The following is a 288,358-nucleotide window of genomic DNA, read 5'->3' as shown; positions in this document are numbered from 1 at the left end:
TCTGTGTGGGTCTGTCTGTCTGTGTGGGTCTGTCTGTCTGTGTGGGTATGTCTGCCTGTGTGTGTGGGTCTGTCTGTGTGTGTGGGTCTGACTGTGTGTGTGTGTGGGTCTGTCTGCCTGTGTGTGTAGGTCTGTCTGCCTGTGTGTGTGTGGATCTGTCTGCCTGTGTGTGGGGGGGTGTCTGCCTGTGTGAGGGGATCTGTCTGTCTGCCTGTGGGTGTAGGTCTGTCTGCCTGTGTGTGTGGGTCTGTCTGCCTGTGTGAGGGGATCTGTCTGTCTGCCTGTGTGTGTGGGTCTGTCTGCCTGTGTGTGTGGGTCTGTCTGCCTGTGTGTGTGGGTCTGTCTGCCTGTGTGACTGGGTCTGTCTGCCTGTGTGTGTGGGTCTGTCTGCCTATGTGTGTGTATTTGTCTGCCTGTGTGACTGGGTCTGTCTGCCTGTGTGTGTGGGTCTGTTTGCCTGTGTGTGTGGGTCTGTCTGCCTGTGTGTGTGGGTCTGTCTGCCTGTGTGTGTGGGTATGTCTGCTTCTGTGTGTTGGTCTGTCTGCCTGTCTGTGTGGGTCTGTCTGCCTGTGTGTGTGGGTCTGTCTGCCTGTGTGTGTGGGTCTGTCTGCCTGTGTGTGTGGGTCTGTCTGTGTGTGTGTGTGTGTGGGTCAGTCTGTCTGTGTGGGTCTGTCTGTCTGTGTGGGTATGTCTGCCTGTGTGTGTGGGTCTGTCTGTGTGTGTGGGTCTGACTGTGTGTGTGTGTGTGTGTGTGTGGATCTGTTTGCCTGTGTGTGTGTGGGGGGGGTGTCTGCCTGTTTGAGTGGATCTGTTTGCCTGTGTGACTGGGTCTGTCTGCCTGTGTGTGTGGGTCTGTCTGCCTATGTGTGTGGATTTGTCTGCCTGTGTGACTGGGTCTGTCTGCCTGTGTGTGTGGGTCTGTCTGCCTGTGTGTGCGGGTCTGTCTGCCTGTGTGAGTAGGTCTGTCTGCCTGTGTGAGTAGGTCTGCTTGTGTGTGTTGGTCTGTCTGCCTGTGTGGGTCTGTCTGCTTGTGTGTGTTGGTCTGTCTGCCTGTCTGTTTGGGTCTGTCTGTCTGTGTGTTTGGGTCTGTCTGCCTGTGTGTGTGGGTCTTTCAGTCCGTGTGTGTGGGTCTGTCTGTGTGTGTGTGGGGGTCAGTCTGTCTGTGTGGGTATGTCTGCCTGTGTGTGTGGGTCTGACTGTGTGTGTGTGGGTCTGTCTGCCTGTGTGTGTGGGTCTGTCTGCCTGTGTGTGTGGGTCTGTCTGCCTGTGTGTGTGGGTCTGTCTGCCTGTGTGTGTGGGTCTGTCTGCCTGTGTGTGTAGGTCTGTCTGCCTGTGTGTGTGTGTGGATCTGTCTGCCTGTGTGTGGTGGGGTATCTGCCTGTGTGAGTGGATCTGTCTGTCTGCCTGTGTGTGTGGGTCTGTCTGCCTCTGTGTGTAGGTCTGTCTGCCTGTGTGTGTGTGGATCTGTCTGCCTGTGTGTGTGGGGGGTTGTCTGCCTGTGTGACTGGGTCTGTCTGCCTGTGTGAATGGGTCTGTCTGCCTGTGTGTGTGGGTCTGTCTGCCTGTGTGACTGGGTCTGTCTGCCTGTGTGTGTGGGTCTGTCTGCCTATGTGTGCAGGTCTGTCTGCCTGTGTGAGTGGATCTGTCTGCCTGTGTGAGTGGATCTGTCTGCCTGTGTGTGCGGGTCTGTCTGCCTGTGTGTGCGGGTCTGTCTGCCTGTGTGTGTGGGTCTGTCTGCCTGTGTGTGTGGGTCTGTCTGCCTGTGTGTTTGGGTCTGTCTGCCTGTGTGTTTGGGTCTGTCTGCCTGTGTGTGTGGGTCTGTCAGTCTGTGTGTGTGGGTCTGTCTGTCTGTGTGGGTCGGTCTGTCTGTGTGGGTCTGTCTGTCTGTGTGGGTCTGTCTGCCTGTGTGTGTGGGTCTGTCTGTGTGTGTGTGTGGGTCTGACTGTGTGTGTGTGTGGGTCTGCCTGCCTGTGTGTGTAGGTCTGTCTGCCTGTGTGTGTGTGGATCTGTCTGCCTGTGTGTGGGGGGGTGTCTGCCTGTGTGAGGGGATCTGTCTGCCTGCCTGTGGGTGTAGGTCTGTCTGCCTGTGTGTGTGTGGGGGGTGTCTGCCTGTGTGAGTGGATCTGTCTGTCTGCCTGTGTGTGTCGGTCTGTCTGCCTGTGTGTGTGGGTCTGTCTGTGTGTGTGAGTCTGACTGTGTGTGTGTGGGTCTGTCTGCCTGTGTGTGTGGGTCTGTCTGCCTGTGTGTGTGGGTCTGACTGTGTGTGTGTGGGTCAGTCTGTCTGTGTGGGTATGTCTGCCTGTGTGTGTGGTTCTGTCTGTGTGTGTGGGTCTGACTGTGTGTGTGTGGGTCTGTCTGCCTGTGTGTGTGGGTCTGTCTGCCTGTGTGTGTGGGTCTGTCTGCCTGTGTGTGTAGGTCTGTCTGCCTGTGTGTGTGTGTGTGGATCTGTCTGCCTGTGTGTGGTGGGGTATCTGCCTGTGTGAGTGGATCTGTCTGTCTGCCTGTGTGTGTGGGTCTGTCTGCCTCTGTGTGTAGGTCTGTCTGCCTGTGTGTGTGTGGATCTGTCTGCCTGTGTGTGTGTGGGGTTGTCTGCCTGTGTGACTGGGTCTGTCTGCCTGTGTGAATGGGTCTGTCTGCCTGTGTGTGTGGGTCTGTCTGCCTGTGTGACTGGGTCTGTCTGCCTGTGTGTGTGGGTCTGTCTACCTATGTGTGTGGATTTGTCTGCCTGTGTGTGTGTGGATCTGTCTGCCTGTGTGTGTGTGGGGTTGTCTGCCTGTGTGTGTGTGGGGGGTGTCTGCCTGTGTGAGTGGATCTGTCTGTCTGCCTGTGTGTGTCGGTCTGTCTGCCTGTGTGTGTGGGTCTGTCTGTGTGTGTGAGTCTGACTGTGTGTGTGTGGGTCTGTCTGCCTGTGTGTGTGGGTCTGTCTGCCTGTGTGTGTGGGTCTGACTGTGTGTGTGTGGGTCAGTCTGTCTGTGTGGGTATGTCTGCCTGTGTGTGTGGTTCTGTCTGTGTGTGTGGGTCTGACTGTGTGTGTGTGGGTCTGTCTGCCTGTGTGTGTGGGTCTGTCTGCCTGTGTGTGTGGGTCTGTCTGCCTGTGTGTGTAGGTCTGTCTGCCTGTGTGTGTGTGTGTGGATCTGTCTGCCTGTGTGTGGTGGGGTATCTGCCTGTGTGAGTGGATCTGTCTGTCTGCCTGTGTGTGTGGGTCTGTCTGCCTCTGTGTGTAGGTCTGTCTGCCTGTGTGTGTGTGGATCTGTCTGCCTGTGTGTGTGTGGGGTTGTCTGCCTGTGTGACTGGGTCTGTCTGCCTGTGTGAATGGGTCTGTCTGCCTGTGTGTGTGGGTCTGTCTGCCTGTGTGACTGGGTCTGTCTGCCTGTGTGTGTGGGTCTGTCTACCTATGTGTGTGGATTTGTCTGCCTGTGTGTGTGTGGATCTGTCTGCCTGTGTGTGTGTGGGGTTGTCTGCCTGTGTGACTGGGACTGTCTGCCTGTGTGAATGGGTCTGTCTGCCTGTGTGTTTGGGTCTGTCTGCCTGTGTGACTGGGTCTGTCTGCCTGTGTGTGTGGGTCTGTCAGCCTATGTGTGTGGATTTGTCTGCCTGTGTGACTGGGTCTGTCTGCCTGTGTGTGTGGGTCTGTCTGCCTGTGTGTGCGGGTCTGTCTGCCTGTGTGTGCGGGTCTGTCTGCCTGTGTGAGTGGATCTGTCTGCCTGTGTGAGTGGATCTGTCTGCCTGTGTGGGTATGTCTGCCTGTGTGTGTTGGTCTGTCTGCCTGTGTGTGTGGGTCTGTCTGCCTGTGTGTGTGGGTCTGTCTGCCTGTGTGTTTGGGTCTGTCTGCCTGTGTGTTTGGGTCTGTCTGCCTGTGTGTGTGGGTCTGTCAGTCTGTGTGTGTGGGTCTGTCTGTCTGTGTGGGTCGGTCTGTCTGTGTGGGTCTGTCTGTCTGTGTGGGTCTGTCTGCCTGTGTGTGTGGGTCTGTCTGTGTGTGTGGGTCTGACTGTGTGTGTGGGTCTGTCTGCCTGTGTGTGTAGGTCTGTCTGCCTGTGTGTGTGTGGATCTGTCTGCCTGTGTGTGGGGTGGTGTCTGCCTGTGTGAGGGGATCTGTCTGTCTGCCTGTGGGTGTAGGTCTGTCTGCCTGTGTGTGTGTGGGGGGTGTCTGCCTGTGTGAGTGGATCTGTCTGTCTGCCTGTGTGTGTGGGTCTGTCTGCCTGTGTGTGTGTGGGGGTCTGTCTGCCTGTGTGACTGGGTCTGTCAGCCTGTGTGTGTGGGTCTGTCTGCCTATGTGTGTGTATTTGTCTGCCTGTGTGACTGGGTCTGTCTGCCTGTGTGTGTGGGTCTGTTTGCCTGTGTGTGTGGGTCTGTCTGCCTGTGTGTGTGGGTCTGTCTTCCTGTGTGTGTGGGTCTGTCTGCTTCTGTGTGTTGGTCTGTCTGCCTGTCTGTGTGGGTCTGTCTGCCTGTGTGTGTGGGTCTGTCTGCCTGCCTGTGTGTGTGGGTCTGTCTGTGTGTGGGTCTGTCTGTGTGTGTGTGTGGGTCAGTCTGTCTGTGTGGGTCTGTCTGTCTGTGTGGGTATGTCTGCCTGTGTGTGTGGGTCTGTCTGTGTGTGTGTGTGTGGGTCTGTCTGCCTGTGTGTGTGTGTGTGTGTGTGTGTATGGATCTGTTTGCCTGTGTGTGTGTGTGGGGGGGGGGGTCTGCCTGTTTGAGTGGATCTGTTTGCCTGTGTGACTGGGTCTGTCTGCCTGTGTGTGTGGGTCTGTCTGCCTGTGTGTGTGGGTCTGTCTGCCTGTGTGTGTAGGTCTGTCTGCCTGTGTGTGTGTGGATCTGTCTGCCTGTGTGTGGTGGGGTATCTGCCTGTGTGAGTGGATCTGTCTGTCTGCCTGTGTGTGTGGGTCTGTCTGCCTGTGTGTGTAGGTCTGTCTGCCTGTGTGTGTGTGGATCTGTCTGCCTGTGTGTGTGTGGGGTTGTCTGCCTGTGTGACTGGGTCTGTCTGCCTGTGTGACTGGGTCTGTCTGCCTGTGTGTGTGGGTCTGTCTGCCTGTGTGTGTGGGTCTGTCTGCCTGTGTGTGTGGGTCTGTCTGCCTGTGTGACTGGGTCTGTCTGCCTGTGTGTGTGGGTCTGTCTGCCTATGTGTGTGGATTTGTCTGCCTGTGTGACTGGGTCTGTCTGCCTGTGTGTGCGGGTCTGTCTGCCTGTGTGTGCGGGTCTGTCTGCCTGTGTGAGTGGATCTGTCTGCCTGTGTGGGTATGTCTGCCTGTGTGTGTTGGTCTGTCTGCCTGTGTGTGTGGGTCTGTCTGCCTGTGTGTGTGGGTCTGTCTGCCTGTGTGTTTCTGTCTGTCTGTGTGTTTGGGTCTGTCTGCCGGTGTGTGTGGGTCTGTCAGTCTGTGTGTGTGGGTCTGTCTGTCTGTGTGGGTCGGTCTGTCTGTGTGGGTCTGTCTGTCTGTGTGGGTATTATCTGCCTGTGTGTGTGGGTCTGTCTGTGTGTGTGTGGGGGTCTGACTGTGTGTGTGTGTGGGTCTGTCTGCCTGTGTGTGTAGGTCTGTCTGCCTGTGTGTGTGTGGGTCTGTCTGCCTGTGTGTGTGGGTCTGTCTGCCTGTGTGTGTGGGTCTGTCTGTGTGTGTGTGTGTGTGGGTCAGTCTGTCTGTGTGGGTCTGTCTGTCTGTGTGGGTATGTCTGCCTGTGTGTGTGGGTCTGTCTGTGTGTGTGGGTCTGACTGTGTGTGTGTGGGGGGGGTGTCTGCCTGTTTGAGTGGATCTGTTTGCCTGTGTGACTGGGTCTGTCTGCCTGTGTGTGTGGGTCTGTCTGCCTATATGTGTGGATTTGTCTGCCTGTGTGACTGGGTCTGTCTGCCTGTGTGTGTGGGTCTGTCTGCCTGTGTGTGCGGGTCTGTCTGCCTGTGTGAGTAGGTCTGTCTGCCTGTGTGAGTAGGTCTGCTTGTGTGTGTTGGTCTGTCTGCCTGTGTGGGTCTGTCTGCTTGTGTGTGTTGGTCTGTCTGCCTGTCTGTTTGGGTCTGTCTGTGTGTTTGGGTCTGTCTGCCTGTGTGTGTGGGTCTTTCAGTCCGTGTGTGTGGGTCTGTCTGTGTGTGTGGGGGGGTCAGTCTGTCTGTGTGGGTATGTCTGCCTGTGTGTGTGGGTCTGTCTGTGTGTGTGGGTCTGACTGTGTGTGTGGGTCTGTCTGCCTGTGTGTGTGGGTCTGTCTGCCTGTGTGTGTGGGTCTGTCTGCCTGTGTGTGTGGGTCTGTCTGCCTGTGTGTGTAGGTCTGTCTGTCTGCCTGTGTGTGTGTGTGGATCTGTCTGCCTGAGTGTGGTGGGGTATCTGCCTGTGTGAGTGGATCTGTCTGTCTGCCTGTGTGTGTGGGTCTGTCTGCCTCTGTGTGTAGGTCTGTCTGCCTGTGTGTGTGTGGATCTGTCTGCCTGTGTGTGTGGGGGGTTGTCTGCCTGTGTGACTGGGTCTGTCTGCCTGTGTGAATGGGTCTGTCTGCCTGTGTGTGGGTCTGTCTGCCTGTGTGTGTGGGTCTGTCTGCCTATGTGTGCAGGTCTGTCTGCCTGTGTGAGTGGATCTGTCTGCCTGTGTGAGTGGATCTGTCTGCCTGTGTGTGCGGGTCTGTCTGCCTGTGTGTGCGGGTCTGTCTGCCTGTGTGTGTGGGTCTGTCTGCCTGTGTGTGTGGGTCTGTCTGCCTGTGTGTTTGGGTCTGTCTGCCTGTGTGTTTGGGTCTGTCTGCCTGTGTGTGTGGGTCTGTCAGTCTGTGTGTGTGGGTCTGTCAGTCTGTGTGGGTCGGTCTGTCTGTGTGGGTCTGTCTGTCTGTGTGGGTCTGTCTGCCTGTGTGTGTGGGTCTGTCTGTGTGTGTGGGTCTGACTGTGTGTGTGTGTGGGTCAGTCTGTCTGTGTGGGTCTGTCTGTCTGTGTGGGTATGTCTGCCTGTGTGTGTGGGTCTGTCTGTGTGTGTGGGTCTGACTGTGTGTGTGTGTGGGTCTATCTGCCTGTGTGTGTGTGTGTGTGTGTATGGATCTGTTTGCCTGTGTGTGTGTGGGGAGGGGGGGGGGGTGGGGGGGTCTGCCTTTTTGAGTGGATCTGTTTGCCTGTGTGACTGGGTCTGTCTGCCTGTGTGTGTGGGTCTGTCTGCCTATGTGTGTGGATTTGTCTGCCTGTGTGACTGGGTCTGTCTGCCTGTGTGTGTGGGTCTGTCTGCCTGTGTGTGTGGGTCTGTCTGCCTGTGTGAGTAGGTCTGTCTGCCTGTGTGAGTAGGTCTGCTTGTGTGTGTTGGTCTGTCTGCCTGTGTGGGTCTGTCTGCTTGTGTGTGTTGGTCTGTCTGCCTGTCTGTTTGGGTCTGTCTGTGTGTTTGGGTCTGTCTGCCTGTGTGTGTGGGTCTGTCAGTCTGTGTGTGGGTCTGTCTGTGTGTGTGTGTGGGGGGGGTCAGTCTGTCTGTGTGGGTCTGTCTATGTGGGTATGTCTGCCTGTGTGTGTGGGTCTGTCTGTGTGTGTGGGTCTGACTGTTTGTGTGTGTGGGTCTGTCTGCCTGTGTGTGTGGGTCTGTCTGCCTGTGTGTGTGTGGGTCTGTCTGCCTGTGTGTGTGGGTCTGTCTGCCTGGGTGTGTAGGTCTGTCTGCCTGTGTGTGTGTGTGTGGGTCTGTCTGCCTGTGTGTGTGGGTCTGTCTGCCTGTGTGTGTGTGGATCTGTCTGCCTGTGTGTGGGGGGGTATCTGCCTGTGTGAGTGGATCTGTCTGTCTGCCTATGTGGGTCTGTCTGCCTGTGTGTGTAGGTCTGTCTGCCTGTGTGTGTGTGGATCTGTCTGCCTGTGTGTGTGTGGGGTTGTCTGCCTGTGTGACTGAGTCTGTCTGCCTGTGGTGTGGGTTTGTCTGCCTGTGTGACTGGGTCTGTCTGCCTGTGTGTGTGGGTCTGTCTGCCTATGTGTGTGGATTTGTCTGCCTGTGTGACTGGGTCTGTCTGCCTGTCTGTGTGGGTCTGTCTGCCTGTGTGTGCGGGTCTGTCTGCCTGTGTGTGCAGGTCTGTCTGCCTGTGTGTGCGGGTCTGTCTGCCTGTGTGAGTGTATCTGTCTGCCTGTGTGGGTATGTCTGCCTGTGTGTGTGTGGGTCTGTCTGCCTGTGTGTGTGTGGGTCTGTCTGCCTGTGTGTTTGTGTGTGTGTGTCTGCCTCTGTGTGTGTGTGTGTGTGGGTGGGTCTGTCTGCCTGTGTGTGTGTGTGGGTCTGTCTGCCTGTGTGTGTGTGTGTGTGTCTGCCTCTGTGTGTGTGTGTGTGTGTGTGTGTGTGTGTGTGTGGGTCTGTCTGTCTGTGTGTGTGGGTCTGTCTGCCTGTGTGTGTGGGTCTGTCTGCCTGTGTGACTGGGTATGTCTGCCTGTGTGTTTGGGTCTGTCTGCCTGTGTGTGTGGGTCTGTCTGGGGTCTGTCTGCCTGTGTGTGGGTCTGTCTGCCTGTGTGTGTGTGGTCTGTCTGTGTGTGTGTGTGGGTCTGTCTGCCTCTGTGTGTGGGGTTCTGTCTGCCTCTGTGTGTAGGTCTGTCTGCCTGTGTGACTGGGTCTGTCTGCCTGTGTGACTGGGTTTGTCTGCCTGTGTGACTGGGTCTGTCTGTCTGTGTGTATGGGTCTGTTTGCCTGTGTGTGGGTCTGCCTGTGTGTGTGGGTCTGTCTGCCTGTGTGTGTGGGTCTGTCTGCCTGTGTGTATGGGTCTGTCTGCCTGTGTGTGTGGGTCTGTCTGCCTGTGTGAGTGGATCTGTCTGCCTGTGTGTGTGGGTCTGTCTGCCTGTGTGTGTGGGGATGTCTGCCTGTGTGTGTATGTCTGCCTGTGTGTGTGGGTCTGTCTACCTGTGTGACTGGGTCTGTCTGCCTGTGTGACTGGGTCTGTCTGCCTGTGTGTGTGGGTCTGTCTGCCTGTGTGTGTGGGTCTGTCTGTGTGTGGGTCTGTCTGTGTGTGTGTGTGTGGGTCAGTCTGTCTGTGTGGGTCTGTCTGTCTGTGTGGGTATGTCTGCCTGTGTGTGTGGGTCTGACTGTGTGTGTGTGTGGGTCTGTCTGCCTGTGTGTGTGTGTGTATGGATCTGTTTGCCTGTGTGTGTGTGGGGGGGGTCTGCCTGTTTGAGTGGATCTGTTTGCCTGTGTGACTGGGTCTGTCTGCCTGTGTGTGTGGGTCTGTCTGCCTATGTGTGTGGATTTGTCTGCCTGTGTGACTGGGTCTGTCTGCCTGTGTGTGCGGGTCTGTCTGCCTGTGTGTGTGGGTCTGTCAGTCTGTGTGTGTGGGTCTGTCTGTCTGTGTGGGTCGGTCTGTCTTTGTGGGTCTGTCTTTCTGTGTGGGTATCATCTGCCTGTGTGTGTGGGTCTGTCTGTGTGTGTGGGTCTGACTGTGTGTGTGTGTGGGTCAGTCTGTCTGTGTGGGTCTGTCTGTCTGTGTGGGTATGTCTGCCTGTGTGTGTGGGTCTGTCTGTGTGTGTGGGTCTGACTGTGTGTGTGTGTGGGTCTATCTGCCTGTGTGTGTGTATGGATCTGTTTGCCTGTGTGTGTGTGTGTGTGTGTGGGGGGGGGGGGGGGGGTCTGCCTTTTTGAGTGGATCTGTTTGCCTGTGTGACTGGGTCTGTCTGCCTGTGTGTGTGGGTCTGTCTGCCTATGTGTGTGGATTTGTCTGCCTGTGTGACTGGGTCTGTCTGCCTGTGTGTGTGGGTCTGTCTGCCTGTGTGTGTGGGTCTGTCTGCCTGTGTGAGTAGGTCTGTCTGCCTGTGTGAGTAGGTCTGCTTGTGTGTGTTGGTCTGTCTGCCTGTGTGGGTCTGTCTGCTTGTGTGTGTTGGTCTGTCTGCCTGTCTGTTTGGGTCTGTCTGTGTGTTTGGGTCTGTCTGCCTGTGTGTGTGGGTCTGTCAGTCTGTGTGTGTGGGTCTGTCTGTGTGTGTGTGTGGGGGGGGTCAGTCTGTCTGTGTGGGTCTGTCTATGTGGGTATGTCTGCCTGTGTGTGTGGGTCTGTCTGTGTGTGTGGGTCTGACTGTTTGTGTGTGTGGGTCTGTCTGCCTGTGTGTGTGGGTCTGTCTGCCTGTGTGTGTGTGGGTCTGTCTGCCTGTGTGTGTGGGTCTGTCTGCCTGTGTGTGTAGGTCTGTCTGCCTGTGTGTGTGTGTGGGTCTGTCTGCCTGTGTGTGTGGGTCTGTCTGCCTGTGTGTGTGTGGATCTGTCTGCCTGTGTGTGTGGGGGTATCTGCCTGTGTGAGTGGATCTGTCTGTCTGCCTATGTGGGTCTGTCTGCCTGTGTGTGTAGGTCTGTCTGCCTGTGTGTGTGTGGATCTGTCTGCCTGTGTGTGTGTGGGGTTGTCTGCCTGTGTGACTGAGTCTGTCTGCCTGTGGTGTGGGTTTGTCTGCCTGTGTGACTGGGTCTGTCTGCCTGTGTGTGTGGGTCTGTCTGCCTATGTGTGTGGATTTGTCTGCCTGTGTGACTGGGTCTGTCTGCCTGTGTGTGTGGGTCTGTCTGCCTGTGTGTGCGGGTCTGTCTGCCTGTGTGTGCGGGTCTGTCTGCCTGTGTGTGCGGGTCTGTCTGCCTGTGTGAGTGTATCTGTCTGCCTGTGTGGGTATGTCTGCCTGTGTGTGTGTGGGTCTGTCTGCCTGTGTGTGTGTGGGTCTGTCTGCCTGTGTGTTTGTGTGTGTGTGTCTGCCTCTGTGTGTGTGTGTGTGTGGGTGGGTCTGTCTGCCTGTGTGTGTGTGTGGGTCTGTCTGCCTGTGTGTGTGTGTGTGTGTCTGCCTCTGTGTGTGTGTGTGTGTGGGTCTGTCTGTCTGTGTGTGTGGGTCTGTCTGCCTGTGTGTGTGGGTCTGTCTGCCTGTGTGACTGGGTATGTCTGCCTGTGTGTTTGGGTCTGTCTGCCTGTGTGTGTGGGTCTGTCTGGGGTCTGTCTGCCTGTGTGTGGGTCTGTCTGCCTGTGTGTGTGTGGTCTGTCTGTGTGTGTGGGTCTGTCTGCCTCTGTGTGTGGGGTTCTGTCTGCCTCTGTGTGTAGGTCTGTCTGCCTGTGTGACTGGGTCTGTCTGCCTGTGTGACTGGGTTTGTCTGCCTGTGTGACTGGGTCTGTCTGTCTGTGTGTATGGGTCTGTTTGCCTGTGTGTGGGTCTGCCTGTGTGTGTGGGTCTGTCTGCCTGTGTGTGTGGGTCTGTCTGCCTGTGTGTATGGGTCTGTCTGCCTGTGTGTGTGGGTCTGTCTGCCTGTGTGAGTGGATCTGTCTGCCTGTGTGTGTGGGTCTGTCTGCCTGTGTGTGTGGGGATGTCTGCCTGTGTGTGTATGTCTGCCTGTGTGTGTGGGTCTGTCTACCTGTGTGACTGGGTCTGTCTGCCTGTGTGACTGGGTCTGTCTGCCTGTGTGTGTGGGTCTGTCTGCCTGTGTGTGTGGGTCTGTCTGTGTGTGGGTCTGTCTGTGTGTGTGTGTGTGTGGGTCAGTCTGTCTGTGTGGGTCTGTCTGTCTGTGTGGGTATGTCTGCCTGTGTGTGTGGGTCTGACTGTGTGTGTGTGTGGGTCTGTCTGCCTGTGTGTGTGTGTGTATGGATCTGTTTGCCTGTGTGTGTGTGGGGGGGGTCTGCCTGTTTGAGTGGATCTGTTTGCCTGTGTGACTGGGTCTGTCTGTCTGTGTGTGTGGGTCTGTCTGCCTATGTGTGTGGATTTGTCTGCCTGTGTGACTGGGTCTGTCTGCCTGTGTGTGCGGGTCTGTCTGCCTGTGTGTGCGGGTCTGTCTGCCTGTGTGAGTGTATCTGTCTGCCTGTGTGGGTATGTCTGCCTGTGTGTGTGTGGGTCTGTCTGCCTGTGTGTGTGTGGGTCTGTCTGCCTCTGTGTGTGTGTGTGTGTGTGTGTGGGTGGGTCTGTCTGCCTGTGTGTGTGTGTGGGTCTGTCTGCCTGTGTGTGTGTGTGTGTGTGTGTCTGCCTCTGTGTGTGTGTGTGTGTGTGTGTGGGTCTGTCTGTCTGTGTGTGTGGGTCTGTCTGCCTGTGTGTGTGGGTCTGTCTGCCTGTGTGACTGGGTATGTCTGCCTGTGTGTTTGGGTCTGTCTGCCTGTGTGTGTGGGTCTGTCTGGGGTCTGTCTGCCTGTGTGTGGGTCTGTCTGCCTGTGTGTGTGTGGTCTGTCTGTGTGTGTGGGTCTGTCTGCCTCTGTGTGTGGGGTTCTGTCTGCCTCTGTGTGTAGGTCTGTCTGCCTGTGTGACTGGGTCTGTCTGCCTGTGTGACTGGGTTTGTCTGCCTGTGTGACTGGGTCTGTCTGTCTGTGTGTATGGGTCTGTTTGCCTGTGTGTGGGTCTGCCTGTGTGTGTGGGTCTGTCTGCCTGTGTGTGTGGGTCTGTCTGCCTGTGTGTATGGGTCTGTCTGCCTGTGTGTGTGGGTCTGTCTGCCTGTGTGAGTGGATCTGTCTGCCTGTGTGTGTGGGTCTGTCTGCCTGTGTGTGTGGGGATGTCTGCCTGTGTGTGTATGTCTGCCTGTGTGTGTGGGTCTGTCTACCTGTGTGACTGGGTCTGTCTGCCTGTGTGACTGGGTCTGTCTGCCTGTGTGTGTGGGTCTGTCTGCCTGTGTGTGTGGGTCTGTCTGTGTGTGGGTCTGTCTGTGTGTGTGTGTGTGGGTCAGTCTGTCTGTGTGGGTCTGTCTGTCTGTGTGGGTATGTCTGCCTGTGTGTGTGGGTCTGACTGTGTGTGTGTGTGGGTCTGTCTGCCTGTGTGTGTGTGTGTATGGATCTGTTTGCCTGTGTGTGTGTGGGGGGGGTCTGCCTGTTTGAGTGGATCTGTTTGCCTGTGTGACTGGGTCTGTCTGCCTGTGTGTGTGGGTCTGTCTGCCTATGTGTGTGGATTTGTCTGCCTGTGTGACTGGGTCTGTCTGCCTGTGTGTGCGGGTCTGTCTGCCTGTGTGTGTGGGTCTGTCTGCCTGTGCGAGTAGGTCTGCTTGTGTGTGTTGGTCTGTCTGCCTGTGTGGGTCTGTCTGCTTGTGTGTGTTGGTCTGTCTGTTTGGGTCTGTCTGCCTGTGTGTGTGGGTCTTTCAGTCTGTGTGTGTGGGTCTGTCTGTGTGTGTGTGTGTGGGTCTGTCTGTGTGTGTGTGTGGGGGTCACTCTGTCTGTGTGGGTCTGTCTGTGTGGGTATGTCTGCCTGTGTGTGTGGGTCTGTCTGTGTGTGTGTGGGTCTGTCTGCCTGTGTGTGTGGGTCTGTCTGCCTGTGTGTGTGGGTCTGTCTGCCTGTGTGTGTAGGTCTGTCTGCCTGTGTGTGTGTGGATCTGTCTGCCTGTGTGTGTAGGTATGTCTGCCTGTGTGTGTGTGTGTGTGGATCTGTCTGCCTGTGTGTGTGTAGGTCTGTCTGCCTGTGTGTGTGGATCTGTCTGCCTGTGTGTGTGTAGGTCTGTCTGCCTGTGTGTGTGTGGATCTGTCTGCCTGTGTGACTGGGTCTGTCTGCCTGTGTGACTGGGTCTGTCTGCCTGTGTGTGTAGGTCTGTCTGCCTGTGTGTGTGTGGGGTTGTCTGCCTGTGTGACTGGGTCTGTCTGCCTGTGTGACTGGGTCTGTCTGCCTGTGTGTGTGGGTCTGTCTGCCTGTGTGACTGGGTCTGTCTGCCTGTGTGTGTGGGTCTGTCTGCCTATGTGTGTGGATTTGTCTGCCTCTGTGACTGGGTCTGTCTGCCTGTGTGTGTGTGGGTCTGTCTGCCTGTGTGTGCGGATGTGTCTGCCTGTGTGTGCGGGTCTGTCTGCCTGTGTGAGTGGATCTGTCTGCCTGTGTGGGTATGTCTGCCTGTGTGTGTGGGGGTCTGTCTGCCTGTGTGTGTGTGGGTCTGTCTGCCTGTGTGTGTGTGAGTCTGTCTGCCTGTGTGTGTGTGTGTGTGTGTGTGTGTCTGCCTCTGTGTGTGTGTGTGGGTGGGTCTGTCTGCCTGTGTGTGTGTGTGTGTGTGTGTGTCTGCCTCTCTGTGTGTGTGTGTGTGTGTGTGTGTGGGTCTGTCTGTGTGTGTGGGTCTGTCTGCCTGTGTGTGTGGGTCTGTCTGCCTGTGTGACTGGGTATGTCTGCCTGTGTGTGTGGGTCTGTCTGCCTGTTTGTGTTGGTCTGTCTGGGGTCTGTCTGCCTGTGTGTGGGTCTGTCTGCCTGTGTGTGTGGGTCTGTCTGCCTGTGTGTGTGTGGTCTGTCTGTGTGTGTGGGTCTGTCTGCCTCTGTGTGTGGGGTTCTGTCTGCCTCTGTGTGTGGGTCTGTCTGCCTGTGTGACTGGGTTTGTCTGCCTGTGTGACTGGGTCTGTCTGTCTGTGTGACTGGGTTTGTCTGCCTGTGTGACTGGTTCTATCTGCCTGTGTGTATGGGTCTGTTTGCCTGTGTGTGGGTCTGTCTGTGTGCGTGGGTCTGTCTGCCTGAGTGTGTGGGTCTTTATGCCTGTGTGACTGGGTCTGTTTGCCTGTGTGTGTGGGTTTGTCTGCCTGTGTGTGTGGGTCTGTCTGCCTGTGGGAGTGGGTCTGTCTGCCTGTGTGTGGGGGTCTGTCTGCCTGTGTGTGTGGGTCTGTCTGCCTGTGTGTGTGGGTCTGTCTGCCTGTGTGAGTGGATCTGTCTGCCTATGTGTGTGGGTCTGTCTGCCTGTGTGTGTGGGGATGTCTGCCTGTGTGTGTATGTCTGCCTGTGTGTGTGGGTCTGTCTACCTGTGTGACTGGGTCTGTCTGCCTGTGTGACTGGGTCTGTCTGCCTGTGTTACTGGGTCTGTCTGCCTGTGTGACTGGGTCTGTCTGCCTGTGTGTGTGGGTCTGTCTGCCTGTGTGACTGCGTTTGTCTGCCTGTGTGACTGGTTCTATCTGCCTGTGTGTATGGGTCTGTCTGCCTGTGTGTGTGGGTCTTTCTGCCTGTGTGTGTGTGGTCTGTCTGTGTGTGTGGGTCTGTCTTCCTCTGTGTGTGGGGGTCTGTCTGCCTCTGTGTGTGGGTCTGTCTGCCTGTGTGACTGGGTCTGTCTGCCTGTGTGACTGGGTATCTCTGCCTGTGTGACTGGGTCTGTCTGCCTGTGTGACTGGGTTTGTCTGCCTGTGTGACTGGTTCTATCTGCCTGTGTGTATGGGTCTGTTTGCCTGTGTATGGGTCTGTCTGTGTGTGTGGGTCTGTCTACCTGAGTGTGTGGGTCTTTATGCCTGTGTGACTGGGTCTGTCTGCCTGTGTGTGTGGGTTTGTCTGCCTGTGTGTGTGGGTCTGTCTGTCTGTGTGAGTGGGTCTGTCTGCCTGTGTGTGGGGGTCTGTCTGCCTGTGTGTGGGGGTCTGTCTGCCTGTGTGTGGGGGTCTGTCTGCCTGTGTGTGTGGGTCTGTCTGCCTGTGTTAGTGGATTTGTCTGCCTGTGTGAGTGGATCTGTCTGCCTATGTGTGTGGGTCTGTCTACCTGTGTGACTGGGTCTGTCTGCCTGTGTGACTGGGTCTGTCTGCCTGTGTGACTGCGTTTGTCTGCCTGTGTGACTGGTTCTATCTGCCTGTGTGTATGGGTCTGTTTGCCTGTGTGTGGGTGGGTCTGTCTGTGTGTGTGTGTGGGTCTGTCTATCTGTGTGTGTGGGTCTGTCTGCCTCTGTGTGTGTGGTTTGTCTGCCTCTGTGTGTGGGTCTGTCTGCCTTTGTGTGTGGGTCTGTCTGCCTTTGTGTGTGGTTCTGTCTGCCTTTGTGTGTGGTTCTGTCTGCCTGTGTGACTGTCTGTGTGGGTCTGTCTGTGTGTTTGTGTGTCTGTCTGTGTGTGTGGGTCTGTCTGCCTGAGTGTGTGGGTCTTTATGCCTGTGTGACTGGGTCTGTCTGCCTGTGTGTGTGGGTCTGTCTGCCTGTATGAGTGGGTCTGTCTGCCTGTGTGTGGGGGTCTGTCTGCCTGTGTGTGTGGATTTGTCTGCCTGTGTGTGTGGGTCTGTCTGCCTTTGTGTGTGGGTCTGTCTGCCTGTGTGAGTGGATCTGTCTGCCTATGTGTGTGGGTCTGTCTGCCTGTGTGTGTGTGGGGGGGGGGGGATGTCTTCCTGTGTGTGTATGTCTGCCTTTGTGTGTGTGAGTCTGTCTGCCTGTTTGTGTGGGTCTGTCTGCCTGTGTGTGTGGCAGAGTCGGCTCTAAGGGGGGGCATTGGGGGGCAATGCCCCCTCAAATGGAATGCTGTGCCTCCCAGGGCAAAAGAAGTGATTTAAAATTTTTTAATTTTTTTTACATTTTAAAAGTGATGGAAAGTCCAGGGTCCCAAATGTCGCATCAACCATTTGCAGCCACTGGACCCTGGAGATCCGCCACTGGAGGGCCCAGCTAATCTCTTTACTCTCCTCTATTTACAACCAGATAACAAATAAAGTTGCATTTCCCTGCTGGCGCTCTCACAGTTAACCTAGGGCTTGCAATGCCCCTCCTCCTGCTAGCCCACTTACTACTGAGCTGCAGTGAGATGATGACATCATCAGACCTCTGCAGGAAGTGCTGGGAGAATCTAACAGTCAGTGAGAGGGAAGGCAGAAGTAATTTTGTAAAAACACAGCCGTATAACCAATGTGTGTGTGAGAGTAGTATCCCTTCCCTATTGTGTTTTATATCCTGGCAGCCACAGATAAAGAAGCAAATTGGTAATTCCTTGGTTTCCCCACTGCAGGTCACAGTGTGTGTGTGTATATATATATATATATATATATATGTGTGTGTGTGTATATGTGTATATATATATATATATATATATATATATATATATAATTTGTGTGTATATACATACCGTATATACTGTGTGTGTGCTATTAAATATCATTAATAATATCTGTACAAGTAATGTACTGCTTGGCACTCAAACTTATTGTCACGTAAAAGCTTATTTGATCATTAGTAGGGTCATTGGTAGAGCTACACATGCAAACAGTGTCCACTGACTGTGTCATATGTGGGAGACATTCCTGAGATATGACAAATGTAACCCCTGCACTGCCATAAATCTGGTAAATGTAACTGCTGCGGCATTGCCAGACATCTTATAAATGTAACCCCTATACTCCTTGAGATATGACACATGTAACCGCTGCACTTCCAGAAATATAAACAAATCTAACTCCTGCACAGCCAGAGATCTGATAAATGTAACCCCTGGACTGCCACAGTAGGTCTGCTCTTATTTTGACTCTCATACATGCTTTTTAAATGCGTGCCCCCTCGTGAAAAGAAAACATAATTTATGTAAGAACTTACCTGATAAATTCATTTCTTTCATATTAGCAAGAGTCCATGAGCTAGTGACGTATGGGATATACATTCCTACCAGGAGGGGCAAAGTTTCCCAAACCTCAAAATGCCTATAAATACACCCCTCACCACACCCACAAATCAGTTTAACGAATAGCCAAGAAGTGGGGTGATAAGAAAAAAGTGCGAAAGCATATAAAATAAGGAATTGGAATAATTGTGCTTTATACAAAAAAATCATAACCACCACAAAAAGGGTGGGCCTCATGGACTCTTGCTAATATGAAAGAAATGAATTTATCAGGTAAGTTCTTACATAAATTATGTTTTCTTTCATGTAATTAGCAAGAGTCCATGAGCTAGTGACGTATGGGATAATGACTACCCAAGATGTGGATCTTTCCACGCAAGAGTCACTAGAGAGGGAGGGATAAAATAAAGACAGCCAATTCCTGCTGAAAATAATCCACACCCAAAATAAAGTTTAATGAAAACATAAGCAGAAGATTCAAACTGAAACCGCTGCCTGAAGTACTTTTCTACCAAAAACTGCTTAGAAGAAGAAAACACATCAAAATGGTAGAATTTAGTAAAAGTATGCAAAGAGGACCAAGTTGCTGCTTTGCAAATCTGATCAACCGAAGCTTCATTCCTAAACGCCCAGGAAGTAGAAACTGACCTAGTAGAATGAGCTGTAATCCTTTGAGGCGGAGTTTTACCCGACTCGACATAGGCATGATGAATTAAAGATTTCAACCAAGATGCCAAAGAAATGGCAGAAGCTTTCTGGCCTTTTCTAGAACCGGAAAAGATAATAAATAGACTAGAAGTCTTTCGGAAAGACTTAGTAGCTTCAACATAATATTTCAAAGCTCTAACAACATCCAAAGAATGCAACGATTTCTCCTTAGAATTCTTAGGATTAGGACATAATGAAGGAACCACAATTTCTCTACTAATGTTGTTGGAATTCACAACCTTAGGTAAAAATTGAAAAGAAGTTTGCAACACCGCCTTATCCTGATGAAAAATCAGAAAAGGAGACTCACAAGAAAGAGCAGATAATTCAGACACTCTTCTGGCAGAAGAGATCGCCAAAAGGAACAAAACTTTCCAAGAAAGTAATTTAATGTCCAATGAATGCATGGGTTCAAAAGGAGGAGCTTGAAGAGCCCCCAGAACCAAATTCAAACTCCAAGGAGGAGAAATTGACTTAATGACAGGTTTTATACGAACCAAAGCTTGTACAAAACAATGAATATCAGGAAGATTAGCAATCTTTCTGTGAAAAAGAACAGAAAGAGCAGAGATTTGTCCTTTCAAGGAACTTGCGGACAAACCTTTATCTAAACCATCCTGAAGAAACTGTAAAATTCTCGGTATTCTAAAAGAATGCCAAGAAAAATGATGAGAAAGACACCAAGAAATATAAGTCTTCCAGACTCTATAATATATCTCTCTAGATACAGATTTACGAGCCTGTAACATAGTATTAATCACAGAGTCAGAGAAACCTCTTTGACCAAGAATCAAGCGTTCAATCTCCATACCTTTAAATTTAAGGATTTGAGATCCTGATGGAAAAAAGGACCTTGCGACAGAAGGTCTGGTCTTAACGGAAGAGTCCACGGTTGGCAAGAGGCCATCCGGACAAGATCCGCATACCAAAACCTGTGAGGCCATGCCGGAGCTCCCAGCAGAACAAACGAGCATTCCTTCAGAATCTTGGAGATTACTCTTGGAAGAAGAACTAGAGGCAGAAAGATATAGGCAGGATGATACTTCCAAGGAAGTGATAATGCATCCACTGCCTCCGCCTGAGGATCCCGGGATCTGGACAGATACCTGGGAAGTTTCTTGTTTAGATGAGACGCCATCAGATCTATTTCTGGAAGTTCCCACATTTGAACAATCTGAAGAAATACCTCTGGGTGAAGAGACCATTCGCCCGGATGCAACATTTGGCGACTGAGATAATCCGCTTCCCAATTGTCTATACCTGGGATATGAACCGCAGAGATTAGACAGGAGCTGGATTCCGCCCAAACCAGAATTCGAGATACTTCTTTCATAGCAAGAGGACTGTGAGTCCCTCCTTGATGATTGATGTATGCCACAGTTGTGACATTGTCTGTCTGAAAACAAATGAACGATTCTCTCTTCAGAAGAGGCCAAGACTGAAGAGCTCTGAAAATTGCACGGAGTTCCAAAATATTGATCGGTAATCTCACCTCCTGAGATTCCCAAACTCCTTGTGCCGTCAGAGATCCCCACACAGCTCCCCAACCTGTAAGACTTGCATCTGTTGAAATTACAGTCCAGGTCGGAAGAACAAAAGAAGCCCCCTGAATTAAACGATGGTGATCTGACCACCACGTCAGAGAGTGTCGTACAATCGGTTTTAAAGATATTAATTGAGATATCTTTGTGTAATCCCTGCACCATTGATTCAGCATACAGAGCTGAAGAGGTCGCATGTGAAAACGAGCAAAGGGTATCGCGTCCGATGCAGCAGTCATAAGACCTAGAATTTCCATGCATAAGGCTACCGAAGGGAATGATTGTGACTGAAGGTTTCGACAAGCTGAAATCAATTTTAGATGTCTCTTGTCTGTCAAAGACAGAGTCATGGACACTGAATCTATCTGGAAACCCAGAAAGGTTACCCTTGTCTGAGGAATCAATGAACTTTTTAGTGGATTGATCCTCCAACCATGATCTTGAAGAAACAACACAAGTCGATTCGTATGAGATTCTGCTAAATGTAAAGACTGAGCAAGTACCAAGATATCGTCCAAATAAGGAAATACCACAATACCCTGTTCTCTGATTACAGACAGAAGGGCACCGAGAACCTTTGTAAAAATTCTTGGAGCTGTAGCTAGGCCAAACGGCAGAGCCACAAACTGGTAATGCTTGTCCAGGAAAGAGAATCTCAGGAACTGATAGTGATCTGGATGAATCGGAATATGCAGATATGCATCCTGTAAATCTATTGTGGACATATAATGCCCTTGCTGAACCAAAGGCAAGATAGTCCTTACAGTTACCATTTTAAATGTTGGTATCCTTACATAACGATTCAATATTTTTAGATCCAGAACTGGTCTGAAGGAATTCTCCTTCTTTGGTACAATGAAGAGATTCGAATAAAACTCCAGCCCCTGTTCCAGAACTGGAACTGGCATAATTACTCCAGCCAACTCTAGATCTGAAACACATTTCAGAAATGCTTGAGCTTTCACTGGATTTACTGGGACACGGGAAAGAAAAAATCTCTTTGCAGGAGGTCTTATCTTGAAACCAATTCTGTACCCTTCTGAAACAATGTTCTGAAACCAAAGATTGTGAACAGAATTGATCCAAATTTCTTTGAAAAAACGTAACCTGCCCCCTACCAGCTGAGCTGGAATGAGGGTCGCACCTTCATGTGGACTTAGAAGCTGGCTTTGCTTTTCTAGAAGGCTTGGATTTATTCCAGACTGGAGATGGTTTCCAAACTGAAACTGCTCCTGAGGATGAAGGATCAGGCTTTTGTTCTTTGTTGAAATGAAAGGAACGAAAACGATTATTAGCCCTGTTTTTACCCTTAGATTTTTTATCCTGTGGTAAAAAAGTTCCTTTCCCACCAGTAACAGTTGAGATAATAGAATCCAACTGAGAACCAAATAATTTGTTACCCTGGAAAGAAAGGGAAAGTAGAGTTGATTTAGAAGACATATCAGCACTCCAAGTTTTAAGCCATAAAGCTCTTCTAGCTAAAATAGCTAGAGACATAAACCTGACATCAACTCTGATAATATCAAAAATGGCATCACAGATAAAATTATTAGCATGTTGAAGAAGAATAATAATATTATGAGAATCATGATCTGTTACTTGTTGCGCTAAAGTTTCCAACCAAAAAGTTGAAGCTGCAGCAACATCAGCCAATGATATAGCAGGTCTAAGAAGATTACCTGAACACAGATAAGCTTTTCTTAGAAAGGAATCAATTTTCCTATCTAAAGGATCCTTAAACGAAGTACCATCTGCCGTAGGAATAGTAGTACGTTTAGCAAGGGTAGAAATAGCCCCATCAACTTTAGGGATTTTGTCCCAAAATTCTAATCTGTCAGACGGCACAGGATATAATTGCTTAAAACGTTTAGAAGGAGTAAATGAATTACCCAAATTATTCCACTCTCTGGAAATTACTTCAGAAATAGCACCAGGAACAGGAAAAACTTCTGGAATAACCACAGGAGATTTAAAGACCTTATCTAAACGTTTAGATTTAGTATCAAGAGGACCAGAATCCTCAATTTCTAAAGCAATTAGTACTTCTTTAAGTAAAGAACGAATAAATTCCATTTATCAGCATCAACCTCTGAGACAGAATCCTCTGAACCAGAAGAGTCATTAGAATCAGAATGATGATGTTCATTTAAAAATTCATCTGTATAAAGAGAAGTTTTAAAAGATTTTTTATGTTTACTAGAAGGAGGAATAACAGACATAGCCTTCTTGATGGATTCAGAAATAAAATCTCTTATGTTATCAGGAACACTCTGAACATTAGATGTTGATGGAACTGCAACAGGTAATGGTACTTTACTAAAGGAAATATTATCTGCATTAACAAGTTTGTCATGACAATTAATACAAACAACAGCTGGAGGAACAGCTACCAAAAGTTTACAGCAGATACACTTAGCTTTGGTAGTTCCAGCACCAGACAGCGATTTTCCTGAAGTATCTTCTGACTCAGATGCAACGTGAGACATCTTGCAATATGTAAGAGAAAAAAACAACATATAAAGCAAAATTGATCAAATTCCTTAAATGACAGTTTCAGGAATGGGAAAAATGCCAAGGAACAAGCTTCTAGCAACCAGAAGCAATGAAAAATGAGACTTAAATAATGTGGAGACAAAAGCGACGCCCATATTTTTTTAGCGCCAAATAAGACGCCCACATTATTTGGCGCCTAAATGCTTTTGGCGCCAAAAATGACGCCACATCCGGAACGCCGACATTTTTGGCGCAAAAGAACGTCAAAAAATGACGCAACTTCCGGCGACACATATGACGCCGGAAACAGAAAAGATTTTTTGCGCCAAAAAAGTCCGCGCCAAGAATGACGCAATAAAATGAAGCATTTTCAGCCCCCGCGAGCCTAACAGCCCACAGGGAAAAAAGTCAAAAATTTTTAAGGTAAGAAAAATGATTGATTCAAATGCATTATCCCAAATATGAAACTGACTGTCTGAAAATAAGGAATGTTGAACATCCTGAGTCAAGGCAAATAAATGTTTGAATACATATATTTAGAACTTTATTAAAAAAGTGCCCAACCATAGCTTAGAGTGTCACAGAAAATAAGACTTACTTACCCCAGGACACTCATCTACATGTTTGTAGAAAGCCAAACCAGTACTGAAACGAAAATCAGCAGAGGTAATGGTATATATATAAGAGTATATCGTCGATCTGAAAAGGGAGGTAAGAGATGAATCTCTACGACCGATAACAGAGAACCTATGAAATAGACCCCGTAGAAGGAGATCATTGAATTCAAACAGGCAATACTCTCCTCACATCCCTCTGACATTCACTGCACGCTGAGAGGAAAACCGGGCTCCAACCTGCTGCGGAGCGCATATCAACGTAGAATCTAGCACAAACTTACTTCACCACCTCCATAGGAGGCAAAGTTTGTAAAACTGATTTGTGGGTGTGGTGAGGGGTGTATTTATAGGCATTTTGAGGTTTGGGAAACTTTGCCCCTCCTGGTAGGAATGTATATCCCATACGTCACTAGCTCATGGACTCTTGCTAATTACATGAAAGAAAATGCCCCCCCATTTCATTTGTTCTGGAGCCGACCCTGGTGTGTGGGTCTGTCTGCCTGTGTGTGTGGGTCTGTCTGCCTGTGGGACTGGGTCTGTCTGCCTGTGGGACTGGGTCTGTCTGCCTGTGGGACTGGGTCTGTCTGCCTGTGGGACTGGGTCTGTTGGTCTGTGTGTGTGGGTCTGTCTGCCTGTGTGACTGGGTATGTATGTCTGTCTGTCTGTCCAGTGCTTGTGTTATGTGCTAGAGGTTGACATAACTAACTCTTTTCAGGTGCTAAATACATGTTAGTGAAAGTATTCTAGTACTATGTATGTAATATGTATGTATGTACTGTGTGTGTGTATATATATATATATATATATATATATATATATATATATATATATATATATATACACAAAAAGATCAGCACTCACCAACAGACCCATGCAATCATTTTGTTGATCAGGACCCAGTGTGAATCTCATACGAACACCAAGAACAAGCAGGCACCAAGAGAAATATCAACCACCTTTATTGTGTCATATTAAAACACGTAACGTTTTGCCCCCAACAAGAAAAAAAATGGCACCTTGTGTTTTTTTTAATGACATGTTATATATAAGTATGTGCAAAGATACATGTACAAATTCTAGCATAATAATCATTTATAAAAATTAAAAAAACATGAGATAAAAGCATATCATGACTTCTAGAAATACAAATACACATTAATTTATGTGAAAGTATTATATAACAAATAAATATAAAAATAACTTTCTATGAGATATTGTTTGTTGAGGTATTAATCTAGCTATTTCTTGGATATTAACAGATAAAAAAATAAAAGATTAGCTTTAGAGAAATGTGCTTGTTCATGGACAGTAATGAAATGGTATAAATAAAGTTGAGAAAAAACAGAATAACTGCGACATTGATGACTGTTAGTTAACAACAGTCCAATGCTCATTGCGCCGTACTTGACGTGCGTGTTTTTGATGGTTTTTTTTTATAAATAAGGGCATCATATGTGGATCCGTGGCAGCAATGTCTGGCGAGTGTATTGACGCCGGCGAATGCACCGAGATTGAAGCTTTGATGGTGTTTGCTCATTCCTTTATAGGACAATGCTCTTCCCAGGTATGCAGGGGGTTTCTTTATTTAAGTCTTAGAGATGTATATACTTTATCTATGTAGGTTTGTCCTCCTATTGTCTTGTGCAGTTTCTGTAAATAACCGTTGGACATAGTAAAGTTTGAGAATAGAAAAGAAAAAAAAAATGTTTAAAGTCCTTTTTTATTTTTTTCTTCTTGAGGGTGAAACTTAGGTGAGGCTATGTCACTCATTTGTCTCCAGATACTCTCCCTCCCGTCCCCTTTGCTCTGCTCATGACCTCCTACTCTCCTCCTCTCTTGTTATCTACTTACACTCCCGCTTACAGGACTTCTCCAGACAGGCTACCATCTTGTGGAACTCTCTTCCTCGCTCCACAAGACGTTCCCCTAGTTTTGAAAACTTCAAGTGCTCCCTAAAGACTCTACTGTTCAGGGATGCATACAACCTACACTAACCTTTCTTTATACCGTTTCCTCTCCTCCATTGCTATCCCCTTGAACCCCCTTAGCATGTAAGCCTAAGAGCCATGCTGTTTGTAGATCACCTTCTTTAGAGCCGACTACAACAGTGTGACTCTTGGCAGGGCCCTCTACCCGTCTAATCCCTATAAATGTTTCCTTGTATTCCGCCTATGTTTATAGCGCTGCGGGAATCTGTTGGCGCTCTACAAATAACAGATAATAATAATAATACATTAATTTGATTGATATTATTATGAGAAATGTCTGATTTAATTTAACATATTTATGTGTCTACAAAGTATCTGACAGTGCAGTTTCCACACGGAGGACTGCCTACTCTTTCCTGTCTGGCTTGTAGCCAGTTTTGTTCCGGCCTACTCCTCTGAAACTCACTATGTACAAGTTTATATTTAAGGTTCGGGGCCCTCCTTGCTGTTAGTAATGGGTACTCCGAAACAATTCCCTGTATTGACTTATCATTCAAGAGGATATGACAGTTATTTTGTAAGATGGCTTTGATTTTTCCCCAATGACTGTTATATTTAGTTATTAGCCTGGTTTCACTAGGGCCTGAATCCTTTTTCTTTCCATAAAGGAGTTCCTGTCTAGGGGTTTTTCTAGCTCTTACCTAGGCTTTTTTGATCTGCCTATTAGAGTAGCCTCTGTCCCTAAATCGTTGGAACATCTCTTCAGCTTGTCGTTCAAACGCAGCTTCTGTGAAGCAGTTCCTCTTCAATCGAAGGAACTGTCCCACAGGAATGCCATCGCAAAGAGCTTTTGGATGGTGACTATCGGCATGTAGCAAGCTATTTGTTGCTGTACTTTTCTGATACACCTCTGTTAGCAGAATACCATTATGCTTTTTAATCTTAAGGTCTAAGAAGGATGTCTCTATATTGTTAACTCATATGTTAAAAATATATTATAATCATTGTTATTCAAAATAGATACAAACTCCTTTACCTCATCCTCTGTGCCATCCCACAGGATTAGTACATCGTCCACAAATCTAATCCAGAGTAGCACATGTGTCTCCACCCATTTATCCAGCAGGCCAAACACCTCTGTCTGCTCCCAAAAGCCTAGGTGTAGGCAAGTATAGGTGGGTCACATGTGGCACCCATTGCAGTGCCTCTCTTTTGCCTGTAAAATTTGCCATCAAACACGAAAATGTTGTGTGATGAAACAAATTCAAGCAATTTCAAAACAAAGTTAGTATGTTTAGAAAAAATTCATGCCTCTTGTCTCTAAAAAGTATACATATTTAAACATGTGTATGTATGTATCTCAATGGTCAAGCCTTTTACCTGCTTTTTTTGTGAGACTTTTGTGAACCAGAGCTCTGAGGACACTCTATCCTAACACGGGTTCACTTCAGTTGCGCTTAAGCAATCTAGTTTACTTTCAACTTGTAATACATCTGACATACAAAAACAGCCGCAATAAATCTGATATCACTTGCTCATAACTGTTAGCGATCCCCTCATAATCTGGCCCTAAATAAGGAGGTTTCAAGGATTGTGCACTCCACATGATAGTGCCAAAAGCAAAGCCAGTAACATAATTTTACATCTTCCATGACCACTATGTATTTTGATATTTTGGTGTTTTTTAGGATCTTTCGTAAAACACTTTGATAAGAACTCATGGTTGTGGGACATTTTGTGATTTTTTTTTTTCTAAGAAATTAATTTATGAATTTATTTATATAAAAAAAGTGCTTCATTCCCTTTCTTTGTATGGGGCAAAAATGATATATTTTGTCACTAGTCTTGCTTCGTTATTTTTTGGGAATAATTAAATGACTGATTATAAGCCAGTTGGTCTGGAGGTCTGTCAATATATTTCTGGCCCTGAAGTAAATAAATTATGACTCTCCTAATACAAATCTTGATGCAAAAGTTTTAAATTTACATATAAGATAAGGTTGAAAAAAGACAGAAGTCAGAGTCCAACCTATACAAATCTTAATATACTTACAATAAAAGCTCCAGTTGAGCTTAAATAAATCCCATTAGAAAAGGTGATCCATTTAAAGTGAGAGTCAATTTTCATCAATGAGTGCCCGGTTTTTAAAAATATTTTTAAAAACCGGGCACTTTCATTGATGAAAATTTACATTGCACTGGATTTGAAGAAATATTTACCTTTTACTTCTGCATAACCGGATCGCCGATCTCAGCCTCAGTTCCTCTGTACTGACGTCAGAAATGACAAAACCGGCTTCCTCCAATCATGGCTTGCACCCCAGAGCGTCCAGCTCGTGATGCCCAGCTGTGATTGGAGGAAGCCAGTTTCGTCATTGCTGTGGTCTACAGCAGGAAGAAGAAGGAGGGGGATCGTCGATCCGGCTTTGCAGGAGTAAAAGGTAAGTATTTCTTCAAATCCAGTGCAATGTTAATTTTCATCATTGAAAGTGCCCCTGTTTTTAAAAGTATTTTTAAAAACCGGGCACTCATTGATGAAAATTGACCTTCACTTTAAAATAAGAACATTATTTCTGAGTGATTAGCTACCAGAGGACCTAGAATAGCTCTTGGCAAACCTTTTCTTCTTCAGCAAACCTTCCCTACAAGAAACTATATCAGGAGGCTTTGTAAAAGTATTCCAATATTTCTCCTTATAACCATACTTACCAAACATCATCAGCTGTGGACCTGCACTTAACCCCTTTAACTTCCTAAACAATATGTCTGTGATTATTTAATTCATCCCAGTAAATAAATGGTTAATTTCTGATTGGCTATTCACATATAAGTGAAACTCCATACATCCAAGCTTCAACAAAATCACAGGATTAAATGAGTTGGTAACAGCCTTTTTTTTTAGTTTGTTTGTTGCAGCCTTTTCACTAGGGCTGGCAAAAATATGGCTACAGTGCCACATCTGGCTTTTTCAAAGGTATTTGTGTGGCGCTCTGCACCACTAAGCAGAAAACAGACATCCGTAATTTGCAGTATATATAATTAAACGTATCAATATTAAGTATTTTCCATACGTAAGTGAATGAGGCTCCCTGGCCAATACCACCATAGACTGCCGCCCCCCCCCCCCCCCATACAAAACAAAAATAGATACCCCTGTTTGCACTCTTTATGGAACATCCATGAGAAATAAAAAATGCACTCAAGCAATATTTTACTGTCTAAGTAGGTGTTGATAGTATATAATTAATAATTGTTTTTATTAAACATAAATCTGATGATCTTATGGCATCTGTATGTCATCTATACAGGGAGTGCAGAATTATTAGGCAAGTTGTATTTTTGAGGATTAATTTTATTATTGAACAACAACCATGTTCTCAATGAACCCAAAAAACTCATTAATATCAAAGCTGAATATTTTTGGAAGTAGTTTTTAGTTTGTTTTTAGTTTTAGCTATTTTAGGGGGATATCTGTGTGTGCAGGTGACTATTACTGTGCATAATTATTAGGCAACTTAACAAAAAACAAATATATACCCATTTCAATTATTTATTTTTACCAGTGAAACCAATATAACATCTCAACATTCACAAATATACATTTCTGACATTCAAAAACAAAACAAAAACAAATCAGTGACCAATATAGCCACCTTTCTTTGCAAGGACACTCAAAAGCCTGCCATCCATGGATTCTGTCAGTGTTTTGATCTGTTCACCATCAACATTGCGTGCAGCAGCAACCACAGCCTCCCAGACACTGTTCAGAGAGGTGTACTGTTTTCCCTCCTTGTAAATCTCACATTTGATGATGGACCACAGGTTCTCAATGGGGTTCAGATCAGGTGAACAAGGAGGCCATGTCATTAGATTTTCTTCTTTTATACCCTTTCTTATCAGCCACGCTGCGGAGTACTTGGACGCGTGTGATGGAGCATTGTCCTGCATGAAAATCATGTTTTTCTTGAAGGATGCAGACTTCTTCCTGTACCACTGCTTGAAGAAGGTGTCTTCCAGAAACTGGCAGTAGGACTGGGAGTTGAGCTTGACTCCATCCTCAACTCGAAAAGGCCCCACAAGCTCATCTTTGATGATACCAGCCCAAACCAGTACTCCACCTCCACCTTGCTGGCGTCTGAGTCAGACTGGAGCTCTCTGCCCTTTACCAATCCAGCCACGGGCCCATCCATCTGGCCCATCAAGACTCACTCTCATTTCATCAGTCCATAAAACCTTAGAAAAATCAGTCTTGAGATATTTCTTGGCCCAGTCTTGACGTTTCAACTTGTGTGTCTTGTTCAGTGGTGGTCGTCTTTCAGCCTTTCTTACCTTGGCCATGTCTCTGAGTATTGCACACCTTGTGCTTTTGGGCACTCCAGTGATGTTGCAGCTCTGAAATATGGCCAAACTGGTGGCAAGTGGCATCTTGGCAGCTGCACGCTTGACTTTTCTCAGTTCATGGGCAGTTATTTTGCCCCTTGGTTTTTCCACACGCTTCTTGCGACCCTGTTGACTATTTTGAATGAAACGCTTGATTGTTCGATGATCACGCTTCAGAAGCTTTGCAATTTTAAGAGTGCTGCATCCCTCTGCAAGATATCTCACTATTTTTTACTTTTCTGAGCCTGTCAAGTCCTTCTTTTGACCCATTTTGCCAAAGGAAAGGAAGTTGCCTAATAATTATGCACACCTGATATAGGGTGTTGATGTCATTAGACCACACCCCTTCTCATTACAGAGATGCACATCACCTAATATGCTTAATTGGTAGTAGGCTTTCGAGCTTATACAGCTTGGAGTAAGACAACATGCATAAAGAGGATGATGTGGTCAAAATACTCATTTGCCTAATAATTCTGCACTCCCTGTATATCCAAGTGTATTACAAAATGCTATATGCCTGGATACATTAGGGGCCTTAATCATCTACATCTCTCTTCCCCACAGGAGCCTTACAGTGGTGCAGAAACCCTGTTCAGCATCAACAATACAATATCAAAATGGATACCTAAAGTGGCACTTCATATGACAAATTGTAATGACATTTGAAAATAGAAACAGATAACTCTATAGCAATCGTTAAATCTGATCAAAAGAAATATCAGACATTATGTGTAACGTGATGTCTTTTTTTTTTTTATCTTATATAGTTTTTAAATATCCTCCTTTCATGTCATACTATAAAAATGTCAGTTTTAACACCTCGGCAGCTAATAAGTTACAAATAAAATGCTAATTTAGGATAACATAGTTTTCCCATCTGCTTTGAAAACATCAGTTGTTTTTTAAAAGAGGAGCAAATACAGGGCTCATAAATGACAAAGAAGCAGATGGTTGCATTTTTTTATAAACAGTGTGCTACTTTCCTTGGGGTAGAAATTCTGCTGTGCTTAGTGATTTCTGATGGTTTCCTAGGCAATGGCTGTACCTTACAGTTAGTTACAAAACTAAACAGCTGGAATGGCATTAAAAAGCTGTCGGTTTTCTGCTCAGCAGCACAGAGTATTTCTGCAGACAGATGCTTTCCAAGCAGAGCAAAAGTTGCAGATGATAAATGTTTACAGATGACATTTAATAGACATTCTGATTTTTTCACTTGTCAGACACAAGGGAATGGATGTTCTAAAACAGTCTGTAAAATTACTAAAAAAGTTCTTGCATTCTATATAATATTGAGAGGCTGATGTATGACTGTCAGGTTGGTTTGTTTGTATTCTCTTCTTAAGCAGCCACTTCCAGGTGACATTGTTACACTGTGTATATATATTTATAAAATATATCTTATATATACCTTTTGATAAAGATCTGTGCTTTCTTGCTGTTAAACCCCCTCTAACTTTATTTTATACATTTTCAGTGAAGTAGTAACTCATCATAAACTCGGCAGTTATACATGGAAGCAGCAGTCAAGTAAACAAATGAGTTGTACTGCAAACGAGAATCAATCAGTTATGTATACAGATGTCAGTATTTTGCAAAGCAAAGAGGTGTTTGAAAGATGCTAAAATCTTAGAGGACGGCAGACGTTACTAGAGCAGAATCTCTTTAAAGCTGGTTTACTGTGCATTGATAGAGCTGTGAAGTCACAGTATGAGACAGTGCAACACCAGTCACAGAAATATAAACCAATATACCCAAGCAGTGAAGTCCACGAGAGCCCCGGGTAACAGGTAGTGGACAATAGAGGTAAGGTAGGTATGTTACTTATCTAACACAGTGGCCAGTACATGCCTGCCAAAAGCAGCCTCTAAAGAAGCATACATGTAAAAATATTAGAATTTAGTGAAAGTAGGCAAAGAAGACCAAGTGGCTACCTTCCATATCTGGTCAATAAAGGCCCCAAGAAGTGTCAACTGCTGGAGTGGAATGGACAGTAATGGGTCCAGGGGGAGTCTGCCCCGCAACCAAATATGCCTTACAAAGTAACGCCTTAAACAAAAAGGCTAAAGTAAGTACAACAGTTTTGGGACACTTGCAAGGTCTAGAGAAAAGGACAAAAATGAAAAAGAAAGTCTGAAAGATTTTGTCGCTTCCCCATAGAACTTACAAGCTATAACCAGGTTGTAAAGCAGTCAATTCATATAATTCTTTGGAGCTAGGCGCAATTTCCTGATTAATTGTATCTGCAGATATTATAGTTGAAAGAAAGGAATAACTTTTTCCTGGGACAACCTTATCATAATAATAAATCAATAAAGGGGGCTTGCATGACAGAGCAGAAAGTTCAGAGACCCTTCTAGCCGGAGAAATAGCAAAAAGGAAAATACCTTTCCAGGACAAGAGTTGAAGGTTCAACCCATGCCTATGTAACACACACTAACTTAAAGTTAGAAATTTAGAAAAACATGTTCCAAAAGTAAATATAGCAGACCATAAAAAGTTAAGGTAGTGTCTCACGTAGATTAAAGTGAAATATATATCTGTATATACACACATATAATCTGAGTGAGTGGTGTTTAATATAAGAGCTTTAACTGTTGTGGAAATTATATGTGAGTTTGATTGTTGTCTCACTGAAGCAGTTATTAACATGAAACAGTGAAAGGTCTTCTAGGTTTAAGGACTGCACAATAGTAAAAAATTAGAAAAAATAAGTTTGGTAAAAAAATGAAAAGGAAGCAGCTTATAGCAAAAAAGTAAGAAAAATATATGTTTGGTAAAAATTGAAAAGGAAGCAGCTTAAAATATATATATATGTTAGAGGAATTAATGTCCAGGAAAGACTCACCTCCGGAGGGAATATTTATATAAATCAGTGGTGGTTCAGAGTTTGTTTTTAGATGGCTTGACAGCAGAGTTAGAGGGGAGAGCTGCTCTCAGAGCTGCAGCGTTGCTCCGTGCAAACCGGAAGTGCGGGTGGTCCGTGGAACCGGAAGTGCTGTGATGACACGCACGCAGCGTGTGAAGTTAGGAGCAGCCGAGTAGGCAGGCTGGGAAGATCCTCAATGCGAGTGGCTAAGGAAGGAAGCATGAAATTTCAATACCAAGCAAGGTACTGAATGTTACATGCTCCTTTATAGCCAGAAGTCAGAGGTAGTGCAACGCCTCATTAAAGAGACAGGCTTTTAATGTGACAGAATACCCCCTCTAAGGAACCACTCCGTGGTTCAAGGTCGAGGTCTGGTGGGATGTCGACGGTGGAACAGAGACACCAGCCTCGGGGCTGAGAGATTAACCGAAGGCTCCCAGGAATCCTCCTCACTGGGGTAGCCCTTCCAGTGAATCAAATACTGAAGTCTACCAGACACTTTTCGAGAGTCCAGGATGCTTTCAACCTCATACTCTATTTCAGGCGCTAGAGGGGGGTCATCCACAGAAGAAGGCTGATGATTCCTAAGTGCCTGATAGGGTTTGAGAAGGGAGACGTGAAAGGTTGGGTGGATTCGGTAATGTGAGGGTAAAATAAGGGTAACCGCGTTTTCATTGATGACCTTAGATACAGGAAAAGGTCCAATAAACAATTTGTTAAACTTACGACTCGGTACCGTAAGACGTAGATTTCTTATGGATAGCCATACTAAGTCTCCAGGATTGTAAGTAGGGGATGCTCTATGGCGGAGGTCATAGTAATGTTTATGACGTGATTGGGCCTTCTTGATGTTTTCTGAGAGCAATGTGAAGGACTCCGAGATGGAGTTAGTAAAATCATTAATTATAGGACAATCACTTTCCCTGTCAAGGGGTAAGCGAAATGACGGGTGAAATCCGTAATTGGCATGGAAAGGTGTATCTTTGATTGAAGTGTGGTATGTGTTATTATGTGCAAATTCTGCAATAGGGAGCAATTCATTCGAGTTATCCTGTTGTTGTGTAGAGAAACAACGGATGTACTCCTCCAACCACTGGTTGGTACGTTCCGTTTGCCCGTTGGTCTGGGGGTGGAAAGCAGATGACAACCGCTGGTCAATCTCAAGGGTTTTACATAGTTGTTTCCAGAGGCGAGAGGTAAATTGTGTCCCTCTGTCAGTTGTGATAGAAGAGGGTACACCATGTAACTTGATTACATTCTCAAGCAACAATGTCACTGTTTCCATGCTGGTAGGAAGCTTATGGAAAGGGACGAAATGTGACATCTTCGTTAACAGATCAACTACAACCATGATTGTATTGTTCCCACCGGATTTGGGTAGTTCAACAATAAAATCTATGGCAATCTCACTCCAGGGTCTTTTGGGTATTGGAAGAGAAAGAAGATAACCTGGAGGGTGTCTTCTATCTTTTTTACATGTGGTACATATCTTACAAGTTAGAATGTGTTTTTGTACATCATAAATCATTTTGGGCCACCAGTATAATCGCTTAAGCAATCTATGAGTCTTGTTGACTCCTGGGTGTCCAGAGAATTTGGAATCATGTACCTGTTCGAGTATGTGTAGTCTCAAATTTGGGGGAACATATGCCCTGCCTTGGTAACAAAGTAATCCATCATTTTGAGGAGTTAGATTATAGATATCCTTTGATGTGTCAATTACTTGTTCCCTCTTTAGTGTTTTAGTGAAATCTACGATACCACCTATTATGCAGTCTGGGGAGACAAGGGTACCTGTGTGAGGCAACTGAGGGGGTTTTGGAGGTAGCCTAGATAGAATGTCTGCCTTAGTGTTTAGGGAGGCTGACCTATAGGTAATGATGTAGTTAAACCTTGAAAAGAACAGACTCCATCTGACCTGTCTAGATGTGAGTGTACGGTTTGTTTTAAGATACTGTAAGTTTCTATGATCAGTATATATAATAATAGGTTCAGCGGTTCCCTCTAATAAGTGTCTCCAGTTAACCAGGGCACTCTTCATGGCGAGCAATTCTTTTTCCCCTACGTGGTAGTTTAGTTCAGAAGGCGTGAGAACACGGGAATAGAATGCTATTAGATGTAGTTTATTGGTGGTTTTGGATCTTTGAGAGAGTACAGCCCCTAGTGCATACTCAGATGCATCTACCTCAAGGGTGTACTGGAGGTGTGGGTCAGGATAAGCAAGAATAGGAGCTGTAATAAATGCATTTTTTTAAATAATTAAAGGCATCATTGGCTGAGGGGGTCCACACAAAGGGTATGTTATCTTTGGTGAGGTTAGTTAAGGGTTTGGCAATATGGGAAAACCCTTTAATAAACTTTCGATAGAAATTCGAAAACCCTAGGAACTTCTGTACATTCCTTTTATTATGTGGTATGGGCCAATCAACTATTGCCTTGACCTTTGAATTCTCCATCTGAATCCCCTTTGATGAAATATGGTACCCCAGAAATGTGATGTCTGTACTATGAAAAGTACACTTTTCAGCCTTAACGTAGAGTTTATGTTCCTGTAGGTGTGCTAAGACTGTTCTCACATGTTTTATATGTTCTGTCAATGTATTAGAGAAAATTAAAATATCTTCAAGATATATTACTAGGAAGGTCTCCAATAGATCTCTAAAGATATCATTGATATAACGTTGAAACGTTGCAGGGGCATTACATAGCCCGAATGGCATTACCGTGTACTCAAAAAGTCCGTACCTAGTACGGAACGCCGTCAGCCACTCATCCCCTGAACGCATACGGATAAGGTTGTAGGCACCTCTGAGGTCTAGTTTGGTAAAAATAGAAGACCCATTCAATCTTTCTATAAGTTCAGGAATGAGCGGCAAAGGATAACGATCTTTCACAGTGCGCTTGTTGAGCTCATGGTAATCCACGATAGGCCTGATGGTTTTGTCTTTGTTGGTAACAAAGAATATGCCTGCACCTGCAGGAGAAGTGGAAGGTGTTATGAACCCTTTTCTAAGGTTTTCATTTATGTATTCCTTTAACTTCACTAATTCAGTTTGAGACAGAGGGAAAATATGCCTATATGGAATGTCTGACCCTGGTATAAGCTTTATAGGACAGTCATACTCTCTATGGGGGGGTAGAGACTCTGCCTCTATTTTATCAAAAACTAATGAAAAATCATGATACTGGTGGGGGATTAACCCTTTATCTTGGTTAATGTGAAGTAAGGAATGGGACAGTATACAAGTTGAATGTTATTTTGTTTCCAATGTATCATAGGCTGGTGTTGTCTTAACCAGTGTAGGCCAAGTATGACTGGGAACATTGGAGAAGTGATTATATCGAAGGAGATATACTCTTGGTGCTTATTGTGAATATTAATAAGTATGGGGATTGTTTGGTGTGTGATGGGACCTGTAGATAAACTGTTGCCATCAATCAAACGTACAGAAACTGGATTCTTTTTCACAACAAGCGGTATATTTTTATTTTTTGCTATAGAGATATCTATATAATTGGCATAAGCGCCAGAGTCCACAACGGCTTCAAGGTTTAGTCGCTGTTTTTCCCACTGTAACGAGATGGGAACTAGTAAGTATGTGGGTTTATGGGTAGACAATGTAAAGTTGTGTAAAGAACAAATTGACTCACCAGACTTCTGTTTTTTCAGAGATGGACAGTCCGTGACAGAGTGGTCCTTGGAGGCACAATACATGCAGAGCGCATGTTCCTTGCGATAAGATTTTTCTTCCGGTGTTAACGGTCCTTTAATAAACCCAATATCCATGGCCTCTGCATTACCCTTTGGGCTATATGTCACGGAACGAGATGGATATCTGGCTACTGTGTCATGTGTTTGTTTCTCTAACCTTCTCTCTCTGAATCTCCTATCAATTTTAATAGTAAGGGCCATTAGTGCCTCTAGGGAGTCTGGGAGATCAATTCTGACTAACTCGTCTTTTATAGGGTCTGATAGACCTAATCTGAATTGGTTTATTAATGAAATCTGGTTCCACTGAGTGTCTCTTTGCCAGATTTTAAATTCAGATATGTAGTCTTCTACATGTCTTTTGTTCTGCTTGAGGCTACGTAAGGTGTTTTCTGCAGTTAGTTGCTTATGAGGATCCTCATACAGATCGGACATTGCTTTAAAGAATTCATCAACTGATTCAAGTATAGGGTCATTAGACTCATATAAGGAGTCCGCCCAAGCACGGGGTTCTCCTCTTAAATAGGATATAATTGTTAGAATTTTAACTCTTTCAGTAGGAAATGTTTTAGGTTTTAGAGTAATGAACATTCTACATGCATTGTAGAACTGTCTAAAAGTCTTTCTGTCACCAGAGAAATGTTCAGGGGGACTGATAGGTGGTTCAGGAGGAAGTGAAGGAGAGCTAAATCCTTCTTTTATAATACTTTTTAGGGTTAAATTCTCTGAATGAAGTTCTCTGAGACCCTGTGTCAACTGATCTACTTTATGGGAGAGTTCCATGACATGAGCCTGTAGGTCAGCAGGGTTCAGCATTCTGACTTTTTAAAGGCTTGGTATTCTGTAACACACACTAACTTAAAGTTAGATATTTAGAAAAACATGTTCCAAAAGTAAATATAGCAGACCATAAAAAGTTAAGGTTGTGTCTCACGTAGATTATAGTGAAATATATATCTGTATATACACACATATAATCTGAGTGAGTGGTGTTTAATATAAGAGCTTTAACTGTTGTGGAAATTATATGTGAGTTTGATTGTGGTCTCACTGAAGCAGTTATTAACATGAAACAGTGAAAGGTCTTCTAGGTTTAAGGACTGCACAATAGTAAAAAATTAGAAAAAATAAGTTTGGTAAAAAAATGAAAAGGAAGCAGCTTATAGCAAAAAAGTAAGAAAAATATATGTTTGGTAAAAATTGAAAAGGAAGCAGCTTAAAATATATATATATGTTAGAGGAATTAATGTCCAGGAAAGACTCACCTCCGGAGGGAATATTTATATAAATCAGTGGTGGTTCAGAGTTTGTTTTTAAATGGCTTGACAGCAGAGTTAGAGGGGAGAGCTGCTCACAGAGCTGCAGCATTGATCCGTGCAAACCGGAAGTGCGGCTGGTCCGTGGAACCGGAAGTCCTGTGATGTCACGCACGCAGCGTGTGAAGTTAGGAGCAGCCGAGTAGGCAGACAGGGAAGATCCTCAATGCGAGTGGCTAAGGAAGGAAGCATGAAACTTCAATACCAAGCAAGGTACTGAATGTTACATGCTCCTTTATAGCCAGAAGTCAGAGGTAGTGCAACGCCTCATTAAAGAGACAGGCTTTTAATGTGACAGCCTAGGTCTAAATGGAGAGGATTGGTGAACTCTCAAAACCAGATTAAGGGGTACATTCATGAAGCAGTGGATGCTGCTTATTCAGTGCGCTGAAAACAGGATTTAAGAAGCAGCGGTCTTAAGACCACCGCTCCTTAACTCGTCCACCACCTCTGAGGTGGCAGACTGCAATCATCCGATCAGATACGATCGGGATGATTGACACCCCCCTGCTAGCGGGTGATTGGCCGCAAATGTGCAGGGGGTAGCATTGCCCAGGCATTTCACCAGGAATGCTTGTGCAATGTTAAATGCCAACAGCGTATGCTGTCTGAAGTTAGCGATGCAGGGCGGACATGACTCGCAATAGTGAATCATGTCTGCCCGGGGTATGATAAATCTTCCCCAAAGGAAGAGTAAGTGGTCAATTATCCAACTTCATTCTAATTAAGTCTCACTGCTCAGTGGTGTGCTCCAGACTAGTCCATTGATGAATCATATGGGGAAGAAATTTGATTACAAGGGACACACACACTAAAAAAAAAAACTCACAAAAATGACACACTGAAAAAACAGATACAAACAAACAGACACAAAGAAACAGAGTAATAAGAAAAAGAATAAATAGCTATACTTTTTATAAATGCCCAATAACTTGCACTTACTGGATTTATAGCAAAACAATTAAATACAATTTTGTTTTGTTTATTTATTTATTTTAAAGTCCATGAAGTGCCTATAAGGCATCTATACTATGCTTTATAGTTCATCTAAATTGCTCTTTTGGTCTGTTAGGAGTACTGTGCTGGATCCATTTGGAATATTTTATCACGTACATAAACTGTTGCTAAGCATCTTTAAAACATATTTTTACTATTAAGCAACACTGCAGCAATATTTCTCAGCGCCCTTAGGCAACACACTCCTCCTTATGGTTTACAACACACAGAGGCATAAGGATTCAGGGAAGAAGAAAAATCTGGCTATTTTTTTTTATTTATTTTTAAACTTCAGTGGAAAGTCTGATTCTGGCTAAGGAATTTGATGTTTCATTATAAGCGATTTGGGGCTCCATAACCAATGCAAACCAATTGAGCATCTTTACATGGTACTTGCCAAAAAAAAACTACACTTTTCACAGACAATTTGTCACGGTCAGGCTGCTTCTTGCCTTTTTCAAAGTGCACCCAGAGTTGATCCTGGAACCTCAGGTCTCTGGACATTTATCAAACCTGAATCCTACTGTTTGCTCTGGCTAGCTCTCAAGTTCCACCTGCCTACCAGCTGCAGGCAGTAACCTAATTAGGAGCCTTTGTAAGCACCTTCCTTCTTCCAGTCTTTGCCCATGTATTGGATTTTTCCTGGGACTGATTACTTCTACTGAGAATTCCTTCTTGCCTGGACTCCAACTACTCTTCTGGATTACGATTTGGACTGCTGTTTTGATTCCTTGACCCTTGGCTCTTATCCGAGTACTCTGTCTCGCAATTTTGACTGATTTTCGTCTGTCTGTTTTTTTTATCCTTCTGACTCAACTGATCTTCTGGACTGTAAATTGGTGTTTTTTCTGCAAGCTTGTTGCGGACTCTGCCTGAACGACTTCACTGGGCCTGTTTACACTGGTCACATGCTGGGTTAAAGACTTTGTGCTTGGACGCTGTGTTCTCATATGCACTTCCTAACTACAGGGTCTCTTCCTGAACAGACATTATCTCTCTAGGCCGTGATAGTAAACATGGGCCAGAAACAATGGACCCAGAAGAAAGTCTTGAAAAGTTTGATAAAATAACAGAGATGCTCAGAACTTTCTGTCAAGCTCCACAATTCTCCCAAATACAGGCATCCCCTACTTCACCTATTCAACCTTTACCAGTTTCTAAATTACAGCTGCCAGAACAATTTGATGGCTCTCCTGATGAATGTGGAGGATTCTTAAACCAATGCCACCTCTATTTTAAGAATGATCCTGCTACTTTCCATTTAATCTCTTCTCAGATAACCTTAATCATCTGACTCCTTAAAAGCAAAGCACCTCTATCTCCCCTGGAAGAAAAGCTGCCGCTGAAACAATGTTACTTGAATTACAGCAAGGCTCCCTGTCTGTGGTTCAATATGCTTTTAATTTCTGCCCTCTAGCTGCTGAGACCAAATAGAATCAGGACGTCTTGAAAGCTACCATTCATAGGGGTTTATGTGATCATATTAAGGACAAACTAGTCCTATAGGAACTCGCTGAAGGAATTTATTGCCTTATGTATGAAGCTGGATACCGGACATCTAGGGCGCGATCCGATAAACGGCGTAGTTTGCGGCGCAAGCGAGGGAACCCGCGTCGCCCGCAGTTTCAGCTCGCAACTCGAGTTATCCAATATGCGGCGCCGTCAGTTGCTAAAGTGGCGTAAGTCTGACAAAGTAGCGATGTCCAGAAATCTGCGTAAGTACAGATTTTTGGAATCGCCAGTGACTTGCGCCACGTTAGAAACTGCCGGCGCCTACAAAACCTGACTAAAGTATGAAATCACCCACACTGTCTAACACGCCTCCTAAACATAGCCCGACACGTCTAACCCTCTATCCGCTAACCCCCCTCACTAGCCTAACAATAAAAAAGTTATTAACCCCTAAACCGCCGCTCCCGTACCCCGCCGCAACCTAATAAAGTTATTAATCCTTAAACCGCCGCTCCCGTACCCCGCCGCCAGCTATATTAAATCTATAACCCCCTAAAGTGAGCCCCTAACACCGCCGCCATCTACCTTACCTACCCCCTAAAGTGAGCCCCTACCCCACCGCCATCTATTTTAAAATTATTAACCCCTAATTTAATCCCCCTACCCCGCCGCCATCTATATTAAATTATTTAACCCCTAAAATACTAAACTATCCCTACCACTAAACCGAAGTCTAACCCTACAAATAGCCCTTAAAAGGGCTTTTTGCGGGGCATACCCCAAAGTAAACAGCTCTTTTGCCAGCCCTTAAAAGGGCTTTTGGCGGGGCTTTGTCACAAAGTAAACAGTTCTTTTGCATCTAATCTAAACCCCCCTACACCACTGCCAGCTATAATAAATGTATTAACCCCTAATCTAATCCCCCTACATCGCCGCCAGCTATATTAAACACATTAACCCCTAATCTAATCCCCTACACCGCCGCCAGCTATATTAACTATATTAACCCTAATTATATTAGGGTTAATATAGTTAATATAATTATTATATTATATATATTAACTATATTAACCCTAATTATATTAGGGTTAATATCGTTATTATATTATATATATATTAAGTATAATAACCCTATCTAACTCTAACATCCCTAACTAAACTCTTATTAAAATAAATCTAATATTAATATTATTAATTAAAATATTCCTATTTAAATCTAAATACTTACCTATAAAATAAACGCTAAGATATCTACAATATAATTAATAATTACATTGTAGCTATGTTAGGGTTTATATTTATTTTACAGGTAAATTGTTAATTATTTTAACTAGGTATAATAGCTATTAAATATTTATTAACTATTTAATAGCTACCTAGTTAAAATAATTACCCAATTACCTGTAAAATAAATCCTAACCTAAGTTACAAATACACCTACACTATCAATAAATTAAATAAACTACAAATATCTATCTAAAAATACAATTAAAACTAAACTAAATTACAAAAAAAAACAAACACTAAATTACAAAAAATAAAAAAAGATTACAAGATCTTTAAGCTAATTACACCTATTCTAAGCCCCCTAATAAAATAATAAACCCCCAAAATAAAAAAATGCCCTACCCTATTCTAAATTAAACAAGTTCAAAGCTCTTTTACCTTATCAGCCCTTAAAAGGGCCCTTTGCGGGGCATGCCCCAAAGAAAACTGCTCTTTTGCCTGAAAAAAAACACAACCCCCCCCAACATTACTACCCACCACCCACATACCCCTAATCTAAACCCACCCAAACCCCCCTTAAATAAACCTAACACTACACCCCTGAAGATCTCCCTACCTTGTCTTCACCCCGCCGGGCCGAACTCCTCATCCGATCCGGGCGATGTCTATCCAAGCGGCAAAGAAGAATTCTTCATCCCGGCGATGTCTTTCTCCAAGCGGCAAAGAAGAATTCTTCATCCCGGCGATGTCTTTCTCCAAGCGGCAGCAACGTCTTCTTCCATCCGGCAGCATCTTCCATCAAGCGGCATCTTCAATCTTCTTTCTTCGCTCCGCCGACGCGGAGCATCCATCCCGGCCGACGACTGAACGACGAATGATGGTTCCTTTAAATGACGTCATCCAAGATGGCGTCCACCGAATTCCGATTGGCTGATAGGATTCTATCAGCCAATCGGAATTAAGGTAGAAAAATCTGATTGGCTGATTGAATCAGCCAATCAGATTCAAGTTCAATCCGATTGGCTTATTGGTTCAGCCAATCGGATTGAACTTGAATCTGATTGGCTGATTCAATCAGCCAATCAGATTGAAGATGCCGCTTGATGGAAGATGCTGCCGGATGGAAGAAGACGTTGCTGCCGCTTGGAGAAAGACATCGCCGGGATGAAGAATTCTTCTTTGCCGCTTGGAGAAAGACATCGCCGGGATGAAGAATTCTTCTTTGCCGCTTGGATAGACATCGCCCGGATCGGATGAGGAGTTCGGCCCGGTTGGGTGAAGACAAGGTAGGGAGATCTTCAGGGGGGTAGTGTTAGGTTTTTTTAAGGGGGGTTTGGTGGGGGGAGAATAGGGGTATGTGGGTGGTGGGTTGTAATGTTGGGGGGGGTATTGTATGTTTATTTAAATGCAAAAGAGCTGAATTCTTTGGGGCATGCCCCGCAAAAGGCCCTTTTAAGGGCTGGTAAGGTAAAGAGCTTTGAACTTTTTTTAATTTAGAATAGGGCAGGGATTTTTTTTTATTTTGGGGGGCTTTATTATTTTATTAGGGGGCTTAGAATAGGTGTAATTAGCTTAAAATTGCTGTAATCTTTTTTATTTTTTGTAATTTAGTGTTTGTTTGTTTTTGTAATTTAGTTTAGTTTATTTAATTGTATTTTTAGATAGATATTTGTAGTTTATTTAATTTATTGATAGTGTAGGTGTATTTGTAACTTAGGTTAGGATTTATTTTACAGGTAATTGGGTAATTATTTTAACTAGGTAGATATTAAATAGTTAATAACTATTTAATAGCTATTATACCTAGTTAAAATAATTAACAATTTACCTGTAAAATAAATATAAACCCTAACATAGCTACAATGTAATTATTAATTATATTGTAGCTATCTTAGGGTTTATTTTATAGGTAAGTATTTAGATTTAAATAGGAATATTTTAGTTTATAATATGAATTAGATTAATTTAATAAGAATTTAGTTAGGGGTGTTAGGGTTAGATAGAGTTAATATAGTTAATATAAATACTATAGTAACTATATTAACTATATTAACCCTAATATAATTAGGGTTAATATAGTTAATATATATAATGTAATAACTATATTAACTATAATATACTTAGGGTTAATATAGATAATATAGCTGGCGGCGGGGGTAGGTAGATTAAATTAGGGGTTAATAATTTTAATAGAGATGGCGGCGGTGCAAAGGGGCTTACATTAGGGGTTAATACTATTAATATAGGTGGCGGCGGTGTAGGGAGGGCAGGTTATAGGGCAAAAGCCCCGCAAAAGGCCCTTTTAAGGGCTGGTAATAGAGTTTATTACTTTAGGGGGATTAGATTAGGGGTTAATAATATTAATATAGCTGGCGGCGGTATAGGGAGATTAGATTAGGGGTTAATAATTTTTAGGTGGTGGCGGTGTAAGGGGTCAGATTAGGGGATAGATAAGGTAGATGGCAGTGGTGTAAGGGGTTCACATTAGGGGATAGATCAGTTAGATGGTGGCGGTTTTAGGAGCTCACAGTAGGGGGTTAGTTTATGTAGATGGCGGCGGGGTACGGGAGCGGCGGTTTAGAGGTTAATAACTTTATTAGGGATTGCGGCGGGGGATCGCGGTTGACAGGTAGATGGACATTGCGCATGCGTTAGGTGTTAGGTTTTATTTAGCAGATTGCGGGTGACAGCTAGATAGACATTGCGCATGCGTTAGGTGTTTATTTTCTAGCTAGTTTAGGGAGTTACGGGGCTCCAATAGTCAGCGTAAGGCTTCTTACGGCTGCTTTTTGTGGCGAGGTGAAAATGGAGTAAGATTTCTCCATTTTCGCCACGTAAGTCCTTACGCTGTATATTGGATACCAAACTGCGCTGGTTTGGTATACCTGCCTATGGCCCAAAAAACTACGGGCGACGGCAGAAATATACGCGCGTAACTTCTAAGTTACGCCGTATATAGGATACCAAACCAGCGCACATATTGGCGTCGCCGGCTTTTGCGGGCGACGATTTTTATCGGATCGACCCCCCAGAGCGGCTACAAGAAAAGGACTGTGCACAAAAACATCAACAACCCCAAATTAGATTAGCTGCCAGGTCTACTTACCCCACTGCTACTACTCTGACACCTCCTACAGAAGACGTATAGAAGTAACATAGTAGATGAGGATGAAAAATAGACAGAAGGCCATCAAAGTTCAACCTATACAAATCTTAATATACTTACAATAAAAGCTCCAGTTGAACTTAAATTAATCCCATTAAAAAAGGTGACCCATTTAACACAAGCAATTATATCCAGGAATTCTGGCCATAAATTTATCTAAACCATTTTTACTTACTTACGGCTAGATTTAGAGTTTTGCGTTAGAAGGGGTGCGTTAGCTACGCGTGCTATTTTTTCCCTGCACCTTTTAAATACCGCTGGTATTTAGAGTTCACAGAATGGCTGCGTTAGGCTCCAAAAAGGGAGCGTAGAGGCATATTTACCGCCACTGCAACTCTCAATACCAGCGGTGCTTACAGACGCGGCCAGCTTAAAAAACGTGCTCGTGCACGGGTTCCCCCATTGGAAACAATGGGGCAGTTTGAGCTGAAAAAAAACCTAACACCTGCAAAAAAGCAGAGTTCAGCTCCTAACGCAGCCCCATTGTTTCCTATGGGGAAACACTTTCTAAGTCTGCACCTAACACCCTAACATGTACCCCGAGTCTAAACACCCCTAACCTTACACTTATTAACCCCTAAGTTGCCGCCCTCGCTATCGCTGACCCCTGCATATTATTTTTAACTCCTAATCTGCCGCTCCGTACACCACCGCAACCTACGTTATCCCTATGTACCCCTAATCTGCTGCCCCTAACATCGGCGACCCCTATATTATATTTATTAACCCCTAATCTGCCGCCCCCAACGCCGCCGCTACCTACCTACAATTATTAACCCCTTATCTGCCGACCGGACCTCACCGCTACTATAATAAAGTTATTAACCCCTAATCCGCCTCACTCCCGCCTCAAAAACCCTATAATAAATAGTATTAACCCCTAATCTGCCCTCCCTAACATCGCCGACACCTAACTTCAATTATTAACCCCTAATCTGCCGACCGGACCTCGCCGCTACTCTAATAAATGGATTAACCCCTAAAGCTAAGTCTAACCCTAACACTAACACCCCCTAAGTTAAATATAATTTTTATCTAACGCAATAAATTAACCTATTAAATACATTATTCCTATTTAAAACTAAATACTTACCTGTAAAATAAACCCCAATATAGCTACAATATAACGAATAATTATATTGTAGCTATTTTAGGATTTATATTTATTTTACAGGCAACTTTGTATTTATTTTAACTAGGTACAATAGCTATTAAATAGTTAATAACTATTTAATAGCTACCTAGTTAAAATAATTACAAAATTACCTGTAAAATAAATCCTAACCTAAGTTACAATTAAACCTAACACTACACTATCAATAAATTAATTAAATACAATACCTACAAATAAATACAAATAAATAAACTAACTAAAGTACAAAAAATAAAAAAGAACTAAGTTACAAAAAATAAAAAAATATTTACAAACATTAGAAAAATATTACAACAATTTTAAACTAATTACATCTACTCTAAGCCCCCTAATAAAATAACAAAGCCCCCCAAAATAAAAAAATGCCCTACCCTATTCTAAAATTAAAATAGAAAAGCTCTTTTACCTTACCAGCCCTTAAAAGTGCCTTTTGCGGGGCATGCCCCAAAGAATTCAGCTCTTTTGCCTGTAAAAAAAAAACATACAATACCCCCCCCAACATTACAACCCACCACCCACATACCCCTAATCTAACCCAAACCCCCCTTAAATAAACCTAACACTAAGCCCCTGAAGATCTCCCTACCTTGTCTTCACCATGCTGGGTATCACCGATCCGTCCAGAAGATGGTCCGAAGTCTTCATCCAAGCCCAAGCGGGGGCTGAAGATATCCATCATCGTGCTGAAGAGGTCCATCATCCGGCTGAAGTCTTCATCCAAGCCCAAGCGGGGGCTGAAGATATCCATCATCAGACTGAAGAGGTCCATCATCCGGCTGAAGTCTTGATCCAAGCGGGGGCTGAAGATATCCATCATTCCGCTGAAGTCTTCTATCAAGCGGCATCTTCAATCTTCTTTCTTCCGGATCCATCTTCATCCCGCCGACGCGGAACATCCATCCTGGCCGACGACTTCCCGACGAATGATGGTTCCTTTAAGGGACGTCATCCAAGAAGGCGTCCCTCGAATTCCGATTGGCTGATAGGATTCTATCAGCCAATCGGAATTAAGGTAGGAAAATTCTGATTGGCTGATTGAATCAGCCAATCAGATTCAAGTTCAATCCCATTGGCTGATCCAATCAGCCAATCAGATTGAGCTTGCATTCTATTGGCTGATCGGAACAGGTCCGGTCGGCAGATTAGGGGTTAATAATTGAAGTTAGGTGTTGGCAATGTTAGGGAGGGCAGATTAGGGGTTAATACTATTTATTATAGGGTTTTTGAGGCGGGAGTGAGGCAGATTAGGGGTTAATAACTTTATTATAGTAGCGGTGAGGTCCGGTCGGCAGATTAGGGGTTAAAAAGTGTAGGTAGGTAGGGGCGACATTGGGGGGGGCAGATTAGGGGTTAATAAATATTATGTAGGTGTCGGCGGTGTTAGGGGCAGCAGATTAGGAGTACATAGGGATAACGTAGGTTGCGGCGGTGTGCGGTCGGCAGATTAGGAGTTAAAAAAAATGATTAGAGTGGCGGAGATGTGGGGGGACCTCGGTTTAGGGGTACATAGGTAGTTTATGGGTGTTAGTGTACTTTAGAGCACAGTAGTTAAGAGCTTTATGAACCGGCGTTAGCCCAAAACGCTCTTAACTCCTGGCTTTTCTCTGCGGCCGGAGTTTTGTCGTAAGATTTCTAACGCTCACTTCAGCCAAGACTCTAAATACCGGCGTTAGAAAGATCCCATTGAAAAGATAGGATACGCAAATGGCGTAGGGGGATCTGCAGTATTGAAAAGTCGCGGATGGAAAGTGAGCGTTAGACCCTTACCTACACGACTCTAAATACCAGTGGTAGCCCAAAACCAGCGTTAGGAGCCCCTAACGCTGGTTTTGACGGCTAACGCAAAACTCTAAATCTAGGCGTTATGTAATAAGTTCCACAATTTGATTGCTCTTACAGTGAAAAAAACTTTAACATAGCTGGAGATTAAATCTTCTTTCCTCCAGCCTTAAATTGTGGCCTCTTGTCACAAACAATTTCCTTGGAATAAATAGAGCTTCTGCAATTTCTGTATATGGGCATTGACTATATTTATATATCGTAATCATGTCACCTTTCAAGGGCCTTTTTCTAGAGAAAACAGACGCAGTTTGGCTAACCTTTCCTCATAGCTTAAAGTCTCAATTCCCCTTATTAGTTTTGTGGCCGTTCTTTGAACTTTTCTAAGCCTGCAATGCCTTTTTTTGAGATTGGTCCCCAGAACTGCACTCCATACTCAAGGTGAGGTTTTACCATAGATTTATATAGTGATAGAATTATGCTTTCTTCCCTTGCATCAGTGTCTCTTTTGATACATGCTAGTATCTTATTAGCCGTAGAAGCTGCTACCCTGCATTATGCACCCATTTTTAGCTTGTTATCTATAAGTATTCCCAAATCCCTATCCTCCTCTGTTTTGCTAAGTATAGTCCCATTTATTTTTACTTCCAAAATGCAGAACCTTGCCTTTTCCAGTATTAAATCTCATTTTCCATTTACCTGCCCATTCTTCTAGTTTTTGTAGATCCCCATGTCAAGCTATTTCATCCTGCACTGACCAAATGACTTTACACAATTTTATATCATCTCCAAAAATAGAGATAATGCTACTTAATCCTTGCTCTAAGTCATTAATACAAATATTAAGTAAGAGTAAAGGTCTTGCTATAAGAGTGCTAAATTCCCATTAAACCTTTGGGTGTATTCCATCTGGGCCTGGGGTTTTATTTACCTTAATGTTGTCCAGCTTTTTTTTCTGATATCCTCTAGAGATAACCCAGTTAATGATATGGGCTTTTATTTACCTTAATGTTGTCCAGCTTTTTTTTCTGATATCCTCTAGAGATAACCCAGTTAATGATATGGGCTTGTATGTTCTAGTTTGTTTCAAAGTATCTCCCATTGGTTCCTCTATTGTGTATACTGAAGAAATTAACTGGTTTAGTACCTCAGCTTTTTCTTGTCACTGTTAATAATGCTTCCCTTCTTAGATGTTTTGCCATTTATGTACTTAAAAAAAACATTTATGGTTTGACGTAGAATCCTTTGCAATTAATCTTTCATTTTCAATTTTGGCTATGTTAATTGTGCTTTTTTTGCATACTTTGTTACATTCCTTATATATTTGGAATGTTGAGTCTATACTATTTAAAGTAGGTGCCATATGCCTATCTGAGGCAGTAAAGTTAATGAGGTGCACACTAGGCCTGTGTCGCTATTGTGGAGTAAAGGGTCACCTCCTCAGAGACTGTCCTAGCAGGCTGTGAAAAGCAGGGCATAATTCTGTTAGGAGGGGCAAAGGCTGATTGCTCAATACCACTTTTCCCAGGCCCACCTATACCAAAAGGAAAGACCTTTCCCATTTCTCAAGCAGAGCAGACGGCTCTGGAATAATACATCAGAAAACTTGTAAAGCTGATTCATCTGCCAGATTCTTCTTTGTGGAGAAGAAAGATGGGGTGCTCCAACCCTGTATTGACTACCAGGAACTAATCCACATTACAGTCAAGGACTCTTATCTTTTACCCTTAATTCTTGAACTCTTAGACTATCTTCATGGAGCATCAATATCAACAAAGCTTGATTTAGAGGGGCTTATAATCTCATCAGGATAAGAGAAGATGAGGAGTGGAAAACAGCATTCAATACCAGGTTTGACCAGTTTAAAAATGTGGTTATGCCCTTTGGAATATGTAACGCCCCAGCAATTTTCCAAAAATTTGGTAATAACATTTTCAAGATCTTAACAAGTTTGTTATAATTTATTTTGACGACATCCTGATTTACTCAAATGTTGTCTCAAAACATATTAAACATGTCAAGGCTGTGCTCCAGAGACTCCGTCAGCATAAATTATATGCCAAAGTAGAGCAGTGTTTGTTTAATCAACAGTCAACCACAGGCAAAGGGATCCAAATGTTTTTAGGGTTTGCCAATTAATACAGACAATTCATATGTAGTTTTGCTTCTATTTCTGCTCCTTTAGTAACTTCCAACCATAAATCTTACAAAGTCTGCCAGGCAGAAGGACTTTTAGCCTTCCAACGTCTTAAAGGGCTCTTTACAACAGCACCAATTCTTCAACATCCTGACTCCACCCGTCAATTCCTCCTGGAAGTCGACGCTTCAGATGTTGCTGCAGGTGCTCTGTTATCTCAATGCAATCCAGACACAAGTAATATTTATCCAGAAACATATTTTTCAAAGAAGTTCTCCAAGCCTGAATTAAATTATGATGTTGCCAATAAGAACCTTTTGGCCATAAAGATGGCCTTGACAGAATGGAGACATTTACTGGAAGGGACTACAATTCTATTCCTAATCCTTACGGATCATAAAAATTTCCTCTACATACAATCTGCTTGACGATTAAAATCTAGACAATCAGCATGCTGGTCCCTTTTCTTTTCTAGATTCCACTGTACATTCCTGGTTCTAAGAACCGTAAGGCTGATGATCTTGACAATTCACCTCTATAGTGTCTAATGAAAAGACTATCATCATATAATACCATCACACAAGATCTTATTCTCCATCTCTACTAAGTTTCTTCAACAACTTGAGTTTACCCCTCCTCCTCTTTGTTCCTACTCACTTAAGAATTACTATCTTGGGCTCATAAAAACAACCAATTGTCTGGACATCCTGGAGTGGAATAAACTCTTAAACCACTACAAGATAATGTCTGGTAGCCAATTCTCTCTCTTGACACTCAACCCTATGTAAAAGCATGTCAGCTCTGTGCTGTTAATAAAGCTTTTCATATGGGCTTCCTCAAGCATTGCCAGTTCCCAATCAACCTTGGACACACTTAAGTATCGACTACAGATAACAGATCTTCCTAACTCTAAGGGCAACACTTCTATTTGGGTCACATATGTCAGAATCTCAAAGTTGCTATAGCTCTATCCACAGCCTTCCACCCTCAGACCAATGGTCAAACAGAATGGGTTAATCAAGACCTGGAAGCATACCTTCGTAACTATGTATCCTCTACACAAGAGAGCTGGTCAAATATTTTACCATTGGCGGAAATTGCATCAACGGTCTCCTTTTTACGCAGCCCTCGGTTATCAACCCAGAATCTTCCCTCTAAAGAATTTGAGTTCCAATGTACCTGCAGCAAACAAGAAAACCACATTCATACATAATCACTGGAAATAGATCAGGCAATTACTTCTTCGAACTTCAGAATGATATCAAATACAAGCCAACCGAAGATGTAGAATAGCTCCTTCTCTCCACCCAGGAGATCAAGTCTGGCATTCTACTAACCATCTCTGTCTTCAACAACTTTCAGCCATATTGAGCCTCCGGGAAAATATACTACTGCTCATTTCAAATTCAAAGTAAATTCCATTACATTGTATTATATTGTGTATTTATTAACTATTCAATTCTACTGTATTTAGTGGTCCTTTAAAAGAGGACTCTCCACTGGGTATCTATGTTTATGTAGAAATTGACAGTGAGGAGTAATTTCTAAGAGGCTAAACTGTCACATTCCAGATTTATCTCAAGGGGTTATTCTAAAATATGTTTGAAGGCGGATTATAAAAAAAACTACACATAAGGATATATATGAATTGCTTTAAAAGATTAGAGTAGAGATATAGGTACATTTGATTATTAAATTTTTTTTTTTTAAAAAGAAGAGATTTAAAAAACGTTGGCCTTTACTTCAAAATATTCCTGAATCGAGAGATGTAATCTGTAAGAAACAGCTCTTAAGTAATAGGAGATCAAAAATCTAAAATATATATTTATTCAAAGTAATAAGACCAATTAAATGAAGTTGGTTAACAAGGGCAGTAGGTTTCTACAAATGTGGAATCATGTTTGAACATGATGTTCTTAAAGGAATTTAAACATCCTGAGACTGGTAAGATATTTAGAATAAATCAATTTTTGAATTGTACATCTATATATGTGATGTATATAGCCATTTACGAAATCACGATGATCAATGTTGGAAAAAACACTTGTAAATTGAGGGTCCATGACCTTGAACAAAATGGAAACACCTTGTGCCAGTTGCAAAACTTATATATTCAATACATCCAGAGGATAAATATAATCTCAAGTTATTTGTAATTAACAAAATTGATGGTACAAAGAGGTGATTATAATTAGTTATAATTATTAGCTATTACAGAGAGAGACCAAGCAACAGACTAAACAGTGTACATTCATATTGCTTAAATCCTTTGTTTTCTTTGAATCAATCATCTTTTTAACTGCACCAAATTTAAGTATATCATCTCTAATATAAGGTCATAAATAATATAAGAATGTACCTTTGAATATCTTAGTTATGTTATAGTATTCTGCACTAAAATCAACACTTGTCTGCACCCTGAAGTGTTCGCTGTACATCATGCACTCAACTACAACCGTGGCACAACAAACAGACCCAATATCTTCAGCGATGTTCACTGACTGCGGAACAACAGTGGAGGAAATCACACACCTGTGCTGATTTCCTGTATTTTAAATTCATCCTTAAGTCATACAACTCTGCACCCAGTCTGGCCCAAAAAAAAATTCTATTTCCCCTCCCTTGTGTTAAATCCTGCATCCAACCTCAACCTTTAACTCCCTTCTATGTTCACCTGCACCACCCTCACTACCAAACTCACTGCTCGGATTATTGCTGATCACTTAAAAAACTAAAATCAACAAAATTAGAACTTATCTTTTTAACCAGTTCACCGCTGGCACATTTCCTGATACATTAAAAAATGCGTCAATCATACCAATCCTAAAAAAGCCCTAGCTTGACCTCTCCACCCCTTCTAACTATCTGGCCGTAGGTAGCAATAAAATATGCGCTTTACTTAAAAGGGACAGTCAAGTCCAAAATAAACTTTCATGATTTAAATAGGGCATGTAATTTTAAACAAATTTCAAATTTACTTTTATCACCAATTTTGCTTTGTTCTCTTGATATTCTTAGTTAAACCTAGGAGGTTCATTTCCTAATTTTTTAGACCTTGAAGGCCACCTCTAATCTGAAAGCATTTTGACAGTTTTTCAGCACTAGAGGACGTTCGTTCATGTATAGATAACATTAAGCTCACGCAAGTGAAGTTACCTAGGAGTGAGCACTGATTGGCTAAAATGCAAGTCTGTCAAAATAACAAATAAGGGGCAGTTTGCAGAAGCTTAGTTACAAGGTAATCACAGAGGTAAAACATATTATTATAACCGTGTTGGTTATGCAAAACTAGGGAATGGGTAATAAAGGGATTATCTATCTTTTTAAACAACAACAATTCTGATGTTGACTGGCCCTTTAACAGAATGTAGAAAACAAGAAGTGAGAGGAGCAATTTCCAAAATAAAACTTGACTTTTATTGCATCACGTTAAAAGCAAATATAGAAAAAAACAGCATCCAGCAATAGCCCAAACTTGACAGGAAACAGCTTACGCGTTTTGGCTACATGCGGTAGTCATAGCTGACATAGTGCTCATTAGAAAACACATGCTATTTAAAAGACTTAACATATGATTGGTCCATACACAAATTGCATCACAAATGGGCTTGCACATTCAATTTGCATTAAAGCTACATGTCATTACTAATACACCTCTGTATCTATACAAACTATTAGGTGTTTTGTTTGTATCAATGCTGAGTTAAATAGATAATCTTTTTACTTTACATTGCATAATATGGACAATTATGATGAAATATAGAGAAATGGTAACATAACATGATAATTTGGGAAAACAATTGAATACAAATCCCTACATCAAATAGGTATTTATTTAGTTAATTTCTGTGTGAGATAATCTCACATATTCCAATCTATTGCATATGTACAACAATATAGACTTATTTCATCCATTAATAAATAAATGTCACTTCCTTAATACATTACTTGAAACAAGGTGGATGAATATTCACACCTGCATGCATACATTCTCATTCTCTCTCATTCTTTCTCATTCTCTCTATCTCTCTCTATATATATATATATCAGTAGATCCCACTAAGGGAAAAAATATGCTTCACTCTCCGGTCTTCAAAATAGGCTCAAGGTTTTAATATTTCTTCACATCGATTATCAACAAAGGAAGGTCATCCCAAACGTTTCAATTGGTAGAAACAAATCCTGTGTCCCAATAGCCTCTATTGAACCCACACACTCACTCATCTATTTAAATCCCCCGGTGCAAACGAGACTTCCGGTGCTCGCGAGGTGCAGCCCACAACACGAGTCATTGTTTTTTCTTCAGAATACAGAAAGCATGGCTAATTAACATAGCCTCGCCTACCTGTGACGAGAGTGTCTGTACGTCACATTCACAACACAGCGATCATGTTTGGCTCCACCTTGGCAGCACCAAGAAGTCCCCTTTAACTACTTACATTTAAAACATAATATAAAAGATCAGTATGTTTGGATTATAAGTACAATCCAATATACTGCACAATTTTATTATTAAAAGTGTTAGACAACACAAGAGTACCTCTAATACGATATTAGCATTATATGTGGCCGGTCTAAAAATGAAATATTCCACCTCATTCTAAGGACAATATTGTTTTAAATAGCAATACCTCTATCCATGTAACAGAATAAAGATTTTTTTAGGAAAAGGTAGTTAGCGTGCTTCAGAGCAAACTGGAATATGGTAGAAATTTTTAGTGCAGGCAACAACACACTCACTACTTGGTTATTCTCCGATTTAAAGGGATATTAGTCCCTGTACTGTCAATGTCACTTAAACTTAGATCTAGCTTGTTTCCAAATACCAAAAGCTACCTAGATCTACCAATCATAGCAGCCTTGTTACAGGAATACATTGTAGTTCAATTGTACATTCAACCCTTTTGGGGTCACGGTGTCAAGTTGGTAGATCCAGGATGCTTCCACTTGAAGGAGTTTCTTGTTCCTGTCTCCCCCTCTCCTCAGGGGAGGCACATGATCTATTAGCATAGTCCTCATGCTGGCTGCCATATGTCCAGCTTGAGAGAAGTGCCTGGCAACTGGTTGTTCTGATGTCTTCTTGTCAATCGCTGCTCTTATGGCGTGACAATGGTTCGCCATTCTCTCTCGAAAGGTGGTAGAGGTCTTACCCACATAGACAAAAGAGCACGGACACATCAGTATATAAATAACATAAGTGCTGGTACAGGATAGGCTGTGTAGAATTTTGTATTTCCTCCCTGTACGAGGATGGTGAAAATGGGCCCCAGTGAGCATGCTATTGCATGTCGTACAGTCTCCACATTTATAGCACCCTAACTTCTTCTTAGCGTCCATCCATGTGCCCTTCTCGTAGAACACCACAGGATCATTATGGACCAAAATATCTTTTAAAGGGACACTGAACCCAATTTTTTTCTTTCGTGATTCAGATAAAGCATGCAATTTTAAGCAACTTTCTAATTTACTCCTATTATCAATTTTTCTTCATTCTCTTGCTATCTTTATTTGAAGGAGGCATCTAGGCTTTTTTATTGGTGGATGAATTTATCCACCAATCAGCAAGGACAACCCAGGTTGTTCACCAAAAATGGTCCGGCATCTAAACTTAAATTCTTGCATTTCAAATAAAGGTACCAAGAAAATGAAGAAAATTCGATAATAGGAGTAAATTAGAAAGTTGCTTAAAATGCCATGCTCTATCTGAATCACAAAAGAAAAAAATTGGGTTCACTGTCCCTTTAAGTTGGATGCTTTCTTGTAGCCCATACGAGGGGCTGCAGTTTGTATGAATGGGAGTGATTTGTCTGTTTTCACAATATCCCAATTTAGCTTCACTGATTCCTCCAATGTTTTAGACAGGGGAGTAAACGACAAAGTTAATGTCACTATCTGTACTGTCCATGCTTTTCAGTTTATTTCATGGCTGTAACAGTGTCATTTGATCATAGTGTGACAATTTGACATAAGTTTTTTCAATGTCCTTAGCTTTATAACCTCTTTGTTTCAGTTTAACTTTCATCTCTTCTTCTTGGGTATTCCTGGTGTTAGCAAGTGTATTGTTGCGTGTGACTCGCATAAGCTGAGAGGAAATAACCCCCTTCTTCTGATGTGCAGGATGATAGCTAGTGGATAGTAATAGTGAATTCCTGTCTGTAGGTTTGGAATAAAGAGATGTAGTGAATTTACCCCGGCGGATGTGGCTTAAGTAACAGTGAGTGCACCGAACCTGGATGTTTTAATTTTATATATATGTGTGTGTGTATGTATGCAGGTGTGATTATTTATCCACCTTGTTTCAAGTAATGTATTAAGGAAGTTACATTTATTTATTAAGGGATTAAATAAGTCTATATTGTTGTACATATGAAATAAAATGGAATATGTGAGATTATTACACACAGAAATTATTAACTAAATAAATATCTATTTGATGTAGGGATTTGTATTCAATTGTTTTCCCAAATTATCATCATTATGTTACCATTTCTCTATATTTCATAAGAAGTGTCCATATTAAGCAATGTAAAGTAAAAAGATTATTTATTTAACTCAGCATTGATACAAACGAAACACCTAATAGTTTGTATAGATACAGAGGTGTATTAGTAATGACATGTAGCTTTAATATAAATTGAATGTGCAAGCCCATTCGTGATGCAATTTGTGTATGAAATCAGTTGTTTAAGTCTTTTAAATAGCATGTGTTTTCTAATGAGCACTATATCAGCTATGAGTACAGCATGTAGCTGAAACGCCTAAGATGTTTCCTGTTAAGTTTGGGCTATTGCTGGATGCTGTTTTATGGATATTTGCTTTTAAACGTGATGCAATAAAAGTCAAGTTTTATTTTGGAAATTGCTCCTCTCGCTTCTTGTTTTCTAGAAGCCATTTGGGAGTTGAGCAATTGGTCAAGTGATACCTGAAGTGATCCCAGATGTTCCAGTAAATTATTACATCAAGCTTTGTTTACCAGCACTATGTCATTATCTGCTTGCTACTCGATGGAGACGGCCATTGTGGATGACATCATCCGGAGCAGGGATGTGCCAGACCCGACTGAAGCACACGGAAGGAGAGGTTTGTCGAGTAGGAGCAGCTCCAAGCCCACACCAGCCAAGAGAGAGTCTCAGAATTGGATACACCGTAGTTGTGTCGAATCTGGGGATCATCAAAAATGGGAATCGGCAATTCCCGGAACCCCGCCCACACATCTCTAGTAAGCTAATACACACTATCCTAACGTACGCCCAGGCTACCTCCCACTTCTACTAAACTCCGCCCAGGAACCTCCCCAGTCCCCACTCCTCCAATGCCAGCTACGTTGGGACAGATGAGCCGTTACATTTACTATGTTGACAACATAGTATTTGTGACAGCTTGTCACGTACGAGGCAGGGTATTTCGTATTACTATGGGCTCGATTTATCAAACTTTGTTCAAGATCGCCGTTCCGTTCTCCGTCAAGTACTCTGCATATCGCCATCCGATAGGCGCACATGTGCGCCATTATTTATCATAAAAGGGGTCGTATTTCTACGTTACTTTCCAAAGGCGAGATGTGGCGTGATATTGATAAATCTCGCCGTTATTCATATATTTGCGCCATATTTATTATTAAAAATGTCTTAAATTAAAGCGCATATGAGAAATAAATGTGAATTCTCATTGATTACTTTTTAATTTGTATTGTTCAGTTATCAATGTTACAAATTCGATGTGTGCTTTTCAATAAACACAAAATTTATTTATATTTACGATAATCGCTAACAATGTTTTAAAAATTTGAATATAATAATTGTGATCATATTATCACATTCTCTCACATATAAATCTTAAGTTAAATGGTAAGATTAAAATTTAATGTTGAAATAACACAATTTTTTTATATCTACTTTATTATTTGTTGTATCAATGTTTATATTATTTAAGAAAGCACATCAAGATCTCATTCAAAATTGTATTACAAATTATATCTTTGTATTAACTTTTGAACTACTTATCTAAACATGAGTTTATGTATTTCAAAGATATAACCCAACCCTTTGATCTAACCCAACTCTTATATTTATATCCACCTCCCCCCTCAGCATTAATATAGGTTTTTTTAGATTAAATAAACACACACACACCTTTAAATTGAAAAATATATGTATTTATTGTAAACCAAAATAAAAGTTATTTTCATATCATAATATTTTTTTTTATTTAAAACTGAAAAGAAATAATTTTTTTCTTTATTGTTCCTAATTAAAAGGATTGATATTTTTCTCTTAAGTTTTGCACTTTTATGTATGTCCTCATCAAATTATTTTCAACTTCCAGCAGGGTATCCAAAATTTCTTTTTTGTTTATAGTTATTTCTTGATCTTCAGGCACTATACCAATGAGAAATAGAAAAATAGTTATGTCATGACTTGAATACATTTCAGTAAAGTATTACAAGATCAATAGTGTTTTAACTAATGCTAACAAGAAACACAGACAAAAGACTAATCTCTTGTTAGAAGGTTTTATCTACACCTCTGTTGTTATTTAAAAGCATGTCATCTTGATAATACTGTGTACACGCACATGCATCTTTTGTTCCACACAATAGTGAAAGCTAAAGATTGTTATGATACAAAAGAACTCACTCCAATCATAAAATTCCGTTACATTGGATGAATTAGATTGCATTTCTTCTTCATGTTCAAGGTTCTGTCCTTCATCTTGAATAGCTGAAAGACATACATAATTATAACAGGAATACTTATGTAATAGAACAATGCTGATTGAAATCCATATCTCTTTTCAATAATTATTCACTAAAACAAAAGTTCTATTTTAGTACAAATAATGACATATAAGGAGTGACTGAATAGACATATGAACCTACATATATTAGTGTCTTGTTGTTGCTCGCTATTTGGTGAATCTTGATTCATATTATTATTTTCCTCTTCAACAATTATATCTTCAATGGCATTTTGGTCTGTATCTTCTTCAATCATGTCTATAATTAATATGATTATAGTCATTAAATAGAATAATTTTATTTATTTGTAAGATATATGTTAAGGAAATCTACCTTCATTGTCAGATTCATCATCAATGATGGGCATTGGCCTTCTGCGACGTTGTCGCCTTTTTTTCTTTTTCCCTTTTTGTAAAAATTTTGAACATATAAATGTTAATATCAATGATGAGTTATCTTAATATTAAACATTTTAGTAACTATATTCATACCTGTTGTCATTATAGCCTCAGACTCCAGAAAAACAGTCGGTAGTGGATCACAATCAGCTTCTGGACTGGATGGATTCCATTTTATTGGGCGCAGATAACGGGGCCTTTTTCTATTTTTGACTGTTAAAAATTGAAATACAATTGTATTTATATTGTTAATCGATTGTACAGTACAACATCAGACTGAAACAATTACATTGTTAATACTGTTTCACAAACCGCAATAAATCTAAAATGGATACAAAATTTGCAATTATATTTCTGCACAAAGTTCAAGATAAACAAAGTAACAACTAATGACAGATTACAATAGAGTTAAAAAATTGATACACAACTATTACATAAATACTTACATTTCATAACATAGCTTCTTATTAGGGTCCTTAATTTAGATTGTCTCCGGATTAGATCATTATAACGCTTCAGGCACTGTTTTCTAGTCCTATTATGGCCAGACAGACGTCTGACCCGTCGCACCATCTCTGATAAAATTGGATTTCTTCTATCCTGTTCCAATGTGAATATCCCCTTCTTTTTTTTCGGAAAATACTTTTCCATTGTATAGGTGATAATCAGTAATTCACCAATGGAAAACTTCTTGGAACGATTCATCTTCAAATGTATGTATGTATCTCTCTAACCATAAAACTCCACCCAATAACGGAACTAATTGTTATTGTTAGTGCGCATTAAAATATACCCATTTTAAAAATGATTTATTTTTAAAAGAAATAAGTAATCGAGTCGAAACTTCATTATTTATCAATATTAAAGAAAAAATATTAAACAAGTTACATCTTTTTGTATCAATATAGATTACATGTAAGTTGTTACAAGTGCGCAATAACGTGCACTATATTTCTACAGTCGATAGAAGATAACTGGCAATTGTTACAATGCGCAATAACTGTGACGATATTTCTACAGTCGATACATTTGTTTTCCTAGTTTAAATTTATTTTTAGGGCTATGTTCGTTGTTACCCCAATTGATACATACAAATAGTTTCGAATTTTAAAAAAGAATGTATATAATAATAAAAACACATCAATTTGAAAAAAATACACATTTGACCAATAGGAATAAAGTAAATTCTAATTGTGCAATCAAATTACAGTTACTAATTTTATTTAAATTATTCAGTAATCTATTCATATAACGCCCCATTTCTGTAACGTTCTGGAACAAAAGTTGTTAGTGATAATTGTTCATTACTTTATTCTGACTTCTAACGAAGACACTATTTTTATTAGCGCCATTTTTTGATCTAAATTTGCGATGGCTACTGGACTAGCTGGAAAAACGAAAAGTGGCCGAAGTGTGATGTTTAGTCATCGACAGAACTGTATTCTAGTTGAAGTGGTCATCGAACATTACGATATTATTATCGGATATCAAGCAAAATCTGTCAACCCTCAAAGAAAAAAGGCTATTTGGGAACAAATTAGTCGTGCTGTGTCAGCAGAGGGTAGTTTTCCGAAAGACGTCAGGGCCTGTCGGAAGCGGGTGAATGATATTCGTAAGAATATTAAAAGAAAAGTATGCAAGGAAAAGCAGTTATCAAAAGGAACTGGTGGAGGCCCCGCATATAGGGCTGAACTGCTTGACTACGAACAGATGCTGTATGCCAGGATGGGGGATGCTGTCGTGGTGGGACTTGATGTACCATCAGATACCATGGATTTTCGAGGTAAATATCTAATTGATTGCTATTAAACGAATAGTATAATATATTCTTAACTTATATTTCAAGATTCAGACAGAGCATACCCTGTTAATAATTTTTTTATATGAATATTTTTTATTTTTTTTATTTTAATATGTATTGAACAAAGTATGCTTGTAAGCTTGGAAGCAGGACCATTTTTGGATGAGGACCTGGATACCGCTTGTTAATTGGCTGGCTACATTTAAAAAGAAACCAATCAGCAAGCGCTAAACAGGTGTCACACCCAAAAATGGCCACGCTTCTAAACTTAGATTTTTTGTTTGGGAAATGAGAGATAATCCAAAAAGAAGAAAATATAAAAATTTTAATAGTATTGAATTATAAACATTTTTTGAAATTCAATGCTCTATCAGAATAATGAAATAATAATTTACACTACACTATTTCTTTAACATGTATTTTGTATATTCAGTTTCTCAATATTTAATTTTAATTACATTTTAATTTGTTTATATCTACTATAGAAGAACATGAACAGGCATTAGAAAATGAATTAGAAAATGCCCAGGTGGACCTACCATCCGAGTCTGAGTTGACTAGTGAACAACCCACAACATCTTCATGTGGTATACCATGCAGGGAAGAAACTACCAGTAAGTACAAGTATATTACAAAAATGATAATATCATTTGTATTAATGAAAAGAATGGACAATGAATATGTATTACTACGTTTCTTACTTTTCGCCATGAAAATTCTGTTTATGTAAAGATATTTAATTTAAAAACATATATATGAATATCAATGTATTTTTGTTACAGGTGTCATGGGATTACTACAAACTATGCAAGATTCGTCAATTACATTATTTGATGGTAATTATTGACCTTTTTTTTTTTTTTTTTAATTAATTTTATTAATTTTTTAAAATAATTATTTTTTACATTCATAGATGAAATAGAAATCACATTACAACCACTTGTGACTGACACAGTTTGTCAGGAGGATGATGATGATGAGACACAAATAGAGGGACAAACATCAACACAAGTTGAAACACCACATGTAGAGGAATCAGAATGTGAGGAAGAGATTGAGGATGCAGAACAATGCCCGATAGATGAACCGGAGAGACCAAATGAGGTTGAAAGATTAACAGATATGGCATTGTCTTTCAGAAACGAACAAAATGAATTTTTTAAACAAATGATAGAATTGGAAAAACAAAGAAATAATATACTTCAAGAACAATTAACAGTGCAAAAGGAGTATTATCAGAAAAAGTTAGAGTTCTTGAATAGACGACATCCTGATTTCTAATTCTATTCTCCATATATACCTTCAAGTTACGGGTTCTAAAATATTTAACGCACTTATAGCCTTGGTTAATGTTTATTAGAGTTCACTGTTTTGATGTTAATTTTTGTTGTTTAATAAAGTTTTTTATATTAATAAATATTAATAAATAAAAAAAATTTATTCAAAGTAAATAACGAACCATTTTTTTGTTTCAAAATATTCATTTTTTATTCAAAAAGAGAAAAAGATATGTATAAATAACACAACACAACTTTGGTTATAAACTATATAAATTCTATTTTTAATTTAAAAAAAATGTATTTCTATATATATATATATATATATATATATATGTATGTATATATATATATATATATATATATATATATATATATATATATATATATATATATATATATATAGAGAGAGAGAGAGAGAGAGAGAGAGAGAGAGAGAGAGAGAGAGATAGATATATAAATAACACAACACAACTTTGGTATCAAACTATGTAATTTCTCTTATATAAAAATAAAATTATATATATATATATATATATATATATATGTATATATATATATATATATATACACAATTCTATCAATTTTAATTATTAAATTAAACCAAGGTATTTGAATCCAATCATAAAATTTCCTGAAAAAAAGAAAAAAGATGTAATTAATTATATAGAACAAACAATATTAACATGTTAATACAATTTTATTAAGTAGACTTACATCTAAAAAATCGTTCAATAATTTCAAGACGATTTTCCACTCCAGCTCTTGTGGTATGTCTTGTGACAATTTCATGAGGAACATAAACATCTTCTGGAACATCCTCCAGACACACCTCATCTATATTTAGTTGGGAAATAGCAATATTGTGCATTATGCATGACACCAGAATTATGTCATTACATTTCTCTGGGGAATATTGTAGATCACCACCAGAACGGTCCAACACCCGAAATCTCATTTTCAGTACCCCGAATGTACGCTCAATAGCACTCCTTGTCGACCTGTGAGATTCGTTGAACTTGATTTCTGATCGTGTATGAGGTATTGGTACAGGTGTCAAGAGCCAAGGCCTACAGGGGTACCCGCTGTCACCTTCAAAAATATAAGACAATTACAAATTAGCGACATGTAACAACAGGTTTATGAGGTTAAAATATGACATTTTATAAATAAATATAAAAATTTTAATATTCACCTAATAGCCAACCGTGTGGCATCTCTCCACGTTCAAATGCTGCAAATAAAGCAGACTGCTTTAATATGTGATAATCGTGGCATGACCCTGGAAAACCTGATCTTACTGCCCAAAACCGAAGGTTAGAGTCACATACTGCTTGAACATTGAGAGAGTGGAAGTGTTTCCGATTTCGATATTGCTCCTCCCTTAAAGCTGGTGGTCTAATTGCAATATGTGTGCAATCAATTGCACCTAGGACATTTGGAATGCCGGCAACTTGATAAAAACCAGATTTTACTTGGTGCCATTCATGTACATTCCTTGGCACATATATAAATTTATTTAGATGCTTCAAAATCGCTTTTAACACAGTCCTCAAATGTCTACAAAAAGAAGGCTGACTCATGCCAACCACTGCACTGGACACAGCCTGAAAAGAGCCCGTGGCTAGGAAATGCAAAACTGCCAATAACTTGAGCATTCCAGGTATTGCCCTTGTTCTTCTAGTCTGTGGCTCTAGATCATTCTGTATTAGAACATATAGATTTTGTATGCTCTCCCTGTTTAGGCGAAATCTTTTTTTTATCTGATAATCAGATAATGCCTGTAGTCCACAACGAGGTAGAAAAACTCGTGGAACTCTTTGCCGTCTACGTATTGGCAAAATCTGTTCATTTCTTCGATTTTCATGGCCCCTTGCTAAAGAAATTGCAGACAAAATAAGGAAATAATCCATCTTCTTGCGCTGAAAATATGGAGTAAATTAGATGTTCTCCTATCTCTTCATGGAGAACATTAGTAGTCGTATTAGGAGGAGAACTTTAGGCTCTCCAATGGCGCAAAATAATGATAAATATCTATTTTGGAGAGAAATAGGTCGTATTCTTGAATATACACCCTGAAAAGGGCGTTTTAAAGCTTTAATTTGCGCAAATGTGCGCCTAGGCGAGGGACATTGAAGGGCGAGAATTTTGCAGTCGTATTTGCACATTTTTAGGAGTATTTCTTAATGATAAATAGGAGATATATTACGACGGCGTGAATTAAGGCGCAAATTAAGGAGAATATGTTTGATAAATCGAGCCCAATATAAAGTGGAAGAGGCAGGGTATTTCGTATTACTATATAAAGTGGAATATGGCAGCGTTTATGGGTCATTATTTAAAGAGAATATTTAAATATATCACCATACTTATTGTGTTTATATACACAGTGTGTTTCTTAGTATATTCCACTTTATATAGTAATACTAAATACCCTGCCTCTTCCACTGGGGAGGTTCCTGGGCGGAGTTTAGTAGAAGTGGGAGGTAGCCTGGGCGGACGGTAGGATAGTGTGTATTAGCTTACTAGAGATGTGTGGGCAGGTTAGAGATGTGTGGGCGGGGTTCTGGGAATTGCCGATTCACATTTTTGATGATCCCAAGATTTGACACAACACGGGTGAGTCCGGATTCCCATTGACAAGCACCGGAAATTGCAACTAATGGTTTGCTGCTATTGGGGGTAAGCACATATGGCTATACTTTATTCTAACTGATCACGGCTGATATTGATAATCTGCATTGGGCTAAATATCATTTGTATATATACTTGTCTTGGGTGTAGGTGCACACAGGGTCTCCCCAAGGGGAACGTTTCTTATTACTTAAGAGAATGTCTTGCATTAAGGAGTCACAGCTTTGCACACAGTGAAAGATTAGGGGGGTGAGGTTAAAATCCCTGAGAGCAAGTCATCAATTAATGCTCTGCAGCACTGCTCTGTATTTGGCTGTGCTCTTTAAACAGTGCTTCATTCTGGCTGCAGTGTTAAGGAAAAGGTACACAGTGCAGCAGTGTTTGAACAGAGCAGCGCTACAAAGTACAGCCTACAAAGTACTGTAAACTACACATACAGACAAACACAAACCCTGAGGCGCGCACATACACTGCCACCAACAGTCTCATAAACAGTCTCTTAAAGTACACAAACCCTGAGGTGCACACATACACTGCCACCAATAGTCTGTTTTTCATCCTTAAAATAATTATTGAACTGCCATGACTGCAACTACCGCCGCTCACCTTATGTCTCTGCACACTCAACATGTAGTTCTCTGGAATAGGGCCCTCTTACTCTTTTACTAGATTTTATTAGACTCTTATGTTTATGTATTTTATCACAAAACTTGTCATTGTATTCCCCTATCTCTGTACCCAGCGCTACAGACTTTTGGAGCGCTATACAAATAAATGAAAATAATAATGGTAAAATTATTTTACAATAAAATAGTTAATGATATGGATGGATATTTCATTTTAATAACTATGGACTGAGTAGTCTATAGTTTAAATTGATGGTTAATCCTAGCGTTTGTTAAAAGCTAGGATTTAACAGCGGAACAAATAAAGGGGACTCTCAGTCATGAAGTATAAAATATTTTATGCTAAAAGTTCCTTTATTTGTCTGAAGCGTTCGCCGCGCTGAGATCCTCAGGCAGCTCAAGGCAGAACACTATTTTGCTGCGAGATGATGTTTCCACCTCTTTGCCAATAGCCGTGCAGGCCAGCTGGTGCCATGCCAGATAGCTAGCAAGCTATTGGCTAGGATTACCTTACAGCAAAATAGCAATCTGCCATGGGCTGCCTGAGGCACTCAGTGCGGCAAACGCTTCAGACAAATAAAGGAACTTTCAGCATGAAATATTTTTTATTCACTGAAAGTCCCCTTTATTTGTTCCGCTGGTAAATCCTTGCGTTTCACAAACGCTAGAATTTACCATCACTTTAAATCATACTCAACACCTTTTCTGCATCAGTTATTAATCTAGCTTAATACTAGAAGTAACTGGATACATGTATCATAGCGAGCAACAATTTAAATGAATACAATGTATAAAAATCAGTAGTAACGGATGATACATACTGTTGTAAATAACATTGGTAAATAAAGCTAGTTTGTTGGTTGATAATGGTATTTAATGCCAACTCTGTAGCAGATCCGGTAGCACTCTGATGAAGTGGTATCTATAATCACTAAACATGTGAGGGACTATATCCAGATCTGGTATTTTAAGGCCTCGTGTGTCGGGTATGGCCTCTGTTTTGAGAACTGTTTATGCTGGATGTTGATATTGCATGGTTACAAGTCAACTCAGATGTATTCCAGCCTTTTCTCATTATTTGAAGTGTCCTCTTTTCACCTGGTAAAAAGAGTTAAAGCTCCCATTGCTTGCATTACTATATTAGTTCTCTAGGTATACACAATAAATGTCTCGCAGTTTTCATTTTATTTTGTATTGAATGACCCCTATTGCATGTAAATTGTTTGTTTCTGAGACATTGTGTTTATGTATTTCACTTGTACAATAAATTACTGCACTAAGCCTAATGTGCTTCTCTTTGTTTTATAGATTATTTTATCTGATGACTTTGGCGAGATATAGCCGCACTCTCTGAATAGTTCATCTTCACTAACATTTCTCTCATTGTAACTGTGGCAGTGATTCCTGACTTCTTGTAGACACTATTTAAAAGGGACAGGAAACCCCCAACATTTAATTCATGATTTGGATCGAACATACAATTTTAAACAACTTTCAAATTTACTTTTATTATCAAATATGCTTCATTCTCTTGTTATCCTTTTGCTGAAAGAACATCATTGCCTACTGGCAGCTAGCTGAACACATCAAATTAGCCAATCACAAGAGACAAGTGAACAAAGCAAATATGTAAACAGAAGCGATTTTAAAAAAGTGTCTTAAAATGGAATGGAAAGTTTAATTTTTGACTTTCCTATCCCTTTAAATATTTTTAAAACCACAAAAGGACTTTTATATGGTAAATGTGTTTTTGTTTTGTTTTCTGTGGACAGATTCTATCATTTACCTTCTTTATAGGTTATTGTAATCTATTATAAACTATAAATGGCCAAATCTCTCCTGAACCTCACTATATTATATGTAGCCTTTTTATTCTCAGACACCAGGCAGGTAACTCATTTAGAATTTACATTAAGATATTTATTTGCAAAAAAACTTGAGGCTAAATGTGTTTAAAAAAAAGAAGGTCTATCACAGTTTGTATATATTTATTTATTTCAAAGCTAATAACACATTTATAGAAAATTCTTTTAAAAACTGTAAAATTCCAAGTTAAAAAAAAAAAAAAAAATCAAAATTAAAATCAATATGAATATGATTTATACAATAGCAAAACAAGGCAAAAATCCAGAAAAGTCCATATAAAAAGGTGATAATATATAATAAAGGTGACAATATATAATATTCTTCACTCTGCATAATCATATCATAAAACTCTATAGAATACACACAAACTTTATATATCCAGGCATTTTATCTGATTGAAAGAATAAAATCACAAGTTTAAGGCTTCAGTTTGTATTTTGTAAGGATAATGAAAGAAAAACAAAAGAATGGTGCGTAGTAAATATGACATTGTAGTTGCTCCCAGCAGCGACCCTTTAATATAAAAAAAAAGTTGTGTACATCAATAAGGAACAGCTTAAATAAAGGTATAATTACACTAATAGATAGACCATATTTAAGATAACTTTTTCCAAGCTGATAAACAGGAACATTTAAATATCTACTTACAAGGTCTTAAAAGGACAACCTTATCTCTCCTATCACATGTTCCAGGCAGTCAGCCAGAACTTTTATACCTGACGGTACAAATGTAGATGGCAATTTATTAAATATTTTTGTAGAATATTAAAATAAGGAATCTTACTTTATGAGCTATATGCTGAAGTAATACTACAAAATGATTACTGCCAGCTTCATACATAAAAACAAATGTGGGATGAGACCCCTGGGCCATGCAACCCCTCTTTCAGGCCGATTATCCATATCAAAAGACCCAGGGATTTACTCAAAGTGAGAATAAAAAACATAATTTAGGCTTACCTGAAAAATGTATTTCTTTCATAGTGGTGAGAATCCACGATCCATTACTCCAGAGAATAATTCTTCTCTACCACTAGGAGGCAAAGATTCCCAAACCTCAAGAACTCTATACAACTTCTCCCACCTCACCAGTACCTCAGTCTAATGTATAGCCGAGCAAAAAGAGGAAGGAAAAGTAATAAGAACAAACAAAATAGGAGCACGGAAAAAAAAAACCCCAAAAAACGTGCAAAACAAAAACAAAACAACCCGGAATAATACAGTGGACTCTCACCATCATGAAAGATATAGATTTATCAGGTAAGCATAAATTATGTTTTCTTTCATACAGGTGGTGAGAGTACACAATCCAGTACTCCTGGGAACTAATAGGCAAGCTGTGGAGTCCACAGGTAATAACAGAAAAGCGTGGTATCTAAAAATACATTTTTCCACTGAGAAACCAAATTCACAACCCCAATAGAGGAATGAAGGGGAAAAAACAGAGACTGAAGGTTCTAAGAGGCAAACCCTAGCTTCAACAGTCTTGCTGAATCTATTTGAACCCTCATAAAAGCAACCATTATCTGAGGCACCAGTAAATGAAAGGAAAAATAACTTTTCAGCCAGGTTGTTGAAGAAACAGCAGCAGTCTGCAGGAGAGAAATACTGTTAAATGTAAAGATGGAGCTTAAACCAAGATATCATCCAGGTCAGGAATTACTACAATACCCTGAGATTTGATTACAGAAAAGAGGATATCCAAGACCACAGAAACCAATGATGTTCCTTAAAAATCTATTGTGGACATAAACTGACTATGCAGAATAATCCCACTAGTTTCAATTAAAGTAGGAATTTGAAAGACGTGTTCAAGGTTTCTAGATCACAAGTGATATGATAGTTTTCTCCTACTTGTGAACTCCTACCTAAACATTGTTCCTAACAACCTGAGTCTTTACAGGGAACCTAGAAATGTAGAACAGAAAAATGACTTCCCATGGGAGGCCTTGATCTGAAACCTATTCATTATCCTTGAGACAAGGGACTAGAACAGACTAAAACCAAGCTTCCTGAAAAAGGAACAACATACCCCCTACCAGAGCCTCTAGATCGAGAACTGTATCTACATGCAGACTAGGATGGGGGAGAGGATATTTAAACTGCTGGAACTGTTCCAGTTAACCTAATGGAAACTGACCCTGTCCACATTATGCAGAGCATATAAATAGGCCTGGTAAACACAGCCTTGCAAGCAGAGGGTGATGTTCAAATTCAGTTCTAGGCGATAAAGCATTTAAAAATACTATTCCACTTGCAGACGGAAACCTTCCAATATCACTTCCAATACTCCATTTACATCCCTCTGACAAACACTACTCTGAGGGGAAATGGGCCTAAACTCAATCTGAGAACCCCTCTCTCTGTAGAATCAGATGCAAATCTTCATTCTTCGACCACCTCCAGGAGAGGCAAAGATAAGACTGAGGTACTTGAGAGGTGGGAGGGATTTTATAGAGTTCTTGGGGTTTGGGAATCTTTGTGGTTGGGAAGAATAATTCCCAGGAGTAATGAATCATGGACTCTCACCACTTGTATGAAAGATCCTCTCCAAGTGCCACACATGGCATTATTAGTGCCATAGGTTTTCAGCCTCTGAAATATCTAAATGAAAAATCTTTTTCTGGAAGTAGTAAACATTACAATAAGCCTAGAGATGTGCACACATGTATGTGGGGAATGGGTTATCCCCAATACCTTGACCGCCCTATTTAAAACCCTAGTAAACAAGGAAAAAACAAAAGAAAAACCTCATGAAATACTGTCACACAATATTCTAACGCTACCGTTAAAGGGATAGTCAAGTCAAAATTTAACTTTCATGATTCAGAAAGCGCATGCACTTTTAAGCAATTTTCTAATTTACTCATATAATTTTTCTTCGTTCTATTGGTATCTTTATTTGAAAAAGCAAGAATGTAAGCTTAGGAGCCAGCCCATATTTGGTTCAGCACCTGGGTAGCACTTGCTGATTGGTGGCTAAATGTAGCCACCAATAAGCAAGCGCTATCCATGTGCTGAACCAAAAATGGGCCGGCTCCTAAGCTTACATTCTTGCTTTTTCAAATAAAGAGAACAAAGAAAAATTAATAGGAGTAAATTAGAAAGTTGCTTAAAATTGTCTGCTCTTTCTGAATCATGAAAATGTAACAAACACTGTAAGGGACTTCAAGAATGCCTACGGTAAGCAAAAGGCGATCCTCCAAACTAGATAAGTTCATACTGTTAAAAAATGTTGGGCAGACTATAAAATATATTGTCAACAAGGCAACAGTCTTTACAAAATATATTCAAACAAATGCACACTTTAAAAAATATATACAAAAAACAGAATTTATGTTTACCTGATAAATTACTTTCTCCAACGGTGTGTCCGGTCCACGGCGTCATCCTTACTTGTGGGATATTCTCTTCCCCAACAGGAAATGGCAAAGAGCCCAGCAAAGCTGGTCACATGATCCCTCCTAGGCTCCGCCTACCCCAGTCATTCGACCGACGTTAAGGAGGAATATTTGCATAGGAGAAACCATATGGTACCGTGGTGACTGTAGTTAAAGAAAATAAATTATCAGACCTGACTAAAAAAACCAGGGCGGGCCGTGGACCGGACACACCGTTGGAGAAAGTAATTTATCAGGTAAACATAAATTCTGTTTTCTCCAACATAGGTGTGTCCGGTCCACGGCGTCATCCTTACTTGTGGGAACCAATACCAAAGCTTTAGGACACGGATGAAGGGAGGGAGCAAATCAGGTCACCTAAATGGAAGGCACCACGGCTTGCAAAACCTTTCTCCCAAAAATAGCCTCAGAAGAAGCAAAAGTATCAAACTTGTAAAATTTGGTAAAAGTGTGCAGTGAAGACCAAGTCGCTGCCCTACATATCTGATCAACAGAAGCCTCGTTCTTGAAGGCCCATGTGGAAGCCACAGCCCTAGTGGAATGAGCTGTGATTCTTTCGGGAGGCTGCCATCCGGCAGTCTCGTAAGCCAATCTGATGATGCTTTTAATCCAAAAAGAGAGAGAGGTAGAAGTTGCTTTTTGACCTCTCCTTTTACCGGAATAAACAACAAACAAGGAAGATGTTTGTCTAAAATCCTTTGTAGCATCTAAATAGAATTTTAGAGCGCGAACAACATCCAAATTGTGCAACAAACGTTCCTTCTTTGAAACTGGTTTCGGACACAGAGAAGGTACGATAATCTCCTGGTTAATGTTTTTGTTAGAAACAACTTTTGGAAGAAAACCAGGTTTAGTACGTAAAACCACCTTATCTGCATGGAACACCAGATAAGGAGGAGAACACTGCAGAGCAGATAATTCTGAAACTCTTCTAGCAGAAGAAATTGCAACTAAAAACAAAACTTTCCAAGATAATAACTTAATATCAACGGAATGCAAGGGTTCAAACGGAACCCCCTGAAGAACTGAAAGAACTAAATTGAGACTCCAAGGAGGAGTCAAAGGTTTGTAAACAGGCTTAATTCTAACCAGAGCCTGAACAAAGGCTTGAACATCTGGCACAGCGGCCAGCTTTTTGTGAAGTAACACAGACAAGGCAGAAATCTGTCCCTTCAGGGAACTTGCAGATAATCCTTTTTCCAATCCTTCTTGAAGGAAGGATAGAATCCTAGGAATCTTAACCTTGTCCCAAGGGAATCCTTTAGATTCACACCAACAGATATATTTTTTCCAAATTTTGTGGTAAATCTTTCTAGTTACAGGCTTTCTGGCCTGAACAAGAGTATCGATAACAGAATCTGAGAATCCTCGCTTCGATAAGATCAAGCGTTCAATCTCCAAGCAGTCAGCTGGAGTGAAACCAGATTCGGATGTTCGAACGGACCCTGAACAAGAAGGTCTCGTCTCAAAGGTAGCTTCCAAGGAGGAGCCGATGACATATTCACCAGATCTGCGTACCAAGTCCTGCGTGGCCACGCAGGAGCTATCAAGATCACCGACGCCCTCTCCTGATTGATCCTGGCTACCAGCCTGGGGATGAGAGGAAACGGCGGGAACACATAAGCTAGTTTGAAGGTCCAAGGTGCTACTAGTGCATCCACTAGAGCCGCCTTGGGATCCCTGGATCTGGACCCGTAGCAAGGAACTTTGAAGTTCTGACGAGAGGCCATCAGATCCATGTCTGGAATGCCCCACAGCTGAGTGACTTGGGCAAAGATTTCCGGATGGAGTTCCCACTCCCCCGGATGCAATGTCTGACGACTCAGAAAATCCGCTTCCCAATTTTCCACTCCTGGGATGTGGATAGCAGACAGGTGGCAGGAGTGAGACTCCGCCCATAGAATGATTTTGGTCACTTCTTCCATCGCCAGGGAACTCCTTGTTCCCCCCTGATGGTTGATGTACGCAACAGTTGTCATGTTGTCTGATTGAAACCGTATGAACTTGGCCCTCGCTAGCTGAGGCCAAGCCTTGAGAGCATTGAATATCGCTCTCAGTTCCAGAATATTTATCGGTAGAAGAGATTCTTCCCGAGACCAAAGACCCTGAGCTTTCAGGGATCCCCAGACCGCGCCCCAGCCCATCAGACTGGCGTCGGTCGTGACAATGACCCACTCTGGTCTGCGGAATGTCATCCCTCGTGACAGGTTGTCCAGGGACAGCCACCAACGGAGTGAGTCTCTGGTCCTCTGATTTACTTGTATCTTCGGAGACAAGTCTGTATAGTCCCCATTCCACTGACTGAGCATGCACAGTTGTAATGGTCTTAGATGAATGCGTGCAAAAGGAACTATGTCCATTGCCGCTACCATCAACCCGATCACTTCCATGCACTGAGCTATGGAAGGAAGAGGAACGGAATGAAGTATCCGACAAGAGTCTAGAAGTTTTGTTTTTCTGGCCTCTGTCAGAAAAATCCTCATTTCTAAGGAGTCTATTATTGTTCCCAAGAAGGGAACCCTTGTTGACGGAGATAGAGAACTCTTTTCCACGTTCACTTTCCATCCGTGAGATCTGAGAAAGGCCAGGACAATGTCCGTGTGAGCCTTTGCTTGAGGAAGGGACGACGCTTGAATCAGAATGTCGTCCAAGTAAGGTACTACAGCAATGCCCCTTGGTCTTAGCACAGCTAGAAGGGACCCTAGTACCTTTGTGAAAATCCTTGGAGCAGTGGCTAATCCGAAAGGAAGCGCCACGAACTGGTAATGTTTGTCCAGGAATGCGAACCTCAGGAACCGATGATGTTCCTTGTGGATAGGAATATGTAGATACGCATCCTTTAAATCCACCGTGGTCATGAATTGACCTTCCTGGATGGAAGGAAGAATAGTTCGAATGGTTTCCATCTTGAACGATGGAACCTTGAGAAACTTGTTTAAGATCTTGAGATCTAAGATTGGTCTGAACGTTCCCTCTTTTTTGGGAACTATAAACAGATTGGAGTAGAACCCCATCCCTTGTTCTCTTAATGGAACGGGATGAATCACTCCCATTTTTAACAGGTCTTCTACACAATGTAAGAATGCCTGTCTTTTTATGTGGTCTGAAGACAACTGAGACCTGTGGAACCTCCCCCTTGGGGGAAGTCCCTTGAATTCCAGAAGATAACCTTGGGAGACTATTTCTAGCGCCCAAGGATCCAGAACATCTCTTGCCCAAGCCTGAGCGAAGAGAGAGAGTCTGCCCCCCACCAGATCCGGTCCCGGATCGGGGGCCAACATTTCATGCTGTCTTGGTAGCAGTGGCAGGTTTCTTGGCCTGCTTTCCCTTGTTCCAGCCTTGCATTGGTCTCCAAGCTGGCTTGGCTTGAGAAGTATTACCCTCTTGCTTAGAGGACGTAGCACTTTGGGCTGGTCCGTTTCTACGAAAGGGACGAAAATTAGGTTTATTTTTTGCCTTGAAAGGCCGATCCTGAGGAAGGGCGTGGCCCTTACCCCCAGTGATATCCGAGATAATCTCTTTCAAGTCAGGGCCAAACAGCGTTTTCCCCTTGAAAGGAATGTTGAGTAACTTGTTCTTGGAAGACGCATCAGCCGACCAAGATTTCAACCAAAGCGCTCTGCGCGCCACAATAGCAAACCCAGAATTCTTAGCCGCTAACCTAGCCAATTGCAAAGTGGCGTCTAGGGTGAAAGAATTAGCCAATTTGAGAGCATTGATTCTGTCCATAATCTCCTCATAAGGAGGAGAATCACTGTCGACCGCCTTTATCAGCTCATCGAACCAGAAACATGCGGCTGTAGCGACAGGGACAATGCATGAAATTGGTTGTAGAAGGTAACCCTGCTGAACAAACATCTTTTTAAGCAAACCTTCTAATTTTTTATCCATAGGATCTTTGAAAGCACAACTATCCTCTATGGGTATAGTGGTGCGTTTGTTTAAAGTGGAAACCGCTCCCTCGACCTTGGGGACTGTCTGCCATAAGTCCTTTCTGGGGTCGACCATAGGAAACAATTTTTTAAATATGGGGGGAGGGACGAAAGGAATACCGGGCCTTTCCCATTCTTTATTAACAATGTCCGCCACCCGCTTGGGTATAGGAAAAGCTTCTGGGAGCCCCGGCACCTCTAGGAACTTGTCCATTTTACATAGTTTCTCTGGGATGACCAACTTGTCACAATCATCCAGAGTGGATAATACCTCCTTAAGCAGAATGCGGAGATGTTCCAACTTAAATTTAAATGCAATCACATCAGGTTCAGCTTGTTGAGAAATGTTCCCTGAATCAGTAATTTCTCCCTCAGACAAAACCTCCCTGGCCCCATCAGACTGAGTTAGGGGCCCTTCAGAAATATTAATATCAGCGTCGTCATGCTCTTCAGTATCTAAAACAGAGCAGTCGCGCTTACGCTGATAAGTGTTCATTTTGGCTAAAATGTTTTTGACAGAATTATCCATTACAGCCGTTAATTGTTGCATAGTAAGGAGTATTGGCGCGCTAGATGTACTAGGGGCCTCCTGAGTGGGCAAGACTCGTGTAGACGAAGGAGGGAATGATGCAGTACCATGCTTACTCCCCTCACTTGAGGAATCATCTTGGGCATCATTGTCATTGTCACATAAATCACATTTATTTAAATGAATAGGAATTCTGGCTTCCCCACATTCAGAACACAGTCTATCTGGTAGTTCAGACATGTTAAACAGGCATAAACTTGATAACAAGTACAAAAAACGTTTTAAAATAAAACCGTTACTGTCACTTTAAATTTTAAACTGAACACACTTTATTACTGCAAATGCGAAAAAACATGAAGGAATTGTTCAAAATTCACCAAATTTTCACCACAGTGTCTTAAAGCCTTAAAAGTATTGCACACCAAATTTGGAAGCTTTAACCCTTAAAATAACGGAACCGGAGCCGTTTTGAACTTTAACCCCTTACAGTCCCTGGTATCTGCTTTGCTGAGACCCAACCAAGCCCCAAGGGGAATACGATACCAAATGACGCCTTCAGAAAGTCTTTTCTAAGTATCAGAGCTCCTCTCACATGCGACTGCATGCCATGCCTCTCAAAAACAAGTGCGCAACACCGGCGCGAAAATGAGGCTCTGCCTATGCTTTGGGAAAGCCCCTAAAGAATAAGGTGTCTAAAACAGTGCCTGCCGATATTATTATATCAAAATACCCAGATAAAATGATTCCTCAAGGCTAAATATGTGTTAATAATCAATCGATTTAGCCCAAAAAAAGTCTACAGTCTTAATAAGCCCTTTTTGAAGCCCTTATTTACAATCGTAATAAACATGGCTTACCGGATCCCAGAGGGAAAATGACAGCTTCCAGCATTACATCGTCTTGTTAGAATGTGTCATACCTCAAGCAGCAAGAGACTGCTCACTGTTCCCCCAACTGAAGTTAATTGCTCTCAACAGTCCTGTGTGGAACAGCCATGGATTTTAGTGACGGTTGCTAAAATCATTTTCCTCATACAAACAGAAATCTTCATCTCTTTTCTGTTTCTGAGTAAATAGTACATACCAGCACTATTTCAAAATAACAAACTCTTGATTGAATAATAAAAACTACAGTTAAACACTAAAAAACTCTAAGCCATCTCCGTGGAGATGTTGCCTGTACAACGGCAAAGAGAATGACTGGGGTAGGCGGAGCCTAGGAGGGATCATGTGACCAGCTTTGCTGGGCTCTTTGCCATTTCCTGTTGGGGAAGAGAATATCCCACAAGTAAGGATGACGCCGTGGACCGGACACACCTATGTTGGAGAAAAAGACTACTGTTATGTCCTATGCCCAAGGCACTGAAGAATGACCCATATCTATCTATTCAGGAAAATGAGTTTAATTTTATTGATGCCTTAACCCTTAAAGAATTTCAGAGAAAATCTTGTCTAAAAGACCAGAGAATTTTTAGCATTTTTGGTTTCACTCCATTTAAACAGAGAGCCTTTTTTATTTTTATTTACCTATCAAAAAACGATATATTTGTTTTTAGACAACCCAAGTTATTGATCTAGGCCCATTTTGGTATATTTCATGCCACCAATTTGCAGCTCACTAAGATCATATAAAATAATCCCCTTTGTTCAGAAACAGCAGACATGCATGGCTTTGCCATTGCTTTTGGCAGTTAGAAGGTTGCTAATTGCAGCTGAGCACCACACTTCTGAAATTCCCGGCAATGAAGGGGTTAATTGGGTAGCTTTTAAGGTTAATTTTAGCTGTAGTGTAGCGATTATCCTCCCACCTGACACCTACCACCCCCTGAACCCTACTTGATCCCTCCCAAACAGTTCTCTCACCCCCTACTGGTCATCACCATCTTAGGTACTGGCAAGACCATCTGCATGTATGCAGTTTAGGGATTTTTTTTTTTTACTGTCTGTAGTGTAGTGTGAACCATCCCCCCCCCAGGGCAACTCCCACTCCCTCCCCCTTCACCGCTGGGCTGTCCACCCGCCCTCCCTCCCACACGTACCACTGGCACCAACGGAGATCATTAAAGACAGTGACACAGACCCTGTCACTGCCAGTAACAATCTAACAATCTACCTACATATGGTAACAGGAGCACAATCAGCGTTCCCTTACCATATGAAGGTAGATGCCTACTGCCTCTGAGTGCATTCTAAGCCATCAGAGCCGACAGCCGGGATCGGAGCATGGGGAAGAAGTTAGGACGTAGCTACCTTCTGAAGTAGTAGCCACGTCCTAGGGGAAAGGGGTTAAAGCGCCCATGTACTGTAAAATTTTCTCCCCTTCAGTATGTTCCGAATGATCCTTTTTACCAGCTGGAGTGTAGTAAATACTTTACAAATATCTCCCACACCATTATTTTGTCATTTAAAATAGCTGCTTTTACATGCTGAAACCACCATCTATACCAACAAGAGCCAGCAGAAAAAAAAAAATTTTAGTACCTAAGGGCCCGGTTATCTTGAGCTAAAATTAATCTCTCTCATCAGTGCAGTGAGCTGTATCTCACTATGTAGGGTTCTTGATGTGAGGGAAAGACTGCAACATTCCAATATAAAATCCCAAAGATTTAGCATGAATCTCCTTGCCGGCGAGTTTTTGAACATCGGGCCTCAGTATTTGGGCTATGTCACACAGACAGAGATAAGGAAGCCTATGTATTAGGAGAGATGTGTAATTTTGCTTACTGTGAAAGCCTTTAATATTTACATAGGAAATCCAACTTTTTATTGTGCATTTAAAAGAAAACGTTCTCTATCTTTTTTTTTTTTTAATAATAAATGAAAAGTTGAGTCACTTTTACTTTACTTTTTGTTCTTACCAGAGTTACTTATTTATTTGTGTAAACAGAAGAGGTTGACCATTTCTTTCTATGTAGAAGGCAGCAAGTCCTATAGTACAAAACATGTTCAAGCTGCAGCATCAAATTTTAAATTCCTTAATTTTCACTTAAAGGGACATAATACTCATATGCTAAATCACTTGAAACTGATGCAGTATAACTGTAAAAAACTGACAGGAAAATATCACCTGAGCATCTCTATATAAAAAAGGAAGATATTTTACCTCACAATTTCCTCAGCTCAGCAGAGTTAGTTCTGTGTAAAAAGTTATACTCAGCTGCTCCCAGCTGCAGGTAAAAATAAAATAAAAAATGAAGAACAGCAGCCAATCAGCATCAGCAGTGCTGAGGTCATGAACTCTTACTGTGATCTCATGAGATTTGACTTAACTCTCATGAGATTTCATAGTAAGCTTCCTTTACCTGATTGGTGAAATAATATGAGAGTTCACGATGCTCATTCCCTAAGATGTCCCGGGACAGACACACTAATATGCTGCTTAGAAATCCTTTACAATGGGAGGTGGCTACTGAGGATTTTTTGTGGTAAAATATCTTTCTTTTTTACATAGAGATGTTCAGGAGATATTTTCTAGTCAGCTTTTTACAGCTATGCTGCATCACTTTCAAGTGTTTAAACATTTGGGTATGATGGCCCTTTAAGAAAAAACATTTTGTAATATTTTATATACACATTTAAAATGTGTGACATAACGTGAAATTAAATAGCTTTTATGAGCCAAAGAAATTTGTATAGGCAAACTTTCTCCAACATAGGTGTGTCCGGTCCACGGCGTCATCCTTACTTGTGGGATATTCTCTTCCCCAACAGGAAATGGCAAAGAGCCCAGCAAAGCTGGTCACATGATCCCTCCTAGGCTCCGCCTTCCCCAGTCATTCTCTTTGCCGTTGTACAGGCAACATCTCCACGGAGATGGCTTAGAGTTTTTTGGTGTTTAAATGTAGTTTTTATTCTTCAATCAAGAGTTTGTTATTTTAAAATAGTGCTGGTATGTACTATTTACTCTGAAACAGGAAAGAGATGAAGATTTCTGTTTGTAAGAGGAAAATGATTTTAGCAACCGTTACTAAAATCGATGGCTGTTTCCACACAGGACTGTTGAGAGGAATTAACTTCAGTTGGGGGAAACAGTGAGCAGACTTTTGCTGCTTGAGGTATGACACATTTCTAACAAGACTCGGTAATGCTGGAAGCTGTCATTTTCCCTATGGGAACCGGTAAGCCATTTTCTTAGTTTAAGTAAAAGAATAAAGGGCTTCATTAGGGCTTAAAAAACTGGTAGACATTTTTCTGGGCTAAAACGATTACTTTACTAAGTATATTTGGCAGATTATTACTTTTAATAGTTGTTAAATCTTGGGGATTGTTTTAATAAAAACGGCAGGCACTGTATTGGACACCTTTTTCACTGGGGGCCTTTTCTAGTCATAGACAGAGCCTCATTTTCGCGCCTCTAATGCGCAGTTGTTTTTGGAAAGCATGGCATGCAGATGCATGTGTGAGGAGCTAAGAACCACTGAAAAAGCTTATAGAAGGCATCATTTGGTATCGTATTCCCCTCTGGGCTTGGTTGGGTCTCAGCAAAGCAGATACCAGGGACTGTATAGGGGTTAAATGTAAAAACGGCTCCGGTTCCGTTATTTTAAGGGTTAAAGCTTTCAAATTTGGTGTGCAATACTTTTAAGGCTTTAAGTTACTGTGGTGAAATTTTGGTGAAATTTGAACAATTCCTTCATACTTTTTCACATATTCAGTAATAAAGTGTGTTCAGTTTGAAATTTAAAGGGACAGTAACGGTTTTATTGTAAAACGTTTTTTGTGCTTTGTTGACAAGTTTAAGCCTGTTTAACATGTCTGAACCATCAGATAACGATGTTCTATATGTATGAAAGCCAATGTGTCTCCCCATTTAAATATATGTGATATATTTGTGTCATAATGTCCAAACAAAGTAGGGATAATAATGCCATAGATATGATATTGCCCAAGATGATTCCTCTAATGAGGGGAGTAAGCATGGTACTGCATCATCCCCTTCTGTGTCTACACCAGTTTTGCCCACACAAGAGGCCCCTAGTACATCTAGTGTGCCAATACTTATTACCATACAACAATTAATGGCTGTAATGGATAATTCTATTGCATGCATTTTTTCCAAAATGCCTACTTATCAGAGAAAGCGTGATTGCTCTGTTTTAAACACTGAAGAGCAAGAGGACGCTGATGATATCTGTTCTGACATACCCTCACACCTATCTGAAGGGGCCTGGAGGGAGGTTTTGTCTGAGGGAAAAATTTCAGATTTAGGGAAAATTTCTCAACAAGCAGAACCTGATATTGTAACTGTTAAATTTAAATTTCATATTATCTACTCTGGATGATTGTGACAATTTGGTCATTCCAGAGAAATTAGGTAAGATGGACAAGTTCCTAGAGGTTCCGGTGCCCCCCGATGTTTTTCCTATACCCAAGCGGGTGGCGGACATAGTAAATAAGGAGTGGGAAAGGCCCGGCATACCTTTTGTCCTCCCCCTATATTTAAGAAATTAGTTCCTATAGTCGACCCCAGAAAGGACTTATAGCATACAGTCCCCAAGGTCGAGGGGGCGGTTTCTACTCTAAACAAACGCACTTCTATTCCTATAGAAGATAGTTGTGCTTTCAAGATCCTATGGATTAAAGGTTAGAGGGTTTGCTTAAAAAGATGTTTGTTCAGCAAGGTTACCTTCTACAACCAATTTCATGCATTGTTCCTGTCACTACAGCTGCGTGTTTCTGGTTCGAAGAACTAGAAAAGTCGCTCATTAAAGAATCTTCGTACGAGGAGGTTTTGGACAGAGTTCAAGCTCTTAAATTGGCTAACTCTTTTTTATTTTTTTAGATGCCGCTTTGCAATTAGCTAGATTAGCGGCGAATAATTCAGGGTTTGCTATCGTGGCGCGCAGAGCGCTTTTGCTTAACATCCCTTTCAAGGGTAAAACACTGTTTGGCCCTGACTTGAAAGAGATTATTTCAGACATCACTGGGGGAAAGGGCCACGCCCTTCCTCTGGATAGGTCTTTAAGGCTAAAAAGAAGCCAAATTTTCGTCCCTTTCGCAGAAACGGACCAGCCTCAAATTCTACACCCTCTAAGCAAGAGGGTAATACTTCTCAAACCAAGCCAGCCTGGAGGCCGATGCAAGGCTGGAACAAGGGTAAGCAGGCAAAGTCACCTGCCACTGCTACCAAAACAGCATGAAGTGTTGGCCCCCGATCTGGGAAGGATCTGGTGGGGGGCAGACTTTCTCTCTTTGCTCAGGCTGGGGCAAGAGATGTTCAGGATCCTTGGGCGCTAGAAATAGTTTCTCAAGGTTATCTCCTGGAATTCAGGGAACTACCCCCAAGGGGAAGGTTCCACGGGTCTCAATTATCTTCGAACAGGCATTCTTACACTGTGTAGAAGACCTGTTAAGCATGGGAGTGATTCATCCTGTTCCATTAGGAGAACAAGGGATGGGTTTTTACTCCAACCTGTTCATAATTCCCAAAAAAGAGGGAACATTCAGACCTATTTTAGATGTCAAGATTCTAAACAAGTTTCTAAGGGTTTCATCATTCGAAATGGAAACCATTCGAACGATCCTTCCTACCATCCAGGAAGGTCAATTCATGACCACGGTGGACTTAAAGGATGCGTACCTACGTATTCCTATCCACAAGGAACATTTTCGGTTCCTAAGGTTCGCCTTTCTGGACAAGCATTACCTGTGGCACTTCCATTCGGATTAGCCACTGCTCCAAGGATTTTCACAAGGGTACTAGGGTCCCTTCTAGCGGTGCTAAGACCAAGGGGCATTGCAGTAGTACCTTACTTGGACGACATCCTGATTCAAGTGTCGTCTCTGTCAAAAGCAAGGGCTCATACGGACATTGTCCTAGCCTTTCTCAGATCTCACAGGTGGAAAGTGAACATAGAAAAAAGTTCTCTGTCCCCGTCAACAAGAGTTTCCTTCTTGGGAACAATAATAGTTTCCTTAGAAATGAAGGTTTTTCTGACAGAGGCCAGAAAATCAAAACTTCTAAGCTCTTGTCAGGTACTTCATTCTGTTCTTCTTCCTTCCATAGCGCAGTCCATGGAAGTAATAGGTTTGATGGTTGCGGCAATGGACATAGTTCCTTTTGCACGAATTCACCTAAGACCATTGCACCTGTGCATGCTCAGACAGTGGAATGGGGATTATACAGACTTGTCTCCGACGATACAAGTAGATCAAATAACCAGAGATTCACTCCGTTGGTGGCTGACCCTGGACAACCTGTCACAGGGAATGAGCTTCCGCAGACCAGAGTAGGTCATTGTCACGACCGACGCCAGTCTGGTGGGCTGGGGCGCGGTCTGGGAACCCCTGAAAACTCAGGGTCTATGGTTTCGGGAAGACTCTCTTCTCCCGATAAACATAATGGAACTGAGAGCGATATTCAATGCTCTCAAGGCTTGGCCTCGACTAGCAAAGGCCAAATTCATAAGGTTTCAATCAGACATCATGACGACTGTTACATATATCAACCATCAGGGGGTAACAAGGAGTTCCCTGGCGATGGAGGAGCATCCGGGGGAGTGGGAACTCCATCTGGAAATCTTTGCCCAAATAACTCAATTATGGGGCATTCCAGACATGGTTCTGATGGCCTCTCGTCAGAACTTCATGGTCCCTTGTTACGGGTCCAAATCCAGGGATCCCAAGGCGACTCTATTGGATACAATAGTAGCACCTTGGACCTTCAACCTAGCTTATGTATTCCCACCGTTTCCTCTCATTCCCAGGCTGGTAGCCAGGATCAATCTGGAGAGGGCTTCGGTGACCTTGATAGTTCCTGTGTGGCCACGCAGGACTTGGTATGCAGACCTGGTGAATGTGTCATCGGCTCCACCATGGAAGCTACCTTTGAGACAGGACCTTCTTATTCAGGGTCCATTCGAACATCCGAATCTGGTTTTCCTCCAACTGACTGCTTGGAGTTTGAACGCTTGATTTTATCAAAGCGTGGGTTTTCAGATTCTGTAATAGATACTCTTATTCAGGCTAGAAAGCCTGTAACTAGAAAAATTTACCATAATATATGGAAAAAATATATCTGTTGGTGTGAATCTAAAGGATTCCCATGGAACAAGATAAAAATTCCTAAGATTCTTTCCTTTCTACAAGAAGGTTTGGAGAAAGGATTTTCTGTGAGTTCTCTGAAGGGACAGATCTCTGCTTTATCTGTTTTACTTCACAAAAGGCTGGCAGCTGTGCCAGACGTTTAAGCGTTTGTTAAGGCTCTGGTTAGAAGCAAGCCTGTTTACAGACCTTTGACTCTTCCCTGGAGTCTTAATCTAGTTCTTTCAGTTCTTCAAGGGGTTCCGTTTGAACCCTTACATTCCGTAGATATTAAGTTATTATCTTGGAAAGTTTTGTTTTAGGTTGCAATTTCTTCCGCTAGAAGAGTTTCTGAGTTATCTGCTCTGCAGTGTTCTCCGCCCTATCTGGTCCATGCAGATAAGGTGGTTTTACGTACTGAGCCTGGTTTTCTTCCGAAGGTTGTTTCCAACAAAAATATTAACCAGGAGATAGTTGTACCTTCTTTGTGTCCGAATCCAGTTTCATAGAAGGAACGTTTGTTACACAATTTGGACGTTGTCCGTGCTCTAAAATTCTATTTAGATGCTACAAAGGATTTCAGACAAACATCTTCCTTGTTTGTTGTTTATTCTGGTAAAAGGAGAGGTCAAAAAGCAACTTCTACCTCTCTATCTTTTTGGCTTAAAAGCATCATCAGATTGGCTTATGAGACTGCCGGACGGCAGCCTCCTGAAAGAATCACAGCTCATTCCACTAGGGCCGTGGCTTCCACATGGGCCTTTAAGAACGAGGCTTCTGTTGATCAGATATGTAAGGCAGCGACTTGGTCTTCACTGCACACTTTTACCAACTTTTACAAATTTGATACTTTTGCTTCTTCTGAGGCTATTTTTGGGAGAAAGGTTTTGCAAACCGTGGTGCCTTCCATCTAGGTGACCTGATTTGCTCCCTCCCATCATCCGTGTCCTAAAGCTTTGGTATTGGTTCCCACAAGTAAGGATGACGCCGTGGACCGGACACACCAATGTTGGAGAAAACAGAATTTATGTTTACCTGATAAATTACTTTCTCCAACGGTGTGTCCGGTCCACGGCCCGCCCTGGTTTTTTAATCAGGTCTGATGATTTATTTTCTTTAACTACAGTCACCACGGTATCATATGATTTCTCCTATGCAAATATTCCTCCTTTACGTCGGTCGAATGACTGGGGAAGGCGGAGCCTAGGAGGGATCATGTGACCAGCTTTGCTGGGCTCTTTGCCATTTCCTGTTGGGGAAGAGAATATCCCACAAGTAAGGATGACGCCGTGGACCGGACACACCGTTGGAGAAAGTAATTTATCAGGTAAACATAAATTCTGTTTTTTCCCTATATTAAAGGGATATGAAACACCATTTTTTCTTTCTTTCATGATTCCGATAGAGCGTGCAATTTTAAGCAACTTTTTAATTTACTCCTATTATTTTTTCTTTGTTCTCTTGCTATCTTTTTTTTTTTTTTTTTTAACAGGAATGTAAGCTTAGGAGCCAGCCCATTTTTTTTGTTCAGCCCCTGGGTAGCGCTTGCCAATTGGTGGCAAAATTTAGCAACCAATCAGCAAGAGCTACCCAGCTACTGAACAAAAAAAATGGGCAAGCTTACATTCCTGCCTTTTCAAATAAAGATACCAAAAGAACAAATAAAATTTGATAATAGAGTAAATTCGAACATTGCTTAAAATTGCATGCTCTATCTAAATCAAGAAAGACAAAAATTGGGTTTCATTTTCCTTCAACAAAAGTTTTAGGAAAACAGTAAAAATTAAGTTTTCATGGTTTTGACAGAGCCTGCAATTTAAAAATCCAGCTTTTAAATCCAGCTTTCTGCAATTATCAAAATTTGCTTTGTGAACCTTCATATGTTCATAGCTCAGGAGTGTGCACAAATCTTAAGAACTCTATGGCAGCAGTGTCTGTACAATGTTTGTAAAGATGTTATACATTGTTGAAACCACTGCTGACAATGAATGCTAAAAACTCATGCACAATCCTGAGCGCCTATGAAACATAAGTACTTTTACTCTTAAACAATGGATAACAGAAGAAAAGGGTTTTTTGTAATTAAATTTCATGTTCCAACGAAACCAATGAAAGTTCCCTTCTGACTTTACTATTGAAAAGGCACCTACGGTTTGACAGCAAGACAGACTTTTTATGAATCACAGAAATCATTTCCAGTATTATTAAGAATATGTTGTTTTTTAATCCGATCAGATGACAAGTTCATGTTTCAAACACTCACAATGTTGTGTAGTTTACTGCACAAGTTAACTCAGAATTGTACGGTTTTTCTGCACGCCATTAATTCAGGCACAGCCTAAATGTATCATGAGAGCTGTTACACCTCTTCACTGTCAGTAAATTTGTGATTTAGATAGCATTCTATTTTGTTTTTGTAAAATCTTCAAAGATGGCTAATTTTCAAAACAGGGCAATTACTCCAACCTGCGATGACAGCCATAGGATACAAACAGTTTAGTGTAGTAAAAGGCCAGGATGTGTAGTGTTAATCCCCATACTGTATCTCAGCTTGCAACTCCTTAGTCACATAATTTATGAGCGCTGCTGCCACCTGCTGCTGTAAACTGGTATTTCCCATCACCAACATGATGAGCTGAGTTGCATCTATCCAGTCCAAACTTCTGATAATGTTGTACACATCGTCACAGAGCTTCATCTGTTCTACAGGGGGTAATTCCAATAAAATCTGAGGGATCGGTTTGAATTGTCCACTAGCCATCCAAGCACCTAGTAATCCTCCCAGGGCTCCTCCTAGAATAGAATAACATTGGTAATTTAATTGAGTTTCATACTGAAGAAGAAAATGTCATGAAGCAAATTAAAGGGGTGTTTGAATAGTATATAACCATAAAGTAAGCACTGCTATTTAGTAAAACAATGTATTGCTTTATCCTATCAGAGCCTTTTAGATATGTTTACCTTGTGTCCCATGTTGAAGCAAATGATGAAAAGATATCAATTAACTGATGCAGTGTCACATTGTAGTGTGAAGCTGGGTTCCTAGCCTCTTTTAGGGGAGAATTGTAATAGTATTTTTTATTTTTGCAAATAGGTTAGTCTACTTGAAAATGTTTGTTTAAAAAGATAGATAGTCCCTTTATTACCCACTCCCCAGTTTTGTAAAACCAACACTGTTATATTAATATGCTTTTTACCTCTGTGATTACCTTGTATCTAAGCCACTGTAGACTGCCCCCTTATCTTAGTTATTTTTACAGACTTGCATTTTAGTCAATCAGTGCCAACTACACGGGAGTGAGCACAATGTTATCTATAAGGCACACGTGAACTAGTGCTGTCTAGCTGTGAAAAACTGACAAGATGCACTGAGATATACTGATGCACTGAGAAATAGCAAAGCACATCTATGTGCAGCCACCAATTAGTAGCTACTGAGCCTATTTAGATATGCTTTTCAACAAATTATATCAAGATAATTAAGCAAATTAAATAATATAGGTAAATTGTTAAGTTGTTTAAAATTGCATGCCCTTTCCAAATCACGAGAAAAAAAGTGGGTTTTTTATGTCCCTTTAACTTCTCACCATTTCTTCTTTACTCACAGCCCTGCTTAACCTTTTAGCTCACAGTCCATTACATGCCAGCCCTTGCTCACCCTCAGTCCCCCTCTTCAATATAACACCCTGCCTACTTCCTGCAATGTGTAACTGAACAACAGATACTGAAGAATGTGGGATGGGCCAAAGGCTCACCAACTCTCCTAGACGAAAAGAATCTTGTAACAACCAAACTGAGTCAGAAACTGCAGAACCAATTAATGGAATGGATCGAAAGGAAGACACTATAAAGCCCCAAGAACCGGAGCCACCAGAGATAGGTGTGAGGACAGGTCTGACAAAATCCATGGAGGAGAGATAGGTGTGAGGACAGGTCTGACAAAATCCATGGAGGAGAGATAGGTGTGAGGACAGGTCTGACAAAATCCATGGAGGAGAGATAGGTGTGAGGACAGGTCTGACAAAATTCATGGAGGAGAGATAGGTGTGAGAACAGGTCTGATACAAATCAGAGAATGAATGGAGATCTGGATAAGAGGAAAATGAGAAAACTATCAGCATAACTACACAGAAAGTGCTGAGCAATGCCCTTAAGAAAAAGTCTGACCAAAAAACCCAACCAAGGTTTTTCATGCAAATCTCCAGTAAAAATGTTGACATGCTAAACCACAACACCCCGAGGAAAAACCTAATGTTCATCCCAAAGAGGACGCACCAGAATTGCCAACCACCTCGTGCGGCCAAGCAGAAGCTAGAGGAAGAGCAAAGATTCGTACTTACTGGAACAAACAATTACCTTCCACAAACTGGAGAAAACAGAATTTATGCTTACCTGATAAATTACTTTCTCTTACAGGTGTATTCAGTCCACGGATTCATACTTACTTGTGGGATATTCTCAATCCCTACAAGAAGTGGCAAAGAGAGCACACAGCAAAGCTGTCCATATAGCTCCCCTCAGGCTCCGCCCCCCCAGTCATTCGACCGACGGTTAGGAGAAAAAACATAATTTATGTAAGAACTTACCTGATAAATTCATTTCTTTCATATTAACAAGAGTCCATGAGCTAGTGACGTATGGGATATACATTCCTACCAGGAGGGGCAAAGTTTCCCAAACCTTAAAATGCCTATAAATACACCCCTCACCACACCCACAAATCAGTTTAACGAATAGCCAAGAAGTGGGGTGATAAGAAAAAAAGTGCTTAGCATATAAAATAAGGAATTGGAATAATTGTGCTTTATACAAAAAAATCATAACCACCACAAATAAGGGTGGGCCTCATGGACTCTTGTTAATATGAAAGAAATGAATTTATCAGGTAAGTTCTTACATAAATTATGTTTTCTTTCATGTAATTAACAAGAGTCCATGAGCTAGTGACGTATGGGATAATGAATACCCAAGATGTGGATCTTTCCACACAAGAGTCACTAGAGAGGGAGGGATAAAATAAAGACAGCCAATTCCTGCTGAAAATAATACACACCCAAAAACAGAATTTATGTTTACCTGATAAATTACTTTCTCCAACGGTGTGTCCGGTCCACGGCGTCATCCTTACTTGTGGGATATTCTCTTCCCCAACAGGAAATGGCAAAGAGCCCAGCAAAGCTGGTCACATGATCCATCCTAGGCTCCGCCTACCCCAGTCATTCGACCGACGTTAAGGAGGAATATTTGCATAGGAGAAACCATATGATACCGTGGTGACTGTAGTTAAAGAAAATAAATTATCAGACCTGATTAAAAAACCAGGGCGGGCCGTGGACCGGACACACCGTTGGAGAAAGTAATTTATCAGGTAAACATAAATTCTGTTTTCTCCAACATAGGTGTGTCCGGTCCACGGCGTCATCCTTACTTGTGGGAACCAATACCAAAGCTTTAGGACACGGATGATGGGAGGGAGCAAATCAGGTCACCTAGATGGAAGGCACCACGGCTTGCAAAACCTTTCTCCCAAAAATAGCCTCAGAAGAAGCAAAAGTATCAAACTTGTAAAATTTGGTAAAAGTGTGCAGTGAAGACCAAGTCGCTGCCCTACATATCTGATCAACAGAAGCCTCGTTCTTGAAGGCCCATGTGGAAGCCACAGCCCTAGTGGAATGAGCTGTGATTCTTTCGGGAGGCTGCCGTCCGGCAGTCTCGTAAGCCAATCTGATGATGCTTTTAATCCAAAAAGAGAGAGAGGTAGAAGTTGCTTTTTGACCTCTCCTTTTACCGGAATAAACAACAAACAAGGAAGATGTTTGTCTAAAATCCTTTGTAGCGTCTAAATAGAATTTTAGAGTGCGAACAACATCCAAATTGTGCAACAAACGTTCCTTCTTTGAAACTGGTTTCGGACACAGAGAAGGTACGATAATCTCCTGGTTAATGTTTTTGTTAGAAACAACTTTTGGAAGAAAACCAGGTTTAGTACGTAAAACCACCTTATCTGCATGGAACACCAGATAAGGAGGAGAACACTGCAGAGCAGATAATTCTGAAACTCTTCTAGCAGAAGAAATTGCAACCAAAAACAAAACTTTCCAAGATAATAACTTAATATCAACGGAATGTAAGGGTTCAAACGGAACCCCCTGAAGAACTGAAAGAACTAAGTTGAGACTCCAAGGAGGAGTCAAAGGTTTGTAAACAGGCTTGATTCTAACCAGAGCCTGAACAAAGGCTTGAACATCTGGCACAGCTGCCAGCTTTTTGTGAAGTAACACAGACAAGGCAGAAATCTGTCCCTTCAGGGAACTTGCAGATAATCCTTTTTCCAATCCTTCTTGAAGGAAGGATAGAATCTTAGGAATCTTAACCTTGTCCCAAGGGAATCCTTTAGATTCACACCAACAGATATATTTTTTCCAAATTTTGTGGTAAATCTTTCTAGTTACAGGCTTTCTGGCCTGAACAAGAGTATCGATAACAGAATCTGAGAACCCTCGCTTCGATAAGATCAAGCGTTCAATCTCCAAGCAGTCAGCTGGAGTGAGACCAGATTCGGATGTTCGAACGGACCTTGAACAAGAAGGTCCCGTCTCAAAGGTAGCTTCCATGGTGGAGCCGATGACATATTCACCAGATCTGCATACCAAGTCCTGCGTGGCCACGCAGGAGCTATCAAGATCACCGACGCCCTCTCCTGATTGATCCTGGCTACCAGCCTGGGGATGAGAGGAAACGGCGGGAATACATAAGCTAGTTTGAAGGTCCAAGGTGCTACTAGTGCATCCACTAGAGCCGCCTTGGGATCCCTGGATCTGGACCCGTAGCAAGGAACTTTGAAGTTCTGACGAGAGGCCATCAGATCCATGTCTGGAATGCCCCACAGTTGAGTGATTTGGGCAAAGATTTCCGGATGGAGTTCCCACTCCCCCGGATGTAATGTCTGACTCCGCTTCCCAATTTTCCACTCCTGGGATGTGGATTGCAGACAGGTGGCAGGAGTGAGACTCCGCCCATTGAATGATTTTGGTCACTTCTTCCATCGCCAGGGAACTCCTTGTTCCCCCCTGATGGTTGATGTACGCAACAGTTGTCATGTTGTCTGATTGAAACCGTATGAACTTGGCCCTTGCTAGCTGAGGCCAAGCCTTGAGAGCATTGAATATCGCTCTCAGTTCCAGAATATTTATCGGTAGAAGAGATTCTTCCCGAGACCAAAGACCCTGAGCTTTCAGGGATCCCCAGACCGCGCCCCAGCCCATCAGACTGGCGTCGGTCGTGACAATGACCCACTCTGGTCTGCGGAAGGTCATCCCTTGAGACAGGTTGTCCAGGGACAGCCACCAACGGAGTGAGTCTCTGGTCCTCTGATTTACTTGTATCCTCGGAGACAAGTCTGTATAGTCCCCATTCCACTGACTGAGCATGCACAGTTGTAATGGTCTTAGATGAATGCGCGCAAAAGGAACTATGTCCATTGCCGCTACCATCAAACCTATCACTTCCATGCACTGCGCTATGGAAGGAAGAGGAACGGAATGAAGTATCCGACAAGAGTCTAGAAGTTTTGTTTTTCTGGCCTCTGTCAGAAAAATCCTCATTTCTAAGGAGTCTATTATTGTTCCCAAGAAGGGAACCCTTGTTGACGGAGATAGAGAACTCTTTTCCACGTTCACTTTCCATCCGTGAGATCTGAGAAAGGCCAGGACGATGTCCGTGTGAGCCTTTGCTTGAGGAAGGGACGACGCTTGAATCAGAATGTCGTCCAAGTAAGGTACTACAGCAATGCCCCTTGGTCTTAGCACAGCTAGAAGGGACCCTAGTACCTTTGTGAAAATCCTTGGAGCAGTGGCTAATCCGAAAGGAAGCGCCACGAACTGGTAATGCTTGTCCAGGAATGCGAACCTTAGGAACCGATGATGTTCCTTGTGGATAGGAATATGTAGATACGCATCCTTTAAATCCACCGTGGTCATGAATTGACCTTCCTGGATGGAAGGAAGAATTGTTCGAATGGTTTCCATTTTGAACGATGGAACCTTGAGAAACTTGTTTAAGATCTTGAGATCTAAGATTGGTCTGAACGTTCCCTCTTTTTTGGGAACTATGAACAGATTGGAGTAGAACCCCATCCCTTGTTCTCCTAATGGAACAGGATGAATCACTCCCATTTTTAACAGGTCTTCTACACAATGTAAGAATGCCTGTCTTTTTATGTGGTCTGAAGACAACTGAGACCTGTGGAACCTCCCCCTTGGGGGAAGCCCCTTGAATTCAAGAAGATAACCTTGGGAGACTATTTCTAGCGCCCAAGGATCCAGAACATCTCTTGCCCAAGCCTGAGCGAAGAGAGAGAGTCTGCCCCCCACCAGATCCGGTCCCGGATCGGGGGCCAACATTTCATGCTGTCTTGGTAGCAGTGGCAGGTTTCTTGGCCTGCTTTCCCTTGTTCCAGCCTTGCATTGGTCTCCAAGCTTGCTTGGCTTGAGAAGTATTACCCTCTTGCTTAGAGGACGTAGCACTTTGGGCTGGTCCGTTTCTACGAAAGGGACGAAAATTAGGTTTATTTTTGGCCTTGAAAGGCCGATCCTGAGGAAGGGCGTGGCCCTTACCCCCAGTGATATCAGAGATAATCTCTTTCAAGTCAGGGCCAAACAGCGTTTTCCCCTTGAAAGGAATGTTAAGTAGCTTGTTCTTGGAAGACGCATCAGCTGACCAAGATTTCAACCAAAGCGCTCTGCGCGCCACAATAGCAAACCCAGAATTCTTAGCCGCTAACCTAGCCAATTGCAAAGTGGCGTCTAGGGTGAAAGAATTAGCCAATTTGAGAGCATTGATTCTGTCCATAATCTCCTCATAAGGAGGAGAATCACTATCGACCGCCTTTACCAGCTCATCGAACCAGAAACATGCGGCTGTAGCGACAGGGACAATGCATGAAATTGGTTGTAGAAGGTAACCCTGCTGAACAAACATCTTTTTAAGTAAACCTTCTAATTTTTTATCCATAGGATCTTTGAAAGCACAACTATCTTCTATGGGTATAGTGGTGCGTTTGTTTAAAGTGGAAACCGCTCCCTCGACCTTGGGGACTGTCTGCCATAAGTCCTTTCTGGGGTCGACCATAGGAAACAATTTTTTAAATATGGGGGGAGGGACGAAAGGAATACCGGGCCTTTCCCATTCTTTATTTACAATGTCCGCCACCCGCTTGGGTATAGGAAAAGCTTCTGGGAGCCCCGGGACCTCTAGGAACTTGTCCATTTTACATAGCTTCTCTGGGATGACCAAATTGTCACAATCATCCAGAGTGGATAATACCTCCTTAAGCAGAGCGCGGAGATGTTCCAACTTAAATTTAAACGTAATCACATCAGGTTCAGCTTGTTGAGAAATGTTCCCTGAATCTGTAATTTCTCCCTCAGACAAAACCTCCCTGGCCCCATCAGACTGGTTTAGGGGCCCTTCAGAAACATTATTATCAGCGTCGTCATGCTCTTCAGTATCTAAAACAGAGCAGTCGCGCTTACGCTGATAAGTGTGCATTTTGGCTAAAATGTTTTTGACAGAATTATCCATTACAGCCGTTAATTGTTGCATAGTAAGGAGTATTGGCACGCTAGATGTACTAGGGGCCTCCTGAGTGGGCAAGACTCGTGTAGACGAAGGAGGGAATGATGCAGCACCATGCTTACTCCCCTCACTTGAGGAATCATCTTGGGCATCATTGTCATTGTCACATAAATCACATTTATTTAAATGAGAAGGAACTCTGGCTTCCCCACATTCAGAACACAGTCTATCTGGTAGTTCAGACATGTTAAACAGGCATAAACTTGATAACAAAGTACAAAAAACGTTTTAAAATAAAACCGTTACTGTCACTTTAAATTTTAAACTGAACACACTTTATTACTGCAATTGCGAAAAAATATGAAGGAATTGTTCAAAATTCACCAAAATTTCACCACAGTGTCATAAAGCCTTAAAAGTATTGCACACCAAATTTGGAAGTTTTAACCCTTAAAATAACGGAACCGGAGCCGTTTTTAACTTTAACCCCTTTACAGTCCCTGGTATCTGCTTTGCTGAGACCCAACCAAGCCCAAAGGGGAATACGATACCAAATGACGCCTTCAGAAAGTCTTTTCTATGTATCAGAGCTCCTCACACATGCGACTGCATGTCATGCCTCTCAAAAACAAGTGCGCAACACCGGCGCGAAAATGAGGCTCTGCCTATGATTTGGGAAAGCCCCTAAAGAATAAGGTGTCTAAAACAATGCCTGCCGATATAATCTTATCAAAATACCCAGATTAAATTATTCCTCAAGGCTAAATGTGTGTTAATAATGAATCGATTTAGCCCAGAAAAAGTCTACAGTCTTAATAAGCCCTTGTGAAGCCCTTATTTACTATCTTAATAAACATGGCTTACCGGATCCCATAGGGAAAATGACAGCTTCCAGCATTACATCGTCTTGTTAGAATGTGTCATACCTCAAGCAGCAAGAGACTGCTCACTGTTCCCCCAACTGAAGTTAATTCCTCTCAACAGTCCTGTGTGGAACAGCCATGGATTTTAGTAACGGTTGCTAAAATCATTTTCCTCATACAAACAGAAATCTTCATCTCTTTTCTGTTTCTGAGTAAATAGTACATACCAGCACTATTTTAAAATAACAAACTCTTGATTGAATAATAAAAACTACAGTTAAACACTAAAAAACTCTAAGCCATCTCCGTGGAGATGTTGCCTGTACAACGGCAAAGAGAATGACTGGGGTAGGCGGAGCCTAGGAGGGATCATGTGACCAGCTTTGCTGGGCTCTTTGCCATTTCCTGTTGGGGAAGAGAATATCCCACAAGTAAGGATGACGCCGTGGACCGGACACACCTATGTTGGAGAAATAAAGTTTAATGAAAAACATAAGCAGAAGATTCAAACCGAAACCACTGCCTGAAGTACCTTTCTACCAAAAACTGCTTCAGAAGAAGAGAATACATCAAAATGGTAGAATTTAGTAAAAGTATGCAAAGAGGACCAAGTCGCTGCTTTGCAAATCTGATCAACTGAAGCTTCATTCCTAAACGCCCAGGAAGTAGAAACTGACCTAGTAGAATGAGCTGTAATCCTCTGAGGCGGAGTCTTACCTGATTTAACATAGGCAAGATGAATTAAAGATTTCAACCAGGATGCCAAAGAAATGGCAGAAGCTTTCTGGCCTTTTCTAGAACCAGAAAAGATGACAAATAGACTAGAAGTCTTTCGGAAAGATTTAGTAGCTTCAACATAATATTTCAAAGCTCTAACAACATCCAAAGAATGTAACGATTTTTCCTTAGAATTCTTAGGATTAGGACATAATGAAGGAACCACGATTTCTCTACTAATGTTGTTGGAATTCACAACCTTAGGTAAAAATTCAAAAGAAGTTCGCAACACCGCCTTATCCTGATGAAAAATCAGAAAAGGAGACTCACAAGAAAGAGCAGATAATTCAGAAACTCTTCTGGCAGAAGAGATGGCCAAAAGGAACAAAACTTTCCAAGAAAGCAATTTAATGTCCAATGAATGCATAGGTTCAAACGGAGGAGCTTGAAGAGCTCCCAGAACCAAATTCAAACTCCATGGAGGAGAAATTGACTTAATGACAGGTTTTATACGAACCAAAGCTTGTACAAAACAATGAATATCAGGAAGAATAGCAATCTTTCTGTGAAAAAGAACAGAAAGAGCAGAGATTTGTCCTTTCAAGGAACTTGCGGACAAACCCTTATCTAAACCATCCTGAAGAAATTGTAATATTCTCGGAATTCTAAAAGAATACCAAGAAAAATGATGAGTAAGACACCAAGAAATATAAGTCTTCCAGACTCTATAATATATCTCTCTAGATACAGATTTACGAGCCTGTAACATAGTATCAATCACAGAGTCAGAGAAACCTCTTTGACTAAGAATCAAGCGTTCAATCTCCATACCTTTAAATTTAAGGATTTCAGATCCGGATGGAAAAAAGGACCTTGCGACAGAAGGTCTGGTCTTAACGGAAGAGTCCATGGTTGGCAAGATGCCATCCGGACAAGATCCGCATACCAAAACCTGTGAGGCCATGCCGGAGCTATTAGCAGAACAAACGAGCATTCCCTCAGAATCTTGGAGATTACTCTTGGAAGAAGAACTAGAGGCGGAAAGATATAGGCAGGATGATACTTCCAAGGAAGTGATAATGCATCCACTGCCTCCGCCTGAGGATCCTGGGATCTGGACAGATACCTGGGAAGTTTCTTGTTTAGATGAGAGGCCATCAGATCTATCTCTGGAAGCCCCCACATTTGAACAATCTGAAGAAATACCTCTGGGTGAAGAGACCATTCGCCCGGATGCAACGTTTGGCGACTGAGATAATCCGCTTCCCAATTGTCTACACCTGGGATATGAACCGCAGAGATTAGACAGGAGCTGGATTCCGCCCAAACCAAAATTCGAGATACTTCTTTCATAGCCAGAGGACTGTGAGTCCCTCCTTGATGATTGATGTACGCCACAGTTGTGACATTGTCTGTCTGAAAACAAATTAACGATTCTCTCTTCAGAAGAGGCCAAAACTGAAGAGCTCTGAAAATTGCACGGAGTTCCAAAATATTGATCGGTAATCTCACCTCCTGAGATTCCCAAACTCCCTGTGCCGTCAGAGATCCCCACACAGCTCCCCAACCTGTGAGACTTGCAACGTTGGTATCCTTACATAACGATTCAATAATTTTAGATCCAGAACTGGTCTGAAGGAATTCTCCTTCTTTGGTACAATGAAGAGATTTGAATAAAACCCCATCCCCTGTTCCGGAACTGGAACTGGCATAATTACTCCAGCCAACTCTAGATCTGAAACACAATTCAGAAATGCTTGAGCTTTCACTGGATTTACTGGGACACGGGAAAGAAAAAATCTCTTTGCAGGAGGTCTCATCTTGAAACCAATTCTGTACCCTTCTGAAACAATGTTCTGAATCCAAAGATTGTGAACAGAATTGATCCAAATTTCTTTGAAAAAACGTAACCTGCCCCCTACCAGCTGAACTGGAATGAGGGCCGTACCTTCATGTGAACTTAGAAGCAGGCTTTGCCTTTCTAGCAGGCTTGGATTTATTCCAGACTGGAGATGGTTTCCAAACTGAAACTGCTCCTGAGGACGAAGGATCAGGCTTTTGTTCTTTGTTGAAACGAAAGGAACGAAAACGATTGTTAGCCCTGTTTTTACCTTTAGATTTTTTATCCTGTGGTAAAAAAGTTCCTTTCCCACCAGTAACAGTTGAAATAATAGAATCCAACTGAGAACCAAATAATTTGTTTCCCTGGAAAGAAATGGAAAGTAGAGTTGATTTAGAAGCCATATCAGCATTCCAAGTCTTAAGCCATAAAGCTCTTCTGGCTAAGATAGCCAGAGACATAAACCTAACATCAACTCTAATAATATCAAAAATGGCATCACAGATAAAATTATTAGCATGCTGGAGAAGAATAATAATATCATGAGAATCACGATTTGCTACTTGTTGCGCTAGGGTTTCCAACCAAAAAGTTGAAGCTGCAGCAACATCAGCCAATGATATAGCAGGTCTAAGAAGATTACCTGAACACAGATAAGCTTTTCTTAGAAAAGATTCAATTTTTCTATCTAAAGGATCCTTAAACGAGGTACCATCTGACGTAGGAATGGTAGTACGTTTAGCAAGGGTAGAAATAGCCCCATCAACTTTAGGGATTTTGTCCCAAAATTCTAACCTGTCAGGCGGAACAGGATATAATTGCTTAAAACGTTTAGAAGGAGTAAATGAATTACCCAATTTATCCCATTCTTTGGAAATCACTGCAGAAATAGCATTAGGAACAGGAAAAACTTCTGGAATAACCGCAGGAGCTTTAAAAACCTTATCCAAACGTATAGAATTAGTATCAAGAGGACTAGAATCCTCTATTTCTAAAGCAATTAGTACTTCTTTAAGTAAAGAGCGAATAAATTCCATCTTAAATAAATATGAAGATTTATCAGCATCAATCTCTGAGATAGAATCCTCTGAACCAGAAGAGTCCAAAGAATCAGAATGATGGTGTTCATTTAAAAATTCATCTGTAGAGAGAGAAGATTTAAAAGACTTTTTACGTTTACTAGAAGGAGAAATAACAGACAAAGCCTTCTTTATGGATTCAGAAACAAAATCTCTTATGTTATCAGGAACATTCTGCACCTTAGATGTTGAGGGAACTGCAACAGGCAATGGTACATTACAAAAGGAAATATTATCTGCTTTAACAAGTTTGTCATGACAATTATTACAAACAACAGCTGGAGGAATAGCTACCAAAAATTTACAGCAGATACACTTAGCTTTGGTAGATCCAGCAGGCAGTGATTTTCCTGTAGTATCTTCTGGCTCAGATGCAACGTGAGACATCTTGCAATATGTAAGAGAAAAAACAACATATAAAGCAAAATAGATCAAATTCCTTATAAGACAGTTTCAGGAATGGGAAAGAATGCCAAATATCAAGCTTCTAGCAACCAGAAGCAAATGAAAAATGAGACTGAAATAATGTGGAGACAAAAGCGACGCCCATATTTTTTATCGCCAAATAAGACGCCCACATTATTTGGCGCCTAAATGCTTTTGGCGCCAAAAATGACGCCACATCCGGAACGCCGACATTTTTGGCGCAAAATAACGTCAAAAAATGACGTAACTTCCGGCGACACGTATGACGCCGGAAACGGAAAAGAATTTTTGCGCCAAAAAAGTCCGCGCCAAGAATGACGCAATAAAATGAAGCATTTTCAGCCCCCGCGAGCCTAACAGTCCACAGGGAAAAAAGTCAAATTTTTGAGGTAAGAAAAATATGATAAATCAATGCATAATCCCAAATATGAAACTGACTGTCTGAAAATAAGGAAAGTTGAACATTCTGAGTCAAGGCAAATAAATGTTTGAATACATATATTTAGAACTTTATAAATAAAGTGCCCAACCATAGCTTAGAGTGTCACAGAAAATAAGACTTACTTACCCCAGGACACTCATCTACATGTTTGTAGAAAGCCAAACCAGTACTGAAACGAGAATCAGTAGAGGAAATGGTAAATATAAGAGTATATCGTCGATCTGAAAAGGGAGGTAAGAGATGAATCTCTACGACCGATAACAGAGAACCTTATGAAATAGACCCCGTAGAAGGAGATCACTGCATTCAATAGGCAATACTCTCTTCACATCCCTCTGACATTCACTGCACGCTGAGAGGAAAACCGGGCTCCAACTTGCTGCGGAGCGCATATCAACGTAGAATCTAGCACAAACTTACTTCACCACCTCCCTTGGAGGCAAAGTTTGTAAAACTGATTTGTGGGTGTGGTGAGGGGTGTATTTATAGGCATTTTAAGGTTTGGGAAACTTTGCCCCTCCTGGTAGGAATGTATATCCCATACGTCACTAGCTCATGGACTCTTGTTAATTACATGAAAGAAAAGAGAACCATAGGGTGCAGTGGTGACTGTAGTTATTGTAAATTAAATTTGAACCTGACTTAAATATCAGGGCGGGCCGTGGACTGAATACACCTGTAAGAGAAAGTAATTTATCAGGTAAGCATAAATTCTGTTTTCTCTTACTTGGTGTATTCAGTCCACAGATTCATCCTTACATGTGGGATACCAATACCAAAGCAATAGGACACGGATGAAGGGAGGGAACAAGTCAGGTAACCTAAACGGAAGGCACCACTGCTTGCAAAACCTTTCTCCCAAAAATAGCCTCCGCAGAAGCAAAAGTATCAAATTTATAAAATTTGGCGAATGTATGCAGTGAAGACCAAGTCGCTGCCTTACAAATCTGTTCAACAGAAGCCTCATTCTTGAAAGCCCATGTGGAAGCCACAGCTCTGGTGGAATGAGCTGTAATTCGTTCAGGAGGCTGCTTACCAGCAGTCTCATGAGGCAATCGGATGATGCTTTTCAGCCAGAATGACAGAGAGGTAGCAGTCGCTTTCTGACCTCTCCTCTTACCAGAATACACGACAAACAAGGATGATGTTTGTCTGAAATCTTTGGTTGCTTTTAGACAGAACTTTAAAGCACAAACCACATCAAGATTGTGCAACAGTCGTTCCGTCTTAGAAACTGGATTAGGGCACAGAGAAGGAACAATGATTTCCTGGTTAATATTCCTATCAGAAACCACCTTTGGAAGGAAACCAGGTTTAGTACGTAAAACAACCTTATCTGCATGGAACACCAGATAGGGTGAATCACACTGCAAAGCAGACAATTCTGAAACTCTTCGAGCAGAAGAAATAGCTACTAAAAACAAAACTTTCCAAGATAATAACTTGATATCTATGGAATGCAAAGGTTCAAACGGAACCCCTTGAAGAACTGAAAGAACTAAATTTAGACTCCATGGAGGAGCCACAGGTCTGTAGACAGGCTTGATTCTAACTAGGGCCTGTGCAAATGCCTAAATGTCTGGTACAGCTGCCAGACACTTGTGTAACAGAATAGACAGAGCAGATATCTGTCCTTTTAAGGAACTAGCTGACAGACCTTTCTCCAAACCTTCCTGGAGAAAAGACAATATCCTTGGAATCCTAACCTTACTCCACGAGTAACCCTTGGATTCACACCAACAAAGATATTTCCGCCATATCTTATGGTAAATTTTCCTGGTGACAGGCTTTCTGGCCTGTATCAGAGTATCTATAACTGAATCAGAGAAACCCCGCTTAGCTAGGATTAAGCGTTCAATCTCCAAGCAGTCAGTTTGCAGAGAAACTAGATTTGGATGCTTGAAAGGACCTTGGATTATAAGATCCTGCCTCGATGGCATTTTCCATGGTGGGACTGATGACATGTCCACTAGGTCTGCATACCAAGTCCTGCGTGGCTACGCAGGCGCTATAAGAATTACCGAAGCCTTCTCCTGTTTGATTCTGGCTACTAGCCGAGGGAGAAGAGGAAACGGTGGAAAGACATAAGCTAGACTGAATGACCAAGGCGCTATTAATGCATCTATCAATGCCGCCTTGGGATCCCTGGATCTGGATCCATAAAGGCGAAGTTTGGTGTTCTGACGGGACGCCATCAGATCCAACTCTGGAACGCCCCAAAGCTGGGTCAGCTGAGCAAAAACCTCCGGGTGGAGTTCCCACTCCCCCGGATGGAAAGTCTGACGACTTAGAAAATCCACCTCCCAGTTGTCTACCCCTAGGATGTGAATTGCAGATAGATGGCAGGAGTGATCCTCCGCCCATTTGATGATCTTGGTTACTTCCTTCATTGCTAGGGAACTCTTTGTTCCTCCCTGATGATTGATGTACGCCACAGTCGTGATGTTGTCCGACTGAAACCTGATGAATTTGGCCTCTGCTAGTAGAGGCCACGCCTGGAGCGTATTGAATATCGCTCTCAGCTCCAAAATGTTTATCGGGAGAAGAGATTCTTCCCGAGACCATAGTCCCTGAGCCTTCAGGGAGTTCCAGACCGAACCCCAGCCTACCAGACTGGCATCGGTCGTGACAACGATCCACTCCGGTCTGCGGAAACTCATTCCCTGAGACAGGTGATCTTGAGACAACCACCAGAGAAGAGAGTCTCTGGTTTTCTGATCCATTTGAATTTGAGGAGACAAATCTGCGTAATCTCCATTCCACTGTTTGAGCATGCACAGCTGCAGTGGTCTGAGATGGATTCGGGCAAAAGGGACTACGTCCATTGCCGCAACCATTAAACCAATTACTTCCATGCACTGAGCCACGGAAGGCCGAGGAATGGAATGAAGAACTCGGCAAGTATTCAGCAGTTTTGACTTCCTGACCTCTGTCAGAAAGATTTTCATTTCTACCAAGTCTATTAGTGTTCCCAGAAAGGGAACCCTTGTGAGCGGGGACAGAGAACTCTTTTCTACGTTCACCTTCCACCTGTGAGACCTTAGAAAGGCCAGAACGATGTCCGTATGAGCCTTGGCTCTGAGAAAGGACGACGCCTGTGTTAATATGTCGTCTAGGTAAGGTGCTACTGCAATGCCCCGCGGTCTTAGAACCGCTAGAAGGGACCCTAGCACCTTTGTGAAAATTCTGGGAGCGGTGGCCAACCCGAAAGGAAGGGCCACGAACTGGTAATGTTTGTCCAGAAAGGCGAACCTTAGGAACTGATGGTGATCTTTGTGGATAGGAATATGTAGATACGCATCCTTTAGATCCACGGTAGTCATATATTGACCTTCCTGGATCATCGGCAAGATTGTCCGAATGGTTTCCATCTTGAAAGACGGAACTCTGAGGAATTTGTTTAGAATTTTTAGATCCAGGATTGGCCTGAAAGTTCCTTCCTTTTTGGGAACTACAAACAGGTTTGAGTAAAAGCCCAGTAATTGTTCTGCAATCGGAACTGGGTGTATCACTCCCATTTTTAGTAGATCTTCTACACAGCGTAAGAATGCCTGTTTCTTTGTTTGGTCTGAAGACAAACGAGAAATGTGGAACCTTCCCCTTGGGGGAGAATCGTTGAATTCTAGAAGGTACCCCTGAGCAACTATTTCTAATGCCCAGGGATCCGGAACGTCTTGTGCCCAAGCCTGAGCAAAGAGAGAAAGTCTGCCCCCTACCAGATCCGATCCCGGATCGGGGGCTACCCCTTCATGCTGTCTTGGTAGCAGGAGCAGGCTTCTTGGCCTGTTAACCCTTATTCCAGCCCTGCAAGGGTTTCCAGGTTGCTTTGGGCTGGGAAGCGTTATCTTGCTTTGCGGCAGCAGAGGTTGCAGCAGGTCCGCTCCTGAAGTTGCGAAAGGAGCGAAAATTAGCCTTATTTTTGGCCTTAAACGGCCTATCTTGTGGAAGGGCATGGCCCTTGCCCCCAGTGATACCTGAAATAATTTCTTTCAGCTCTGGGCCGAATAGGGTTTTCCCCTTGAAGGGAATATTTAACAGTTTTGTTTTGGACGACACATCCGCCGACCACGATTTGAGCCAAAGCGCTCTTCGCGCCATGATGGCAAAACCTGAGTTTTTCGCCGCTAGTTTAGCTAATTGGAGAGCGGCATCAGTGATAAAAGAATTAGCCAGCTTCAAAGCGTGAATTCTATCCATGACCTCATCGTATGAAGTCTCCCTCTGGAGCGACTCCTCCAGGGCCTCGAACCAAAAAGCCGCTGCAGTAGTTACTGGAATAATGCAGGCAATTGGTTGAAGCAGAAAACCTTGCTGAACAAATATTTTCTTCAGCAATCCTTCCAATTTTTTATCCATAGGATCTTTGAAAGCACAACTGTCCTCTATTGGTATAGTTGTACGCTTAGCCAGTGTTGAAACAGCCCCCTCTACCTTAGGGACCATCTGCCACGCGTCCCGCCTAGGGTCGTTTATGGGGAACATTTTCTTAAAGATAGGTGGGAGAACAAAGGGTACACCTGGTCTCTCCCACTCCTTAGTCACAATATCCGCCACCCTCTTTGGGATCGGAAATGCCTCAGTGTATACAGGGACCTCTAAAAATCTGTCCATTTTACACGATTTTTCAGGGACCACCATGGGGTCACAATCATCCAGCGTAGCTAAAACCTCCTTAAGCAGGACCCGGAGGTGTTCCAGCTTAAATTTAAACGCTAAGGAATCTGACTCTGCCTGCTGAGAAACTTTTCCTGTGTCAGAAATTTCTCCCTCAGACAGCCCTTCCCTCACTGCTACCTCTGAGTTTTGTGAGGGTACTACAGATAAATTATCCAAAGCTTCAGATTGCTCATCCTCTGTATTTAAAACTGAGCTATCGCGCTTTCTTGGAAAAACTGGCAGTTTGGATAAAAATGCTGCAAGAGAATTATCCATTACTGCTGCTAATTGTTGTAAAGTAATAGGGGCCAATGCGCTAGAGGTACTAGGCATCGCTTGCGCGGGCGTAACTGGTGTAGACACGTGGGGGGAGGAAGAAGGACTATCCTCATTACCCTCCGTTAAGGAATCATCTTGGGCAGCATTTTTAATTGTCACTGGATGATCTTTAAAATGCTTAGATGTTTTCGAAAAATTTAAACATAAATGCAATGGGGGTACTGCCATGGCTTTTGAACATAAAGAGCAAGGTCTATCTGAAGGCTCAGACATGTTTGACAGACTCAGACAACACTAAAATATTGAAAAAAAATACTTTTTGAAAAAACGTTACTGTCTCTTTAAATAATAAAAGGCACACACTTTTTTACCAAATCATCAAAAAACATCCGATCTTAATGAAATTTTCACCACATGATCCTAATGCCTTGAAATGATTGCACACACATTTTCAAATCATTTAACCCCTTAATGCCCAAACCGGAGCAAAATGAAGTAAACACCCGGTTTAACCCACTACAGTACGATGCCACAGTCTTTGCTGTGGCTTTACCTTCCTTTAGGGTTAATTGCAGGTTTAAATTAAGCCTCCCTGAAGTCCTCCTGTACTCTAAAGGTTCTGCACATGAAGCTGCATGGAGCTGTGTTGCAAATCAACTGCGCAATTGAGGCGCGAAAATGAGGCCCCCTCCTTCATTACTCCAGAGTTATGGGGCCTTTCTGAGTCAGATTAGCTGTCTTACAAAATGCCAGGTGTAAAAAAGTCCCCAAAAAGTGTTTACAACGTCTAAAACGCTTAATAAATATAAGATTACCCTAATAAAGTAATCGATTTAGCCCATCACAGTGTCTGTCAGTATTAAAGCCCTTAACTGAAGCCATCCTTCTATACTGTGTCTCAGAAAATGGCTTACCTTCCCTCATGGGATTTCTGTCAGTCTTCTAGCACTACCAGGTCTTGTTAGAAAAAATGACTGAACATACCTTAAGCAGTATAAGCCTGCAAACTGTTCCCCCCAACTGAAGTACTCCTGTACTCAACAGTCCTGTGTGGGAACAGCAATGGATTTTAGTTACAACATGCTAAAATCTTTATCCTCTCAGCAGAAATCTTCATCACTTTCTGCCTCAGAGTAAATAGTACAAACCGGCACTATTTTAAAATAAACTCTTGATTGAAGAAATAAAACTACAAATCGAACACCACATACTCTTTACCCTCCCGTGGAGATGCTACTTGTAAGAGCGGCAAAGAGAATGACTGGGGGGCGGAGCCTGAGGGGAGCTATATGGACAGCTTTGCTGTGTGCTCTCTTTGCCACTTCCTGTAGGGATTGAGAATATCCCACAAGTAAGGATGAATCCGTGGACTGAATACACCAAGTAAGAGAAAAGAACACCAAAACAAAATTGTCCATTAGCCAGGAAGAGACCGAGTGCTCCTAAAATTGGCTTCCCAGATAAGCCTGTGAATGAGAACTGCTGAGAAGGAACACCGAAGCATCTCTGCCCAACTAAGAATACAAGAAAACGGTGGGGACGAAAGGGATGAACAAAACAAAAAAAGATCCATAGAAAAGGAAATTTATGCTTACCTGATGAATTTGTTTATTTTACGATATGACGAGTCCACGGATTTCATCCTTACTTATGGGATTACGCCTCCTGGTCAGCAGGAGGAGGCAAAGAGCACCAAAGCAGAGCTGTATATATAGCCCCTTCCTTCCCTCCCTCTACAGTCATTCGACCGAAGTTAGGAAGAGAAAGGAAAAGCCAAAGGTGCAGAGGTGACTGAAGTTTAACAAAAAATAAATACCTGTCTTAGAAATGACAGGGTGGGCCGTGGACTCGTCATATCGTAAAATAAACAAATTTATCAGGTAAGCATACATTTCCTTTTCTTTTACAAGATATGAGGAGTCCACAGATTTCATCCTTACTTATGGGATACAATACCAAAGCTATAGGACACGGATGAAAGGGAGGGACAAGACAGGAACCTAAACGGAAGGCACCACTGCTTGAAGACAAAGGTTAGAAAAAAGATATAAGTGCGCAAAAAAAATAATGCTAAAGTAAACAGTTAAAAGGTGGGATTTATATATAAAACTATTAGAAAATCTCAGATTCCTGAACGTGTAATTATGTGCAAAAAAAATTTTTACTGCAAAGAATATTTCTGTCCTCACACTTAAGGGTTAAAAATTTGATTTATTTATAGTCAAAAGTTTTAAAAATCAAAAATTTTATTAAAAGTTTAAATTGATGGTGAGTAAAGACATGAAATAAAACACATATGGGAAATTTTTTTTATATTTTATAATTCCCAAATAATAACCAAATCTTAAAAACACATTGAATAAACAAATTAAAAATACTCTTTCTAACATATGGCTATGATAATAAATCTAATATTATTTAATAACACGTTTAATAGTGACCGGCCCTAACTGATAAACAAAGTACAAATTTAGTAACAAATAAAGTAACAAAGTAAATGAAAAAAGAATAATAAAAAGCTCTTAGATTCAAATGGAAACTTTTAAAAGGCTCCCAAGGTAAGTCCCAATCGAATGTCCTTCACAGGCTTTCCGCAAAAGCAAAGTATACGATAATGGACGATAGTGGTCTTCTGATTCCTCCCAGCTTGTTCTGAATAGCGTCTAAGTGGAAGACAGAAGCGTCCGCTTAAAATTGGTGTGTAAAATTTAACCAACAAACAAATATCGGTACTTACACATTGGTACCGAAAGATCAGCGCCCGACTCTCCTCAACACAGGGGTCCCGTTGTGTGTTGGATCTAGCACAGACTCCTCTCACAGCCTCAACAGCAGCTAACTACAAGGAACGGCCCAGGGAGACGTTTGAAAAAAGGCGCCAAAGAACACACCTGTAATAGGTGAACAAATATCTGCAAGAAAGCTTTTTAAGTTTTTTAAGTCACAATTTCAAATTCAAATAGTGACCAATGCACAATAAATAGTATAGTTCAACTGAGCAACGCGTTTCAATTTCTTTTTCAAGCTCATTTTTACTTTTATAAATATGAAAGGTGAATATGATCATGAAATAAAAAGTTTTTAAATGAGATATTTTAAATGTGATATTTTAAATATTTTTTAGGAATATTTGCATGAATTAATTAGTTTAGATATTGTTTATTTTTAGCATTTATATGATATAAAGATGTTTTGTATATTGAATTTTTCAAATTTAAATAGGGTTTCTTGTAATGTGCTCCTTTTTGTAAATTTACACTTAGGGGATTTTAGATGTGAATATAAACTGACATATAAGTATAGAGAGTTATTAAGGAATACCGCATATGCAGGAATAAGAAATTGTGCACTTTAAAGACGGAACAGTAAATGGAACGGCTATCCCTTTAAGAACTTGAGAACTGCCTGAGGGTATAAAAAGCCGGCATCTGGGACTCACAAACTGAGCTTGAAAAAGAAATTAAAAAAAAAAAAAAAAAAGAGCTTGAAAAAGAAATTGAAACGCGTTGCTCAGTTGAACTATACTATTTATTGTACATTGATCACTATTTGAATTTGAAATTGTGACTTAAAAAACTTAAAAAGCTTTCTTGCAGATATTTGTTCACCTATTACAGGTGTGTTCTTTGGCGCCTTTTTTCAAACATCTCCCTGGGCCGTTCCTTGTAGTTAGCTGCTGTTGAGGCTGTGAGAGGAGTCTGTGCTAGATCCAACACACAACGGGACCCCTGTGTTGAGGAGAGTCGGGCTTTTTATTATTCTTTTTTCTTTTTTCATTTACTTTGTTACTTTATTTGTTACTAAATTTGTACTTTGTTTATCAGTTAGGGCCGGTCACTATTAAATGTGTTATTAAATAATATTAGATTTATTATCATAGCCATATGATAGAAAGAGTATTTTTAATTTGTTTATTCAATGTGTTTTTAAGATTTGGTTCTCTTATTTGGGAATTATAAAATATAAAAAAAAATTCCCATATGTGTTTTATTTCATGTCTTTACTCACCATCAATTTAAACTTTTAATTAAATTTTTGATTTTTAAAACTTTTGACTATAAATAAATCAAATTTTTAACCCTTAAGTGTGAGGACAGAAATATTCTTTGCAGTAAAAACATTTTTTGCACATAATTACACGTTCAGGAATCTGAGATTTTCTAATAGTTTTATATATAAATCCCACCTTTTAACTGTTTACTTTAGCATTCATTTTTTTGCGCACATATCTTTTTTCTAACCTTTGTCTTTGTTTATTTGGAAGCTATATTGGGAATCTTCCTTATATATAAGTGCTTGTATTCAGGTCACTTTTGCGCTGGTCTCTAATTCTTTCTCTCTACCACTGCTTGAAGAACCTTTCTCCCAAAAACAGCCTCGGACGAGGCAAAAGTATCAAATTTGTAAAATTTAGAAAAAGTGTGAAGAGACGACCAAGTTGCAGCTTTACAAATCTGTTCAACAGAAGCATCATTTTTAAATGCCCATGAGGAAGCCACAGCCCTAGTAGAATGAGCCGTAATTCTTTCAGGAGGCTGCTGTCCAGCAGTCTCATATGCAAAACGGATGATACTCTTCAGCCAAAAAGAAAGAGGTAGCTGTAGCTTTCTGGCCCCTACGTTTTCCAGAAAAAACAACAAATAATTAAGATGATTGACGAAATTCTTTAGTCGCCTGCAAGTAAAACTTCAGGGCACGGACCACGTCCAAGTTATGTAACAGACGCTCCTTCTTAGAAGGATTAGGACACGAGGAAGGAACAACAATTTCCTGATTAATATTCTTATTAGAAACAACCTTAGGAAGGAAACCAGGTTTGGTACGTAACACCACCTTATCAGAATGGAAAATAAGATAAGGAGAATCACATTGTAAAGCTGAAAGCTCAGAAACTCTGCGAGCAGAAGAAATGGCAACCAAAAATAAAACTTTCCAACATAACAACTTAATGTCTATGGAATGCATGGGTTCAAACAGAACCCCTTGAAGAACATTAAGAACTAAATTCAAACTCCAAGGTGGAGCAATTGGTCTAAACACAGGCTTGATTCTAGTCAGAGCCTGACAAAAAGATTGAACGTCTGGAACATCTGCCAGACGCTTGTGTAGCAAAATAGACAAAGCAGAAATCTGTCCCTTTAAGGAACTTGCGGACAACCCTTTCTCCAATCCTTCTTGGAGAAAAGATAAAATCCTGGGAATCCTAACCCTACTCCATTAGTAGCCCTTGGATTCGCACCAATAAAGATATTTACGCCATATCTTATGGTAAATCTTTCTGGTAACAGGCTTACGTGCCTGAATCAAGGTATCAATAACCGAATCAGAGAACCCTCGCTTAGATAAAATCAAGCGTTCAATCTCCAAGCAGTCAACTGCAGAGAAACTAGATTCGGATGATGGAAGGGTCCCTGAATGAGAAGGTCCTGCCTCAATGGAAGCTTCCACGGTGGAGGACATGTCCACCAGATCGGCATACCAAGTCCTGCGAGGCCTCTCCTGTTTGATCCGAGCAATCACCCGGGGAAGGAGAGCAAACTGTGGAAACACATAAGCTAGGTTGAACGACCAAGGCACTGCCAAGGGATCTATCAGTTCGGCCTGAGGATCCCTGGACCTGGATCCGTATCTCGGGAGCTTGGCATTCTGACGAGATGCCATAAGATCCAGCTTCGGTCTGCCCCATCTGAGAATCAGAGTGGCAAAGACCTCCAGATGGAGTTCCCATTCCCCCGGATGAAATGTCTGTCTGCTCAAAAAATCAGCTTCCCAGTTGTCCACTCCTGGGATGTAGATTGCCGACATATAACAAGAGTGAGCCTCCACCACAGAATTATCTTGGATACTTCTGTCATCGCTAAGGAACTCCTTGTTCCTCCCTGATGATTGATGTAAGCCACAGTCGTGATGTTGTCCAACTGAAAACGGATGAATTTGGCCGAAGCCAACTGAGGCCAAGCCTGAAGCGCATTGAATATTGCTCTCAATTCCAGAATGTTGATTGGAAGTAGAGACTCCGACCGAGTCCACACAACCTGAGCCTTCAGGGAATTCCAGACTGTACCCCAACCTAGTAGACTGGCGTCCGTTGTCACTATCACCCATGAGGGTCTGCGGAAGCACGTCCTTTGGGACAGATGATCCGGCGACAACCACCAAAGAAGAGAGAGAGTCTCTTGTCTCCTGATCCAGATCTGAGGAGACAAATTTGCATAATCTCCATTCCACTGCCTGAGCATGCTCAGTTGTAGCGGTCTGAGATGAAATTGAGCAAACGGAATGATGTCCATTGCCGCCACCATCAATCCAATTACCTCCATGCACTGAGCCACTGATGGCCGATGATTGGACTGAAGGGCTCGGCATGTATTCAGAATCTTTAACTTTCTGACTTCCGTCAAGAAACTTTTCATGGATATAGAATCTATTAGAGTTCCAAGGAAAGGAACCCTTGTCTGTGGAATTAGTGAACTCTTTTCTAGATTCACCTTCCACCCGTGAGTCCTTAGAAAGGACAGAACCATGTCTGTATGAGATTTTGTCAGTTGATAAGACGACGCCTGGATCAGAATATTGTCCAGATAAGGCGCCACTGCAATGCCCCGCGGTCTGAGAACCGCCAGTAGAAACCCTAGAACCTTTGTGAAGATCCTGGGTGCTGTGGCCAGCCCGAAAGGAAGAACCACAAACTGAAAATGTTTGTCCAGGAAGGCAAACCTTTGAAACTGGTGATGATCTTTGTGGATAGGAATATGAAGATATGCATCCATTAAGTCCACGGTAGTCATATATTGACCCTGCTGGATCAATGGAAGAATTGTCCGAATAGTCTCCATCTTGAAGGATGGAACTCTGAGAAACTTGTTTAGACTCTTGAGATCTAAAATGGGTTGGAACGTTCCCTCTTTTTTGGGAACCACGAAAAGATTTGAGTAAAACCCCTGCCCCTGTTCCTGTATTGGAACGGGATGAATTACTCCCATAGTGAAGAGGTCTTTTACACAACGTAAGAACGCTTCTCTTTTTATCTGGTCTACAGACAATCGTGAAAGAAGAAACCTCCCCTTGGGAGGGAATTTCTGAACTCCAGTTGATACCCTTGGGACACGATTTCCAGTGTCCAGGGATCCTGAAAGTCTCTTATCCAAGCCTGGACAAAGAGAGAAAGTCTGCCCCCTACTAGATCTGGTCCCGGATCGGGGGCCGCCCCTTCATGCTGTTTTGGGAGCAGCAGCAGGCTTCTTGGGTTGTTTACCCTTGTTCCAAGCCTGGTTGGATCTCCAGATGGACTTGGCTTCTGCAAAAATTCCCTTCCTGTTTAGCAGAAGAAGAGGGGACTCCCTTGAAATTTCGAAAGGAACGAAAATGACTCTGTTTACCCCTTTGTTTAGATGTTTTATCCTGAGGTTGGAGGTGACCCTTCCTCCTGTAATGTCAGAAATGATTTCTTTCAAGTCAGGTCCGAACAGGGTCTTTACTTTGAAAGGAATAGCCAAAAGCTTGGATTTATAGGACACATCCGCTGACCAAGATTTTAACCATAAGGCTCTGCGCGCTAAAATGGCAAATCCTGCATTCTTAGTCGCCAAATTCGCAATCTGAAAGGCGGCATCTGTAACAAAAGAATTAGCCAGCTTAAGGGCCTTAATTCAATCCAATATTTCCTCTAAAGAAGTCTCAGTCTTAAGAGACTCTTCTAAGGCGTCAAACCAAAAGGCAGCCGCAGTTGTGACTGGTACAATATAGGCCGTCGGTTGTAATAGAAAACCTTGATGAAAAAACAGCTTTTTTAGAAGACCCTCCAACTTCTTATCCATAGGGTCTTTGAAAGCACAACTGTCCTCAATAGGGATAGTCGTACACTTAGTCAGGGTAGAGATAGCACCCTCCACCTTAGGGATCGCTTGCCAAGAATCCCGAACAGAGTCAGCTATAGGGTACATTTTCTTAAAATTAGGAGAAGGTGAGAACGGGATACCCGGTTTATCCCATTCCCGCGTAATAATTTCCGAAATTATCTTAGGAACCGGAAAAATATCAGAATAAGATGGAACCTCTAAGTACTTGTCCATCTTACAAAATTTCTCTGGTGGTACCACAATAGAGTCACAGTCATCCAGAGTCGCTAAAACCTCCCGAAGTAACAGACGGAGGTGTCCAAGCTAAAATTTGAAGGACATGACGTCCGAGTCTGTCTGAGGTAACACACTCCCTGAGTCAGAAAGTTCCCCCTCAGACAGAAGCTCCCTACCCCCCAAATCAGAACCCTGGGAGGGCACATCGGAGCTAGTCATCAAAGCATCAGAAGTCGCAGGAACCAAAGGGATTTCTGTCCTGCCGCGTTTGCCTTGTAACACTAGCAACTTGGATAAAACTTCTGTAAGAGTGGATGACATAACTGCAGCCATATCCTGCAGAGTAAATGAAGTGGACGCAGTTGAAGAACATGGCGTTGCTTGAGTGGGCGTTAAGGGCAGTGACGCTTGGGGAGAAAGAGTTGGCATACCCTGAGTCTCATCAGTCTAAGAAACATCCTGAGCTATATCTTTATTAAAGAAAATCTGCTCTCTACATTGTAATGCCCTATCAGTGCATGATGGGCAAAAAGTAAGCGAAGGTTCCACATTGGCATTTAAACACATGGAACAAGTACTGGCATTAAGATCATCCATTGTGAAAGCAAAAAGTTATTTAATTATATAATACACTTTTTATATAGAAAACCGTTGTAAAATAAAAACACTGTGCCTTTAAGAAAAAAATAAAAATGTTTTGTCTAGGACACTGTGCTATAAGATTTTAATATTTGCGGCTTTGGAGACAAAAAAACAAAGTTTTATAACGTATCCAGAAGCAGTCAACTAATTTGGGGCAGTAATTTACACTTTTAAAAATAATAGCACCTCGCCACAGCTCTGCTGCGGCGCCTACCTGCTCCCTATGACCCGACAAACGAGCCCCCTAACAGCAGAGTGTCTACACCGCCTGTTCTACCCACGCGGTCCAGACAGACACTGGAGTCAATTACTCCTCCGACTCCCAGAAAAGCACTGCACGGCTTCTCTCAGCGTGCAAACTAGTGCCCCGCCCATCGTGGGCGTAACCAACGAAACTCCCGGGCGGCTCTGTATAATATTGTAAAAAAAAAAAAAATGGAGTCGCCGGGACAAATGTGATCCACAACACATATCTAAAAGGAGCCAGTCCCCCAATAACTCCTGGTCTGATAAACGACTTTGGAGCCTGGAGTAAACCGGAAAACACTAGTAAAAATACCCAGCGTCAGCCCAATCCTGAAGGGGTTAACTTGTTAAAAAACACCCCAATGTACCTCATGCAGCCCCATAAACAGGCCCAATAATTAAGGCAGCCCTCTAGAACCGTGTAGTAAAGCACACAGACATAGGTGAAGATATTCAGTTTACAGAGGAAAATGACAGTCTTTTCTGAGGTACTAGGTGTCACAGAAAGTAATAGACTGCACATACCTCCATGCTGAGTAACAGCATGACTTGTCCCACACTGCTAGAGGTCCTTCTCCTCCAGGAATCTGTGGGAACAAAACTGGGTCTTAGATAAAATTTGCTAAGACCATATTCAGCAGGGCAGCACACAGTCTGGGAGTCACAGAAACAAGCATATTTGAATATGTACAGCTCCCCTTGCTTTACCCTTGAGTAAGATAGTACACACCGGTACCATTTAAAAATAATAACACCTCACTTTACCTCTACCTATCACTAACACAGGCAAAGAGAATGATTGGAGTGGGAGGGAGGAGCTATATATACAGCTCTGCTGTGGTGTTCTTTGCCTCCTCCTGCTGACCAGGAGGCCTAATCCCATAAGTAAGGATGAAATCCGTGGACTCGTCATATCTTGTAAAAGAAATGACATCTGACTGAAAGAGTAAAATAAGAAAGAAAACAAAAATGCATGCTTACCTGATAAATTTCTTTCTTTACGGATATGGCGAGTCCACGGAATCATCAATTACTGTTGGGTATATTAGTCCTGGCCAGCAGGAGGAGGCAATCCTCCTGCTGGCCAGGAGTGATATTCCCCAACAGTAATTGATGATTTTGTGGACTCACCATATCTTAGGAAAGAAATAAGTATTTTTAGTTTTTTTGTATGGTTTTCCCCCCTTCTAAAATTTCAATAAACTTACTCTGCAAAATGGAGCACTAATACTGTACATTATATAATATATAAAGATATGTAGGAGTATTATATACAATACAGCCGCCATTTCAATCAAAAACAGAATTTATGCTTACCTGATAAATTTCTTTCTCTTGTGGTGTATCCAGTCCACGGGTTCATCCTTTACTTGTGGGATATTCTCCTTCCCTACAGGAAGTGGCAAAGAGAGCACACAGCAGAGCTGTCCATATAGCTCCCCCTCTAGCTCCACCCCCCAGTCATTCGACCGATGGTTAGGAAGAAAAAGGAGAAACCATAGGGTGCAGTGGTGACTGTAGTTTAAACAAAAAAATCTACCTGACTTAATAGCCAGGGCGGGCCGTGGACTGGATACATCACAAGAGAAAGAAATTTATCAGGTAAGCATAAATTCTGTTTTCTCTTGTAAGGTGTATCCATTCCACGGGTTCATCCTTTACTTGTGGGATACCAATACCAAAGCTATAGGACACGGATGAAGGGAGGGAACAAGACAGGTACCTTAAACAGAAGGCACCACTGCTTGTAAAACCTTTCTCCCAAAAATAGCCTCCGAAGAAGAAAAAGTATCGAATTTGTAAAATTTGGAAAAAGTATGCAGCGAAGACCAAGTCGCTGCCTTACAAATCTGTTCAACAGAAGCCTCATTTTTAAAAGCCCATGTGGAAGTGTTTGTCTGAAATCCTTAGTTGCTTGTAAATAGAACTTTAAAGCACGAACCACATCAAGATTGTGTAACAGACGTTCCTTCTTCGACAAAGGATTAGGACACAGAGAAGGAACAACAATTTCCTGGTTAATATTCTTATTAGACACAACCTTAGGAAGAAAACCGGGTTTGGTACGTAAAACTTCCTTATCCGCATGGAACACCAGGTAAGGTGAATCACACTGTAAAGCAGATAACTCTGAAACTCTTCGAGCAGAAGAGATAGCTACAAAAAACAAAACTTTCCAAGATAAAAGCTTAATATCTATGGAATGTAAAGGTTCATACGGAACCCCTTGCAGAACTGAAAGAACTAAATTCAGACTCCATGGCAGAGCCACAGGTCTATAAGCAGGCTTGATTCTGACTAAAGCCTGACTAAACGTGGTACCTCTGCCAGACGTTTGTGAAAAAGAATAGACAAAGCAGATATCTGTCCCTTTAAGGAACTAGCTGATAATCCTTTCTCCAATCCATCTTGGAGAAAGGACAAAATCCTGGGAATCCTAACCTTACTCCATGAGTAACCCTTGGATTCGCACCAAAAAAGATATTTTTGCTAAATCTTATGGTAGATTTTCCTGGTGACAGGCTTTCTAGCCTGAATCAGGGTATCGATAACCGACTCAGAGAACCCACGCTTTGATAGAATTAGGCGTTCAATCTCCAAGTAGTCAGACGCAGAGAAATTAGATTTGGATGTTTGAAAGGACCTTGTATTAGAAGGTCCTGCCTCATTGGTAGTGTCCATGGTGGCACAGATGACATGTCCACTGGGTCTGCATACCAGGTCCTGCGTGGCCATGCAGGCGCTATTAGAATCACTGAAGCCCTCTCCTGCTTGATTCTAGCAACCAGGCGCGGGAGGAGAAGAAACGGTGGAAAAACATAGGCCAGATTGAAGGACCAAGGCGCTGCTAGAGCATCTATCAACACTGCCTGGGGATCCTGGGACCTGGACCCATAAAGAGGAAGTTTGGTGTTCTGACGGGACGCCATCAGATCCAATTCTGGAGTGCCCCATAGCTGAGTCAGCTGGGCAAATACCTCCGGGTGGAGCTCCCACTCCCCCGGGTGAAAAGTCTGATGACTTAGAAAATCCGCCTCCCAGTTGTCTACTCCTGGGATGTGAATTGCTGAGAGATGGCAAGAGTGATCCTCCGACCACCTGATTATTTTGGTTACTTCCGTCATTTCTAGGGAACTCCTTCTTCCCCCTTGATGATTGACGTAAGCTACAGTTGTGATGCTGTCCGACTGAAATCTGATGAATTTGGCCGCAGCTAGCTGAGGCCATGCCTGAAGCGGGTTGAATATCGCCCTCAGTTCCAGAATGTTTATCGGGAGAAGAGCTTCTTCCCGAGACCATAAGCCCTGAGCTTTCAGGGAGTCCCAGACTGCACCCCAGCCCAACAGACTGGCGTCGGTCGTTACGATGATCCACTCTGGTCTGCGGAAACACATTCCCTGAGACAACCACCAGAGAAGAGAATCTCTGGTCCCCTGGTCCAACTATATTTGAGGAGACAAATCTGCATAATCCCCATTCCACTGTTTGAGCATGCACAGTTGCAGTGGTCTGAGGTGTATCCGTGCAAAAGGGACTATGTCCATTGACGCTACTATTAGTCCGATTGTCTCCATAAACTGAGCTACAGATGGCCGAGGAATGGAATGAAGAGCTCGGCAAGTAGTTAAGAGTTTTACCTTTCTGACCTCCGTCAGAAATATTTTCATTTCTACCGAGTCTATTAGGGTTCCTAGGAAGGGAACTCTTGTGAGGGGGGAGAGAGAACTCTTTTTGATGTTCACCTTCCACCCGTGAGACCTTAGAAAGGCCACTACAATTTCTGTGTGAGACTTGGCTCTTTGGAAAGTCGACGCCTGAATTAAGATGTCGTCTAGATAAGGCGCCACTGCTATGCCCCGCGGTCTTAGCACCGCCAGGAGGGACCCTAGCACCTTTGTGAAAATTCTGGGAGCAGTGGCCAACCCGAAAGGAAGAGCCACAAACTGATAATGCTTGTCCAGAAAGGCGAACCTGAGAAACTGGTGATGATCTTTGTGGATAGGAATGTGTAGGTACGCATCCTTTAGATCCACGGTAGTCTTATATTGACCCTCCTGGATCATAGGTAATATTGTCCGAATGGTCTCCATCTTGAATGATGGGACTCTGAGGAACTTGTTTAGAATTTTGAGATCCAGGATTGGTCTGAAAGTTCCTTCTTTTTTGGGAACCACAAACAGGTTTGAGAAAAACCCCAGCCCTTGTTCCGCAATTGGAACTGGGTGGATCACTCCCATTGTATGTAGGTCTTCTACACAGCGTAAGAACGCCTCTTTCTTTGTCGTGTCTGAAGACAGACGAGAAATATGGAACCTTCCCCCAAGGGGAGTCCTTGAATTCTAGAAGATATCCCTGGGATACAATCTCTAAGGCCCAGGGATGGTGTACGTCTCTTGCCCAGGCCTGAGCGAAGAGAGAGAGTCTGCCCCCTACTAGATCCGGTCCCGGATCTGGGGCTACCCCATCATGCTGTCTTGGAGGCAGCTGCAGGCTTCTTGGCCTGTTTACCCTTGTTCCAGCCCTGGTAAAGTTTCCAGGCTGCCCTGGGTTGTGAAGTGTTACCCTCTTGCTTTGCAGCAGGGGAGGATGAAGCGAGACCGCTCCTGAAATTCCGAAAGGAACGAAAATTATTTTGTTTGTTCTTCGTCTTGAAGGACTTGTCCTGGGGGAGAGCATGGCCGATTTCTGAAATAATCTCTTTCAATTCAGGCCCGAAGAGGGCCTTTCCTTTGAAAGGGATGTTCAATAGTTTGGATTTTGACGACACATCGGCCGACCAGGACTTTAGCCATAACGCCCTGCACGCTAAAATGGCGAAACCTGAATTTTTTGCCGCTAACTTAGCTAGTTGTAAAGCTGCATCTATGATAAAATAATTAGCCAGCTTAAGAGCCTTAATTCTGTCCATAATGTCCTCATATGAGGTCTCCGTCTGGAGCGCATCTTCCAGCGCCTCAAACCAGAAAGCGGCTGCAGTGGTTACAGGAACAATGCACGCAATAGGTTGGAGAAGAAAACCTTGTTGAACAAACATTTTCTTAAGTAAACCCTCTAATTTTTTATCCATAGGGTCTTTAAAAGCACAACTGTCTTCGATTGGTAAAGTTGTGCGTTTAGCAAGTGAAGAAACAGCCCCCTCCACCTTAGGGACCGTCTGCCACGAGTCCCGCATGGGGTTAGATATGGGGAACATTTTCTTAAAAACAGGAGGAACGAAGGGAATACCTGGTTTATCCCACTATTTTTCAATAAAAACCGTTTGCCATTAAGTAGTGTCAACCAGCATAAATTAGCCCCGTTATGTAAGCTAGCAATTCCATACTTAGTCTCTGAATACAGCTTACCCTTCCCTCATGGGGATCTTATCAGTCTTTTCTAGCATTATCACAGTCTTGTCTAGAAATAAATGACTGAACATACCTTATTGCAGCCTAACCTGCAAACCGTTCCCCCCAACTGAAGTTTTCTTGTACTCCTCAGTCCTTTGTGGGAACAGCAGTGGATTTTAGTTACAACAACATGCTAAAATCATCTTCCTGCCTGCAGAAATCTTCATCTCTTTTCTGCTAGAGAGTAAATAGTACACATCGGTACCATTTAAAATAACAAACTTTTGCTTTTAGAGAATAAAAACTACATTTCTAACACCACATTTACTTTACCCTTCCGATTGCTTAGAGCCGGCCAAGAGAATGACTGGGGGGTGGAGCTAGAGGGGGAGCTATATGGACAGCTCTGCTGTGTGCTCTCTTTGCCACTTCCTGTAGGGAAGGAGAATATCCCACAAGTAAAGGATGAACCCGTGGACTGGATACACCTTACAAAAGAAATACAGACTCAAGATGCGTCACTATCTTTCAATAACTTAGACAGGAACAACAATAAATTGAAATAATCACTTATAACTATGTGTAAATACTAGTGAATAAAAACATAAATTATGCTTACCAGATAATTTCCTTTCCTTCTGTATGGGAAGAGTCCATAGCTGCATTCCTTACTTGTGGGAAATACTGAACATGGCCACCAGGAGGAGGCAAAGACACCCCAGTCAAAGACTTAAATACCTCCCCTACTTCCTCCTAACCCCAGTCATTCTGCCAAGGGAACAAGGAACAGTAGGAGAAATATCAGGCTGAAAAAGTTGCCAGAAGAATACATTTAAATTTAGGGCCGCCCATCGGAGAACACAGGTGGGAGCTAAGGACTCTTCCCATACAGAAGGAAAGTAAATTATATGGTAAGCATAATTTATTTTATCCTTCTTAGTATGGGAAGAGTACACAGCTGCATTCCTTACTTGTGGGAAACATATACCCAAGCTCTAGAGGACACTGAATGCTAACGGAAGGGAAAAAGATAGGCGGCCCTTAATCTGAGAGCACCACAGCCTGCAAAACCCTTCTCCCGAAGGCTGCTTCAGCAGAAGCAAAAACATCAAACTTGTAAAATTTGGGAAAAAGTATGTGAGGACCAGGTAGCCGCCTTACAAATCTGATCCATAGAGGCCTCATTTTTGAAGGCTTAAGAGGAAACCACTGCTCTAATAGAATGGGCCGCAATCCTCAGAGGAGGCTTATGTCCCGCTGACTCTATGCTAAACGGATGACACTCCTTAGCCAAAAAGATAAAAAAGTCAAAGAGGCCCTCTGACCCCTACGCTTTCCGGAATAGAGAACAAACAGAGAAAGAAGTTTGTCTAAATTCTTTCGTGGCCTGAAGATGGAACTTCAAGGCACAAACTACATCCAGATTACGTAGTAAACATTCCTTCAATGAAGGAGGATTAGGACATAAGGAACCACAATCTCTTGATTGATGTTGCGATTTGACACAACCTCAAGGAGAAAGCCTACCTTGGTTCGTAGAACAGCCTTATCAGCATGGAACGCCAGATAAGGTGGGACTCATTGCCAGTCAGCAATCTCAGATACTCTGCGCGCAAAAGTCAGCAGAAGAGGAACCTTCCAAGACAGCAAATTAATGTCTATATCATGCATAGGCTCCAATGGAGCCTGTTGCAAACCTTTAAGAACATAATTTAAACTCCAAGGAGGAGCATTAGATCGAAACACAGGTCTGATCCTAGCAAAGCCTTAAAGGGCCACTGTAAGTAAATATTTTCTATGCCTGTTACTTACTAACTACCCCAAATACGATTTTTATCAATAGCATTTCATTAACATATCTCTACCGTATATCAGAAATCTTGTCTGCAAATTTAATTGTTTTCCAAACCCACTCCGTGGGTATCCTTTGCTCTGTACCAATCAGTTTACAATACCTAGGTTTCAAAATGGCGCTTTAAACACAAAGTTATTGGTTTAAGTATTTTGAACATGCAGTGCTGAAAATAGTGGGCAGGATAACGTGACATCATCGGCGAATAAAAGATATAACTTTTAGAACGTTATGAAACTTCGTTTGAGAAAATATAGGTCAGTAGGTTTTAATTAATGTTTATTAACTTTAATATGTTAGTTGTTTAGCTTAAAAATTATAACAGAAAGTAATCCTTTAACAAATGACTGCACATCTGGAATCTCAGCCAACCTCTTGTGCAGTAAAACAGACAGGGACGAAATCTGACCCTTCAGGGGACTTGCAGAAAAGCCCTTCTCCAGTTTATCCTGGAGAACAAAATAAGTAGGTCCTCCACACCTTATGATACATGTGACGAGCAACCGGCTTACGAGCTTGAATAAGAGCATAAATAACTCTCTCAGAAAACCCTCTCTTGGCTAGGACTAAGCGTTCCATCTCCACGCAGTCAGCCTCAGAGAATCTAGACATTGAAGAACAAAAAAAGTAAATTTATGCTTACCCGATAAATTAATTTCTTCTATGGTACGACGAGTCCACGGATTCATCCTTTACTTGTGGGATATTATCCTCCTGCTAACAGGAAGTGGCAAAGAGCACCACAGCAGAGCTGTCTATATAGCTCCTCCCTTAGCTCCACCCCCCAGTCATTCGACCGAAGGTACAGGAAGAAAAAACATAATTTATGCTTACCTGATAAATTTATTTCTCTTGTGGTGTATCCAGTCCACGGATCATCCATTACTTGTGGGATATTCTCCTTCCCAACAGGAAGTTGCAAGAGGATCACCCACAGCAGAGCTGCTATATAGCTCCTCCCCTAACTGCCATATCCACTCATTCGACCGAAGACAAGCAGAGAAAGGAGAAACCATAGGGTGCAGTGGTGACTGAAGTTTAAAATTAAAAAATACCTGCGTTAAAATTACAGGGCGGGCCGTGGATTGGATATACCACTAGAGAAATAAATTTATCAGGTAAGCATAAATTATGTTTTCTCTTGTAAGGTGTATCCAGTCCAAGGATCATCCATTACTTGTGGGATACCAATACCAAAGCTAAAGTACACGGATGAAGGGAGGGACAAGGCAGGTACTTAAACAGAAGGTACCACTGCCTGTAAAACCTTTCTCCCAAAAATAGCCTCCGAAGAAGCAAAAGTATCAAATTTATAGAATTTTGAAAAGGTATGAAGCGAAGACCAAGTCGCCGCCTTGCAAATCTGTTCAACAGAAGCCTCTTTTTAAAGGCCCAAGTGGAAGCCACAGCTCTAATAGAATGAGCTGTAATCCTTTCAGGAGGCTGCTGGCCAGCAGTCTCATAAGCTAAGCGAATTATGCTTCTTAGCCAAAATGAAAGAGAGGTTGCCGAAGCCTTTTGACCTCTCCTCTGTCCAGAGTAGACAACAAACAAAGCAGATGTTTGACGAAAATCTTTAGTAGCTTGTAAATAATACTTTAAAGCACGAACCACGTCAAGATTGTGTAATAGACGTTCCTTCTTTGAAGAAGGATTAAAACACAATGATGGAACAACAATCTCCTGATTGATATTCTTATTAGATACCACCTTAGGTAAAAACCCAGGTTTGGTACGCAGAACTAACTTATCTGCATGGAAGATCAGATAAGGAGAATCACATTGTAAGGCAGATAGCTTGGAAACTCGGCGAGCCGAGGAAATAGCTACCAAAAAAAGATATCTATGGAATGAAGAGGTTCAAACGGAACCCCTTGAAGAACTTTAAGAACCAAATTTAAGCTCCAAGGCGGAGCAACAGATTTAAACACAGGCTTGATTCGAACTAAAGCCTGACAAAATGCCTGAATGTCTGGCACATCCGCCAGACGCTTGTGCAAAAGAATAGACAGAGCAGAAATCTGTCCCTTTAAGGAACTAGCGGACAATCCTTTTTCCAATCCTTCTTGGAGAAAAGATAATATCCTGGGAATCCTGACCTTTCTCCATGAGTAGCCCTTGGATTCACACCAATAAAGATATTTACACCATATCTTATGATAGATTTTCCTGGTGACAGGCTTTCGTGCCTGAATTAAGGTATCAATGACTGACTCGGAGAAGCCACGCTTTGATAAAATCAAGCGTTCAATCTCCAGGCAGTCAGTTTCAGAGAAATTAGATTTGGATGGTTGAAAGGACCTTGAAGTAGAAGGTCCTGTCTCAGCGGCAGAGTCCATGGTGGAAAGGATGACATGTCCACCATATCGGCATACCAAGTCCAGCGTGGCCACGCAGGCGCTATCAAGATCACCGATGCTCTCTCCTGCTTGATCTTGGCAATCAGACGAGGGAGCAGAGGAAACGGTGGAAACACATAAGCCAGGTTGAAGGACCAAGGCGCTGCTAGAGCATCTATCAGCGTCGTCTTGGGGTCCCTGGACCTTGATCCATAACAAGGAAGTTTAGCGTTCTGGCGAGACGCCATGAGATCCAGTTCTGGTTGGCCCCAACGATGAATCAATTGTGCAAACACCTCCGGATGGAGTTCCCACTCCCCCGGATGAAAAGTCTGTCGACTTAGAAAATCCGCCTCCCAGTTCTCTACACCTGGGATATGGATAGCTGATAGGTGGCAAGAGTGAATCTCTGCCCAGCGAATTATCTTTGAGACTTCTAACATCGCTAGGGAACTCCTTGTTCCCCCTTGATGGTTGATGTAAGCCACAGTCGTGATGTTGTCCGACTGAAATCTGATGAACCTCATTGTCGCTAGCTGAGGCCAAGCCTGAAGAGCATTGAATATCGCTCTTAGTTCCAGAATGTTTATTGGAAGGAGTGTCTCCTCCTGAGTCCACGATCCCTGAGCCTTCAGGGAGTTCCAGACTGCCCCCCAGCCTAGAAGGCTGGCATCTGTTGTTACAATTGTCCAATCTGGCCTGCGAAAGGTCATTCCCTTGGACAGATGGACCCGAAATAGCCACCAGAGAAGAGAATCCCTGGTCTCTTGATCCAGATTTAGTAGAGGGGACAAATCTGTGTAATCCCCATTCCACTGACTGAGCATGCATAGCTGCAGCGGTCTGAGATGTAGGCGTGCAAACGGCACTATGTCCATTGCCGCTACCATTAAGCCGATTACTTCCATACACTGAGCCACGAAGGGCGAGAAGTGGATTAAAGAACACGGCAGGAATTTAGAAGTTTTGATAACCTGGTCTCTGTCAGGTAAATCCTCATTTCTACAGAATCTATTACAGTTCCCAGAAAGGAGACTCTTGTGAGAGGGGATAGAGAACTCTTCTTCGTTCATTTTCCACCCATGCAACCTCAGAAATGCCAGAACTATGTCCGTATGAGACTTGGCAATTTGGAAATTTGACGCCTGTGTCAGAATGTCGTCTAAATAAGGGGCCACTGATATGCCCCGCGGTCTTAGAACCGCCAGAAGTGACCCCAGAACCTTCGTAAAGATTCTTGGGGCTGTAGCTAACCCAAAGGGAAGAGCTACAAACTGGTAATGCCTGTTCAGGAAGGCAAACCTGAGAAACCAATGATGATCTTTGTGCATCGGAATGTGAAGATAAGCATCCTTTAGATCCACTGTAGTCATGTATTGACCCTCCTGGATCATAGGTAGGATGGTACGAATAGTCTCCATCTTGAATGATGGAACTCTGAGGAATTTGTTTAAGATCTTGAGATCTAAAATTGGTCTGAAGGTTCCCTCTTTTTTGGGAACCACAAACAGATTTGAGTAAAATCCCTGTCCTTGTTCCTCCTTTGGAACTGGATGGATCACTCCCATAAATAGGAGGTCTTGAACACAGTGTAAGAATGCCTCTCTCTTTATCTGGTTTGCAGATAATTGTGAAAGGTGAAATCTCCCTTTTGGGGGGAAAGCTCTAAGGTCCAGAAGATATCCCTGGGATACAATTTCCAACGCCCAGGGATCCTGGACATCTCTTGCCCAAGCCTGGGCGAAGAGTGAAAGTCTGCCCCCTACTAGATCTGTTACCGGATAGGGGGCTGATACTTCATGCTGTCTTAGGGGCAGCAGCAGGTTTTTTGGCCTGCTTACCTTTGTTCCAGGTCTGGTTAGGTCTCCAGACCGACTTGGACTGGGCAAAAGTTCCCTCTTGTTTTGCATTAGAGGAAGTTGATGCCGCACTCGCCTTGAAGTTTCGAAAGGTACGAAAATTAGTCTGTTTGGCCCTTTTGGACCTATCCTGAGGAAGGGCATGACCTTTTCCTCCAGTGATATCAGAAATGATCTCCTTCAAACCAGGCCCGAATAGGGTTTGCCCCTTGAAGGGAATGTTAAGCAGCTTAGACTTTGAAGTAACGTCAACTGACCATGATTTAAGCCATAGCGCCCTGCGCGCTTGAATAGCAAAACCAGAATTTTTAGCCGTTAGTTTAGTCAAATGAACAATGGCATCAGAAACAAAAGAATTGGCTAGCTTAAGTGCTCTAAGCTTGTCAAGTATGTCATCCAATGGGGTCTCTACCTGTAAAGCCTCTTCCAGAGACTCAAACCAGAAAGCCGCAGCAGCAGTGACTGGGGCAATGCATGCAAGGGGCTGTAGAATAAAACCTTGTTGAATAAACATTTTCTTAAGGTAACCCTCTAACTTTTTATCCACTGGATCTGAGAAAGCACAACTGTCCTCGACAGGGATAGTAGTATGCTTAGCTAGGGTAGAAACTGCTCCCTCCACCTTAGGAACTATCTGCCATAAGTCCCGTGTTGTGGTATCTATTGGGAACATTTTCTTAAAAATAGGAGGGGGAGAGAACGGCACACCTGGTCTATCCCATTCCTTAGTAATAATTTCTGTAAACCTTTTAGGTATTGGAAAAACATCAGTGCACACCGGCACTGCATAGTATTTGTCCAATCTACACAGTTTTTCTGGCACTGCAATTGTATCACAGTCATTCAGAGCAGCTAAAACCTCCCTGAGCAACACGCGGAGGTGTTCAAGCTTAAATTTAAATGTAGACATATCAGAATCAGGTTGAATCTTTTTCCCTCAGACAGAACCATCACCCACAGAAAGAAGCTCTCCTTCCTCAGCTTCTGTATATTGTGAGGGAGTATCAGACATAACTCTTAAAGCGTCAGTATGCTCTGTATTTCTTCTAACTCCAGAGCTGTCTCGCTTTCCTCTAAACACAGGTAGTCTGGATAATACCGCTGACAGGGTATTATCCATGACCGCCGCCATGTCTTGTAAAGTAAACGCTATGGGCGCACTAGATGTACTTGGCGCCATTAGAGCGTGAGTCCCTCGTGCGGGAGTCAAAGGGTCTGACACGTGGGGCGAGTTAGTCGGCATAACTTCCCCCTCGCCAGATTCCTCTGGTGATAAATTTTTTAAAGACAGAATATGATCTTTATTACTTAAAGTGAAATCAGTACATTTGGTACACATTCTAAGAGGGGGTTCCACAATGGCTTCTAAACATAATGAACAAGGAGTTTCCTCTATGTCAGACATGTTTAAACAGACTAGCAATGAGACCAGCAAGCTTGGAAAACACTTTAAATCAAGTTAACAAGCAAAAAATAAAAACGGTACTGTGCCTTTAAGAGAAACAAACTTTGTCAGAATTTGAAAAACAGTGAAAAAAAGCAGTAAATCAAACGAAATTTTTACAGTGTGTATAATAAGCTAACAGAGCATTGCACCCACTTGCAAATGGATGATTAACCCCTTAGTTCAAAAACGGATAAAAAAAAAAAGATAGACTTTTTTAACAGTCACAACAAATTCCCACAGCCCTGCTGTGGGCCTACCTTCCCAAACAAACGACTTTGGAAAGCCTAAGAGCCCTTTAGAGATGTCCTATAGCATTCAGGGGACTCCTGGAGGAAGCTGGATGTCTCAGTCTGTAAAAGTTACTGCGCAATAAAGCGCTAAATTAGGCCCCTCCAACTCATAGTAACACAGTGGAAAGCCTCAGGAAACTGTTTCTAGGCAAATTTAAGACAGCCATGTGGAAAAAAACTAGGCCCCAATAAAGTTTTATCACCAAAGTATATATAAAAACGTTTAAACATGCCAGCAAACGTTTTATATTTTAAATCTATAAGAGTATTACCTCAGAAAGTAAGCATGATACCAGTCGCTATTAAATCACGGTATTCAGGCTTACCTTACATAAATCTGGTATCAGCAGCATTTTCTAGCATTTACATCTTCTAGAAAAAATTGTAACTGCACATACCTCATAGCAGGATAACCTGCACGCCATTCCCCAGCTGAAGTTACCTCTCTCTTCAGTTATGTGTGAGAACAGCAATGGATCTTAGTTACAACCTGCTAAGATCATAGAAATCACAGGCAGATTCTTCTTCTATTTTCTGGCTGGGACAAAATAGTACAACTCCGGTACCATTTAAAAATAACAAACTTTTGATTGAAGAAAAAAAACAGCTACGTTTCACCACTTCTCTCTTACTACCTCCATGCTTGTCGAGAGTTGCAAGAGAATGACTGGATATGGCAGTTAGGGGAGGAGCTATATAGCAGCTCTGCTGTGGGTGATCCTCTTGCAACTTCCTGTTGGGAAGGAGAATATCCCACAAGTAATGGATGATCCGTGGACTGGATACACCTTACAAGAGAAAGGAGAAACTAAAAGGTGCAGAGGTGACTGAAGTTTAAAATCAAAATCTGTTTTAAAATGACAGGGCGGGCCGTGGACTCGTCGTACCATAGAAGAAATTAATTTATCAGGTAAGCATAAATTTATGCAAAACAGAATTTATGTTTACCTGATAAATTACTTTCTCCAACGGTGTGTCCGGTCCACGGCGTCATCCTTACTTGTGGGATATTCTCTTCCCCAACAGGAAATGGCAAAGAGCCCAGCAAAGCTGGTCACATGATCCCTCCTAGGCTCCGCCTACCCCAGTCATTCGACCGACGTTAAGGAGGAATATTTGCATAGGAGAAACCATATGATACCGTGGTGACTGTAGTTAAAGAAAATAAATTATCAGACCTGATTAAAAAACCAGGGCGGGCCGTGGACCGGACACACCGTTGGAGAAAGTAATTTATCAGGTAAACATAAATTCTGTTTTCTCCAACATAGGTGTGTCCGGTCCACGGCGTCATCCTTACTTGTGGGAACCAATACCAAAGCTTTAGGACACGGATGAAGGGAGGGAGCAAATCAGGTCACCTAAATGGAAGGCACCACGGCTTGCAAAACCTTTCTCCCAAAAATAGCCTCAGAAGAAGCAAAAGTATCAAACTTGTAAAATTTGGTAAAAGTGTGTAGTGAAGACCAAGTCGCTGCCCTACATATCTGATCAACAGAAGCCTCGTTCTTGAAGGCCCATGTGGAAGCCACAGCCCTAGTGGAATGAGCTGTGATTCTTTCAGGAGGCTGCCGTCCGGCAGTCTCGTAAGCCAATCTGATGATGCTTTTAATCCAAAAAGAGAGAGAGGTAGAAGTTGCTTTTTGACCTCTCCTTTTACCAGAATAAACAACAAACAAGGAAGATGTTTGTCTAAAATCCTTTGTAGCATCTAAATAGAATTTTAGAGCGCGAACAACATCCAAATTGTGCAACAAATGTTCCTTCTTCGAAACTGGTTTCGGACACAAAGAAGGCACGACTATCTCCTGGTTAATGTTTTTGTTAGAAACAACTTTTGGAAGAAAACCAGGTTTAGTACGTAAAACCACCTTATCTGCATGGAACACCAGATAAGGAGGAGAACACTGCAGAGCAGATAATTCTGAAACTCTTCTAGCAGAAGAAATTGCAACCAAAAACAAAACTTTCCAAGATAATAACTTAATATCAACGGAATGTAAGGGTTCAAACGGAACCCCCTGAAGAACTGAAAGAACTAAGTTGAGACTCCAAGGAGGAGTCAAAGGTTTGTAAACAGGCTTGATTCTAACCAGAGCCTGAACAAAGGCTTGAACATCTGGCACAGCTGCCAGTTTTTTGTGAAGTAACACAGACAAGGCAGAAATCTGTCCCTTCAAGGAACTTGCAGATAATCCTCTCTCCAATCCTTCTTGAAGAAAGGATAGAATCTTAGGAATCTTTACCTTGTCCCAAGGGAATCCTTTAGATTCACACCAACAGATATATTTTTTCCATATTTTGTGGTAAATTTTTCTAGTTACAGGCTTTCTGGCCTGAACAAGAGTATCAATAACAGAATCTGAGAACCCTCGTTTTGATAAGATCAAGCGTTCAATCTCCAAGCAGTCAGCTGGAGTGAGACCAGATTCGGATGTTCGAACGGACCTTGAACAAGAAGGTCTCGTCTCAAAGGTAGCTTCCATGGTGGAGCCGATGACATATTCACCAGATCTGCATACCAAGTCCTGCGTGGCCACGCAGGAGCTATCAAGATCACCGACGCCCTCTCCTGATTGATCCTGGCTATCAGCCTGGGGATGAGAGGAAACGGCGGGAATACATAAGCTAGTTTGAAGGTCCAAGGTGCTACTAGTGCATCTACTAGAGTCGCCTTGGGATCCCTGGATCTGGACCCGTAGCAAGGAACCTTGAAGTTCTGCCGAGAGGCCATCAGATCCATGTCTGGAATGCCCCACAGTTGAGTAATTTGGGCAAAGATTTCCGGATGGAGTTCCCACTCCCCCGGATGTAATGTCTGACGACTCAGAAAATCCGCTTCCCAATTTTCCACTCCTGGGATGTGGATTGCAGACAGGTGGCAGGAGTGAGTCTCCGCCCATTGAATGATTTTGGTCACTTCTTCCATCGCCAGGGAACTCCTTGTTCCCCCCTGATGGTTGATGTACGCAACAGTCGTCATGTTGTCTGATTGAAACCGTATGAACTTGGCCTTTGCTAGCTGAGGCCAAGCCTTGAGAGCATTGAATATCGCTCTCAGTTCCAGAATATTTATCGGTAGAAGAGATTCTTCCCGAGACCAAAGACCCTGAGCTTTCAGGGATCCCCAGACCGCGCCCCAGCCCATCAGACTGGCGTCGGTCGTGACAATGACCCACTCTGGTCTGCGGAAGGTCATCCCTTGTGACAGGTTGTCCAGGGACAGCCACCAACGGAGTGAGTCTCTGGTCCTCTGATTTACTTGTATCTTCGGAGACAAGTCTGTATAGTCCCCATTCCACTGACTGAGCATGCACAGTTGTAATGGTCTTAGATGAATGCGCGCAAAAGGAACTATGTCCATTGCCGCTACCATCAAACCTATTACTTCCATGCACTGCGCTATGGAAGGAAGAGGAACGGAATGAAGTGTTTGACAAGAGTTTAGAAGTTTTGTTTTTCTGGCCTCTGTCAGAAAAATCCTCATTTCTAAGGAGTCTATTATTGTTCCCAAGAAGGGAACCCTTGTCGACGGAGATAGAGAACTCTTTTCCACGTTCACTTTCCATCCGTGAGATCTGAGAAAGGCCAGGACTATGTCCGTGTGAGCCTTTGCTTGAGGAAGGGACGACGCTTGAATCAGAATGTCGTCCAAGTAAGGTACTACTGCAATGCCCCTTGGTCTTAGCACCGCTAGAAGGGACCCTAGTACCTTTGTGAAAATCCTTGGAGCAGTGGCTAATCCGAAAGGAAGCGCCACGAACTGGTAATGCTTGTCCAGGAATGCGAACCTTAGGAACCGATGATGTTCCTTGTGGATAGGAATATGTAGATACGCATCCTTTAAATCCACCGTGGTCATGAATTGACCTTCCTGGATGGAAGGAAGAATTGTTCGAATGGTTTCCATTTTGAACGATGGAACCTTGAGAAAAGATCTTGAGATCTAAGATTGGTCTGAACGTTCCCTCTTTTTTGGGAACTATGAACAGATTGGAGTAGAACCCCATCCCTTGTTCTCCTAATGGAACAGGATGAATCACTCCCATTTTTAACAGGTCTTCTACACAATGTAAGAATGCCTGTCTCTTTATGTGGTCTGAAGACAATTGAGACCTGTGGAACCTCCCCCTTGGGGGAAGCCCCTTGAATTCCAGAAGATAACCTTGGGAGACTATTTCTAGTGCCCAAGGATCCAGAACATCTCTTGCCCAAGCCTGAGCGAAGAGAGAGAGTCTGCCCCCCACCAGATCCGGACCCGGATCGGGGGCCAACATTTCATGCTGTCTTGGTAGCAGTGGCAGGTTTCTTGGCCTGCTTTCCCTTGTTCCAGCCTTGCATTGGTCTCCAGGCTGGCTTGGCTTGAGAAGTATTACCCTCTTGCTTAGAGGACGTAGCACTTGGGGCTGGTCCGTTTCTACGAAAGGGACGAAAATTAGGTTTATTTTTGGCCTTGAAAGACCTATCCTGAGGAAGGGCGTGGCCCTTACCCCCAGTGATATCAGAGATAATCTCTTTCAAGTCAGGGCCAAACAGCGTTTTCCCCTTGAAAGGAATGTTAAGGAGTTTGTTCTTGGAAGACGCATCCGCTGACCAAGATTTCAACCAAAGCGCTCTACGCGCCACAATAGCAAACCCAGAATTCTTCGCCGCTAACCTAGCCAATTGCAAAGTGGCGTCTAGGGTGAAAGAATTAGCCAATTTGAGAGCACGGATTCTGTCCATAATCTCCTCATAAGGAGGAGAATCACTATCGATCGCCTTTACTAGCTCATCGAACCAGAAACACGCGGCTGTAGTGACAGGGACAATGCATGAAATTGGTTGTAGAAGGTAACCTTGCTGAACAAACATCTTTTTAAGCAAACCTTCTAATTTTTTATCCATAGGATCTTTGAAAGCACAACTATCTTCTATGGGTATAGTGGTGCGTTTGTTTAAAGTAGAAACCGCTCCCTCGACCTTGGGGACAGTCTGCCATAAGTCCTTTCTAGGGTCGACCATAGGAAACAATTTTTTAAATATGGGGGGAGGGACGAAAGGTATACCGGGCCTTTCCCATTCTTTATTTACAATGTCCGCCACCCGCTTGGGTATAGGAAAAGCTTCTGGGAGCCCCGGGACCTCTAGGAACTTGTCCATTTTACATAGTTTCTCTGGGATGATCAAATTCTCACAATCATCCAGAGTGGATAATACCTCCTTAAGCAGAGCGCGGAGATGTTCCAACTTAAATTTAAATGTAATCACATCGGGTTCAGCTTGTTGAGAAATTTTCCCTGAATCTGAAATTTCTCCCTCAGACAAAACCTCCCTGGCCCCCTCAGACTGGTGTAGGGGCATTTCAGAACCATTATCATCAGCGTCCTCATGCTCTTCAGTATCTAAAACAGAGCAGTCGCGCTTACGCTGATAAGTGGGCATTTTGGCTAAAATGTTTTTGATAGAATTATCCATTACAGCCGTTAATTGTTGCATAGTAAGGAGTATTGGCGCGCTAGATGTACTAGGGGCCTCCTGAGTGGGCAAGACTCGTGTAGACGAAGGAGGGAATGATGCAGTACCATGCTTACTCCCCTCACTTGAGGAATCATCTTGGGCATCATTTTCAGTGTCACATAAATCACATTTATTTAAATGAGAAGGAACCTTGGCTTCCCCACATTCAGAACACAGTCTATCTGGTAGTTCAGACATGTTAAACAGGCATAAACTTGATAACAAAGTACAAAAAACGTTTTAAAATAAAACCGTTACTGTCACTTTAAATTTTAAACTGAACACACTTTATTACTGCAATTGCGAAAAAGTATGAAGGAATTGTTCAAAATTCACCAAAATTTCACCACAGTGTCTTAAAGCCTTAAAAGTATTGCACACCAAATTTGGAAGCTTTAACCCTTAAAATAACGGAACCGGAGCCGTTTTTAACTTTAACCCCTTTACAGTCCCTGGTATCTGCTTTGCTGAGACCCAACCAAGCCCAAAGGGGAATACGATACCAAATGACGCCTTCAGAAAGTCTTTTCTATGTATCAGAGCTCCTCACACATGCGACTGCATGTCATGCTGCTCAAAAACAAGTGCGCAATACCGGCGCGAAAATGAGGCTCTGCCTATGATTAGGGAAAGCCCCTAGAGAATAAGGTGTCTAAAACAGTGCCTGCCGATATTATTTAACAAAAATACCCAGATTAAATGATTCCTCAAGGTTAAATATGTGTAATATATGAATCGATTTAGCCCAGAAAATGTCTACAGTCTTAATAAGCCCTTGTGAAGCCCTTATTTACTGTCTGAATAAAAATGGCTTACCGGATCCCATAGGGAAAATGACAGCTTCCAGCATTACATCGTCTTGTTAGAATGTGTCATACCTCAAGCAGCAAAAGACTGCTCACTGTTCCCCCAACTGAAGTTAATTCCTCTCAACAGTCCTGTGTGGAACAGCCATGGATTTTAGTAACGGTTGCTAAAATCATTTTCCTCATACAAACAGAAATCTTCATCTCTTTTCTGTTTCAGAGTAAATAGTACATACCAGCACTATTTTAAAATAACAAACTCTTGATTGAATAATAAAAACTACAGTTAAACACTAAAAAAACTCTAAGCCATCTCCGTGGAGATGTTGCCTGTACAACGGCAAAGAGAATGACTGGGGTAGGCGGAGCCTAGGAGGGATCATGTGACCAGCTTTGCTGGGCTCTTTGCCATTTCCTGTTGGGGAAGAGAATATCCCACAAGTAAGGATGACGCCGTGGACCGGACACACCTATGTTGGAGAAAGTTTGTTTTTCTCCTATCCGCATGTATTACAGGTATACCACTATTCAAATCCCACACTTCACAGTTCAGTATAAAGCTGAAAATTAGGTTGATGTGCACATTTAGCAAACTCTATATTCGACAGCTCAGTGTCTCACTCACATTCACCAGCGCTGGAAGACTCGGTCCTGGGGGAGTCAAATCACCGCTTGCTGCAGGAATTCGGCCGTGCCGCTTGCTCCCCTCCTCGAGTTTCTCGCTGTCTGTGGTCCGTTGGTTTGCGCGTGCCTGCCTGGAGCGTGTGACGTCACCTTCCTGTTGACGCTCCTTTCTCCGTGTAAGCCCCGATTGTACAGGTTGGAGGATTTGAAAGTGTATCAATTTGAGGGCAAGTATCGGTTTCTCCTTTCTGGTTGATAATAGTGTACAGAGAAAGAGTCAGGAGTCCCGATAACTTGTAAATTAATCAAAATGCTTTATTTGCTTAAAACAAAAAGCAACAGCTCTTGGGTTACAGAAACTTTTCAAAGCTGCAGCTCAGGGTAGTGGTCACAGCTGCTGACGCGTTTCGGCCTTGTCTGCCGTAGTCATAGCATGTTTTAGTGACCACTGCTCTGAGTTTAAAAAGATACAGAATGCCTCCCATTGGGTAAAACAAAACACACCCTTTTCAGAGCCGCTAAACATTAACCATACAATAAACAAAAACTAAGGCATTTTATATATGCACTAAACTGACTATTTCTGACATGTGTTATAGAGGAATATAATAACGATAATTAGATTGCTATTGGGAGTTTAGGGAGATTATGTTAAGGATGGGGACTGCTAGATAATCATAGCTAACTTCTGTTGGTTATGTCCTACGTTTTTCGTTTTATACATACTTTACATTTTATGTGTATTTATGGTGTATATTTGGCCATCCTACATGGATTACTATTTAATTATTGATCGAAAATTGGGCTGGTATATTTCCCATTTAGGAATAACTTTGTTTAATACAATATGTTATTCTAGTTTTCAATTTGATTAAATCTATTGTTTGAAATTTTGCTCTCGGTTACTATTTGCTCACTGCATAAAGGTGATAATCTGTTTTTCCTAGTATTAATATAAATATAATGTATGCTGAGAATAAGAGATGTCAGTGAATGGATGTCAATACTGACAACTATGTCAGAACTGAAGTAAATATAAAATCAAAAATGTTAGTGTCAGTGTTATTAATTATGACACTGTTGTTACTAACAGTCACATTGTTTTACTCTAATTTAATTTAATTTAGTTTTCAACAAGTTTATTTTAACACCATTACTTCCAAAAGTTGATTAGATCAAATTCGCTATTGAGTCCTGTGGGCCATCTTGTGTCTAATTTCAGAATCCAATAGACCTCCTCTCTTGCCAAGAGAGTCAACCTATCTCCACCTCTGTTTGGGGGTAGGATGTGTTTTGCAATGGTCCATTTGAGAGTTTTTGGACTATTACTATGCACTTGGCTAAAGTGTGTTATGAGAGGTGTCGTAAGTGTGCCTTGTTTTATGTTGTTGACGTGTTCCCGTATCCTTGATCTGACCTCCCGTGTGGTCATACCTACATATTGTAGGTTACATTCAGAGCACGTCAAAACATAAACCACATAGGTGGATCTGCAGTTGTAACATCTGTCATGTGCAAATTGTTCACCTGTTACTGCACTGTTGAACTCACTACCGGGAAGCAGATGTTTGCAAGCTATGCAATCATAGTAATGGCATCTAAAGACCCCCCTCGTAGTTAACCAAGTGTTTTGTTCTCTAATATTGGTATTACGGAGTTGTGTGGGTGCTATCTTATTACCTATAGTAGTACCCCTTTTAAATGCAAACCGACAGCCCTGTTTCATTGTGTCGACAAGGCCCTCATCCGCCAATAGTAGTGGGAGATGTTTAGAAACAATATCACAAACTTCCCCAAATTGGTCACTATATTTTGTTAAGAAAGTGACTCTTCGTATCTCCCCTTCTCGTTTGGTCCCACTGTCTTGTGTTAACAAAGTTGTCCTATCTCTTTTGCTCACCTCCTTTTTTATGGCTGTAACCATAGGTTTAGGGTAACTACGAGAAACTAATCTGTCTACCAATTCATTGGCTTGAGTTTCATAGGTGGTTTTAGTAGAACAATTCCTGAAAGTCCTAACGAACTGACCCTTCGCTATTGCTTTGAAGATTCGACTTGGATGGTTGCTTTTTGCATGCAAGATAGTATTCTTTGCAGTGGGTTTTCTAAAAACACTAGTTGTTATACTGCCGTTCCCTTTGTCTGGTGTCCCAACCAATGTTACATCTAGGTAATTGATGCTTTTGGTGTTAAATTCAAATGTGAAGCCTAATCCTAGGGTGTTGTTATTTAATCCTTCAACAAACTGATCGATTTCTGTTGTGTCACCCTGCCAAACCACCAGAAGATCATCAATAAATCTTTTGTAAAATGTGATATTTGGCCTGTGCCGGTTTCTATCTCCATAGATGTGGGACTGCTCCCACAAACCCATGTATAGGTTGGCGTAGGATGGGGCAAACTTGGCCCCCATAGCAGTCCCACATCTCTGGAGATAGAATACGCCATCAAATGTGAAATAATTATGGGTTAAAAGAAAATTGGTAACCCGTAATATATAGCTAATCTGTTCGTCCTCAAACTGGTCTGATCTTACCAGGAAATGTCTAACTGCTTTTATCCCTTGTTTGTGAGGTATGGAAGAATAAAGCGATTTAACATCTATAGTTAGCCATACATTGTTTTTATTCCAACCTTCATGCTCTAGAAGGTTGAGCAGATGTTTAGTGTCCGCTAGGTGGCTTTGAAGACTCTCCACAAAAGGTTGGAGTATAGCATCCAACCATTGTGAGAGTCTTTCTGTGAGTGAGCCAATCCCACTAACGATTGGTCTTCCTTGAACCTCTGCTCCAGGTTTATGAACCTTGGGCAAGTGATTGAAGGTGGGCCTAATGGGAAATCTTACTAGTAAATAATTGAAGGTATCATCATCAAATAGTCCTAATTCCCTACCTTCATCTAACAGATGTTCCAGTTCAAAACTGTATTCATCTGTGGGGTCCTTTCTCAATTGAGAATATTGTTTCTCATCTAGCAACTGTCTTTTGGCCTCGTTGATGAACTGATCCCTGTCCATCACTACGACTGAGCCGCCCTTATCTGCGGCTCTTATGACCAAATTTTCATTTCTCTGAAGCCCTATCAGGGCCTCTTTTTCTCTCAAAGGGACTGTGGGGCAAACTAATAACATTTCCTTACCCAAATTTAAAGGAAACTCTAAGTTTTACCCTATACAAAGTAGGGGACATATATTGGAAATTTTCCAAAAAAGGGTTGAAAAGGACCTTACAACACTTGCCACCACAATCAGCTCTCAAAGTAAGAAAAAAGCCAATTTATCTTTGAGAGAAAAAGAGGCCCTGATAGGGCTTCAGAGAAATGAAAATTTGGTCATAAGAGCCGCAGATAAGGGCGGCTCAGTCGTAGTGATGGACAGGGATCAGTTCATCAACGAGGCCAAAAGACAGTTGCTAGATGAGAAACAATATTCTCAATTGAGAAAGGACCCCACAGATGAATACAGTTTTGAACTGGAACATCTGTTAGATGAAGGTAGGGAATTAGGACTATTTGATGATGATACCTTCAATTATTTACTAGTAAGATTTCCCATTAGGCCCACCTTCAATCACTTGCCCAAGGTTCATAAACCTGGAGCAGAGGTTCAAGGAAGACCAATCGTTAGTGGGATTGGCTCACTCACAGAAAGACTCTCACAATGGTTGGATGCTATACTCCAACCTTTTGTGGAGAGTCTTCAAAGCCACCTAGCGGACACTAAACATCTGCTCAACCTTCTAGAGCATGAAGGTTGGAATAAAAACAATGTATGGCTAACTATAGATGTTAAATCGCTTTATTCTTCCATACCTCACAAACAAGGGATAAAAGCAGTTAGACATTTCCTGGTAAGATCAGACCAGTTTGAGGACGAACAGATTAGCTATATATTACGGGTTACCAATTTTCTTTTAACCCATAATTATTTCACATTTGATGGCGTATTCTATCTCCAGAGATGTGGGACTGCTATGGGGGCCAAGTTTGCCCCATCCTACGCCAACCTATACATGGGTTTGTGGGAGCAGTCCCACATCTATGGAGATAGAAACCGGCACAGGCCAAATATCACATTTTACAAAAGATTTATTGATGATCTTCTGGTGGTTTGGCAGGGTGACACAACAGAAATCGATCAGTTTGTTGAAGGATTAAATAACAACACCCTAGGATTAGGCTTCACATTTGAATTTAACACCAAAAGCATCAATTACCTAGATGTAACATTGGTTGGGACACCAGACAAAGGGAACGGCAGTATAACAACTAGTGTTTTTAGAAAACCCACAGCAAAGAATACTATCTTGCATGCAAAAAGCAACCATCCAAGTCGAATCTTCAAAGCAATAGCGAAGGGTCAGTTCGTTAGGACTTTCAGGAATTGTTCTACTAAAACCACCTATGAAACTCAAGCCAATGAATTGGTAGACAGATTAGTTTCTCGTAGTTACCCTAAACCTATGGTTACAGCCATAAAAAAGGAGGTGAGCAAAAGAGATAGGACAACTTTGTTAACACAAGACAGTGGGACCAAACGAGAAGGGGAGATACGAAGAGTCACTTTCTTAACAAAATATAGTGACCAATTTGGGGAAGTTTGTGATATTGTTTCTAAACATCTCCCACTACTATTGGCGGATGAGGGCCTTGTCGACACAATGAAACAGGGCTGTCGGTTTGCATTTAAAAGGGGTACTACTATAGGTAATAAGATAGCACCCACACAACTCCGTAATACCAATATTAGAGAACAAAACACTTGGTTAACTACGAGGGGGGTCTTTAGATGCCATTACTATGATTGCATAGCTTGCAAACATCTGCTTCCCGGTAGTGAGTTCAACAGTGCAGTAACAGGTGAACAATTTGCACATGACAGATGTTACAACTGCAGATCCACCTATGTGGTTTATGTTTTGACGTGCTCTGAATGTAACCTACAATATGTAGGTATGACCACACGGGAGGTCAGATCAAGGATACGGGAACACGTCAACAACATAAAACAAGGCACACTTACGACACCTCTCATAACACACTTTAGCCAAGTGCATAGTAATAGTCCAAAAACTCTCAAATGGACCATTGCAAAACACATCCTACCCCCAAACAGAGGTGGAGATAGGTTGACTCTCTTGGCAAGAGAGGAGGTCTATTGGATTCTGAAATTAGACACAAGATGGCCCACAGGACTCAATAGCGAATTTGATCTAATCAACTTTTTGAAGTATTGGTGTTAAAATAAACTTGTTGAAAACTAAATTAAATTAAATTAGAGTAAAACAATGTGACTGTTAGTAACAACAGTGTCATAATTAATAACACTGACACTAACATTTTTGATTTTATATTTACTTCAGTTCTGACATAGTTGTCAGTATTGACATCCATTCACTGACATCTCTTATTCTCAGCATACATTATATTTATATTAATACTAGGAAAAACAGATTATCACCTTTATGCAGTGAGCAAATAGTAACCGAGAGCAAAATTTCAAACAATAGATTTAATCAAATTGAAAACTAGAATAACATATTGTATTAAACAAAGTTATTCCTAAATGGGAAATATACCAGCCCAATTTTCGATCAATAATTAAATAGTAATCCATGTAGGATGGCCAAATATACACCATAAATACACATAAAATGTAAAGTATGTATAAAACGAAAAACGTAGGACATAACCAACAGAAGTTAGCTATGATTATCTAGCAGTCCCCATCCTTAACATAATCTCCCTAAACTCCCAATAGCAATCTAATTATCGTTATTATATTCCTCTATAACACATGTCAGAAATAGTCAGTTTAGTGCATATATAAAATGCCTTAGTTTTTGTTTATTGTATGGTTAATGTTTAGCGGCTCTGAAAAGGGTGTGTTTTGTTTTACCCAATGGGAGGCATTCTGTGTCTTTTTAAACTCAGAGCAGTGGTCACTAAAACATGCTATGACTACGGCAGACAAGGCCGAAACGCGTCAGCAGCTGTGACCACTACCCTGAGCTGCAGCTTTGAAAAGTTTCTGTAACCCAAGAGCTGTTGCTTTTTGTTTTAAGCAAATAAAGCATTTTGATTAATTTACAAGTTATCGGGACTCCTGACTCTTTCTCTGTACAAGCATAAATTTACTTTTCTTCTATAAGGTACGACGAGTCCACGGATTCATCCTTTACTTGTGGGATACAATACCAAAGCTACAGGACACGGATGAACGGGAGGGACAAGACAGATGGTTAAACAAAAGGCACCACTGCTTGAAGAACTTTTCTCCCAAAAATAGCCTCCGAAGAAGCAAAAGTATCAAATTTTGTAAAATTTGGAAAAGGTATGAAGCGAAGACCAAGTCACAGCCTTACAAATCTGTTCAACAGAAGCATCATTTTTAAAAGCCCATGTGGAAGCCACCGCTCTAGTAGAGTGAGCTGTAATCCTTTCAGGAGGCTGCTGTCCAGCAGTCTCGTATGCCAAATGGATGATGCTTTTCAGCCAAAAAGAAAGAGAGGTAGCCGTAGCTTTCTGACCTCTACGTTTTCCAGAATAGACAACAAACAAAGAAGATGTTTGACGGAAATCTTTGGTTGCTTGCAAGTAAAACTTCAAAGCACGAACCACGTCCAAGTTGTGCAACAGACGCTCCTTCTTAGAGGAAGGATTAGGACACAGAGAAGGAACAACAATGTCCTGATTGATATTCCTATTAGTAACAACCTTACGAAAGAATCCAGGTTTGGTACGCCAAACCACCTTATCAGCATGGAAAACAAGATAAGGAGAGTCGCATTGTAATGCAGATAGTTCAGAAACTCTTCGAGCCGAAGAGATAGCAACTAAAAACAGAACTTTCCAAGATAGAAGCTTAATATCTATGGAATGCATAGGTTCAAATGGAACCCTTTGAATTTTTAGTTCTTAAAGTTCTTCAAACTCCATGGCGGAGCAACAGGTTTAAACACAGGCTTGATTCTAACTAAAGCCTGACAGAACGACTGAACGTCTGGAACATCTGCCAGGCGCTTGTGCAGTAGAATTGATAAAGCAGATATATGTCCCTTTAAGGAACTAGCTGATAGCCCCATCTCCAATCCTTCCTGGAGAAAGGACAAAATCCTAGGAATCCTGATCTTACTCCATGAGTAGCCTTTGGATTCGCACCAATAAAGATATTTACGCCATATCTTATGACAGGCTTTCCAGCTTGAATCAAGGTATCTATTACCGACTCAGAGAAACCCCGCTTGGATAAAATCAAGCGTTCAATCTCCAAGCAGTCAGCCGCAGAGAAACTAGATTTGGATGCTGGAACGGACCTTGAATCAGAAGGTCCTGGTGGAAGGGATGACATGTCCACCAGGTCTGCATACCAAGTCCTGCGTGGCCACGCAGGTGCTATCAAAATCACCGAAGCTCTCTCCTGTTTGATTCTGGCAATCAAACGAGGAAGGAGAGGAAATGGTGGAAACATATAAGCCAGGTTGAACGACCAGGGTACTGCTAGAGCATCAATCAGTACTGCCTGAGGATCCCTGGACCCGTAACAAGGAAGTTTGGCGTTCTGACGAGACGCCATCAGATCCAATTCTGGTGTGCCCCATTGCTGAATCAATTGTGCAAACACTTCCGGATGGAGTTCCCGCTCCCCCGGATGAAAAGTCTGAAGACTTAGAAAATCCGCTTCCCAGTTCTCCACTCCTGGGATATAGATTGCTGATGGATGGCAAGAATGAGTCTCTGCCCATCAAATTATTTTGGTAACCTCTATCATCGCTAGAGAACTCTTTGTTCCCTCCTGATGATTGATATATGCTACAGTCGTGATATTGTCCGACTGGAATCTTATGAATCTGGCCAAAGCCAGCTGAGGCCATGCCTGAAGCATGTTGAATATCGCTCTCAGTTCTAGAATATTTATCGGGAGGAGAGCCTCCTCCTGAGTCCACAAACCCTGTGCTTTCAGGGAATTCCAGACTGCACCCCAGCCTAATAGGCTGGCGTCTGCCGTCACTATGACCCACGCTGGCCTGCGGAAACACATTCCCTGGGACAGATGATCCTGAGACAACCACCAAAGAAGAGAGGCTATGGTCTCTTGATCCAGATTTATCGGAGGAGATAAATCTGCATAATCCCCATTCCACTGATTGAGCATGCATAGTTGCAGTGGTCTGAGATGCAAGCGAGCAAACAGAACTATGTCCATTGCCACTACCATTAGTCCGATTACCTCCATACACTGAGCCACTGACGGCCGAGGAATGGAATGAAGAGCTCGGCAGGTGGTTAAAATCTTTGATTTCCTGACCTCCGTCAGAAAAATTTTCATGTCCACCGAATCTATCAGAGTTCCAAGGAATGGAACTCTTGTGAGGGGGATAAGTGAACTCTTTTTTAACGTTCACCTTCCACCCGTGAGATCTTAGAAAAGCCAACATGATATCCGTGTGAGACTTGGCTAGTTGGTAAGTCGACGCCTGAATTAAGATATCGTCCAGATAAGGCGCCACTGCTATGCCCCGCGGCCTTAGAACCGCCAGAAGGGACCCTAGCACCTTTGTGAAAATTCTGGGAGCTGTGGCCAACCCGAAGGGAAGAGCCACAAACTGGTAATGCTTGTCCAGAAAGGCGAACCTGAGGAACTGGTGATGATCTTTGTGGATAGGGATGTGTAGATACGCATCCTTTAAGTGGTCATATATTGACCCTCCTGGATCATTGGTAAAATAGTCCGAATGGTCTCCATCTTGAAAGATGGGACTCTGAGGAATTTGTTTAGGATCTTGAGATCTAAAATTGGTCTGAAGGTTCCCTCTTTTTTGGGAACCACAAACAGATTGGAGTAAAACCCCTGCCCCTGTTCTGCTTTCGGAACTGGGCGGATCACTCCCATGGAATACAGGTGTTCTAAACAGCGTAAGAATGCCTCACTTTTTGTCTGGTTTGCAGACAATTGAGAAAGATGGAATCTCCCCCTTGGAGGAGAATCTTTGAAATCTAGAAGATACCGCTGGGTAACGATTTCTAAAGCCCAGGAGTCCTGAAGGTCTCTTGCCCAAGCCTGAGCAAAGAGAGAAAGTGTGCCCCCTACTAGATCCGATCCCAGACCGGGGGCTACCCCTTCATGCTGTCTTGGTGGCAGCAGCGGGCTTCTTGGCCTGTTTATCTTTGTTCCAAGTCTGGTTAGGTCTCCAGACTGACTTGGATTGAGCAAAATTCCCCTCGCGTTTTGCAGCAGGGGAAGAGGTAGAGGGACCACCTTTGAAGTTTTGAAAGGAGCGAAAATTATTTTGTTTGGTCCTCATCTTATTTGTCTTATCCTGAGGAAGGGCATGGCCTTTCCCTCCAGTGATGTCTGAAATGATCTCTTTCAGTTCAGGCCTGAATAGGGTCTTACCTTTGAAAGGGATGGCTAAAAGCTTAGATTTTGATGACACGTCAGCAGACCAGGACTTAAGCCATAACGCTGAATTCTTTGCCGCTAATTTAGCCAGTTGAAAAGCGGCATCTGTAAAGAAAAAATAGCTAGCTTGAGAGCCCCAATTCTATCCAGAATATCATCTAATGGGGTCTCAACCTGAAGAGCCTCCTCCAGAGCCTCGCACGCTATAGGTTGGAGAAGAAAACCCTAATGAACAAATATTTTCATAAGGAGACCCTCTAATTTTTTATCCATAGGATCTTTGAAAGCACAACTGTCCTCAATAGGTATAGTTGTACGCTTAGCCAGGGTAGAAATAGCTCCCTCCACCTTAGGGACCGTCTGCCACGAATCCCACATGGTGTCTGATATGGGAAACATTTTCTTAAAAGTAGGAGGGGGAGAAAACGGAATACCTGGTCTAGCCCACTCCTTAGTAACAATGTCCAAAATCCTCTTAGGGACTGGAAAAACATTAGTGTAAGCAGGAACCTCTAGATATCTGTCCATTTTACACAATTTCTCTGGAATTACAATAGGGTCACAATCATCCAGAGTCGCTAAAACCTCCCTGAGCAACAAGCGGAGGTGTTCTACTTTAAATTTAAAAGCCGTCATATCTGAGTCTGTCTGAGGGAACATCTTTCCTGAATCAGAAATCTCTCCCTCAGACAGTAAATCCCTCACCCCCAACTCAGAACATTGTGAGGGTACATCGGATATGGCTAATAAAGCGTCAGAGGGCTCAGCATTTACTCTCACACCAGACCTACTGCGCTTCCCCTGCAACCCAGGCAGCTTAGATAAAACCTCTGTGAGGGTAGTATTCATAACTGCGGCCATATCTTGCAGGGTGAAAGAATTAGACGCACTAGAAGTACTTGGTGTCGCTTGTGCGGGCGTTAATGGTTGTGACACTTGGGGAGAATTAGATGGCATAACCTGATTCCCTTCTGACTGAGAATCATCCTGCGACATACTTTTATCAGCTAAAATATGTTCTTTGCAATTTATTGCCCTTTCAGTGCATGAGGGACACATTTTAAGTGGGGGTTCCACAATGGCTTCTAAACAAATTGAACATTGGCTTTCTTCAATGTCAGACATGTTAAACAGGCTAGTAATGACCACAAACTGGATTGAAAACACTTTATTTAGTGAAAAAATAACAATCTTAAAAAACGGTACTGCGCCTTTAAAAGAAAAAAAGCATACACGTTCTGCAAAACTGCTTTAAATTAATCCAATCTTTCCAATTTTTTGTATAAGTAATCAAATTAAGCAGCTAAATTTGCCCCACAAGGAAAGGAACACTTAACCCTTATGTTAAAAAACGGATCATTAATAACGGTTTAAATCCTGAAAAAACTCCCCCTGCACCTCGCCACAGCCCTGCTGAGGCGCCTACCTGCCCTCAGGGAACTGGAACAACAGGGATAAAGCTTTGATTTTGCCCAAAACTTCCACAAAGGCCCACTGGAGTTGGAGCTTGCTGCTAGACTTGCAAATACAACTGCGCAACTGAGGCGCAAAACTAGGCCCCGTCCATCTCACTCGATGTCTCTCAGCCCAAATGAACCGCACCAGAGCGGTCTCAAACTAGCCATGTGGGTTCTCAAACCCAGAAGCAGAAGCCGAGTGTACCCTCTAATAAAGTATGAAAAACTTCAATGCCAAAAACGTTATCAGTACTCCCAGGTCAATAAACGTTTGCCCACAAACATTCAAACTCAGTGTCAACTATATTTTCTCAGCCCCTTTATGCAAGCTTAGTAATACCCCTCTTCTGTTAGGATTACTGCTTACCCTTACCCTCATGGGGATACTGTCAGCCAATTCTGAAACACCACAGTCTCTCCAGAAAAAAAAATGACTGAACATACCTCACTGCTATATAGCATGAAAAACGTTCCTCACGCTGAAGTTTCTTGTACTCCTCAGCCATTCTGTGGGAACTGCTCTGGATCTTAGTGACAAATGCTAAGATCATTAGCCTCCAGGCAGAAGTCTTCATCCATCTGCTGCCTGAGAGAAAATAGTACACACCGGTACCATTTAAAATAAAAAACTCTTGCTTGAAGAAAATAAAAACTAACATTTTATAACCTCTTTCACTTTACCCTTCCTAGTACTTAGAGTAGGCAAAGAGAATGGCTGGGGGGTGCAGCTAAGGGAGGAGCTATATAGACAGCTCTGCTGTGGTGCTCTTTGCCACTTCCTGTTAGCAGGAGGATAATATCCCACAAGTAAAGGATGAATCCGTGGACTCGTCGTATCTTATAGAAGAAATATTGGTAATAAACTTAATATTTTATAACACAGCTTTTAGAGACAATAACTGCAATCAAGTGTTTTCTGTAGCTCTGAATAAGCTTACTATAATTTCCACTATTCTTAAGCAAACAGCTCCAGTTCTCTCAGATTTGATGGATGCTTTTCCGTAACATACATACACACACATATATACATAATTATATATAGGAATATATAATATATACAGATATATATATATAGGAATAACTATTTATAAATACATTTGAATGTGAAATATTTACAGTAAATACACAGTATAACACTTTTAAATATGAATATTGCATAAATATGACTTGACTGCAATGCACTTAAATGCATATACACATTTAGACGTGTGTGTGTGTGTATATATATATATATATATATATATATATATATATACACATACACAGTATATATACACACAGTATATATACACACAGTATATATATATATACATATATATATATATATATATATATATACACACACACATACACACACACACACATACACACAGTATATATATATATATATATATATATATATATATATAATCCAAGTAGAAAAAGGGCACTCTCAGGATTTGTATAGTAGAAAAATTAATTTCTTTACTAGTAGAATCAATAGAACATGGTCGACCTTTCGGCCCCCAGTTGGGCCTTCATCAGGACATATATAATCTGAAAAACAGACAAACAAATACTAGAACTAATGTATTGCAAATGAAAAAAAGAAGAAAAAGAAAAACTAGAAGTGAACAAACAACCGACCTAGCCAACCGACCTAGCCACCACCTCACAGAACAAAAACTAAAACAATTAAAAATACTGCTTATATATGTTGTTGGATTATTGTTATTCAACAATAATCCAACAAAGGACAGCAGAAGAACAACCAATAAAAAAATAATACATTTTTAATAATAGTAAATAATGCATAGTAATAATAATACTACTAAGTCAGACAAAAAAGCAAAAAATTATATTAAACAAAGATAGAAGAAGAGGAAAAAAACAGAAAAAACAGTGCGAAATAGGACATGAAGAAACCGTCAGCAAGGCCAGGCGAAAAAAACATTAAATCAAATATATCACGCTAGTTATAACCAATACCACCACATGCGTTATGTCTGACAAAATGAAAAACAACATAGATGAAATAGTCACTCAATTAATAAACAGCCGCAATGTTGAGAGCTTGTTTGAGAGAATCAGCTGCTATAACGGATGAAAGAGCCAAACCATGTAAGTGTCAGACAATGAACAACTAGGTACAAGCAGGCTAATCATACGCAACGATAACCAATAGACAATGAGGTCACAGAGTCTGCATAGCACGTCTAAAAATACATTCAGGAATAACAAAAATGTGTGGGGCTGAAAGGGATATCAAAAAACGATAAATCCCCTCAATTTAACCACAGAGAGATAAATACTAAGGGCATGTACTGCTCAAAATATAACCATAGAGATCAATGCCAACATAGGTACTTCTAGCTGGAGCAACTTGCCACACAGCCTGTCACCGTACCTAGCACTAGTATGCACAACATTATTGGCAGCCGGCTAAAGTCAAACTCAGAGTGAGGCACTCAGAAAACAAGCGACCACACAGAGCAAACATTACAAAATAAAATAAAGGTTAAACCAGGATATTCAGACATGTTATTATGTGGCCGTTGTCATGCCGTTGTCATGCCAACACAAAAACTAAACATATGATAGGCGGAAATGATACCGCCCATATGACAACCAATTCCAAAGAAGATTTTTTTATATGAATGAATAAATACACAACCATGGACATTCATCAGTATCAAAAACCAGTAATGAGCAATCAAAAGTGAGCCAATACTAAAGCGAACAGGGGGCCGTAATCATATGGATACTATAAATATAAACCGCAACCCTGTAGGGTTACAACTACTGCCAAACAAAGTGAATCGGACGTATAAAGCCGACTAGAAACCAAAAAGACACAAACACACATACGTTCCCAACCAGGAGCTGCAAGATGATGGCTAACTAAGTGATCAGAACTTGCACAAAGAACAGTCACATAAACCAAATCAAAAATACACGTATAGTGTGAAAACCATAGACCCTGGTAGAGTGATACTATGTGACCAGCACATAAACCAGACATAAGGCATAGAGTATTGAACAATGAGGAAATATTAACGAACATACCTGTTCGCTGACAAACAGCAGCGTTCCCAATCCGAGATAAGCGTATATCGACTGCCGCTCAAAAATCACCTTAAATAGAGAAAGCAGCATAGCCAGTAAGCCTATGATAGGCTACACACAGACAACGCCTAACGTTGTTATGCCAAACCCACAGCCGTACTAATGTTAACGGCAATCAAAAACCCAAAGCGAACTAAAGAGGCCAGTAATGACAGAAACAGGAAAGACTGCCCATAATCAGGTGGTAAATACAGAAAACCATGATGATATCAGTGGACTATGTCTAAACATGCGCTGCTAAAGCCAGTAGTGATGATAGATCGACCAAACATCACCACTAAATTAACAACAAATCATACCAATAAAAAAGAGACATAGGAAGTAATTTCATTGAACCGTGCACAAATGGCATCAAAGCATACACCTAGTACAGACCAAACGATTCCTCAAAGAACAAAAAGTGCTGCAAAGTCACTTACACAGGAAAACCTGACAACCAAACAATTTTTTGTACCAGATAAAAATGAATAAATAGGGATGAAGAATAAAGTCAGTAAAATAGGCCAAACGCACCAAGCAGACAAAAGTGGACACAAGCAACCCCTTGGTCAGAGAGCATACTTATCACGACCACATATTAAGTGTAACAAGAATATAGTGAGAGATAATAAGAGCTAAACATTGTTAATAAACCAAAAAAAAAAAAAATGAAGACAAAGAAAAAGCAATAATTCACAGGACATACATGGCTAGTTAATCAAGTGTGATGAAAACAATTGCAGAATAAATCAGGGTTGAAAAAGAAAATAAAAAATAATAACTGAGATGATCTCAAAAAAATAAAGAAAAATCCAAATGGGCATTAAGGCCATGTGGGCTAAGAGTGTTCAATTGGTAAATCCATTTGGATTCACATTTCAATAGTTCATTGTCTCGATCACCCCCCCCCCCTTCTCAGGGGTGCAACAGTGTCATACAACATAGACCGGAGTGAAGCAATGGGATGTTTATGGTCCAAGAAGTGTCTGGCCACCGGTTGGTCGGCCTGTTGGTCTCTAAAAGCAGCCCTTATGGAACTTTTATGGTTGGCTAGTCTCTCCCTAAAGGTGGTGCTGGTCTTCCCAATGTAGTAGAGACCACAGGGACAGGATAAATAGTACACAACATATAGTGATGTGCAGGGCAGCCGGTGTTTGATCGTATACATCTTATTGGAACCCGGGTGGTGGAATCTTTGGCCTGTAATCAGAGAGCTGAAAGTAACGCAGCTGCCACATTTGTAGCAACCAGGTTTAGACGTGGCTAACCAGGTGCTCTTGCCACGCCATGGATCTGTTTTCATTAACAGGGTCTTCAAACTTGAGCCACTCCGGTGTACCACCCTGGGTGGAGAACAATTTTCAAATGGAAGTGTCCTGTCATTAGTGATGATATGCCAGTTATCACGGATAATGTACACAACTTGTTTGGTAGCTGGGGTATAGCTAGTGATGAAATTGATGGGTGTGTTAGTCTCTAACTTGTCTGCCTTTGGATTTCTCATCAGGAGAGAGGATTGTTGGTAACCACTAACTTCTTTCAAAATATTGGATAACATTTTGGAGCTGTAACCACGTTCAAGAAATTTTTTCTTAATGGACTCAATCTGAATATCTCTCTGCGATTGTTCTGAGTTATTACGTATAGTCCTCATGAATTGGGATTTAATAATGCCCCGCTTCATTTGCATGGGATGATAACTGCTGTATAGAAGAAGAGTGTTGCGGTCTGTTGGTTTCGAATAAAGTGTGGTTCCTAATACGCAGCCCTGGTCAGCCTCACATTTGTAGATGCATAAATCTAAAAAATTGAATTTATGGGTATCACATTCACTTTTGAGTACGATAGACTCCAAATTAAGGTCATGGATCCAAGCTGTCAACTCTGTTTGCGTGCCCCCCATATGACCAACAAATCATCTATATACCTGCGATACAACAGTATATGCAGATTCCTGTCTTTGAAGATGTACAAGCTCTCAAACCAGGCCATAAATAAGTTGGCATATGAGGGGGCCAGGCTGGAACCCATTGCGGTACCTACCAGTTGAAGGTAGTAAGTATCCTCAAATCGGAAGTACCTAAACCTGGTTGCTACAAATGTGGAAGCTGCGTTACTTGCAGCTCTCTGATTACAGGCCAAAGATTCCACCACCTGGGTTCCGCTAAGATGTATACGATCAAACACCGGCTGACCTGCACATCACAATATGTTGTGTACTATTTATCCTGTCCCTGTGGTCTCTACTACATTGGGAAGACCAGCACCACCTTTAGGGAGAGACTAACCAACCATAAAAGTTCCATAAGGGTTACTTTTAGAGACCAACAGGCCGACCAACTGGTGGCCAGGCACTTCTTGGACCATAAACATCCCATTGCTTGTACCACATAATAACATTCTGTCTGAATATCCTGGTTTAACCTTTATTTTATTTTGTAATGTTTGCTCTGTGTGGTTGCTTGTTTTCTGAGTGCCTCGCTCTGAGTTTGACTTTAGCCGGCTGCCAATAATGTTGTGCATACTAGTGCTAGGTACGGTGACAGGCTGTGTGGCAAGTTGCTCCAGCTAGAAGTACCTATGTCGGCATTGATCTCTATGGTTATATTTTGAGCAGTACATGCCGTTAGTATTTATCTCTCTGTGGTTAAATTGAGGGGATTTATCTTTTTTTTTTTATATCCCTTTCAGCCCCACACATTTTTGTTATTCCTGAATGTATTTTTAGACGTGCTATGCAGACTCTGTGACCTCATTGTCTATTGGTTATCGTTGCGTATAATTAGCCTGCTTGTACCTAGTTGTTCATTGTCTGACACTTACACGGTTTGGCTCTTTCATCGGTTATAGCAGCTGATTCTCTCAAACAAGCTCTTAACATTGCGGCTGTTTATTAATTAAATGACTATTTCATCTATGTTGTTTTTCATTTTGTCAGACATAACGCATGTGGTATTATTGGTTATAACTAGCGTGATATATTTGATTTAATGTTTTTTCGCCTGGCCTTGCTGACAGTTTCTTCATGTCCTATTTCGAACTGTTTTTTCTGTTTTTTTCCTCTTCTTCTATCTTTGTTTGTTTAATATAATTTTTTGCTTTTTTATCTGACTTAGTAGTATTATTATTACTATGCATTATTTACTATTATTTATAATGTATTATTTTTTATTGGTTGTTCTTCTGCTGTCCTTTGTTGGATTATTGTTGAATTCACATATAAGCAGTATTTTTAATTGTTTTAGTTTTTGTTCTGTGAGGTGGTGGCTAGGTAGGTTGTTTGTTCACTTTCCTTTTTCTTCTTTTTTTCCATTTGCAATACATTAGTCCTAGTATTTGTTTGTCTGTTTTTCAGATTATATATGTCCTGATGAAGGCCCAACTGGGGGCCGAAACGTCGACCATGTTCTATTGATTCTACTAAGAAAGAAATTATTTTTTCTACTATACAAATCCTGAGTGCCCTTTTTCTACATGGATTTTTATATTTATTACTTTTGAGGATTGCACCCAGGTCATGATTACTCCACCTGGTTGGAGTGCTGGGCTACTACAGGCTATGTGACTTTGTATGTGTATATATATATATATATATATATATATATATATATATATATATATATATATATATATATATATATATATATATATATATATATATATAAAATGTTAAAGCCCTTCGCCTGCTTTTTATGAGATCTTATAACTTTGTTGTGCAACATTATTTTTTAATAATTTTTATTAGATAGTTTTGTTATGAGTATAACTGTACTTTTAAATATATTTTTGATGCGTTTTGTGACTATTTGTTTTGCAAACAGAGCTTTGGGGACGCAATATCTGGATGCAAGTTTAACTACAATTGCACATAATTGATCATGTTAACTTTCAACTTGTAATACGAGCGCTAAATTCAACGGGCGCACAAAGCCACGATAAACAAGATATTGCTTGCACATAACTTAACACACCACTCGTAATCTGGTCCTTTATGGGCTATCCAACACAAAAAGTAAAAATTAAACTTTAATAATTCAGATAGATCATGCAATTCTAAACAACTTTTCTTTTACTTCTATTATCTAATTTGCTTTATTCTCTTGGTATCCTTTGTTGAAAGCATACCTAGGTAGGCTCAGGATCAGCAGTGCACTACTGGGAGATAGTAGCCAGCTAAATGAAGGCTGCACTTATTTCTCTCTTCATTGACTCCCCTGATTTGTTCAGCTAGTTCCCAGTAGTGCATTGTTGCTCCTTCAATACCAAGAGAATAAAGAAATTTGATAACAGAACTAAATTGGAAAGTTCTTTAAATGTATGCTCTATCTGAATAATGAAAGAAAACATTTTGGGTTTCAAATCCCATTAAATGTCAGCATACTTTCTCTGCAGATTTGTAGTTACCAAATTAATATTAAACCAGAATTTAAACACCAGTATGCGAAGAAAAAAAAAATAATCAGCCAGGAAAAAAAATGCAACACATTATTACACTCCTATTACCTATTATGTGGGGCTCCCAGGTGAGCATGTAGAAAACTAAATTCAAGAATGGTTTTTAAAATAAAACAACGATAATCTAGTTTATCATAAATTAGCAATCTACACAGGATGCTCATTAGCATATAAAATGCATTCTGAGCTATAGACCCTTAAGGATACAATATCCAAGGCAATGGATCATATGTAGCAGTTTAATCCAAGCACTGATACTAAAGTAAATTGGACTTTACATTTTCACAGTATTCTCATACGGCTTTAGAATTCATTATATTAGCCAAAATTGTAATGGCCAATCCTGCCTTGGAATGCTTCCATACTATGTGTTGAGCCTTCAAGACTAAAGTCAGCATTACTCTGTGGTCTTTGTAAAATCCCTGTCAACATACAGATGGTTGCCAATAGGCACCGTTTCATTGTAACAGATGGCAGCGCAAGCAGGAAGGTAGGAGTCCGAGGACAATGCTGTGCCACAATATACAGATGAAAGCATCCAGAACATCTGTCCCACAGACTGCATATCATCTGTGAAAAGCTACAAAGCAAATGGTGAATATATATATATATATATATATATATATATATATATATATATATATATATATATATACATACATACATACACACACACATATACATACACACATTATATATATATATATATATATATATATATATATATATATATATATATATATATATATATATATATATATATATATATATATACATACACGCAATAGAAGACAGCACTCACTGGTCTTAAGAACTAGCAATAGCAGCTTTTATTTACGTGACATTTCAGGGACAGCTCCCCTTCATCAGACCTGGTCTGATGAAGGGGAGCTGTCCCCGAAACGTCACGTAAATAAAAGCTACTATTGCTAGTTCTTAAGACCAGTGAGTGCTGTCTTCTATTACTTATATCTCTATCTGCATTCAGCACCCTGACACCAGGACACCTGTTAGTGCGAGTGCACCAGCCTCTTTGAAAAAAAAAAAAAATACATATATATATTAAGGTAGAAAAATCTGATTGGCTGACTGAATCAGCCAATCAGATTTTTCTACCTTAATTCCGATTGGCTGATAGAATCCTATCAGCCAATCTGAATTCGAGTGACGCCATCTTGGATGACGTCACTTAAAGGTACCGTCATTCGTCGTTAGTCGTCGGGAAGAAGAGGATGGATCCGCGTAGGCTCCTCTGAAGATGGCTCCGCTCAGGAGGGATGAAGATTGAAGACGCCGCCTGGATGAAGACTTCTATCGGATGGAAGATTTCTTCAGCGCCCCTTGGATGATGACTTCTGCCGCTCCGGATCTCCTCTTCGGTTCCATCGGTGGTCGGCTGGCTGAACACGACTCAAGGTAGGATGAGGGGCGTTGTATTTTTCTTTTACAGGCAAAAGAGCAGAATTCTTTGGGGCATGCCCCGCAAAAGGCCCTTTTAAGGGCTGCTAAGGTAAAAGAGCTTTGAACTTTTTTAATGTAGAATAGGGTAGGGCATTTTTTTATTTTGGGGGGCTTTGTTATTTTATTAGGGGGCTTAGATTAGGTGTAAGTAGCTTAAAATTGTTGTAATATTTGTTAAATGTTTGTAACTTAATTTTTTATTTTTTGTACTTTAGTTAGTTTATTTAATTGAATTTAATTGTAGTTATTTGTAGGTAATTTAATTAATTTAATGATAGTGTAGTGTTAGGTTTAATTGTAACTTAGGTTAGGATTTATTTTACAGGTAATTTTGTATTTCTTTTAGCTAGGTAGTTATTACATAGTTAATAACTATTCTAACTAGCTAAAATAAATACAAAGTTACATGTAAAATAAATATAAATCCTAAGATAGCTACAATGTAATTATTAATTACATTGTAGCTATCGTAGGGTTTATTTTACAGGTAAGTATTTAGTTTTAAATAGGATTCATTTATTAAAGTACAGTGTAGTGTAACTTAGGTTAGGATTTATTTTACAGGTAAATTTCTCTTTATTTTAGCTAGGTAGCTATTAAATAGTTAATAACTATTTAATAGCTATTGTACCTAGTTAAAATAAATTGAAAGTTGCCTGTAAAATAAAAATAAATCCTAAGATAGCTACAATATAATTATTATTTATATTATAGCTATATTAGGGTTTATTTTAAAGGCAAGTATTTGGTTTTAAATAGGATTCATTTAGTTAATAAGAGTTACATTTATTTAGATGTATTTAATTAATATTTAAGTTAGGGGGGTGTTAGGGTTAGTGTTAGACTTAGGTTTAGGGGTTAATCATTTTATTACAGTGGCGGCGGTGTAGGGGGGCCGGATAGGGGTTAATAAATTTATTATAGGTGGCGACGGTGTAGGGGGGGACAGATTAGGGGTTAATATGTATAATGTAGCTTGCGGTGGGCTCGGGGAGCGGCGGTATAGGGGGGGGGCAGGATAGGGGTTACTAGGTATAATGTAGGTGGCGGCGGGGTCTGGGAGCGGCGGTTTAGGGGTTAATACATATATTATAGTTGCGGCGGGGACCGGGAGCAGCGGTTTAGGGGTTAACATATTTATTATAGTGGCGGTGGGCTCCGGGAGCGGCGGTTTAGGGGGTAATACATTTATTTAGTTGCGGCGGTGTAGGGGGGGGGGGGCAGATTAGGGGTGTTTAGACTCGGGGTACATGTTAGGGTGTTAGGTGTAGACATTTCCCATAGGAATCAATGTGATGTCTGGCAGCAGCGAACCTGAACTTTCGCTATGGTCAGACTCCCATTGATTCCTATGGGATCCGCTGCCTCCAGGGCGGCGGATTGAAAACCAGGTACGCTGGGCCGGAAAAGTGCTGAGCGTACCTGCTAGTTTTCATTTTAAGTATAGTTTGCTCGTTTACTCTAGGGCGATTCTGGAAGCGATCGTAAGCTATGTATTTACGTGATGTGCGCAGCTCACTCGACTGCTGCTGATAGATTCTACTTGCCTTATTCTACTGCAGATGGTGACGTTTCCTGTGACGCTGCGGTAACTCGTTCAGAAAAAACGCCATCTTATAACTGCAGTTGTCAGCACGGATTGGTAATCCGTAACGGCTGACATACAAGTAGGTTGGGAAACAATATTTAAAAGTAAATTATTGGCCAAAGGGTACATATTTAATAAATGAAGTACATTAGAAAATAGGAGTTTTAAAACTATACTACGATTTTATTTGCATATCATTTCTGACTACAGTGTCCCTTTAAGTGAAACATTGAATCAACATTTGTCATATCCTATACTCAAAAAAGAGGAATTTTTGGTATTTATACAAAGCTACTAATAAATAGAAATTGAGTGCTGTCAGAATATGGAGAGCTAGAAAAAGACTCAAAGTTAACACCCCTGGTGTCACAGCTGACCTCATTCAAATGTACCAGTTTCGGGATTCATTGTGGTCAAAGTTCAAGCATACTGGCTCTATGAACGATCACTGTGTATATAGACAATGGCGAAATATATGTACTAAACAAACAAAATTGGCCAAGGCCCAATATTTCTGTGAAAATCTGAACAATAAAGTAAGTTCTGAATGTGGAGCTACACCCAATTGACCCTATTAAATATTGCAATACCACAGGTCAAAGATATCTTTGATATCAATAATACATATAGTGAGCAAACTTATGAGGATAGGGCAGGCTCTGGAAAATAGATAAAAACACGACTTGGTAAGGCTTTTCAAACATAAATAAACATCCTCCCAAAACGATAACAGTTAGCAATTGACTGGCAATATTCAAGTCAATCTTCATTGGCAGTGCGTCTGTAACCAGGCAGATGGTGTAGAAAGCACAATCAAATAAAGGCTTCAGTGATCCCAGTAGATAGCCAGTTGATAAACCCATTTAAAATTCAAAGATCATATGCATATCATCTGTATCCAGGCAGACAGAGTAAAACATAGATGTATATAAATGTGTGAATTCTCACCCCTCTGTAACTGCTCCACCCGTGTATCAGTGCGGTATCTTCAAGCGGGACCAGCCGATTGTGAGGATTCCTTGCCGCTGCTTCAGCGTTACCTTCGAGCTGGTGCACTCAACTTATTCCGACCACACGCCAATTCACTAGGCCACGAGGAGCGAGGGGGCGGTGACGTCATCCATAGCAAGACAAGCTGTTCCGGGATCCGGCCTCAATGTAAGCCAATGGGATAAGAGGTGTGTCTGTAGCCAGCAGGTCCGTGTAAAGCGCTAGCCCTATATCTCACGGCTTCACCATATCAGTGCAGGAAATGTACTGTGCTTCTGGCATAATAAGAATCAAATTACAAGAGGTGCGGACAGTTCATTAAAAACAAAAAAATGTATTAATAGAAATTTAAAAATACATGGAAAAAAGGTGCTCATGTAGGCAGAGTAGGCTGACACCTAGACTGGCTTACGCGTTTCGGCTGTTGCCGTAATCATAGCCATAGGTGCTGGGTCTACTCCCCCCTCTTTTAAAGGACAATTTAAAATTTGATTGGTCAACAAATTAAAAAACAACAAGCACGCCTACTAGCCTAGTTAACACTTAGGGTACTTACACTTTATACAATAATCCGATAGTAAACAGATTTTAGTATATACAATGGGTTAAGAATTATTGTCAGGTAAAGCAAAGATGAGTAAATTCTAAACAATACATCCATATCAGACAATGGGCATAATGAAAGAGTTCAAAAGTGGTTGAACTTGATATTAAGGACAATATATAATTTATCTCATGTAAATTTAAAGAGACATAACAGAATATATATTGTTTAGAATTGAAGATTCATGTAATGGAATATATAACAATCTAATGATGAACATACTAAACTGGAACCTGGTAACCATTATCACAAAACTGCACTTTTCAATAGTATAGTTGTTTAATAAACAATAATCATATGCTTCTTATTGTTTAGGCATTAAACCAAAGGTTTAATCAGTATAGCCAAATGCATATATAAATGAATAAATGGGTACCTGATTCTTGTTAGTAAACCTACATATATAAATATTAAAAACGGTATAGTGTCCATCTTCTGCATAAATTATCCAAACCTCTTCTATTGTACATACAATCCCTGGAAATAATCAACACATATGTTAAGGGCAAAACAAATATAATATGTCATGAAACTAAAATACCAAAAGTGAACCTAATTCAGTCGCTAATATGAAAATATATGCTAAACTATTTGGTAAAACTATTGGTTAATTCATAACATTTATAAATGTTTATATGTTGTAGATCCAAAGTCATATCCAAATATCGCTCAAACCATATGTAGATATTACCTAACAACCTCCACCTATGTATCTCTTTGTTGTTAGGTAATATCTATATATTAGACATATATTCTGTTATGTCTCTTTAAATTTGCATGAGATAAATTATATATTGTCCTTAATATCAAGTTCAACCACTTTTGAACTCTTTCATTATGCCCATTGTCTGATATGGATGTATTGTTTAGAATTTACTCATCTTTGCTTTACCTGACAATAATTCTTAAACCATTGTATATACTAAAATCTGTTTACTATCCGATTATTGTATAAAGTGTTAGTACCCTAAGTGTTAACTAGGCGTGCTTGTTGTTTTTTTAATTTGTTGACCAATCAAATTTTAAATTGTCCTTTAAAAGAAGGGCGAGTAGACCCAGCACCTATGGCTATGATTACGGCAACAGCCGAAACGCGTAAGCCAGTCTAGGTGTCAGCCTACTCTGCCTACCTGAGCACCTTTTTTCCATGTATTTTTAAATTTCTATTAATACATTTTGTTGTTTTTAATGAACTGTCCGCACCTCTTGTAATTAAAATCTGAACAATAAACATATCTAACCCTAGAAAGTTTTGGAAACTCATAAATAATTCACAAAATCCACCAATCCACTCCCAACCCTCCAATGTGTATAACCAAAACCTGCAACTCCCCTTAGAAGTAGCAAATGCCTTTAACAATTCTTTTGCCGGATGCTCCACCACCCTGATTGACAAACTAATAAATGGCACGCATCCTGAAACTACAAATGTTGATCAGGCCCCACTAAAACAGCAAAGACCCAATATAGAGAAGTTCAATTTTAGACCTGTACCCAATGTCGTTAAGAAACACCTTAAAGTGAAGGTAAAGTTGCCAGGTTGTCTATCTACAATAACTTTCTTTGTCCCAAAACAATATGACTTTAATTCATCATTTTTTTTAAATTTAAGTGTAAATAAAGTTATAGCCGTTATTAAAACAATTCATGAAGGTCCGCAAATTCAACCCGTTATAATTTTTTTTTTTTCTGTGTTGATCACGTTTTCTGAGGATCCAATTAAAAATCTGGCCGTTAGGCGGCCGTCACTATAACGTCATCACCATCTTGTTGGCCTGCGCATGCGCTATTCTTTTTTTTAGACTATCGTGAAATCCATGTGCGCTCCCGTTTCGTGCATGCGTATTAGTTTACTTTAGGAATAATAATGTGAGTATGCTCTCCCCTAACAGCTGTCAGCTGAAGACTGTGCAAGTATAGAAAAACAGTCAGTGTCCACTGTCCAGGCACTAACATGCAAGGGACTCACCCGCTCAGTCAATTCACTCTTCAAGGTGGACTAATCACCGCCCCCTCACACCTCCGTGTTATCTGGTCCTGGGGATCCTGTAGCCATCTGGATACTTGGCCGGTGAGGTAATAGCTGCGGGGAGTCCGGGTTGCAGCGTCTTTAGCAGGGAACAAGAGGAGTAGTCTCCTCAGGACTGTAGATGATGACTCCTACTAGGAGAATGGCACCCTGTTGTTGTTCTTTTATTTATTAAGTACATAAAGCCTTTTTTGTTTTAACTAATTTGACTGGTGCTCTGCTAATCCTTTTTTCTTGCTACTTTAGGAATACCCCTAATATGCCGGACCGGATAGGCTCAGATACTGACAAGCGCAGTAGAGAGCAAAGTACTAGCCGATGTGCGCTTTTTGAGATGGGGACCGCTCTATATGTCAGCACAGAAAACCAGGAAAGGAAAGGTTGGGTGGAGTTAGCATCAAAACTATAGGGATATATAGATAGATATATATATATTCCGAAATGTTAACTTCATTATTGAAATAAACTTAGCGATTAACTTATTGTAATAATAATTAATGCATTGATGTGTTCACAATGAAGAAACTTTACCTTCACTTTAATAATCTAAAAATGAAAAACCAGTCTGGACCTGATCAAATCCCAGCAATGCTGTTGAAGCTCAGTGCGCCGGCAATTGCTAAGCCTGTCAGAACCCTAATTAACGAATCCTTGATGTCTGGATACATACCCAAACTCTGGAAAACTGCAAGAGTAGTGCCTATTCATACAAGTGGGGAGTTAACCTTGGTTTCTAACTATCGCCCTATATCATTGCTCCCAGTATTGTCAAAAATCTTAGAAAAATGCGTCCATACGCAATTATGCGAGTATTACCATTTTTCTAACTATCTGACCCCTGATCAATCAAGTTTTCGCCCAAATCACTCTACTACAACTGCCCTCCTAAAAGTTTGCAATAACATCCAAACTGGCATGGAAAAAGGAGCTATTTTCCTTGATTTTGCAAAGGCTTTTGACACAGTAGACCACGACATTCTACTGCTCAAACTAAAAAACTCTGGTATTGCTGACGGTACGTTAACCTGGTTTAGATCATATGTATCGGATCGATCACAATATGTCTCCATTTCTAACAGTGACTCCCTCCCTCTCCCAGTCACGTGTGGTGTTCCCCAAGGTTCCATTCTTGGCCCCCTACTATTCATATTATTTATAAATGATCTGCTTAATGTCTGCAAATCCTCAAATGTACACATGTACGCAGACGACACAGTAATCTATGCAAACAAATCCGATCTGCCGCAGCTTGAGGCAGTGCTCCAAGACCAGTTCACAGAGGTAGAAAAGTGGATCTCAAAAAACAAACTCTTCCTAAACACTGACAAAACTGTTACAATGATCTTTGGAACGGGTCCTAAATTACACAAATTACAAAATTCCCATCTACGCATCAAAACAAAATCCAATTGCACGCTGACCGCAGTCCACTCTTTCAAATACTTGGGTATGATGTTATACCCTAATCTATCTGTTGGCCTCCATAGAAAAACTTGCATCTAAACTTTATCCAAAACTAGGGGCCCTGTACAGAAACAAATCTTGCCTCAGCCCTACAGTAAAGGAAAAGATTGTACAGCAAATTCTGATGCCTAATATGTATTACGGGGACGTAGTATACGCACCTGCACCGCAAACTCACCTTAATAAACTTAATACATTGTATAACTCGTTCTGCCACTTTGTGCTACAATGTAACTACAGGACCCACCATTGTGACATGCTAAAAGAACTAAACTGGCTGACGCTGGAATCCAGACGCACCCTCCATCTTTCCTGCCTTATGTTTAAGAGCCTTTCTGGGAAGTTCCCACCCTACCTGAGCAGAATGCTCTCCCCGGCTATATTCCCACTTCCTATAATCTCAGATCCAGTACCAGCACATTATTTAGCTTGCCTCAATACAAAAAGCTTGATCCTCCTTTTCCTACAGAGCCCCACAGTTATGGAATGACCTCCCGCACACTTTCAAACCTTCCCCAAGCCTAATATCCTTTAAGAGATCCCTCTCTACATATCTCAAAACAGAATGCACCTGTCATGGTCGATTATACATGTCCTACCTGTTCTATGTAAAATGTTTGCATATATTGTGTATTATTATTGTTTTTGAATTTTATTGTACCCTATTGTATCATTGCAATGTTTTGTGGACCCAGGACATACTTGAAAACGAGAGAAATCTCAATTTATCCTTCCTGGTAAAATATTTTATAAATAAATCAATCTTATCTTATCACTAAAAAGTATGAACCTACAGAGTCAGAATTCTATTGACTTCCGCTAAAATATATAATCTGGCTATAGGAGTGGGTATTGGAACTTGTTCCCCTATTTCATGCCTGATAGGGGTCAAAGTATTGTCATACCACACTAAATCTAATACCAGTTAAATTAAATGCAATAATTTTCTAAATAACCATCATTGCCATTACTCATATTGCTAGGTTTCTGCATATGTAAGGAACTTAATAGAATTAACTTTAAAAACAAATACGAGCATATGTACTGTAAATCATACATTTGCTATCCATCTCTATTACAGAGATTATAATCAAATGGACATGGGTTGAGACCAAACTAAAGCAACAAATAGATAAATATAAGAGTGACTTAGTGACTTTTAAAAATAAAAAAATTGATACATTCCATTCAGACTATGACAAAGGAAGAGTATATAAATGGTAAGCTCCACACAAACTAACCAACCCAGGCAACGATATCATCAACGCAGGTTAAGATTTGATACCGTTGATACTAGTGGGGCTGAATCCTCTGACACAGACAGAGACTTTTCTACACATATTGATTCATCTTCCCCACCTTGTACTTCCCACTACACGAAACAGTCACGTGGACAATTTAGGAGCCCTAATTTTTTTAGGGGTTACAACGAGGTCCAGAGGGGGAAACATTGCAGGCCCCATATTAGGAGGGCAAAACACAAGGCACAGGCCACCCCGCAGGGGGCGTTAGAGAACATTGTCATTAATTTAAGTTCACACATTCTTACACCTATTGAGAATAAATTACTCAATAAAGGTCTATCTTTTATTCCAAGTCAGGGAATTTCTGAATTAGACCTTAAAATGGACGTTTATAAATATCAAAGATTACTTAAAATTAAGGAACATTTTCAGTATACTCCAGTGGCCACCAACATGGTTTCAACTAAATGCAAGAAACCTAGTCATTTCGAACCCAGTAATTGCAGTCCCTCAAACAAAACATTTATTAGACTTGTTACATAAGACATGGAATTAGAGAGGGTAGAATCTAAATGGAAAAGCAATCTCTCTTGTGAGGAACAACAAGCTATTAAATCACTTCAATCAGACCCTACACGGATCATCCCAGCCCAGCGGATAAGTGAGGGGCCATAGTCCTTATGAACTACACTGATTACCGGGAGTCTAACATTTGACCCGACTATCCCCTACAAAAAGGAATTAGATGACATTATTTGGATGGGATACACACAGGGCTTCATTAGTAAACAAACCAGAGATTTTTGGATAACAGATTGTCCAGTGACCCCTATGCTATACACTATACCGAAAATTCACAAGTCATTACACAAACCCCCTGGCAGGGCTATTGTGTCGGCCAGGGGTTCTATATATCAACCTGTGGCTCAATACATTGACACCATACTGCAGCCTATGGTCAAAAGTACAAGGTCTTTTCTTCTTGATACAAATTATCTTATTACACAACTGACTGAAGTACAGATACAGGAAGGTGACCTATTGGTTAGCCTAGATGTTAATCTTTATACCATTATTCCCCATGATGAGGGGCTAGAAGCCATTAAGGAACAGCTTTTGAATTTTGAGGAATATAGTGGTCCACCAATTGAATTTGTAATGTCTTTGATTGAGTTATGCCTTAGGAGAAACTATTTCCGGTTTGAAGATATGTTTTATGTCCAACGGACAGGAACCGCCATGGGTTCGAACATGGCCCCGGCCTACGCCAACACATTTATGTCTGCTTTTGAAAACTCACATTTATGGTCACACCCGGAACCCTCCATAATCTTTTATAAAAAGGTACATTGATGATATCTTTTTGATCTGGAGAGGGGGTAGGAATACATTAGACCATTGGTTTAATCAAATTAACAGCACTGACACCACAGTGAGGTTCAAGATTAATGTGGAGGGACATAGTTTACACTTTCTAGATATCTCTATCTTTATTACACAGAACAGATTAGGAACAACTTTATACTCTAAGCCCACCGATCGCAACTCCCTGTTAAGGGCAGAAAGTTGCCACCCACCATCACTCTTTAAATGAATTGTGAAGTCCCAGTTCATTAGAACACTAAGGAACAACACTGATAGGGACACAGGGGTCTCCCAGTTGAACGTTATGAGAAACAAGTTTCTGGAGAGAGGCTACAAGCAAGATTTAGTTAACAACATCCTGGAGGATGTTAAGGGCCAAGAACTCAAAAGGGATACTGTGACACAAGAAAATGCACCTATACCTCTGATTATGAGCACCACATTTGCTCCAAACAATAGGCAAATGGGTAGCATACTGAATAAGCATTGGTCTCTATTGTCATTAGACAACAAATTGCCTTGCATTAAAAATAACAAACCAATGGTGGGATACAAAAGGGGTACCAACCTAAAAGATCTCCTGGTTAAAACTGACCCTAAACAATGCTATCAAACAACGCAGAAAGCCAACATAAAGGGATGTTATAAATGTCTAGAGTGCATAACTTGTAACTTAATGATAGCAACGAAAACATTTCACCATCCACATAAGAACAAGATTTACAACATCCACCATTTTATTTCCTGTAACACGACACATGTTGTGTATCTACTCGTTTGCCCATGTTCTTCTTTCTATGTGGGAAAAACACAAGGAACCATAAGGGAAAGAATGGCTAATCATCGTCTGACCATTAGACAAGCTCTGGACACAGGACATTCTGACCAACCGGTGGCACGGGATTGCCTAAAGAAATCACATCTGGTGGCTTCCATAAGGATTATCCTAATTGACCATGTTCCTAAACCGGACAGAGGAGGAGACAGCAATAAGATGCTCCTAAAACGGGAAGCAGAATGGATGTTTCGCTTAGGAACTATAAATCCTGGGGGACTTAACTCAGTACCAGATTTTAAGGCAATGATCTAGGGGATGGCACTAGAAACATACCCGGGGTGCTAAGTCTCAGTGGGGGTGGTCACAACCAGCTTGGTGTTTACGGCACACCATTAGGTGTGCGGTTCCTCCTCATTCTGGACTGTGCGGGCAAGCATGAATAGGGTCTCACTGGTGTGGACCTGGTTCATTCCTCTACCCCCCCCCCCCCCACCCCTGCAACAGTATGAGTCACTCAAATAGTCAGTGCCCCCCGGTAGCCGGTTCTGGCGAAAGAATGGATAGTATGACTCTGTTATGAAATGGTCTCAAACCATGTCCATCAGAATATAATCTCTGTAATAGAGATGGATAGCAAATGTTGTATGATTTACAGTACATATGCTCGTATTCGTTTTTAAAGTTAATTTTTTTAAGTTCCTTACATATGCAGAAGCCTAGCCATATGAGTATTGGCAATGATGGTTAATTTAGAAAATTATTGCATTTAATTTAACTGGTATTAGATTTAGTGTGGTATGACAATACTTAGACCCCTATCAGGCATGAAATAGGGGAACAAATTCCAATACCCACTCCTATAGCCAGATGATATATTTTAGCGGTAGTCAATAGAATTCTGACTCTGTAGGTTCATATTTTTTAGTGATAAGATAAGATTATGGGTGTTCACTTTGAGTGTTTTTCTAGCTCTCCATATTCTGACAGCACTCATTTTCTATTTATTAGTAGCTTTGTATAAATACCAAAATTCCTTGTTTTTTTAGTATAGGATATGACAAATGTTGATTCAATGTTTCACTTAATTTTGGCAGAACACTTGCAATGTAAGTGTACTTTTACAATGTGAGATATTTAATAGCATTATATTAACCTTGTAAATGCATGTGATTGGAGTACAATTACCTGGCACAATAGGGGCTAATGTAAAATGAGTGCTAGTCAATAAGGCATGTTTTCCACATAGATAGCTATTTTGGATCATATAATTTTTGTCAAACCATTTGATAGCGAAAGCTATATACAAACTAGGCAGGATGCGATACCATTTTGCAGTATCAAATAATATGACAGGATAATGTTAAAGTGTATCACGCTTCACTTAGTGTTATGAGTCAGGCAAACTGGTAACAGTATTTGTGAGAACAACCGGAAGTGATGTCACTTCCGGTTTAACGATCCTAACATACGGTATAGCTGACCTTATGTGACATGCACTATCAGCCCAGATCACAGAACAACATCTAGAGGTCTTTTAATTAAGCTACAAAACTAAACCTTTGATTATTAAAAGCTTTTTTTCACTATTGCACGATGTTCGTTAGACCGGAAATTGAGGGACATACATGCGTTCCAACCACGATTGCACACAACATGAGTGTTTGATTCAACATTAAGGATAGTTTTCCACCCCACAGTATAAACTTGGTATAAAGCACTAGAATTTACTATGCATGTACTCATTGCAAAGAAAAAAAAATTCCCTTTGAAAATGGAATTATTTTATAGCAATTCACTTATTAAACGGAAGTAGTGGTACTTCCGGTCTCAGTGGAACACATGGCGTGCGTTCCACTGAATTACACAGGAACTCAATTGTTTGACACAGATGGTTTGTAATTTTGATTGTTTAACACTATATAAGATTGTGATGTGACACTTTTTCTTTATTCTGATGAAGGGGTCTGTGTGAACCCCGAAACGTCAATAAACACTGGTTTATGACCCACTATTAACAAGACCTGAGAGTGCTTTCGTTTGTTGCTAGCTAGCTAGATAGATATACATACATACATACATATACACACACACATATACATAAATACATGGCTGGCAATCACGACCGCAAACCGGAAGTTGCACAGCGTCACGTGACGAAACGTCACACGTGTTACCATGGCAACCGGATGCTAAACCGCGATTGCCGTGTGCAAAGGTTAAAAACAATACCCATATCAGCTGTTAATGATTCCGTAATGATACCAGGAGCAATCATTTCAGTTGCTAGTTTCTATGTGATATCTTGCTTATGTATAGAATTAATCTAGATTGTTCTGGCGTCTCATTGTTAAACGCCAGCCATCAACTGTACACAACATAGTCATTTAAAGAAAAAGCAAAAAAAAAATGGTTCTGACACTGTAAAGATAAAAGACTAATATTAGCAACAAAATTGCACCCTAAATGAAACAATGTGTGAAATAATATATAGCCTGTTAATACTAAAAGTACCTACAATAGATAAGATAAGTGCCTTAATTAACACAAATATAAGGTAATATGCTTTGTTTAAGTCTGTTTAATAAAAGGTGAGTCTCCAGTTAGGCGAATGGATTGGTACAGGTGTGGACCCTTGTCTATTGTGATCAAGAATGTGGTTTAGGTGTGGCCATTAGCGATTAGATGAAGGGTAATGTAATAGGTGGGAGGCCTCTAAAGATACATATGTCAGAGGTGAATAAAGCAGTGATGTAATAATATTTCAAGTCACTTTAAATGAATTCACATAAGCTGCAATGATGCTACCCTATATCTGGATACACGGATTGAACAAAGCATAAGAAACGAGTTACACAACCATTATAGAAGAAATGCAGATGTGATAATACAGAAATGTTAACACTAAATTACCCAGAGTGTAGTTATTAGGCAATAAGTAATGTCTAGGGCCCATGTATACTACATAAGATAAGTAAATAACTGAACATATACTCAAAATTAATTAATTCACATTAGTACTTCATGTAGTGTTAATACCGGGGTAGGGACATTTTATAGGCAGCAGTGCCAGTCCAGGTGTACCTTAAGACCCCTAGGGGTCATAGTTCCCAAATAAAAAATCCACCTCGCCTCCTTTTGCAAGAGGATTTTAGCCCTGTCACCACCTTTAGTGGGGGGAGGAATGTGGTCAATGATAATGTACTTGAGATCTGTTACCTTGTGTCCCGCTTCAACAAAATGTCTGGTCACAGGCTGATCAGAAGTTCCCTTGTCCAGGGCTATCCGTATGGCTGAGCGGTGTTAGCCATTCTAATTCGAAGGTCGTCCACCATTTTGCCCACATAAAATTTTCCGCAAACGCAGTGGAGCAGGTACACAATTGTAGTGCAGGTCACTCTATGTCGAATCTTGTATTTCTTTGTTGAGTATGGATGGCTAAAGTGATTTCCTGTGGTGAGTCCACCACACGTAGTGCACCCCAAACAGCGGAAACAACCCGGTTTTGTTTTCAGTCAGGTTCCGCTGTTGTAGCAGTTTGTGGGATCCGTTTTGATGAGCTGATCTCTGAGTGAGTATGCCCTGCGGTATCCGATCCTGAGTGGTAGCATATTTTTGAAAGGTAGATCCCTATCTGTGGTAAGTAGGTTCCAATTGTTGCGTAGAGTATCTGCGAATCCTTCTTTTCCTATCGTGTAGGTTGTAGTGAATGTCAGCTTGTTTTCCTTTTCCCTATTTTTTGTATCAGAGTAATTCTTACTGGGTATCTCCCATTGTCGCTTCTCTGCTGTTTTTTAGGATCCTTCTGTTGTAGCCCCTCTGTATGAATTTTTTCTCCATTTCAGTCATTTGTATAGCCCTTCGTTCTTTGTTGGTGTTGTTCCTAGTCACTCTTTTGAACTGGGAAATGGGAAGAGCTTTCTTCAAGCTAGGAGGGTGCCAACTTGAGGCACATAGAATCGAGTTCTTATCTGTCGGTTTGCTGAATAAGTTAGTAATAAGGGAATCTCCTTGTCTTATGATTCTTATGTCCAAGAAGTCCACAGATTCTCTGTCATATGTGATATTGAATTTTACAGTCGGATGGACTCCGTTTAGTTCTCCAAACCACTGTAATAATTCTTCTTCAGAGCCCTTCTATAGTATGAACAGGTCATCTATATACCTTTTGAATAGATGTATCCTAGGGTCATGGAATAATTCTGTGCCACCATTATCTAATTTGGCCATAAACAGGTTGGCATATGATGGGGCCATGTTTGACCCCATTGCCGTCCCAGCTATTTCTAAGTAGAATGTGCGCTCAAAACTAAAGTAATTGAGCTCCAGACACATTCTCAGCATCTCGCAGACAGCTTCTGCTGAGGGGCCGATGTAGGGGTATCTGGCCAGTTGTCTCCTAGTAGCTGCTATTCCTTCTTGATGTGGTATGACTATGTATAAGCTGGTCACATCTAGTGTGACCAGCAGGCTATCTTCAGTCAATGGGGTTAACTCCAGTAATAGTCTGATCATAGCTGCTGAGTCAAGCAGGAAAGAAGGTATGTTCCGGACCATCGGTTGGAGTATATGATCAATGTACGTTGATACTGGTTGGAGTAGGGAACCAATCGCGGATACGATTGGTCTTCCTGGTGGATCCGTGAGGCTCTTGTGTACCTTAGGTATCATATAAAGTACCGGCACTTCTCTTATCTATTGTAGGTACTTTTAGTATTAACAGGCTATATATTATTTCACACATTGTATCATTTAGGGTGCAATTTTGTTGCTAATATTACGGTCTTTTATCGTTACAGTGTCAGAACCATTTTTTTGCTTTTTCTTTAAATTACTATGTTGTGTACAGTTGATGGCTGGCGTTTAACACTGAGACGCCAGAACAATCTTGATTGATTCTATACATAAGCGAGATATCACATAGAAAATAGCAACTAAAATGATTGCTCCTGGTATCATTACGGAATCATTAACAGCTGATATGGGTATTGTTTTTAACCTTTGCACACGGCAATCACGGTTTAGCGTCCGGTTGGCATGGTAACACGTGTGACGTTTCGTCATGTGATGCTGATCAGAACCATGGTTATTAACATGTTCTCACCACAGGTAATGTTGAACGTCTGGGCCTATTAGCATGCCCTAAGGAGGAGAACTGAGAAACATTGATATAGGGATATAAACAGAACTGGATTTCTATCAGTCTTTATGTGTCTTAAAGCTACAGTAGAATTGATAAATTAATCTGTGCTCAGAGAGATCTTACATGTCTGAGAAACCAAATATAGGGCTCCAATAAAATTATTAAAGTGAGGGTAAATTCTAGCATTTCAAAAACGCTAGGATTTACCATCACTAAAAAACAAAATTTATGCTTACTTGATAAATTTATTTCTCTTGTGGTGTATCCAGTCCACGGGTTCATCCATTACTTGTGGGATATTCTTCTTCCCAACAGGAAGTTGCAAGAGGACACCCACAGCAGAGCTGTCTATATAGCTCCTCCCCTAACTGCCACCCCCAGTCATTCGACCGAAGACAAGCAAGAGAAAGGAGAAACTATAGGGTGCAGTGGTGACTGTAGTTTAAAAATAAAAAACACCTGCCTTAAAATGACAGGGCGGGCCGTGGACTGGATACACCACAAGAGAAATAAATTTATCAGGTAAGCATACATTTTGTTTTCTCTTGTAAAGGTGTATCCAGTCCACGGGTTCATCCATTACTTGTAGGTTACCAATACCAAAGCTTTAGGACACGGATGAAGGGAGGGACATAGCAGGAACTTAAACGGAAGGCACCACTGCCTGTAAGACCTTTCTCCCAAAAATAGCCTTCGAGGAAGCAAAAGTATCAAATTTGTAGAATTTAGAAAAAGTATGAAGTGAAGACCAAGTCGCCACCTTACAAATCTGTTCAACAGAGGCCTCATGTTTAAAAGCCCATGTGGAAGCTACTGCTCTAGTAGAATGAGCTGTAATTCTTTCAGGAGGCTGCTGGCCAGCAGTCTCATAAGCTAAGCGGATTAAGCTTCTTAGCCAAAAAGAAAGAGAAGTTGCCGAAGCCTTTTGGCCTCTCCTCTGTCCAGAGTAGACAACAAACAAAGCAGATGTTTGACGAAAATCCTTTGTAGCTTGTAAATAAAACTTTAAAGCACGAACCACATCAAGATTGTGTAATAGACGTTCCTTCTTTGAAGAAGGATTAGGACATAATGAAGGAACAACAATCTCCTGATTGATATTCTTATTAGATACCACCTTAGGAAGAAACCCAGGTTTGGTACGTAAAACTACCTTATCTGCATGAAAAATCAGACAAGGGGAATCACACTGTAAAGCAGATAACTCCGAAACTCTTCGAGCCGAGGAGATAGCTACTAAAAACAGAACTTTCCAAGATAAAAGTTTAATATCTATGGAATGCAAAGGTTCAAACGGAACCCCTTGAAGAACTTTAAGAACTAAATTTAAACTCCATGGCGGAGCGACAGGTTTAAACACAGGCTTGATTCTAACCAAAGCCTGACAAAACGCCTGAACGTCTGGAATCTCAGCCAGACGTTTGTGCAAAAGAATAGACAGAGCAGAAATCTGTCCCTTTAAGGAACTAGCTGACAATCCCTTCTCCAATCCTTCTTGGAGAAAGGATAATATCCTAGGAATCCTGACCTTACTCCATGAGTAACCCTTGGATTCACACCAATGAAGATATTTACACCATATCTTATGATAGATTTTCCTGGTGACAGGCTTTCGAGCCTGAATTAAGGTATCCGAGTGACCGTCTCGGAAAAACCACGCTTTGATAAAATCAAGCGTTCAATCTCCAAGCAGTCAGACGCAGAGAAATTAGATTTGGATGTTTGAAGGGACCTTGAAGTAGAAGGTCCTGCCTCAGCTGCAGAGTCTATGGTGGAAAGTATGACATGTCCACCAGATCTGCATACCAAGTCCTGCGTGGCCACGCAGGAGCTATCAAAATCACTGAAGCTCTCTCCTGCTTGATCTTGGCAATCAGACGAGGGAGCAGAGGAAATGGTGGAAACACATAAGCCAGGCTGAAGGACCAGGGCGCTGCTAGAGCATCTATCAGCGCTGCCTGGGGATCCCTTGACCTGGACCCGTAACAAGGAAGCTTGGCGTTCTGACGAGACGCCATGAGATCCAGTTCTAGTTTGCCCCATAGTTGAATCAGCTGGGCAAATAACTCCGGATGGAGCTCCCACTCCCCCGGATGAAAAGTCTGCCGACTTAGAAAATCCGCCTCCCAGTTCTCTACTCCTGGGATATGGATAGCTGAGAGATGGTAAGAGTGAACCTCTGCCCATAGAATTATCTTCGAAACCTCGAACATTGCCAGGGGGCTCCTTGTTCCCCCCTGATGGTTGATATAGGCTACAGTCGTGATGTTGTCCGACTGAAATCTGATGAACCTGACCGCAGCTAGCTGAGGCCAAGCCTGAAGAGCATTGAATATCGCTCTTAGTTACAGAATGTTTATCGGAAGGAGGGCTTCCTCCTGAGTCCACGAACCCTGAGCCTTCAGGGAGTTCCAGACTGCGCCCCAGCCCAGAAGGCTGGCATCTGTCGTCACTATAGTCCATTCTGGCCTGCGGAAACTCATTCACTGGACAGATGGACCCGAGATAGCCACCAGAGAAAAGAATCCCTGGTCTCTTGATCCAGATTTATCAGAGGAGACAAATCTGTGTAGTACTCATTCCCCTGATTGAGCATGCAAAGTTGCAGTGGTCTGAGATGTAGGCGGGCAAACGGAACTATATCCATTGCCGCTACCATTAGGTCGATTACTTCCATACACTGAGCCACTGACGGCCGATAAGTGGAATGAAGAGCACGGCAGGAAGTTAGTTTTGACAACCTGACCTCTGTCAGAAAAATTTTCATTTCTACTGAATCTATCAGAGTTCCTAGGAAGGAAACTCTTGTGAGACGGGAGAGAGAACTCTTTTCTTCATTCACCTTCCACCCGTGAGACCTCAGGAATGCCATAACAATGTCCGTATGGGACTTGGCGATTTGAAAAGTCGACGCCTGTATCAGAATGTCGTCTAGGTAAGGAGCCACCGCTATGCCTCGTGGCCTTAGAACCGCCAGTAGGGACCCTAGAACCTTCGTAACGATTCTTGGTGCCATGGCTAACCCAAAGTGAAGAGCCACAAACTGGTAATGCCCGTCTAGAAAGGAGAACCTGAGGAACTGATGATGATCTCTGTGTATCGGAATGTGGAGATAAGCATCCTTTAAGTCCACGGTAGTCATATATTGACCCTCCTGGATCATAGGTAGGAAGGTTCGAATAGTCTCCATCTTGAAGGATGGGACCCAGAGAAATTTGTTTAGGATCTTGAGATCCAAGATTGGTCTGAAAGTTCCCTCTTTTTTGGGAACTATAAACAGATTTGAATAGAAGCCCTGCCCCTGTTCCTCCCTTGGAACTGGGTAGATCACTCCCATAACCAGTAGGTCTTGAACGCAACGTAAGAATGCCTCTCTCTTTATCTGGTTTGCAGATAATTGTGAGAGATGAAATCTCCCCTTTGGAGATGAAGCTTTGAAGTCCAGAAGATATCCCTGGGAAACAATCTCCAGAGCCCAGGGATCCTGGACGTCTCTTGCCCAAGCCTGGGCGAAGAGAGAAAATCTGCCCCCAACTAGATCCGGTCCCGGATCGGGGGCTACTCCTTCATGCTGTCTTAGAGGCAGCAGCAGGTTTTTTGCCCTGCTTCTTTTTGCAGGAAAAAAACCCTCTATAGTGGTCCTAGATGCCAGAGGACTCCTTTAGGGAAGCTGGATGTCTCAGTCTGAATATCAACTGCGCATTTAGAGCGTGAAAATAGGCCCCTCCCACCATGCACTCGATGTCAGAGGGCCTTAAAAAAGTACTCCTAGAAGTAATCTGACTAGCCATGTGGAAAACTAGGCCCCAAGTAATGACACTAAGTAATATGAGTATTAACATGAATATTACCCTTTTTTGTAAGCATGATCCCAGTCGTTAAATCACTGCATCAGGCTTACTTCAAATATACAAGGCTCTGTCAGCATTTTCTAGACCTTATCATCTCTCTAGAAATAAATATACTGAACATACTTTAAAGCAGGTAATCTGCAAACCGTCCCCCCAACTGAAGTTTTCTTTCCATACTCTTCAGTTATGTGTGAGAACAGCAATGGACCTTAGTTACAAACCGCTAAGATCATCAACCTCCCTGCAGATTCTTCTTCTAATTTCTGCCTGAGAGTAAAACAGTACAACGCCGGTACCGTTTAAAAATAAACTCTTGATTGAAGGTAAAAACTACACTAAGTCACCACATCTCTCTTACACTTCCTATCTTGTCGAGAGTTGCAAGAGAATGACTGGGGGTGGCAGTTAGGGGAGGAGCTATATAGACAGCTCTGCTGTGGGTGTCCTCTTGCAACTTCCTGTTGGGAAGGAGAATATCCCACAAGTAATGGATGAACCCGTGGACTGGATACACCTTTACAAGAGAAATAAAGGCGACCTTCTGTCCCCAGTTTAAAAACCAAACTGAAGAATAGGTACCTTTTTTCACCCCTGCTTTAGCGCTAACCTGAGGGCCTATGACCACCCACTGCACAGTTCAGTTTTTCCAATGAGGTGACGTTTCCACCTCTTAGGCAATAGCTGTGCTAGCCTATGGCATAATGTGAGTTGTACTAGTCCCCTAGCCAAAAACTGCAAGTAAACGCGATCTATTGCATGGCTTGAAAAATGTATTGGAAAATTTATCAAGATACATTCAAAGCTTCTGAGAATTTTTTTATTTTCCTACCATAAAACACTCCAAACTTGCTTGTTCTGGGTGATTGATAGGCCGTGCTCTTACACAATTGGTTGCCAAAAAGCAGGGGAAGCTTCTCTGCAGCTTGATACATTTTCATTTTAGACATGCTAGTATCAGTCTAGATATAATTGTGAAAAAGAGAAAAAAATAGTTTTTTTTATAATTTGGGCCCACTGATTCATTTTGCAGAGATACCATTGATGCAATGTGCTGTGTTGAGCCACCACTTTAGTATGTTGTTATGTCAAGCAAAAAATAACCATTATAGCTATTATAAATTATAATAAATAATATTAACAGAATTTAATCAGTTAACGGAAATGTATTTTCTCTATCATTATAGATCTGCTTAATTCATCACTGGAACAATTTGTTAAGAAGCAGTTATGACAGGGTATATAATTTAATAGGGGGGGGGGGGGGGCAGTGAGTCTTTGTCTGTGTGGCCAAAACTCCAACCACCAGTTGGACCAATAAAAACAGAATTTATGCTTACCTGATAAAGTCATTTCTTTCATGGTGGCGAGAGTCTACAATCCTTTACATATGGGATATAAGTTCCTACCACTAGGAGGAAACAAAGTTTCCCAAAACCCAAGAGCTCAATAAAACCCCTCCACCCTCACACATACCTTAGTTTAAGATATAGCCAAGCAGTTAGGTTTAAGAAAGAGTTAGAGCCAAAAAACTGCATGAAAGACCTTTCTACCAAAGGCTGCTTCAGAGGAAGCAAAAACATAAAAATGTATTAAAAAAAGGTATGCAAAGAAGACCAAGTGGGCGCCTTGCAAATTTGATCAACTGAAGCATCATTCTTGATAGCCCAAGAAGTGGCAACTGATCTAGTTGAACAACCTGTAATTCTCTGTGGTGGTGGCTGACCCTCGTCCAAATAAGCTCTGTGAATCAAAAGTTTTAACCAAGAGGGCTCTCTTAGGGCCAGAAAAAAGAACAAACAGTTGAAGTTTGTCTTAAACCCTTAGTAGCATTAACATAATATTTAAATGCTCTAACAATATCCAAAAAATGCAAAAATCTTTCAGAAGCATTTTTTGGGTCAGCACACAAGGAGGGAACAACAATCCCCCTATTAATGTTGAGTGTTCAAATTCACAATCATTGGCAAAAAATTAAATGTAGCCCACAAAACAGCCTTATCCTGATGGGATATCAAATAAGGCGACTCACAAGAGAGACCAGACAATTCAGAAACTCTTCTAGTAAAAGGGATGGCCAAAAGAAACAGCACTTTCCATAAAAGTAGTTTAATGTCCAATTTATGCATAGGCTCAAAAGGAGGAGCCTGCAAAACTCTTAACACTAAGTTAAGACTCCAAGGAGGAGAAATATGCTTAAACAGCTTTAATTTGGAATAAAGCCTGAAGGAAACGATGAATATCAGGAAGATTAGCAATCTTCCTGTGAAATAATACAGAAAAAGCAGAAATGTGTCATTTTAGAGAACTGGCAGAAAAACCCTTATCTAAACCATCCAGCAAAAACTGAAGAATCCTAGAAATTCTAAAAGAATGCCAGGAAAAATTATGGTCACTACACCAATAAATGCAAGTTTTCCAAACTTTGTGATACATTTTCCTAGAAATAAGCTTACAAGCCTGAATCAGCGTGTTAATCAAAGAACCTGAGAATACTCTGACTCAGAACTAAGCATTCAATTTCCATGCCATCAAGTTTAGAGACTTGATATCTGGATGGAAAAAAAGGACCTTGAGACAGAAGGTCTGACCTTAAAGGAAGAGGCAAAGGACGGGCAACTGGACATTCAAACCACATCTGCAATACCAAATCATGTGAGGCCAGACCGGAGCAATCAGGATTACAAATGACTGTTCCAATTTTATCTTGGAAATTACTCTAGAAAGTAGAACCAAAGGAGGAAACAGATAAGGAGCTGGAAGGACCAAGTAACTAATAGAGCTTCTACTACTTCTGCCTGTGGATCTATGGACCTTGCAAAATCCCTGAGAAGTTTGTTGTTCAAACAAGAGGCAATCGGATCTACTTCTAGTAGGCCCCATAGATCTACAATCAGATAGAACACATCCTGATGAAGAGACCACTCTCCTGGATGCAGATACTGATGATTAAGAAAGTCTGCATCCCATTTGTTTACTCCTGGGATGTGGATTGCAGTTATTAGGCAAGAATGGACTTCTGGCCAAGCGAGAATTTGAGACACTTCCTTCATAGCCAGGGAACTGTGAGATTCCCCATTGATGATTGACATAAGCTTCTGCTGTAACATTGTCTGAATGTAAACATATGTAAGACTCCCTTTTCAACAGCGGCCAAGCCTTAAGGGCTTTGAAAAGTGCACAGAGTTCTAAAATATTTACCCCGACTCCCGAGGAACTCAAGCCCCTTGTGCTGTTAGAGCCCCCCAAAACATGTCCCCAACCAGGATGACTTGCATCTGCGGCGAACACAGACCAGGTAGGATGAGCAAAAGACGCCCTCTGAATAATGGACAGGTGATTCAGCCATCAAGTTAGAGGCAGGTGTGTGCTGGAACCTAAAAATATTGTTTGACATATCTAGGTATAATCCCTGCCCCATTGATGTAGGATAGAAAGCTGAAGAGGCCTCGCGCGAAAATGAGAACATGTAATTGCATCCAAAGCTTTAATAGTGAGGCCTAGTATTTCCATACACAGAGCCACTGAAGGGAATGAGAGAGACTGACGGTTTAGACAAGCTGATATCAATTTTATTTTGTTAGGGAAAGAGTCATTGGACACTAAATCTATTTGTAAACCTAAAAAGGTAACTTTTGTCTGAGGAATCAAGGAACTCTTTGGTAAAATTGATCCTCCAACCATGTCTTTGAAGAAACAAAAATAGTTGTTTTTTGTGAAATTCTGCTAATGGAAAAGACTGAACTAGTACCAAGATATCGTCCAGGTAATGAAACACTGCAATACCCTGAGCTCTGATTACAGACAAAAGGTCACCCAGGTCCTTGGTAAATATTATTGAAGCTGTAGCTAGACAAAATGGAAAAGCAATAAACCTGCAATGCTTTTCCAGAAAAGCAAACCTCAGAAACTGCTGATGTTATGAGTGAATTGCGATGTGAAGGTAAGCAGTCAGTTTAGTTCTCTTGTAGCTTGTTTTCAAGCTTTGGCTGAATTACGCATATAAGGTTAGCGCATGTATGTCCTCGGTTATGTGCTAACCTGATATGCTGGGACCTTTTGTCACCCAGAGCTCTGATTACAGACAAAAGGTCACAGATTGAAGAAAAGCTAGAGCTTTAATTTGATTCTTTGGAATATGGGACAGAAAGAAAAAAAAAAACTTTCCTCTGAGAGGCCTTATTCTGAAACAAATTTGATATCTCTGAGAAACAATATTCTGAACCCAGGGATCTGGGAAAGATTGAAACCAAGCCTCCTGAAAGAGGTTTAATCTGCCCCCTACCAGCAATACTGAATTGGGGGCCGTACTTTCATGCGGTTTTGGAGGATGGAACAAATTTCTTATTCTGTTTGGATTTTTTCCAATTTGCATTAGGTCTCCAGACTGAACTAGAGGAGCTGTGTTTAGCTGAGTGGTCAGCTTTCTGTTCTTTTTTCTGACGAAAGAAACAAAAACAATTATGAGCTTTACATTTTCGTTTGCACTTCTTGTCTTGCGGAAGAAAAGCTCCTTTAACTCCAGTTATAGTAGAAATAAAAGAATCCAAGTCAGACCCAAATACTTTCTCTTTACTTGAAAAGAGAAAGTAATCTTGATTTAGACACCATATCAGCATTCCACGGTGCCCTCCTGATAAGAATAGCTAAGGACATGCTTTTGACATTGATTTTCATAATATCGAAGACAGCATCACAAACACAATTATTTGCACTTTGAAGTAAAGTTAATATATTAGAACGTTCAGGGTCATTAGAAAACTGCTGTGTAAGACATCAGCAATAGATATAGCTGGCCTGAATGTATATATCCAGAATGTAAAAAGGCCCTTATTAGAAAATAATTACATTTTCTGTATAAAGGGTATTTAAAAGAAGTAGTGTCTTCTACAGGAATAGTAGTACATTTAGGTAGAGTGAAAATGGCACAATCTACTTTAGGAACCGTTTCTCATAATTCTAGATTAGCAGCAGGTAAAGGTTATCGTTTTTTTTTTTTTTTAAACTTTGTAGGATTAAAAAGCACACCTGGTTTAGACCATTCCTTAGCAATCATATCAGAGACAGCATCAGGTATAGGGAAAATCTCAGGGAGATTAACAACAGGTTTTATATACTGAATTTAAATGATTACAAGGTTTATCATCAGAAGATTTATCATCAGAAGGTTTAGATACCCCTAAAGTGACCAAGACCTCTATTAAAAGATAACAAATGTGTTAAATGCTTGATAAAAAGGAGAAATTATCAGGTTCTACATTAGATAAGGGAGCCTCACTCTCAGAGGAAACCTCACCGTCCGAAGATACTACAGTATCCTTTGGATTAGGACATACATTACTTGTAGAAGGTATAAATTTGAAATTACCTTTTTTGCTTGTTTGAAGGTCGGTAGGGTTATTTGCGCGCAAAAAAACAAGGGGAATAGTGAGTGAGTACCTGTCCCAGGGCCAAATATAAACATATACGTATATAGATAAACTTTTAACATTTTAAAAGTGGCCATAAACAAAGCTTTGAGTGTCAATATAAAAAATATAAAACATACTTAACTATAGACACTTGTCCACTATCAATCAAGTAGCAGACAGCCAAACCAGTACTGAAACGTATCAGCGTTTAGGAGCAGCGCCACCACTAGAAATTTTGGGGCCCCTTAACCATTAATCAGCCCCCCCCCTCTTTGACATGTGCAATTTTTGGCCAAGTGACTAAAACATATATGCACTTTATTCTTAAAGTGAATGTAAATTTTGATGATAAAGTGCCCGGTTTTTAAAAATTCGATTAAAAACGGGCACTTTAATTCATTAAATTTTACATTTAAATTGTGTCGTGAAAATACCTTTTAATCTTGACAGCCGCTTCCAGCTTCCCCCGGTCGTCGCAAGCCTCTTCCTACGTCAGAAATGACGGATCGTTCATCCTCCAATCACGGCTTCCCCCCCGGGGGAATCAGTGTCTGATTCAACGCTGTGATTGGAGGAAGCCGGATTCCTCATTTTAGACCCCGGAAAAGGCTTTGCGACGGGCAGAGGAAGCGATGCAGCGGCTGTCAAGATTAAAAGGCAAGTATTTTCACAACACGTGTAAAATCATAAACCGGGCACTTAATCATAAAAATTTACATTCACTTTAAGTGTAGTCAAACTTGGAAATGTTGTAAAGGTAGTAACACACAAACACACTCATACACAGAAACACACACTCAGACATAAGGATTCACATATAGATACTCTAGCAGACATGCAAAGAAACACACAAACACACTCAAAGACAGACACCCACACAGACACTCATCACTTGTTTACATTGACCTACGTAATGAGGTAGACTTACAGTTCTGATTATCTTTATGTCAAGAAAGATGCTAACTATATGATGACAACCGCATGCAGTGACTGAAAGGAAGAGCCCTGAACTGCCTAAACAATAATTTAAAGGTTAAATGGACAGTAAAGGTTCAGAATAATGTTATATAATTCTGCACAAATAACATTATTTAAAGCAGTAACTTGAAAAATGTAAAAGTATTTACAGAATTTTCATTCAGCGTTGGACTCCGCTCCATGATCTACTGAGCGGGTCTTGAATATCCAAAGCGCTTCACAGGCTTGCTGTCATAAATGTAAAGCCCTTAACGCTGACCTGAGCCATTGTTTTTGGAGCTGTCCCAAAATTAAGAAGTTTTGGTATAAGACTAACTAATTGGCTAAATAGAATCAACCATATACACTTTCAATTTAAGCTGGAACATATAATGTTCTTTATAGACGGACATAAAATTGGTACACATAAACATATATGTCAATTAAACTCTGCAATAATAGTCGGTAGATTACTCATATTAAAATATTGGAAATCTAGTAAAGACCCAACCTTAACAGAATTTATTCAAAAACTGAAAAATTTACTGATTATGGAGCAAATGGACACATCCATAAACTCAGAAACACAAGTCAATCGTTTTATATTAAAATGGTGGAACGTAATTGCCAGCTTTTTTAAAGGAAATACAATTACAACTTATTTCCCCCCTTCGGGGGTCAGTGTCTATGGAGCTAACTATTGTTAATAAACAACTCTTAGATGATAGAGCCTAGGTTTGATCAATATGGAATGCAGAGTACGGACGATGCAGAGTTGGGTCGGGTGGGGAAACGCGGGCGGGGGCGAGAGAGAGTGAATTTTTGTCCCTTTTTTTTTTTTCCTCTCTTCTTTTCTCATGCCCAGGTTGTGGCATGTCATTTCTTTTTCTCTTTTTATTATTTTATATGTTTTGTTTTAAAATAATAAGGTCCTATTGAATAAATTACAGTGGTGAAAGATTATGAATAAGTAACCAAAATATGTTTCTTGGTTGAATTTCATATTATCGGTAATTTAGGAATTTTTATATAAAACAATAGATTCAGTGATAGAATATTTCCATATGATGAACAATATGACATGATTAGTAAAATATAAGCAAGTTATATTTTATGCTATATTACTATTAAAACGTAAATGTCTATGCTGGTAATGCTCATGATGGAGGGGATTGTCCTCTAGTCTGAGCTCTTCTGACCAATGTTATGGATAATAACCGTCCATATGGACTTTGCTTTTGAAAGGTGTGACTAATAACCTTGACCCGAATGGATTTGATCTGATGTTATCCCAGATATTTTCGGTTACTGTGTTTTATGTTATGTATCCACCCTTTTGTACTGATATACAGTATGATATGATTTTCTTTCTGTGTTTGTTCAATAACTTCCAATAAAGAAATAAAAAAATAAAAAAATAAAAAAAAAAGCACGTCCGGTCGCGCTATTGGAATAAATGTACCTCGCTCACGCTCTGGTCTGGTAGCGGGAGCAAGCTACATTTATTCCAATAGCGCGTGCTGTGACTAATCAGCAAGCCCGTAAAGCGCTTTGGATATTCAAGACCTGCTCAGTAGATCCTGGAGCGGAGACCAACGTTCAATGAAAATTCTGAAAATACTTTTACATTTTTCAAGTTACTGCTTAAATAATGTTATATAATTCTGCACTGTGTGCAGAATTCTATAACATTATTCTGAACCTTTACTGTCCCTTTAAAAGGTGGATTGGTGACTTCTGGAAAGGTCTTAGTCTCAAAGTCTGTATAAAGATGTGAATAATCAGTAGTAAGGTCAAAATGTCCTAAAAAGCAACAGCCAATGGACACACACAAACTTGCACACACACCCAAGAAAACACACAAAGACATACACACTCACAGACACCCACAGAAAACACACAAAGACATACATACACACACACCCTCACTGAGACATCTACAGAAAAAAAACAAAGACACACACACACACTAACAGAGACATCCACAAAAAATGCACCAAGACAGACACACACACACCCCCCACAGAAAAAAAATGCATACACACTCAGAGACACCAACAAAAGCACAAAGACAAAAAATAGAGACACCCACAGAAGGTAAAATTTCTGCACATTGCTATTCCCTAAATTAACAGTGTGTGACATGCATGATAAAAAAAAATGCAGAAATTCAGAGATCATATTTGTAAATGTGCAAACAAAAATACTTCTGTGAATTCAAAATTGTACATTAATGATCTGTCAGATTGGGTAGATAAAGAAAATAACTTTTGAAAGGTTGACATACGTTCCCCCCCCCCCCCCATTTTCCCCAACCAAGAGCACCACTTCAAATCTGGTGTACAAATGTTCCCCTATGTCAGCTGTACTTGTAGATTTTGAAAATGCTATACCCTATATGGTCTTGGTGGAACCATAAGCTGTGGTACTCAGTCTAATACCATTAGATATGGTCAAATGCAGGATTTAGGCTTGTTTGTATGTATTTCAAAATTAAGGTCAGCTGTAGTGTAAATTGAACAGTGTTAAGTTAACCTGTCTTATTTCAAACACTGAGCAATCTCATATACACAATCTCATATACACACATACAGTATCTCACAAAAGTGAGTACACCCCTCACATTTTTGTAAATATTTTATTATATCTTTTCATGTGACAACACTGAAGAAATGACACTTTGCTACAATGTAAAGTAGGGAGTGTACAGCCTGAATAACAGTGTAAATTTGCTGTCCCCTCAAAATAACTCAACACACAGCCATTATTGTCTAAACCGTTGGCAACAAAAGTGAGTACACCCCTAAGTGGAAATGTCCAAATTGGGCCCAAAGTGTCCATATTTTGTGTGGCCACCATTATTTTCCAGCCCTGCCTTAACCCTCTTGGGCATGGAGTTCACCAGAGCTTCACAGGATGCCACTGGAGTCCTCTTCCACTCCTCCATGATGACATCACGGAGCTGGTGGATGTTAGAGACCTTGCGCTCTCCCACCTTCCGTTTGAGGATGCCCCACAGATGCTCAATAGAGTTTAGGTCTGGAGAAATGCTTGGCCAGTCCATCACCTTTATCCTCAGCTTCTTTAGCAAGGCAGTGGTCGTCTTGGAGGTGTGTTTGGGGTTGTTATGTTGGAATACTGCCCTGTGGCCCAGTCTCCGAAGGGAGCGGGATCATGCTCTGCTTCAGTATATCACAGTACATGTTGGCATTCATGGTTCCATCAATGAACTGTAGCCCCCCACTGCCGGCAGCACTCATGCAGGCCCAAACCATGACACCTGGTTCCTACCACACACGCATGAAACCATCTGAACCAAATACGTTTATATTGGTCTCATCGGACCACAGGACATGGTTCCAGTAATCCATGTCCTTAGTCTGCTTGTCTTCAGCAAACTGTTTGCAAGCTTTCTTGTGCATCATCTTTAGAAGAGGCTTTTTTCTGGGACGACAGCCATGCAGACCAATTTGATGCAGTGTGCGGCATATGGTCTAAGCACTGACAGGCTGACCCCTCACCCCTTCAACCTCTGCAGCAATGCTGGCAGCACTCATACATCTATTTCCCAAAGACAACCTTTGGATATGGCGCTGCGCACGTGCACTCAACTTCTTTGGTCGACCATGGCGAGGCCTGTTCTGAGTGGAACCTGTCCTGTGAAACCACTGTATGGTCTTGCCCACCCTGCTGCAGCTCAGTTTCAGGGTCTTGGCAATCTTCTTATAGCCTAGGCCTTCTTTATGTAGAGCAACAATTCTTTTTTTCAGATCCTCAGAGAGTAATTTGCCATGAGGTGCCATGTTAAACTTCCAGTGACCAGTATGAGAAAGTGTGAGAGCGATAAACCAAATTTAACACACCTGCTCCCCATTCACACCTGGGAAGGGAAAATGGCTAATTGGGCCCAATTTGGACATTTCCACTTAGGGGTGTACTCACTTTTGTTGCCAACGGTTTAGACATTAATGGCTGTGTGTTGAGTTATTTTGAGGGGACAGCAAATTTACACTGTTATATAGGCTGTACACTCACTACTTTACATTGTAGCAAAGTTGCATTTCTTCACATGAAAAACATAATTTATGTAAGAACTTACCTGATAAATTCATTTCTTTCATATTAACAAGAGTCCATGAGCTAGTGAGGTATGGGATATATATTCCTACCAGGAGGGGCAAAGTTTCCCAAACCTCAAAATGCCTATAAATACACCCCTCACCACACCCACAAATCAGTTTAACGAATAGCCAAGAAGTGGGGTGATAAGAAAAAAGTGCGAAAGCATAAAAAATAAGGAATTGGAATAATTGTGCTTTATACAAAAAATCATAACCACCACAAAAAAAGGGTGGGCCTCATGGACTCTTGCTAATATGAAAGAAATTAATTTATCAGGTAAGTTCTTACATAAATTATGTTTTCTTTCATGTAATTAGCAAGAGTCCATGAGCTAGTGACGTATGGGATAATGACTACCCAAGATGTGGATCTTTCCACGCAAGAGTCACTAGAGAGGGAGGGATAAAATAAAGACAGCCAATTCCACTGAAAAATAATCCACACCCCAAAATAAAGTTTAAATCTTATAATGAAAAAAACTGAAATTATAAGCAGAAGAATCAAACTGAAACAGCTGCCTGAAGTACTTTTCTACCAAAAACTGCTTCAGAAGAAGAAAACACATCAAAATGGTAGAATTTAGTAAAAGTATGCAAAGAAGACCAAGTTGCTGCTTTGCAAATCTGATCAACCGAAGCTTCATTCCTAAACGCCCAGGAAGTAGAAACTGACCTAGTAGAATGAGCTGTAATCCTTTGAGGCGGAGTGTTACCCGACTCGACATAAGCATGATGAATCAAAGACTTTAACCAAGACGCCAAAGAAATGGCAGAGGCCTTCTGACCTTTCCTGGAACCGGAAAAGATAACAAATAGACTAGAAGTCTTTCGGAAATCTTTAGTAGCTTCAACATAATATTTCAAAGCTCTAACTACATCCAAAGAATGTAACGATCTTTCCTTAGAATTCTTAGGATTAGGACACAATGAAGGAACCACAATTTCTCTACTAATGTTGTTAGAATTCACAACTTTAAGTAAAAATTTAAATGAAGTCCGCAACACTGCCTTATCCTGATGAAAAATCAGAAAAGGAGGAGATTCACAAGAAAGAGCAGATAACTCAGAAACTCTTCCAGCAGAAGAGATGGCCAAAAGGAACAACACTTTCCAAGAAAGTAATTTAATATCCAGAGAATGCATAGGTTCAAACGGAGGAGCTTGTAAAGCCCCCAGAACCAAATTCAAACTCCAAGGAGGAGAGATTGACTTAATGACAGGTTTTATACGAACCAAAGCCTGTACAAAACAATGAATATCAGGAAGATTAGCAATCTTTCTGTGAAACAGCACAGAAAGAGCAGAAATTTGTCCTTTCAAGGAACTTGCAGACAAACCTTTATCCAGACCATCCTGAAGAAACTGTAAAATTCTAGGAATTCTAAAAGAATGCCAGGAAAATTGATGAGAAGAACACCAAGAAATGTAAGTCTTCCAGACCCGATAATATATCTTCCTAGACACAGATTTACGAGCCTGTAACTTAGTATTAATTACAGAGTCAGAGAAACTCTATGACTGAGAATCAAGCGTTTAATCTCCATACCTTCAAATTTAATGATTTGAGATCCTGATGGAAAAAAGGACCTTGAGAAAGAAGGTCTGGTCTTAACGGAAGAGTCCAAGGTTGGCAAGTAGCCATCCGAACAAGATCCGCATGCCAAAACCTGTGAGGCCATGCTGGAGCCACCAGCAGAACAAACGAACGTTTTTTTAGAATCTTGGAAATCACTCTTGGAAGAAGAACTAGAGGCGGAAAGATATAGGCAGGATGATACTTCCAAGGAAGTGACAATGCATCCACTGCCTCCGCCTGAGGATCCCTGGATCTGGATAGATACCTGGGAAGTTTCTTGCTTAGATGAGAGGCCATCAGATCTATTTCTGGAAGTCCCCAGATTTGAACAATCTGAACAATCTGAAGAAATACCTCTGGGTGAAGAGACCAACGTCTGGCGACTGAGATAATCCGCTTCCCAATTGTCTATACCTGGGATGTGAACCGCAGAAATTAGACAGGAGCTGGATTCCGCCCATACAAGTATCCGAGATACTTCTTTCATAGCCAGAGGACTGTGAGTCCCCCCTTGATGATTGACATATGCCACGGTTGTGACATTGTCCGTCTGAAAACAAATGAACGATTCTCTCTTCAGAAGAGGCCACGACTGAAGAGCTCTGAAAATCCAAAATGTTGATTGGTAATCTCGCCTCCTGAGATTCCCAAACCCCCTGCGCTGTCAGAGACCCCCATACAGCTCCCCAACCTGTCAGACTCGCATCTGTTGAGATCGCAGTCCAGGTTGGAAGAACAAAAGAAGCCCCTTGAACTAAACGATGGTGATCTGTCCACCACGTCAGAGAGTGTCGTACAATCGGATTTAAAGATATTAACTGTGATATCTTTGTATAATCCCTGCACCACTGGTTCAGTATACAAAGCTGAAGAGGTCGCATGTGAAAACGAGCAAAGGGGATCGCGTCCGATGCAGCAGTCATAAGACCTAGAATTTCCATGCATAAGGCTACCGAAGGGAATGATTGAGACTGAAGGTTTCGACAAGCTGAAACCAATCTCAGACGTCTCTTGTCCGTCAGAGACAAAGTCATGGACACTGAATCTATTTGGAAACCTAAAAAGGTTACCCTTGTCTGAGGAATCAATTAACTCTTTGGTAAATTGATCCTCCAACCATGTTCTTGAAGAAACGACACAAGTCGATTCGTATGACATTCTGCTAAATGTGAAGACTGAGCAAGTACCAAGATATCGTCCAAATAAGGAAATACCACAATACCCTGTTCTCTGATTACAGATAGAAGGGCACCGAGAACCTTTGAAAAAATCCTTGGAGCTGTTGCTAGGTCGAATGGCAGAGCCACAAACTGGTAATGCTTGTCTAGAAAAGAGAATCTCAGAAACTGAAAGTGATCTGGATGAATCGGAATATGCAGATATGCATCCTGTAAATCTATTGTGGACATATAATGCCCTTGCTGAACAAAAGGCAGAATAGTCCTTATAGTTACCATTTTGAATGTTGGTATCCTTACATAACGATTCAATATTTTTAAATCCAGAACTGGTCTGAAGGAATTCTCCTTCTTTGGTACAATGAATAGATTTGAGTAAAACCCCAGACCCTGTTCCAGAACCGGAACTGGCACAATTACTCCAGCCAACTCTAGATCTGAAACACATTTCAGAAATGCTTGAGCCTTCACTGGGTTTATTTGAATGCGAGAAAGAAAAAATCTTCTTGCAGGAGGCCTTACCTTGAAACCTATTCTGTACCCTTGTGAAACAATGTTCTGAATCCAAAGATTGTGAATCGAATTGATCCAAATTTCTTTGAAAAATCGTAATCTGCCCCCTACCAGCTGAGCTGGAATGAGGGCCGCACCTTCATGTGGACTTGGGAGCTGGCTTTGGCTTTCTGAAAGGCTTGGACTTATTCCAGACTGGAGATGGTTTCCAAACAGAAACCGTTCCTTTAGGGGAAGGATCAGGCTTCTGTTCCTTATTCTGACGAAAGGAACGAAAACGATTAGCAGCCCTATATTTACCTTTAGATTTTTTGTCCTGAGGTAAAAAAGTTCCTTTCCCCCCAGTAACAGTTGAAATAATAGAATCCAACTGTGAACCAAACAATTTATTACCTTGGAAAGAAAGGGAAAGCAAAGTTGACTTGGAAGACATATCTGCATTCCAAGTTTTAAGCCATAAAGCTCTTCTAGCTAAAATAGCTAAAGACATATACCGGACATCAACTCTGATATCAAAGATGGCATCACAAATAAAGTTATTAGCATGTTGAAGAAGTTTAACAATGCTATGAGTATTATGATCTGACACTTGTTGTGCCAAAGCCTCCAACCAAAAAGTGGAAGCTGCCGCAACATCAGCCAAAGAAATAGCAGGCCTAAGAAGATTACCTGAACATAAATAAGCTTTCCTCAGAAAGGATTCAATCTTCCTATCTAAAGGATCCTTAAAGGAAGTACTATCTGCCGTAGGAATAGTAGTACGTTTAGCGAGAGTAGAGATAGCCCCATCAACTTTAGGGATTTTGTCCCAAAACTCTAATCTGTCAGATGGCACAGGATACAATTTCTTAAACCTTTTAGAAGGAGTAAATGAATTATCCAGATTATTCCATTCCCTAGAAATTACTTCAGAAATAGCATCAGGGACAGGAAAAACTTCCGGAATAACTGTAGGAGGTTTAAAAACCGAATTTAAACGCTTAGTAGATTTAGTATCAAGAGGATTAGATTCCTCCATCTCTAATGCGATTAAAACTTCTTTAAGTAAAGAACGAATAAATTGCATTTTAAATAAATATGAAGATTTATCAGTGTCAATATCTGAGACAGAATCCTCTAAACCAGAAAAATCATCATCAGAAACAGACAAATCAGAATGATGATGTTCATTTAAAAATTTATCTGAAAAATGTGAAGTTTTAAAAGACCTTTTACGTTTACTGGAAGGAGGAATAACAGACATAGCCTTCCTAATAGATTTAGAAACAAAATCTCTTATATTAACAGGAACATCCTGAGTATTAGATGTTGATGGAACAGCAACAGGTAATGGAATATTACTAATGGAAATACTATCTGCATTAGCAAGCTTATCATGACATTCATCACAAACTACAGCCGGAGGAACAGTTACCACAAGTTTACAGCAAATACACTTAACTTTGGCAGAACCAGCATCAGGCAGCGTTTTTCCAGAAGTAGCTTCTGATCCAGGGTCAATCTGAGACATCTTGCAATATGTAAGAGAAAAAACAACATATAAAGCAAAATCTATCAAATTCCTTAAAAAAGACAGTTTCAGGAATGGAAAAAAAATGCCAATGAACAAGCCTATAGCATCCAGAAGCAAATGAAAAATGAGACTTAAATAATGTGAAAAAAAGGTGGAGACAAAAATGACGCCCACAATGACGACACATCCGGTGACACCGACATTTTTGGCGCAAAACGTCAAAAAAATGACGCAAACACGAACAACTTCCGGCAACAAGTATGACACCGGAAATGACAAACACAGCCCACAGGGAAAAAATTTTAAGGTAAGAAAAAATGATTTATTCATATGCATTATCCCAAATAATGAAACTGACTGTCTGAAATAAGGAATATTGATCATCCTGAATCAAGGCAAATAAATGTTTAAACACATATATTTAGAACTTTATATAAAAGTGCCCAACCATAGCTTAGAGTGTCATAAAAATAAGACTTACTTACCCCAGGACACTCATCTACATGTAGTAGAAAGCCAAACCAGTACTGAAACGAGAATCAGTAGAGGTAATGGTATATAAGAGTATATCGTCGATCTGAAAAGGGAGGTAAGAGATGAATCTCTACGACCGATAACAGAGAACCTATGAAATAGATCCCGTAGAAGGAGATCATTGAATTCAAATAGGCAATACTCTCTTCACATCCCTCTGACATTCACTGCACACTGAGAGGAAAACCGGGCTCCAGCCTGCTGCGAAGTGCATATCAACGTAGAATCTAGCACAAACTTACTTCACCACCTCCACGGGAGGCAAAGTTTGTAAAACTGATTTGTGGGTGTGGTGAGGGGTGTATTTATAGGCATTTTGAGGTTTGGGAAACTTTGCCCCTCCTGGTAGGAATGTATATCCCATACGTCACTAACTCATGGACTCTTGCTAATTACATGAAAGAAAGATATATTTACAAAAATGTGATTGACTCTCTCTCTCTATACACACACAGTGTATATATATATATATATATATATATATATATATATATATATATATATATATATATATATATATATATATATATATATATATATATATATATATATATTCCAAATAGCATACAGCCCAGCACTCCAACCAGGTGGGGCAGCCACAACCTGGGTGCAATCCTTATGAGAGATAGTTAGAGAACATTGTGGAAGAAGGGCACTCTCAGGGTTTGTATAGAGAAAAATATTTTCTTTATTCTTAGAACATTAATACATGGTCGACGTTTCGGCCCTCAGTTGGGCCTTCATCAGGACAGGTATTATCTTTAAACTGCCGAGTGGCAGTAATCACAGATCCAAACAAAAGAATAAAGAAAATATTTTTCTCTATACAAACCCTGAGAGTGCCCTTCTTCCACAATGTGTATGTATATATATATATATATATATATATATATATATATATATATATATATATATATATATATATATATATTTAATCCAGTAATATATAGATAAAGAGAAATGGTAGAGCTATATGAGATACCATAGTTAAAGTAGGGGATTTCAGCACTCAATTTATAACCCATTTAATCCAATTTCTTAGAAATGTACGGCTGCAGAACAACACAAAATCCAAAAAATGAACTACACATGCACAGACCTAAACACATGCAAACAGTTTATTGCAAGAAGTTGCCAACATAAAAATAAACAGCTAAAGAAAGCTTGTCATCTCTAAAATACACCACTGCAGTGGATTTTTATAAAGCATATCAAACATAATGATTAGTCATCACAGGTATTAAAGGACCATATGCAGCAAGCAGGGGTTGAAAACATATGATCTTCAAATTACTAACTGATATTGTACATAAACAAATTTTATGCCGGTTTCTCTATGATGATAACAGAACAAAGTCCTTTTATAGACCATATGAGTCCTTTAATAGAGGAAATCAGATATTATATTTAGTAGCAATTTGTAGCACTTGGTAATCCAGCTGAATGAACCATTTTGCAAGCATATGTTCATTGATTATTGTTAACCGAGGTAAAAGCGTCCTCTAATGTTAACTAGAACTTGACATTAATACCGCTTGAAAGCAGATAGATCATCTTTCAGTGGTGAAAAGCAGATACAATGATGCGACCTGTGTTTAAATATTGCAGCAAACATCCGAGAAAACAAAGTCACAGTATTATTGGCAAACGGACCGGGACATGAGCCTCCGACATCCTTATCTCACCTCTCACAACCGCGTCTCCCTGCTCACTGGGGACACAAACTTGCAGGTGTATGCTTTGCTTCTGTGCGTAAACCGTATCCAGGCGGCTTATAGGAACCACTTGATTACCTCAAGATTCAGGCTTGCTTCTTCAGTTTGAATTTTGAAATTCCCGGGCAGGCTCAGGCCAGCTGCTTAATTCACAGGTGCAGTGATAGCTGTTTTTAGGAAGGTCGACGCGCGTTTCGCCCCATAATGCTGAGCGAAACAGGGGCCTCGTCAGGACTGTCCATCTCCTCCAATTTTCAGCCTTTATTGCAAAACCAATGAACTGGGAGGTAGTACCTCAGCCAATCAAATTAGCTATTTACACACACCCTTTTAAAATCTTAAATCGAACATTCCTGTCTATTTTAAAGATAAGTTCAATGGTTATCAATATATAGATTGATACAATGTGGCCTGCAATAACAAGATGGAACATTTTTTATTTAGCAACTTCTTTACAAAAAACAAAACCGCATGCGAAAAAACCTTATGCATGTTGCAGCTCAATTAAACTTTATTTCTTTGGTTACTATGCCTAGATAAATGTGCTTTACATAAATCCCATATTGACTTAAATTCTATAATTTTGAAATGACTTGCTGAATAGCAACAAAGGTTACTATGAAGGTGAACTTTGACATACAGACCCACAACTATGAAACAAACTGAAGAGAAAGTAAAGATCATAGTTAATGACCTATTTATAAAATTGACTAATAGTGATACATCTTCTCACACATTTATTTTTTCTCCAGTTACAGCAAATGGAGAATTTCAACTTCAGGATATGAACCTCTATTTTAAAAAAGATGCATATTCAATCCTTTCGTTTAAACCAAAAGGTGACACCGTATTCAACATAAAGGTCCATCTTGCTTCCTTTTTTAACAAACAGTTATCCTCATCTCCGCCTCTTCCATTTGTTATTCCTCTGTCAATCCCTATAAATTTTAAAGAAACAGTACTACTATTATGAATCTCCTTAAAATGACGAGCTACACTTGTATCTCTCCCGTAGAGGATGTCATCTCTGTGCTCCTGTACCCTGTCCTTGAACAAACGTTTTGTTTTACCCACATAGAACAGGGGACAGGAGCACCCCAAAAGATAAACAACCCCCACTGAGTTACAATTTGAAAAACATCTAATAGTATAATTTTTACCTGTATTGGCTGAAAATGTTTTGCTTTTGGCAAATAGGGACAATAGACACAATGCCCACAAGGAAAGCTTCCTTTCACTTGTTTATTAGTTAACCAGTTTGTAGCTGGTTCAGACCGAATAAATCTACTTCTAACTAACTTATCTTTAAGATTAGGAGATATTTTTTGCGGTCAATAGGGGTCTATTTCCTACCTTATCTGCTATTTTGTCATCTAAGGTTAAAAAATGCCAATTTTGAGATAGAATATTTCTTATACTTTGCCATTGGCAATTAAATGTAGTAATGAATCTGATATTATTCTCAGTTTTTGTTTCTTTTTGATTATACAAAAGGTCTTGATGGTTCAGCTTACTTACTCTATTTAGGTTTTTTTTTAACCAGGTTATGAGAATAACCTCTTTCAATGAAACGTTTACACATTTTCTCAGCATGATAATTAAATTTAGTATTTGAAGAACAGTTTCTCTTTAATCTCAAGAGTTGGCCATATGGAATGCCTTTTTTCAAGGGCTCTGGATGCCCACTCGAGGCTTCCAACAGATTGTTTGTTGCCGTGTCTTTACGAAAATTTTCAGTTGAGATACGGCTTCCTTCTTTTTTGATACAAATGTCTAAAAAGGGTAATTCCTTATTGCTATAGGAATAAGTTAGAAAAATGTTGCGATCATTTTTATTTAACTCAGAAATAAAGTCATGTAGGCAGGTCAGGGGGCAATCCCATAGGATAAAGATGTCATCCACAAACCTAATCCATAGGGACAAATTGCTACTAAATATAATATCTGATTTCCTCTATTAAAGGACTCATATGGTCTATAAAAGGACTTTGTTCTGTTATCATCATAGAGAAACCGGCATAAAATTTGTTTATGTACAATATCAGTTAGTAATTTGTAGATCATATGTTTTCAACCCCTGCTTGCTGCATATGGTCCTTTAATACCTGTGATGACTAATCATTATGTTTGATATGCTTTATAAAAATCCACTGCAATGGTGTATTTTAGAGATGACAAGCTTTCTTTAGCTGTTTATTTTTATGTTGGCAACTTCTTGCAATAAACTGTTTGCATGTGTTTAGGTCTGTGCATGTGTAGTTCATTTTTTGGATTTTGTGTTGTTCTGCAGCCGTACATTTCTAAGAAATTGGATTAAATGGGTTATAAATTGAGTGCTGAAATCCCCTACTTTAACTATGGTATCTCATATAGCTCTACCATTTCTCTTTATCTATATATTACTGGATTAAATTTAAATTTTAGGGGTCTGCACCACGTTTGATTTCAGCTGACCCTGAGTCATTCGATATATATATATACATAAATTACCGGAAATAAATTCCTGTGTCTTTGTATTAAGATAGGTTCCGGACCTCTTTGTTTTTCTTCCACATTCTTGTAATTTTTTTATATATATATATATATATATATATATATATATATATATATATTTTGGATCTTCAATTTACAGACAAAACACCTCTCTGGTCTAAATTCAATTATGGATGTAGATTTATTTTACTGACTTTACAAAATTTGTTAGAGAGTATACTTCACATAATATATATAAAATATAATATTCTAAATTTAATTGAAATATTGCTTGAAAACATCCTTTGAATTTAAAAAGTTACAGGTATAAGGTAAAATGTACTAGTATTTCTTACTGCTATATGTTTAAGATTCTACAAAGAGTTAACATTGTACAGGTGCCTGCAATCATTCCAAGTACCTTATCTTTAAATAGCACTAGCAGGTGTGAACCCAAATCATGCCAGTGAACAAGGGCTCAAGCTTGGCCCGAAACATGTTTGGCGTTGGGTTCTGAACACCTTGTTGCAGGCCTGCGACTAGCCTACATGGTTTACATGTTTTTACATGCTTCTTTTTAAACATTTTTGAAAATAAAATTTATTCTTGCTTTTAAGAAAAAAAGACTCTTCACAGTATTTCTCTTTTTTTTCTGGAGCTGCGGGATGATATAATGTTTTTCTACTATTGTGTTTGATCTACCCTACGGAGATCGTCTATCCCTGCACACAGAAGAGAGAAACTTATCAAATAAAGGAACATTCTTTAAAGGGGACCGCTGAAGAGAGGCTCAAGAAATTAAAGCTTTTGGGGTATGTATTTCAGCGCCGCTGTTTTTTTGCATTACCTCCTGTCTGGATTTCGTTGGTTACAGCTGGCAGCATAATTTACATCCCCATTCATTACAGTATATGCCTATTTAGTGCGGTCCCGAATTTCTACAAACAAACCGTAATATATATGGATTATCTGGATGTTACTAAATACTTGTCTTTTACCTTACAATTCTTTTCCCCTCGGCTTTGATGTTTTTTACGGAGGTATCCCGGAGGCAACAGGTCCAGTGACGTTGCGCACGGCGCAGTCGGCTTCTGATTACGTCACAGTGAAGGGACGCTTGCTGGAGCAAAGGGCTACACGCTGAGGCGGGTGAATTGAATTCACGCTCCGGACAGAAGACGTTTACCTAGACACACAGCTGTCGGTACAGAGCTCCACAGACGGACTGGATTTACATTCCGAGGGGAAGACGCCTTTCCTGATACACAAAGTAAGGTCATAAAAAGTTTTTCCTTTCTCTCGCCTTTTGCCTCTGTGCACAAAAGACTGTTTAACTATTCATACATATAAATCTGTATTGGGAGACATTTCCATAATTGTGTGCTCTACGGGATATGACTTCACAATAGTGTTTAAATTCTTCAGTTTATTTCTGATAAAGAAGTGAGTGTTTTACGAAAATTGGAAAACTTTTCTCTACAATACAAAAGTACTTTATTGGGACTTCATATTACAGCAATACAGAGACTAAAATTGAACTTTTTCACTTCATGTTAATGGGAAAGTGATTTATAACCCTTTCTTTTTCCACCTTCAATAGAAAATAATATCAATTGTCTATACTCTTTGTTGCTTTAAACAAACCTCCTAACTCAAACATGGATGAAATATATGTTTTAAAAGACATTACACTAGATCAAGATTCCTCTGATATGGAGGACATCCTAGAGGATATAGAAACCGTATTGGATGATTTATTCCAACAGATGGACAATCTTAGAAAAAGGGATATAAGATTGGAGTTGGATATTAAAACCTTCCAAATATACCAAACAAACTCCAGAATACCAAGGGGTTTAAGAATATCCAAATTTCCATCTTTTCAAGTCACTTGTCAAGATTTTATAAACAAGTGGAATGAGGTTTTAACTACTTGCTCTAGATCTCTTATAAATCTGTTAATAGAATATAAAAAGAAACAGAGGTTACAACTAATTCAACATATGCAAGAACTGCAAATAGAACTCAAAAAACATCAACGTCACCAGGAGTTCAAAGAGTATGATAGACAATTTCAAGATAACATGAGGTCTTTTAAAAAAGATCTATGGCTTTTCAAACAACAAAAAATGCATAGAGATAAATTAGACTATGAATTGAACAAGGTTTATAGATGGAGTCACAATAGTGACTATAAAACATTTTTCAAAAATAAAACACAACATACTAACACACATAGGAGATCTAGCTTAAAACAAGACAAAAAAGTCACATTCAGTGAGACAGAATATAAATATGACACTTCAGATCAGGAAACACCTTCACATCAAGTTAGTAATTCTTTACCAGTTAAGGAATCTATTTCTGTGTTAGACATCCCTTCCACCTCTAATATCACACAGTCAAAAAACGGGGTGGGCCTTTCCAAACCCAATACAAAATTAAAAACAAAAAGAAAGTACGTAGAGGGCACAGGGGCAGAGGCAGAAGAAGTAGGAAACAGTCGCTATCCTCAAAGAAAGGTGTCTTACAGGACAAATCGTCAATAAATAATGTAGTTAATTTGTCCTCTAGATGCCTCACTGAACAAGAAATCTCTTTATTACAAAGGGGCCTTAACTTTGCACCTAGTTGTAATTTTAACCTTTTCTCCACAGTGTTAGACGTAAACAGATTCGTCAGAAGCCTAACCTTGAAAAAACACTTTGCAAATGATGATGAAAGTGCAAATGAAGAAGCAAATGATCAGGCTGTTTGCGTTCAACAAACTCCTAATTTTAATTTCAATGACTATACCGCAATGGTAGATATGCAAGAACTCATTGAGGAGAATGACTTTACGCAAACAGCCAGATCAGGTCCTTCAGAGAAAGATATTAATCTGAAAAGGTTTAAAGAAAAAAGTGTATTTTACCCCATTCACAGTAGGGGTCAACATTTACAAGTATTTCAACAAACTCTTGAAACACAATTAATTGCATTAAACAACAAGAACAAAAAGAAAAACACATACAAAGATAACAATTTAACATCTCAAGAGAGAAAAGCTATCCAGACACTCAAAGACGATCAGAGTATAGTTATTAGGGAATCTGATAAAGGTGGTAATACAGTAATTTTAAATAGGAAAGATTACCTAATTGAAGCTAACAGACAGCTTACAAATAAAGATGTATACCAACCACTTCCATCTGACCCTACTAAGCTATACAGTAAAATTCTGTCAGAAATAATACACAAAGCTAGACTAGATGGAGTATTTTCTGATAAGGTCATGGAGTATTTACTGCCTAAAAATCCTTGTGTCCCCATATTCCATCAGCTTCCAAAGCTACATAAAGATCCTATACACCCCCCAGGCCGCCCAATAGTGGCAGGCATAGGTTCTTTAAATGAAAGATTATCTGATTTGGTTGACACTTACTTACAACCTATAGTTGTTGATTTATATGGTTACTTGAAAGATACAACATCATTTATTGAAAAAATCAAACATGTTACATGGTGTGACTCTTACAGATTTGTCACTCTAGACGTTACTTCACTGTATACCACTATTCCTCATACTTTAGGTTTGGAAGCACTACATTTTTTTTCTTACTCACCATACCTCGTATGATTTTTTCACCAATCAATTCATTCACACAGCTGTTGAATATCTTCTTACACATAATTTTTTTATGTTTGAGGATCATTACTATCTCCAGAGACGTGGCACCGCTATGGGGGCTAAATTTGCCCCTTCCTATGCTAACCTCTATATGGGGTTCTGGGAACGGTGCCACGTCTTTGGAGATACTAATCCCTTCCGAGATCACATTGTTTTTTTTGGCAGGTACATTGACGATTTGGTGTTGGTGTGGGATGGAGACCAGCAATCAGTTGCCAGGTTTCTTGACTATGTCAACAGCAACAAACTCAACTTATCCTTCACTATGACTGAAAATGCCAACACTATAAACTTTTTGGATGTTACTTTAACATCTAACAATGATACACATTCTATTGATATAGAACTTTTTAGAAAAAGCACAGCAGGTAACACCATTCTACACTCTTCTTCATGTCACCCTAAACACACCATTGAATCTATTCCATATGGACAATTAATTAGGACAAAACGTAATTGCACAACAGAAACAAAATTTCAAATGCATGCCGAACAGACCAATCAACGATTGGAGGCCAGGGGTTACAAAACAGACCTTCTTATTAAAACAAAGAATAAAGTAGATCTTATCAACAGAGATGATTTGATATACAAAGACACACCAAAAAAACAAAGACAACATAACAAGCCCACTTTTATCACAAATTACAGTAGAGATTTTAACAAAATTCTGACAGTACAACTCCCATAGCAAAGCACTTTAGACAGGAACACAATTCAAATGAATCCCTATTAACAGTAGAAGGCATAGATCACATACCAAGGCATAGGAGAGGGGGAGACAGGGAAAGGCGTTTGGACCAGAGAGAAGTGTTTTGGATCTTCAATTTACAGACAAAACACCCCTCTGGTCTAAATTCAATTATGGATGTAGATTTATTTTACTGACTTTACAAAATTTGTTAGAGAGTATACTTCACACAATATATATAAAATATAATATTCTAAATTTAATTGAAATATTGCTTGAAAACATCCTTTGAATTTAAAAAGTTACAGGTATAAGGTAAAATGATATGCTTCAGGAAAGTTTTTCTCTGTGAAAGGCACATGTTGAGCAAAAAGAGGCTGCTTCTTGGGTGGTAACTAGCCATAGAACAAGCTATTATGCTATTGTTCGTTTCCAGGTTGAGCGCTTCTCTTTTTTTATTTATGCAAATTATGACATTTTGGGAAGTCTCCCTAAGTGTGATGCGGGAATCCAGACGTGGACCCGTTGCTCAGTGTGCCTAGAGGGATATGGCTGCACCTCACTGACGAGGCCCACAATAGGCCGAAACGTACGTCTGGGGTTTTGCTGTTTCTCTCGTTCAGAGAAGAATTGCCTGGTATTTCGGGGCTGGACTGTACTGTGAAGTCAGGATCAGACTGATATGCTTCAGGAAAGTTTTTCTCTGTGAAAGGCACATGTTGAGCAAAAAGAGGCTGCTTCTTGGGTGGTAACTAGCCATAGAACAAGCTATTATGCTATTGTTCGTTTCCAGGTTGAGCGCTTCTCTTTTTTTATTTATGCAAATTATGACATTTTGGGAAGTCTCCCTAAGTGTGATGCGGGAATCCAGACGTGGACCCGTTGCTCAGTGTGCCTAGAGGGATATGGCTGCACCTCACTGACGAGGCCCACAATAGGCCGAAACGTACGTCTGGGGTTTTGCTGTTTCTCTCGTTCAGAGAAGAATTGCCTGGTATTTCGGGGCTGGACTGTACTGTGAAGTCAGGATCAGACTGATATGCTTCAGGAAAGTTTTTCTCTGTGAAAGGCACATGTTGAGCAAAAAGAGGCTGCTTCTTGGGTGGTAACTAGCCATAGAACAAGCTATTATGCTATTGTTCGTTTCCAGGTTGAGCGCTTCTCTTTTTTTATTTATGCAAATTATGACATTTTGGGAAGTCTCCCTAAGTGTGATGCGGGAATCCAGACGTGGACCCGTTGCTCAGTGTGCCTAGAGGGATATGGCTGCACCTCACTGACGAGGCCCACAATAGGCCGAAACGTACGTCTGGGGTTTTGCTGTTTCTCTCGTTCAGAGAAGAATTGCCTGGTATTTCGGGGCTGGACTGTACTGTGAAGTCAGGATCAGACTGATATGCTTCAGGAAAGTTTTTCTCTGTGAAAGGCACATGTTGAGCAAAAAGAGGCTGCTTCTTGGGTGGTAACTAGCCATAGAACAAGCTATTATGCTATTGTTCGTTTCCAGGTTGAGCGCTTCTCTTTTTTTATTTATGCAAATTATGACATTTTGGGAAGTCTCCCTAAGTGTGATGCGGGAATCCAGACGTGGACCCGTTGCTCAGTGTGCCTAGAGGGATATGGCTGCACCTCACTGACGAGGCCCACAATAGGCCGAAACGTACGTCTGGGGTTTTGCTGTTTCTCTCGTTCAGAGAAGAATTGCCTGGTATTTCGGGGCTGGACTGTACTGTGAAGTCAGGATCAGACTGATATGCTTCAGGAAAGTTTTTCTCTGTGAAAGGCACATGTTGAGCAAAAAGAGGCTGCTTCTTGGGTGGTAACTAGCCATAGAGCAAGCTATTATGCTATTGTTCGTTTCCAGGTTGAGCGCTTCTCTTTTTTTATTTATGCAAATTATGACATTTTGGGAAGTCTCCCTAAGTGTGATGCGGGAATCCAGACGTGGACCCGTTGCTCAGTGTGCCTAGAGGGATATGGCTGCACCTCACTGACGAGGCCCACAATAGGCCGAAACGTACGTCTGGGGTTTTGCTGTTTCTCTCGTTCAGAGAAGAATTGCCTGGTATTTCGGGGCTGGACTGTACTGTGAAGTCAGGATCAGACTGATATGCTTCAGGAAAGTTTTTCTCTGTGAAAGGCACATGTTGAGCAAAAAGAGGCTGCTTCTTGGGTGGTAACTAGCCATAGAACAAGCTATTATGCTATTGTTCGTTTCCAGGTTGAGCGCTTCTCTTTTTTTATTTATGCAAATTATGACATTTTGGGAAGTCTCCCTAAGTGTGATGCGGGAATCCAGACGTGGACCCGTTGCTCAGTGTGCCTAGAGGGATATGGCTGCACCTCACTGACGAGGCCCACAATAGGCCGAAACGTACGTCTGGGGTTTTGCTGTTTCTCTCGTTCAGAGAAGAATTGCCTGGTATTTCGGGGCTGGACTGTACTGTGAAGTCAGGATCAGACTGATATGCTTCAGGAAAGTTTTTCTCTGTGAAAGGCACATGTTGAGCAAAAAGAGGCTGCTTCTTGGGTGGTAACTAGCCATAGAACAAGCTATTATGCTATTGTTCGTTTCCAGGTTGAGCGCTTCTCTTTTTTTATTTATGCAAATTATGACATTTTGGGAAGTCTCCCTAAGTGTGATGCGGGAATCCAGACGTGGACCCGTTGCTCAGTGTGCCTAGAGGGATATGGCTGCACCTCACTGACGAGGCCCACAATAGGCCGAAACGTACGTCTGGGGTTTTGCTGTTTCTCTCGTTCAGAGAAGAATTGCCTGGTATTTCGGGGCTGGACTGTACTGTGAAGTCAGGATCAGACTGATATGCTTCAGGAAAGTTTTTCTCTGTGAAAGGCACATGTTGAGCAAAAAGAGGCTGCTTCTTGGGTGGTAACTAGCCATAGAACAAGCTATTATGCTATTGTTCGTTTCCAGGTTGAGCGCTTCTCTCTTTTTATTTATGCAAATTATGACATTTTGGGAAGTCTCCCTAAGTGTGATGCGGGAATCCAGACGTGGACCCGTTGCTCAGTGTGCCTAGAGGGATATGGCTGCACCTCACTGACGAGGCCCACAATAGGCCGAAACGTACGTCTGGGGTTTTGCTGTTTCTCTCGTTCAGAGAAGAATTGCCTGGTATTTCGGGGCTGGACTGTACTGTGAAGTCAGGATCAGACTGATATGCTTCAGGAAAGTTTTTCTCTGTGAAAGGCACATGTTGAGCAAAAAGAGGCTGCTTCTTGGGTGGTAACTAGCCATAGAACAAGCTATTATGCTATTGTTCGTTTCCAGGTTGAGCGCTTCTCTTTTTTTATTTATGCAAATTATGACATTTTGGGAAGTCTCCCTAAGTGTGATGCGGGAATCCAGACGTGGACCCGTTGCTCAGTGTGCCTAGAGGGATATGGCTGCACCTCACTGACGAGGCCCACAATAGGCCGAAACGTACGTCTGGGGTTTTGCTGTTTCTCTCGTTCAGAGAAGAATTGCCTGGTATTTCGGGGCTGGACTGTACTGTGAAGTCAGGATCAGACTGATATGCTTCAGGAAAGTTTTTCTCTGTGAAAGGCACATGTTGAGCAAAAAGAGGCTGCTTCTTGGGTGGTAACTAGCCATAGAACAAGCTATTATGCTATTGTTCGTTTCCAGGTTGAGCGCTTCTCTTTTTTTTTATTTTTTTTATTTATAAGGTAAAATGTACTAGTATTTCTTACTGCTATATGTTTAAGATTCTACAAAGAGTTAACATTGTACAGGTGCCTGCAATCATTCTAAGTACCTTATCTTTAAATAGCACTAGCAGGTGTGAACCCAAATCATTCCAGTGAACAAGGGCTGAAGCTTGGCCCGAAACATGTTTGGCGTTGGGTTCTGAACACCTTGTTGCAGGCCTGCGACTAGCCTACATGGTTTACATATTTTTACATGCTTCTTTTTAAACATTTTTGAAAAAAAAAGACTCTTCACAGTATTTCTCTTTTTTTTCTGGAGCTGCGGGATGATATAATGTTTATATATATATATATATATATATATATATATATATATATATATATATATATATATATATATATATATATATATATACATATATATATATACATATATACATATATATATACATACATATATACACACACACACACACACATATACAGTATATATCTATAAATAAGACATGTGCAAAAAATTTAGTTTGCCCGAATCTTTTGGGCCAAATATTCAGAAAAATTTGTTTTTCAAATATTTGGTTGCCATGTTATTCAGTATTTGTTTTGATTTAAACAAATCAAATAATGAATATTCGTGGAATATTTTATTAGTTTTCATTAAACTAATGTAAATGTTCCTTTGATACAGGCGAAAGTTCACCTGTAGCATTATATACTTACATACAGCCTGCTGTAGCGCCATGCTAGTCACAACCCTTCTTTAAAGAAGTGTCAGGATTAGTGTGGCTCTCCAGCGCGCTAAAGGTATTTTTAACCCCTAAGGTAATTGTAAAGAAACAAATACTGAAATGTAGTCAGTATTTATAAATTTTATTTAAATTTAATGTTGCATTTGTTTGAATATTAATTTTGTGAAAACAATACAAATATCTGTTTCGTTAACAAAATTGCATTCATAGCAAAACAAATGCACATGCCAAATATTATATAAAAACAAACACATATAAAAACAGACACACACAGGGCTTGACATTTTTCATATATTTAACATCGAGTGGACTAGTAACATTGTCACTCTGGGCTAGAGGCTTTTAACCCCCGACTAGCAAACTATAGTGATATTTTATAATGAAATGATACATAAACAAGAGTATTTACCTACGGCTATTCCAGGTGGGCCTCCCATCAAACCGCCCACAAAAGCAGCTGCACCAGCTACAACAGCACCTCTTCCAGAGTGCTTTACTGCTGCTTTCATTTTCTTATGTGAAGAAAGGTGCATAAGTAGCTTCATAATATCATCCACTTGAAAGGGCATCTTCTTGGCTGTAGGGAAAAGATGATCAGTGTATAGCATTCATAGAAGGAAACCAACTTCTCCTCAGTGCAGCTAAGAGTTTCACAATATGTGATCTTTCAAAACATGCAATACAGATGCACAAGATAAGAGTGGAATTTGATCCTTACGTGTAATTCTGAGTCACTAAATGTGGGCAATGATAGTAAAAAATGTTTTACAAAAAGGCATGCAACAATGATTTAAGATCCATAGATATTTTGTATATCTATATATACAGTTGCAAGAAAAAGTATGTGAACCCTTTGGAATTATATGGATTTCTGCACAAATTGGTCATAAAATGTGATCTGATCATCATCTAAGTCACAACAATAGACAATCACAGTCTGCTTAAACTAATAACACACAAAGAATGAAATGTTGCCATGTTTTTATTGAACATGCCATGTAAACATTCACAGTGCAGGTGGAAAAAGTATGTGAACCCTTGGATTTAATAACTGGTTGAACCTCCTTTGGCAGCAATAACTTCAACCAAACGTTTCCTGTAGTTGCAGATCAGACGTGCAAAACGGTCATGAGTAATTCTTGACTATTCCTCTTTACAGAACTGTTTCAGTTCAGCAATATTCTTGGGATGTCTGGTGTGAATCGCTTTCTTGAGGTCATGCCACAGCATCTCAATCGGGTTGAGGTCAGGACTCTGACTGGGCCACTTCAGAAGGCGTATTTTCTTCTGTTTAAGCCATTCTGTTGTTGATTTACTTCTATGCTTTGGGTCATTGTCCTGTTGCAACACCCATCTTCTGTTGAGCTTCAGCTGGTAGATAGATGGCCTTAAGTTCTCCTGCAAAATGTCTTGATAAACTTGGGAATTCATTTTTCCTTCGATGATAGCAATCCGTCCAGGCCCTGACGCAGCAAAGCAGCCCCAAACCATGATGCCCCCACCACCATACTTCACAGTTGGGATGAGGTTTTGATGTTGGTGTGCTGTGCCTCTTTTTGCCACACATAGTGTTGTATGTTTCTTCCAAACAACTCAACTTTGGTTTCGTCTGTCCACAGAATATTTTGCCAGTACTGCTGTGGAACATCCAGGTACTCTTGTGCAAACTGTAAACGTGCAGCAATGTTTTGTTTGGACAGCAGTGGCTTCCTCGGTGGCATCCTCCCATGAAATCCATTCTTGTTTAGTGTTTTACGTATTGTAGATTTGCTAACAGGGATGTTAGCAATTGCCAGTGACTTTTGTAAGTCTTTAGCTGACACTCTAGGATTCTTCTTCACCTCATTGAGCAGTCTGCGCTGTGCTCTTGCAGTCATCTTTACAGGACGGCCACTTCTAGGGAGAGTAGCAGCTGTGCTGAACTTTCTCCATTTATAGACAATTTGTCTTACCGTGGACTGATGAACAGCAAGGCTTTTGGAGATACTTTTATAACCCTTTCCAGCTTATGCAAGTCAACAATTCTTAATCGTAGGTCTTCTGAGAGCGTAAGACAGGCCCCTCACATGCGCTCCTAACAGCCCACACAACATCAGGCCATAGCTACACTCTTTGCTGATATGCACACATTTTTATGCATATACAGTGTTGCTGTTTTAAGTCTATTTGTATATATATATATATATATATATATATATATATATATATATATATATATATATATATATATATATATATATATATATATATATATGTGTGTGTGTGTGTGTATATATCTATCCCTGGTACACCAACCTACTGAACTGAGAAGTTGAGTCAAAATGGAAATGGCCAAAAAGCCATACCGTCGATATGGAAACAAGGCCAAATAACTCAACTATGCACGAAAACACAGGAACTGGAGTGCAGAAAAATGGCAGCAGGTGCTCTGGGCTGATGAGCCAAAATGTGAAATATTTAGCAGTAGCAGTTTAATTGCCGAAGGGCTGAAAAGTGGTTCAAAAATGACTGTGTGCAGGCAACAGTTAAGCATGGTGGAGGTTCCTTTCAAGTTTATAACTGTATTTATGAAAGTGGAGTTGGGGATTTGGTCAGAATAAATGGTCTCCTCAATGCTGAGAAGCACTGTCAAATACTTAGCCATCATGCAATACTATCAGAAATTAATCTGATTGGCCCTAAAAGTATTATGCAGCATGACAAAGGCCTCAAACATACAGCCAATGTCATTAAGAACTAGCCCTGATCTCAACATGTTTGTCAATTCATTTAGCCTCTTAATGACCGACAACATGCAGGGTACATCCTCCAAAAAAATACAGATAACACCCAAGGACGTCGGTATTGGAAAGCGATACTGATCGCTTCCAGCCGCTTTCCGGTTATTGCAGTAATGCCTCGATATCGAGGCATCCTGCAATAACCATCCTTGGCCATCCGATGCAGAGAGAGACACTGCGGCATTCTGTGTATCAGACATCGATGGCCACAAACGTTGGTGGGTGGGCGGCTATTGATGGCTCCTGTAATGCAGAGGGGGTCGGGATTGTGGGCGGGGTAGCCGGGGGCGCACACGGAGGCGCGCCCATGCATGGGCCGGTTGGAGAAAACTGGGAAAAAGGGGGATTAGGCAAGTTAAAAAAAAAATGACAAATGATCTGGCTGGGGGTGGGGGAAGCTACACTACAGAAAAACAAAACAAAAATTTTTTTTTGTAAACTTCTAATTACAAAAAAGCAACGCCAAAGCCATATATGTCTGCTATTTCTGAACAAAGGGGATCCCAGACAAGCATTTACAGCCATTTATGCCGTAATTGCACAAGTTGTTTGTAAATAATTTCAGTGAGAAACCTAAAGTTTGTGAAAAAAAAAAAAAATGTGAAAAAGTGAACAATTTTTTTTTTTTATTTGATTGCATTTGGCGGTGAAATGGTGGCATGAAATATACCAAAATGGGCCTAGATCAATACTTTGGGATGTCTTCTAAAAAAAATATATATACATGTCAAGGGATATTCAGGTATTCCTGACAGATATCAATGTAACTAGCGCCAATTTTGAAAAAAAGTGGTTTGGAAGTAGCAAAGTGCTACTTATATTTATTGCCCTATAACTTGCAAAAAAAGTATATTTCTAAACTCGGGACAAAATTTAGAAACTATTTAGCATGGGTGTTTTTTAGTGGTTGTAGATGTGCAACAGATTTTGGGGGTCAAAGTTAGAAAAAGTGTGTTTTTTTTCCATTTTTTCCTCATATTGTATATTTTTTTATAGTAAATTATAAGATATGATGAAAATAATTGTATCTTTAGAAAGTCCATTTAATGGCGAGAAAAAAAAGGTATATAATAATATGTGTGGGTACAGTAAATGAGTTAGAGGAAAATTACAGCTAAACACAAACACCGCAAAAATTTAAAAATAGCCTTGGTCATAAACGGACAGAAAATGGAAAAGTGCTGTGGTCATTAAGGGGTTAATCTCAGACAGACTCAGAGGCAAATGAGGTTGCTTAAATCCACAGAAGAAATGTGGTTTGTTCTCCAAGATGTTTGGAACAACCTACTTTATATTTATCTTTCTTACTTTACAGCATTTTTTCATACCTGCCTAAAAAATTATGTGATTAAGCCTCACCCACTGCTAAGAGGCGCATAAAAAGCAGCACATAGGCCCCCCATGGACTAAGCAGCGAGCGGACAAGCTTCTCAACTCGACACATTGTCTGCTTGCCTTCACTACATAAGGGCAGCGGACGAACAGGTTCCGCTGCCTGTATGTATCATTACACGCTCAAATGAGCATGTAAAGCCTGCCCCTTCTCTCATGCGACCTATCACATGAGAGAAGGGACTGTCAATCACTAAGCGCGAGTGAGTTCTCCGATTTCCCCTCGACACAACAGAGGTGGCATAGAGTGTAAGAAGCCAGGGCTCCGGAGCAGCTTTCGTTGCTTAGTACATGGAGCCCATAGCTGTGAAATCTCTGTTGATAAACATTTGCAGTACAATGGGATGTACTGAAAAGCTCAGTAACTATAAATATGGCACGGTCATAGGATGCCATCTTTGCCACAAGTCAGTTTATGACATTTCTGCCCTACTAGATCTGCCCGGGTCAACGGTAAGTGCTATTATTGTTAAGTGGAAGCACCTAGGAGTGAGAACAGTGCACCCACAAAGAGCTAGACAATGTAAAAACTCACAGATCATGGCTGCAAAGTGCAGAAGTGCATACAGATCTTCTATCATCTGTTGCAACAGTCACTACAGAGTTCCAAACTAACTCTAAAAGAGCAACAACAGCACAAAAACTTGCGTCAGGAGCTTTCTGAAATGGGTTTCCATGGCCAAACAGCTGTACACAAGCATCATATTAACATATGCAATGCCAAACGGTGGATGGAGTGGTGTAAAGGATATCGTCACTAGACTCGGAAGCAGTGGAAACAAATGGTAGTGATTCACACTTCAGTATCCGGCAGTCTTATGGCAGAATCTGGGTGTGGTCAATGCCAGGAGAAACCTACCTAAAGCATAGTGTCTATTGTAAAGTTTGGTGGAGGAAGGATAATGGTCTGGGGCCATTTATAACGGTTTGGGCAAGGCCCCTTAGTGCCAGTGAAAGGTCATCTGAATGCTACAGGTTACAAAGACATTTTAAACAACTGGGTGCTTCCAACTTTGCTGCAACAGTTTGGGGAAGGCCCTTTCCTAATCCAGCATAACTGTACCGCTCGGCAAAAAGAGAGGTCTATGAAGAAATGGTTTAACGAGTTTAGTTTGGAGTAACTCAAATTTAAGACTATAAGAATGTTTCAATTAAAAATATATTAGTTTGCAAGTAAAACCACATCAGTGTGTATATATATATATATATATATATATATATATATATATATATATATATATATATATATATATATATATATATATATAATAAAAGATTTATAATCTTAATTGGTATGGTCTGTTCCTCCACCCCCCCTTCATTTCCTCTTTTGGATGGGCTGTGATGTATAGAGCAGTCCCACCAACTCTCTACATTGGCTTTCTACGGGCTTTAAAGGGGCTGGGCTTCAAGATTTTCATATGACACACATGTTGATTGGATCTTCACTGGAATTGACATAAAAAATTAAAAAAAAAAGTTCATCCAAGTGAGCCGGTGTTCTAAAGAAAATGGTATACCGCATAGGAATGTGTATACCACCGTCACTTTAGGTCACGTGACTCAGCTGCTGGAGGGGTGTTGCGCTCAATGCGCATGCGCAAGAGGCCCAACCTCCTCCAAACAGCTGATGTAAATTAAACAACGGGTCGAGGAAATATATGGCCTGTAATCATAATTTATAGAGGCTAATAGCCTTCACTGCGCACGCGCGCACTGTGGTCGCTGTATTCAATATAATGAAGACAGTGACAAATGTGACAGCATAGTGCTACTATCATGATACCCACACCACACACCCTCACCTTCCCTACCCCACCCCACCGGAATAAAATATTGGAGCAGTCACCGGACTTCATAGAAAAATATAGCTTTTATTCCAAAACATAAGTTTCAAAATGTTTTGTGTCAACTGACACCTTTTTCGGCAAGTCGGCAGTGAAAAGCTCCTTAAACAGATGTTTGGAGGAGGTTGGGCCTCTTGTACATGCACATTGAGCGCCACACCCCTCCAACAGCCGATTACACGTCATCGGAAGTGACGTAGTATACACATTCCTATGGTATACATGTTACTACAGGGAGTGCAGAATTATTAGGCAAATGAGTATTTTGACCACATCATCCTCTTTATGCATGTTGTCTTACTCCAAGCTGTATAGGCTCGAAAGCCTACTACCAATTAAGCATATTAGGTGATGTGCATCTCTGTAATGAGAAGGGGTGTGGTCTGACATCAACACCCTATATCAGGTGTGCATAATTATTAGGCAACCTCCTTTCCTTTGGCAAAATGGGTCAAAAGAAGGACTTGACAGGCTCAGAAAAGTAAAAAATAGTGAGATATCTTGCAGAGGGATGCAGCACTCTTAAAATTGCAAAGCTTCTGAAGCGTGATCATCGAACAATCAAGCGTTTCATTCAAAATAGTCAACAGGGTCGCAAGAAGCGTGTAGAAAAACCAAGGCGCAAAATAACTGCCCATGAACTGAGAAAAGTCAAGCGTGCAGCTGCCAAGATGTCCCTTGCCACCAGTTTGGCCATATTTCAGAGCTGCAACATCACTGGAGTGCCCAAAAGCACAAGGTGTGCAATACTCAGAGACATGGCCAAGGTAAGAAAGGCTGAAAGACGACCACCACTGAACAAGACACACAAGCTGAAACGTCAAGACTGGGCCAAGAAATATCTCAAGACTGATTTTTCTAAGGTTTTATGGACTGATGAAATGAGAGTGAGTCTTGATGGGCCAGATGGATGGGCCCGTGGCTGGATTGGTAAAGGGCAGAGAGCTCCAGTCCGACTCAGACGCCAGCAAGGTGGAGGTGGAGTACTGGTTTGGGCTGGTATCATCAAAGATGAGCTTGTGGGGCCTTTTTGGGTTGAGGATGGAGTCAAGCTCAACTCCCAGTCCTACTGCCAGTTTCTGGAAGACACCTTCTTCAAGCAGTGGTACAGGAAGAAGACTGCATCCTTCAAGAAAAACATGATTTTCATGCAGGACAATGCTCCATCACACGCGTCCAAGTACTCCACAGCGTGGCTGGCAAGAAAGGGTATAAAAGAAGAAAATCTAATGACATGGCCTCCTTGTTCACCTGATCTGAACCCCATTGAGAACCTGTGGTCCATCATCAAATGTGAGATTTACAAGGAGGGAAAACAGTACACCTCTCTGAACAGTGTCTGGGAGGCTGTGGTTGCTGCTGCACGCAATGTTGATGGTGAACAGATCAAAACACTGACAGAATCCATGGATGGCAGGCTTTTGAGTGTCCTTGCAAAGAAAGGTGGCTATATTGGTCACTGATTTGTTTTTGTTATATTTTTGAATGTCAGAAATGTATATTTGTGAATGTTGAGATGTTATATTGGTTTCACTGGTAAAAATAAATAATTGAAATGGGTATATATTTGTTTTTTGTTAAGTTGCCTAATAATTATGCACAGTAATAGTGACCTGCACACACAGATATCCCCCTAAAATAGCTATAACTAAAAACAAACTAAAAACTACTTCCAAAACTATTCAGCTTTGATATTAATGAGTTTTTTGGGTTCATTGAGAACATGGTTGTTGTTCAATAATAAAATTAATCCTCAAAAATACAACTTGCCTAATAATTCTGCACTCCCTGTATGATGATGAACACTCAACTATCACGGAATGCAATGGAATTAAATATGTTATGCATCACAGAATTAAAAAAAAAAAACAAAAAAAAACTTTAAAATGTAAAATTATGACTTCCGGTGGGCGGGCGCAGCGAGTGGAAGCAGAGAACGGAGCTCCGCTGTTCTCGGCTCCTTAACTTGGGTAAAAGCCTAAGGTGCGCCCTTAAACAGAGCTGGATTCCTTGGCAGGGGTACCCAAACCTGCCCGGACACTTGACAGCAAGGGATCGGACATCGGATCCCCCCGCCGCAGAAGTAGCAAGACAGAGGTGGCAGAAGGCAGTTGCGGCCGCAGCTAAGCTGACACGCAGAGACCGCAAGGTAAAAAAGAGACTCACACACTTTCTAAGAACCTGGCGACAAATACCTGCACCTCGCCTAGAGCCAAGATACTTAGGGAGCAACTTGTAAGTCCAGGAGGGAGAGCAAATTCAAAGGCGGGAAAAGCCGCCATCTTGCCCTTGCTGTGCACTAAACAAAATAAAGCAGGCTGCAGCGCATCTGGTGCACAATATAGAAGTGACTCTATTAATGCCTGCAGGCTAAACAGTTATTACAGGCACAATTGGAGGGGGGACTTTGTACTTCTCATTGCAGCGAGTGGCCATTAACCCCTTGGGTGTTCACTTAACAGCAGAGAGCACCATTTAAACAACAGAGGGACAAAAACAAGCCGAGGGTCCAAAACACACAAGAGAACTGAAGTGTGATCTTGGAAAAAAGGGCCACACAAACTCACAAGCCAAACACCTGCTTATGGACACATGCCCTAAATGGCCTGAGGGTCACTGAAGGGCCCCCTTTTCTTTACCTGCCCCCCTCCCCCTCCCCCCCTCTCTCTGAAAGCGCAGGTTCTCTAAACTGGGGGAGGCTTATCATTCATATCATTCTGTGCTGTTAGCCCAGGAAAAGAGACAAGACACAACCTGGGGAGAGACAACCCTTTGACCCAAAACCCCCCAGACCGCATCCCATCTGAGTAGTAGCATCACCCCCCACAGCATGCAGGGCTAGGAGGTGTGGGTCTGCCCCCCCTGCTCACCTAACGCTGACTAAATACCAGTATAAACCTAGTCCAAACTCCATCCAGTGGCCTATAGAAACCTAGTCACAATCTATCATCCCATATTAAAACAACAAAATTACTGCAGACACACAACATAGTTGGTGAACGCAACTGGGGACCCCCAAAGCTGTATGCAAAAATACTACCATTCATACATCAAAAAAACAGGAACAATGGCGAGCAGACTTAAAAATGCAGACAAAAAAAAGAACCACGGGGAGACACCACAAGCTCCTGTTGGGGCTGAAGAGGGGGCGAACTTTAATTCTATAGACACCCACCCCATTGTTTCACAGATCTCAGCACTGTTCCTACCAAAAATAGAACAACTGCAAACAGGAATGGACTCACTCACAACGGAAGTAAAATCTTTCAATGGCAGACTAACCCAAGTGGAACAGAGGGTGGCAGAGGGGGAGACCCGCCACAGAGAAGCTGCAGCTACCATCCAATCTTTGCAACAACAGACCGACCGACTATGGGCAAAAATTGATGACCTGGAGAACAGGTCAAGAAGAAACAACCTGCGGATAGTGGGTATACCAGAATCACTCCCGGGATCACAGCTTGTGGAGTTCGCAGAGATAACCCTACCAAAGATGCTGCATATCCCTCAAGCATGTCTCCCATGCACGGTAGAAAGAGCCCACAGAGTGGGTGACCCAAGAAGACAGGGGGAGAATAATCAACAGCCGCGTCAGATCATGGTAAAATACCTCAACTTCAAGGCGAAAGTGGCAATTCTCCAGGCCTACAGGAAAATTCCTTCCCTGGAATATGAGGGCAAAAAAATATACCTGTTCCAAGATTACTCAGCAACAGTTGCAGCCAGAAGGAAAGAATTCTCACCTTATTGCAAACAACTGATGGAGCAGGGTAGAGCGGCAGCCCTCCTGTACCCAGCGAGATTAAGACTGCAGACAACCAACGGACCGCTGTTCTTCGAGTCACCAAAACAGCTCAAGCTGCACTTGCAAAGAGAGGGAGAGCAACGACAAGCAAGAGAGCAAAGAAATGATGCTCCTGATCCATAAAACCCAAAGCCCAAGACTGGGGCCACAGAAAGACACTGAAAAGAAAAGAATAAAACATCTCAAGGACTGGGACATATAAAACCATATCCTTTACAAGTGAGGGGGGGGGGGGGGGACTTTATCTCTCTGCTGAAAGCACTTTGCGGGTTGTAGAAACTGTTGGGGGATAGAAAAGGGGAAAATTTGCTGTTGTATTGCAAGACTTGTTGTTAACTGGTTTATTTAGCACTAGATAGCATCTGTCTGGCCCTGAGGCGCTGCCCCCTAGGGAAAAGAGGACGGACTTTGGTGACCGCAGTAACAAGTAAGTACAGTGCACCTTGACATACTCAATCAGCTAAGCACAGTATACCACACACGACTACATCAATACACAGTTCTAAAGGCATAAACTAAGCATACTACCCAGAGACCATGAAAATCACCATATGGAACGTGGGGGGGATAACCTCCCCTATTAAAAGAAAGGCGATATTAAGACACCTCAACACCAAGAGGACTGATATAGCAATATTGGAGGAGACACATCTCTCACAAATTGAGCATCAAAAACTCAGGCAGAGTTGGGTGGGAGAGGTGCTATACACACCATATGAAAGGAAAAGAGCAAGGGGGGTGGCCATCCTACTCCGTAAGGGTCTAAATTACACCATCACACAGACAGTAGCTGACGTTGAGGGCAGATACCTGATGGTCAACCTACAAGTAGACACGCAGCCCTTGGTGCTGTGTGGGATATATGGCCCCCAGACGGGGAAGAGACAGTTTTTCAATCACATCCAAAGCCAGCTCATACAATTCTCAGACCTCCCTATTATAGCGGGGGGAGACTACAATATTGCCCCACACACACCGGCTGATAGGTTCCGTAACCCCAATAGTGACACACATCCAGCACAACCATGGAAAGGATCCAAAAGAGAAACGCTAATCCTGAAAAACTTTTGTAGCACCCTGTCCCTGTCAGATGTTTGGAGAGAAAGAAACCCTGAGACACGAGACTACACATGCTCACACCCATCTAAAACCACCCTCTCCCGTATAGACTACTTTTTGGTATCCAAATTGCTATGCCCTAAGGTCAAGGAGATAAAAATAGATCCTATTACGCTATCAGACCATGCTCCAGTCACATTGGAGTTGCGTACTGACACCCCACAGAGAAAGACCTGTAGATGGAATTTTCCCACATATCTATACCACGATCTAAATCTTAGAAAACACCTGATAGGAGAGTGGCTAGTGTACAAGGACCTTAACACTCAACATATAAACAATGTACCCCTGTTCTGGGAAACTGCAAAAGCGGTTCTGAGAGGAGTGGTGACAGCCTACGCGATAAAGCTCACTAAAACATGCAGGAAGAGAGGAGAGCTCCTCTTGCGCCAGCTCCTTAACGCTAGGAACCAGTATCTAAGACACCCGACGGACCAGAATAGAATTAAATACAGAGACACTAAGGCCCTCAGAGACACGCACCTCATACAAACATCAGTTAAAGCCCACAACAGATTACAGGCTAAATTCTACCGTTATGGGAATCGTACAGGGAAGTTATTAGCAAGAATTACCAGACTAGATAGGAAACCTAATACTGTAACGGCCATCAGAGGACAGGACAGGATACTGACACAGGAATCAGAAATTCACAAGGCATTCATAGACTACTATTCTAATCTTTACAACTCCCAAGAAGTAAGTGCAGAACAGAAACAAAATTTCTGGAAAGACATGACTCTCCCACAGATAGAGGAGGAACAACTACACAAACTGAATGTCCCAATCCAGCCCCGAGAGGTCGCTAGAGCAATTGACATGCTGCCGCTAGAGAAAACCCCTGGACCTGATGGCTTACCGGGGGAATTCTATAAAATGCTCAAAGGAGAAACATCAGAAACACTCACACTTTTGTTTAACGCTATCATGGAAGGGAGGGCAAACTTATCTAACAGATTTACAGAAGCAAATGTGACAATCATCCCCAAGCCAGACAGAGACCCACTACTGACGTCATCCTACAGACCAATTTCCCTACTGAATTCGGACTACAAACTGTTTACAAAAATTTTGGCCAACAGACTTGCAGAAATACTGCCATCACTGATACATGACGACCAGACGGGATTTGTGAAAGGCAGATCCTCTGTCAAAAACATGAGAAAGCTACAGGTGGTGCTCTCACACTACTGGAGGAAAGGTAAACAAGACCAAGATCGGGAGGGTGAGGATGCTTGCCTGATACTTGTGGATGCCGAAAAAGCATTCGACAAATTACTGTGGGATCACCTGTTCACGACACTGGGGAAATTTGGGATACAGGGAGACTTCATGACAGCCATACGCACCATTTACAATGATCCTCGCGCAGCGATCCTGGTCAATGGCACGCCATCCAATACATTCCCGCTCCTGAGGGGTACGAGACAGGGATGCCCCCTGTCTCCGATCCTCTTTGACCTCGCACTTGAGCCATTGGCGATTAAAATTAGAAAAGACACGGAGGGACTTAGGATAGGTAAAGAAACGCTACATATATCCCTCTTCGCAGATGACATGATCCTATACACGCGCGAGCCTAGAAGGAATATCCCCTGTATAATGCGTATTATTGCTGAATTTGGCGAAATCTCAGGGTACTGCATGAACAAAGAGAAATCCGAGCTATTATGGCTACGGAATAGCAGGCCTGAGGTGCCACTTGGAGATAACTTTAAAATAGTTACCAATACATTCAAATACTTAGGCATCACGCTGGCTAGTGACCCCACTCAGTGGTACGACATCAATTTTAAACCACTTCTTAAAAATTTGAGACAGACACTCCTGAATTGGTCCACTCTACCGCTCACACTGTCGGGGAGAGTGGGACTAATCAAAATGATATTATTTCCCAAAATGCTGTATACACTACAGATGCTCCCAGAGCTGATACATAAACAAGATCTTAAAACACTAAATAGGGACATTACACAATTTCTGTGGAAAGGGAAAAAGCACAGACTAAGCTATCTCAAAATGACAGCTACGCCTGAGATGGGAGGTTTTGGACTCCCAAACATAGAACACTACAACTGGGCGGCTTTGGCTAAATATGTGATGGACTGGCTCCTAGATAAAGGCAACTTCACCAATCATAAATTGGAGGAGCAACTCATTACACCGTGGTCCCTGAAAATGCTTCCACACATGACCAGAGCTCAGGTTGAAGGGGCAGTTGGAGGCGCAGCCCTTTACTTCCACCCCATAAAAGCGTGGTGGAGGATCTGCAGGGCCTTTGGAGTTACACACAGGTGCACTGTCTATCTCCCACTACGAGGCAACCCTGATTTCCAGGCGGGTTTCACTACCAAACCTTTTAAACAGTGGGAGGAATGGGGAGTAACGACCCTCCGACAAATACTGTCGGAGGACCAGAAAACTATTAAGCCATTCATTGACCTACAAACTGACTTCCACATACCTAGAAATCACCACTTCGCTTTCCTCCAGATAAGACACTACGTGCAGGGCCTTCTGAGGTCTGGGGCTCTGCCTGACACGGACTGTGAGGTTTATAAGCTACTGTCACTGACTAGAGGGGGGATGACTTCCATCTCCCACACCTACAGAGCCCTTCAGACACTACCCAATAGCACCACGAGAGACTACATTCAGGAGACATGGAATACACTGACTGACCAGTCAACCTTAGATCAGATCGTGGAGCAAAGTATCACGAAGGTGAGAAAAGCCTCACTATCAAGTGAAATCCGAGAATCACATATGAAGCTATTACACAAAGCATATATAACTCCTAGGATGTACCACAGGTGGAATCCAGACACCACTGGACTATGCCCAAAATGCTCACACCCCAAACCAGACATGTTACATATGATATGGCAATGCCCAAGACTTGCAAAATTTTGGGGAATGACAAGGAGTTGGGTAGAGAGGGTCATTAGGGACACATTTGAACTGACAGCGATCAGGGTTATATTCCTGCACTCACCGACAGAGGAACTACCTCACTCTAAATTTATTCACAATGTGATACTATTGGCCAGAAAACTCATTCTTAAGCATTGGATGACAGCTGACTCACCGAGCCTGACGCACCTGAAACTCGCTTTACAACAACAGATGGTATATGAGCAGATAGACACGCAGGGAGACATAACACTACGGGCTAAACACTTTCTGACCAAGTGGGAACCCCTTATTGATAGCTTAGACCTTCAGCATCAGAAACAGATTATATACCCACTCAAGGACTCAGATTATGTACTACAAGCACAACTACATGGCAAATGGAACATCTTCCGTTAGCTAAACAACTACTCACCACATAGGAGGGAAGGAGACTGAGGGAGACGAACCCGGGGGGGGGGGGGCGCCTCGGGACGAGACAGCGAAACGCAGTCTTCACAAGATGAGAGAGAGGCGAGGCAAAGAGACAGAAGCTGATACTTTATGTTACTAGTTACTGATTAGAAGCTTTACCCTAAGTAGAAAAAGTTTATGTTTATATATATCGCTCTGGGATGATTGCCGGCTAAGAAAAGACTTTTATGAACTGGCACAACGCCACAATGATATGCAGACTTTCCTTAAACAACTATAGTAGAGAGGCGTGACAAGCTGGCAATCTACAGTCCATGGTTTATGTTTATAGGACCTAACGCAGGCTTAGTAGAAGGGGAGGCCGCAGACAGGGGAATAGTAGAATCAGTTAGGATTAGGGAAAGTAGAATGTATTATAAAACCCAGTGTTGCTATAGCGACTATGTTTTTTTTGTTGTGATATGTATAAATTTCAATGTTTACACTCATTGTTGCTGTGGCGAGTATTGGAAATAAATAAAGTATTTAAAAAAAAAAAAAAAAATGTAAAATTATTTGACACTAGTACTACTCAATTGCTCATACTTTGTATTACCTCTGTGGCATCTAAAATAGAACTTTGTTAAATTGGTTTTTTTTTAAGAATTTTCCTGTTCTTGAAAAAAAAAAAAAAAAAAAAAAACACTTTAATTTTATGCTTGTGGGGCACATCCATGGCTACCAATGGAGCTGTGGCAGTTTTATCAGCCAGCATTACTTTCGCACAGGCTAGCTGTGCACAAACATGTGATTCCTGTTAGTTTCAAAATAATCAGCTATAATTTAACCTAAAAAATAAAATCCCTTTTATATAGTGTTTTTTCATAGGCAAGGCATGGAAGATTTTCCTTTAAAGTCCATTTGATTGGGTTCTTTCCGGATAATATGCATATTCTTCCAATTTTGGGATTAAATGGTTATTTCCTTTTAGCCTATTTAACAAATATAATAAAAGTGACTTTCTATTATTTTTACAAATTTCCATGTCCTCAATGGCTTTTTACAGTGTCTGGTCCCTTGTCTGGACCTGTTGGTGTGGGACATTGCAAAACTATTATATATATATATATAAGAAAATTAGGTGCCTGGATTGATATGTCATGTCAGTATACACCACACACACACACATTCACACTCACTCTCATACAACACACACCAGAGACTATCATACAATACACACACTCCCATACAACACAGCCACACAAGTCACAACCCAGTAAACATGGTGCTGCTACCCAGTAATGGGTCCCAACCCATGGTTTGAAGAACCCTGCTCTATCTGAATCATGAAAGAAAAAAATTGGGTTTAGTATCCCTTTAAATTAGGCTCAAAGGTAAAGATGGAAACAGATTTAACTAATAATTCTGCTTCATAAACACAGTATTGGTTGCATTAATAGAGCGGTGAAGTTATTTATTGGCTTTATTTTGGAGGGGGTGAGGGAGTTTAACATTGCAAAGGTGTACTTTTGGGTAAATGAAATAAAATCTGTTTAGGTGCTCCTAAGTGGTAGGAGCTTATTTGGGCAATGGGAGTTTAAATGACATTTTAGCTAGTCAATACTTTATTTTTGAGGGTAAAAATAAAGGGCTTGTTTAAAATCCACTCACAACCAGAAGGTTCCTTATCACCCTATGCATACCAATGTCCCACATATACTGCTGACCGTTCAAAAAGCCCCCAGCTCCATAAGCCTCTGCTTTTCACTCCACACAAAAAAAGTGTTGGTCATCTTTCACCAGAACATTTGAACATTATACCTTCAGATTTGTTATTAACAAATTAGCATCATGAGTTTGAACAATTTACAACAAAAAAATTACCCCCACCATGATTAAGGTTAAGTCATGGAATGCCCTTCAATATTTTTCTCATTAAGTTGTTTTTTAAATGTATTTATATACTTTAGGTAAACGCCAGCTGATAAGACCATTTCTGGGGAATAATGTTTGTTTATCACCGATTCATGCACAATTTACACGAGTTATACCTTTTAGAAATAGGTCATAAGGTCAGAACATTTTTTTTATTTACTTTCTTAATAACTTGGTAAACAGAAATGTCTACATGTAATTTCTATGAAAATGTTTTACTAAACAAAACGTTCAAGTTTATTCTTGAAATTAAAGTTATATGTTGAAAGTAAATATTTTAAGTGTCTTCTTAAGAACGTATACACTTACGAGCAATTTATCTTTTTATCTTAAGAGTATTTGACCAACTTAAAATAATGTGTTGACCTTTAGGTGAAACATGATGTAATGACATCATCTTTCATTTTACACCATAACGTCAGCCGAACAGGTGCAAAGATCACAAGCTCATGTCCGATCACTCACCTCATAGGCAGCGCTAGTCTGAAATGTGAAGGCTTAGCCTGGGGCCAGGTGACATTCTATTGGTTGCAAGGAAAACGGGCTTGACAAGCTCCCATTGGTAAATCACTGACATATGTCATTACGCAAGAGCAAACCGCTTGATTCTACGGGTTCCCATGCTTTACGGGCGTGCTTCACTTCTATTGGTTAAGGTATCACCCTATTCGAGAAGGTTTACGTGATCACATGTTGACATCTGGAGCATGCGCTGTGAACATGCGTTTTATTTATTTTTGTATTACCTTTCGTAAGTAATTTCATACGATTACACTGAAACTCAGTTTTAGACCATAAAGAGTGTACAGGGGAGGGGAATAACAACTCCAAATGTCGAGGCTGTTCAGCCATGAAATACATTGTCTCTAGACCACTCTGTATTGTGGTTACAGGCTGCGATAATTTATTGGTTGTAGTGTGCCGCCGACACGTCTTTCTATGCGTGTCAGTTGAAGAGGAGATTGGGTGCAGAGAAGCATCTAATCGGCGACTGACTAAGAAAAAACAGCAACTGTTTTTGGGCGTACAGCGTCCTAACATCTTTTATGTTTCTGCTATAGATATGTTTTTAATTGAGTTACTGCCCTTTACGTAGGCTTACCATAATTTTTAGAGGTGAAACTGGGACCACCTGGTGCGGTGCCAGTGGGGGTGTGGTCAGGAGCGTGGTCAAGGGGGCGTGGCAATTACCGGTCCTTTTAAAGTAGTAGCTTTTATGTGTGTAATGTTTCGTGGATACTCTACCCTTCCTCAGTCAAACAAGTGAATCACACAGTTTAAATAGACCATAACACCACCCCCTAGTGAAAAAGGCACCATTACGTTGTCATGGCAAATAAATCAATAATATAAATCTCATATTCTAAATAATACTAAACATCAAGCATAATTATCACTTTCATAATTATCAATTTCACAATTTAATATCTGCAGTGTAATATGTGTTTTATGTGTCTAATTAAGGAACAGAGCCAAATACTGATAAGGCATAAATACAACATTGAATGAAAGTAAAAAAGAAACACGTACCTGCTAAAGCTGTTTAAGAGGCTACTCTATACCATAATGCAGGAAGATTATAGCCAAAATGCTATCCTGCATGAAGTAAAGCAAGATCCAGGCCAGAAAATCCTGCCTGTACTTCCTGGTCATACCCATATGATTCCCCTAAAGGTGTATTAGCGGCAATGTCACCAGGGGTCGGGGGGTGTTACATTTTTAGAAAAATAAACCAAGTAACACTATAAAATTAAAAAAACCCTATGCTGCTCACTCAGCCGGTATTACTAAATGTAAACTTTGAAGGACACGAACGTTAAGCTAAGCAGGGCTGTATGTAACAAAGTACCAGCATCCAACTATGCTGGAGAGCCACAGTCCAGACAGGTGGGCTGAAACCCAGACACATGATTTGAAACCTGGAGGTGGCAACCCTACTGGGACAGAATGAACAACTGGGTGGGACACTGGGACAGCGCCTCCAAACCGGGACAATCCCAGTAAAAGTGGGACTTCTGGAAAGCCTACCTTTACGTCAATATCAATGTCCTATTACAGATAGGTTTTTTAATTGATATTGACGTAATGGGCAGTAACTCAATGTCCTATTATAACCCGGGGACTTAAAAGGGACCGTAGACACTTTGTAATATGAAATACTTTAAGGGGGCAGTAAAGTAAGAGTTAATGGCTAGATTACAAGTGGACCACTAAATTATCGTGCCATTACAAGTTGCTCTGAAAATTAATCGGAGATTAGATCTCTGGTTAATTTTCTAAAAGTGCCACAAAAGCCCTCAAAATAGAGGGCATTATAGTTTTTAATAAAAAAAAATGCAGTAGGCAGTTTTTGGCGTCTAAAGTTGGTGGGAGTGGGGTGTTAGAAAACAAAAAAAAACACTGAAAAGTACCTTTACATTGCCATAGACCGCAATATAAATATATGTATATAATCATATACAAAGTTAAGAGGTGGAACAGCAAATCCGGACCGGGTACACATCCCATGACCCACAACCAGGCTCAGCTTTGGTTGCTATCGCGCTCACATAAAGCTACATCCACTTGCAGGGTCACAGGCAGTTAACCCCGGGCCTGCCTAGGTGCAGGAACCAAAGGGTGAATTACAGAAACAAACACAGTTACACACATAAAAAAAGTCCAGCACAAGCTCACAGCTAAGAATAAAAGCAAAACTGGAAGAGTTAGTTACCGCATATGGCCAAATGGGACAAGCTCAGGCACCACATCAAGGTCTCTTCCTAGTGCCTGAGTCCCTAATACAGCCACACACACAAATGCAGGCTAATAAACAAACTAGGAACAAGTCACGGTTCACAGACTTATGTAATCACTCCGGGCGTAAGCAAAGTTAAGAGGTGGAACAGCACATCCGGACCGGACCGGGTACACATCCCATAACCCACAACCAGGCTCAGCTTTGGTTGCTATCGCACTCACATAAAGCTACATCCACTTGCAGGGTCACAGGCAGTTAACCCCAGGCCTGCCTAGGTACAGGAACCAAAGGGTGAATTACAGAAACAAACACAGTTGCACACATAAAAAAGTCCAGCACTCGCTCACAAGCTCACAGCTAAAAATAAAAGCAAAACTGGAAGAGTTCGTTACCGCATTTGGCCAAATGGGACAAGCTCAGGCACCACGTCAAGGTCTCTTCCTAGTGCCTGAGTCCCTAATACAGCCACACAAATGCAGGCTAATAAACAAACTGGGAACAAGTCAGGGTTCACAGACTTATGTAATCACTCAGGGCGTAAGAAAAGTTAAGAGGTGGAACAGCACATCCGGACCGGGTACACATCCCATGACCCACAACCAGGCTCAGCTTCGGTTGCTATTGCACTCACATAAAGCTACATCCACTTGGGTGAATTACAGAAACAAACACAGTTACACACAAAAAAAGTCCAGCACTCGCTCACAGCTAAGAATAAAAGCAAAACTGAAAGAGTTAGTTAACGCATTTGGCCAAATGGGACAAGCTCAGGCACCACGTCAAGGTCTCTTCCTAGTAACTCTTCCAGTTTTGCTTTTATTCTTAGCTGTGAGCGAGTGCTGGACTTTTTTATGTGTGTAACTGTGTTTGTTTCTGTAATTCACCCTTTGGTTCCTGCACCTAGGCAGGCCCGGGGTTAACTGCCTGTGACCCTGCAAGTGGATGTAGATTTATGTGAGTGCGATAGCAACCAAAGCTGAGCCTGGTTGTGGGTCATGGGATGTGTTCCCGGTCCGGTCTGGATGTGCTGTTCCACCTCTTAACTTTGTTTACGCCCTGAGTGATTACATAAGTCTGTGAACACTGACTTGTTCCCAGTTTGTTTATTAGCCTGCATTTGTGTGTGTGGCTGTATTAGAGATTCAGGCACTAGGAAGAGACCTTGACGTGGTGCCTGAGCTTGTCCCATTTGGCCATATGCAGTAACTAACTCTTCCAGTTTTGCTTTTATTCTTAGCTGTGAGCGAGTGCTGGACTTTTTTATGTGTGTAACTGTGTTGGTTTCTGTAATTCACCCTTTGGTTCCTGCACCTAGGCAGGCCCGGGGTTAACTGCCTGTGATCCTGCAAGTGGATGTAGCTTTATGTGAGTGCGAAAGCAACCAAAGCTGAGCCTGGTTGTGGGTCATGGGATGTGTACCCGGTCTGGTCTGGATGTGCTGTTCCACCTCTTAACTTTGCTTACGCCTGGAGTGATTAGATAAGTCTGTGAACCCTGACTTGTTCCTAGTTTGTTTATTAGCCTGCATTTGTGTGTGTGGCTGTATTAGGGACTCAGGCACTAGGAAGAGGCCTTGACGTGGTGCCTGAGCTTGTCCCATTTGGCCAAATGCTGTAACTAACTCTTCCAGTTTTGCTTTTATTCTTAGCTGTGAGCGAGTGCTGGATTTTTTTATGTGTGTAACTGTATATAATCATATACATATATATGTTGCCCTCCCATAGGAGCCTCTCGTGAGTGCAATGCTTCCTAGCAATGCAAACGTGAGCTTGTGTTGGCATTGCGATTTACTTGTAATACCAGTGCAAGCAATATTTAGTGCTCCACTTGTAATCTGGACCTAAATTTACTTCTATTATACATTTTGCTTAGTGCTCTTGGTATCCTTTGTTAAAGAGTAATCCTAGGTGAGCTCAGGAGTGTGCATGTGTCATAAGTCATCTGGCAACAGTGTTTGCAACATTGTTTATAGCAATGTTATACAGTTACAATTACTGCTGCCATAGACTGTTACAGACACATGCACACTCCTAAACTCTTATCAGCTTACCTAGGTTTAGTCTTCAACAAAAGATACCAACAGAGCAAAGCAAATTTGATAATAGAAATAAAAGTTTTTTTTTAAATTGCATGCTTTATTTAAATCATAAAAGTTTAATTTTGACTTTACTATCCCTTTAACTGTGCATAGTAAAATAACTTTGCATTATTCTTTATTTTACCTCTTTGTAAGTCTGAAAATTGTGCATTTGGTTCATATGCCTAACACTGCTGCATTTTTGTATCTATATCTAATTTACAGTTTATCTTATCATTTCTGCTGAAGCGAAAACATTTTAGTTTTTGTTAAGACAGTGGCACGTCCAGTGTGGTTCCTCCAAATAAATAAAGGGGCAGGTGGAGTTTGACCACTGAAAAACAAATTGATTAAGCAAGGCAATCTGTTCTATTACTTTTTAAACTTTGCTGATAAATTAATCTATTGGAAGACTGCAGAAAATATTGTAATTGCAAAAAAAAAAAAAAGACAAAATCTCTCTTTTTCAGTTTTAGCCCATGTTTAACTATAATACAATGAAGTCCCAAATAATTGGGTTTAAACTGGAGAATTATAATGTTTTATAACAAATCACCAACATGTCAAAATCTAGCTATTACTGTTGGGGTAAATAGGGATTAGCAAATGTCTCATTTGTAACATGCAGAAGGTAGAACAGATGTTTTCCACAATTAAAATGATTATGTAGAGTAAAATAAATGTCACTGTGTCAAATGTAACATTATCTTTAAGAAAAAAAACTTTAGAATAGAAAAACAATATCTGTTGAGAACTAAAGTGAATGTAAAGTTTAATGAAAAAGTTCCCGGTATCTAAAAATACTCTTACAAACAGGGGCTCACTTTCATTCATTAAACTTTACATTGAAGCTTCTTTTTTTTAAAATACTTACCTTTTCTTTATTGAAAGCAGACCGGTGATTCTCCCAGCCCGCAGCTCTTGCTTTCTTTAGCAGATCGATGACGAATCCGGCTTCCTCCAAATGTTGCGTTCCCCCTTTGGCGTGCAGCTCGTGAGGCAATGCAATGATTGGAGGAACACGGATTTGTCATCGATCTAACTACAGGAGTAGCTGCTGGGCGGAGGATCGCCAGTCTGCTTTCCATAAGGAAAGGATAAGTATTTTAAAAAATAAGCTTCAATGTAAAGTTTAATGAATGAATGTGCCCCTGTTTTTAAGAGTATTTTTCGATACCGGGCACTCATTCATTCAACTTTACATTCACTTTAACAACCACATTTTTTTTTTTTATTATTTTTTTTATGTTCAATAAACAAAGTACACATGTTTAAAATGTAAACATGCATCCTAACGTTGTTGTTTTAACCCCTTAAGGACCGGGCATTTCAGACAAAAACATCCCTAAACGATCAGGAGCATTTTTAGCATTTTTGCCATCACTACATATAAACAGAAATAGAGCCTTTTTTTCTATTTACCTATCAAAACTATATATATTTTTTTAGCAGACAACCCAAAGTATTGATCTAGGCCCATTTTGGCATATTTCATGCCACCATTTGACCGCCAAAAAAAAACTTTAACTTTTTCACAATTTACGGTTTCTCACTGAAATTATTTACAAACAGCTTGTCCAATTATGGAAGTCCAAAGAAAATTCCAGCATCTGGGATCAGGGAGGTGTGCTATTTTTTGGTCTGGCTTGGATACTGTGCAGTTTGCACGAATAAATCTGTTGAAGATATTTTGGTGGTGCTGCTTCTTTTTTGTGAATTTTAGCTTGTGCAATTATGGCACAAATGGTTGTAAATGCTTCTCTGGGATCCCCTTTGTTCAGAAATAGCAGACATATATGCTTTGGCATTGCTTTTTGGTAATTAGAAGACCGCTAAATGACACTGTGCACCATACTTGTATTATGCCCAGCAGTGAAGGGGTTAATTAGGTAGCTTGTAGGGTTAATTTTAGTGTTGGTGTAGAGATCAGCCTCCCACCTAACATATCCCACCCCCTGATCTCTCCCTGACCCCCGTCAAACAGCTCTATGCCCTTTCCTACCTTACAATTGTCACCCCTCCCAGATCTCTTTCTGTTAACAGGTCCCAAATGGGATCTCCCTCATTGCCCCTCCTTCACCCTCAATGACGCAGTTGTTTTTTTGGGGGGCTTCCCTGTAGCGTGGCCGAGTGGTCCCACCCACTCCCGCCCTCCTCCTCCAGTGATGGGCCGCCCACCCGCCTCCCTCATTACACTCTTACCCACTAACGATTAGGGTTGCCAGGTGTCTGAGACAAAAATACCGGACGGATAAGCGGGGTGCGGGGTTGTGTGTAAAAAAAAAAAAGTGTGTGTATATATATATATATATATATATATATATATAAATATATATAATGTGTATGTGTGTGTATATGTATATATACACGTTTATATATACATATATATATATATATATATATATATATATATATATATATATATATATATATATATATAAAACAAAGCAGTAGAATGAATCACTCACTGGACTTTGGATATCTGTAAAAATAATATTTTATTTGTGACGTTTCGGGACCTCAAACGTCCCTTCTTCTGATAACACAACAGTGAAAATGAACAAGCTTATAAAGGCTTATAAGCTTGTTCATTTTCACTGTTGTGTTTCATTTTCACTGTTGTCAGAAGAAGGGACGTTTGAGGTCCCGAAACGTCACAAATAAAATATTATTTTCACAGATATCCAAAGTCCAGTGAGTGCTTCATTCTGCTGCTTTGTTACATTCCTCTAATGAGCACCCTGTCAGTTGCAGGACGGTGGTGAGAGTGCACATACCCTTGAACTCTTTAGATATATATATTTATATATATATATATATATATATACTGTATATGTGTGTGTATATGATGGCCTGGTTAATATTGAATACTATGGTTCCTGGCTTTAGCTTGCCTCCTGTCCTCCCTCCTGCACATTCCTTGTACTCTGATTTTGCTATTGCTCCTGACTTCTGCCTGCTCCTGACTTCTGCCTGCTCCTGATTTCAGCCTGCACCTGACTACTACCTAGACCTATCTTCTGCCTGCTCAAGACTTCTACCTGGGCCTAACTTCTACCTGCTCCTAACTTCAGCTTGCCTCCTGACCTCTCTCCTGCACATTTTTTGTACTCTGATTTTGCTACTGATCCTGACTTCTGCCTGCTCCTGACTTCAGCCAGGCTGCACCTGACTTCTACCTGCGCCTATCTTCTGTCTGCTCCTGACTTCAGCTTGCCTCCTGACCTCTTTCCTGCACATTCCTTGTACTCTTACTTTGCTACTGCTCCTGACTTCAGCCTGCACCTGACTTCAGCCTGCAACCGACTTCTAACTGCGCCAATCTTCTGCCTGTAATTCATCTCTTGTGAGATTGAGTCCAACTAATCAAGATAACCTACTTATTACCTTACAGATCAGTCATGTAAAACTTACATAGGCTAATGAGTTAGAGCAAGTAATTTCTGCATTAAAAATCTCTTTACATTTTAATATTTACTGTGCATATACAAAAAACCATTGACTGTAATGTTCTTTTAATGACCGTTTATACAGATTTGCAGAACTTCTAACCAGATTGTGTATTTTATATAAATTTGTGCAAACACAATCCACTCCCTACAGCTTCAGGAATAGGCTTCCCTGTAGTAAGATGACACATTTAAAGAGGTTTACTTATCTGAGATCATGTTAAGTCCTGTGACAAGGTCCCGCTCTGCAGTATAAAAGAATTTCTGTGACTGACTGTTGACATAGACAGTGTCTTGCTGTTGTGACGTCACGCAAGCGATCACGTGACGTCCGACAGTCTCACAATACAGCGGCAGCACGCACGGCGTTGGCTGTGGGCACTGCCCATCAGGATCAGCTGAGCGGAGCCTGTTAGATGACGAGTGGACTGTTAGACGAGTGGACACGGGCGGCTGCCACTGCTAGGGCTGGGCTAATGGGCTTAAATAGTAAAAAATATAAATAAATAAAAATGTTCAAAAGCTAAACTACCTAAGGCTATGTCCGTTTTAAAAAAAATAAAATTACCGAGCAGAAGCCTGAAATACCGGACACCTGGTAACCCTACTAACGATTGCACCACCGTTGTACGATGCAGAGAAGGCCACTGAGTGTCCCTCTCTGCATTGACAACTCTGCAAAACTATTTCTGAAGTGCCCCATTTGTGAGGCATGCAGAAATAGCGCAATTTTGCTATTTTTAGCGAGATTGCGGCAGAGAAAATCCCAGGACTGCCGCAACGTACAGGATACGGCGGTGGTCGTTAAGGGGTTCAACAAACGTATTAATCATATGTTCATATCTCTTTGAAAGTCTGGCACTTATTTTCTACAATAAATAGTTTCACGCTCCTTAACCCCTTCATGCCCCCGTGAGCAACTGTTTTTTTCTGATTTAAACACTTGCTTGAAAAACAAAATCACACAATCGTCCTTGCGATCACATAAATTCAAGGCCGGGATTGGATCATGGGAACTGCTTTCGATGCTAGGCACGACCCCAGTCTGATTTCACATTAAATCACATTAAATAAAAGGAGGATGCAGGATGCCAAAAAAAGTAGGACGTTAAAACCCATCACTGTTAGGACGACATGAAATGTCCTAACGGCATTAAGTGGTTAAAAAAAGTTTATCTGTAGGTTTGCTGTGACCAGCTTCTTTGTTGCCAGAGTGGCAAAGCAGCCAACATGTTAAAAGGACATTAAACTGCTGGACACAACTTACTGTAAACAGAATAGTTACTATATACACCATGCTATTGTTTTTCTTCCTGTGCCTTTTTATTTTAAAAATCAGATTATTTTTTTAATCTATTTTTTTTATTGAAGTCAGATTTTTATTTTATTTTAATATAATTTTTTGAAATAAAATGCTTTTTTTAGGAAAAATCTATCTAAGAAGTTTCTGTTTAAGGTACATTAAAATCTAAAGATTATTCATCCTGAAAATTAGTTATTAATTATATAGCAAGATGCTGTATATTCATGGCTTAACCCCTTAAGGACCAGGCCATTTCAGACTAAAACTTCACCAAAAGACCAGAGCATGTTTTGCCATCACTCCATTTAAACAGAAATAGAGCCTTGTGTTTTTTTGTTGTTGTTTTTTTTAACTATCAAAACTAAATTTTTTTTTAGTAGACAACCCAAAGTATTGATCTAGGCCCATTTTAGTACGTTTCATGCCACCATTTCTCCGCCAAATGCGATCAAATAAAAAAATTGTTTTTTTCACAAACTTTAGGTTTCTCACTGAAATTATTTACATACCACTTGTGCAATCATGGCACAAATAGTGGTTAAAGCTTCTCTGGGAAGTTTGTTTAGACATAGTAGGCATATATGGCTTTGCCATTGCTTTTTGGTAATTAAAAGGCTTCCAATTGCAGCTGTGCACCGCACCTTTATTATTCCCAGCAGTGAAGGGGTTAATCAGGTAGCTTGTAATGTTAATTTTAGCTTTAGTGTAGAGATTATCCTCCCACCTGATACTTTCCATCCCTTGATCCTCACCTGATCCCTCCCAAACAGCTCTCTTCCCTCCCTCCCTCACCCCCCCCCCCCCCCCCCCCACTGGTCACCCCCATCTTAGGTACTAGCAGACAGTCTGCAAATATGAAAATGTAAGGCTTTTTTTTATTATTATTATTAAATATTTTTTATTTATTTTTTCTATTTTCTGTAGTGTAGGATTCCACCAGCTGCCTGCCAGTACTCAGTTTTCTATGATTTTTCTTTCTAATTGAATAAGAAATAGCGCAATCTCGCCACTTTTAGCGAGATTGCGGCAGAGAGAGGCCCAGGACAGCAGCGTCATACAGGGTACGGCACTGGTCCTTCAAAGGATAGTAAACTCAAAAATGATCTTCATTTGATCATGCAGCATTTTTTCTGACAAGTTATATTGCAATAGACCTTTATAACATATTTATTTTAATTTTTAATATAATTAGCTGTATTTGTAAAAACTAAGCCCATGCCCTCCAGATCTTACCGTTTTCTAGCCAATCTATGCGGTCGTACGCACATATCTGTACTTCTAAATATGTCCGCTTGAACATGCGCATATTTATCCGTATTCCTGTAACGTCACAGCATTTACCAAGTAGTTCCATGCTGGGCGTTACAATGTGCAAGAAATCTGAATGAGGGGCCGTGTTAAGGGGCGGTACAGTGCACTGTTGTTACTCCCTCTTATACACAAACCAGTTCAATTTTCATGATCCGTTGTATATCGATATTGACCAACTACTGCTGAAAAAAACTATTTTTTCTTCATAATCATTTTTATTTTTTAATTTGAGTTTAATTTATCGTTTTTCAATATATATAAGTATTAATAAAGTTAATAACGATGATTGTATGTGACTCTAAAAACGATCTAATTAGGATCTCTGAAATATCCTGTATTATTGTTTGATAGCAATTTTAATGATAACATGAACTTTTGTTTAAGAGTAAAAAATCTAAGGAGCGCCTCAGAATGGGCAAAGGATTGTATTTACAGTATATTTATACACTAAAACATTTATGCAATATAACAATTAAAATACTTTCCGTTCACAAATCATAAAATCAATCATGGATCCATGTTGTGTATAACTTAACAATATAAAACAATTTAAAACAAATAAAACATATAGGAGTAAGATAAGTCAGGTCTGACTAATACAATATATCCTGTCGTATAAAAGAAGTGTCCAAATGATTGTCCCTCAGTCCAATTAATATTGGTGATGGTTGTGTGTAGAAAAAATAAATCCTTACTTAAATGGTGCAAAAAAGTGTCAAATAGTGATGGTCCAAAGCCCTGTAAGGTGGCCAAATCAAGATAAAATATAAAAAAAAATGTCAAAAAATTCCTCCAAATATCCAAAAATAAGTGTGGGTGAAAAGTGTTTGCAAACTTAAAAAATATAAAAAAGAATAAAAAACTGTATGATGCTCCTGGTTTGATGAATTTTAGTGGAATATGTGATCCTAAAAAAAATAGCAATAATCCAATGTTCTTGAATATTCAAATAGATAAAGTCTTCCCAATCAAATCCTGTAAAGTGAAAAACACAACATAGTGCAAAATTGCTAAATAATATCAAATTATAATTGAAATGAGGCTTACCATAAAGTGTCAACGCGTTTTGGCCCTTCCTTAGGCCTTTATCAAGACTATACAGTCGTATGCAAAAGTTTAGGCACCCCTGACAATTTCCATGATTTTCATTTATAAATAATTGAGTGTTTGGATCAGCAATTTCATTTTGATCTATCAAATAACTGAAGGATACAGTAATACTTCAGTAGTGAAATGAGGTTTATTGGATTAACAGAAAATGTGCAATATACTTTAAAATGAAATTAGACAGGTGCATAAATTTGACCCTCCTACAGAAATATTGCATCAATATTTAGTAGAACCTCCTTTAGCAGAAATAATAGCCTCTAGATGCTTCCCATAGCCTGTAATGAGTGTCTGGATTCTGGATGAAGGTATTTTGGACCATTCCTCCTTGCAAAACATCTTCAGTTCAGTTTGGTTTGATGGTTGCCGAGCATGGACAGCCCACTTCAAATCAACCCACCGATTTTCAATGACATTCAGTTCTAGGGACTGGAATGGCCATTCCAGAACATTGTACTTGTTTCTCTGCATAAATGCCAGAGTAGATTTTGAGCAGTGTTTTGGGTCATTGTCTTGTTGAAATATCTAGCTCCGGCATAACTTCAACTTTGTGACTGATTCCTCAACATTATTCTAAAGTATTTGCGGATATTGAGTGGAATCCATGCAACCCTCAACTTCAACAAGATTCCCAGTACTGGCACTGGCCACACAGCCCTACAGCATGATGGAACATCCACCAAATTTTACTGTGGCTAGCAAGTGTTTGTCTTGGAACGCTGTGTTCTTTTGCCGCCATGCATAACGCCCCTTGTTATAACCAAATAACTCAATCTTTGTTTCATCAGTCCACAGCACCATCTTCCAAAATGAAGCTGGCTTGTCCAAATGTGCGTTTGCATACCTCAAGTGACTCTGTTTGTGGCGTGTGTGCAGAAAAGGCTTCTTCCGCATCACTCTCCCATATGCTGAATTGTTGAACGATGCACAGTAACACCATCTGCAGCAAGATGATGTTGTAGGTCTTTGGAGGTGGTCTGTGGGCTGTTTTTTACCGTTCTCACCATCCTTTGCCTCTCCGATATTTTACTTCTGGCCTTAACAAGAACTGTGCCAGTAGTAAGAGTATGGAGGTTATGTCAAAACTTTTTTGACAGGTGGACACGCCACTTTCTCCTCCCCTAAACCCACCCCTTTCCACTCCCACTTTTACGCCCCTTTTTTATATCAATTTGATATAAAATTGATATAAAAAGGGGATTTTGATATGAATTTGATATAAAATCGATATTAAATCGATATTAAAAAGTGTTTTTAATACGAATTTGATATAAAATTGACATTAAATTGTTTTTTTTTATTAGGATTTGGATTAAAAGGTTATAAGAGGTTATTAAGCCTAATTATTTTGATATTGTTGATTAGGAACTTTATAAAAGTTTAATGTTATTTAATTAAAAAAAAAAGGTATAAATTATACTTTGATATTGTATTCTATTAAAAGGGAGATATAAAATCTTTATATATATATATATATATATATATATATATATCCTCTATAATGTTCAATAGGTTTAATAAGGCATGTCAGGACTTGCTATGAAAAAAAAAAGGATATAAAATGTAATAGGATTAAAAGGAGGGGTATAAGACGAGTGTATAAAACTCAATTGTTTTGATATTTTCTTTTATTAGGAGGTTATAAAAAAAAAAAAAGTTTGTTAACATTTGTTATAAGATTTCTGTGAATGAAATAATTTAATTCAGTATTGTACATATTATCTTTTCTGTCTTCATGCCAACACATTGTATGAACTGAATGCACAGACTACTTATATGCTCTGACACTTATATTATTAAAATGCTGACATATCTAATACGTCATTTGTTAAATCATGACTAAGTCAATTGTTAAATCACTAATATTTTTTCATCACATATCTTTGTCAGCAAATATCATCATATTACTTTCAGATGTCATTGAGTTCACAAGTTATTTAAAAAAAACTGACATACAGCAATTTTGTAGAGTAAATATATTTATCTATACAAAAAAACAAACTCTCACTTATCTTTTTAAAACACACACAGTTTGTTTTTCACCTAATATTCACAAAAATATCATCATATTACTTTTTTCTCATCACATATCTTGTCAGCAAATATCATCATATTACTTTTTTTTCCTCATCACATATGTTTGTCAGCAGATATCATCATATTACTTTCAGATGTCATTGAGTTTACACATTATTTTTTTAAAACACTGACATACATCATTTTTGTAAACATTTTATATATACAAAAAACAAATTCTCACTTATATTTAAAAAAAACACACACATAGGACTTTATCCCCCTTATAACCACAAAGCAAAAATAAACATTTATACATCACAGATACAAATAAGCATAATGCAAACATTATATTATTTTCATTTTTTATTTATTTTTAAATATATTTTTTATTGAGGTTGTTAGAAAGGTTACAACAAATATTCATCCAGAGACAGTAAACATATAACATAAGAACATGCATGGTGTACCCAAGAACATAACCAAAAAACAGAGATATAACATATCTGGGTGTAGAGTCTGTGCGTCTCTGAGAGAACATATAAGGCTGTGTCTGGTATTCGCATTACAAGTATTGTAGTTAGAGAGATTTACAACAAATATCTAGTGGGCGATAGTTATATTAGAAGACATATGTAACCAGAATACCAAGAAATAATAATAAAACCTCATTTTCTTTTTTTTTTATTATAGAAATAAGTATGGTCTCCACCTTGCCTTTTATATCGTTATGTAATCTAAAAAGTGAAAAAGAAATTAGGGCAAGTGAGAGTTAGTTTGCGTTTGATCACTTTTGGATCAAGTTAGCGGGAAGGGGGATAAGGAGTTCAGCGGGCAAGAGCCGCTCTAAGTGGGTTGGGGGCAGGGATGGGGGGCGGAGCCTTATAAGCATAAGAAGGTGAACTTAACTAGGCTAATACACTGATGTACAGTTCTAGATTCAAACAAATTCAAACTAAACCTTTTAACTATGATAAAGAGAGATGTCTAGCAAAGGCTAAATGACATGCTGCATTCTGAAAATCAGAAGTAAATTATAGCTCTCAATTTAGATAGCCACAGTACACAATTGGCGCCAATTAGCAAGTATAGCATAATGTCTTATTGCCCCGGCCGCAGGCAATATTGTTAATCATACACGGCACCATGAGTACATTATGTTTGCATAATGGAAGGGGGTGCATAAAGATCAGGAAGAATTATATGAGATGTGAATCTGGGATGGCTGTAGGAACTCAAATCATATCTGAGTTTAAAGCTTTTGGGGTAGCTTCCTAAAGAAATTACTCATAGTAAACCAATATATACTGTGGGTTATCTAATACGTATAGGAGTAGAATGGTATGGAGACCTTTGCATGTGTTAAGTGGAAAAGCATAAATTAGGATTAAATAGATAATGTAGCCTAGATAAAGCTTACATTGCGATCACATATACTACCAGAGGGGGATAGAATGTAAGAACAGTTAAAATAAACCATAATAACCATGCTGAGTGCCTTGACATTTAAATAGCAAGTACATAATCATTCACCCAGTAACAGAGAAGTATAGTAGCGTGCACAATTTAGATAGAGCATTAGCATAGAGAAACATGTAGACAAATTAGCATATAGTATGACTAAATGTAGAATTAAAAGTCATATCGCTCACTCAATTGGGTGAGATATAAAAAAGTAGGTTACAGTAGATGGTAAACAATACAATTTAAACAAGTAAACTTACTTCGTAATAAAGGACAGTTCTGAACATTTTGTAGCACAAGTTACTCTGCTTTCTATAGATTGAATGAGGGTAGTTCTTGAGAAAGTTATGTGAAAGGGGGGATATTAGTATATATGACATATAGATGACTTCTGGGTGAGCTCCTCTCCTGGGGGATTGCCAGCTATAGGCGATGTGGGAGAAAGTAGTGGGGGTATGACCCGCAGGCATCAAGTACCGGCGGGAAAGCGGGGAGTGGAGCTCAGCAGGAACAGATAATTTGCACTAATAATAAAGATACCATTTCCTAGAAGCATAAATATAATAAGGCTTGGAATGAAACCCTCACATGTATCCTTGGTATACAAGAGATGGGAGTCATAAATAGGAATAGCGTCACTATTGAAAGGTAGTATGGGGGGGGCGGAGCTAGCTCATGAGGAGACCGGTCGCAGTTCAACAGAGCTCCTGCTATCTTGGCTAATTAAATAGTTTAAAAAGCAGTTAATGATACTTATTTTCTCTTCCTACAAGTTAATCTGCTTTATACTGGACCTAACTTTGGCAGTCGACAAGCAAGATCACTTTTTTTCCATACCAGAAGGTATAAAAAACAAAAAACAAACCCTAAAAAAAAGGAAAGACTTCACCCATACAGCACCGCTCGGGTGCTGGAAAGAGAACTTGCCGACATAGGGAGTTAATCACCCTAGCTGCCTTGCAGTCTCACTTACTGTCGGGCTCCAGTAGACGTACCACCTGCCCGGAGGGTTGGGGCTCCACTCCGGCGCAGTAATCCATCACTACAAATAGGCCCGAGACAGAGCGGCTTTACGGAGCGGCTGGTTGGAAAAAAACCCACCTCACTAGCGACTGACTGCTACGCCAGGGAGGCGATTTGCTTGTGGTGCCAACCCGGTCGGATCCTTGTTCCAGCCGGGGTTGGGGAGTGCCTTTGGAGAGACCTCGCAGACTGGCCTGCGCCGTCCGATATTTGGCGCAAAATCCCCACCATCTTGCGGCCTAATCACCTTCTGTATAACTACCTCTGGGACTATGAGGACAAGGCCCGATCAACACCCGACATCCTGAGCGGAAGTAAGACATTACTATTGTGAATATAGCGCTACACCTCACCCCATCTGCTGCTGCTTGTACTTTGGGGAAAGAGCGGTGGGAGATACCGCAGTTAACTGACACAATTCCGGCACTACCTGCTCCAGCATATTGACTTACCCTATCTACTAACTGTGCTGGAAGTTGCATAGGACCACATACTCTCCATTATTAGCTCTCTGACTGTACTTTGTGATCTCTGCTGAGAGCTAGGGTAGTGTACAGCTCACTCTGTTCCGGAGGGTCGGGGCTCCGCTCCGGTGCAGCTGGGCTCCATTTTTGTTGAGCAGGGGCTGGCAGTGAGTTAAAAGGAGGATCTGCTTGAAGAATTATAAAAGGGGGCTTATAGTATGCCTTTTGACTAAACAAATCTAACCCCTGTAACCTGAAGCCTCACTCATAATTTTATTGCAAGACACCCACGTGGCTGCACTCAGTGCTCTTTTTATCTACAGCCCTGTTAGATCACATTTGGATTGGTATTTACCGTGTACCCAGCTACATAAGCGGCCACTCTGTTGTACTACATCTAGCAAGAACTTTGATAATTTACTGTTTTAAAGCCAGCCTCATAACAATAATCTTAAAGTTCAAAGACTATAAGAGACTGAGTTTAGTTTCCATTACAGTGAGCCTTATAACAATTGTTTCAGTGAGCACTGGGGCTAACTATTGGATTGGTATTTACCGTGTATACAGACAAATGTGATGCAATCTGGACGCTAACCACATAATAGACATACCTAACAGTATTCTTAAGGAACATATTTATCTAGGGTGTGCAACAAAGATCTTGGAGCAGAGAGTTCTATAGTTGCTGCTTGTCATGATAGAATTTGACAATGTTGGCCAATCTAGCAATATGAGAGGCTAAACCTCTGACAAGCCGGTGGCTGGGGAAACACCAGGGTGCCTTTCAGCACCATTAGTTATGTAATAGTATCTGGTTGATTTTCACCTCAATCAATGCATCGTCTTGACTAATACAGTGAATTTATCAGGTCATCAGCTCTATACATTCTAGTGAATACTGTTGTTCAGCAACCCACTGTTTTCTCCCTAATATGCCGCAGGGATCTAGGAGGAAAACTACAAGTCAAGCTACCTATAAGAAGTTGTTAGCAGACCACTTTAAGCCTAAAACCCATCTAGAGAGACTACCTACTATTGAAAACAATAGAGCCAGTCCTCACTCTGATAGTGACTCGCTAGACCTAGTTCCGCTAGGTGCTCCAGACTTACCACCTATCATGGCTTCGGAAATTGTAGACACACTCACTCAGAGGATTAATAATCTGCAAGATTCACTAACAAAAACCTTCAAAAGTTCGATTTCAGATCTCAAGAAAGATATTGGAGTTATAGGAGAAAGAGTGGATACTCTTGAGCAGAAACAAGAAGATCTCATTGTGGAACAAGCCCACCTATCAAACCATTCTCAAATACTGGTGGACATGTTGGATACTATGGAAGTTAAGATGGCTGATATGGAGGACCGCTCTCGCCGCAACAATTTGCGATTCAGAGGCATACCGGAGAGTGTACTGCCGGCAGACCTAGAATCCTTCCTCAGTGACTTTTGTTCTTTCTTAAAGACCCCGCTTCTACCTAGTGAAAGTTTGCTAGACCGTGTGCACAGGTTACCGAGAGGCAAGAATGTGTCCGCTGAAAAACCCCGGGATGTTATTGCACGCTTTCATTTCTTTACCTACAAGGAACAGATAGCCAGAGCAATGTTTTCCAACCCGACCCTGCCTGAACGATTCCTTGGCATACAGGTATTTCCTGATCATTCACAATTCACAATCCAGAAGAGGGCCACTTTCAGAGAAGCCACCAAGAAGCTGAGACAACTGGGCATCAAATACCGCTGGGGCTATCCTACGAAATTGCTTATCCAAAAGGAGGGTCACCTCTTTTCTGCCTCAACGTCAGACAGAGTCTTCCAGTACCTCAAGAACTGGGACACCACGCAGCCTGCCCCAACCACCGGAGACCCACAAACCAGTTCTACTCTTCTGCCTACAGAGAAACCAAACAGGTCTCCAAACATAGCTAATCCTTTGAGCCCCTCTGCTGCAGAGTGGAACCCCCTGCCGCAGAGATGATCTACTTCCAAGCATATGTCTCTTACAAGTGAGAAGCTGCCACAACCGGTTCCTATGCCCACAAAGAGTGTATCCGCAGTTGATGGTGATACCCTGGACTCTGATTGACTCATATATCCAAGACGATAAGTATTGATGTTTGAGGGGGGGTTTGGGGGTTCTTAGTCCTTTATCATGGTCTGTTCATTTATAATGTTCATTTTTTTTATGCTATAACTGTTTGCTAGCGACTTTATTCCTTGTTCCCAACCAGAGACATTTGAAAAGTTTGGACTTCTCTTACCCTAATATATAATACTTTTTAGGATTCTCGATGCCTAACTTACAATTCAGTTTACATTGCTACATGAAGTCTTTAAAGTAAAATTTATATTTGACCTGAATAGAATATGATATGGGTATACATTGATCCATTTGCCAGGTCAGCTTCTCATGCTGCCATACAGCGACAAACAGTGCCCTGGGGCACTCTTATGATTAGGGGACCTGGCTAATCGGGATAGATGGTGGAAATGCTTTGTATGTTGGTGTTCATTTCTAATGCTCATATTGTATGTTATAACTGTTCATTTATAATGTTCATTTTTTATGTTATATCTGTTTACTAGAGACTTTATTCCTTGTTCCCAAATAGAGACGTTTGAAAAAGTGGACTTTTCTAACCCTAATATATAATACTTTTTAGGACTCTCGATGCCTAACTCACACTTCAGCTTATATTGCTATACAGAGTCCTTAAAGTTAAATTTATATTTGACCTGAATATGATATGGGTATATACTAGCCCACTTGCCAGGTCAGCTTCTCATGCTGCCATATAGTGACATACAGTGCCCTGGGGCACACTTACGATAAGGAGACCTGGCTAATTGGGATAGATGTTGGAAATGCTTTGTCTGTTGGTGGTCATTTTTAATACTCATATTTTATGCTATAACTGTTTATTAGAGTCTTTATTTTTTGCCCATAACCTGAGACATTTGAAAAATCTAGACTTTTCTAACCTTAATATATAATGCTGTTTAGGGGTCTCGGTGCCTAACTTGCATTACAGTTTACATTACTGCACGAAGTTCTTAAAGTTAAATTTGTAAATGTCCCGAACATGATGTGGGTATACACTAGTCCATCTGCCAGGTCAGCTTCTCACACTGCCATATATCGACAAACAGTGCCCTGGGGCACATTTACGATCAGGGGACTTGGCCAGATGGGATAGATGTTGGTAATACTATAGCTGATGGTCGTGTTGCCGTTGGCCATGTTCCACTTTGACTGGGATATGTACAGCGTTAATATGTCCTATTCCACTATGTGGAGGTAAGTGTGATACTTATATGTGTTTATGTTCATAATGCGAGTCAGTTAATTTTTGTATATACATGCCTGATGGTAACTTGTTGCTATATCACTACTTTAGACAATGGTGAGACGACCTGTTAGGTTATGTTATACCCTGCTGAGTAACTCAACAAGCTCAATGTGATGATTGACGGTGATAGAGGTGGTGTTTGTTGGACACAGAGTTTCCTTAGAGTGCTAGATCCTAGGCCTTTCGCCAGCCTTCCATCGAGCTCTTAACTCAGTGAAGTAACCTCCCTAAAGTAAAATATATGATAAAAGCTATTCACCCCCTGATAGCTAATTAGGGGTAATGATAGAGATAAGCGCGTTGTATGTCCCCCAGATTTCTCGCAGCTTCCCGGTCAGGGTCTCATGGATGAGATGAATATACAGGGAGTGCAGAATTATTAGGCAAGTTGTATTTTTGAGGATTAATTTTATTATTGAACAACAACCATGTTCTCAATGAACCCAAAAAACTCATTAATATCAAAGCTGAATAGTTTTGGAAGTAGTTTTTAGTTTGTTTTTAGTTATAGCTATTTTAGGGGGATATCTGTGTGTGCAGGTGACTATTACTGTGCATAATTATTAGGCAACTTAACAAAAAACAAATATATACCCATTTCAATTATTTATTTTTACCAGTGAAACCAATATAACATCTCAACATTCACAAATATACATTTCTGACATTCAAAAACAAAACAAAAACAAATCAGTGACCAATATAGCCACCTTTCTTTGCAAGGACACTCAAAAGCCTACCATCCATGGATTCTGTCAGTGTTTTGATCTGTTCACCATCAACATTGCGTGCAGCAGCAACCACAGCCTCCCAGACACTGTTCAGAGAGGTGTACTGTTTTCCCTCCTTGTAAATCTCACATTTGATGATGGACCATAGGTTCTCAATGGGGTTCAGATCAGGTGAACAAGGAGGCCATGTCATTAGATTTTCTTCTTTTATACCCTTTCTTGCCAGCCACACTGTGGAGTACTTGGACGCGTGTGATGGAGCATTGTCCTGCATGAAAATCATGTTTTTCTTGAAGGATGCAGACTTCTTCCTGTACCACTGCTTGAAGAAGGTGTCTTCCAGAAACTGGCAGTAGGACTGGGAGTTGAGCTTGACTCCATCCTCAACCCGAAAAGGCCCCACAAGCTCATCTTTGATGATATCAGCCCAAACCAGTACTCCACCTCCACCTTGCTGGCGTCTGAGTCGGACTGGAGCTCTCTGCCCTTTACCAATCCAGCCACGGGCCCATCCATCTGGCCCATCAAGACTCACTCTCATTTCATCAGTCCATAAAACCTTAGAAAAATCAGTCTTGAGATATTTCTTGGCCCAGTCTTGACGTTTCAGCTTGTGTGTCTTGTTCAGTGGTGGTCGTCTTTCAGCCTTTCTTACCTCTGAGTATTGCACACCTTGTGCTTTTGGGCACTCCAGTGATGTTGCAGCTCTGAAATATGGCCAAACTGGTGGCAAGTGGCATCTTGGCAGCTGCACGCTTGACTTTTCTCAGTTCATGGGCAGTTATTTTGCGCCTTGGTTTTTCCACACGCTTCTTGCGACCCTGTTGACTATTTTGAATGAAACGCTTGATTGTTCGATGATCACGCTTCAGAAGCTTTGCAATTTTAAGAGTGCTGCATCCCTCTGCAAGATATCTCACTATTTTTGACTTTTCTGAGCCTGTCAAGTCCTTCTTTTGACCCATTTTGCCAATGGAAAGGAAGTTGCCTAATAATTATGCACACCTGATATAGGGTGTTGATGTCATTAGACCACACCCCTTCTCATTACAGAGATGCACATCACCTAATATGCTTAATTGGTAGTAGGTTTTCAAGCCTATACAGCTTGGAGTAAGACAACATGCATAAAGAGGATGATGTGGTCAAAATACTCATTTGCCTAATAATTCTGCACTCCCTGTAGAGTAATTACGCAACCATTATATACAGGGGTCCCTATCCTCCCCCTTTCACCCCCCCTCTTCCCACACATATGACCTGATCACTATAGTTAGTATATAATAATTTTCCCCGGCTGCCGTCCTTACTGGTAGCCATTTAGCAGTTACTCACGAGTTTCACCCCCCATGAAACATAAGTTTACACAGTAAACACCAGAACGCAGATTCTTTAATTTCTTCTCGCCTATAAGAGCGAAACATTTTTCTTTTTAAATTCTTTGTTTTTTTTTTCCTTTTTTCTTATCATCTCCAGCATTGGTATATTTCAACCTAGATATTAGGGCCTAGGATATCTATTTAGGTTTCCTGGTCTAGCCTTGGAAGCTTCTAGACCTCTAATTGTGTTCGCCTACTAGACCTACATTCAACCCTTTACCCATAATCCCCCGGTTTTTTTTTCTCTCTCTCTCTTGTCTTCTCCTCTCTCTATTCTTCTTACACTATTCTCTTTCGGTTGGATCTTTTACTACAGTTCGGCCAACAATGACGTCGTTTTTAACTATACATTTAAAGGGTTTAAACACCCCCAACAAGCGGAGTCTACTGAAAAATGTTATTAAGACTCATGGTGGTGATGTGGTATTCCTGCAGGAGACTCATTGGGCCTCCTCCCATATCCCATCTATTAAATTTCCTCAGTACCCAGATATTTTTCACTCGACGTTTAAAGATAAGTCTAGAGGGGTCTCTATCTTGATTGGAAGACAGGCTTCCTTCCACCTCATTCACAAGATAGGAGACAAGGAAGGACGGTTTCTAATATTGATCTGTAAATTGAACAACCAACTATTCACGCTAGTCAATTTATATGCCCCAAATCAGAAACAGGTTCCATTTAAAAAAAAACTCCTTAATTCAGTTGATAGACTGAAACAGGGGACCCTAGTAGTTGGGGGAGATTTCAACCTCTCCTGGGACCCCTACATGGATAAGAAAATACCAGCGGACAGGACCTTGGATTCTTATTCCTTGTCGGTAGCCCCTAAATTTCAAAAGGTGATATTTCAAAACTCTCTGTATGATGTCTGGAGGGCTCTTCACCCAAACTCGAGAGACTATACCTATTTCTCGTCTCCTCACAGATCTTACTCTCGTCTAGACTATTTTTTTGTTAACTCATGGACGATGAATATAGTCACAGAATCGAGAATCCACTACTGTGTCTGGTCAGACCATGATGCAGTCTCCTTTAAGATTAAGAGTGGAGCTACTGTAATTCTATTGGCTATTCTAATTCTGTTTTCTTAACCCATGCTCCCATAGCGTAGTAGCAAGCCCAGTACGTTTTTATCTTATGCTCATGCAGGGCTACAGGGAGGATTGACATTGATATAGTTAAAGGGACATTAAACACAAAAAATTTAAAAAAATTAAAAAGATAGATAATCCCTTTATTTACCATTCCCCAGTTTTGCATAACTAATACTTATATAGTAATATACTTTTTACCTCTGTGTTTACCTTGTATCTAAGCCTCTGCAGACCACCCCCTTATCTCAGTTCTTTTGACAGACTTGGATTTCAGGCAATTAATGCTGACTCTTAAATAACTTCACGGCGTGACCACATTGTTATCTATGTGGCACACATAAACTAACACCTGGTTTTGATAACAAGAATGAGCCCTGAACATAAGTTCCCGATACAATTTATAACACAGCAAAAGTAGGCGTAATATTATGGAAATTAAACATTAGGCAAACAAAAACTTGTCTATCAAATATAAAAAAAGCAAGAATTTTATAACTACAACTGTGACAGAATCGGTGGAACATTTTGTGGTTTTCTTATCCTCTACACAGCTGAACTCTTAAAGTAAAGCTAGCTAACCACAAACGCTTCCTGATACCCATTCTGTCAATACATGTTAGACATTTAAAGGGACAAAATACACTGATTTTCATAAAACTGCATGCAATAGACAATATTATAAAGAAGAATATGCACAGATACTGATCTAAAAATCCAGTATAAGACCTTTTAATAATCGTACTTAGAAACTCCTAGGACTCAAAGTCTAAAGGAAAATATTTATTCTAATAGCCATTTTCATTTGTTAGCTAATCTACAAACCTAAATGTTCCTCCTTTTTACAAACTCTAGATCAGGTGTCAGCAACCTTGGCACCCCAGATGTTTTGGAACTACATTTCCCATGATACTAAGCCAGCCTAAAGGGTGTCTGAGCATCATGGGAAATGTAGCTCCAAAACATCTGGGATGCCAAGGTTGCTCTAGATTTTTCCAGAACTGCCTGGAAGTCTAGTCTGATTTGGAATAATTCCAAAAATCTAAGAAGCCTTCTTCCTCTTTCAAATAACTTAAACCACCAATCCAGATTCTTTTCTGGTAGATGGTAGGTTATTCCTTTCTCAAAGGACCTAGTCACAGACAGTATGTCAAGAATCTCTGGATTGTAATCATTATTGCCTATGGTTATGGTCTGGCCTTCAGGCCAACATTTACTTTGAGTAAGGTTATTCTGGCTTCTTTTCTGAAAGATCCTGTACAGACAGGAGTCCCTTTCTTTCTCAACCCTTGACCTGGAAACTAGGTGTTAGTTCCAGTTTTTAGTATAAGATCAAGGTTTTCATTCCAATTTGTTCCTTGTTCACACGAAAGAGAGGGAATGTATGGCCTATTCTGGATCTCATATTGTTAACAAGTCACTGAGAGTCCCTTCTTTTAAGATAGATTCTGTCTGGTCCAACACCAGTTCCTAAACCTTAGTATGATTCTAGACAAACAAATTATCTTCTGTGGAACTTTCATAGCTCTCAAACTGTTTCCATAGTTTCTGTAAACTCTTTTGTCTGTTGTAAGATCCCAGGGAATTTCAGTGGTCGTATTTATGGAGACTATTTTTTCCTTTAAGCTGTATTTTACCAGCAGATTTCTGCTGCTTTTCATAGGCATAGTAGGAGAATCAATTTTTCAGAAAGCTCTTTCTCCTCAGCTATGAGTTTTATTACTAAAAGTTGTTGTAGACTGTACCATGCAACGTTTCCTTACAGATCAATGCAGATAAAAAAATGATACAGCTTGTTCTTATTTGCTCTATATATTGAAGTTTTCAGTGAATGGTTTCACCATCAGTTACCTTTTCCCTTTGCATGTCCTATTAAAGCCTTATCAATTTGGCTTGATAATTCATTAGTGCAGAGATTATATTCTATTTTCTTACGGCTAGATCACAAGTTTTGTCGGTAAGGCTGTACGGTGCTAACGCTCCTTTTTTTCTTACCGCTCCCTTAAGACAACGCCGGTATCACAAGTTTTCTTCAAGCCGGCGTTAGCCTCAGAAAAGTGAGAGGAGAGCAAAATTTTGCTCCACATCTCACCTCGATACCAGCGTTGCTTAAGTCAGCGGTAAGCTGGCTAAACATGCTCATGCACGATTTCCCCATAGAAAACAATGGGGCTGAGCTGGCTGAAAAAAAAACTAACACCTTCAAAAAAGCAGCGTTCAGCTCCTAACGCAGCCCCATTGTTTCCTATGGGGAAATTCATTTTATGTCTGCACCTAACACCCTAACATGAACCCCGAGTCTAAACACCCCTAATCTTACACTTATTAACCCCTAATCTGCCGCCCCCGCTATCTCAGACACCTGCACTATATTATTAACCCCTAATCTGCCGCTCCGGACTCCGCCGCCACCTACATTATACTAATGAACCCCTAATCTGCTGCCCCTAACATCGCCAAACCCTACATCATATTTATTAACCCCTAATCTGCCAACCCCAACGTCGCTGCAACTATATTAAATTAATTAACCCCTAATCTGCCGCCGCCGCCAACACTATAATAAAGTTTTTAACCCCTAAACCTAAGTCTAACTCTAACCCTAACACCCCCTAATTTAAATATAATTTAAATACATCTAAATAAAATAACTACAATTAAATAAATTATTCCTATTTAAAACTAAATACTTACCTATAAAATAAACCATAAGATAGCTACAATATAACTAATAGTTACATTGTAGCTAGCTTATGATTTATTTTTATTTTACAGACAACTTTGTATTTATTTTAACTATTTAATAACTACCTAGCTAAAATAAATACAAAATTACCTGTAAAATAAACCCTAACCTAAGTTACAACCTAAGTTACAATTACACCTAACACTACTCTATAAATAAATAAATTAACTAAATTAAATTAAACTAATTACAATTAAATGAAATAAACTAAATTACGGAAAATAAAAACACTAAATTACATAAAATAAAAAAGAATTACAAGAATTTTAAACTAATTACACCTAATCTAATCCCCCTAATAAAATAAAAAAGCACCCCCAAAATAATAAAAAGCCCTACCCTATACTAAATTACAAAGAGCCCTTAAAAGGGCCTTTTGCGGGGCATTGCCCCAAAGTAATCAGCTCTTTTACCTGTAAAAAAAAAATACAATACCCCCCCAACATTACAACCCACCACCAATCCACCCTTAAAAAAACCTAACACTAACCCCCTGAAGATCACCCTACCTTGAGCCGTCTTCACCCAGCCGGGCACAAGTGGTCCTCCAGAGGGTCCGAAGTCTTCATCCGATCAGGGCAGAAGAGGACATCCAGGCAGAAGGCTTCATACAGGCGGCATCTCCTATCTTCATCCTTGCGGAGCGGAGCCATCTTCTATCCAGCTGACGCTGAGCCATCCTCTTCAATCAAAGTCCTAACGAAGAATGAAGGTTCCCTTAAATGACGTCATCCAAGATGGCGTTTCTCGAATTCCGATTGGCTGATAGGATTCTATCAGCCAATCGGAATTAAGGTAGGTAAAATCTGATTGGTTGATTTAGTGTTAGTTTTTTTTTAAGGGGGGATTGGGTGGGTTTTAGAGTAGGGGTATGTGGGTGGTGGGTTGTAATGTTGGGGGGGTATTGTATTTTTTTTTTACAGGTAAAAGAACCGATTACTTTGGGGCAATGTCCCGCAAAAGGCCCTTTTAAGGGCTATTTGTAATTTAGTATAGGGTATTTTATTTTATTTTTTTGGGGGTGCTTTTTTATTTTATTAGGGGGATTAGATTAGGTGTAATTAGTTTAAAATTCTTGTAATTTTTTTTTATTTTCTGTAATTTAGTGTTTGTTTGTTTTCGTAATTTAGTTTATTTCATTTAATTGTAATTAGTTTAATTTAATTTAGTTATTTTATTTATTTATAGAGTAGTGTTAGGTGTAATTGTAACTTAGGTTAGGATTTATTTTACAGGTAATTTTGTATTTATTTTAGCTAGGTAGTTATTAAATAGTTAATAACTATTTAATAACTATTGTACATAGTTAAAATAAATACAAAGTTGCCTTTAAAATAAAAATAAATCCTAAAATAGCTACAATGTAACTATTAGTTATATTGTAGCTAGATTAGGGTTTATTTTATCGGTAAGTATTTAGTTTTAAATAGGAATAATTTATTTAAGTGTAGTAAATTTATTTCGTTTAATTTAAGTTAGGGGGGTTAGACTTAGGGTTAGACTTAGGTTTAGGGGTTAAAACATTTATTATAGTAGCGGGGACGTTGGGGTCGGCAGATTAGGGGTTAATAAATGTAGATAGGTGTCGGCGATGTTAGGGACGGCAGATTAGGGGTTAATAAAATTTAACCAGTGTTTGCGAGGCGGGAGTGCGGCGGTTTAGGGGTTAATACATTTATTAAAGTGGTGGCGATGTCCGGTCGGCAGATTAGGGGTTAATAAGTGTAGTTAGGTTGCGGTGACATTGAGGGTGGCAGATTAGGAGTTAATAAATATAATATAGGTGTCGGCGATGTTAGGGGCAGCAGATTAGGGGTTCATAAGTATAATGTAGGTGGCGGCGATGTCCGGTCGGAAGATTAGGGGTTAAAAAATGTTATTATAGTGTTTGCGATGTGGGGGGGCCTCAGTTTAGGGGTTAATAGGTAGTTTATGGGTGTTAGTGTACTTTGTAGCACTTTAGTTAAGAGTTTTATGTTCCGGCGTTAGCCCATAAAACTCTTAACTACTGACTTTTAAATGCGTTAGGAGTCTGGACAGGAGAGGGTGTACCGCTCACTTCTTCCAAGACTTGTAATACCGGCGTTAGGCAAATCCCATTAAAAAGATAGGATACGCAATTGACGTAAGGGGATTTGCGGTCGCCTCGAGTCGCGGAAGAAAAGTGAGTGGTAGACCCTTTCCTGCCTGACTCGTAATACCAGCAGGCGTTAAAAAGCAGCGTTGGGGCCTCTCAGCGCTGCTTTTTAACCCTAACGCAAGACTTGTAATCTAGGCGTTAGTAATCATTTTTGACTCCACTGTAAAACAGTCCCTGTTCTAGGGATTTATTTACTACTTGAGTCTTCTGGGGGCGTTCTTTATTCGTCCCTCTTGGATTATAATTTCTACTGATGCCCATCTCTTGAGTTAGAGCACAGTTTTGGAGTTAGGAAAAGTGCAAGGAGTTAGTTTCCTCAGGAGGTAATTTTACCAATAAATATCTTCAAACTTTGTGCATTCTTCTTGGTTTTCAGTCAGACAATGTCACTTCTGTGGCATATTTTAATTTCGCACACCCACACACACACACACACACATATATATATATATATATATATATATATATATATATATATATATATATATATATAAACAGTTTGAACTAGCTATTTATTCACAAAATTAAGAAAAGATTGTAAAATTACCAAACAAATCAGTGATCTATCTTCATATGGTAAGGGAGCATGTTAAAAGCTGGCATTGGGACCTCAACCTGTGCCACAGTGTTGGATGTTGGTACTACGTTAACAGAGTACGCTGGGCAAAGTACGGTGTGACATAGTACTGACATCCATAAGGTGCAAGGGGTGAATTATTTGGGGCGGCACTTGGGGTGGGGTTGTGACAGGAGGGGCTGGACAAGGTATTTCATTAGTGGGAGGTCCTGCAGGGGTGGATCCTGTACAGAGAGGTGGCGTTAAAATTGAGCGGCACAGTTGCGGAGGAACAGCGCACCCCCTGGCAATGCCACTGGCCCAGAATGACTCCTAGTTATCATTTGTTTTCAAGTTTTATTTCCTGTATACATGTTCTATACAAAATATTATCTTTCTAATTGATCAACTTACTTATAAATGTATTATCTTCAGCTCCGCGGTCATCTGTCTTCAACTCCTCCGTTCCGCGCCGGCTGGTTCCTGGAAGAAGAAGAGGTTGCCACCTGGAAGAAGACTTCTCCGCCTGGAACAGGACCTTCTCCGCCGGTCTTCAGTACAAGTAAGGACCACTTGGGGGTTAGACTTAGGTTTTTATAAGGGGGGATAGGGTGGGTTTTAGAGTAGGGGTGTGTGGGTGATGGGTTGTAATGGGGGGGTGGTTGTTCTTTTTTTTTACAGGTAAAAGAGCTGATTACTTTGGGGCAATGCCCCACAAAAGGCACTTTTAAGGGCTGGTAATAGAGCTGATTACGTTTGTAATTTAGTTTAGGGTAGGGACATTTTTTTATTTTGGGGGCTTTGTTATTTTATTAGGGGGCTTAGATTAGGTGTAATTAGCTTAAAATTCTTGTAATCTTTTTTTATTTTTTGTAATTTAGTGTTTTGTTTTTTTTGTAATATAGTTTAGTGTATTTAATTATATTTTAGTTTAGATAATTGTAGTTTATTTAATTAATTTATTGATAGTGTAGGTGTATTTGTAACTTAGGTTAGGATTTATTTTACAGGTAATTTGGTAATTATTTTAACTAGGTAGCTATTAAATAGTTATTAACTATTTAATAGCTATTGTACCTAGCTAAAATAAATACCAAGTTACCTGTAAAATAAATATAAACCCTAAAATAGCTACAATGTAATTATTAATTATATTGTAGCTATCTTAGGGTTTATTTTATAGGTAAGTATTTAGATTTAAATAGGAATAAATTAGTTAATATTATTAATATTATTTAGATTTATTTTAATAATAATTACGTTAGGGGGTGTTAGGGTTAGAATTAGGTTTAGTGGTTAATATATTTAATATAGGTGGCAGTGGTGTAGGGGGATTAGATTAGGGGTTAATAATTTTAATATAGGTGGCGGCAGTGTAGGGGGATTAGATTAGGGGTTAATAATTTTAAAATAGGTGGCGGCGGGGTAGGGAGCTCACATTAGGGGGTAATGTAGTTAAAATAGGTGGCGGCGGGGTAGGGGCTCACATTAGGGGGTTATCACTTTAATGTAGGTGGTGGCGGGGTAGGGGCTCACATTAGGGGGTAATAATTTTAATATAGGTGGCTGCGGGGTAGGGGCTCACATTAGGGGTTATCACTTTAATGTAGGTGGCGGCGGGGTAGGGGCTCACATTAGGGGGTAATAATTTTAATATAGGTGGCGGCAGGGTAGGGGCTCACATTAGGGGGTTATCACTTTAACATAGGTGGCGGCGGGGTAGGGGCTCACATTAGGGGGTAATAATTTTAATATAGGTGGCGGCGGGGTAGGAGGCTCACATTAGGGGGTAATGTAGTTAAAATAGGTGGCGGCGGGGTAGGGGCTCACATTAGGGGGTAATAATTTTAATATAGGTGGTGGCAGTGTAGGGGGCTCACATTAGGGGGTAATGTAGTTAAAATAGGTAGTGGCGGGGTAGGGGCTCACATTAGGGGGTAATAATTTTAATATAGGTGGCGGCGGTGTAGGGGGATCACATTAGGGGTTTAGACATTATGTAATGTAGCTGACGGCGGGGTCAGGGAGCGGCGGTTTAGGGGTTAAACACTTCATTAGGGATTGTGGCGGGGGATTGCGGTTGACAGGTAGATAGACATTGCGCATGCGTTAGGTGTTAGGTTTTTTTTTTGCAGGCAGTATAGGGAGTTACGGGGCTCCAATACTCAGCGTAAGGCTTACTACGCCTGCAATTTGTGGCGAAGTGAAAATGGAGTAAGATTTCTCCATTTTCACCATGTAAGTCCTTACGCTGTATATTGGATACCAAACTGCGCGGGTTTGGTATACCTGTCTATGGGCCAAAAAACTACGGCCGAAGGCAGAAATATACGAGCGTAACTTCTATGTTACGCCGTATATGTGATACCAAACCCGCGCAAAATTTGGCGTCGACGGCTTTTGCGGACGACGCTGCATATGGAATCGGGCCCCTGATCTCTGGTTAATTTTCGGAGCAGCTCCACTTGTAATCTAGCCCTTTAGAGGGCCATTACTGTGATAAAAACAACTCTGTCCTAGGAAAGGTGAAATGTGCAAAATACATCTCTTCAATGGATTGCCAGTTTACTAAACTAAACCCTTTATGAAAAACGCTAACAAGTGAGAACATAATCTCTACAAAGCCCCATAATTATGTTATATGTGCTGATGTTTTTCATCTGTTTGATATGTGTGTATAATAAGAAGTATTAAAGTTAGAAAAGGTTTCCTATGTTTCTGTTTTACATACACAACTCTTAATTTATTTTAATTTGTAACCTAATTAATTATTTCCCCATGCAGCATCATGCTAATTATTTCAATATGCAGGAAGTAACAAACAAAAAAGCAGTATAATGTGTGGCTGTTTGAATGTTTAATTGTATAGTTGTGTCACAGAAAATGCATCTTTATAATAATCATAATTCTAGGTAACACCATAATCTGTGTAATCATAATCACATTACAGGTAGTTATTATACACATACTAATACCTACTCAGCGCTACTGCAAATTGCATCTGTAATGAAAGTTGTTCTGTCCTGAAAAATGGAATTTCATTGCAGCTGTTAACTTTTTTCACATGGACGAACCTTAGTTTGATTTGTGTTGAGGAATAACTTAAAGGGACATTGTACACTAGATTTAAATGTAACATATAAATGTTTTGTAGATAATCCATTTAGATAGCCCATCTTGGAGTGTTTTTGTAACAATATATAGTTTTGCTTTTTTTTATTATAACATTGTGCTGGTTTCCAGACTCCTAACCAAGCCCTAAAGTATCAGATGTAGACTTGTGTAATGGGTCTTCTCATATGCAGGGGAGGGGGGTCTGCTCTTCCTGCTTTCTCAGCCCCTTTCAGGGGGGTGTCCCAGCCTAACCTCATCAACAGTGCTAAATTGGGAGCGTCTAAGTAAGTTTTTAAAAGGTTTTATACTGGATTTTTAGATCAGTATCTGTGCATATTCTTCTTTATAGTGGTGTCTTTAACATGCAGCTATATGAATATTGGTGTATACTGTCCCTTTAAATCAATAAACCACTTTGCAGGACACCCTAGAACTGAGAATCCTAAAAAACTAAAACACATTGAATAGCCTTTTGACTGCTTTTTGTATTTCCATACTAGCTAAGACCTTTTTATATGAATGTTGCTACATGTTCAGTCTAACAACATTACAGGCAAGTTCCTAACATAGAAACACTGTAGATTTTGACAGCAGATAAGAGCAATAGGCCAAGCAAGTCCTCCCAATATTTCCTAAAAGTATAAACTTATCTAGTTCGTAGGATAGCCTTATAATTATCCCTAGCATTCTTAAAGGCACATTAAATACTATGAGATGATAATATAAAATGATACATTTTATATATAAAAAACTGCATTATTTATTTTGTCCCCTTTTCCTGTAATTCCATTCTGAAATTGTGGGCTTTTCAGTTCCTATTAGAAATTGTAGTGCCGAACACTGTTATATTCCTCACAGCCATTGGCTGCAAACGCTAATGACCTATTTATAACCACGCATAATTGACCACAGCAGAGAAGGTAACCTTAGTTACCACATGGCAGCCCCCTTTTTTAATACACTAAAACCTTACACTTATTTTGTCAACATTTAAACAGTTAATGAAAGTTTACATGGGGGCGTGTCTGAACAGTGAACCCGAACGGTTGCATCTTCCAGAGCTCTGGTGGAATCTCTATTAATCTGTCGATTATAAGTGTTTTTATAACAGCATTCTAGCTTTATCTACATATTTCAGTGCCTCGCTGCATAGTGGAGCTCCACTTCATAAGATCCGCGCTATGTATATGATACCAAAGGCAGTACTCAGAATATAAGGACCTAGTGCGGCAGAAAATACTAGGCAACGCTACTCCCCTCGGCTTCTCCGAGGTATTGTGAATTAGCCAACCACACTGGCACATCAACATGGACTTTACCAGCAAAATCCTTAAATTAAGGGGGATCCTAGACAAGGGGTCAGAGATCGCAAAGGGGACATTAACATTTTGAAACAAAAATGGCCACCGCCGGAGACGCAGGGTTGCAAAATATCACTAGCACACATTGGCAAAACTTTGAGGAGCTCTGTCTACGCCTCATTGAATCAGCACCGCTTGATTTCTTGCTGAGACATTGTCCTGACGCAGGCACCGAAATCACAAGTGCCGATAGAACTCCAGAAATAAACCATCCCTCCACGAGTTATCACGAGGAACCTCAGCACTTGGAGACATCATCAGAATCATTATATAGCTATCCTAACACAGTATCCGATGGGGATAACTTGAAGACTGCTCAGATGCAAACCAACGGACCCCGTGATATTCCAGATGAATCCCTGCAGAAGGAAAGTCACACGCCGCAGCTAATATCTAAACTGGGGTTGCTTGGGGACCCTCAAGAAGACATACCAAGAAAACAAGTACACTTCCTACCCGCAGTCATAGATTGGCTGTATTCCAGTGAAGCTGGCAAAAAATGTGAGATAACCAGTTTCTTTCAAACAAGTTAATTGCGTTAATCATAGCCCAGCATATATAACTTTGCTATTTAGAATATTTGTTTAACACCAAGGCATAGGTTTCACAATATCCATTAGCCATATTACCTGAATCACGCAGCTTTTCTTCCGCAACCTTATAACGGTTATGCATCAAGTTTTATACTAAACACACTGTCACCACTTCTGTATCTATGTTTCATATGGGGGTTTGTGGGGAGCCCCCAGAGAGACTTACACAAAAGGACAGTGAAGCTGGTGCAATTATTGACAGACCATCGTCATTTTTCTTGAATAAATAGCATTACATATTATAGATTACTCCTTTGCGGCCAGTGGCCAAGGTCACAGAGGATACAAAAACGAGCATAGCTTTTGTTAACATAGGGTTACTATCATTTCACTGAAAACCTTGTTCATGGCAAGAAAAAAATTTTTTCTCACGTTTACAATCTTCAAGTGGAAAATGTAACTGTGCTTATACTGTTTTAGCATTGTAGTTCATATTTCTCAGGTTTAAACATTTCTAAGGGACAGCTTCTTCAATCCCTTACTTTTATGTATACACTCCCTCTTGAGGGTAGCCGGTGGGTTTAGTTACAGCCTCTAGTTAGTTTAACTAGAACTGTTTATGTGATTTTTTTCTATAATCCCTATATATCCCTAACATACAAACACTAAGGGGCCTATTTATCAAGCCGTCAACCGCATATACGCTGGAATTCCGCAGCGTTATTGTGGCGAGCCTGATTCCCCTTATTTATCAAACCCTACAGACCGGCAAAAGTAGAAATTTGTGACGTAACATACGATCTGCCAGTCTCAGTCTGACACAGATCAACGCTTACGTCACTACAGATGTTCCGAATGCAAAATCTGACTACTTTTGCTAGTTATCAAAATTCTACCAGGTACGCTCGGCACTATTCCGGCCCAGCATACCTGGTTTTCAATCCGCCGCCCTGGAGGAATCAATGGGAGTCTGAAAGCAGCGAAAGCTTATGTTCGCTGCTGCCCAATATCCCATTGATGCCTATGGGAGAATAAAGTTATGTTTACACCTAACACCCTAACATATATCCCGAGTATAAACACCCCTAATCTGCCGCCCCTACACCGCCGCCACATACATAACACTTATTAACCCCTAATCTGCTGTCCCCAATGTCGCCGCCACTATATTAAATTTATTAACCCCTAAACCTAAGTCTAACCCTAACACCCCCTAACCTAAATCTAATTTAAATAAATATAAATAAAATTCCTATCATTAACTACATTATTCCTATTTAAAACTAAATACTTACCTATAAAATAAACCCTAGGCTAGCTACAATATAACTAATAGTTATTTTTATTTTACAGGCAAGTTTGTATTCATTTTAACTAGGTAGAATAGTTACTAAATAGTTATTAACTATTTAATAACGACCTAGCTAAAATAAAACCTAACCTAAGTTACAATAACACCTAACACTACACTACAATTGAATACAATTAAATAAATTACATACAATTAAAGGGACACTGTACCCAAAAAAATTATTTTGTGATTCAGATTGAGCATGAAATTTTAAGCAACTTTCTAATTTACTCCTATTATCAAATTTTCTTCATTCTCTTGGTATCTTTATTTGAAATGCAAGAATGTAAGTTTAGATGCCGGCCCATTTTTGTGAACAACCTGGGTTGTCCTTGCTGATTGGTGGATAAATTCATCCACCAATAAAAAAGTGCTGTCCAGAGTACTTAAACCAAAAAAAAAGCTTAGATGCCTTCTTTTTCAAATAATGATAGCAAAAGAACAAAGAAAAATTGATAATAGGAGTAAATTAGAAAGTTGCTTAAAATTGCATGCTCTTTCTGAATTACAAAATAAAAAATTTGGGTTCAGTGTCCCTTTAACTAAATTATATACAATTATCTAAAGTACAAAAAAAACACTAAATTACAGAAAATAATAAACAAATTACAGAAATTTAAACTAATTACACCTAATCGAATAGCCCTATCAAAATAAAAAAAGCCCCCCCAAAATAAAAAACCCTAGCCTAAACTAACCTAAACTACCAATAGCCCTTAAAAGGGCCTTTTGCGGGGCATTGCCCCAAAGTAATTAGCTCTTTTACCTGTAAAAAAAATACAAACAACCCCCCAACAGAAAAACCCACAACCCACACAACCAACCCCCTCAAAAAATCCTAACTAAAAAACCTAAGCTCCCCATTGCCCTGAAAAGGGCATTTGGATGGGCATTGCCCTTAAAAGGGCAGTTAGCTCTTTTGCGGCCCAAAGCCCTAACCTAAAAATAAAACCCACCCAATACACCCTTAAAAAAAAACCCTGAAGATCGTCTTACCAGGAGACGTCTTCATCCAAGCCGGGCAGAAGTGGTCCTCCAGATGGGCAGAAGTCTTCATTCAAGCCGGGCAGAAGTGGTCCTCCAGACGGCAGAAGTCTGCATCCAGACGGCATCTTCTATCTTCATCCATCCGGCGCGGAGCGGGTCCATCTTCAAGACATCCGACGCGGAGCACCCTTTTTGGCCGACAACTACCCAACGAATGAAGGTTCCATTAAGTGACGTCATCCAAGATGGCGTCCCTTAGATTCCGATTGGCTGATAGAATTCTATTAGCCAATCGGAATTAAGGTAGAAAAAATCCTATTGGCTGATGCAATCAGCCAATAGTATTGAACTTCAATCCTATTGGCTGATTGGAACAGCCAATAGGATTGAGCTCACATTCTATTGGCTGTTCAATCCTACTTCAATCCTATTGGCTGATTGCATCAGCCAATAGGATTTTTTTCTACCTTAATTCCGATTGGCTGATAGAATTCTATTAGCCAATCGGAATCTAAGGGACGCCATCTTGGATGACGTCACTTAAAGGAATCTTCATTCGTCGGGTAGTCGTCAACCGAAAAGGATGCTCCGTGTCAGATGTCTTGAAGGTGGACCCGCTCCTCGCCGGAAGGATGAAGATAGAGGATGCCGTCTGGATGAAGATTTCTGCTGTCTGCTTGGACGACGACTTCTGCCCGGCTTGGATGAAGACTTCTGCCCGGCTTGGATGAAGACTTCTGCCAGGCTTGGATGAAGTCTTCTGCCAGGCTTGGATGAAGTCTTCTGCCCATCTGGAGGACCACTTCTGCCCGGCTTGGATGAAGACGTCTCCCGGTAAATCCATCTTCAGGGGGTTAGTGTCTATTAGTTTAAATTTCTGTAATTTGTTTATTATTTTCTGTAATTTAGTGTGTTTTTTTGTACTTTGGATAATTGTATATAATTTAGTTCATTGTATGTAATTTATTTAATTGTATTTAATTGTGGTGTAGTGTTAGGTGTTATTATAACTTAGGTTAGGTTTTATTTTACAGGTACTTTTGTATTTATTTTAGCTAGATAGTTATTAAATAGTTAATAACTATTTAGTAACTATTCTACCTAGTTAAAATAAATACAAACTTACCTATAAAATAAAAATAAAGTCTAAGCTAGCTACAATGTAACTATTAGTTATATTGTAGCTATCTCACACCTAGATTTAGAGTTCTGCGGCCAAAGGGGTGCGTTAGCTACGCTGGCTTTTTTCTGGCCGCACCTTTTAAATACCGCTGGTATTTAGAGTTCACAGAATGGCTGCGTTAGGCTCCAAAAAAGGAGCGTATAGCATATTTACCGCAACTTCAACTCTCGATACCAGCGGTGCTTACGGACGCGGCCAGCTTCAAAAACGTGCTCGTGCACGATTCCCCCATAGAAAACAATGGGGCTGTTTGAGCTGAAAAAAAACCTAACACCTGCAAAAAAGCCGCGTTCAGCTCCTAACGCAGCCCCATTGTTTGCTATGGGAAAACACTTCCTACGTCTGCACCTAACACTCTAACATTTACCCCGAGTCTAAACACCCCTAACCTTACACTTATTAACCCCTAATCTGCTGCCCCCGCTATCGCTGACCCCTGCATATTTTTTTTAACCCCTAATCTGCCGCTCCGTAAACCGCCGCTACTTACATTATCCCTATGTACCCCTAATCTGCTGCCCCTAACACCGCCGACCCCTATATTATATTTATTAACCCCTAATCTGCCGACCGGACCTGAGCGCTACTATAATAAAGTTATTAACCCCTAATCCGCCTCACTCCCGCCTCAATAACCCTATAATAAATAGTATTAACCCCTAATCTGCCCTCCCTAACATCGCCGACACCTAACTTCAAACATTAACCCCTAATCTGCCGACTGGAGCTCACCGCTATTCTAATAAATGTATTAACCCCTAAAGCTAAGTCTAACCCTAACACTAACACCCCCCTAAATTAAATATAATTTAAATCTAACTAAATAAATTAACTCTTATTAAATAAATTAATCCTATTTAAAGCTAAATACTTACCTGTAAAATAAATCCTAATATAGCTACAATATAAATTATAATTATATTATACCTATTTTAGGATTTATATTTATTTTACAGGTAACTTTGTATTTATTTTAACCAGGTACAATAGCTATTAAATAGTTAAGAACTATTTAATAGCTAAAATAGTTAAAATAATTACAAATTTACCTGTAAAATAAATCCTAACCTAAGTTACAATTAAACCTAACACTACACTATCAATAAATAAATTAAATAAAATACCTACAATTACCTACAATTAAACCTAACACTACACTATCAATAAATGAATTAAATACAATACCTACAAATAACTACAGTTAAATAAACTAACTAAAGTACAAAAAATAAAAAAGAACTAAGTTACAAAAAATAAAAAAATATTTACAAACATTAGAAAAATATTACAACAATTTTAAACTAATTACACCTACTCTAAGCCCCCTAATAAAATAACAAAGCCCCCCAAAATAAAAAAATGCCCTACCCTATTCTAAATTAAAAAAGTTCAAAGCTCTTTTACCTTACCAGCCCTGAACAGGGCCCTTTGCGGGGCATGCCCCAAGAAATTCAGCTCTTTTGCCTGTAAAAAAACACATACAATACCCCCCCCAACATTACAACCCACCACCCACATACCCCTAATCTAACCCAAACCCCCCTTAAATAAACCTAACACTAAGCCCCTGAAGATCTTCCTACCTTATCTTCACCTCACCGGGTATCACCGATCGGTCCTGGCTCCAAAATCTTCATCCAACCCAAGCGGGGGCTGGCGATCCATAATCCTGCAGCTGAAGAGGTCCAGAAGAGGCTCCAAAGTCTTCATCCTATCCGGGAAGAAGAGGCGATCCAGACCGGCAACCATCTTGATCCAAGCGGCATCTTCTATCTTCATCCGATGAGGAACGGCTCCATCGTGAAGACCTCCAGCGCGGACCAATCTTCTTCCGACGACGTCCAACTGAAGAATGACGGTTCCTTTAAGGGACGTCATCCAAGATGGCGTCCCTCGAATTCCGATTCGAGGCTGATCGGATCAGCCAATCGGATTGAACTTGATTCTGATTGGCTGATTCCATCAGCCAATCAGAATTTTCCTACCTTAATTCCGATTGGCTGATAGAATCCTATCAGCCAATCGGAATTCGAGGGACGCCATCTTGGATGACGTCCCTTAAAGGAACCGTCATTCTTCAGTTGGACGTCGTCGGAAGAAGATTGATCCGCGCTGGAGGTCTTCACGATGGAGCCGTTCCTCATCGGATGAAGATAGAAGATGCCGCTTGGATCAAGATGGTTGCCGGTCTGGATCGCCTCTTCTTCCGGGATAGGATGAAGACTTTGGAGCCTCTTCTGGACCTCTTCAGCCACAGGATTATGGATCGCCAGCCCCCACTTGGGTTGGATGAAGATTTTGGAGCCAGGACCGATCGGTGATACCCGGTGAGGTGAAGATAAGGTAGGAAGATCTTCAGGGGCTTAGTGTTAGGTTTATTTAAGGGGGGTTTGGGTTAGATTAGGGGTATGTGGGTGGTGGGTTGTAATGTTGGGGGGGGGGTATTTATGTGTTTTTTTACAGGCAAAAGAGCTGAATTTCTTGGGGCATGCCCCGCAAAGGGCCCTGTTCAGGGCTGGTAAGGTAAAAAAGCTTTGAACTTTTTTAATTTAGAATAGGGTAGGGCATTTTTTTATTTTGGGGGGCTTTGTTATTTTATTAGGGGGCTTAGAGTAGGTGTAATTAGTTTAAAATTGTTGTAATATTTTTCTAATGTTTGTAAATATTTTTTTATTTTTTGTAACTTAGTTCTTTTTTATTTTTTGTACTTTAGTTAGTTTATTTAATTGTAGTTATTTGTAGGTATTGTATTTAATTCATTTATTGATAGTGTAGTGTTAGGTTTAATTGTAGGTAATTGTAGGTATTTTATTTAATTTATTTATTGATAGTGTAGTGTTAGGTTTAATTGTAACTTAGGTTAGAATTTATTTTACAGGTAAATTTGTAATTATTTTAACTATTTTAGCTATTAAATAGTTCTTAACTATGTAATAGCTATTGTACCTAGTTAAAATAAATACAAAGTTAGCTGTAAAATAAATATAAATCCTAAAATAGCTATAATATAATTATAATTTATATTGTAGCTATATTAGGGTTTATTTTACAGGTAAGTATTTAGCCTTAAATAGGAATAATTTATTTAATAAGAGTTAATTCATTTTGTTAGATTTAAATTATATTTAACTTAGGGGGGTGTTAGTGTTAGGATTAGACTTAGCTTTAGGGGATAATACATTTATTACAGTAGCGGCGAGATTAGGTTGGCAGATTAGGGGTTAATAATTGAAGTTAGGTGTCGGCGATGTTAGGGAGGGCAGATTAGGGGTTAATACTATTTATTATAGGGTTATTGAGGCGGGAGTGAGGCGGATTAGGGGTTAATAACTTTATTATAGTAGCAGTGCGGTCCGCTCGGCAGATTAGGGGTTAATAAGTGTAGGCAGGTGGCGGCGACGTTGAGGGGGGGCAGATTAGGGGTTAATAAATATAATATAGGGGTCGGCGGTGTTAGGGGCAGCAGATTAGGGGTACATAGCTATAATGTAGGTGGCGGTGGTGTACGGAGCGGCAGATTAGGGGTTAATATTAATATGCAGGGGTCAGCGATAGCGGGGGCGGCAGATTAGGGGTTAATAAATATAATATAGGGGTCGGCGGTGTTAGGGGCAGCAGATTAGGGGTACATAGGGATAACGTAGTTGGCGGCAGTGTACGGAGCGGAAGATTAGGGGTTAAAAAATTTAAATATAGTGGCGGCGATGTGGGGGGACCTCGGTTTAGGGGTACATAGGTAGTTTATGGGTGTTAGTGTACTTTAGAGCACAGTAGTTAAGAGCTTTATAAACCCGCGTTAGCCCAGAAAGCTCTTAACTACTGACTTTTTTCTGCGGCTGGAGTTTTGTCGTTAGATTTCTAACGTTCACTTCAGCCTCGACTCTAAATACCGGCGTTAGAAAGATCCCATTGAAAAGATAGGATACGCAAATGACGTAAGGAGATCTGCGGTATGGAAAAGTCGCGGCTGGAAAGTGAGCGTTAGACCCTTTCCTGACTGACTCCAAATACCGGCGGTAGCCTAAGACCAGCTTTAGGAGCCTCTAACGCTGGTTTTGACGGCTACCGCCCAACTCTAAATCTAGGCCTTAGGGTTTATTTTATAGGTATTTATTTTTAAATAGGAATAATGTAGTTAATGATAGGAGTTTTATTTATATTTATTTAAATTAGATTTAAGTTAGGGGGTGTTAGGGTTAGACTTAGGTTTAGGGGTTAATAAATTTAATATAGTGGAGGCGACGTTGGGGACGGCCGATTAGGGGTTAATAAGTATTATGTAGGTGGCGGCGGTGTAGGGGGGGGAGATTAGGGGTTAATAACATAATGTAAGTGGCGGCGGTGTAGGGGGCGGCAGGATAGGGGTTAATAACATAATGTAGGCGGCGGTGGGCTCCGGGAGTGGTGGTTTAGGGGTTAATAACTTTATTTAGTGGCGGCGGGGTCCGGGAGCAGCGGGATAGGGGTAAAACAGTGTAGTATAGTGTGGGTGTTTAGTGACAGTATACCAATAAAACTGGGAAAAAGCCTAAGAGCAGCAAGATCGATGACTGTTAGTTAACAACAGTCCGTTGCTCATCGCGCCGTACTTGGTGCGTGGCTTTTTGACAGCTTTTTTGGTAATTTTGAAGAACGTATTCAGGTCCGCGGCAGTGATGTTAGGAGATGTTAGGCGAGCGTATTGGTGCCGGCGAATGCAAGTAAGTTGACGGGTTGATAAATAGGGGCCTAAGGATCCAAGAGTGATCCATATTATATACAAGCGGGATCAAAAAGAAAACAGTCTAACACTAAATGCATATATGTTTGTTGTATACTGTTTGCATCTTTGCTAAATGTATATTCTTGTGTATGCTTTATATTTGTACAATGCAGCTCCTCGATAAAAAATAAATAAATACATCTACATATTATTCTCAGACTAATCTTTTCTTTAAATGCATCATTCTTTCTAGCATTTTTTTAGGACTAGATTACAAATGGATTGCTAATGTATTGCGCGCTCGCAAAATGCCCTCAAAACTAAGTGTTAGAAAAGAAAACTGCACTTAGCAGGTTTTGGAGGCTAAAATCGGTGGCTGTGGGATGTTAGAAAAAAAACAGCATTGAAAAGTGCCTTTACATTGCAGTCTATGGGAACTGTGTGTTCTCAGTAAATGTATAGGCTTATATACAGTGTTAATATGTTTTTATACACATATTAACACATAAATATATATGTACAGTATATAGTCATATACATTTTATATTTTAAAAAAGGGGTCTAAGGTGCGCTAAGACAAAAAAGAAATTAACAAACTCCCCCTGAATGACAATATCCCTAAAATTGTCACAAAGTGTAAATATAAGAAGAAAGGGTTAAAAGGGAAGCGCTAAAACAAAAGCTAAAGGTAATCTCTCACTTAATATATATATATACAGTTTTTATTTAAACATATATAATTCACATCAAAGGGACGTCTCCCCAAATGACACTGTCATAAAAATGTTAATACAGTATATAACAAGGCCGCTATATATAAAAAATCAATAAAATATATTGCACATTGATTGACGGTTCTAAAACATATCATAAATCAGAGTTCAGTTAAAAGTTCATGAAATTGACAATTAAAACCACCAAGCTGCCAGAGGAAAAAGTTAATATGGTAGGTCTACCAATCAAAGTGTTCTGAATACTCCACACTTCCTTAAGAGAGATACAAGACCAGCATATGCACAGAGATGTTATGTTAAGAGTTCTTGACAGTTACTTTACCCACGATCTCCTGATCGTCTGCAGTACACCTTCCCTGTTCGGTATCTCCCTTGAGTGGATCCGACTGGGGTTTCTCGGCGTCTGACGTCACGGAATCGAGATCCGGCAAAGAGAAGCGGTCAGAGCTTAGCGCTTCACAGGTGCGATTCTTTCACATCCTCCCTGCACTTAGTGCTTAATGCACGCAAGGGTGTATACAGGTATTGTAGAGAGATGTTGTAGAGAGGTATTGTGGTGAATATTCCAACTTCATTCAAACCACAAAACATGTAGTAGAAATTCCAAATAGGAAAATGAGTTCCATTACTTATAACCCGGGTTAAGTTTAAGGAATCCAAATGGTGTAGATATATTGCACATATGACAAAGGGTAGTCCTGCCTTCACAGCCGACGCGTTTCGCCCTCTTCAGGGCTTTATCAAGGTAGTGATGGCAGGTCCAGATACCTTTATTTAAAGGTGTATCTTTAATTTGATTGGTGCTGATTTTAATTGACAAACTCTCTTAAGGTGGTATTTGGCTTCCAATGCAGCTTATTCTTAAGGTGGTATTTGGACAAATCTTAGTGCATCTCTATACCTATAATAGCGCATAATTCACAATAGGAACCTTAAATGGGATCTCTATTTCAATAAGGATAAACAGATGACTCGCATAGATACAGCTAATATTATTAGTATCGTAGTGTAGACATAAACATATAAATTTGTGTGTGATAATATTTTTTTTATTTTTTTTAAGTGCTATGTGAATAAATAAAATAAATATCTAAATCAACTACATATAAACATATAAACTTGTGTTAATTTTACTCAAAAAGGAAGGGGGACAGGTCCAATTCCGAGTTAAGCCCTTTGGCTTGATAAAGCCCTGAAGAGGGCGAAACGCGTCGGCTGTGAAGGCAGGACTACCCTTTGTCATATGTGCAATATATCTACACTATTTGGATTCCTTAAACTTAACCCGGGTTATAAGTAATGGAACTCATTTTCCTATTTGGAATTTCTACTACATGTTTTGTGGTTTGAATGAAGTTGGAATATTCACCACAATACCTCTCTACAACATCTCTCTACAATACCTGTATACACCCTTGCGTGCATTAAGCACTAAGTGCAGGGTGGATGTGAAAGAATCGCACCTGTGAAGCGCTAAGCTCTGACCGCTTCTCTTTGCCGGATCTCGATTCCGTGACGTCAGACGCCGAGAAACCCCAGTCGGATCCACTCAAGGGAGATACCGAACAGGGAAGGTGTACTGCAGACGATCAGGAGATTGTGGGTAAAGTAACTGTCAAGAACTCTTAACATAACATCTCTGTGCATATGCTGGTCTTGTATCTCTCTTAAGGAAGTGTGGAGTATTCAGAACACTTTGATTGGTAGACCTACCATATTAACTTTTTCCTCTGGCAGCTTGGTGGTTTTAATTGTCAATTTCATGAACTTTTAACTGAACTCTGATTTATGATATGTTTTAGAACCGTCAATCAATGTGCAATATATTTTATTGATTTTTTATATATAGCGGCCTTGTTATATACTGTATTAACATTTTTATGACAGTGTCATTTGGGGAGACGTCCCTTTGATGTGAATTATATATGTTTAAATAAAAACTGTATATATATATATTAAGTGAGAGATTACCTTTAGCTTTTGTTTTAGCGCTTCCCTTTTAACCCTTTCTTCTTATATTTACATTTTATATTTACAATATACTACCATCGCTGTGCTACTTACCCCCTGCGCTGCGCTAGTTCTGATGCTGTGTATAAAGGCATGAGGACGAGGCTCGTGGAAGCACGTTTAATTAATTAAGGAAATTGTAGTGTAATACAAATTATGTGGTGTCTGTATTGTACAAAGGCTTTAATAATTTCTATAATGACATTAAATGTTAAAGGCTTACTGTTGTAAGAGACTGCACTGCAGTTTAACTGGAAGAAATATATGTTAATTTCTCTAGGCAAAGATCTTGTCTACACCAAGATCTCTCTCCACATGACACTGAGCTTCAATAATGTAGCAAAATAACCTTCTTGACATCAGATGAATGCCAGCATTGTAGTAGCTGCGTTAAGGGTAGAGCCTCTATGGTGTTAAAAGGACACTAAAGTTAAATTTAAACTTTCATGATTTAGACAGGGCATGCAATTTCAGGAAACAATATTTTTCCAATTTACTTTCATTATCAAAATGTGCACAATCTTTATGTGCACACTTTCTGAGGCACTTACTCTTACTATATATACATGATAGATGGGGTGGGAAAATGGAAGTAATTTTGAAATTTGTCAGAAAATTTGTCTGGGAAAGTACATTGTCTTTACATTATGCATTTTTTGAATATGCAATTCCAAAGGGATACTAAACCCATTTTTTTTTCATTATTAATTCAGATAGAGCATAAATACATTTAAAACCACTTTCTAATCTACTCCTATTATCAATTTTTCTTACTTCTCTTGCTATCTTTATTTAAAAAGCAGGAATGTAAAGCTTAGGAGCCAGCTATATTTTTGGGTTCAGATCCTAGGTTACGCTTGCTTATTGGCAGCTAAATGTAGCCACCAATAAGCAAGCACTATCCAGGTTGCTGAATCTAAAATGGGCTGGCTCCTAAGTTTTACATTTCTGCTTTTTTAAATAAAGATAGCAAGAGAACGAAGAAAATTTGATAATAGGAGTAAATTAGAAAGTTGCTTAAAGGGACATTAAACACTAAATACATGCTAGATAGAATTATACATTCAAAGAAAAGATTAGTCCATGAGTAACATGTAGACGTATTTTTTAAAGTTTCATTAGTTGTTTTAAAAAGTGACAAAATAAATGTGAAGTTTCACGGCTAGATTTAGAGTTTTGTCGGTAAGGACCCGCGTAGCTAACGCTGGCTTTTTTCTGGCCGCACCTTTAAAATAACTCTGGTATTGAGAGTCCACAGAATGGCTGTGTTAGGCTCCAAAAAAGGAGCGTAGAGCATATTTAACGCCACTGCAACTCTCGATACCAGAGTTGCTTACGGACGCGGCCAGCCTCAAAAACGTACTCGTGCACGATTCCCCCATAGGAAACAATGGGGCTGTTTGAGCTGAATAAAAACCTAACACCTGCAAAAAAGCTGCGTTCAGCTCCTAACGCAGCCCCATTGTTTGCTATGGGGAAACACTTCCTATGTCTGCACCTAACACTCTAACATGTACCCCGAGTCTAAACACCCCTAGCCTTACAATTATTAACCCCTAATCTGCCGCCCCCGCTATCGCTGACCCCTGCATATTATTATTAACCCCTAATATGCCGCTCCGTAAACCGCCGCTACTTACATTATCCCTATGTGCCCCTAATCTGCTGCCCCTAACACCGCCGACCCCTATATTATATTTATTAACCCCTAATCTGCCGACCGGACCTGAGCGCTACTATAATAAAGTTATTAACCCCTAATCCGCCTCACTAACCCTATAATAAATAGTATTAACCCCTAATCTGCCCTCCCTAACATCGCCGACACCTAACTTCAATTATTAACCCCTAATCTGCCGACTGGAGCTCACCGCTATTCTAATAAGTGTATTAACCCCTAAAGCTAAGTCTAACCCTAACACTAACACCCCCCTAAGTTAAATATAATTTTAATCTAACGAAATTAATTAACTCTTATTAAATAAATTATTCCTATTTAAAGATAAATACTTACCTGTAAAATAAATCCTAATATAGCTACAATATAAATTATAATTATATTATAGCTATTTTAGGATTAATATTTATTTTACAGGTAACTTTGTAATTATTTTAACCAGGTACAATAGCTATTAAATAGTTAAGAACTATTTAATAGCTAAAATAGTTAAAATAATTACAAAATTTACCTGTAAAATAAATCCTAACCTAAGTTACAATTAAACCTAACACTACACTATCAATAAATTAATTAAATAAAATACCTATAATTATCTACAATTAAACCTAACACTACACTATCAATAAATTAATTAAATACAATTCCTACAAATAAATACAATGAATTAAACTAACTAAAGTACAAAAAATAAAAAAAAACTAAGTTACAAAAAATAAAAAAATATTTACAAACATTAGAAATATATTACAACAATTTTAAACTAATTACACCTACTCTAAGCCCCCTAATAAAATAACAAAGCCCCCCAAAATAAAAAAATGCCCTACCCTATTCTAAATTACTAAAGTTCAAAGCTCTTTTACCTTACCAGCCCTGAACAGGGCCCTTTGCGGGGCATGCCCCAAGAAGTTCAGCTCTTTTGCCTGTAAAAAAAAACATACAATAACCCCCCCCAACATTACAACCCACCACCCATATACCCCTAATCTAACCCAAACCCCCCTTAAATAAACCTAACACTAAGCCTCTGAAGATCTCCCTACCTTGAGTCGTCTTCACCCAGCCGAGCCAAATTCTTCATCCAAGCGGAGCAAGAAGAGGTCCTCCATCCGGTAGAAGTCTTCATCCAAGCGGGGCAGAAGAGGTCTTCCATCCGATTGAAGTCTTCATCCAAGAGGCATCTTCTATTGTCATCCATCCGGAGCGGCAGCATCCTGAAGACCTCCGACGCGGAACATCCATCCTGGCCGTCGACTGAACGACGAATGACGGTTCCTTTAAATGACGTCATCCAAGATGGCGTCCCTCGAATTCCGATTGGCTGATAGGATTCTATCAGCCTATTGGAATTAAGGTAGGAAAAATCTGATTGGCTGATTGAATCAGCCAATCAGATTGAGCTTGCATTCTATTGGCTGATCGGAACAGCCAATAGAATGCGAGCTCAATCTGATTGGCTGATTGGATCAGCCAATCGGATTGAACTTGATTCTGATTGGCTGATTCCATCAGCCAATCAGAATATTCCTACCTTAATTCCGATTAATATATTATATAATATTCCTACCTTAATTCCGATCTATGCCTGTGAGAGTTGGAAAGACTCTAAATAATAGTTTGCAGTAACAACACTTAGACTCAAATGCCTTAAAGGGACAGTAAACCTCAAAAATAATGTTATATAATTCTGCACATAGTGCAGAATTATATAACTTTATATTAGCGCAAACTTTATAAAACATAATATACCCTTTGAATTTTTTTAAAAAACGGCTGTTTTACAGACCCGCTCTCTGTGCTCTTCTGTATAGTCAGAGCCCGGCTCGACCGCGCCATAACACTAAGTGCAGCTCGCTCCTGATCTGTCTGACAGCAGGAGCGAGCTGCACTGTGTATAATGGCGCGGTCGGGCCGGGCTGTGACTATACAGCTGGCCCGATGCGCTGTGTGAAAAAAACAGACCCGCTCAGAAGAGCACAGAGAGCGGGTCTGTAAAACAGCCGTTTTTTAAAAAAATTCAAAGGGTATGTTATGTTTTATAAAGTTTGCGCTAATATAATGTTATATAATTCTGCACTGTGTGCAGGGGTTAGGTTCCAGAAGGAATGGTTGTAAATCGAAACCGTTGTAAATTGAAACCCAATTTATAATGTAAGTCAATGGGAAGTGAGGGAGTTAGGTTCCAGGCCCCTCTCAAAATTGTAATAAGTAACACCTAATGCATTCTTTTTAAAGCTTTGAAATGAAGACTTTAAATGCTAAACAGCATTATAAACCTAATTAAATAATCACACAACAAAGAAAATATAATTAAACTAAGTTAAATGAACAAAAACATTTGCTAAACAGCATTATAAACCTAATGCAATACAGACTTTACTTGCATTTTTTTGCAAACAGTTCTTTCTATGCATTCCAATCTGGACTGATTTATAGATTTATAGATAGGAAGATCTTGTTCCTTTGAAAGCTGCTCCATAGCTCAGGTCTAGCTAGCTAAACTGATTAATTTCAGCCTGCTTGTGTGCTTGGCTTGCATATCTTTGCTGCAACACCTACTGGCTATTTTAATCAATGCACTGCTTCTCAATGCTTTTCAATAGCAGTCACATGACTGAAAAAAAGGTTGTTAGTCTGAAACAGTGCAAATTGAACCGTTGTAAACTGAGGGCCACCTGTATATTGTTGTAAAGTTTCCCATGAAAATGTTGTCATTTATGCTAAGGCATTGTTTGTAAATCTTTTTTTTGCGCAAAACCTATTCTATCTGAATCATGAAAGACAAAATGTGGGTTGAGTATCCCTTTAAACTCCCAAAGCTTGTAAAAAAAACCTCTTGTAATAAAATGCATAAACATAAAGAAAAAAGATATATACTTGATCAGGATTAAAGTCGTTATCATCAGAAAGTAAAAGACTTTCAGACAAAAATTCAGAGCTGACTGAATCTGATCTTTTTAAAAGATCATGAGCTATCACTGCTGAGAGAAGCATTAGTAGCAGATGTATCTACTAAAGGCTGCATCTCAGTAGAAGTACGTTTGAGCTTAAAATGAAGGAGGCATAACCACCAAACCTCATAAATGTTGGAGCTAATAAAATCTTTTAAACCTGGACTAAAGACAGAGGTAACTCCATTGTGAGAAACAAAGAGTGTGAACCAGTACTCTTAGGATGAAATGCTAAATTACTTTAATTATGCAAATTATAATCTGAACAAGTTTGCAAAGCATACATTGCCATTAAAGAAAACTTTTTATGTGGATCTTCTTTCTAAAGTAGCTGAATGTACACCAGTGGGGACAATCCTGAGTATATAAAATAATTGTATAATATAGACATAGTATATGGTACAGAGAAATGTGACACACAAATCTATAATATAAATATATATGTGAAGGGAATTAAGTATAAATCTATGTACATCTAAGACCCCTTCTAGTGTAAGCACAATATTTTTAAGACTTGCAATAAACAGATATAATATACATAATGGACAAAAAATGTTGTAGTGAATATTCTACCCCCTGCTGACTGTTGCTCTTCTAGTCAGAAAATGAAGAAGAAAAGGGGGCTGACTTTCTAAAATTGCTGCCACTATAAAACAGAAGAAAGCGTAAAGAAGGGGATAAGGCGGTGGGAAAAAAATTTACTCTAGTGCTACTAAACTGCTGCGCTATTCCTATGCACACCAAGTAATAAAAGTGAACACGCTATAGAGAGAGATTGTGAACGCGGCTCTGTATTGAGCTTGCTGGGGAGAGGACCATTAGCTCTAACTGGTGTTGCGCTACAGCTGAAACACTGCAAATTCATTTAAAAAAAATGGTTTCAACAGAGGTTATAAGTTTAAACATTTTACCAGCCAAAATCTATAAATAAAAAAATTAAAAATAACACAGAAGGGGCCTCATAATAATTTCTAACACACAAGTCTACATACACATTAAAGCATAAGTATGTAATATGCCAAACATAAAAAAATATTAAAGGTGGTGTTTAGGTGGGTGACTAGACAAATGTCTAGTGTGTGTATGTACCTGCTAATAGCCTGCGGGCTATTTGAGTAGTTGCAGTATTTACCTGATGAGCACCCACTCTACTGTGCTTACCGAGCTGCAGAAAAACTGCATTCAGTTGAGTGCCCATCCAGTACTGTGCAAGAAACAACAGAAGATATCTCAGTGAAGTACAACGATGACCCAACAGGAGGAGGCTATGGAACAGATCCCTGAAACACCTGTGGCACGCTTGTGACTAACTCCCGAAGGGAGAAATTCTAACACTACCCAAATACTCCATACTTCCCTCTGTTCTTTCCCAACTCTGGGAGGGGGGAAATGGTTCTCGGGTTGGTCTGAGAACCCCTGTAAATAAAAGAATCTGGAGCACCTTTATTACTCACCATTTCCTGTGGAGGCAAAGATAAGAGAGGGGGGAGAGGAGGAGTTAAATCCCAGGTGTAATTTCTTCTGGACTCTCACCACCTTATGAAAGAATCTAATTTACCTTTTGAATTTCAGAGAGAGAGCCCCTAACCCACTAAAGACGAGACTGGTGCAATATTATTGAAAGGATCATAGTGCAAAATATTGTTGTCTCAACAACATGATTATTGTGACTTGCCACAATATAACACTACACAGTTAAAAACAGGAATAGTGTACAACACAACCACATTTTCTGTTGCAAAATGAAGGCTTCATATGATAAGGCTGCAGGGGAGACTGTATCTGATAGGGACAGCGACGTTTCTGACAGAAGTTAGCATAATAAAAACAGTGACATTTTCATAAAGCACCAAACAAAAACAATGCTTGCCTTTATTTGTATTCTTTCATGTAGGAATGGCTAAATTAGGGTAGGAATTCTGACTAAAAGATGATGGAAGTGTGATTTCCAACCTTATATTAACATATTGTATATAAAAAAAGCTTCTTAAAATACTTTTGTCAATACTGGTCACAAGTATTCTTCATAAACAGGGAGAGCCACAGCTGCATTCAGTACTTTTGAGAATTCAGAACCTGGCCACCAGGAGGAGGCAAAGACACCCCAGCCAAAGGCTTACATACCACCCCCACTTCCCTCATCCCCCAGTCATTCTTTGTCTTTCGTCACAATAGGTTGGCAGAGAAGTGTCGGAAGATTAAAGATAGTCTGTTATGGAGGGTAGTACTCTTCGAAATGGGACTGGAGTTTTAAGTAATCTAGTCAGACTTTCAGTGAGAGCATGGATGAAAGTTAGAGTCCAGAGATGCAGGGAGAGTCTTTCTGCAAAACCATCCCGACTCATATTAACAGCTCCTTAGCTATCAGCGTTGACAAGTTTCACTGCCTGCTTTGTTCACTCAAGTCCATGTCAGAAGTGATGCTACTATCTGTCACACTTGAAGGGCCGTGTGCCTGTTCCATGGCGTAGATTCTGGTAAGATCGTTTCATTTTACTTCTATGTGTGAAATGTAATGTAAACGAAGAAGCAGGGTCTCAGTGGGACTCCTTTATCTTATGGAATCAAGGGTTAATATTTTCTGAGGGGGTTTATTGACTTTAATCATGTTTGTTATGTGATTCTGTCTGCTAATGTGTAGTGTCGCTTGGGCTCGTGGCTATATCGGAACATAACAGCCTTTTTTGTCAGGCTGCGTGGCCCTTGTGGCCTTGGCATGCTTTTTTTCTGTCCTGCACGATGTACCTTGTGACTAGGCGTGGTCAGGTTCCTAGTCTCCATTTCTGTATTTCTGACCGTGTGGCGAAGGAGAAAGTTTATTTCGCTAGTTGTCTGGGTCATAGGATTTGGTGAGTGCCCCAGCCATTAGAGGTGTAAGGTGCCGTTTTTTTTATTTTTTCTATCCATAATTTCTATCCAAGTTATGGAGAATTCTGATTTTTTGGAGACGGATGTCTCTGATTCAGATTCTACTTCTTGTGAAGAGTATGAAATGGCCCGGGCAATCCATGCCCATCAGTTATGTTCCGCATGTCGCTTTAGAGTGCTTTTTTCTCCTGAAACAGGTAACAGAGTCTGCTGATCCATCCGCCCCTGGGGACCCCATATCCAGCGAGGCGAGTGCCCTAGAACCTTCTTTGGCTGTACAAGCAGGTGTCCCTAATGCCATTACCCCTTCTCCAGAAGGCGGCTTGTTTCCTCCAGAGGTTATGGCATGGTTCCGTGTGGCCATTTCTATGGCATTGGCTCATTTACATCTTCCAGGAAGGGAGATGTTGATGAGATACTGTCCGTGTTCTGTTAACCAGGGCTTGTCAGGCGGGGGATCGTCTGGGTCAGTTCAGCCCTCTGGGGAAGCGGTTTCCTCTGAGGCTTCAGTCTTTAGTTTTGCAGGGCTTTACTTTAGTCCCTTGGAATCCATGCAGGTGGGGGTCTGGGATTTTCCTCCTATGTTCTGCTAGGGCGGTAGGGTTTTTTTTTCGTCGATTTTGGACTGTTTCATCCTTGGTTACTCTCTGGAGTTACCCTTGGGTTTTTTCTTTATTGCCCTAGTCCTTTTGTGTTCTGGGGGTCCTTTCGGACTCCCTTAACTTAGTCCTTCTTCCCTTCTGGGAGAATATGGATGGTCCCTTCCTTCTGGTTCGTGGGTGAGTTTATTCGCGGGCTTAGAGTCTGCGGGACTTTGTCTCCTCAGGGGCTTTTGGCTCGGTCGAGTCTAGTAGTCTGAGCGGTCTCTAGCAGGGGCCTTGCTGGATCTTACTGTTGGGCAGTTACCTGTGCCTTTTCCTTCTGGTGAAGCATTTTTTTTTGTTGGGAGTTTGGGTGTTTTCAGGCTTTGGTGCCCTAATAATGGGCCGCCTTTTGTACCCGCCCGTTTTGCATTCAGTGTCCTCCGTAGCTTGGGTATTGATTTCCCAAAAGTAATGAATGCAGCTGTGGACTCTCCCCGTTTATGAAGAAAAACTTAAATTATGCTTACCTCCCCGCCCGTGTTTTTATATGGGGCGTCCGTAATTTTTATTTTTGTTCTTCTGGCATCTTTTTCACCCTGCTATTTCTGCTACTGTTGCTTGTTCCCTCGGCAGAATGACTGGGAGATGAGGGAAGTGGAGAAGGTATTCAAGCCTTTGGCTGGGGTGTTTTTGCCTCCTCCTGGTGGCCAGGTTCTGAAATTCCCAAAAGTAATGAATGCAGCTGTGGACTCTCCCCGTCTGAAGAAAAGAAAATTATCAGGTAAGCATAATTTAAGTTTTTACACAAAAGCAACACACCAGGATCCATTATAAACACAAATAGTTATATCACAATGTGCAAAAACCTTTACGACTTTTATCAATGGTATCTGTAAAGTTTGTATAAAGAAGTGGATCCAGCTACAATAATTTAAAGTGATGGCAAGCTGAGCACTATTTTTTCAATAAGGTGACGTTTCTATCTCTTAGCCAATAGCCATGCTTGCCCTCTGGCATTATGCCGAATGACTATCACGCTATTGGCTGAGAGGTGAAAACACCATCTAATTGAGGTGCTCAGCTCGACATAAACTCGCTGCAAATAAAGAAACTTTCAGCATGAAGTTTTTTATACATGAATGAAAGTCCCCTTTATTTATAGAACTGTTAAATCCTAGCGTTTCAAAACAAGGCTAGCCACAGACATAACGTTAATATAAAATGCATTGTTTTGCAGGTAAATTAGGTTATCAGGTAAAGCCATTTAGGGAAAACAAATATGTAGCAGGTTGGCCTTGAATAGTCAGCAGGGTGCATTTCAAGTTCTGAGAATGAAAAAATCAATAATTTTTAGAGCTAAATTGCACAAACGGGTTGGAATAAACAATGAAAGTATATTGCAAAGTTGTTTCATTGTGTCAAAAAAACATTTTATATAAAAATTGGAATGTGCATCTCAGCTAAATACCCCACTTTTTACCCCACTACACCTAGATGCAGCCACTAAGTATCCTCAGCCAGGTCAGTGACAGATAGGGAAATGAGCAATCATTTTTAACTGCAGATGAGCTGTGAATAAACATGACATTTTATGATATATCTTGGCATGCCCAGGGTGTTCTTTTGTTATATCTGAGTATGTAGTTAGGTTAGGTGTTTTTTTTACCCTAATTCTTTGTTTGATGGAGTAAAATCTGTCGGCTACTTTGCAACTGAAATACAAACTGTAGACAGTATAAATTGCAGTTGAAATGTCAGATGTATATCACAGGAAAAGACACCCCCTAGTGTACAAAACCGATATTTTACTTTTACCAGATAGTACACAGCATAACAATACAGCTGCAACTTTTGCTGGAAAAAAAACGACAAGCATATTAATTTGCATTACAAGTGACGTGACACCCAGAAATTAAAGTTGTTTCTATTCATGTCAAATGACCTTGTCTATCAAAATAGATACCTGCAAGATTAAAGAATAAACAATATAGTGCATGCAGAAAAAAACAGGGAGATAACATCTGCCTGCACACACACACAGAGTTTAAAAAAAAAAAAAAGTATTTTTGTTTTATTAATTACATTATAGATTCACATTATTGTACAATTTAATTTGCCAGAATCTATTTAGCAATAATTGTTTCAATAAAGTAAGGTATATCCAATCCAGATTAATTTGCGTTCAAGATAATAATGTGTTATACTGTATTATATAAATCAAATGTTAATATGAAAATAGACCATAATATGATAACTAAAAAACATAACATATGCTTACCTGATAATTTCATTTTCTTCTGAAGGGAAAAGTCCACAGCTGCATTCATTACTTTTAGGAAATACAGAACCTGGCCAACAGGAGGAGGCAAAGACACCCCAGCCAAAGGCTTAAATACCTCCCCCACTTCCCTCATCCCCCAGTCATTCTGCAGAGTAGAACAAGGAACAGTAAGATAAATGTCAGGGTGAAAAAAGGTGCCAGAAGAACAAAAAATCACAGCCACATCAAAGATAAAACCACGGGTGGGAGCTGTGGACTCTTCCCTTCAGAAGAAAATGAAATTATCAGGTAAGTATAATTTATGTTTTTCTTCTTAAAAGGGAAGAGTCCACAGCTGCATTCATTACTTTTGGAAAAAGAATACCCAAGCTAGAGGACACTGAATGCAAACAACGGGTGGGTACAAAAGGTGGCCCCTTCGAAAGGTACCACAGCCTGATTACTCGAAACCCTAAAAAAGTATAGATGACACGGGTGAAAACCCGAAGCCCAGTTAACGGCACATTAGTTACACCGCCGGCAATGCCGAACTAAAACCACTCAGTCCCAGAGTCCGTCAAGCCCAAGCAACCCCAGAGGAGTCAGTCCCGCGGAATACGACTCCCATGAAGGTACCCGGCCAAGACAAGGAGCGCTATCTGCCCCCAAAAAGGAGAACAGATTCTCATGAAAAATCCAAAGGATCATTCCACTCTGCAGAACATAGAACAACCATGGTTGTCGTATAATAGCAACGCCCAGGGAGACGAACTCCCTAGAAACACAAGGACCGAAGAAAAAGAGATCCATACACAGGGAAACGTCCCGAAAAAAGACTTGAGGAACACTCTCATATCCCTGACCCTGTACCATACCCTAAGGTACTCCAGGAAAACCATGAGTTCCCCGTTGCCTCAAATTAGATCTAGATCTGCAAGCTAGACAGCAGAGACAGCAGAAATAGGATAACTATCCCAGCAGCTAGTAAAGTGTTCTCCAAAAAGGACAGCAAATAAAACATAGGGGTTTGGTTAAGCACACTTTGCAAGGTGTGCTTAACCAAACCCCTATGTTTTATTTGCTGTATTTCTTACAGGGAGATTGACCAAATCCCTTTGGTTAAAGCACACCACTAAAACCTGCTCAGGTGTGTTCCAGGCAGTGTAATTAAGGCTATATAAAGCCAGGCAGCCTCATGCAATGAGGCATAGAACCACAGCGTTGGAATTCTATATTAGAATCAAAGGATTCAGCCCAGTAAGGTTAAAATTTATAGTGTTAGGACCAGTCTATTTTGGAACACCTTGTAAGTGGTGACTGGCTGAGCAGAATATGGCCATATTGTGTGACTAAGATCCCAATATTATTTAAGAGTATAGAGTTTTAAACAGGCATTTTTTGCAGACTTTATATCAAAATAAGTGTGGTTTCATTTTGGATGTGCGCTAATACTTTGTTGTTTGTTTGTATTTACTCTAGTCATTTTGGCAGCACTCCCACAATATGTGCATTAATATATATGTTTTTGCAAGGTGTGCTTAACCAAACCCCTGTTTTATTTGCTGTATTTCTTACAGGGAGATTGACCAACTCCCTTTGGTTAAAGCACACCACTAAAAACCTGCTCAGGTGTGTTCCAGGCAGTGTCATTAAGGCTATATAAAGCCAGGCAGCCTCATGCAATGAGGCATAGATACACAGAGTTGGAATTCTATATTAGAATCAAAGGATTCAGCCCAGTAAGGTTAAAATTTATAGTGTTAGGACCAGTCTATTTTGGGACACCTTGTAAGTGGTGACTGGCTGAGCAGAATATGGCCATATTGTGTGACTAAGACACCTTGTAAGTGTTGAGTATACAGTTTTAAACAGGCATTTTTTCCAGACTTTATATCAAAATAAGTGTGGTTTCATTTTGGATGTGCGCTAATACTTTGTTGTTTGTTTGTATTTACTCCAAAAAGAACACCAACCATCTGAACAGGAACTCCCAATGACCAGCTTCCAGGTAGAAAGCTGACTCACCGTTGCTAAACCCAAACACCGAAAGGCGTTTCTAAGCTTGCTAACACCCAGTCAAAGTGCTATTAGTTATAGCTGGTTACACCCTCAAAGTGCAATAGCTGTAGCTGGATTCAGCCGCAAACCTTCCAAGGGCTCACAGCACTCCGAATATCGGGCTCCAAGGAGCGCCCCCTCCCAGCACCGAACGCCAGTGGAAAAGAGGAGGACATCCAAGACCTCCCACAAAGGAGAGAACCAACTCTAAAAAAACAGTCAAACCTGCACAGTAACCAACCCCAATCTTCCCTCTAGGATAATGATCCCAGCCCAAAGGCTAGTCAAGACCAAAGACAATAGTCCAAGACTTCCAGAAGAGAAAACGTAGGAACAAAGCCCCCTGGTTAGACCGCTGACTGTTACTACAAACGGTATGAGTCAGGATAGACAGTGTGCTCGGGTATGAAACCCCCTACACGGCTGTCTTCTCCAAAAACAAGGAACACTTCCCAAAGGAAGGCCCTCAGACCCTCAGCATCCATATATCAGAATCCAACATATAGCAGGAGCCCCATAGGGATCAAACCCTCAGTCTCCTGCTGCAGGAACGGAGGGACCAGTCACTACATCGCAACTCCCCTTCCACGATTCTGAAACGCAAGAAGGGAAAAAACCCTTACAAGGCAAGACACCAAGGACCCACAGGTCGCTCCAAATACTAAGGTAACTCCGAACCCAAAGAACCCTACCCTCGCTCTAGAAAAGAAGGGAATTAAACAACGGAAAACCACCCTACCATAGAGGCGAGACCCCTCAGTCATATTGCCAACCCAAGTGAAGATACCTGGAGTCTACAGGAACAGCGTAAAATGCGCCAGAAGACCAGTAAGGAATCGTCAGAAGGACCTAAAGCCTAAGCCACAGATAGGCATCTCTCACAGAGCCCCAGCCTCTACGGAGAGGCCCGCAGGACCACAAACATCTAGGGTGAGATTGAACCGTCCACACCCATCCAAGGAGAGACACGGACCTAGGTCAGGGTCCTCGAAAAAGGAATCGATCGAAGATCCAACTTCCAGAGGAACCCTAAGCTGCTTCCTACAAGGAGGAACGTACGTCTAAAGTCCGTAGACTTAGTGATCTATCAATAGCCTCAAACCCAAGAGACACAAAGGACTCCTTAACGGTCTAAGATTCAGCACCCAGGGCACTTGGATTGCAAAGAAATCTTGTAGGCAAGCGTTAACACGTGTTACTTACACAGGCAAGGTAGCAACCAACACCCAAAGGCGAATGAGAACCCTGTACCCTGCTCGCCATCCCAGAGAATTGAACTTAAAACACCACCCACGAAGCCCCTAACGGAGCATTGAGGATAAATGACCCCAGAACGTCGGCCTTCTGAAACCGACCGCGCCTCTTCCCTGACAAGCCCCAAGGCTAGAGCTGCAACGAGGATGTAAAGACACCCGAACGTCGAGACCACAGTCAGACCAAGGGTATTGGAAGAGACAACAGCCAGAGATCCTTGAATGATCTATCTTCCAAAAATCTTCATTAAGCAGGCAAAAGCTGGAGCTTCACAGCTCCCCACAGAAGGCAGGGAACCCCATGCACACCAACTCTTAGAGTAACACATCCAGACCATATGATCCCCCCCCAAGGCGGGAAGGAAGGAAACTCCGTTACCGCAATAAAATGCTTAATCGGCTAAAGAGTCAGCGTCCGGAAGAACCTCGAGTGAAGATGCAAATCATTAATCACTCGGCACACCAGACCACATAGGTCACACACATCTCCAAACTCCAAAGAATGGAATAACGGTTCTGAGTCCCCGGGAACCTGAAGAACCATGATGACGTCTGCAAAAAACAGATCCGTATCCCAGACGAGAAGCCCGAACAACCAACCTAGATTGGCACTCATAACCCTCCATTCGGAGGGGTTGCATTTAAACAACAGGCCTCATACTTCAGTAGGATCAGAGCCTGGAGTCCATAGAATAGGCCAAGTGATATTCGGAATCCAGCAGGATTAATCAGCACCACGAGGGTGACATGAACCCTGGTAACAGCCGAAAAAGTATCCGACCAGTACCTGCCTGGTATAAGGACACTCCAGAACTGCCCAAGGTCCAAGAAATTCATCCCGAAGGATCGATAAATGAACCAAAAAAACATAATTCTATTATTCAACAAGTGCACAACTTCCGAGGAAGTGTCCACGCGACCTAAATCGCAAGTATCGGTTCCAGAGAAGAACGTTCACAAAAACGAATATCTAACAGACATGAGCTTAAGAAAAAACAAATTAAACACATCCATCCGTATCCAAAAAATAAAATGAAGGCAGCACCCATTGGGTGAACGCCCAAGGTGAATGAGGACGACAATGGGACCAGTCGATTAAAAGCCCCATTCACCCAAGCTCAGAACTGGAACCGAAAAGAAAACGGCGACGTTTAAGAGATTGGCTTCATCCCCAAACGTCATATCCATTTTGCCCTCCAGCTTCTAAGGCCTCAGATCCCTCGGCCCGCTAGGACTGGGATCCTCCAACATTGCCAAAACATGTCTTAAAAGAACACGAAGGCGAGCCAGCCTATAACGGAAGGCAAAATCATCCCTCGCCGGATCAACTGAAGACTCTGGCCCTGAGATAGGGGCCCCTGAAGCCTCAGGGGCCAACGCTTCCCCAGAAGGCCGAACTGAACCAGGCGATTCCACGCTCGACAGAGAAGGAGTAAAAGGCCAAAGGGACACCTGCTTGCGTACCTGGGAAATGGACTGGGGCACTCGCTTCACGATGGCTGAACGCACTATAAGCTCCCTGCTTCGGGAGAAGAGAGTACTCTAGAACGGCAATCAGAACATAACTGATGGGCATTGATTACCCGGGCCATTTCATATTCATCACAAGACACATCCTCCATATCGGAGGCATCCGTGTTGCTCTTTTCTGAATCCTCCATAATCTTAACTGGCACCCCTTAACACCCCCAATGGCTGGGGCACTCGCCACCTCCTGTGAACCAGACAACCCACGAGCAACACTCTCTCCATCGCACACAGTCAGCATACGGAAGTGAAAAACAATGTAACCGCACCCGTCATGAGGTGCACCGTGCCAGTCACGAAAAGGGCGCGCAATCTTGAAAGATTGGGTCATTAAAAGAAGGCCATTATGTTCCGTAAAGGCCGTGAGCCTAATTATAGCTACACATTTGCAGACAGAACCATATAACAAACATGATTAAAAGTTCAATAACCTCCCTCAGGAGATATTAACCCATAATTCCTTATTAAGATAAAAGGAGTCCCACATATCGAAATAAAATGAAACGATCTTACCGGAATCTATGCCGTGGAACAGGAACACAGCGCTTCAAGTGTGACAGATAGTAGCCTCGCTTCTGACATGGACTTGAGTGAAGAAAGGTAGGCAGCTAAACGCATCAACGCTGATTACCAAGGAGCTGTTAATATGAGTCGGGATGGGTTCGCAGGAAAACTCCCCCTGCATCTCCGGACTCTAACTTTCATCCATGCCCTCACTGAGAGGCTGACAGGATTACTTAAAACTCCAGTCCCATTGTGAAGAGTACTACCCTCCATAAGAGGCTATCTCTAACTTCTGACACTTCTCTGCCAACCTCCTGTGACGAAAGCTAAAGAATGACTGGGGGATGAGGGAAGTGGGGGAGGTATTTCAGCCTTTGGCTGGGGTGTCTTTGCTTCCTCCTGGTGGCCAGGTTCTGTATTTCCTAAAAGTAATGAATGCTGCTGTGCACTCTTCCCTTTTAAGAAGAAAATTATTTTAAATTACTGCAGTTCTCATATGAGCTTGAAAAAGACTGGTTAAAAGGACAGTAAACACCTTGTGGCCATTCTGGAACTTAAAGGAACAGTCTACACCAGAAGATTTATTGTTTTAAAATATAGATAATCCCTTTAATACCCATTACCCAGTTTTGCATAATCAACAGTTATATTAATAAACTTTTTACCTCTGTGATTACCTTGTATCTAAGCATCTGACAGCCCCCTGGTCACGTGACATTTTAGTTATTATCTATTGACTTGCATTTTAGCCAATTAGTACTGTGTCTGCCACAAGCCACGGGCATGATCACAATGTTATCTATATGGCTCACATGAACTAGCGGGTTAGAGGTTTCAATGTTATAAAGTATATTAATATAACAATGTTGGTTATGCAAAGCTGGGGGGTGGGTAGTAAAGGCATTTTCTATCTTTTTAAACAATAACCTTTAAAGGGACAGTCTACACCTTAGTCATCTTAAAGTCTTACCTTAGCTTAAGATGCAAATAGCCTCCTGCACCATTTCTATATCATCCAGCAGTATAAGTAAAAAAGGTTATTTTAAAATGAATATTGTTTCTGGCCACTTTGGAATAGCTGCCAAGCTCCCCCCACTAATATCATGATCTGGGCTGCATATGGCTTCCAATCACAAAAAGCTCATTAGTTGGATTTAACAGACTGTCAATGCTATTCAGCAGAGTGCCAAGATGTAGCCCAGATTGTGATGTCATCAGTGGGCAGAACCTAACAGCAATATTAATTTAAAAATAACTTTTTTTTATCATTCCTGCTGCATGATATAGAAAGGCTGCAAGGGGCTATTTGCAGTTTAAAGGGACATAATACTCATATGCTAAATCACTTGAAACTGATGCAGTATAACTGTAAAAAGCTGACAGGAAAATATCACCTGAGCATCTCTATGTAAAAAAGGAAAATATTTTACCTCATAACTTCCTCAGCTCATTAGAGTAAGTTCTGTGTAAAAAGTTATACTTCAGTTGCTGCTTAGCTGCAAGTAAAAAATAAATTTAAAAAAATGAATAAATGAACAGCAGCCAATCAGCATCAGCAGTGCTGAGGTCATGAACTCTTTTACTGTGATCTCATGAGATTTCACTTAACTCTCATGAGATTTCATAGTAAACTTCCTTAAACTGAATAGGGAAATAATATGAGTGTGCATGAAGCTCTCTCCCTTGGCTGTCCCAGGACAAACATACTGATTTGCTGCTTAAAGTCTGTAGCAATAGGGTTTGAATACTTATGACATTTTGAGGTAAAATATCTTTATTTTTTACATAGGGATGTTCAGGTGATATTTTCTAGTCAGCTTTTTACAGATATGCTGCATCACTTTCAAGTGTTTGAACATTTGTGTATCATGGCCCTTTAATCTAAGGTAAGACTTTAAGATGACTAAGGTGTAGACTGTACCTTTATTATTTGGTGGGCTTTATGGGGGCTGCCAAAGCTGGTGAACGTAATATATATATGTACATATATATATACTTCATCACAAACAAAGGGTATCGTAGGCTCAAAGTAAAAAACAGTTATTTTATTGATCCCACATAGGGTTTAAAAATAACCTAGGAGGTTAAAGCAGGGGTAATCACAGCACAAACAAGCATTGAAATGCTAACATGTTTCGGCCAGCGGCCGTAATCCTAGCTAATCAATGTTACTGCAGTAAAAATATTTAAAAGCAGCGCCCATTGTCCATTGGTAGGATTGTAATCCAATCAGATAGCAAACCACCAAGGGATGTTGTAGTCTCACAAGTGTGGACTAATAACAATAATTGTTTAACCCTCTCATCAAGAGCAACATTATTCACTCAATACAGGACTGTAATAGAGACAGACTCATGTGAATGCCTAGACTGTTTGTGTGTATATACAAATTTAAGAAAAACAACAATAAGAAAAGCAAAGAACAGAAATACAGATATACAGAAATGCAATGTCATACATATCTCATGAAATATATCAATACTAAATAACAGTTCATGGCAGATGGCATATAGTTATATGGTTATTGTTTTATAGAGTGTACATCCATATAAGGTGGTACTATCAAAAAAGGGGGATGATAAGAGAGAGATACATATCTATTCCTACATGTATATATTTATAAAGATATATATTCACAAATCTATAAAGGTAGATTAATATGTGTTAAAGAACATCTGTCCCCACAAATCCTATTTTAGGTAGTATCATGTACTGTCTCAGTGCTTGAATATATAATCCCATATGATACAGTACCATCACTATCACCTTAAGGTTATCAAATAAGGGTGAAGATTGGATTTAAATAAAAATATGGATGTAAATACTACAGATACCAATATACCAGTTGGGCACATACACCACTATACCTAATAATATTCTAACCAGTGTTAGAGATAAACATTGGAATCCAAATTTACAATGATATATATACACATCTGGCATGGGGTATTTCTTATTTAAGTTGTCAAATGATAGAATCTAATTCCCAATTGTAGTATCTGTCAAACAACATTGACATTTATATATATATATATATATATATATATATATATATATATATATATATATATATATATATGTATATATATATACATACATACATATATATATACACATACATATGCATCTGAACCTGTGTATAGTTATAACTATCATAGTGCACAAAAATTAAATGAAAAATTAGCTGCTATACGCTTTTCCATGCACATACAAAGGGATTAATTAGTATGATACTGCATTAATCTTGTCAGGTGCGCAAACATATATGTATACATATATATGCCCGTATTTTCAAGAATTTCATTCAAGGCAAATGTCATTTACAGATAACACAAAACGAAGCCTTACACATAAAGTGTTCAGATTAAAGTTAAACTAAAAATGGATTAATGACTATCCTATTTCCAGTAATTAATTAAGTTGTATTCTGAATTTAAGCATGTGGGAACTCTTGTAGCTAATTTAAAAATCCAGAACATCTCACGTTTCCCTAATATTTTATTCCTATCCCCACCTCTAGGTGGTGGATTCACTTGTTCAATTATTTGCCATCTCAACGAATCAACACTTTTGTGATGGTACCTTTTAAAATGTTGGACTAGAGGGGTGCTAGCCTCTCCCTTAGTGATTGTTGACAAGTGGTTTCTAATTCTGGTGTTAGCGTCATTCGTCGTTAAACCTACGTACTGTAGGTGGCAATCTATACATGTAATTACATAGATAATGTACGTCGAGGTACAATTAAGACATTTTTCAATTGAATACCTTTCCTGTGTCACTGATGATATAAAGTGATCAGTAAATATTCCAAAATCACAAGGCCTGCATTTCACTCTCCCACACCTAAACATCCCCTTATGTGCCAGCCAGGATTCTTTAGTAGTTTGTGTTGAGAAGGAGAGAGAATGTTACCCAATGTTTTACACTTTCTGTAAGAACAGCGTAATCCATTGTTGACGCAAGAATCTTATTTAGTGTCTGCTGCTAGAAGTCTGAAATGTTTTTTCACAATGTTACAGACTGCATTATAGTTTTTACTAAAATCTGTCACAAACGTAACCTGAGAGTGGTCATTTGTTCCTCTCTATCTTTATCAGCAAGAAGTGTATTTCTATCAATTTTATCAACTTGATTTTGGGCTCTGTTTATAGTGTGCCTAGAGTATCCTCTATCTTTCAAGTTAGATCTCATAATTTGACTTTGTGTTGTATAGGTCTTCTCTAGTGTACAGTTCCTCTAAACTCTAGTAAGCTGTCCCTTTGCCACTGCAAAGGGAACATGCTTGGGGTGGCAGCTAGTAGCATGTAATAGTGTGTTTTTAGTAATAGGCTTTCTATAGATGTCACATATAATTTTGCCATTTTCATCTGCCTTTAGAGTGAGTCAATTGAAAAATGTCTTAATTGTACCTCGACGTACATTATCTATGTAATTACATGTATAGATTGCCACCTACAGTACGTAGGTTTAACGACGAATGACGCTAACACCAGAATTAGAAACCACTTGTCAACAATCACTAAGGGAGAGGCTAGCACCCCTCTAGTCCAACATTTTAAAAGGTACCATCACAAAAGTGTAGATTCGTTGAGATGGCAAATAATTGAACAAGTGAATCCACCACCTAGAGGTGGGGATAGGAATAAAATATTAGGGAAACGTGAGATGTTCTGGATTTTTAAATTAGCTACAAGAGTTCCCACAGGCTTAAATTCAGAATACAACTTAATTAATTACTGGAAATAGGATAGTCATTAATCCATTTTTAGTTTAACTTTAATCTGAAACACTTTATGTGTAAGGCTTCCTTTTGTGTTATCTGTAAATGACATTTGCCTTGAATGAAATTCTTGAAAATACGGGCATATATATATGTATACATATATGTTTGCGCACCTGACAAGATTAATGCAGTATCATACTAATTAATCCCTTTGTATGTGCATGGAAAAGCATATAGCAGCTAATTTTTCATTTAATTTTCGTGCACTATGATAGTTATAACTATACACAGGTTCAGATGCATATGTATGTGTATATATATATGTATGTATGTATATGTATACATATATATATATATATATATATAAATGTCGATGTTGTTTGACAGATACTACAATTGGGAATTAGATTCTATCATTTGACAACTTAAATAAGAAATACCCCATGCCAGATGTGTATATATATCATTGTAAATTTGGATTCCAATGTTTATCTCTAACACTGGTTAGAATATTATTAGGTATAGTGGTGTATGTGCCCAACTGGTATATTGGTATCTGTAGTATTTACATCCATATTTTTATTTAAATCCAATCTTCACCCTTATTTGATAACCTTAAGGTGATAGTGATGGTACTGTATCATATGGGATTATATATTCAAGCACTGAGACAGTACATGATACTACCTAAAATAGGATTTGTGGGGACAGATGTTCTTACATATTAATCTACCTTTATAAATTTGTGAATATATATCTTTATAAATATATACATGTAGGAATAGATATGTATCTCTCTCTTATCATCCCCCTTTTTTGATAGTACCACCTTATATGGATGTATACTCTATAAAACAATAACCATATAACTATATGCCATCTGCCATGAACTGTTATTTAGTATTGATATATTTCATGAGATATGTATGACATTGCATTTCTGTATATCTGTATTTCTGTTCTTTGCTTTTCTTATTGTTGTTTTTCTTAAATTTGTATATACACACAAACAGTCTAGGCATTCACATGAGTCTGTCTCTATTACAGTCCTGTATTGAGTGAATAATGCTGCTCTTGATGAGAGGGTTAAACAATTATTGTTATTAGTCCACACTTGTGAGACTACAACACCCCTTGGTGGTTTGCTATCTGATTGGATTACAAGCCTACCAATGGACAATGGGCGCTGCTTTTAAATATTTTTACTGCAGTAACATTGATTAGCTAGGATTACGGCCGCTGGCCGAAACATGTTAGCATTTCAATGCTCGTTTGTGCTGTGATTACCCCTGCTTTAACCTCCTAGGTTATTTTTAAACCCTATGTGGGATCAATAAAAGAACTGTTTTTTACTTTGAGCCTACGATACCCTTTGTTTGTGATGAAGTATCTATTGACCAGGAATTGTTTAGGCTATTTATTACAAAGCTCCCAAGCTGTTTACCTATGAGTGAGGATAAAGACTGGCTCCCTACACATCCACTGAAGTAGATGGATGCATTTTCCCCTGACCGGCATACCCGAAGAGGAGAACGAAGTACCTGATTGGTTGAGGCGGACACACCTAACCTTCTGTGTTTCAGTGCTCCCGGCGGCGGAGGTTCTGGAGCGGTTGCACCGGATGTCGAGTAGCGCAATTGGTGCTATCCAGGTAGTAGAGCAAGTGGTTCCCCTGGCGTGCAGTGGTACAAGCACCTCGTATAAGTGACCCTGACACACGGACGATCAGACAGCAGTTTTGCGCGTCAACCTCTGATAAAACACCTGTGGACCGGTGAGTTGGCTCCTGCCTATAACAGTATTACAGAGATCACAGACTTTCTCTACTTCTATTCTAAAGGGGTATGCCGACACACACATGAGATTGCCTTATTTGGGGATATTTTGAGAGCGCCGCTGTAACGGTTGCTGGATGTTATCTAGAGAGTTCAGTCTCTATCACCTATACGTTTATATACACTTTTGAACATTGGACTATTGCTTTTGATGTCTTTCTGATGCATAGCACAGAGTCCGTTTGATTTGGCAACATTTTTACTGATATTCTGCCTAAAGGAAAAAAAAGCATTTCCACTCTAGTTTTTAAGTTTGGTTTTAAGCTGCCTGTGTATATTCTCTGTTTGTTTTACATATATATATATATATATATATATATATATATATATATGTGTGTATGTGTGTGTTGCAGCTCAATGGGAGTGCAATATGTGCGTTCTGTTGAACTGCTAAAGAATAACATATCAGCCATGTCTTAAACAAATTAACATTCTTTTTTCTAAAATTATTTTTTAAACACCACCCACTATTTACCTATTTGGTGGAGCCAATCTGGGCTTTAGTCCACAGAGAACAAGACTAGCCATTGTCATATAGTATAAAATGCATTTATTTTCAGTTATCAGTTGAAGCCAATTAGGCAAATATCTAGCAGGGTTAACCTTGAGGAGTCAGCAGGGGGCATTTCAAGTTCTGAGCATTAGAAATTGCTCAATTTTCAGAGCTAAATTACATGAAAAGGGGGCAAAATAAAGAATGACAATATACTGCAAAGTAGTTCATTATGCATAAATGAGTATTTCATATACAAATGTGCAGTCTCTTTTAGCTAATAGGAAATGTGCGTTTGCGCACAGCTGATTCCTAGGGATCAACTGTTCTGTTGATGGAGAGGGTCAGACCTTCATTAAAAAAGCTGTATTACATTAAACTGACTATTTGGTGTTAATGCTAAATCATATTCCATTTGTAAAATTAAAGTATGAGAATGAGATCGATAAGCAGCTGTACCATTTCCCAGTTTATTACCAGTTAAAGGGCCATAAACTCAAAATGTATTGTCTCTAAAATGTTTATGTGCAGTAAAAAAAAATGCAATTTATATTCACTATTTCTATTTTATACTATTTCTATTTTATACTATTTCTGTTATACTATTTCTATTTTATACTATTTCTATTTTATGCTATTTCTGTTATACTATTTCTATTTTATACTATTTCTATTTTATACTATTTCTGTTATACTATTTCTATTTTATACTATTTCTATTTTATACTATTTCTGTTATACTATTTCTATTTTATACTATTTCTATTTTATACTATTTCTGTTATACTATTTCTATTTTATACTATTTCTATTTTATACTATTTCTATTTTATACTATTTCTGTTATACTATTTCTATTTTATACTATTTCTATTTTATACTATTTCTATTTTATACTATTTCTATTTTATACTATTTCTATTTTATACTATTTCTATTTTATACTATTTCTATTTTATACTATTTCTGTTATACTATTTCTATTTTATACTATTTCTATTTTATACTATTTCTATGTTATACTATTTCTATTTTATACTATTTCTATGTAATACTATTTCTATGTAATACTATTTCTATGTAATACTATTTCTATGTTATACTATTTCTATTTTATACTATTTCTATTTTATACTATTTCTATGTAATACTATTTCTATTTTATACTATTTCTATGTAATACTATTTATATGTAATACTATTTCTATGTAATACTATTTCTATGTTATACTATTTCTATGTTATACTATTTCTATGTTATACTATTTCTATGTTATACTATTTCTATTTTATACTATTTCTATTTTATACTATTTCTATGTAATACTATTTCTATGTAATACTATTTCTATGTTATACTATTTCTATTTTATACTATTTCTATTTTATACTATTTCTATGTAATACTATTTCTATGTAATACTATTTCTATGTTATACTATTTCTATTTTATACTATTTCTATTTTATACTATTTCTATGTAATACTATTTCTATGTAATACTATTTCTATGTAATACTATTTCTATGTAATACTATTTCTATGTTATACTATTTCTATTTTATACTATTTCTATTTTATACTATTTCTATTTTATACTATTTCTATGTTATACTATTTCTATTTTATACTATTTCTATGTAATACTATTTCTATGTAATACTATTTCTATGTTATACTATTTCTATGTTATACTATTTCTATTTTATACTATTTCTATGTTATACTATTTCTATTTTATACTATTTCTATGTTATACTATTTCTATGTTATACTATTTCTATGTAATACTATTTCTATGTAATACTATTTCTATGTTATACTATTTCTATGTTATACTATTTCTGTTTTATACTATTTCTATGTTATACTATTTCTATGTTATACTATTTCTATGTTATACTATTTCTATGTAATACTATTTCTGTTTTATACTATTTCTATGTTATACTATTTCTATGTTATACTATTTCTATTTTATACTATTTCTATTTTATACTATTTCTATTTTATACTATTTCTATGTTATACTATTTCTATGTTATACTATTTCTATTTTATACTATTTCTATTTTATACTATTTCTATGTTATACTATTTCTATTCTATACTATTTCTATTTTATACTATTTCTATTTTGCAGTTTGTTTTTGTTTCTTCATTATTCAGATAGGGTTTACAATGAAAAAAAGCATTCCAATGTACTTCTATTATTACATTTACTTTTTTCTCTTTGTATACTTTGATGAAAAGCAAGAATGCTTTTAAAGGGACAGTAAACACCTTGTAATTACAAGATATGTTGCTACAGAATAACATAACAACCAGATCTTAATGTTTTTAAACCATATTATTTTCCAGCAACCAAACTTAACCCACCATTTGCCTTATTGCAGTGCCAATCTGGTCTTTAGTCCACAGACCACAAGACTAGCCAATGTCATAATGTCAGTATAAAATGTACGTTTGGCAGTTATCAGTTAAAGCCAATTAGGGACAGATATGTAGCAGTGTTAGTCTTGAGAATTCAGAAGGATGCATTTCATCGTCTGATAATTAGAAATAGCTCAATTGTCAGAGCCACATTACATGAACAGGGGGCAAAATAATGAAAATCCGATGGCAAAGTTGTTTCATTACGCCTGCCTAACTAAAAATTTTATATAAAAATCTCAAGGCGTTTACTGTCCCTTTAATGCTATACACTGTGCAAACACTACTGCCACCTAGGGCGCGATTAAATATACTGCGCAAGCGTGGAAACCTGCGCCACCCGTAATTTCACCTCGCACATCGGTGTATTACATATACTGCGCCGTTAGATGCTAAACTGGCGTTAGTAGGACAAACTGGCGATGTTCTGAAATGTGCGCAAATACACATTTCAGTCGTTGTAAGTAACTTACGCCAGTATTTTGTCCACGGAAAGTGTCAATAAAGAGTAGTTTTATGCAAATTAGGCTAACACTCGTAAAAATGAACCGCGATTTCAAATAAAAATGTGACGCATAATTACGCTATTCAAAATTCATATATAAACCCATGCGCAGCCGCCATTTTCTTCAGTGTGTTTCGATTGTTCGTTGAGCTACAGCACACTACACTGGAGTGGAGGATTAGTCAGAATACAGAGAGAGGCGCAAACAGAGGAGTTAGTTAGGTCGCATTGTAGTTTGATTAAGCTTGTACACTTACACAAATTTTTACATATTGCACACATTTTTTTTCTAACACCTCACACATTTTATTTTAATTTTATAGTGTGATAGGCTGAGTGTTTGGTTGTGATTGTGTGTGATTGAACTGGGAGTGAGTGTGAGTGTGTGTAGTGTGATTTAGTGGAGGACAGCAGGGAGAGGTAGGGAGGAGGGGAGAGGAGTGGCAGGGAGAGGAGTATAGGAGAGGACAGGAGGAGCAATGGGCCCCCCCGTCAGGGAGTAAGTGGAGTGGGGAGAGGGAGAGCCAGAAGGGATGATAGGAGGGGAGATGCCCCAGAGAGCAGGCACATCTAGGAGAGGGACAGAGGGTGCACATGGGGACAGAAGGGGGGGAGGAGGGATAGGATGGAACCCACAACAGGGACATCACAGGGAGGAAGCCAAGTGTCCATGGAGGATGAAAGTCTGAGATGTCCCAACTTCTCATTTGATGAAAATGTTGCCCTTGTCCAGGCCATCATGGACAATTACAGTGCCCTCTTCGGGCAGGAGAAGGGCAAAGGCATTGCCAAAAAGCGAAAAATGTCATGGTTGGAGATAGAGGATGCCGTCAACAGTGTGGCCCCGCAGAGGAGGCCTTAAAAAACGCTGGAATGACTGCAAGAGGCGGGTCAAAGAAAAGATGGGGCAGGAAGCTATGCACCAGAAAGGAACAGGTGGTGGCCACTCCCTGGATATAGAATATAACACCTGGCAGGAGATGATACGCAGGTCCCTGAGTATCACAGCAGTCCGTGGACTTCCAGGGGCTCGTGACTCAGTAGCTGCAACCACAGCACATCATGTTGGTGAGTAACACCACATACACCAGTATTATATGTATTTGAGATATAACATCCTTTAATATCACACATTCATGTACACAATGAGGAGCATGGTATTTGGCGTACTAGCAAAAACATCTACAATTATACTTGACATTACTGCTACTTAACACAAAGCAATTCATGATATGAGGTTGAATAGTGCAATACTAACATGTCTCAGAGTAACACAGGCCACAAGCCACATTTCAGTAAATGGACACTATATCCATTAAAATACTTTTAGCTCAATAAAGCAGGTTCTGTGCCTACATCAGGCTAAAGTAAATTGTGTGACCATAGTGTCACTTAAAGAACACATTTTTTCCATCATTGACATGTACACATAACTATTGTATGAAACACATACCTGTATACTGCGCATATTCAAATCCCTCATAGAACAAATCACAATGTGCACATGCGTGTTATAGAGTTTGACATGAGAATCAGTATAGGCCCTAGCATATATCAATGTACATTGTATGCCCACATGGACATATATCTGACTGTACTAATCCCTCTCATTATTTGACTCCTCCACAAAACTTCCTGTCACGAGGATACAAACAGCCATGCCACCACCACCAGTCTTCAGGCAACCGCACAAACAGTATGCTCCCAGGCATGAGCATGGTTGGATGGCTTCAGTTAAGGACCCGGGAGTGATGCCACCACCATTGCCATATGACCCCAGGCAAGATTCCTGGCCAGAGGAATATTCTTCTTTTGGCTTTGAGGGGGAGCCAAGACAGCCACAAAGGGTCCATGTATTTACCCCCCAACACAATCTCACGGCAGTCATGGCTTTTACCCACAGACTATGTCACAAGAAGTGCCAATTGGACAGGCTGAGTGGTCACACACTGGTCATCAGTGGTACTATCAATCAACCATAAGAGCTCCACCATCCTTATCACTTGGGCGAGCTCCACCATCCTCATCACTTGGGCGAGCTCCACCATCTGCAGATGAAAATATAGCAGAAACTACTCAAGCACCATCAGATACAGCTGAACATGCCCCACCAGAACCAGCAGATGCAACTGAGTCTTCCCCACCAGCACCAGCAGCTGAACCTGCCCCACCAGCACCAGCAGATGCAGCTGAACCTGCCCCACCAGAATCAGCAGATGCAGCTGAACATACTCCACCAGAACCAGCAGATGCAGCTGAACCTGCCCCACCAGAACCATCAGATGCAGCTGAACCTGCCCCACCAGAACCAGCAGATGCAGCTGAACCTGACCCACCAGAACCAGCTGATGCAGAGGACCCTGCACCTCTAGCAACTAGAAGCCCTGCTGCTCAAGAGCCTGTGGATGCATTGTATTCTCCCATGGGCGAGGAATATATTGCACTCCAGAGGAGGCTCATAACAAGCACAGAGAGCATACAAAGAGGCCAAGAGAGGTTCTTCAGGAGCCAAGAGAGGTTACACAAACGTAGCATAGAGCTGCAGAGGGACATGGCAGCATCATTAAGTGCAAGTGTTCAAAACCAGTCACAGATGATGCAAATTCTGTCTGATATGCAGATGCAGATGGACAATAGATGGAGAGAATAAAATCAACTCTTGGGTGTGTTAGTTGAGCACTTTACACACCAGCAGGACACTACCTCCAGCCTATCATCTGTTGCCAGTACACCAGCAGAAACACCAGAATCTGCTAGAACAAAGAGAACAAGGCAATCCACTACAGGCACCTCAGCTCCCTCATCCAAAAAGTCCAAGAAAAATAAATAATGTTATAGTTCACCATAAACATTGTCCTTTGTTATTTACCATGTAATTGTCATACATATTCTCTATCTGAAACATGACATAATCGTTTTGTGTTTAGTGTCCCTTTAGTAGAAAAATACAGACAGAATGAAGGTAGTGCATACTCACCAAGCAGCCAACCTCCCGAGAGTGTTCCAGAATCAAAAAGCTGGAATAAGGAGGTCTGGCGCAGGATGTAGGAATCATGGGCACTCCATGGAAAGCCTGCATACACATGTGTGAATTTCAGAGTGGTATCACAGACCATCTGGCAATTCAAGGAGTAAAACCCTTTCCTGTTAATATAGAGGAATGGCTCCTCATGTGGGGCCACAATACGCACATGTGTGCA

At 40.6% G+C, this 288,358-nt stretch overlaps 1 protein-coding gene across 1 annotated transcript; it reads right to left on the bottom strand.

Moving 5' to 3' along the window:
* Positions 1-84,011: 84,011 nt before the first annotated feature.
* C1H19orf12 (chromosome 1 C19orf12 homolog) lies at positions 84,012-215,064 on the bottom strand. The gene is made up of 3 exons (XM_053701825.1): positions 215,028-215,064; positions 198,788-198,955; positions 84,012-84,605 (listed from the first exon to the last, which is right to left on the bottom strand). The coding sequence occupies exons 2-3, from the start codon at positions 198,945-198,947 to the stop codon at positions 84,340-84,342; spliced, it is 426 nt and encodes a 141-aa protein (XP_053557800.1). The 5' UTR covers positions 198,948-198,955; positions 215,028-215,064; the 3' UTR covers positions 84,012-84,339.
* Positions 215,065-288,358: the final 73,294 nt, after the last annotated feature.

This window comes from Bombina bombina, chromosome 1 (assembly GCF_027579735.1).
Source record: "Bombina bombina isolate aBomBom1 chromosome 1, aBomBom1.pri, whole genome shotgun sequence".
NCBI classification, from domain to species: domain Eukaryota; kingdom Metazoa; phylum Chordata; class Amphibia; order Anura; family Bombinatoridae; genus Bombina; species Bombina bombina.
This window is presented reverse-complemented; position numbering and strand designations above follow the sequence as displayed.

Bases quoted from the DNA above. Each gene is read 5' to 3' on its own strand.
- C1H19orf12 (XM_053701825.1), bottom strand. From the start codon at position 198,947: ATGCCCTTTCAAGTGGATGATATTATGAAGCTACTTATGCACCTTTCT. The intron at 84,606-198,787 runs GTAAATACTCTT...ATTCTATTCTAG, and splicing joins CCCACCTGGAATAGCCGTAG to GAGGAGCCCTGGGAGGATTA.